Source organism: Lonchura striata, chromosome 9 (genome assembly GCF_046129695.1).
Source record: "Lonchura striata isolate bLonStr1 chromosome 9, bLonStr1.mat, whole genome shotgun sequence".
Classification (NCBI taxonomy): Eukaryota; Metazoa; Chordata; class Aves; order Passeriformes; family Estrildidae; genus Lonchura; species Lonchura striata.
This window is the reverse complement of record NC_134611.1, coordinates 15,184,200-15,471,544: the sequence shown is the minus strand read 5'-3', so window position 1 is coordinate 15,471,544 and position 287,345 is coordinate 15,184,200. Positions and strand designations below refer to the sequence as shown.

The 287,345-nt window shown below is 38.3% G+C and overlaps 1 protein-coding gene and 1 long non-coding RNA gene across 2 annotated transcripts; one reads left to right on the top strand and one right to left on the bottom strand.

The window, feature by feature from the left end:
* Positions 1–56,456: 56,456 nt before the first annotated feature.
* ST6GALNAC3 (ST6 N-acetylgalactosaminide alpha-2,6-sialyltransferase 3) lies at positions 56,457–274,417 on the bottom strand. The gene is made up of 5 exons (XM_021527764.3): positions 274,099–274,417; positions 173,448–173,642; positions 132,278–132,687; positions 66,284–66,391; positions 56,457–64,068 (listed from the first exon to the last, which is right to left on the bottom strand). The coding sequence occupies exons 1-5, from the start codon at positions 274,114–274,116 to the stop codon at positions 63,882–63,884; spliced, it is 918 nt and encodes a 305-aa protein (XP_021383439.2). The 5' UTR covers positions 274,117–274,417; the 3' UTR covers positions 56,457–63,881.
* Positions 274,418–281,938: 7,521 nt separating this feature from the next.
* Positions 281,939–283,820, top strand: LOC116183887 (uncharacterized). The gene is made up of 2 exons (XR_004148587.1): positions 281,939–282,006; positions 283,518–283,820. It is a non-coding gene; the product is annotated as an uncharacterized LOC116183887 (long non-coding RNA).
* The last annotated feature ends 3,525 nt before the right edge of the window (positions 283,821–287,345 follow it).

The following is a 287,345-nucleotide window of genomic DNA, read 5'->3' as shown; positions in this document are numbered from 1 at the left end:
TCAAATCTCACAGGCTTGTTCCCCTTGCGATCTCTCTGGTTTCTGAAGGCGGACATTTTCCCACTCTCACAAGCAGCCTTCTAAAGTTTTCTATTCTTTTTTTGTTGTGAAAACTTTATCAGTGTGGGAATTCTACATTTATAAATGTGCCCCTAATACACAAGCCATTTTTAGGATTGATCTCTTACGAAGTTATTAGACTGACAGCATTAGAAAAAATCTATCCCCTAATCATGAAGTTATTTCACTTGAAACTACTCATTGAAATAGTAGCTCTAATATATGGCTTCAAATCTAACCTATAGCTATGTAGTATTAAAAATTACATTAAGGAGAAGACTATCAGAAGGGTAACTCAACCATGATCACAATAGCACGTTTCTCAAGGCTGGAATTGTCATTGAATTCCGTTTTTTATCTTTGTTAATTCATTGGAGGACTAACAGTGAAACAAATACCATTTCTAGCATGGGCACAGCATGCTGCAATTAGTGCCTTTTAAGAAAGGAAAAAGAAACATGAAGGTTTGGTTCATCACCACCAGATAACGCAGTAAACACACTTTATCATTCCACAGAAGACGCCAGTTGCACACACACTTGCTGTTTATGCAGTTTGTAGGGTTGGTTTCAACAGAAACCAACAGAAACCAGTTGTTCAGACAAACAGAGCAATGTAAGAAGAATCTTATCAGGTCTGGGTAATTCTTTATTATGTGGTTGCACTTGACACTCAAATTAGTGAAACAAAGGGCCAACTTGATGAATCATTGAAAGCAAATTATCTCTGGCTCTCCAAGGTTTCTTGTAAGAGACTACAGAAGGCAGTTCATGCATTTTACAGTGCTGTTTCTCAACTACCAGCAAGCAGGTTGCTGATGACTGACCTTTCTGAGTCTTTCATATATATTTTGCCGTGCCAAAGTAAAGCATCATTTTTATGATTGAGGCTCCTGGCTGTATGTTAGACATCTGTTACACAGTATGTCTGACCAAATTCATTAAACTTACGGGTTTTGGTAGAATACGCTGATTTAAAAATCTACTGATAAAGGAGACAAACTAAATTTTATAATTTAATGCTTGACTTGAATAATGTCCAGCTTTCTGCTTGTCAAATATTTAATTAGATTGCCATTTTGGTCATAGACCGTATTCTTGGCAGTCAAATGCTCACTGAAACAAATACAGTAGTGTAATGTAAATCCTACGGAGGTTTTTGTGTAAGCACAGGAACTTTAAAAATCATCTGGAAAACAGCCCAGCTATTTAATTTAATTTTAAATTCCTATGAACTAATAGTTCTAGCTATCTGGAGGTTTGGGTTTTTTAACACTATTGGAATCTGCATACATGTAGATATGAATCTGTATACCCAATAGCTAAATTTGCAGAGAAGAGCAAGGCTGCACTTAAGAGCATTTAATCAACTTGGAAATGAGTCAAAACAGAAAACTTCTTAAAGTCCATTTGACTTTCTGCTTCAACCAATTTATTTTCTATGTGCAAGGGATAATGAATGATCCATGCATTTTTATTCCTCCTTAGAGCTGGGGGTAAAGACGGATTAAAACATAAACAGCTGTTTTCCCTAGCCCAGGAGAAAAAGTGGCAGAGTGGTAGTAGGGCTTTTCAACCAAATCTGAGTGAGGAGAACTTTTCATCTGCATGGAATGGTCTGGGTTGTCTCCTCTTCAAGTTTACCCTTCCCATTTTCATCTTTCTTGTAGCTCCAGGCTGACAAAATAGCCATATGGAATAAAAATCTGCTGGTAGCAGCTTTAGGAGGACCTAAGATGCTAATGACAACATAAAAATCCATGCAGAGTGAGAAATCTGTGAAAGAAATAGTGGTGCAGAGAGAGACAAACCTCACAAAACTGACAATGGACTTGGAGCAATAGAGCTCTTTCACTGATTCCTAAATAGAACTGCTCAAACATCAACTTCCCCTGAGATGTCTGGATGTATGAAATTACTACCTTTTTATAATGCGTTTTAGCCCAGTTTGTCTTTCAGAAATTTCCTTAGATAGTTATAAAATAACCCTTTTGAGCCATGGCTGATTTCTCATGAAGTTCATGAGATTATATAGCATAATTTACACCTTAATATAATACACAATTATAAACATACTTTCCACATGATGGTTGGCCTGCAATGAGTACTTGAGTGGAGGAGCCTTTATGCCAGTGCACCTCAGCAACTGGTAGCCAAAATATTCAGTGGAATTTGGGATGAGGGCAATGGTTGGTGTTTCTGTTGATGATCCAGATGTTGTTTTGCCTAAGTGCACTGTCTACTGGCTGTGTGATCTTGCTGTGCCTGTCTCCTTTCCACCATGACCAGAGGCAGGGTGTTTACACATGCAGTCAGTACAGAGAATGCCTCTAAACTGGATGCTGCAGCTACCCTTCAGCCTTGTCACCTCCTCAGAACAAAAGCCCAGACGGTCTTAAATGTTTAATTATTTTGTGACTTATTGATGGCAGTGTGGCTCCTTAGCTGGAAAAAAAAAAAAAAAAAAAAAAAAAAAAAAAAAAAAGATCATATTTTAGAGAACTAAATCTGTGCCTAATTTTCAAGAGAATAAGAAAAAGGAAGTTTTTGTTTATCTTCACTTCACAAAAGAGTGAGAAGAAAAGGGATCTGGTGTGATACAAGTAGTTAAACTCTAGGTGAGTTCTGCATGTCACTCTGCAGGAGTGCTGAAAACACTTAAATACATTCCCATCACACTACGTGTATGAAGGCATTCTTCAGAAAAATATTGGTGATAGAGGTGCTTAAAATAGATTGGAAGGGCGAGGTTAACTGTATCAGGACCACTTTGATATCCTTATGCCTTTGAAATGCAGAATGAGTTACTAAGATTTGAGAGGTGGGAAACATGAGAAAATATTTGTTAAATACTTAAAATTAACCTAAAAATGACTCCTGGTAAATTGCATCATTTTGTCATTTCCATTATATTCTGTAGTCTGTGAAACCCTGGATCTATCTCCTCAGGAGCTGTGCCTCCTGGCTCTACCGAAATAAACTACAGCCATTTTATCTGTCTCTGCTTGCTGGGGCAAGGAGCTCACTTGGAAGTGTAAATCTCCCACTTCTGCAGCCCCATGAGGTTGGAGCTTAAACCATGATCACTAGCATAGAACAGAACAGTGCTTGTCCTGGGCCTGCAGCCAGTGACATTTGGGAGGATGGCTGGGAGTGCCACATTTCAGAGGAAAGAAGGAGGCTTTTTTTGACTGACTACCTAGAAAAGCAAGACTAAAGGTGCTAAGGAGGTTGGAATATGATGAGAGTTTGTGTGGATTAATGGACAGCAGGGCAGTCAAAAGTATATATAAAATGAAATACATCACACTGATATCACCTCCATGTGTTGTTTTATTATTGATGTATATATGAAATTTTAACCTCTTTTTCCTGAGAGAATGGGCTGCATTTTTGCCTTGAAACACAACCAATGGAAAACATTCAGCAGCCAGCAAAGTAATGAGCCTACACTATAGATTTTTCAAACTGCCCAGTGATTCATGAAATGTTTCTCAAAACTTGAAATATGCATTGAGAATTGGTCAAAAAAGGTAGAAACAATATTATAGATCAGTCAATACTGCCTCCCCTTTATGAAAGCAGGCTGCCTTTGAACTCCTGACAGAAGCAAACAGTGATAGATGCATAAAGAAATGAAATATTGCACGGAAATAGAAGTGCAAATGAAAACAGGAGAGGGAAATTGTGAGATAAGATCTGCTGAATCTGCTGGTTTTTCCTTCTTATTTCTTAGTTTCCTCCCCAATCTAAATAAATGTATTGGATGTTTCAGAAGAAATGTCTAGCTCAACTGAACTGACTCATCTGCTTTAAAACCACATATGAAACACTGCGTTTCATTCTAATTACTTTTTTGGAGAAGTTAAACAAGACATATCCTGGAATATACAGTGCACTCAAAATTCCTCATCTAAAGTCAGAAAATTTGAAGATTAAGAAATTAGCATAGGAGGCTTGAGATGGAGTGTACCCAATACCAGTTGTGGAATCAAAACAGGCATGACCAAGAGCTCCTTCATGGCCTTTTGTTTTACCACTCACTACCAAAACAAGAGAAGGAAGGCATATATCCTGTCTATAAAGAGAGCACAGAGTTAACACATGGACTAAAGCAACTGAGGACATCATTACTATGACTTTGTGAGAGATTGGATAAATTTAAATGTGGGGTATCTTTGCTGTAATATAGGAGGATCTTAAGAGGATCCTGAACGGCTCAGTTTTCAGTCTAAGTACGTTTGTTCATTTGGAGAGAAAAACTACAACAGGAAGCCAAAATGTTAAACACAACAGAATTTCTTAACTTTAAAAAACTCACCAAGCAAATATCAGACATGAAGCATCAAAGAAAAAAAGGAAGCAAAGAATGATAAGTGCTCATTATGGATTGGTTTGCAGTTCTTTATGTATTATTAGAAAGTCGATAGAAAACTCTCCTGCTATTTCTAACACAAACACAAGCATCACTTATGATGACAGGCTAAGCAAAAACTATGGCAACAAGGGGATCCACTAACATCCAACTCAAAAGGCACAATCATAGAATCAAGTAAAGTCCTTCAGTGACCAAGCTATACAGATCTTATGTTGGTAATAGCTACTGTTCTTATCTACACGTTTTGAGGAATCATCTTTACTATTCACATAGTATATCTCTATATATGCATATGTGTTAATTCAGTGACCATGTTTATGTTGCTTCCTTGATTAAATGCAATTGGACATGGCATCTAAACCTACAAGAGAGTACAGAGCAGCTATAAAATTATTTCCTGTGTCCAAATCAGGTCCTGCAAACCATCCTAGACAACTCTTCTAGCCAGGATAAATGAGTATTGTAGAACTAGCTGGAAACAGTGGGAGAGTTTCTTCACTGCAATAGGCACCCAACTGGATGCTTGAAACCAGCTGCTGAAACAGATGGATTGCTTTCCTTTACAATGTGCTGTGTCCTTGTTTAAACATTTCTGCCATATTATTGATATTTGTCACTCTTAAACAAATACAGATAACAAGCCTTCTCTGTTCCATACAGGATAGATATCTTGGGTGTCTACTGGCATCCTCAAATCATGGATTAGAGCAAATCCATGGCTACATGCACTCATTTTTCTTTCTAACACTTCAGGGCAGAAAACCAAGTTCAGCTCAGCTGCAGAGCTGGATCCAAGATTTCCTGCAGCAGCTGTACCCTTCTTTCCTTCAATTACTAATAATACATGTTATCACATTCCCTAGCCTTTGTCATCCCCACTTGCCTCATGGTTTTTATTCAAGTGACAGGACTTCAAAAAATCATGTACTTTTCCCAATCATTACATACATTTTATTCAAGGTGATGATTATATATCTATCTTCTCCCATAAACTACATGGTCAGAAACATACTAACTGCAGTTTTGCCCCAGTACTTTTACTGCCAACTGATTATTTCCTTGGTGGAAATTGCATTTGGCCTCAAACACTCATATTTATCAATTAATTTCATTTTTCCTTTTTGTTTATGGTTTATTTTAGTTTAGATGGGGTTAATTTGGTATCTTTTCCTTTACAATAGTTTTGCATGGTATCTAATTTTATTTGTTAACAAAAGCCTCCAAATTCCATAAGGTTTGTTCAGTTTTGCATGTGCCTGGTACTTGAAACGTGAAGCTGAGCTCTGTAGAGCATGTGCTGTTTCTATCCTGACTTCAAATAAATGAGGCCTTAGGTCATTTATGGTTTAGACCATAAATTCAGATGTCAAAGGAACAGGTGGCAATGTGACACAAGCTGTTCTTGCTCATTGTTGAGCTTCCTCTGCTCAGTCTCCTACTGCTTCATCTCTGTCACAATCCCGAGTCACTCTCCAGCAATGGTTCCTCCACTTTGGTGGGTTCAGTTTCTGTCCATTGATAAATGAGAGCTTCTCTGCTTCTAAGCAATATCAGTCTGGAAAATGTGGAGCTTGGAATGTGAAAGCACGTCTCTTCTGGCACATTAACTCAGGCACAGAACCACATCACTGACTAAAGCCTTCTGGGATGAAGCTGGCTCACATCACCCAGTCTGGAGCCTGTGCAGAGGAGCTCGGGTCCATCTGCACATCAGCTCCAACTCATGAGCTGTCTGCTGCATTGAAGGACTGTAGGATGTGGTTCAAGAACTTGCAAACAGAAAAGAAGAACCAAAGCAGAAAAGTGAATAAATGGACATGATATATTGGTATGAAATAATGTAATACTTGTTCTGTGTTTGTTCAGTCACTGCTTTTGGAGATTTTTTTGGTACATATTTTAATATCATGCTAGTAAGCAAACATCGACAGTGTTTCTTCCTAAGTGAGGAGAGAAGAAATTATGTACCAGTGTTGTTTGTATTGCTGGCTCAATCATTTTAATCAAACTAACTTCATAAATTCCTTTGGATCCTGAAAAATGTTTTCCTAAGCACTATTCATATTCAAGGGTTGTCTACACACTAACTAGTCCTCACAAAATCTATGTGGCTTCCTCCCTATTTCCAGAAACTGTTGTGTAGTGAAGGAAAGGAATGTTGCTCACTCAGCTCTGAGCTGTCACCTTGTAACTGTGAATATTCAGTACCTTGGGTATTGAAATCCACAAAGCCTAAAACTGGGCACTGAAAATTAGAAGGCTGTTTTGGGAACTTGAACCTTCTTGACTTCTCAAACCCAAGAATTCTTATTTCTCAGCATCACCTGAGAATTGATGTATTAGCAACCTTTCCCATCTCAGCTTGAAAGAAGTTTCAAACAAAATGGGGTGGGAAGTTACCTCACACAAATACTGGCTTAGAATATTACTTGGCTCTGATTCTGCACATTTCTAGCTACCATAAGTTATGAAGCCCCACAGTCTTTCCTGAATTACCATTAGCAGTTACCAAAAGCTGATGAGATACATGGGAGACTAGTGTGCCTTGGAAAAAAACCCTGTTTTCCACACTCTCACCAGAAGACAAAGACAGGCTAGGCACAGGCTCATTTCATGAGAAGCTGAGCCAGCCTCTATTAGCAAATGTTTTAGGCATATGGTCCAACTCTGGTTTGCAGTTTCCTTTCCTCAGCCCTTTTTGCTTTGTATCGCCTCTCTAGACAGCAAGGCACAAGGACCTACAAGAAACCATGCAGACCTGAATCAGAAACCATGAACCAGGAGCCATGATCACTGCAGTGCTTTCAAATTACCTGTACTAATTGCTCCAACACATTACACCTACAACTAATACCCAACAGAAACCGTTCTCAAATCTCTCCATTCTCATCTTCCAACTGAAACCACTTGTGCTCTTTTCTTTCCCATTTTTTTAAACTTTTCTTTGTCCAGGCATTGAGCAGCTGGACTAGGTCCTCCCTGGCTACTCTTCCCCACCATCTGCTCTACCATGTATGTACCAAATCCATTCCATACAGAGCTCCATGATGTAATTGGCTAATGATTGGTTTGCTTGGCAAGCTGCTTTTCAACAGAGCACTGGGTGATTGCTAGCAGAGCTCCTTGTCTGTAGCTATATTATTACAGCATGTTTTTCTGATTAATTAGAAATGCTATACTGTAAGTTTTAGTTTCACAGTCTGGATATTATTAACTAACATTCAGAAGAAAGACTGCTCTCTTCACAGCTTTACATATTTGAAGGGTGAGAGAGGAAGGAGAAGGGATTAGAGGAGGGTAGAAAAAGTATATGCAGCAAATACAGAAATAGTGCAAGGTAGGAAGCACTTTGAAGGGTGTGTCAGGGATAAACAATGTCTTAGCATCACTGACGGTCCAGAAGTCAATCAAAAAATTAGGAAAATCATAAGTCTGATCTGCACAGTTTCACTCACACAAACAGAAATCCGTGGGGTCTAAAGCTGCCTATGGCTGCTGACATTTCAAGCCAGCTAATCAGGATTTAGAAGATGAAGATGGCACACAGAAGGTATGGCATGCAATGGATGCTCCCTGATCATACCTAATGTAAGTGAAATAACATTTCTGAATCTTAATAAAGAAGTGGTGTAAAGGGAAATAACATCCTTGCTTCCCTCTGCCTGGAGCACAAGATCCATGAAAAGGGAGGCTATTTATTCAAATCTGTGTGATTAAAATATATTTCTAAATTCAAACATAAGTATTTCTTTATAAAGATGTTACTGCTCAGCATACTGGGCTGTCTTGAAAATACAGCTCTGGATCTAAGCTGGATCATTGCCTTATCTTTTATCTCACCCAAAGCTGCTTAGTCTTTGTGTACACGTGGCCTGACCTATCACTATTATAGTCTATTGCTATTGAATTGTTCATAAATCTTGTAATCATTAGACAAGGTTAGCCTTCACATTTCAAAAGGGGAACATTTTTTTTCTTTTTTGCCAGCTGATGTTGGCTGTTTTTTTCATCTTTGTAACACTACATTATGCAAAGCAGGTGCTGACCAGCAGATACTTCCCTGACTGCAGGGTGCTGATTCTGGCAACATTGAAATAGACTGAAACATATAGCAATACAGGTTACATTGATCCATTTTATTCCTAAATGCAGGTATTAACAAATTGACAAAGTTATTGGCCAATTGACTCAAAGTATAAGCATTGAAATAATTCATCCTGAACAATGCATGGGGTTTTTTTATGTTTAGTACAGTAGGCTCACCTGCACGAATTTGCTGTGCTTGTTTAATATCCTCTTTAAGATGAAAAATGATGCCAGTCCTGTGGTAATAGCATCTTTTGACGCTGAGAAAGCATTTCACTGGATTGAATGACAGTTTCTCTTTACTGTGATGGAAATTTTAAAATTTGCCGTAAATGTATTGCATCAGTTACACTGTTCTGAGCAAGGATGCATACTAATGTCACAATACTATCTCAATTTTGACTTTCGAGGGAGACTAGTCAAGGGTGCCCACTTTCAGTGCTATTTTTGCTAATAGAAGCAAACCAGTCTTCAAAATATTGGGGAGATTGGGTGGCGACTCTAAAGTAGATTGCATTAGAGCTTAGAGCTTGAATTTGCAGAGCTGTCCTTAAAGTGGTGTCCCATTTTGTTATACATTAGTAACCCTTTGGAGACTCTAAAACAGAGTCTGCAAGGAACTACGGTTTCTAAACTACTTCCAAAACATGCAGTAGATTAGGATTCAGCTAAAGAGTTTGGAACTGAAGTCATGATAACTGTGTAACTGCCCTGAGTCCCTCACTAACAGAGAAACTGAAAGCTCATAAGTCTGAGGACCTTCACAATGGCCTGGATGGGTTATAGTGGGGCTTCAAATGAAAAAACACTTCAGACTTGGATTTTCACATGACTTTAGGAAGGAAGAATTCCTTAGAAGCATTATGGACTGCTCTCCCATGCTATCATCACTGGGGGAATGTAAGAAAAAGTGTCTCCTCCCCTTGCACCATGAAGATAAATGACAAATCCTTATAAATTCTCAAAAGGTTAAACAACTTCTTCATTACATTTCTTCAGTGTTCTGAAGGAGTAGCAGTATTTAGATGAATAAGCCTTTGGCTCTACAAACAGAAAGAAAACACCTTCAATCAAACCAGGCATCATGTAAGCAACTGCAGCCCAGGTCCTTCCTCCATTCCTTGACTTCCTGTTTCCCTACATTAAACATAAGAACCCTCTTCTGTGATACTTTAGACTTTTGTTGTACTGCTTTCCTGCATCAATAATGCTGAGAGAACATCCTACCCCACAGGTAGACTCCAGTGTACATCCGTGCACCTTGCCTGAGCCTTTCCCATCCCTAGTTACTGTTGCTGTTCTCTCACGCACCAGGTGAGCCTGGAACTTCTTGCAGACAGACGTTGGCAGAGATCCTTCCATTGCCAGCTCACTTAGAGCCGTAACCTGTAACCCCCTACCAGTCTCTGTGCTAGAGATTTGGGAAGCTAGAATTGGTCCCTATGGCAACAGGAAAATCTGCAAAGTCCAGGTGAAATGCTGAGAGGTACCTGAAGAAACTCACTAAGCAGCTGGTTCCCATTTATCACAGGCTTTTGCAATTAAGTGTAATCAGATCACCATTCCCACTATGAATAAGATTGTTAGTAACACTGCATGGCCAACTAAGTAAGTTTCTTAGGTGGAATGCAGTGATTATTGTAGTACACAGGAGAACCAGGTAAGGTGATGGGACATTGAGTGGGCCCTGAAATCAGCATTGTGTAACTCCCATTTGCTCTTGCTCACCTTTGCCTTCCAGTAATGTGGTAAACTGAGAAATCCTGAAGGAAAACAAATCTAAAATTGTTAAATTCCAATCTTCCATTCTCATAGCATAAAGAATGTTGCAACTGAAGGCACTTTTTGAAAATTAGTTACTGTTATTCTCCTCTGAAGTTATTTGTATTTATGTACATGTTCCAGGTTCAAATACATGGTCATCTAAATTAAATACACATCAAGTGAAACATTTAGGAATAAGGTCCTCTAGTTACAAAACCTGAGATTTCTGTAAGTGCTTAGAAATTAAATAGAAAATCAGTAAATAAAATTCAACAAATGTAAATTGAAAGGCAAAATGAACTCATTCTGATGAGTTAATATAATTCCCTTATGGAATGCTGGTTTCCATACTATAATTAATTTTAAACACTAAACCAGTATGTCTGGGTTTTGATAATTATAAAAATGCATTCATCCATGTCCTTGAAAATTATTAATATTTATCATAAGAAATATCCTGTAGACATTAAGAATCAAGGGAGACAGTGTTTTCAGCAAATTCTTAAACAGCTTTACTAAAACAATAATGGAGTTTTAAATACTTAGAGTCCAAACCAGAGAGACATATAGGGCTAAATCCTCAAGCCTCCTTCCTAACATCTACCTCATAAATCACTCAGGCAGAACTTGCACTGTATCTCAAAATCAAACATTTCAGGACTAACTATCCTGTGTGCTCACTTCATTCCTGTTCCACTCCAGGGAGCCAAGAGTATCAAGTGTTCTAAAGGGATGAGGCCATAATGATCTTATAAAAAGATTATGGAAGACCCCATAGTTCTCTTTCCTTTCAGGGATAGCTTTAGTGATAAGGAAACTGCATCATGACACTTTTGAGTAACTTCTCTGACATTTCAGCAACACTGATTATCTGTATTTCTGTTCATGGATATTTTTAAGCCTCTCAGCACATTTAGACCTAAAGCTTCACACTTGTAGGGATTCAAACTCATCATCAGTAGCAATAAGATGCTTCCCTTAAGTCAGCAGGAGTCAGTGGGGGGTTTGCTTGCATAGAAGCTGCTGGATCAGGTACCTGCAATCTAGTTTCATGTTGGCTTATGGGTTATGATAAACCTGAAAAGCAGAAACTGGAACCAAATATGAGTTAAAGCATTTTGCCATTTCAAAAAATTAGGTTCCAATTTAGTTTCTTTTCCATTAAAAACAACAACAACAACAACAAACCAAAAAAAAACCCACCAAAAAACAAAACACCAACATATCTCACTAATTACTGAAATGAAATTTGACCAGAATGTGCTTTCCTTCAAAATACACTCCAATTCAAAGTCAGGAAATAGCAATTTAATGGAACAGATGATTCTAACATACACACTAATGTATGTGTGTATATCTGTCTATGTATACATGTGTGAGTATAGATATCAAAACTTCCTTGGTTGATAGGTTAGCTCTTAAACGTTAGATAATTTGTTTGAGAGAGAAAGCAGAAATTTACCCTCAATAGCAGCAAGGATTACAATAGCAATGATCAATAAGATCTACTGTACCCTTCCAAAATTATAGGCAAATATCAGTTTACATTTTCAGAATTGGTGGGAAACAACTGTTATCTTCACAGATTAGGAAAGGGAGGTGACTGTTGGTTGGAATGTTAGGAAATCTTTACAACATTTTGTGACTAATTTCTGCAACAGACTGAAGCAGCTGCGTTTTCAGAAGATACCCTGAGTTTTTCTTTTTTCATTTTGCTGAAGCTGAGCAGCTGAGCTGTGTTTGTGATGGGGATTGTGAAAACACAGAGGACAGAGAAGACAGAGGCAGATAAGAAAAGGCATGTATTCCATATCCTACCTCTACTCAATAACTAAAGGAGGCAGGAGCACAGCAATGTCAGTATAGGCAGATGTGCATCACTCCCTGTGCACTGATGATGCAGCAAACTGTGCTCCCACAAAGCAAATTAACTTACTGCTCTTTCATGTACCAATGGACAGACTCCAACCAGCAAGCTAGATAATGTGCTAAATGTAGGCTGACAAAAGAAACAATGAGATTTACACTAATCCAGAAGTACTGAAGCTATACAGCATAACCATTGTGGTGCAAAACAAATGGAACAGCTGCTGATGTTTTAAGGATGAGAAGTTCCTACCTCTGAAAGTGGAGTTTTAACTGGTTTGCCCTCTCTTTTTGACATTCCTAATTTTGTTCACCTTGCTGACCACCAAGAGAGAAGTGAAAAGAGTTGGAGTGTGTGATTGTAGGGTGCTATTTTTTATGTCAGCACTCTTCATTATTGAATTGGCTGTTTATGCTGCTGGTGTGTAATGTTGTGAAGCAGATGAACTGGTAAAGTATGAAGGGTATTCTATAACCTTTGCTGTACTTTGAATTACTGTACAGTAACTTAAAATTCAGAAAGGCTGCTCTGAGCAAAATCAAAATACACTAAGATCAACTCCATTAGGAACTGATGCACTAGGATTGTTGTTGGAGGAGGGCAAAATAGTCTAATTAATAGCTATTGCATTAAACTCATGTTGCAGTTGCACTAATGGCACTGATAATATTGATGACATTGAAGATAGAGTTTAGTTTAGAATGGAAATGAGCAGAGTATTCATCTTGAACTGCATATTGCTGTAGGCAGTGGAAGGCCTCAGAGCTTCTTTGTTTTGTTGTTCCACTGTTCAGCTGTTTTTCTTTGATAGTGCAGCTTCAAGCTATTAATATATATATTTACTCAGGACAGAGCTTGCTCATTTCATTGAAGCCCCACAGCTGACATTTGGCTGTACTGAAGAATAAGCATTTATTGGATTTCATTCCTGCTGTTTGGTTTTTCAGGGACAGCTACATGTAGGTGGATAGTTATCTAAGGGGTTCCCTCAACTTCTTTATAGTTTTTATAAAACATTTCTCTCTCTTCTTGTGCTGTGAAAGCTTTTGGCAGCAGGGAATGCCAACTCCTGCATCCTGAGATAAGGTTTCATCCTCATCAGTATTTGGTCTCCATTCAGACTCCTGTTGATATGTTCTTTCTTTCCCTTTACTGATGTATCTGTTTGGTTTATGTAATTGATCAGAAATAAACACATCACAGTCTTCCAGTAACCAAGCTGATTTATGTAAGTAGATGAGCTCTTCATCAAATGTCAGGGTCAGTAAAGCTCCTGCCCACTCAGATATTAATGCCCACCGTCTCACAAACACTATTTATTAATATGAAATGTCAAATCCCAGAACTGAAACAAAAATGACTGAATAGAACCAAAATCTAGCAAGCAATCCAGAACTTGGAATATATCTTGGGAATTCATCACAATAACTGACACCCAAAAGCACTTAGATTCTGAATGGGTCATGCTCCTTGATCTTACACCTAAGATCAAGACAGCCCTGTGATGAAAAGAAAATAGTCAGATTTGCATATACTGGATAAAAACCTTTTCTGTACCATTGAATTTGGTGGCAGAATTATTCTTGCCAAAGAAAGATTAATTTCCTTGCCTTTATCCAGACTTCATTCACCTGTCATATAAACTTCAAGGCTGCAATTGCTATCCCAGGTGGTACAGAGTTGCAGCCAAGCATCCTAGGAGTTTACTCAGGTAAAAAAAACCTCTCAAATACCTTGTTGGACAAGTTTAGCACACAAAGAGTGTGCCAGGCCTCCAGATACACTCTACAAAACAGCTAGAGCATCCATTTAGCCAGACCTGTGCAGATTCAGCTAATTAAAGGATAGTCTTCTGGTGAAGAACTAGTGTAAAGGCTCTGAACTTCTCACTTCAGAACAAGAAGAAATTTGGATCCATTTTAAATACCTCCCCAACTTGAGGAATGGTTTCTTGTGATAGAGGACAGCCTTTCTGCTCCCTCAGTGGCAGTAAAATGCTGGGTCATTTGGTGTTGAAACTTCTCTGAGTGAGTCTTATCTGTTCCCTCAGGGGCATACTTATTACTTGCTTTGTTTATGTTTCAATTTACTTTCCATAAAGATAACACTTCAAAGAAGCAATTAATATTCTTGTAACCTCTTTACTGGTTCATCTTAATACATGTTCATACATTTACAAAGAGAAAGTACACAAGGAAGGAAGCAAATATAGTAGTATTGTAGAGGCCTTGACATATTCCCAGCCTTTACCATTAATTTCTATGTTTAGTATTAAGAATAATTGTAGGTTTTGGTTATTCTAGATTATGAATTTGTATGATGGCTTAAGCAAGTTATCATCTTGGTCTTGATCTACATCCCAAAAACCTCTTGGTCCAGAGCTGATGATAGCACAGCTGATTGCTCCATTTCACCAGTTATAATATGCCACTGAGCCAGAAAATTCTCCTTTTCCAGGACCTTTTTCTGCTGTACCCTGGATTTTGTAACAAAATCTTTTCCATGCATTTGCCAAACTTGTCCAACCATTGGTATAGATCAAAACCAGTTATGACAGTAGCTGAGAACACACTAGAGCAGTAGAAGCTGAAGCACTGAAAATTTTCCTTTCCAAAAAGCCATGATTTCCATGGTTGTCTTGGTTTGTAAGGTCCAGTCCCAAATTACTGTGTAGAGGAGAGCATCTCTAGCCAGATTCTCAGCAAATGTCAATCTACCTACAGCCACCAACTCCAGAGCAGCTGCCAAAGCAAGCCTTAGAACTGATTCTGCTATCTGCTTTCCCCAGAATAAATAAAGGTTATTTTTCATTAGCATTTCTGTCAGTACTTTGCCTCACTGTGTGTAGTCTTACACTGACATGTTAATATGTGGTCACTTGTTCATGATTTGGATTAGGAATGGCTGGCAGGTATTCAGTCTGAATTCACCCATTTCTACAGAGGAAAAGTTATCAGCTTTGCTTTTCCATTAGATTTATAGGATTACAGCTGAAATCAGACTTGCATCAAGGGAGTTTTATTATCTCTGATCAATAGGCAATGAACAGGGGTAATATTGTTCATGTAATATGAACACAATATCTCCACAGGATATTGGAATAGCATACAAACAAGGAATTACAAATCTAGTTTGCTAGGAGATACCATTTCCCAACTGAATTTCTGTTCAATTCTTCAGTTTAACTAAACTTGGGATAAGCCCTCTCACCTGCCCTATATAAATGAGAATGATATTTTACTTGTTACAGGATTTACAGAATAATATCTTATACTAAGATGAAGTTTATGAAAGCCAAAGAAGTATTTAACAGACAATATTAGACCTTTAAGGACCTATGTTCTCCCTCAAGGTCTGTGCAGAAGAGGTGATGAACTTTGACCTCCTGCTCTGACATGCACTGAATGAAATAATCTTCAGACTTGCCAAAGCTTCCTCTTATGTGGGAATCAACAGAAGGGAAATATTCTTGCATTTTTAAGTTAAGAAATATTCATTACCCTAATTTTGTTAATTGGTTACTAAATGGCTTACCCTAACTCTTAATTTCAAGTCTACATCTGCTCTCATTTTTTACCATATCTTAGTATTTTATACAGCATTTATTTTCTTTTTCGTTTTTTTTTAAAGTGGCTATCCTGTACCTAAGGTTATTTTGCTGTACACGCTCCTGCTTCACTGCTTTTTACCTTTCTGTGAACTGCAGAACATTTCTTTGCAAAATAAGCTTCATTAAGGTCCATTACTGCATTCAACAGCATTTTCCCCCCTCTCTTCTGCTACCCCATGCAGGGTGGCCATTCTGTCTGGCTGAAGTAAACACAGCAAAGCCAAGGCTGCCAGATAGCAATTCCTATTTTGTTTGACCTTGCTGGGACAAGTGGTGATCTGTGTTATCTATATATTAAATGCATCCTTCAGGATCAAAAACTGGCCATTAGAAAGCAAGGATGAGTAAGAATGCATAAAAGTTGTCCCCAGATCAAATGCTTTCTAGAACTGCATCAGCTTTAATGAGAAATGGCAGCTCACAGCACTACACAGGTCTTTTTATACTGTCAAACATAAATGCTCAGGAATGTATAGGACATGATTGGCAAGTGCAACCACCAGATCTGCCAAAAAATTTGTGCACCTTGCCAAGTAAATGCCAGTCATACTGGGCAGTACAGACACTGACTCTGGCCCTGGCACCTTTGAGCAGTAAACCTCTGCCCTACTAATAAATGGTAAAACACAACTGCATTTTGGTTTACCAACATATGGTCAGAACAGCAGTATCTCAGTCCTTGAAAAAAAGAATCACTCCTCTTTACTCCCCCTTTCTTCTCCATTTTTTTCTCTTTTTTTTTTTTTTTAATAATTTCATGTTCTTCCCCTCCCTATCCAGCTAGTAGTATGTTCTTCTGTTACCAGTCATGAGTGATGTTCTGAGCACTGGAGTGCACAACCTGTTTTAATGAGCTCTGGCAGAACATCAGACTCGTTCCCCCACCCCCTATCTAATTACAACCTGCCATTTTTGTGACTCTGGTTCAGGATCTATCAGCAGCTCTATTGGATACACCTATTTCTAGGGATTTATAAGTAAGTAATAATAATGAGCTTAAAAATGACTGAAGAATGTCATGCAGCTGCAATATTTTTGTATCCTTTCTACACTGTTTACCCCATTGACTTAGGATATTTTTGAGGTCTATATAAAGAGCAAAGTTTCCTGCAATTAACATATGCTGTCAATTAATTCACTTTTGGTACTTGAAGTTGTGAAACTCTTTGGTGACAAAACAATTTTCAAAGTTTCACCCATAGTTCAAAGCTCATCCAGCAAGGACAAATACACATATTTTACTTGCTGCAATTTAGCAGACATGTTTATATCTAAAGGATGACTGATATGCCTAAGAGTCAAGTCTGATGAAAGACTTCAGCAGACCTCAATCTGCAGTAACAGGCTGAAGCTACTTCTGGCTCCTAAATATTGATAAATTAGTTTAAAACAAAGCATTTGAAAATTACTTTCTGTTCTACTCATGTGCCAACCATGATTTTTTCTGGACTCAGATCTTGGCAGAAAGATATATCAATAGGATATAGGTATACCTATATCTATAAGATATACCTATGACTATAGGATGTATATCTAAGAATTTTTTATGTGGACCAGCTAGAGACGTAAATTGCTACAGAAAAATGCCATTTTGATGATTCAGGACAGATCTTCACCATGCTTTTCTAATTCTTCTGAACTGAACAAGAATTTTGCTGAAATAAAATCTGCTTATGACCCAATCTACATGGTGCCCAAGTTGATTTTGAAAATTCTAAGGCTTTATGGATAGAAATACATACACAGACACACATATGTGTGTACAAAAAAATATGGTGGTTTGATTTTCTAAGCTGTCAGTTATTCTCTAACAACTGTAGACTGTAATCTAGGACAAAATCAAAACATATCCTCCCTGCCTATAGAGATGGGTCAAAAAGGTTTTAGGGTTATAAAGCCATCAGCTTACACACTAATCAGATCTTAAAATATTTGTTGTCTATTTAATAGGATTGACTTAGGGTCCACTCAAGAGATTTCGAAAATAAAGGTATCAATCTTCACAGTTGTTACCTTGCTTCAATACAGGAATGGGTCATTTACTTTGCTTATTCCTGTAGTAGAACACAGTTCAAATTTCCTACAAATCAATCTCAACTTCACCTGGTTACTAAGAAGTCAGCTGCAGTACTTTTTTATTAGCCCACTTTCTTGGTAATTCTGTGGCCTGAGCCCAAATCTGGGGCTCCCATCAGGCCGCAGGAAGAAAACTAAGGTGACTGAACAAGTGAAACATGTAAGAGCAAATACAGATATGCAATTCCCACTACCCACTCATGTCTGGCTTGACTGAGTGATCCAAGTATCACTGCAGTGCAAAGAAAATTAAATTAAATATTTAATTTAAATTCTGCACCTGAGATTTCCTTATTGTTATATCAAGAGTATACAATGAAGAGAGTACTTGCTCTTTTTTCTTTCTACATAGTTATCAATAGAGCAAAGCTGATAATCTGAAGAAAGAGGAGCTTTATAGGAAGTCAATTTTTTTTTTTTATTATTGCAAGTCTACTTCACTCCATGCAACTATTTAATATGCTTTTTGATTTATTTCTGTGTTGCATTTTCAAGTCTCTGCTTTGTTCTCTGAACACTGCATGCCATGGCTCATGGCCTGACTTTGTGCCCAGTGTCTCCTGCATTCATCTACAGAGCTTTTTCTGGCTCTGTTGTCAGGAACATGTTCCTCAAGGGCTGGCTAAAGATTGGATGATGGGGTATTACTTCCCTTATCCAACACACATGGATCTTCCCACAAAAAAATGCACAGGCAGTATCTGTGCTGGTTGTCAGTCTTCCTTTGCTTTTGTAAATCAAGAATGTAATCTAGTTAATAGGTTTCCCCTTGTATGCCTATTTACATTTCTACAGCTTAATATATTCCATAAATTAAAAGGTTGAAGGGGCATATTTCAAGTTCAAACTCTGGCTACAGTTTTACAAGTGAAGGCTGCAATAGCTGTAAAATCCCAATTTCCAGAAGTACAACATGTGTTAATTTTGCAGACAACTGTATAATGGTAAACACAGATGTAATACAAAATATTATAAAATAATTCTAATTTAAAAGTAGTTTTAATTTAGTAGTTCCATTTACCATTTAGTAGTCCATTTACCTGCATCAACCTATGACTGCATCAGTATCGGATGACATATACCTCTGCATCTTATGGTTTCACCTTTTTTGCTGCCTGTCTTTCATGGATCCCTAGTACAATAAAAACTTTACTCTTTAAACCACTCAGTCATAAACTGCTACATCTACAGTACCAACAAATCCTAGGTTTTATTAGCTGGGACTGCTATGCCCTGTTTTCTGCAGAACAGACTGGCATTGTTTGATTAAAGGGACTGCAGGTACTAGAAAGGTGGTGTTTTGAGGAGGACATGCCGAATCTGTTCATTTTGTCAAACTTTATTTTCCAGTTTCATTACACTTAGCAGAAGTCACTTGCTGCTCCTAGAGAAGTAGGATGCATAGTGGCCATAGCCAATTATTATTTTTTTTTTTAATTTATAGGTTATTTTATTTCCTTCTATCTTCAGGTATTTCTTCTCTCAATAACCTGAACTAACATATAATGTTAGGGTTCCTACAGACCTGGGATTTACTGCAAGTCCTTATGACTTTAAACATGACTTTTACCTGGCACTCACTTTTCCTATGTAGAAAGCAGAAATAACAGTAGCTTTGTGGGAATGGTGTGTGGATAAACAAATTTAATGGCTGCGAGATATTCCAGAACTGTTGAGAGGTGGCCACAGAAGAATTCAAGTAAATCTGTAACACTAATGGAGTGATCCAATGAAGGTTATAGTAATACTTAAAGCTACAGAAACACTTCAAAGCTGGCCAAACACTTTTGGATGGCCTGTGTAAATTAATGACCAGCCTTAGTTCACCATTTGGTTTTCTGGTTGCTGTTCCTTTTAGAAACAGTGTGAAAAATGCAAAGAGAGGTTCAGTTTCCCTGTTTGACAGTTGCCAAAGGAGTAATTCTTCATACTACTTTTACTTGTATCCTATTACGCGTGTCAACAAAACAGTGAGAACTAAAATGAGCTCCAGTGTGGTTGTGTAGTATCTCTCTCCTGACCTCTGTATACAGGTAATAATTTCTAGGGCTGGTCATAGTTCCTGAATATATATAGAAGGCTGTATAAGGCCTGAATATAGCTCCTTTGTATTTGCAAGGTGGCAAAATAATGGAGTTTAAATCTGAAAATTAAGGTATACAAGAGAAAATTTAATGAGTCATAAAAGTAAATATTCTAGATAAAGACTGTTCAACATGGATCTAACCTTCATGACTGTAATTTTTCATACTATGAGCTGATTCAAAATAGTAGGGATGCTCCCTGGTAGCGCCCATTAATCCTTTTGGTGCATGCTAAAAAATGGATTCCTAGAGTGGTAGATATTGAAGTTCAAGGATGCTGAGACTCCTGAAAGGCATCAGAATACAATATAATCCTGCTGACAAAGGAAGGAAAATTCCAAGCAGTCTGTTCAGCTTCCCAAATGTCTACTTCCCAAATGTCTACTCAAATAATGGAGGACAGCAAGAATGTTCTGGAAATTGAAATAATTATATATAAAGGAACAGAGCTGGACAAAGATAAAAACAAGTGAATGTGCACTGAGGTAGTTTTAGCTAAAGAAGAAACAGTGAATAAAAGAATATTTGAAGATATCAAAAAGAAAAAGTACACTAATGAGAAATTAAGACCAGGTAATAAATGATCAGGAGGATTATCTTACTAATGATTCAAAACACAGGTGAGCTGCCCACACTGTGGGTTTGGGGTTTTTTCTCTTTTTTTTTCCAAGTTTGGTCTGTAAAAAAGAGAAATAAGGAAAGGTGGTGTGGATAGTTAAGAAGTAAAGAAAATCTGTTATTTCTCTATGCCTGGCTCAGGAGCCCAAAGTTTTAGCACCCTTCCCTAGGGCAGACCCACCTGGAGACAGGCATGTTTTCCCCAGATCTCTACTTTCACTTAGGGAAAGTTTGCTGAACCCAAAAAGTTTCAATGAACTGTTGATAACTGTTGTTATCAATCATTGATAACTGTTGTTATCAATGAAACTTAATTTCAGTGTATTTATTTCTACAATTAGCTAGACTAACATTTGCAAGAGGGATCCTGAGGCTGGCTGGGCTGTAAAATAAAGAGTTTGTATTGAGTCCTCTTTGACTCAGTTTATATTGCTTTAATTCTAAGAGGTGGGAACAGAACTATGCATGGAGATATGTGACTATAAGGAGCTAGACAAGGCCTTAAGAGGAGTTTGCCTTATTCTGAGACAGAGTAGAATAGTTAGCCTATTTCCTTTTCCCAAAATCCTCTGCAAAATCTTGTAAAACTTCCAGAGGTAGTCTGCTCCAAATTATTTTTTTATAAATCAAAAGGATTTCCTAACATCAGAACAATATGTGTTTCAAAGAGATCAATTTCTTTATTTTTACTGTCAGTAGAAACATGGAAATAAAACCCCTATATTATTGTCTTTTTCATGGCAACATCTCTTGCAGGTGATTATTATATTCAGCTGCTTCTTTAGCAATCAATTCTATCAACTTTCATTTCTAAAGCTTGTGTTCTTGCTGGCATTCTCTCAGCTTTCTCCAAACTGTCCACATGCTTAAGTATGAGATTGCAAGCGGAGTACAGTGGTCCTGGAGAGCCCCATTTGCTTTCTTTTTCATCCAGCATCACATTTGTGGAATGATTCCTCTCCAGTTTATGGCCAGATAATTATCTGCAGTGATTTTGCACAGCTAATCAATTCACAGTGTGTTGGTGTTTCCATATGAGATCTGCCTCTATTGGATGTCACCTTACTGATTTCAGAATGTTTATTCAACATTTGGCAATGTTTTTCCATCACCATTTTCAGTTTTAATCTCCCCCTTACAGACCCTCCCAACCTTTTGGTCTGATCTACATTGAATTTCTTTTTTTATCCTCTGTTTCACAATCTCAATCAATAGGAAAGTGCTTATAAAACCAGACACAGCAAAGATCATTCTGGGATTGCACTTATTTTGTCTTTACAGTTTGATATATCAACAGACTTTACAAAATCTCTCTCACACAATCTTATTAAAAATGTATTGAAATTATCTCAGATGTCACCACTGTTTTAGCAACAGCAAGCAAAAATTGCCACAAACAGGGGGCCAGAATGCTTTAAAAGTGACAATATAACAGAAGTAGAAAATAAGTATTTCATGTATTTCATATATTAGCATGTAATTTCATACTAAATTTGCCAGTTTTATATTTTAGTCAAAGAGTAATCATACAAAATACCCTCTTAAATGTTAGAAACATGAGTAAAAATATTAAGAATTAAATCCTTCCTCCAAAAATCCAAGTCATATGCACTGCAATTCCATAGAGAGGACACACTGCAAAGTCTAAAGAGAGAGCCAAGCATGGTAAATTAAATCTTCCAGATCTCAAGAAGTCAAAACAGTAACCGGCTCTGTGTTGAGAAAATATTTTATCACAGCCCAATGAGGTGATAATCTTTCTCCCCCTGGCTTTGGTGACACTGCACATGGAATTCTGTACACAGCTTTTGGCACTCTAATACTAGAAAGGTGACAGTGAACTAACCATAATTCAGAAAAACACTGAGAGGGTGTGTGTAGATTATAGAGGATGCTTTTGAAGAAGGATTAAAAGAACTGTTAAGATTTGCTAAAGAAAGGCTATCAGGAATATTGTAGCATCTACATTTGACAAGGAAGAAGTTATTTTTTTCAGTTATTAAATGGATTGCAATAATTAATTACAAAATGAAGGCATAATCAGAATATTAGAAGGAGCTTCCTAAGTCTGTGGCCAATGCATGTGTTTATTGTAAATGAAAGAAACTCCCTCTGTCATCAGTAGCAGAACTTGCTTGAGAAACCCAGTGAAAGTCAGGAAATGGATGTCATCTTCATGAACTTTCTGAGCACATGGTAGGGTATCATCTCGCTTCCATCTAACTTGCTATCTCATTTAACGTTATCAAAAAACTTGAAATAAAAAACATTCTACCAAATAAATGAGAAATGGAACATTAAATCTATGCATTATATCCCTTTCCTCCTCCTGTGAGTGATCCTGCTTTGTAAGTGAGATGGAGGTCAAGTGGGGCAAGCCATGTATCTTGATATCTGTTATAGCTTTAATTACTGCACCTAAGAGTGTCAAGTAAACCAAAAAGGGGACAAGGATCAAGGAACTGATAATCTAAATGTGTTACAAGTGTTAACATGAGCGCCAGCAAAGCAGCCCAAATAGAGAGTGATGGGCCACAGCTGATACAAGGCCATTCTGCCACAGGGATTTTCAGAAGTGAGAGAATGGGCCCCACATGAGAATGCAAAGATTTGGTAACACTTTTATTTTAGTCTGAGTAACAGGGTGCAGCCTCTTGGGCCACTCTCACCAAGAGTAAAACATTGGCAAGTATTTGTGGCCTTCAAGATTTGGCTTTAGGTGAAAGAAGCAATGATTTCAGTACTTGATGCAGGACATAAACAGGAAGCTCAGAGAATATCTAAAATTGGTTAAACAAGAGAAAAGTGCTAGTCCTTCAACTAATACACAAAAATCCTCTTTTTTATGAAAGAAGTCGCTTCTTAGTATTTCCATTGTTTCTACCACAATGTGTTTTTTTTAAAAACACTGTTCATATCTGGTTTCAGCACCTAAATCAGCCTATGAAAAAGTGTATGTTTAACTGCAGTCCATATATATTTATTGATTAAAAAAACCCAACTATCTTTGATTTATTTTTAAATTACTAGCTTCAGTTATACTTCTGTAGAAGCTCACACAATTTATTGACAGACATTTTCCCAAAAAATTTAAACAGATAAATATTAGGTACGTGACTGCTTCTGTATTTTGACAACCAACATTAATAGAGAAAATAGTGGAAAAAAACTAGAGATAAAGAATGGATTTTTTTTTTGTTTTGGCAGACAGATCAGCATTACCTTAGACATTATTATTAATATTCATATTGTGCCCCAGGATACTTACAAAAAGCACCAAGAAAAATTAAAAAGGATTTTAGCAAAGTCTTTTAATCTGTTTCAGATTTTATCAAGTTATATAAAATTGACAATGTCAAAATCCAGAGATTGCTATCTGTCTCTGATGAAGTTATCAAATCTGATGAAAAAAAGCTGTGATACAATTGTTAGTCAGGAATCCTGGCCAGGTCTCCTTCCATACTTGCTGATGAAACAAAAGTTACAGCTTGTAGAGAACAATTGAATATTTCCATGTGTTATTCCAGTAATAGCTTTCCCTGTCTCTTGCTTCCAGCTACCAGCAATGCTCGCCTCCTAAAATCTGACAAATGGACTGTGTTCAAACATGGCTAATTGGCACCTCAGTAGTGTGGACGTGACTTCTGTCTCTTCAAACTCTGACACTTCATCTGCTCTCAATGGTAACTTCCAGAGAAAGCCCAGACTACTCTTTTATCATCCATTGCTATACAGTCACAAGCACTTGCTGTCACAATTGTCAATATACCCGAAACAAAACTACTGTAAAAACAGTTTCTATGCAGTCTTGAAGAATTTGAACTGGTTCAAAAAAGCCTCATGAAGATAAAATAGTATGGTAAAACATCTTCTAAAATATTCTCAAAGCCTATAAAGAAGATGAAATGGAACCTGATTTTGGAAAGTATAGGATTAGGAATGCCAAAAGTATGCAGCAATTTAACTTTAGTTTGGATTCTTAAAATACATGAATTTCTGCAAAAAATGTAAGATATGGAGGTAATTTATTAACCCATTTGATAATAATTTTTCTCTTAAAATACATGATAAATATTGTAAATAACTGATAGTTTACACTGGTTTAAAATAAGTCAAATGTTCACTCCCCTGACTGCGTTCCGAGTGAAATTTATTAAGGCAAATTGGCAGTGGACTATGCCTGTTGCACATGATAGGGAGTCCTCACTAACATTTGGGAAAAAAACATATTCATAGTCTTTACAGCCTAATAAACACTGGAAAAACCACCCCAGTCAGGTTGATTGTTCTCACCACTACTTCAACTAAGCAGTGTTCTTGGGGAGTACATGGTTTAAACAGATAAGTGAGCAACACCTTTGATGTAAGGGCTCTGTTCAGTGCCTGCAGTTTGGTGTTTGTTTGCCCAGTCTTAAAGCAAAATGATGCAGTAGGAATCACACGGACAACATCTGGACTTCAGGTAGTCTGATCAGTAATGAACTACTGACATGAGATCATGGATATGTATGTCTTCAGGACCAGCATCTTTGTGTTGGTTAACTCCATTGAAATTAACAAAGCTGAAGTAACCAAAGTGGAAATATGAACTAGTATTTTCTTCTCGTACCTTAAATGGGTTTTTCTAGTAAATTTAAGATCTCAGCTTGGTAAAATTTGGAGTGTTCAGAAAACTGATAGAACCCCTTCCTTTTAAAATATAAGTTTTACAACAATTTTAAGTGTTTTGTAAATTAGATACAGCAGACTTCTTGAAATTTTGGAAGAAAAGAAGGGACAAATATGGCCAGACACTCCCTAATGTAGGTCAACAATGAGCCCCTATTCAGAGATTTTTCCATAAAAACACTTTCATCCAAATGATTTCCTATGGCAAGTCATTGCTGACTGTATTAACAATTCCAGTAACCACTAACATGTGAAGTCTTTTTCATATGACTCAGCACTATCGATAAAGCTCAAAAATGAAACAGAGAATAAGAAAAACTGAGTTGATTTGTAACTCATAGGTCAGTCAGTAAAATGTTTTTAAAAAGAGATTGTTAAACAGTTGAATTTGTCATGGTCTCAAACTAAAAAAAAACCTTCACCTCATTCTAAAAAGTATCAGTAAAATGAAAAAAAATTGTTTGTGTAAGAAATATCTCGGCAAGCAGTGATTAAATAAAATAACCTTACTTTATTATTAAGTCTTCATTATTTCAAGGCAGCAACTTCCACTCTATGTTCCCCCACCTCTGAGTGCAAAAATAGTCAAAAACAAATTGATGCAAGGATGTGAGAGAAAGGGCACAGCAGTATTTCCTCCCCCTTCTCTGAGCTGGCTTGCATAGTCTGAACTACAACTTAGTCTGAGTGTGACATAATACATGGCAAGGAAGACCTTTTTTTATTTTATCTTGCACACCCAGAGGAAACTAAGACCAAAGAATAGATCCACTTCCCTCTAAGGAAGCCAAACCACTGGTGACCAAAAGGCCACGTGAGGCAGGGCAGGATGCCTGGGTGTTTGTGAGTGTTTGAGTCACATGCCTGAGGAGTACTGCAAGAGCAGGCAAAAGCTGCTGAAGATTATCACAAGCCTTGTGCATCTCTGCTGGTTAAGATCTGAAAGGCTCTGGTGCTTGCAGACAGTCCTGGGAGTATTTGTATGTTTGTGTACATGGGCAGTGACTCTTTCCAGAGATCACTGCCACATGTTACACAAGTTTCTAGGAATTGCCCACTCTCTTATGACATGGGTACATATTTATACCTGCAAGGCCAGGATTTAAAATAAAGGTGCATGAAAGCACTGGGTCAGATTATAATTTGCACCAAGGTAACTGTACCTGCTTTTGGCCATGTTATGAGGCTGTAAATAGGGAGCAAATCTCAGCAGATCTTTTTAAACACTCCTCTCCATTGCTCGACAGGTGGCAGACAGTTCATGTAATCATTAGAATCAGGCCCCACCAAAAAACAGCACAACATAAATTCAAATGGCTAATAACTGCGGTTTCAATGCATTTCAGCAACATATGGAGATAAATTCATAATGTAATTAAAACAGTTCAGAAATTCAGAAAGTGAAACACTGTATTTGCAGTTTCATTCACAGCCAGATTAAATGGTGTTATTTTGCTCATCTCATAGAAAATTTTATTCATATTTTTTGAGGAAGTGTCTACATAAGCATTTTTTTGTATAGTTCATGAAAATAACAGAGAAGTAAGACCATTTATTAACTGGAACCTGACAGCGTGTACACATGTGGTCTTATTTGCATAATTCAATTTAACTTCTGTGGAACCACAGACATGAGCAAGCACCTCACGTCTTTAAAAGTTCATAAGATCAACCTGTGTCTGTTTTTCTCCTTCAGTATTGTTAAATTTGGTCCAGTGTAACCACACGTGAGTACTGAGCTGCAAAAGCATAAATTAAGGGCTGATGATCCTTCACATAATGGCTTATACTGTAAAATAATATTTGCTAAATAAAAATTGAAGAAAGAATGACCTTAGGCTTGGTATTTCCATTACATTGAAAAATCTAACAAAAAAATAAATCCATTTTACAAAGAAAGCAAGAATATGAACAGTTAAATGCCACTGTATTGAATTGGCAAGGTAATGGAAAAAGCAGTGCTTTTGTTTATAGAAGTTACTATTCCACAAGTAATTTTCACTATTTTAGCTATTATTTTTCTATTTATTCTCTAGAATTTAGATGAGAAAAATTAGCATTTTTATTCCTTTACATTGTCCTAAAAAATCAAACATGTGTCTCCTGCAAGGGATATGCACACAATATCCAGGACTTCTATTTTCCTTTTTTTATTTAACTAATACTGTCCTAGAAACTTTTTAGCGTTGGATGAAAAATTGCATCTCAATGACTTTACAGAATGTCAAAAACTGTTAGGTTAATAAAGCAGAGTTTTAGCTGCTTGCCTTTATTCTCTCGTGCATAGCTCTTACTACCCCTCTTTTTCTTCATTTGATCATAAGACTAGTAATAAAACTTCACTTCACCTTAATAAAATAGAGTCAAAGCATATAATTTAATATATTTCTATTTTATTTTAAATAGACACTGATTACTGATCTGAAAACATATCATCCTATACCATTGTACCTTTCTGCCTCATTTTTCCATTTATATCCATTGTTGACTGTGATGGAATTATACTAGCAAAACAATATGATCCCAGCCTTGAGAAGGTGTCTCTCTGCTAGGTCAAACAATTTGCCATAATGAAAATTGCAAAAAGAAAATAAGTGCATTCACTAAACAGTCAAGAACATTGGCCTTTCTTCTCCATGCCTCATGATAACAGATTGGCCTTGCCAAGTTCCATCACGAAAACATTTTCATCTGTAGAAGATATTATAATTCTTGTTTTGAGTGATTGCTTTTAGATGACACATAGCAATAAATATGAACTTTATTTTATTTAGTGGCCAGCACTCCTGAAAGACTGCAAGCCGACTAGAGCAGCAGAATATTGAATACATAAAACTGCTGTTAAAAAAGGTTAAGGCTGTGTCATAAACTATCTAAAATGTTATTATTATTTCAAGCTCAAGCTGATATGCTGGTGTACTGTTGGGAGAAAAGAAAAGAATACAATAGCAGGAGTAAAAGCAAGAGTGAGTCAGAAAAAGTTGCAGTAATAATGACTTTGGGATTACTCCAATACAAAAAAGGGCAGATCCACTGTGGGTTACAGTCAGCATCAGTGATGCCATATCAAAGTCATTTTTCTCCAAAACCACAGGAAATTTTCTTTCCAGCTAATAGTCTAGAAGATGCAAGGGTTGGCCTTGTCTGCAATTAATACAATGTGAACAAGAGCCATAATTTGGGAAGTGAAAGTTAAACTATATTTCTTCCATATTTTCTGTTTCTACTACTACTTTTTGCATCAGAACAGACAAAAAGAAGGTCCTGCTTACTTCAAGGATACTTCAGTTGGATGAACAAGCACAGGTTGGTATAGAATTTACCATCCAAATAACAATACCTTTGTAAACATGCACTCCTCTCCCACTACCATGCAGTATCCTGGGGAGTGGAAACGTTTGTGATGTTCTTTGGCTCTTTAAGCCTTAAAAATGGTGTTGGGCATCCATCAATGCCATAGAACCATGCTCCCAGATCACTGCTATGTGTACTTTTATTTGTCCCCATAAATGTAGGCTCAAATCTGCCTTTCAGTACTGACTTCAGCACTGTCTGGTAAGAAAAAACCATTTACCTCTTCCAGAAAGTTGAGAAGCAGCCTCATACTCTTGCAGAGCTTGGCCAGAATACAGCCTAGTCCTGACATTACTTCTAGCACATTTTAGAGATCATGATATATTCCAAGTCCCTACGCAGCACTCAAGCCCCAGTGACACAGCACCCTGTTCCTCCCCTTGGGAAGCACTTTGCCTCATTCAGTTTATGGATGGTCCTAACTCTTTCAGTGAAATTTCACCTATGAACTTGAGCCTTAAACTTATATATGAAGCTTGAACTTATATATTGAGCTTGAACTTATATATGAAAAAAAGCAGTGTAAAAGCCTTGCCATACTTCTCAGATTATGCTGCTGACTATTCCCCCAGCCTCACAGGCCTACCCACAGCTCCTCTAGGGTGTCAGGAATTGCCTAAGGCACATGGGCAGGTTTTAGGCTGCACAGCCAGCCAGGAGGAGCTTCAGCATTTGCAGACTCCTCTTGACAGCACTGCTGAGTTGAATTGATGATTTCTGCACAATTGTGTTGTTATAGCCATAATGGTTGGTGGGCAAAAGAGAGAAGATGATACTTTTAACAACTCTAATGAAAAATGTAAATGGGAATGATTTCTAGCCTGTGTGAATTACAAGCTCTATTTATTGACTAAGTGTTATGGCTTGCAGAATGGCTTGTGATTTACTTGTGAATTGTACATCTGGTTAAAACATCTGAAATTCACAATCTGATAATTTGCTGACTCTGATACTCTTGGATTTTAAATCAAGAATATGTTTTTCTTCTACCCAGTGCCCCAAGGAGCTAAAACCAGGGTAAAACTAATTACATTTTATCTACTACCTATTTGCTTATATTAACATTAATCCCACATTATTTTTTTTTCCAAAATACTAGCTGGTAGGTTTTTTCTCTCAGCCTTTGTATCTCCTTGAATTTTATAATCCAGGGATCCTGGAAAGCAAAGCCTGTTCTGTAGCTGTAAAGCCAACAATTAACAGTAGAAATTTGCTACATCTACTTTGCTCAAAAAGAACTCCTCCACAAGAGAACAGAACATCTGAATGGCATCTTCAACACCTTGGCATATCTAGTATAACTGCAATCTGGTGCCAGGCACTGAAAGAATTAATTACCCACTACCTCAGCACTGGAAACATGATGATAACAAGCAGATAAATGTCATGTACCTAGAGATGATGTGGTAACAACTTCTTTGATAATGATGTAGATATGAGCTGCAATTTAGAAGTAGGAATCAGAAGGTTTTTCTTTGCCTTCCTCTGTGGAAAGACAACCTCCACACAGAAAATAACAAGCTGATTTTCTTTGTGACCTCTTTTCTTTCTGTTTTTGTCTTCAATGTATGCTCTAGAATAGGGGAAGGAATTTGGATGGTAAAAATGTTTATCTTTAAAAGTATTTAAATAAAAGTCTATTTTCTCCTATAAATCAATTGTAATCCATATCATATTATTTTTATTATAATGTGTGAGGGAGAAGATAGGAGATATGCCATATACTGATAGGAAATGCTGCAATTTTAGGTTAATCACTGAAAAAAGATTACAGCTTGGTAATGAGGTTAAGAATTAAAATGTGGTCTATAAAAAAACCTTATGTGATATACATTTCAAATGCAGTTTTAATCAACCCCTTATGGAGGAGGATGAAATCTAAGTAATAAAAATGACATACCGCCAATGAAAGTTTTAAAGTGACATGAAGTTATATCCTAAAAAGAGGCTGGATTACCTTACAAATAGTTATTGGGTATCATGTATCAGCTTTCCCAGGAAACAGATTAGGGCTGACAATAGCTGTTACCAGCAATTTCCAGGACAGCTTCTCCATGCTTGTCAGCAACAAAAACTAATGCAAGTGTTACTATAGGTGTTTTAAAGCCATTTTTCAGTGTTATTTTTAAAAAGCAAACTGTGACCAGATATCACAAACAAACCAGATAGATGACAGTGTCTTACAGAAAAAGAAAAGAAAAAAAAAAAAAAAAAGAGGATTCCTAATGGTTTTTACTTATTTTTAAAATAAAACTTCATTAGAAGGTCTATATACAACATTTCATATCAAGAAGTCCCTCTCACACAAATAAGAAGTAAACCCTAGCATACTTATTAACATGTCTAGAAATGCCAAGTAATGAAGCAAGGGGCATTGGAAAGGTTGTTTTATTACCACAACTATAGCTAACACTAGGAGCTAGGCTTCTTTTTACAACAAAGAAAAAGCCCAACAACTTTAACATGACAAAAGATAAATCAGTGCTCTCGAAAAGCTATTAAGCCATAAGTGTTAATTTCCCTTACTTAAATCTTTGCTCCATCACCTTGTTATATATGAATCATTTCATAAAAGTGAAAAAATGGTGCTTTAGAAATATTAAAGTCATAGTTTTATGTCTTCTTGAATAGGTCAGGTTCTTAAACTTTCAGTAAAGGGTATCTAAATGCAGCTATCTTTATAAAAGCTAAAAAAAGATGACAAAGTGCAGTGGAGAGAATCTGAAAAATCAAGAATACAGACATATCTCAGGTCTCATTGACTTTTAGAAACACTTTGAACAACAGCTGTAGCCACTGGGGTGCTGTAATGACATAGCCCATTATAAAAAGTAACACTAAGTAAATGTAGGAGTGGAAATTTAACAATTGGACGTTTAATGGCTGCAATTATGGCAAAAGAATAATGAACCTATTAGACAGAAGAACTGGCAATTACTCTAAGGCTTATTGCAATACAGCTGTGAAAAAAGTAATACAGAAGCATGCTTAAAAATGGTTATTAAGGGGGGATAATGCATTCTGTTTACCTTGACAGAAGCAATTTTTCTTCTGAAATGAAATGGAGCTTTTTGGCTATCAGACATGGGAGCTCAGATGTGATGGATCCTGCTATTTAAAGGTAATGTATTTTCAGATATGCTTTTCTAGGTATAAATGATGTCTACACAAGACTATAACAGCTAGATTTATCAGTCAACAAACAGACAGAGAAAGATGTTTAAGAACATACAGAAATGAAAAATAAATAGCATGCAAAAATTTAAGGTACCCTCTAAGCACTCTAAGTAGCTACTCTTCATGAATGGAACTATTAAGTAGTAGTTGTCTCTTATCAAGACAAATTAGGTGCCAGGCCCATTAGGGACCTTACAAAATTCCCACATTGGGATTCAGATATAATTTATTTGGCTTGCTTAATTTTCAGCTGTATACATCCAAATGAGGGTGTAAGGGAATGGAAAGAAGTAAAGAGTGGTCCAGGTGAAACAAGGAAGGCTGTAGAAGAAAGCCTCAATTGTCTTGTATGGAAGTGAAATGTTTGATTAAAGCAGTTTCACTTTTAAAGTAGTTTCTTTTAGACAGCCAGAGGCAACAATTAAGGGAAGTTGGTGAAAGTTTTGGTACAAGATATACGATGTGTTGTTTGTCCACATATTTAGAGATCTGACAGAAATTCAGAGGACAGCCATTTCAACCTTGCCCAGGCTAATGATTTAATTGGTGACTGTGTTAAGCATTGTGGAAGTAAAATGTTCCACACGAGGTCATGGAATTGTTTTTAAAACACACATATCCTAAGCTCAACTAATAAACAGGATGTGTTGATCAGCTTTCTACTTCATTTAGTGTGTCATGGCAGATTTCTTAAACACACCAGCTCTCAGCCCTTCCCACAGAAGAGCTCAAAACTTAAATATGGATTTAACTTGGAATGGCAGAGTGTAACCAAAGAAAGGGCCTCAGGGCTCTTATTTTATCATTTGGTGCAGATGGTTAGAAAGAAACCAAGACTTGACTTTAAAAGGCAAAGTAAATAGGATCAACTAATTGAGGAATAGAGTCTTAAAAGACACAAATCATAATGCCTTATGAATGCCTTTTTAAGACCAGGAACAAAAGAATCGAAACCTTATGCACTAACAAAATTGTTGTCAAGGTCTTTGCCCTAAGCTTGCTAAGATCATGGAAATGAATATGTACAAAAAAATGGGTTAAATCTTGGCTTAAACAGCATGACAATTAGCAATCTGTGTGTATTTGGTTCAGGTTCTGGGATTAACTTTGCCTGTTTTATGTAGCTATGGCTGCTCAAAGCAGTTGAAAAACTGCTATAAGGGACCATAAAAATGTTCCTGTTTGCTCTAAATTATTCAGTAGGTGATTTAGGCCCAAGGCCAGTGTGTGAACATGCGTATGGAGAAGTGTCTTTGAGATTTAGCTCAGTTTCCTAGCATTGAAATTAATTTTGAGAATGAAAGGGTGAGTTGAAGATCGACCTACTGGCTTAAAAAGGTGTCTGTCTAAAAGCAACATGAAATGAAAATCAAGCTATTCTTAATGTGTACCAAATGTCCCTCTTGCACTGTGGTACTTCTGTTACAAGCTTTGGTTACTCCATGGAAGTAGTTCCATATACACATATTCCCTGCATACTCTCCTCAGGAAGTGTCAGTTGCAGAAAATGAGTACCCAGATACTGAGAGCAGAAGGCTCTTCAAGCTCAGGAGTGGGAACCATATAGGCTATGGAGAAACATATTCTAGAGATAGCAGAGAAGACCACCAAGGAGCTCCAAGATAAACATAACCCTGTATTTCTTGTCTAGAGTCAGAACTCATTTACTTCTGAAATGCAGGCTGTTTACTTATTCCTAAAATATATAAATATCTATATTTATAGATTACTTGTGAATCATAAAGTGAGAAAATACAGTGTGATAATTCCTCTGGAAGAGAAACTAAGAGAAACTAGAAGTGGACCCTGAAGTTAGTGACACTCATACCATCACTTCTAAAGCACGCCTGCCAGACAAAATGTCTGCCAGACAAAATGTGATGCTATAAATGATGTCTCTTTCCCCACACTCACTTCCTCCTTGTTTCCTTCATCTTCTCTAAGATACTGCTGAAAGGTTTCAGACCATACTTACATTAGCAGTGTATTGCATCAGCATGCAAATTATAGCTACATCCTGCAATGTGCGAGTGGCTGTTTTCTCAGTGCCTCAAACATAAGCCTTCTCCTTAGACTGCAATGTATCAGGGGTGTCTCTGGCTGGGAAGGCAGTGTTTTCACACACCCAACCCAAGCATGACTAAAAATAGAGCTTTAAAAGCATAACCTGTTTGATTAGTGTTGATCTGCACATCAGAAACTAGTAAATAGAAAATACAAGGAGGTGAATATGAAGGAAAGTGGAAAAAAACATACCATGAAAAAAGGCCATTAAAGCAGGATGTTATCCTCAGTTGTCATCTGCTGAGAATATATTTGTTCACCAAGCAATAAATAAACATATCCTCAGGTTCCCTGCTTTGAAATGATGCTACAGAAAACCACATTGCTACTACAATTGAGTTTAGGCCATCATTTGGTTTATGGCAAAGAGATGGCAATAGTTAACTATCTCTGGGAGGAATGATTCATTCAGAAGGAGGAACAGTATTTTGAAGACCTCCCTACAAACTTTTCAGCTTCCCAGAGATGATGCATATTACACAAGACTAGAGAAAGATAGACACTGTCTTTGAAGAAGCATTAACATGCAGTGCCATCTTTTAAATGTTTTAATTGCTGGTATTCAGCATTTGTATGAGTCAGACAGTATGTTTATATAAATTTTCTCTTTCTTTCTAACTTCCTTTTTCCTCAGAAATTGCTGAGAGGAGTTTCTGCTTTTTTCTTTACAAGCTGTACATATTAATCTGTGTGCCCCTCTGCTCATTATCCTTCAGAGAGAAAGCCCATGTCTTACACCTTCTGAAACTTCTTACAATATGTGTATTTTTTCTAGCATGATTATCTTTCAAATAGTACAGAAAGTCACCGGTAAAAAATATAAAGTCTACAGCAATGGATAAAGAAAGACTGGGCAATTTTTAATCTTGATTTTGCTAATATAATTGATTTCTGAATTCTAAATATTGTCATTCAGGTAGTCAATACACTAGGGACAGACACTCAGAATTATCCTAAAAACTACTCTTTAATTTTTTCTTTTTTTTTTCTTTTCTTTTTTTTTTTGTTTTGTTTTGTTTTGTTTTGTTCTCCTGCTACAGCAACCCTTTTTAAATGAGCTGTAGGTTTTCCTGGTTCATTTAGCTCCATCTGTCTGCTCCAAATATGGTCTCATTACGTGGCAGACTGTCTACAAGTATCTTCTTTCTACAGAAAACTTTTAAATTAAATGTTACCAGGGTATGAGAGCTTGCTAACCAAGGATTTGCCCTGTTTTCCCAAGAGGCTCTTCTCAAAGAAACACTCTCTGTTCAAAAAAAAGCCCAGAAGGAATTCCACTTAATTGTGTTGGAGCAACTGTGCAGTGAAATACAGGACAGTTGTGTGAACCAGTGCAATCCAAGGCTGGCACAGCACCACACAGACACAACACGGATCTGGAAGCAGGACAGTGCTGGTGAAATGGTTGTGACCACCCCAAGAATCTCTACTGTGACACTAAGGGGGTGTTTTGGATCCTCAAATGGCCATGACCACCCTAAGAACCTCTGCTGTGACAATAAGGGATTGTTTTGGATCCAAGCTGCTTTGTGTACACCTATGTAGGTGTTACTAAGTTGGAGAACAGAAACTCTACAATGCAAGATACATCTGCCAAGATGGCTAAAAATACAACCAAAGCTGTGACTGTGAAGAGCACAGTGGGTAGTGAAGAAAGGCTTTAAATGGGCTGAGCAGAATATCCACAATATTCCTTCCATTAGCTACTGAGTAAGATTAGTGGGAAACGTCAGCTCAAATGGCACTGACTGTGTGACAGAGTAAGGTTTTGTCCATCAGAAGTTAAGCATTTCCTGTCACCAGAATACAACATTGAATTTCTAGTTGAAATAAATTATGAACCTCTGAATTCTAACTACTTTGGAGAGATAAATATGAAGAAATAGCTCACATATTTTTAATGATTGTCCGTGTTTTTTTTCAGACAGTAAAAGGGAATTCTGTGCATGGCTGCATTTTTTGAGAGTGCAACTAGACTATTTTATTTATAAGGCAGGGGCATTACTTGCTTAGATTTCATGTATGCTTTAGAACTGGACTCGCATCTTCATAGCTAGCACCAAGATGCTATTGTTTAAAAGAAAAAACAAATCATGCCTCCCAAAGTTTCACAAACTTGAAGTATATCTACAAACATCAGAAAATGTTTGGAAAGTTTGGGTAAACTCAAATTTCATGAGAATTGTTTGTCCCTAATTTGCATGCATGAGTCATGTAATTGCCAATGAGTGATGAAATAGGGAAGCAGGTGGTAATGTCTGCACACTGAGTTATGAGTGCAGTTCTGAGGCAGGATGCTTTTCAGTCTGTAGGAGAGTTACTAGAAAATGTGACAGACCAGGTTCTTTTAGTTACTGGACAAACAGAGTATATCTGAAAAAGCTGTTTAACAGGCCAGCTAGAAAGCTACATCAGAAAGTCTGCTATAAAAGAAGAAAGATGATTTGTCAGATAAGAGATATGAAAGGCTCAAAAAATTCAAAGGATTCTGAGGGGTCCTATTATAATCTAGCTCATCCAAAGATAAGGAAGATCAGAGAGATATATTCACAATGAGTGAAAAAAAAAGTCACACCCTTTTTATTCTGCCCAATATCTTCATTAAAAACAACAAACTACCTTGTTATAAAACTGAGATCCTCTGTCTGTGTTCTTCCACTCTAGCACAGGCTGTCGTATTGCATGACATTTGCATATTCCCATCAAATTTAGTCTGCTTGCACATCTTTCTAAGCAGCATTATACTCCAAAAAGCAATGCACTAAATATCCAGTAATACACCATCCTTTCAACTGAAGACAAGAAATGGAAATAAAAATAGGTATATAATCTTCAGAAATACTGTTTTGGAAACTGACTATATAACTATATTGTGTTTCTGAAATGTTTCTCCACCAGTGTTTTGTATGTGCTACTTTTTTGACTGCTAAAAGAAAAAAAGGAAAAAAAAGAGGCTTATGATATGGAAGCTCAGCTTCTCCAGTTCAGCTCAGGACCAGTTCAGAAATTAACAGCACCATAGGAACTAGACATGGATGTACATATGACATAGCTGTAAATCATGGGAAACACAGTATTTACAGTGCAAAAGTCTTCACCTGCCATAAACTAAGCAATCCTGTAGGCTGGTTGACAGGCACACCATATTTCAGATTATAATGAAAATAATGAAAGCTCTCTTTATTGCTGGGTCACTAAAGTAGAATAATGAAATTCAGTAGAAGCATTGCTAACTGTGGAAAGCATTCAGGAGTGCTCTGCCATTCAGATCAGTATTTCTGACTTGTCCATTTTGAAAGATGATAGCTGTGTACTGGAAGCTAAGGGCAAATGTTTTGTCATTGGCTTGGTGCATTACAAGCTCCATTTAGGACTAAACCATCTGTACAGTGACAGGAGAGAGAAACCATGTAAACCACTACAAACTTGAGAGTCATTGTGGGATCTCAGCTGTGTATGTCTCATCCTCAATGAAAGAGTTTCCAAGCAGTAAAGGCTTTGAATGGACTTCAGAAAGTAACCTGCACAGGAAAGAAGTTACATTCTCCCATGGTTTGCTCTGAAAACTGCAGTTTGTCTACCTAAACACTGAGTTTCAGGAGCTGTCTGAAAAGTGAGATCCATTTTACTGCAACTAGGAGGCAGAATTAGCTGGAAGAAGAAAAGGCAGGAGTGATCTATTTGGACCAAGGTTGCTAAGCAGAATGAGAATCAAAGGTGAAGCAAGATCGAACTAAAAGAATCTTCATGTCTTCAGATTTTCAGTGCTCTAAAGTCTTTGAGAAAAAAGTGCCTGTAGGATTAAGAAATGCTTTGCCAAGCATGGTTTGTGATTATTACCTCAGTACCAACCCAGGAACATACTGAAGTTGCTAGGCTTTCTGGTTCTATCACATCTTCCAGTGCATCAGCAGATCAGGAAAAAGCAAAATAATTGTCTTGTATTTTGCTTTATGTATTCTTGCATCTCTTAATGAACAGCATAAAAAAACCAATTCATAGCCAACACATAGCCAACAAAAAACAGCCTAGCATTTGTGAAATGACAAGTAGATTCATCTGCTCATAGAATCCAGAGCATATTTCTAGATCTAAAAGTCTGTCCAACAAAATTATCTGGATGAAATGAGAATTCTTACAAACCACCAAATTACTAACCATCAGTGTTCAAGAATCTGCTCTGCATTTCTTATATTTCTGATTCTTAATGGACAGACTTCTGTGACCAACATGCATGAGGAGAAACTATTCTGTGTCTGCAGGAAGAGTGGCACTTGGCAAGTAAAACATTCCTTGAGACCAGGTAGTTGCAAAATTGCATACAGGTCTATAGCCCTCTGCTCTTCTACTTAAAATAGCTCTCTTTGGCTAAATTAATTTCTTAATGATTATCAATTATGATACTTATTGCTGGTTTCTGTTATATTCTGCAGATTTCCAGTTTAGTGCTACTGGGATGTACACTTCCTGACCTTCAATACATTAAGCTAATGTATTACCACATTAAAGTAGTCAGATGACCAGAGCACTTCCCACCATCTGCAATTTACTTTTACAGCGACAAGTGCAGAAGCCATCATGTTTGTGTTGTCCACTATAATAACAATCTCCTTCCTATGTAGCTTTTAGTTTATTATTATAATGTACACTTTGCAAAGGGAAAAAAAATGCTCGTGGCTATGAGAAAATTTTACTTGCTGAATACAAAAGCAAGGTCAGCTTTTGTGAAAAATGTGAATTTGTCACATTAGGGAGAGGTATATTCTTTATTAGACAAGTGAACACAGTAAGGACAAACAGCCCAGCTTTGGGTGCCCAAGGCCAAGCGAGGGGTGTTTCCCCCCTCAAAAATTATAATTACTGTTAGAATAATATATATGACTTTTTCCTAAAAACCTTGCCTTATCTGTATTCTTAGACCATCATAACAACAGCAATTTTTCTCTTTATGTGTTTACAAAACTGAAACCTTGAGGTTTCTCAAAATTCTTTGTAATTTTTCTCTATGTTGTAATGTTTATTCACCTTTACACCTAAAACAATGCCTGCATAGAGACATGACTGTGCAGCACTGAAATTGCATCACAATATATGATAGAGAAAGTTAAGTTTCTCTTGTTAGAGCTAGCAGAAGGAGTTAAGTTAGAATGCAATAATTACAAGAATGGTAAGCTTTTTATTTTTCCAGAAGAGTGTATAATGTCACACAGCAGAAGAAATCCTAAAGAGAGCTTGCTGCATGTCAGCAGCAAAACAGAATAAAAATTTTAGCTCCAAGAGGCATTTGGACTTGATCATGGAGGTGATGGAGCAATGCAAACAGAAAATGCACAATAAATCTGTATATGTTTTAAAACTTATAAACTTATCTTTCAAGCTGGCTACATGATATATTCTCTTTGAAAATATTATAGATAAACTTGTGCCAGCTACAGTCCATCAATTTTATGAAATGGTATTTAATGAATGCAGCAGATTCCCACAGCATGAGTACAGAACCATCATGAATAATGGACATAATAAAAGAAATACACCTCCAAGCACAGAACAAGCTACTGACTACACCATCACTTTAAAAAGAATAAAAAGAAAAAAGAGTGACTTAAAGAGTTATCTGCAAATATCATTCTGTAAACAAATTTGAATATAAAAGCCATACAGAGTTTTTATCCTTCAAATTTGTATAAAGGATTTGTCATCTCTGAAATGACAATCCATTCAAAGTACAAAGGCAAGTGTGCTGAAGGCACCAGTTTGATTTACCAAAAATACCAGGAAATAGGGCAGAATGCAGCTGAGCATAAATTCCTATGAAAAGTTATCCTCAAGAGAGTGATCACCAGGGAGCAAAATACTTGTGCCTCCACTTCATAGAGATATCAAGGAACAATAGTGCACTTATCACTAATCAGTATCATTGCCACTGTACTCCAGAAAATTGTATTTACAGAGGCTTATTGCTTCCTTTATTTTACTGTCCCGAAATATAAGACAGATCAAAAATGGCCCTAAACTTCCCCTGAGCGGAAATAAAAACGCACAAAAAATACCCAAATCACTTGTCTCCCCATTCAGACAACAGTTTGAAGTTTAAAAAGAAATGTATTTCCCTGTGTTTTCCCAGTGCATTGCTTGCCACACTCAGGCCAGTGTCACATACTGAAAGATCAGCTAGCTGATAGCGTGATCATCTGACAGAGCTGGCACAAAGTCAGCCCTAGAGCCTGCATTTCCTACCCAGCTCAGGTCATCTGCCTTGGGCACAGCTCAGGCTGAGCCTGAGAACAGGAGGGCTGAGGCTGCACCTGCCAGCCCTGAGCCTTCCTGGCTCCTCTGCCGTTTGAGCATCTCTCTGCCACCCACGCAGCTCTCCTGAGAGGGGAATGTGAACTCACAGCGCGGAGGAGGGAGAGGCAAACACCCCAAACAAGATTACAGACTCCAGAACAATTTACAGATAGGGGAGAGGCATTTCCCACAGCAGAGACTGGGTGAGAGCAACCCTGAAGCAAAGCCCTTCCTGCATGTTAGCTGGGTAGCCTCACCTGAGGGTCAAAGTAAATAACCACCAAGGGGGGGCAGGTGAAAGGAATCTGGGTTTGTCTCCTCCCTCCTTTGAACAAGAGCTATACTTCAGTGAGAACCTGCCCTCTGGAAGTTCTCCCCTTCTGCATTATAACGTTATAAATAGCAAATCTTGTTATGTAAAAATGCTCAACAAGCCAGTGAAGACTGAGGCTGAAAAATAGTGGATCTAACTGTACTTCGTAATGATCATTAGTAAAAACCTGGCAAAAGCAGAAAAGGCACACGTATGGTCCCACGACTGGTAAGAAATTTTAAAATCCAGAATTTTATACAGCATGCTTACACCTCAGTTAATAAGTCTTTTGACTCAAATGTGCTGCTTAGTGCCAAAAGAACACCTGCTCTGGATAGCATAGTGTTACCTCCACTACAGATAGAAAAGTGTTTAGCTGGCTACAGATATAGTAAGGGAAGAGAAACGGATTTTATTTAACTGAAAGCTAATGTCTGTTATGCACAGAAATACAAAGGAGAAGTTATGAACTTCTACCAGCTGATAGAAGACAGAACAGGAAAAAATTGGCAGAGAAGTGAAAGAAATATCAAGAGCAAAGTACTATGTGAGTGATGTGGATGTTGATTTGAACACAGAAATGTCATTTAGATTTTAGGATGACTAAGATGTGTTTTTAAGGGATCTCAGAATTAATCAGAGGCTTATTCATGCAAAGCAGTGGTATGCATGGGACCCTATATCAGCAACTGTGCTTTTCACTGTTTCTTTTTTAATGTTTCAGGAAGCCAATTAAAAAAACACAATTATAAGCAATCTGGTTATGTCACTGCATTTCCTGGATGGTAAATCAGTAAAATGAGGCTTGGACTTTGTATAATTGTGCCCATAGATGTCTCCCTGAGGAACTGAAATATACGTGGAAAAAGATACATGGGGTTTTGGTTGGGTTCATTTGGAATGAAAAAGCACAACCCTACTGCAAAGCATATTTGTGACACTGGGAAAAAAATAAATGTTGTTGCCATCTGGCTCTTTCAAAATGATCCCTTCAGAGATCTGTCTCTGTCTATTTATACCATATCCATTGTCATCGTATCTGACCATCCTGTGAGACAGCACTCTGGGCAAGAAGCATGTAGGATGATATTCTGAAAATTATGGAGATCCCTCTCAGTGAAAATCAACATAGAAAGATTAATGAATGAAAGATGTAGTTTACACCAATTGAGAATCTGCCCTCATGAATTAATCACCTGTTCCTAAAACATTTTAGAAATACTCTTGTCATGGCTGTTCTGTACTCATCCTGCCTCAGAGACTGGGGATAAGGGAAAATGGTTTTTTGCTTTCATCTTCTAAGGAGCATTTCAATGTTCATGGACCCTCTCTAAGTCTATTCACACACAAATAGACCTTATGTCACAAAATTTATGCCTTCATCTTTGAAATTCTCTGTAAGGAGTAAGGCTAAGGGCACTGAAGGGCACTGAAGAGAGAAAAACTAAAGATAACTTAAATAGAACTACTAAAAGCTAACAGTGAGGTAAGCAGGCAGTCCTTGCTATTTCATTTGCAATATTCAGGAGCACAAACAGAATATTGTACCCTTCTCCTTTAGAGAGCCATCTTTCCTTTTTTTTTTTAAGGCAGTAATTGCCTAACAGGTCTTACCAAAACTAATTTTTTGATTAAAAGCATTGTGGGCATCCACTCAAGGAACAGGAATAATACCATGTGATTAGATATCTATTCACATCATTCAAACATTAAATACTCACTAAAAAGTCCATGAGGAAGCCAAAGAAATATCAATATCTTAACAGCAAAGGTGCTAATAAAATATATTTACCTGATTTGTGGGAGGGACTGGTTTCAGGAATTACAAGTGGCCATATTCAGCCAATGAATTGCTCCTTTCCTAATTTCACGTCCCATCCAAATGATAAAAACTGTTCAAAATATTTCACCAGCTAAGACAAAACTCCCAAAAGAAGTCCACAGAATTTCTTTGTACAGCAGAAGAAATGCTGCCAACTTCACATGATTATAACACATGTAGTGTCCTACTGGTCTTTGTAAACTATGCCATTAAGACATACACAAAAAACCCCAAACATGACAAAATCTTTAAAACTAAAAATTGGTTCAGAAATTCTGTCCTCTTACCAAAACCAGTCTACCATAAGGCAGGGGGCACAGACAGCTGCAGTACTTACATATTTCTCCAGAACCCCCAAAAGAGAGAAAGGGAATCTCCTATCCTTTAACCCTTCAATGATTCCTGAAAGTTTTCAAACTGGTTTTCCATCCAATATCACAGACACAGCATTACTGCTCCTTAGGTACCTTATAAAAATTGCTAGGTGTTTACATATGAAGGAGCATCTGCAGCCATCCCACACAGGTGGCTTAATCCTGCTCCTATTTAGTTCACCTGAGAGCAGCAGGGGGTACTTCTGTGCTGCTTTGAGTTTCCACAACATGCCCTAATCCCTGCTCACTGCTGGCCCAGCACCAGTGTTAGCATTCAGGAACACACATAATCATGGGATATGATTCTATGCAGGTGCTTTTATTGAGAGCTCTGGGAATCGGGTACAAACCCAAATCTGACTCTGACGTGGCTTTCGAGCTGAACATATTTTATAGTCTATCATTACATAACTTACATATTAATTATTAAACTTATATTGCTCTATTGTATACACTGACTTTATTCAACCATGAATTTGTCAGGATCTTTCTTAGGCCCCTGACCACAATTTCTCATGATTGTTCTTACGATTAAACAGTACTTATGTTTAATTACTAAACAATCACATCTAACAATTATATAATTTATCATGTACTAGCTACACAGGTGCAGTTCTAGCAAGGGACAAGGCTTTCATGTACCTAAGGTATTTATTTTTTCAGGGCCTACTAAGCTTAATTTTCCTTTTAACCCTAGATCACCACGATTTTAAAACACTTTTACTATCACCAGGACCAGTTCTTTTGGCAGAACATGGCTATGGAAGCCTTTCAAAGAAACAGGAGCTTGCACTGGGATGAAGGACTGGGGGGAATGCAAACATCCAAATTTTTTTATATCACTGAACCCTTCCTGGACTCCTCTTCACAGCAGATGATCTGATTCCGATGCACTACTTAGATGAAAAGGCATGACATTTGAATCAAAATCAGTCCTACGATTCTCTCATAGTGGCAAATCCACTCAACCATATTTGAAGTAGGAAGTATTCCTAATTAATTCACCAGGACTTTCACACTAACCATACCTGCCAATAAAAAAACAAACCAAAACAACCCAGGACAGAGAGTAGGAAATACAGTGACAGCTTTTACAGGTGATCACCAGGTTAATGTTAAAATATTCACAGGAGCTACTCTTGCAAAGGCTGTGAAATGTGAGTATCTATCCGAGCCTGAATACACACTACACATCAAGTCTCTAGTATATTCATTTTTCCTCAGCATTTTGCTATGAATAACTCCTCCAGAGAGGCCTGGTAGTTGATTATTTCACTACACTTCAGCCACCTCTTACAACAGTTTCTACTTTTCACTCTTTAGAGATCACTTTTATATCTTTTTTCTAATCACATCTAGCTCCTTTGCTGGAAGATGATTTTTCTTTCACGTTTTTTCTTCAAGAAAAAAATATAATTTTTCCAACTACAACCTTTTGTTCCTTTCTCTTCAAGTCACAGAATTATCATTCTGTAGCTCCCTCTAAAAAAACCCGTCTGTTTTATATAATTAGTCATAGATCAAAATAGCAGAAAAATATCTTTCCTCCTGTAGTTTTTTAGAGTGTTTCTGATAACTATATAATGAGAAAAGGCTTTGTGCTTTGCCTCTATCCTAGCTGGATATTACTTGTATTTAGATCTTGACAAACCAGAGTTTGAAATTAATTTTCATGAATATTTATTATAAAAGGAGGACACATTTGAAATTACAATACTTAGATTCTGTTAAGGTGTAATCGACCAGCTTTCAGACAGAAGCACAGAGGCTCAGAAAGAAATTACCTAAGATCCCTGTAGGATTCAACATTCACTCCAGATCATCCATTTGTCTTCAATGGAGCAATGCTGATGTACTCCCACACACAATCTGGCCTTGTTCTCTGTGGTACTATTGCACCCAATACTTCTTTTTAACAGGTTTTCCTTTGTCTGAGTCAAAGATTTTTATTTTTTTTTTTCATTTCTGATGCATCTCCTGGAGAAGCATAATAATTCCTGGAAACTCTTCTAGACATGAATGTGCTGAAATTTCACCATGCAGGGGCAAAATATTATATTACATAACATTGAATTTTAGTCCTATAGCAGAAATTTTCATCTGGAGATATTACAGCCCTCAAAATGTAATATTCCAACTTCTGTATTCAAGCATCAAGTATTTACCTGTCAAATAAATGCACTTTCAGCTGGACAACTCAGGAACTCCAGTGATATCTGAAGCTCATCAAACAATTCTCAGGTTTTTTTTTTTTCCCCTTGATTTCTTGGTTAAGTATTTCAAGCTAGATCGCACATATGTATGAGCAACAGTCCTAAATCAAAGCAGTACATGCATCCCACACACCCAGATAAAACATCTTCTCAGGTTTATTGTCCAGCATTCTGCAGTTACAGATGTAGATGACACACAAACTCCAGAAGACCTGGAGTGGGGAGTCTTCATTAACAGCGGAGCTGAACCCCTAAAGCCATCGCTGGATGTGATTTTTGCACATCCAAGGGCATCCTCCTGGCCCTTTGCCAAGGGCCCTCTCCATGGCCTCTTCCAGCCCTGGCACTGCGGTGTTATTTACGTCATTTGAGTTCACAGCAGCACCAGGGCTTGCATGAGAGGGCTGCACTTACACTAGAACATATTTTCTGACATTGCCTATTCTTCATTAACTTTTAAGCATTTAACTAATTAGATTTCACTTTGCTAAATGGACACTAAGTAGGATGGCTTTTATCCTGGCTCCTACTCAGTGAAAAATTACGGGATTGTGAGCAGCAAATGTTAATCGACTATACAGCAGTAGCTGAGTTCTGCTGCTGCCCTTCTCTTCCTGCTGCCCTTTTCGAGACTGAAGGCTGCCATTATTGTTTCATTCCTCTGACCTCTTATAAGGGCACCGCAGAAAGGTCAGGCTGCTCTTTTCTTTCCTCTCCTCCCCATTAGCTGGCAATCCAGACTTCTCCAAATCTCTTCCAATAGTTTTCTGCTACACAATGTCTCCCTGCATACTTTGGCTTTGTCCTTACCTCTGATGTATTTTTCTAGTACTAACACATAAAATACAGGCACCTCCAGTTCTCAAAGTACCAAGACAACCTCTTAGAAAACACGACTGACACCTGTTTGATCATACAATCAAACAGGAACAAGAAAGACACTTAAAACAAAATGTGATAAAACCCTCCAAGGGTTTCACTGCTGCCTCCTCTCAGCCTGTCTATGTCTGTGACCAAAGGGGAAGCCAGAAATCTGCCTCATAACTGGTCCTAAAAGTTAGCAAAGATGTCCACTGGAGTAGTAAATCACTGCCTCCATCTCCCCACTTACTTCTGTGTAAGCCTAATGTCGCAACACAAACAAAGCTCATGTGATCACAGACACACTGCTTGTTTGCATGCCTGTCTACTTCCATTAAGTAACTTTAGATTTCACTGGGTAATTTAAAACTAATTTCACAGAAAAACAAAGGTCTCAAATATAGGCATGAGTTTCATGGAGCTCAACAGCCAGATAATAGGAGAGGGCCCCTACTAGAACTTTAAATTAAGGAAAGGCAGGAGCAGTTTAAATTGTCTCTTTTTGTTCAGTTTGCTCAGAGGGAGGAAGCAGCAAATAGTAAGTGGGCACACATTTATTAACTGGACCAGAAGTCTAACATAACATTAAACCAGCCAAGTTTTCTTTGGACCACCAGACAGGAAAAAAGGTGATAGAGAATATGTGAAGGAGCTCTGAAGCCACCTTAACTTCAGTTATCACAGTAGAAAATCTCTCTGGAAATATACATGAGATAGGCAGGAGAGGCATAGGGGCAAGGGCAGTGTGGGAAAAGACAGAGGATATAGGGATATCACAATGTATGAAGGTTTTTAGGGGACATGGGGAATGTGGAGCAAAATCAATGGACAAATGGAGACTATTAAGGACAAATCCGTTCCTAACCAGACTCCACTTCTCCCAGAGCTAGTAATAGTGCTATGCCTTATGTTCCTTCACTGACAAAAAACAGAGCAACTGTATCAGACAGAGCTTCTTCTAAGGATTCATGCAGATTTTTTAGCTTTCTAGATCAAAGAAAAATCTTCAAATAAAGCTGGGAGACAATGGCACGAATGGCCTTATGGGGTAACAAGACACTTCAGCTCTTATTGATACCAGTGAAATGAGATCAATAAATGCAGTCACATAACCTTCAAAAGCTCAGGCAAGCCTAACTAATTCATTATAAATGAATGTAGCAGCACTTGCTTTGTTCAGGTGTCAACATTTTTAGACTGAGATAATATACTGGTAAAAAATGTTACTGTGTTATCTTCCCAAATAGCCTTATTAGAGTATTTATGCTGTTCCCTGAAACTGTAGAGTTTCCAGAGAGTCCCTGGCCAGGCCAAATACAGGCATTTGTAAAACTGTCCATAGAAATCTCTGCATAAGGAATCAGGTTGATCTTGACTAGCAAAGGCGCTGTCTTTATTAATTCAAACATTTTCTTATTAAGAGATTTTAGTACTCTCATTAACATTAACAGCAGAAGAGCAATACCTTGTTAAGAGGAAATACAGTAGTGGAAGGAAGAATGCTCCAGAGAGGAAGGTTTTCATGAGGCTTAAAGATCTTTGGCACAAGATACAAATGAGAGAGACTTCTGTGTCTCAGAAAAGTTACCTCTCTGCCCACAGGAGAAATATGTCTGACTCCGAGTCAATTAAATATGCCCTCAGGCTTGATTCCTACAGCCAACAAGCTGGATGTTAACTATTCCTTATACATTACAAATTATGAAGGTACTAATTTTTCATTAAAAGTAGCTTGGATGTGAGTAGCTCTGCTTTGTAAAATCCAAAGCAAACATCATATATGGGTTTCTCAACATCTGAATACAACTGACAAATTTGTTCAACAGAAATAAATAAATTTGGAATAAAACTCAGGAAAAATTATAGATTTCTTAGTTGTTAATTTCCCAGTTCACATGCATTTTAAAGCAAAACATTACTGAGTGAAATTATGCAAGTAAATTTGAAACCCCAAAGTCAAAAGACAAGTCTAATGTATCCTTAATCTTCTTTTTGTTCCCAGAAGTTTTAAACCTTTCATACTGAGAAAAAAAAAAGTAAACCAAACAGGTAGTATACGGGGGCCTGATGACATCTGATCTAGTGGCTTTTGTGGCCCATCAAATATGACTCTAGGCATACTTAAAGGCAGGGCATGGGAGGAATAAAAATGATTCTTTCATGTATTCATAGCTAATAGCTTTTATCAAGCTAGCATGTAGACTGATGATGGGAAGAGAGCTGAAATACTTGGTGACTTGTCACACTGGATCCTTTAACTGTTTGAAATAGTAGATTATTTTCAGACAGTTGCTGCTGTTCAATTATGCATTTTTGTCTTGTGATGCATATAATCAGTCACCATATTCACAAACTCAAGATTTCCCAGTGGGACAAGTTTTAAAGATAGGACTTCTATTGCTTTCCTGCCTTATCAAAATGGCGGCAAGCAAGAAATATCTTTCAAATATCACTTTCAGCAACAAATATTTCAGAAAATAACCTAAGATAGCAATCCTGTGTTCCAGACAGAAAACTGTTTTGGGGGCTATCAAATTCCAGACCAAAAGGGTAATGCATGTGTCAAAAGAAATTATTCTATTGTTCACACATTGTCAATATTATAAAAAATTTTGGCGATCAAAACAGGAACAAAAACCTTTAACCAGGGCTAAAACTCTCCTCCCAAGTAGGAAAATAACCTGTTCCCAGTCAGGAGGAATGGGCAGAATTGCAGTTGTTCTTTCTGGTACCTGCATATCCCAGCCTGTACCAGCCCACCAGCACCAGCTGCAGACACTCAATGGTCACACATCTCTGGGAAACACCTGTGCCTGCACACACCTGCTTCGGCCCTGCACAAACCCTTTCCAATTTTTATTGAATAAAAAGGAGACATGTACAGGAAGTCCACCTAGATTTGCCCCATATATCCTACCAGGAGCTTAGATTCTTTTGATATATTAAAACCAGAATTACATTAAGTCACTGAGACACTGAAACATAATTCTTGATCTGGAGACACACAGTGATGGAGGCCCAGGAAGTTTGGGAATGTGAGTGCAAATCATGAGCTCTTACCTCACTGGATGCAGTCAAAGGAGTATCTAAGATTTCAAGCCTTACAACATTTAAGGCAAAAGAACACCAAAATGCAGAACCAAGCTTTATCTGGTACATTCCACTCTATTAATATTGTGTGGGGATATTCCCACAGGATGAGGAGCATGTCAAAGATGGGCTATTTTTGCTTATGCATCATTGCCCAGAGGAGAGGGATATCAACACAGTTTTTACATTTCAAATCTTTGTTTTGCTTAACATCAAAGTTATTTCTAGAGCCCCTTGTGAGAATCAAGATGTCATTATTCTGTGTGCTGAATGGGGAGTTGGTGAACAACCCGATTCTGGCCTGAAGATTTTTCCCTTCCCAGACAAGATGTATATAGCCAACTTAAACAGTAACATTTCATACAATTCTCTTTGATTAGAAATGTGCTCAGAAAACAGTCCATTAAAACTGAATGAAAGGTCAAGTTTCCATTTGTGTAATTACATTTTTTTCAAGAGAGATCAGAGAGAACTGTGGCAACACGTTGTGGATTAGTATCTGCCACCATATGGCACTTCAAAATGACAAACAGAAACAATGCACATTCTTTGTTAAAGAAGCAAATTGTAACCCATTTTAAAAACTGTTTTACAAAATCAACCCTTGGTATTAAAGACTAGGAACCTGGGGATATTCTCTTCTATTGCTGTTCAGATACAGAAATATACAAGACCAAGTCCCGGGAAATTATTTTTAAACTTCTGATTCTTTTCATTTGTACTAGCTAAGAAATCTTTATAGCATCTCTCTGCCTAAGGAAACATTTGAGTTTATTAAACACATGTTTAAAAGGCAAAGCAAAGATACCCAAGTACAAAGATTTTGTAGTTAGCCTTATTAAAGTAATGGGGGGAAAAAATCCATGAAATTTAAATGGGACAAAGTTTTTTATCAGGACTGCTGACAGAAAACAAAATCAAAACAAGCTGTTCCTCCTCCTCACTGCTCCCCTTTCTACAAATTATGAGATAGGCTTAAAGATTAAGAATACAAAAGGAAAAGAATTTCTATTTTTACCTCCTTCTCCTTTTGAACCGCTGAAATGTACACAGGTCTGTTCCGAGGTTTTGTTTCACGATGAACTGCGGTTTTTGTGGGGGGGGAGGTTGGGGTTGTTTGTTTGGCTTTTTATTTTTACAGAGCGTTCTCAAAAGGACCAGGTCTTCTGGGGAGAAAACCCGACAAAACCGTGGAGAATCGGGCACGGGCGAGCTCCGAGCCCCGCACGCCGGGGCCGGGCCGGGCCGGGGACCGCGCCCCGGCACCGGGACAGCTCTCCCGGGACAGCGGGGCGGGCAGCCCTCAGCCGAGCTGCAGGTGCTGGAAGGGCTCCCCAGAGCGCCCCGGGCACCGCACACCGGTCTGTCTGTCTGTCTGTCCGCCCTGCTGCCCGGCACCCCTGCCCGCAGCAGCGGCGGCCCCGCTCTCCCTGCGGGCGATGCCCTGCCCAAAGCCTCCGGCCGGCCGGGCTGTGGCGGAGCGGCGGCCCCGCTCTCCCTGCGGGCGATGCCCTGCCCAAAGGCTCCGGCCGGCCGGGCTGCCGCAGCCAGCTCATGCGGCAGAGTAACCGAGACAAACTTCTCCCGAACAAACCAAACGGAGCCGTTGTGATCAAAAAACCTGTGGGAACAAACCGCGTGAAACAATCATGCAGCCTCTCTCCTACCTTATCATTCCAATTACATTCTCCTAATCTACAAAATTGAAAGGTAATGAGCAGTTTTTCCTTAAACCACATTAAATAACACTGTCAAAATGCAAATTTATTCATTAAGTATAAATGAGTGTGTTAAATATTCATGAATTGTTGCTTGCAGTATATAATTAATCCCATGGTCTGTGTGTCCAAAAGCATTTAGAAGACAGAGTAGAGAAGACGGTGCTGTTGAATGATAACATTTAAAGCATGTTTTTAAAAGCAAAGGTCACCAGACCTTTGGATTCTAAACTATTACCAGTGCTTATTATTCATTGTAATACCTCTTCAGCACATACACATGCTTTCATGATTCAAGGTTTGTATCCTCAACCCTTGCTGTATAATAATCTATTCAAGGAAAGAAATACTTGAGAGGGGAAGGTGCTGTTAAATTATCCCATTCACCACTGATACACTTAAATTAATACAGTACTTTCCACATTTTAAAACTCCCAAGGACTGCAAGGCTGCCCTCAAAAAATGGTGCAGTTTGACTCCCTCATCCTCTTTTGGAGGGGAGGGAAAGTGCATTCTGACATTTGAACTACCACTAAAGCTGGTCGCCATTTCAAGTATCATGAAAGATAAAACAAAGGCTTCACATTAGAAAAAGACTGGCCTCTTTTTTTTTCCTGTGTCATTTGCAGATATGAAAGAATCCTGTACTAAGCTTTAAGTAAGTGCTCCCATTGATTCCAGTGAGAAGTACATAAAGTGCTGGAATTTTAGGTCTCAATGTCCTTAGTTTAAATATTCTCTTTTCTCTGCCCTTCTTAAATTCCCACTGCTTCTTTTCATGCAATAGAAACTACTTTCAGAAACTCTTTGTCAGTCTGCTTTGTACGTTTTTTGGGGTAGACTCTTTGAGGTGCTGATTAAAATAACTGATCCTTTTCAAGATAGCATGAAGAAACAACAAAAAATAAAATCGTTATAGTGTTCACAACAATTCTCTTCATAATCTCCTGATGTTCTCAAGGTGCTTACTGTATACAGCTTTCAGCCAGTTGTGCAAGTATAAACTCTGCCGTCTCCCCTTCCTTCCACAACACTTGTAGACAAAAAAGTACACGACAGTGACTTCATCTTTTAGTGTAAGACATTTTGACCATGCCATTTTGTGTGTGTGAGTGTGTGAATTAATCAACACAATACCAAGTGATTCACAATTCCAAGTAATTCAACCTGTTGTTCCCAGCACAGTCCAGAGAAACAAGGAGCTGCAAGACTGTGCTCAGACAGATTTTTAAAAAATATTTTTCCTTGCAAAAACTAACAAATAGTTTTTCATTTGTAGGCAGGCACATTTTGTTCATTCAGAGCCAGGAGGACTATCTCTGCATGGCACAGGGCTTGTACTGTACCATGTAGATTTATCCTGCAAAATTAGGTGCTGGAATACTTTTAGTATGTTCAGGAGAAGCATTTGCTTAGCTCCCTTCCTAGTTCTGCAAAACTAATACACAGGACAAGGCAGCAATCAGACTATTTACTCGGAGACATCACCATACATCAAGTGGCTTTCATCAATCAGGTCCCTAAGATGATGAAGCAATGCAACTTGTAGTATGTCAGATCAATGAACTGAGCATCTTTGCTAGAGTGCTGACAAAAAAAAGCAATGTGAGACTAAATTGATCTGATTTGCTTTATTTTAAGGCCTATGCAGTAGGGCTTGGTGAAATATAAGGCACTATGAAAATAGGTTGAAGGCAAAGTTGGTCACAGAATGCAGGATAATGCTTCATTGTGTATTAAAGAGGGAAGCTGTCAAACCCCAAGGCCAGGCAGCTGCAATCCAAGCACTGTTGACAGTCAGTTTACAAGACATTTGTGATAAGTGCTTTTGTTGTAATTAAAAAGCTGTGCAAATCTACCCAGTTGTGTCGTAACCAGTACCTTATCTCCTGTACCAAAATGAGGACAGACCTCACCTGTCAAAGACAATTAATTTAGATAGCTCTCCTCTGGACAGGAGAAGAGTTAATCACAAAGTCTCTGGCAGAATGTTTTCCTTTTGCCAGTGAAGAGTGCCAGCTGATTATAATTTAAATCTCCTATACAAATATGCAGATTTGGATCAATTTGATGACAAAATAAGCCAAATCTTTTTGCTCACTTTACACAGTCTCAGAACCCAGACTCCCTAGTTCCCAAATTCTGCCAGTTCTGAGGAGAGATGGGAGCTGCAAGCCCAGGACTGAGCAGCCCACAGAGGTCTGGTTACTCTATGCAGCAATAAACAGAAGGGCCCGAGCAGATGAGTTAACACAGCCTACACTTTCCTCTGAACAGACAGCTTCCCTCCATATCCAGTTCACCTCCCCCCACCCCCCCCCGCCCCAAATTCTAGAATTCTCCAGAGGCAGAAGTGTTTTTCAAAAAAGGACAGTTAGGGATCATGTATAGCCCAACCAATCTGGGAAAAAGGCTGGAGATTAAAGATGATTGGAAAGACTGTATGCATCAGTGGCTCAGCTGCATAGGGATTGTCTCGCAGATCTCAGACAAGGTCAGGGAACCCTCAACATTGCTTAGGAAGAAGAACGTCTGTGTGATCCTTGGCTGGTGAATGAAGGAAGACAGGAAAAGAAGATTCTGAACTTGCAGCATCTGTCTTTTGATACAGGTGAAAGGATGGCACCATATAGGTGGTCTCTTGTTCTGCAGAAAGGTAAACAGCCTGCTAGGAAAGAGGCTAAAAATATGTACTAAAAGAAGAACTGATAAAACAAAACACCAAATCCAACCAAAACCCCCTAGTCTTTCAGAATGAAATCAATACAGCAAAACCAAAATTCAAAGAATGCAAGAGTAGTGGATTTTCTATAAAACAATACCAGATAGTCTGGGTAAAAAAAAATGAATGTAATTAAAATTACGTATTTATAAATTCAGTGTAGCAGGTATTACTGAAATTACATGGGAAGAACTGTGTAACTGAAACATTAAAATCAATGGTTATAACCTATTTTTGGAAAGATCAAGTAGAGAGAGGGAGAAGAAGAGTGGCACTTCACAGTAAAAGAGCCACGGCCTGTTTTCAGGACACTGGCAGCTCAGAAGCATGATGTGAATGCAATGGATCAATACTCTAACAGATAAAACACTAGATGGGATAGTAGCTGCTGTCTGCAAATCACCAAATCATAGAAGACAGCGGGATGACTGGATGCCTTTGCTCCTGTAATGTGAAGGAGCAAAAAGGCTGCACAATCATCTGAGACTGCAGCTTGCCCAACATCTGCCTGAAGTTTCATGATGCAAGTACCTCTGCTGAATTATTGAACATCCTATATGAACATCTATTAACCCAAAATGGAGAACGCTCCAAGAATGAGAATTTTATGTCATACAGCATCTCAGAAATAATGAAAAATTATCAGAGGCATTTGGTCAGAGAAGTAAATTAATATTAGTGGCTATGATGGTAACTTGATTGCTCTTTATGTGCAGAAAGAGAATGAAGCCCACAGTTACATGGATGGTGCAGTCTTTTTACCAACCTGAAATTATGGAAAAGCAGAATCATCTCAGAGAAAAATAGTTCAATAATTAGAAAATACAAGTGTTTATTAGCTGAAAAATCAGGAAAGAAAGTTGTATGTGTTCAAAAATTATCTAGATAAAAGGGTTAATGAAAACCTCTACTTGTAAATCAATGAAATGAAAAAAAGAAGGTTAATAACACCAAATATAGAGTAGAACTAAGGCATTACATATATAATACCTCCAGTAAGTGTAGCCAAGTTGTAAGGAGAAATTTATGGCCAGAGAATTAAGGATAATATTTTTCAAAATCATTAGGAATCCTGATAATAGTACCAGTTCTTTATCAGATTGAAGTGGAAGATTTGTTAAGAGTAATGGAGGCAAGAAAGAAGTGTTCAATAAGTATTTGTGTTCACTATTCAAGGAATGATAAACTACCAGGCAAAAAAAAAAAAAAAAAAGTTATGATGTAGGAAAAGTAAGAAACACTTGTGTAGGAAACTTCAAGTAACTTATATCCAAGAGTTGTTCAATAGTTGACTGCAGAATCTCTACTATTATTACTGCTTTTTGCTAAGCCTTGGAACAATTGAGAAGGTTCCAGAAAGCTGGAGGAAAACGTATGTTGTGTTAATATTTAAGAAGGATAAACTTAATGACCTAGATAATTACAGTCCTGTCAGTCTAAAATTGATCTGGAGTAAAGTAATGGAATGGCTGACAAGGGACTCAATTACTAACTAATTAAAGAGGAGAAATATGCTAAATGCCAATCTAAGTGCAATATGGAAAACAGATACTGTCAAACACATTTGCTGGCTTTTTTTCCAATTGTGAATACAAGTGAAAGACAACACTGTTGATACACTTGGATTCTATATGACATTTGATGTGCTGTTCATGACATTTGAGTTAAGAAAACATGATAATGCAAAATTGACATGTCTCACATTAAAGGAATAGAAAACTGGTTAACTGACATTTCAAAATGGCAATTTAAATGGGGAATGATCATAGAACAGGTATTCTGCTGGGATAGCTTTCTGGGCATACACTAGTTCACAATTTTATCAGTAATTTAGAGGATAACACACAGGCTCACAGAAGACTCAGTCATTACGGAAGAAATTGGTAATAAAAAGAAAATATCACTGAGACCGTTGACAAAGTATTACTCGGTGATCTGGTGCAAACTCACAAAATAAGATCCAAATGTAAAGCCACAGGAGCAAAAGCTTTAGGAGTCTAGGCTGACTATTCTATAAGGGTTTGAAAGCTCTAAGAGGGCTAATTCAACAATTAAGCTATTTTTTTTAAATGTGATTATCTGGTCCTATGACAAATAGTAAAATAAACTCACATTCATATCCCATGTCACTACTATCATGTCTGGATGTACTTCAAGAGTAATATATCCAACAATCCTGCATGGAAAAAGGATGAAATTAATCCATATTACATCATGCTACCAATATGCATTCAGAGCTCACACTGTAATAGTTCTGAAGTGAACATTACAGTTAATGCAGAGAGTATGCCTGAGAAAGTAACACACAAATTCTTAACAAGCCCCTTGGCAGCATATCAGACTTGAAGGACCCTCAAAGCTGAGCATGTGAAAAGCATTTCTTCCCTTTATTTAGTCTTATCCTTATCACAGGAATACTTTTTTTCATTTCCCTTACTCTGGTAGCTGACAAAATATAGCCCACTTCTAAGTGGTATATACCAGAATCTGGCCCAAAATTAGGTGGTGACAGCTGCTGCATTACATATGCCAGTGCTGACAGATAAACCCAGAATCTCCGGTCCTTTCACAAACCCAGCTACTCTACATATATTTACTTCAGCACATACAGACCAAGTAAAGATTTACAGATCAGAGCTGTTGCTTGTTAATCAATCATGTTCTTAGCTGGGGATGGGGAAATAGCAAAGTTTGAGGCTGAATAAGTTGTAGTTGCCTTCCTCCCTTAGCACCATGGGGTCCACCGAGGAACAGAAGTTACATAGGCCTCACACTCCTGTATTTGCAAGTAGAGGTTTGCACCTTTTCCTGAAAAGTGATCTCTCCCCCAGCCCTTCTAATTTACACAGCCTCTCAAGCATGTGCTCAGTGTCCACTCCTGGGGTTTCAGTGGCTTCAGCCCTGAGACCGCTATGCTCTGGCAAGGACGTGCCCTTTGTGACCAGGATCCAATGGAACTTCTCCACAACGGGCATTTGTGCCTGCAATGTGTTTTGACATACAGAAATACAATCATGACTTACTGCAACTGTAGGTTTTGTGGCTGAGTTTATCCAGCATTGCTGAGTATTTTTAGGGCAGATGCCTTAAAATGTCTCTCAAGTGTGTACAGCTGATTTACAACACTTATGAGAAAAAAGATCTTTGTTTCTTTGGGTTCAGTGAACTGTCAGATATTATTATAGTGGCATATACATAAACAAGAATAAAAATGTTTTGCACAAAATCATGCATAAATTATGTCAGACAATTGGAAAATTGTATATATTTATTCATGTTTTAAAATAATCCAGGCACAATTTTGCAAATACACAGAAGCACATTCTCCAAATGGGAGCAAAAACTAAGTAACATATAGCAAGAAAACATATGGCAAAACATACAAAGTTAAGTATAAATGGTATGAAAGTTTTTCTTAGTCTACAGTGGTATCTGCTATCAGTACACTTGTCAGCATTACAAAAGGCAACCAAGGAATACAAGTAATAAATTGTGTAACATGAACCACCTAAAAAAGTTTATGTTAGCAGCATATAGTAGCAACTTTCTAGGAACAGAAGAATGCTTGCACACTGTATATAAATGCTTATATGCACACATATACAGATACAACTGGAAGGCCACAAGAACAAAATTACCCTGGGAAAATGATTAAGGGAATTTTTATGTGTCTTGCAGTATATAAAAACAATGCATGCATTAGCAAGCACCCAGCATGTTCAGGATAAAATTACATCCACAAGCAGAATCACATTAACTCTTTATCAGACAAAGCACTTTCCATGCTGTACCCATGTTGGATCACTTTGTCCTATATCACACTCCTGATTTATGGAGCACATTTGGATGGTAAATTTAGGAATAATCAGGAGCCCTTGATTCCCATGGTCTGACAGAAGGAATCAGATCTCAAATTTGAAAGAAAGATACCCATGGAAAAAAAAAAACACCCTTGCAAAGCCTGAGTTAAAAGATGTTCTAGCAGGAATTCCACTTTGCTGTGGGACAGTCCAGTACAGTGACCTCACTTAATGAGCTTTGCATGATGAGTGTTCCTGAGCATGTACACCAGATTCCTTCTGGATGGAAGCAAAGGATGTGCTCCAATTACTAGTGGCATTCACCCCCTGGGATCAAACTAGAGGTAAGTGTGGAGATCAGGTCCTTAGCACCAACAGTTTCAGGCTACAGATCCTATCCAGCTAAGCTAATTCTTTGCTTACACAGACACAGGCTTTGGAAATACACAGAATAAACATTAATCAACAAGTACTATAAGCTGTATTTACCATATAGATTAGTCTTAGTTGTTCTTGCCCCTACCTGACAAAAAAGGGACCTCCCCTACAGACACCCATTGTGTTTGCAGACACTCAATGTGTTTGCACTGTGTGTGTCTCTGTATGAGGGGGGTGCAGGTGATCAGCCAAAAGAGCAGTGAGCAAACAATTTGTTTTTCCTTCAACCATCTTCAGAAATATTCTTTTCAGTAGCAAAATTATTAAAAACTCTGCAGGCATCTTAGCCAATCTTCCACATGTTCAACTTGCAGTTAAAAGATACTCCCATAAATAAACAAACTTTGTGATCATTGCCCTCTTAACCTCTTAACAACATTAGTGTCAAAAAAGTCATTCCCAAGTTACACTAGGGATGTGAGATTTCCTTAGAACAGAACATAGAACTGTGTTTGTGAATGCCAAAACAGGTTCACAAAAGCAAGCTGAATTATTTCTGATATTTCAGTGAAAAATGTCAAATTTAGTAATTATTTCCTGACTGGTTTCAGCAGTTTATTTGCTGCCAGCTGCTAATGGCACTTACAGAGCTCCAGCAAAGTGCTCTGGGCAAAACATGATATGAGAAAAAGTACTACTTCTCCTGTGAACTAAGTTTACACAAAACTTACATTATTTATTATAGTGGAGAATAAAATGTGTAACATGCTATCATGCATAATACATGGTAAGAACATGCATTAGTTCAAGTTTACAGTCTCTTTCCAGTAAATTAGAACAGCAGTGGCAGATGTTGACAGCTGCATATTTTGAGGAATTCCCAGAAATAGCAGCAAGCAATGCAAAAAAACCCACATGAAATCAGCTGTGCAAGACATCCATGAAACAGTAACTCTTTGTGAGTTAATAATACAAACAATAACAAAACCCAGTGATATCTTTTCTATCATATTCAAAGAAACTGAGTTCAGCACCTGAGGTGAGACTGTGCCCCAAGCAAATCATGCTGCTGACTGGGAAGTGTGTCCCTGCTCTGACATGGCAGCCCCAGGGCAGATTCAGCACTCTCCTGGTCCACAGAAGGGGAGGATGGGCAGGCTGTGTGTGATCACAGGCTGCCTAAATCAGATGGAGAATTCTTCTCCACTGGGGCTGGAAAGAGCCCAAAGCTGCAGCTGGGTGGGGACCTACAAAATCTGGGGGAGCAGGCCCAGATGTGCTACACGTGTTAGTATGGCTTTCATGGAAGTTCTCTCTTTCAATGGACAGAGACCTTTTCTTTCTCCTTCAGCCCCTTTTGGAGGGTTTGCCTAGGAGACTCTAATCCAGAACAGACACACAATCTTCTGTAGATTATGCTAGACAAGGTTTACAAAAAGCTTCCCCTTCCTTATGACTTTAGCCATACACATCACAGCAATAGCCAGAAAAATACAAACCAATCTGGTGGCTGGCTTCACTGCTCTATGGTTAAGTTTCATTCCTGTGCATCCTCTCAGGAAAGAAGGAACAGAATGAAACAGATCTGTTGAAAATGAAACGTTTCTTCCCCAAAGGAACTAAATATATTTAGGAATAACAGGACTTTTAAAAATAAAAATATGACCGTTGCTCACAGTAATCACAATGCCCACAGATACTAACACTGAGGTTCACTCTTGTGGGTACCCTAAGGTTCATCATGAACACACCCCAGGTTGCTTCAGCACAACTAAAGACACACTATTTCTTAAAAACATGCAGAAAAAAGACAGCAAATTCTAAGCATCAATATGTAAAGTGCTTCTGATTTCCTGCTTACTAAGAGCATCATCCAGCTATAATCCATAAGGGATTGTTTACTTAGTTCTTACTTACCTGGACATGTCTTCTGGTTGAGCATCTGTGTTCTGCTACCAGCTATCTTTGTGTGGAGTCCTACTTCAGTCCAGCCCGCTAGCAGGTGAATAATGGAAGACCATCAGCATCAGCCCTCCAAGAGTTGGATAGGTCTGTCTTTATTAATTCTGCCAAGTATTTTGTGCTTTGGTACTTCCCAGACAAAACACTGCTTACCCTGGCACCCAGGAGTGCAAGGATTTTACTGCGCTAGGTGCTGTATCCGTGAACTTGCCAAAGCCACTTCCATTAGTTTTGAAGAGAGTCCTCAGAGAGTCCTAAATCAGTGAGTGGTTCAGATAATTTGTGTCAGGCTGACTTCTTCATCCATGGTGGTGTTTATGTGCAAATATTTAACAACACAGAATTTGCCTCCATTTTTTCCTGTAAAGGGTGTGCTTTCCCATTGCTGATAATTCCTACTCAAAAGAGTAGGACAATTATTCTACACTGGAGCTAAAGGCATTTGAAGAAACTGAACACTACTTTAGTAAAGTATTTCCAAGAGAGATCAATGGGTACTCCTTGCCTAAAGCAGTTTAGGGGCATTTTTTAGAAGTTGGAACACCATCTGCTCCTAAGTAGAGCTCTCCATAAGTCCTCCCCATTTACTGATGTAACTGATAGGAGCAGTCTGCAGATGGAGCCTCCCAGCCCAGATGGAAAGGGAATTTGGCTGGATATATAAACTAATTTTTTTCTTTCTGAGAAGAGGCTTTGGAATAAGCAGAAGGATGTGATCTGGACATCTAATGGGGATGAAAAGGTTGGGAAGATGTCTGTTATGTCAGTTTAGAAAGAAAAACAACACTTACTTATTTTATTCAGTCATTTATCTATGAATAGTAATTAGCCAGCCAAAAATAATATTTTTAAATGAAAATTTCTGCTCATATTTAAAACTTTTTACTTTGAAAATAAAAAGTCAGAAGGTAATGTAACATAAAACATAAAGTATATTAACATTTAAATGTTTATTAAAACCAAACCATTTATGCCCTTTTCCCCCTCTTAAAAAAAAAAAGTTTACTTAAATCCCCCCTACATTTTAAAAGAAATTTTTGATGACTACTCAGCTCATGATGACAAAAAAAAAAAAAAAAAAAAAGGTCAAACTATTTTTGAGCACTCCTCTATTAGCAGCAATGTGAAAATGCATTTTGAAAACCTCAGGTAAACTCCCTGCTTGTTTTATACTCATGAGTAGTTGATTAAAATAGGACTGCTTGAATGAATAAGCAATTAGGATATGATTACATTCAGGTAAACTGTAGTAGTTTTATCTTAAAGAATTAATAAGTGATTCTCAGCTGATTTCTTAACTGCTCTCAGAAGGTGAACCACCAAGATCCCTTATACACACCCGAGAACTGACCTTTTTTTTTAGGATCACAGCTGGTTTTTAACAGATTTCAACCAAGTAATTTCTTTGTAGAATCATCTTTAACACAGTGGTCACAGTTACTTACTCATACAATAAAAATCATGTAAATGCATTTAACATGCTAAAGACAGGCTCATTTAAGTAAGAGAACTGATATTAATTTTTTCTAGTATGAATGAAGCCTGCTGCAATGTTTCTAACGTGGATCTGCTCTAAGTGCAAATCCAGGCAGACAGTAACACCTTTATTTTGCTCTGTGATGCCCAAACTTTAATTGTGTTCTCAATTTTGTGTACATTTAGAAGTTCTTAGGGCTGTATTTCTCTTAGCTGTCCTTTGTGATAGTGTTTCATACAGCATGCAAGCATTCTTCAAAGAGCTTCAGAATGAAGCACGTATTTTACAACACATTTATGGTGAATTGGCAAGTATTAATTACCTTAAAAACTTTCTCAAGCTTAAAAACCAAGTGAACACAACTCATGCAGAATCTTTATGCTCACTGGGGAGTAACACCCAGGGGGAGAAACATTCTGCTTCATGAGGACACTTCCATGGAAGTCTGTACAGTCCAAACAATTTCCATGTGCAGCACTTTCATAGCAGTTTTCTATTAACCCAGAAACCTTCTAAATACAAGTTCAATTGGCTGATGCTCTTCCTTGCAGTTCCTCTTCCCTTAAGGAAATTATAGGACTTTCCAAGCTGCCCTGTAAAATATGCGTAGAACATTCTCCCTAATTTTGCATGTCCTGCATTTTTCAAATTCTGCCTTACAATTTTTTATTACCTTTTCACATATCCAGCCACCTATGTGAACTGAACAGACGCATGATAATAAATCTGTTTTTTCTACTACAGCTCTTCTTCCAACCATGACCCTTCCCCCTGTTTTGATTTCATCCCATGTTGTATCAGCATACAACGGATTTTAAACTGCAGGGACAAGCAACAGCCATTTTTAATTATTTGTATATCACAGCATTGCCTGTAATTTTCAGACACTTCGGGCACCTTTTCTTCAAAGCATCATACAAATAAGTTGAAAATGGGAATACTCATCTCAACAGCTTTCAAGAAGGTCAGTCAAGAAAGGGAGTAAGAAAATACTATTGTTCTCCTTTTCCAAACAGGAAGATGAGACATAAGTCATGCCAGAAACTGGGACAAAGTCTGTGTTTGAATACAGATGTTTATCCAAGATCATAAGCATGGCCCCAGCCTTTGTCTGACAACCAGAATGAATAGTTAAGAGTACTAAAGAAAGCAGTGAAAGCTGAGCTATATATATAAAAAAAATAAAATCAGAGAACTGCATTTATGGTAAAAAATAAAAGGTGCAACAGAGATGATATCCTGGAATCACCTACCAACAGGAACAAGAAAACAATGATCAGGAGGAGGAATACTGAGGAAGAGATTTCCTCCCCATCCTGTAAGTTGGAGCTGTTGATGAGAGAATATATATGCAATGAATATATAAAATATAGATTTATATATACAAATATACAATAGGAAACAGTCAGTATACAAATACTTACATGTAAAAATAGTTTTTTACTTTCCACTTTTCTTGATTTACAAAAGCATACAAAGTTTCCTGTTGGTAAATGTTTAAGTAGTGTGAGTAAACCCTGTGTGACATGTTCCACACATAATTCCTTCAAGTGTTCACAGTATTGGCTATTACAGTGTTGAATCTGACATTCTAGATGTTAAAATATTCATAGGAAACATTCTAAACTTAAAGCATTAGTTTAAATACAGTTTAAATAAAACTCACATATGCATTTGAATTATTGTCATATTACAAATGAGTCTGCTGCAGTTGAAAACTTTCCATGACAGTAAGCTTGGAAATACATACTTAAACTAGAGATGAGTGTATTTTAAGATTCTTGAACTGCGTTTTAATGTGCAGATAATACTGTGAGATGGGGGTTCTTTCAACTTTGTCTGAAGCAATGCAAACTGATAGAACTCAGTATTACAAATTATTCTCAGTAGGAAAGTGGATGCACAGAACAATTTGCCATCAGAGTCAGACACACTGTCACTTTCTTCAAATACCCAACAGACAAGAATAAATGACAGGTACCATTGTTTTTGTGTTAAGAATAAATGATCTGGAGCATTCTGCATCAGGAAAGTGCTTTAAATGAAATTAAATTAATCCTCACAACTCTCTTGTGAGGTAGATAGACACTAACCTTGTTTTTAAAGATGGAGAAACTGGAGATCTAAAATAAATTATGATGGCTGCATGGGAAATACTGTCAAAACACTGTTATTTGGATGTTGGAGTAAGTCAAATGCACAACTGGAGTAAATGGAGATATTAGTGAGACAACTTTACACTCACCAGCTTGGATACTGATAGCAGGCTTGGTATAACATCCAAAGGTTTATCATGGGCTGCAAAACACAATCTTTGCCAAGTGCCATTCTGCTGGAACTGAAGTGTGGGACAACAGCTTCAAAAAGCACAAACTACATAGTCTCAGATGGTGCAGACTGACCACAGTGGAAGGAAGCTGCATTTCAGAAGTTATTAATTAAACAAGAGTCTTGAGTAAGTAATATCTTCTCATTCAATAGTTGGGTACAGTTCAAGAACCATGCTTAGCTCATCTCTAATTTTACCATATATGCAAGTGCTCACAATATACTGTATATCAATATATTCAGGTGTTGTTTTTTAAAATTTGCTCACTCCTGGACCTTGGAGATCTGTATTTTTCCTCACATTTCTCCTGTTGAAAATTTCTACTGATCCCACAAATGGAACTAGTGCTTCAGTACAGCAAATGAGCTACAAATAATAATTTTATATATCTGAGATGATGGACAATTTTCAAAGGACCACCATGCTCTTTGTGTGCACCTGTATATACAGGAAATCTCATCTGTCTTTAACTGTTCCTGCCATGAAGTAAAATCCAGTTAAAGTATAAAGTGCATAGTGTGGATTAAAACCCTAAGAAATAACAAACAATGTGTCTGCCTTCCACAGATGATTAATTTTGCTTAACAGCTGAACCACCACCCTCTTTGTCTTCTGGCTTTTAGTTTAGTGTTACCTAGGCTGAGAAAGGCCAGCCAGATGTAAGCAAAACGATTGTAAACTGAGACATTTTTGTAATAGGCTGTTAAGGGAGAGTTAAGTAAACCAGTATCAAGACACTGTCCAGTTGGGATGTGTAAATATTATTGTGTGCTTCTTGGCCCACTTAGCAAATACTTTCTTTTCTGTGATAAATCTGTGGCCTCCATATGGAGCATTTTCATGGAGAAAGTATTCCTCACACTCATCTCTTCCTGGCTCGTAATAGTGGTAGGGAACTTTGCGAAAGCCTTCTGACCTGGGGAGAAGAAAGATATACTTCAGTACTTTTTCAAGAAAAAAAAATATATATATATATAATTCAACTGAATGCAAGATACAAGCACCCTGGCTTGGATCATTAACAGTGTGGCCAGCAGAAGCAGGGCAATGACTGTTCCCTGTTCTCAGCATTGCTGAGGCCACACCTCAAATCCTGTGCTCAAGATTTGCCTCTCACTGCAAGACAGACACTGAGGTGCTGGAGTGAGTGCAGGGAAGGACAATGGAGCCAGTGAAGGGTCTGGAGCACAGCTTCCCTGAGGAACGACTGAGGGAGCTGGGAGTCTTCCTCCTGGAGAAAAGAAAGCTCTGGAGGGACCTTTCTCTCTACAACTGCTTGAAGGGGGGTTGTAATGAAGAAAGAGTTGGTCTTTTCTCCCAAGGAACAAGTGACAGGACATGAGGAAATTGCCTCAAACTGCATCATGGGAGGTTCAAATTGGATATTTGGAAAAATTTCTTCACCAAAAGGGTTGTCAAGCACTGGAACAAGCTGCTCAGGGAAGTGGTTGACTCACCAGCACTGGATGTATTTAAAAGATGTGCAAATGTGGTACTTGGGACACCGTTTAGTGCAGACTTGGCAGTGCTGGGTTAACGATTGAACTCCATGATCTTAAAGGTCTTTCTGAACCTAAACCATTCTATGAGTGATCTGAAATCCTGTCCACGTGTCAGCACTTGAATTCCTTTGCTGAACTGTAAGGGCTTTCATTCCATCACGATTTCTAGGAATTTTCCTTTGGCAGAAAAAGCTCAGCGTATCTCTCAGCATACACTGATCTTACCAGTCAGTGAGAAGCCAATGGGTTGGCTCTTAAGGGCATGGCACATTTTGTTTAACCTGTGATAACTCAGCCCACAAGGCTCCCTCCCTAAGCAAAGTCTTCTCACTGGATAGTCCTAGCTGTTGAAACTGGTTCTTGAACTGGCTGAACAGGGCAGTTATAAGAGTAACATCCAATTTAAGTAGGTAATCCAGTCAGAATCACAACTTAAAGGGGAGATCCTCTTTTCTGCCAACAGTGCTATCATGCTGTTGACTGGTTTTACATCAGGGCTATGCAATGCCAGCTTGGCTGAGCTCTCTGAGGATAACCTTAGTCCTGTCACCCCTCATCCCAGGGTTCCTACTGTGTGTTTTCATAAACAAAGAACAACATATGTTCATTCTGTTCATTCCATCTGGATGACTCAATAAGTGAGATCTGCAAGTTCTATAAAGTCAGTCTCTAATGTTAAGATATCCTAATTAAACAGCTGTGACTCAAATTCTGTTGTTTGTGACATTTTTTAGGTTCTGCCAGCAATGAGTCTCACACTGGAGTGATGCAGAATGTGGAGTGAGAATCTGAACAAAGGCTTGGCTTCAGGAACTCGTGATGCACTGGACTGGTTACATGCAGGACTTGGGCCAGCTTAGGTACAGAAGAATAGATGTGTATGTACTAGCACCATACATAGTTCATGACATTTCCTGCTTTTCCAAATGAATGAGGAATAGTTTCATTTTATATTTTTCTACCATACACAGTAGATTAAAATATTTAACTTGGCCTTCTAAAAACTGTGTTTAGAGTTATACTTCTGACCACAGGATTAATCCACTGTCACTGTAAGGTCACCAACAGTAGTTGGTTGGAATTTATGTCAGTTTATGGTGATAAAGCTCACAAGACTTGTTTTATTATCTAATTAGAACCCTCTACTACTCAAAACAAGCCATATATAACCGAGAAAGTTCAAGTAGGTTGCTCAATGGTAGTGAAATGTAATTTCAGGTAACTATCCTGGGTTAATCATTTTCTTTCACTTCCAGGTGTATTTGGTATTCAGAAAACAATGTATGAGTTTTTTCCTCTATAGATTTGTTTTAGCAATGGAAGCAAATACATTTTATCAAAAGAATATGAGCATATTTTATTTCCAGCTAATTCAGAAATGGAAAAAGATCTTTGATTAAAAATAGCTCCTTATGACATCTGATGTTAGATTTTGTAAATGTTTTTATTTTATCAACAGCACATGCCATATCAGGAGTGAATATGCTGACAATAGTGTCACATCAATGCAAAACACTGGGAAATGACTGCCTGATCCATTTTTTGGATTTATGATATTAAAATCAATTGTGAAATTTTGACAAGACATCAGAATTGTAGATGCATGAAAATAATTTTCTTTGATCTTACTTGCAGTAGGTGTCATTTATCATCCCATAGACATGAATTCCATAGCAGGCATCCATAGCCAAAATTAAGGTAAACCAACCCGTGCTGAGATATGAACCTGACTGGACTCTGTGAAAATACAACATACACAAAACAAATTGCAATGAGAAATTATCAACACTTTATCAATGAAATACAATCTATTGCCTGGGACAAAAGCATTAAGCAGCTTGACAATCTGTCAAAACCATACTACTTTGAATTATTTATGGATATGCTCTCATTCTTCCCAGCTTGGGGCCTCCAGTTATTGTCCACAGGAAAAAAAAAAGCCATGTTAAATACTTGAAGTCAAACAGTGCATCCAGTAAAACAGAAAAGCATTTATTTCCATTTATTTATCTCTCATCTGAAAGACAGCAATTAATGGAGTTTGTAAAATGAGATAAAGTTTACCAAAACACAGAGTACTGTTGGAATTTGTGGTGTATGCATGTCAGTAGGCACCATCTTCTTCTGCAAGCAAAATCTTAATCTGCAGTGGGCTATCCTCAACCTGAAAATTCAACCAGTTAGGAAACTTCCAAGGATATTTTGGTACAAAATCATCTAATACAAGGTTCTGAAAACCAAAATTCTACATATATCCCTTTACCTAATTTTGTGTTATCATTCTTCAAGCTACCATAGCAGAGAGAAAATCACAAGAGGAAAGTGCCCAGATTGACAGTCTTTGCTCAAATGATTAGATATATTCAATCAGCCCAGAAGTTATTACCTGCACCAGTGAGAAAAATTACATGTGTAAGGATTTGGCTCACAGACTGACTGGTTGGTTGAGCAAACACATGCACTGTTAACCACAAACTAAATCCTGTTTGCTCTGCTCACACAAATGTTACCAATGGGGGACTGGGAGTCCATGGAGTTACCCAGATAACATGGGCATGCAAGACTCACTGCTTTCAAACCTCACCAGTAGTGAGTGCACACCCAGCCCTTGCTGTTTATGAACTGGCTGACGTCCAGCTTTGTGCATGTATTGCTTTTAGTTTGACTGAAATCAGTGAAAATAATTTTCTTCAAATTATTTTTAAATGCCCTGTTTCCAAAGAAAGATACCACAAAACCATCTTAATAGAGCACCTTAGTAGAGCTGGGTGTGAGTGAGAGGAGGGGATAGATGAGCTTTCTGGCACACCTGTAAGCTCTCAGCTTTTGGGCATGGCAGGGAGCAGGCTGTTCTCCATCCTAAATGAAAGCAGCCTAATGTTTGCACACAATTAAATTTTGCTGTAAAAGAACTCCCAAGTAAGCCCATGTGCAAATCAGTTACTGCCACCAACAAAATCTGAAAACATAGGAATAAAATTTTCATGTGGAAATATAAAACCCTACAGCAATTTACCCAGCCTATAAGCCCCAACTTCCCTGTGAGCAGAACCAATCTGATGGTTTTTTTCTCTAGCCCAGAGCAAGAGTGTACTCTGGTCTCCTGCCTCCCCCCTCCTGCATAAAATACCAATCAGTGGCTTTTGGCATAGATTCTGTGTTACTTCCTTGCTCAAGTTGAACTAAATACTATTTAAGACAATGGGTGAAAATGTAGTTGTACAACCTTTATCATGACAATTACCTAGCACATACAGGTCTGAGTTTCAAATTCCTTCTCTATGTAATACCTTCTATTATGGATACTAGAAAAGCTCCAAGAGCTTTACATTCCTAAAGAAACTCCAGTACACTCCAGTTTAAATAAAACTTTGGCTTTATTAGTGAAAAACAATTGCCTCAATTCCCAGAGCTGAGTCCAAGAACACTGAAAGTAGTTAAATATTCTCTTCCTTGCCCATGTCTGTCATTCTTCATGGTTGAGCTGGTGTGAACTTCTATCCCTGCCTTTCCTGAAATATCCTTTCCTTTGGGGAAACAGCTAAGTATCTGTTTAGCTGCTTTTGTAAAGATCATACTGGAAATAAAACATAAAGGGTTAACTTAAACTGAAGAACAACAAGTGGAAACTAAAGGCAGGACGCCAAACACCCATGTTTCATTAGGTGGAAACCAACTGTAATTGTGCTTCTATTTTTGACAGCTTTATAGCCACAAAAGTGTACAGCTGTTTATCTGCCCCATCAGGATCTTCATCTCTTCAACCAGAATGTTCTGCTACTGTCTAGCAGAGAAAATTCCCAATCCAATTCATGTTACTTCAAAATAAAATTCTGCCATGATAAAAGGCTGCATTGCTGCTAACTTGCTTTCTGCTCTTGTGCCAGGAAAACAATGGCCTTGAGCTTTCAAAGCGTTTTAGAATCATAATAACCATTTTTAAGAACACGATGAAGATCAGGACCCTTCCAATAATGGAAGTTTATTGGAGAGCACTATATTGACAGATGCATCTGAAATTTGCTATACTCAGGAGGAAAAAGGAATTAAAAAAAAGAATTAATCAATATTTCATGTCTTGTTTTAACACCATTGGACCTTAGTCCTCTCATCTATATACTGCACTGGCAGGATAAATAAAAACAGCAGAGTGAGTTCCCAGGTACCTTCCCTGGGAGATGAAGTACATGACAGAATACAGATTATATACTTTAAACCAAAGCACTTATATTCATCCCATTTTTTCCTCTGAAGATACACAGGGATAGAAGGGAATATACTTAAGGAGTGGAGATTCTGGATGATTTGGTAACACCTTAGGATTCAATCTGATACCATAAACATACTTTCAAAATTCTAATGAAAGTAATATTAGAAATGCAAAAACTATTTTAGCCATCCCTAAAAATCCATAAGTCTCAGAATACCTTTTAAAATATCATCCCATAAAACTGTAGTGCAAAGCAATGTCTCAGCCCTTGCTATTATGCTAACACTGTGCACTCAATTTCCCTCTCTACAGGAGAGTTTTACATGTTTCTTGGTCATGGGTTTTTGAGACTCATTAGAAAAAGAGCTGCCCTTGTTACTGCACTCAAATTTCAAATTTTACACATAGGAAATTTAAAAAAACCTCCATTTATGTGTAGCATAAGGCCATGTAACTGCACAAATCTGGGGGAAGGAGGATATTAATCCCAAAACAGGGTAAACAGGAGTTTGTTAAACATCATCTGCAGAACTACAGAAGGCAGATCTATTGTGATATATGTATGTGCAACAATCCCAAAGTTATTTCCTATGGCTTAGAGAGACTTCTTTTCATAGTATAAAATTAATGGGGTACCAGATCCGGACAGGAAATTGTCTCGACAACTCAGGAGAAAATAATGCACTGGCTTTCAAAATACAATTTTAAAAAGATGGCTTTGCTTTTAAGACATGATTTACAGCTGCATGCAGTAATAAAAAGGCAATGCTCACAAAAAGTTGCTTTGTTTACCTTAAAAATGAAACCTTATTTTGCATACTTCCTACTTTATTAGTATTCTTAAATAAATGATAGTTATAGGTTGCAATTCACTCTGCTAAATACCCTCCACCATTTCAGAAAAGAACGTAGGCATATGCTTAACATTAAAGACATTAAAAGACCAGTGGAATCAACTTAGTTAAAATGCTTGAAATGAACTATATATGCTTGCTTATCTTGCTCTTAGTGAAGGCTTAAGTGCTTAAAATGTCATTATTTAATCTCGGAATATAAAAGTAAGCTCCAAGATTAATAGTTACTTGAAAGTTTCAAGTCTCAAAACATAGAATTTGCATTTTTAGTAATGTCTTCCATAAACTCCATCAGAAAGAACTGACTAGTTTCTCACATGTTACAAAAGAGACTTGCATTCTAGATTTCAGAAGAAAATAGTAAATGCAATTGCTAGAGTTGTTATATGTGACACATATAGCTTTAATTAAAAATTAATTTAACATAAAAGCTAATAGGGCTTTTCAGCTTTAATTTTCCACTATTTCACAAAAAGAATAAGAAATTTATATAAAGAAGATGGAATAGAGAATGCACCCTAAAAATGCTGGGAACTGAAATTCATCTTCTTTGACATCTATAACCGTGCTCTGATGTAGGCTAAATGAAGGAAAAACTCATTCTTTCTGTCACTGGGGGTAAATGGAAGAACATAAAATATTTTCTTGGTGATCCAGGGCAGGTGAGTTCAAATTGAGTAAAAGTTTTCTTGTCACTTGAGTTCTGATTTTAGCACAGAATTTCAGGAAGTTCTTTTCTTCATTCAATTGTTCCAGGATTTTTTATGTGCACAATCAATTTCAGTTCTATGGTTCAATGGGCTGTAATTTCCAGTGGGGACTTCAGTGGTAAGAAATAAAAATGAAAAAAACATTTGTGAAGGCAGAGAAGATGTCTACACAAGCAATTGCATGTCAATCTGATTGCAGAAAAGAATTTAGAAGTCTATTTTTTAATTCTTTTGGGAGAAACGAGAGATCACAGAAGGTCAATTAAGAGTGTTAATTAAGATAAAACCGAGGAAATTTAGTACTTCAAAAAGCTATTAATTAACAGAGAGCTTGCCAAAAGCATTAGATAGACACTTTTCCTTTTTGACTTAATTTCTAAATATTGCAGTAAAGTAAAATTCAACAGTGACAGATTGAAATGACAAAATTCTCCAGGCCAATTAATTGACAAAAAATATATCTTTTCATAAAAGCTGTTTATAGATTCTAATCCTCAGATGATTCTCCTACCAAACTACTGAATCAGCAGCAGCTTTATTTGCAGCAGCTTGTCAGGCCTCTTGATTAATAAATAAGTATAAATAAGAGTATTGGTCTAAACAAACTAAGAGACCTATAATACACAGAGTAGAGGCTTTATAATGGGAGATGCCCTTCCAACAAAAAGGTTTGTTAAAATGATTTAAAATAAACAGAAATATTTTCAAAAATATGTAAGAATTAACTTAGACTACGTTCAGGTAGAATTATCTCTGGTACTTATTTATTTATTTATATCTGTGGTGCATCAAGAGACTATAAATCCTCTGGGAGGGGTCAGGGTACTCTGTTTTTTGCCTGGCACTGTCATGTGCCCTGTGTCAGCCTCATCTGTGACAGGTCCTTGGGAAAGAGGGTAGAAGGTACATGGCCCCTCTGCACTCCCATGTTAAAGAATCAACTCTTTTTATCCCTGGATTTCTCTGGGTTTTTGCATTGCTGAATCACAGTATATTTCCTTACAACTAAAAATACAGGATATTTATCTGTCAGGACATACTGGTGAGCCAGTACTTAATTCCATATACTAATCAAATTAATGCTACCATTGTACTTATGTTGACTGAGACTTCTCCCTTTTTTTCTTTTTTTTGCTCTCCCCCCCCCCCCCCCCCCCCCATGGCAGCATCTCTGAGTACAGCTGCTGTAAAACCCTTCTGCTTTGCCAAATTAAACACCCACATTCCCCAAGTCACAGTTTTGGTCTATGCCTTTCTCTTCACATCAGATGTAGGTTTGTAAATGACAGACTGGAATGAGTTGACAGAAAAATGCACCCACCACTGAGAGAACAGCAAGGCTCTCACCTCTCCCCTGAGGAGCACACACACTTCTCTTGCCAGAGAGCTGTTTTTTTTGAGAGAAGTAAGGAAGAAACTTTGGTACAGGAGAAGGGCAAGACTCTAAATCCTGAAGAATACCAGCCCTAGCCTGGATTTATTTCTGTTTTTTTCTAAGACATGGTACTTTCTTGCTAATTATTTCATTACATACTTTCTGAAGAAAAAAGAATACAAGAAGAGCAAAGAAGATGCAAGCACAGAGAATTGATTTTAGCTGGTAAAAATGGTTGCTATTTCTGCATTATAAAGATACCTGTTAGGCAGCCATTTATCATAATTATTCATTCTTTTGTACGTGTGTGTCTGTGTGAGTGTACACACATGTTTGCTTTGTATTCCATAATGGTGCAGGACATCTAATAATAAACAGCCATGCCCCTCTAGCAGTGAGCAGACTGTCTCACACATCCTGCTTCAGGTCATGAAAAGTGAAACATTTATACATGGACAGATGTTTTATTAGCCATCATGTATAGTTTTATGCAAAGCTTAAACAAGTGGAATGCATTATGAACAGCACAGACCACATTCCAGATTCAGGCAGTGACTGTGCTCAGCAAGATGCACCTGGGTATGGAGAAGTGATGCACTCCAGCCAGCCCAAACTCTTGGTAGATCATCCCTACTGTGAATCCTGAAAATAAACTGCAGTTGGGTGGCATACTGTTCAGTTAATCTCCAGAAATATTGGCTTTCTGTTTATATTAATAACTGCACCAATGGAACACAGGGAAAAGAGTCCATTTCAGCTGAGTTTCTAGAAACTTGCAGTAAAGGCTACTCCTAACTGGCCCATGAGAATCTCCCCCCACAATCTGATTTAAAAAGAGATGCAACAATTAATAAACCCCATGTCAAAATGGCATTGAAAAAAAGACAGGAAGGACACTTATGAATGATCACAAAAAGGAACAGAGAAATGACGGCTTTGTATTTAACTGCATCTAATTAAAAAAACCAGCAAAACTATTTGACTTACTATTTACTTATTATTTTGGGCAAGACGGGCAAAACCAACATTAGAAATAAGGACTGGTCTGTTACTACAAGTACAGAAATAGCTGAGGCATCTGCTTGGGTATTTAATTTATGGATTTATTTCCAATCTTTGTGTTGTGTACATGTTTCTAATTTATTTCCTTTCTTTCTTTGTCTATTCAATGCACTCATGGAAACCTGAAACAAAGAGGAAAAAAACCAAGGCAGCAGCCTGAGAAAATTGACTTCTGCTGTCCAAGCTTCTGTAGTTTCCTTATTTCTGATTCCTTGACCTGACTTTGATGAATCTCAGTTCAGTTTTGAACTCAGGCAATGAGACAAGGAAGTTACTTCACTGAGGCAGACAGAGCTCCTTCAGACACCTCTGCTGCTGAGCTCAAAGAAAAGTGGAATTCCTGTTTATCAAGGGTGATCATAGAGGTCCAGCTTGCTGCAAAGCACACAGAAGAGAAACAAGACTCAAGAATTATAATTGTAAACTCTGCCCTCCAGCCTATATATTGCACATACATATTATTTCAAGGTGATTCTCATGCATTTTCAAACCTGTGCTAATCTCTTAAAGATGAATGGCATCCTCTGTAGAGAACACAAATTGGTAGATTAATTTCTTACAGCTACTGGGTTTCTACAGGTTGCACTGAGTCTTCAGGTAAGAACTGTGGTCTTGGTGAAAACTGCTTACAGAACAGTAAATCCCAATTTCAAACTTTTTTCCTTCCCCACTCTCTTCTCTAATCCTCTGTTTCCAGAAATACATATTCACTTGATTTCTCTTGAGTCAATATTCTTTATTTCCCTTTCTTAAGTACACACTGTGGTTAGAGCCACAGCCCTTGCTATTGCTGGACTCAAGTTATCAGCAGAAGATGCCTTTTTTGAGTGCCCAGGTTGCACTTGGCACCTGGGGTCCATGCACTCAAGCAGTTTATGCACAATCACAAACAACCTCGACTTGCTGCAGCTGCACCGTGCAGAAGTGCATAGCTCCACACATCTCTGTGTGCACTTGGATTTTGTTGATGATCAAAATATATGTTTAAATCAGGACAGGATGCACAGAAATGTCACCCATTAGAACATGCAATTAAGTTCAGAATGAAGGAAAATTAAATTCACATAAGCAGGTTTATGGGCTAAGATGTTGGTGTCTTTACACAGCCATTTTTTTCTTCAAAAATCAGCTAAGTAAAATTCATTCCATGCTTAGGAAGACTGTTTATTAGGAAATACTCTGGTCAATGGCAGTAGAGCACTTGCTGCACAGGACAGTTCCTTATGCTCACAGTGGTTGAAGCAAATGGGGGGTGATGCAAAAACTTCCCTGGTTGTGGCACCATGATGTAACCCTGTTCTCCACTTCTACTGGACTATGCTAGGCTGAAGACTTTCTGCAATCCCTGGTGGCTGTGACAAAGGGAGTGACAGCTGAAACCCTGGCACAGGTTTCAGGCTGGTGCCACAGTTGTCTGTAGGGCAGCATTATGTGCTCTTCTCTTCACCAGTAGAGCTGCATCCAGTTTGCTGAGTCCTGGTTCAATATTTTCACACAGCGTGAAAGGGAGTGGAGAAGGATTTAGATTTTCATCCTTTGTAACCAAAAATGAATCAAAACTAAAAACTGTGCCAAGTGGAAAAAAAAAAAAAAGACAACAGGGCCTTTTCCCTGCATCTCCATTTAAATCAATATTTGCTGTCTTGGGTCTGCACATTTTTCTACCGGGAGGATATAAACTAAACAGAGCTGCAGTTAATCCAGGATCCCTGAAGAGATTTAATTAAGGAGGCTTTCCCACCCTTTTCTTTTGGTATTAAAGGGCACTCACTACTCCTAGCTGCATATTTTAGTGAAATGTATTGTAGGTGAATACAGAAGAAATTTCGTGATTAGCTCTTACCTTCTCAATACAAAGTACAAAGGAGTTCATCTAACGCATCTGAAAGCAGCTTAAATTTTTCATAAAAACATATTCTTTTAGGTTGGGTCTTTTTTACGTTTAAATTGAAAATATGATACAACTTTGTTGTATATTGTATTTCTGTGACACTGGGATGTGAGCAGAGGCTTTTATAAAGATATTTTGTTTTATTGCTATGGTGAAAATGAAAGAACAGCTAGCATGAGATTGTACCCTAACTCTGTACATTTAAGAGTAAAGAACACTGGACCAGATACTCAGCTGACAGAACCCACACTGATGTACATCAGCTGATACCCTTTCAAATTTTCCACAGTCTGCAGTCATTGTGATAGTTCAAGCACTACCTCTTTGATATTGATATGGAAGGGAAGGCAATGTTACATTGTTCTCCACACATTTCACATTTATCTGAGAATTTTGCTTTTTACCAGGATGGATGCCCATACAAAAAAAAATAAAATAAAGCTTATGGAGGGCGAGAATGTTAGCTGTAAGTTTTATTTCTGAACAGATAATATCTGGATAATATACTGGAAAACGAGAACTCAAACTCCACAGATTTGACCTTCATCAGTGCACATTCCTTTATCAACAACTCTTCTCCCCCAGCTCTGGTATTCAGAAGAGTGGTTCCAAGTATTCTGAAATTCATTCCTAATTTGTTGCTAAATTACTAACTGATTATTTACATTACAGTAGCACTGTGGATACTCACTGTGAAAGGCAGCGTACACACACAGCAGTTTTTGAACCAAAGAGCTTAACTGTGAAATCCCCAAAAGAAACAGATTCTTTGGAGAACACACCTGTCCTTACCCTCAGCAATGCTCCACATCATAAAGCCACGTTCTCTGGAACTGCATCCAGAGCCACAGAGCTCTTCTCTACACTGCCTATTTGCACTAACCAAAAGTTCATTTTAGATTATGGAACATCAATATTTTTAGCAAAAATGAAGTCTTAAATCCAGACAAATTATTCTGATATGGAAAAAGGAGGTAAAAATAGAATGTGCGTGGGTCTGAATTTTAATTCAATTGCAAGAGGCCATAAAGTAACCCATCAGTCAAGCTTTGAAGATTAACTGCTAATTAACACAGATGTTGCCTTCCCTTTTACTACTGTAACTTTCTCCATATTAACTTTTCCTTAAAGTGTAAAAGGAACAAAATATTTCTATTTTCTTTTATTTTTTTTTCTTTTTGACATACATTTTAATGAAGCACACACACAGGTGTCATATTATGGTTTAGTATCAATATTAGGGCCTTGCTTACTATCTATATTCGATCAAAACGGATCAAGTCTTTCACTGCTTTCTTAATTAACTCATCTTTATCCAAATATCAAGAAAGAAGCAAATAATCCTCACATCTGAGCTACTGAAACTTTCTCTAACTCCTCCACTGCTTAGCTTACATAGTAGGTGGCTTTCTGAAGGGCATCTTCCACTCATGCACATTGTGGGCAGAAGATGTTGAAGTCTAATTAAAATCTCTCTTAAAATATAGGGTCCCAAATCCTGAGGACACACAGGATTAGCTTTTGTCATTCCCCTTCTGTTCCCCCAAAGTCACTATATTTATGCAGCAACATCTTCTGAAGGGCAGATGCCAGCAGCCACTGGCTCAAATATCCACACTGGAGGCAGCACCTTGATTGTAGGCAAACACGTTTAGCAGAACCAAGAATGGCCCAAGTTCTCTCAGATGGCAGCCTTTAGAAAAAGCATGGTATAGCAAAGAGTTCAGAAAAGCAGAAAACTGCCACGGAGAAGCTCATAGGAGGAGCAAGTAGGGGTTACAGTTTATCTCCTACTATCGCACTGAACAGTTTCTTCAACACTGGACAATTTCAGAATATATTATTCCAATATTCATTGAGTAGTCTGCAGGAGGTTCATAATACAAGTGGAAGCTTTGAGAAAAATCTCCATACTTATTAGAATGGCAGTTAAATGCTTGAAACCAGAATTTTTATGGCTTCTCTGCTATCAACTGAAGTAGCAAATTAGTTAATTTTCCAAGTCTTTCGCAATCCAGCTTTTTGAGAATAATAAACACAAGAATCATCATACTAATCATCTAGCCAGCTCACTGTCAGTCTAAACTAATACCTAGGTATCAAGAATGGTGAGGACTTCAGCTAGCACCAGGAATAAGATATTTACAGTGAACCCAAGTAAAGTGGGATTCATGAAGTGGAACAGTGGTCCTTTGCTCTATAAATAAATGCTCTGATTTCTCTTCCACATTATACTGCTCTTAGTCACAGCATCTTTTCAGAATTCCCAGTATCAGTTAGTTAAGAATTGGCAATGTTACCATGGAATTATGCAGGCAAGCAACTCCTTGAAGGCCACACATGTGACAGGACCCATCAGAGGAGCCTGTGGCTGCTCCCCTGGCACCAAGTTCAGGACATCACAATTAATTAAATTCTTATCTACAAGATTTGCATAACAAACATTAAAACATGTTAATTCATTACAACTAGAAAATGCAACCTCTTGGCACAATTTACTGACTCAAGTCTAGACTACATCCTTTTGGCATCAAACTGTAAAATCTAGAACTGACTAAAATCTGTTCTATGGTTACATTAGAGAACCCCAGGTAACAGTAGGAGCTTCACAACTGGAAGGAACACCACATTAAAATTAAGAGTTCAATCACATACAGTAGCAGAGATAGTGTCACAATTAGCTTTACAAAACAACATAATTCTTTATAAAGCTCTTTCTTTGCCTCTTCATGCTACGTGCCTGATAAGCCCTTGCCAACAAAGACATTATACTAATTACAATTAGTTATACAAAGTGCAGGACAACTTAAATGATTTATTGATTTTTTTTCCTCACAAAATAAATGTTATTTTGAATTCCAAATATACAGTAAGAAAAATAAAGCAGAAGCCACAGATGGCATGTTCAGTCCAGACACGTATGAATTTGAATATACTTACAGGGACACTCAATCCATTTAAAACTTTAATCTTTTCCCTGGAAAAATCATTGCAGAGTAGGTTTTATGCAATTAAATTCATTTTTCCCTGAGCAGAGACATTTAAGGTATAAAACCAAGAGCTGAGCTATTTTAAAAAAAATCCTTAAAATAAAGAGGATCTTCCACCATTTTTTTTTCTTAATGTCTTCAAGTCAACAAATAAAAGTATGCACATTTGTCATGCAATATTAATGTGGCACTATGTTTGCCTTTGATATAATTATTACCTACGTGCAATATGAAGACATAAAAGAATCTGAAGTTATATTAAAGAACTTTCTGTGTTAACTATCAAACTGTGGTAATGACCACTTCATACCTAGGCATGGAAATAACAAAGGAATCTTTCTGCTTCGGTTCTTTGGGAACTCCTAAGAATTACTACAAGACCCTCCTTTGTCCTCCTGCAACATCATGAAGGTCCTGTAACCATATTGAGAATTTACTTCTCCTGTGAATATCCTCATTGTTCAAGTGCATTTCCAGGAAGGATTTGCAGCACTGAGAGTCTGAGCAGAACACAGCACTCGGTTCTTCAGGGGCCCTCTCATAAATCTACTCTGAAGTTCCAAAAAAAATACCTAGACTCACTGAAAATGAAGAGCTGATCCAGTCTAATGTTCTCCCAGTCCCTTCTACATGGCCCATCTCCTAAGTGCCAATGCACTCAAGCACTTAGATGTAAACCTTCTGTAACACAGACATTGAATGTACCCAAGAAAAAAGGCTTAGACACAACAGCCCCGCCCAGGAAGCAGCAGGTTTACTCCCTGTTCTCTGAGTGCCTTTTGCCATTACACAAACCATGTTGTCCTCAGTCTTGTCAAGTGAAGGCATCGCACTTAGGAAAATACATTTCTCTTTTTTTCTGGTCTGCAAGTCAGCATTATCTGATTAGGTCTACTTCCTAGGGCTTGTTCAGTCTCTCTTATCAGACACACTGGAAAATATTTCCAATAATAAGCCAGCAGAAATCTGCCTTCATATCTGGTGTCAGGCTACATATAACAGAAATCTTTTCATTTTAGTTTTAAAGTATTGCTTCATTCAACAAGCCGACTGCTGGCTGACACACAATCTAACCTAAAGGCTATGGATCAGCAGGTAAATGCAGAAATTCTATTAGTTTTCAGACCTGAGGTTTACACCTTTCATTTCAAATGAAATAAAAATCCTACACATGAATAGGTAAAGCACAGAGTAAAGATCCTTTCTTAAAACCATCCATTACATATTACATGAGTGCAAGGAAGAAAGCAGTTTCTGCATCTTGTAGATACTGTATTTCTTGTGCACGGTGACTCTGGCAAGGATGGTAAATAGCAGACATAAAAGAGATCCATTCTGAGGAAAAATTAAAACCATGACAAACATTATATTAGGCAATGTGAAATCCTGCAAAGGTACAAAGACAGGTATAGTCAGATATGCTTAGTATTAACAAAACCTCTCCAAGCTTGTATAAATTGGACTTCTTTACCTAAATCCAATTTTAAAAGTCATAATCAAACTTGTCTGTGCTTTAAAGGTTTTGGAAATGAGCATCCTCAAATAGGACCAGAAGAAGGAAATAGTGCAAAAGGGCATATTACAAAGTATGCAGAATATTGAGGAGAATATTTCTTTTTCCAAACTGAAAGAAACAATACCAACAGAGAATTTTTATTTCTTTGTTCTTTCTAGAAGTGTACACACACAGCTTTATATATAAATACATGATATTTAGGAATGATTGACTCCTAACTTCATTTTACTGTTTGCTCTAAAGAGATATATTCACTAAAGTTCTCAGGGTACAGGCATCAGCATTTTGACACACTATATGGACTGAATCCCCAGACTAATAGCAGAGAGTATAATTTACTTCTGGTGTGGTTTTCCTTGACAATAGTGGATCGCGATAGTCTTAGAGCAAGAAAAAAATTTTGATTACATGGTCAAAATTATGATCACACAAATAGTGGTTTGGTTATTTTTTCTGTACATCCTATTCTGTGCATTCAGTTAAGGAAAATGTTACATGGCTTTGCTATTCAGGAAAAATATAGAATAAAAGCATGACTTTTTGTTCCTTGAAAACTTAGCTGTAACATTTGTCTTTGGAGTATGGCATTAAACAGTAAAGAAGCTTGTTGGGCTCCCTCTTTTTCATTATATAAGCCTACTCAGATCTTTCTTTTGTACTTTGTGTTTATTTGTATTTAATCTGCATTTTCTCCTGGCAATAGGTTTGATAGCCTCTAGTTACATTTTGTGCTGATGCTATCTTATGAGATGAGAACAAGTGAGTTGGTAGTCTTTATCATAGCTCTTAGCTATTATAATACACAGCTTGCATTCATAGATATCCCTTACATTTTCTCCAGGAGAGGTAGAACTGTAGGTGTTACACAAATATAAAAACACGTTATGTCAACTGGCCTAGAAGCAAACAATGCAAAAAGATGCAATGTACAGGTCCAGCACTCCCCCAGGTCCAGTAACTTAATTAAATCACATCTTATGAAGAAATAAAAAGTCCCCAAACATGATAATTCTTGTTTATCTCAGAGATGATAACAGAAATTATGCTTTATCTTGTCATTTTGACAGGTTTGATGGCAGCTCTTCTGATTCTGCACAAGTATTTTTGACAAGGAAACAGAGCTCTATATTCTTCAGTCAAGTGGCCAGCATTTGTTGGGTTGTACTAAACCATGGCTGCACAAAGCTAATATAAAAATGTAAAATATAAAAATAAAATAAATATAAAATATAAAATACAAAATATCAAGTCTGATCTGGCACCATTGTTTATGGAGTACCTTTCATCACAGAAGATTTTTAGTAGAATACATGCACACTGACAAATACAGCCAATTGCACATGGCAATGGTAGAGGACAATTTAGGATGAGGATGAAGAACCATGTATCAAGTGAACTCCCCAGAAATATGGGAAATTCTTGTTCAATGCTGGCAAGAGAGGAATACTGCTATGAAGCAGTTTCCCAATGAAATTTTGAATTACCTTGGAAATTGCTCATCTAAGTATTGACCAGATCTGACTACATTTAACTTGTTTGATCTGATGAGATCAGGTTGTATGGCTGCAAGTTTGTGATAAGAAGCCAGTATAAGAAACTGCAGATTTCAGAAAAGCAAAGCAAGAAAATGTACAACCCTAAACCATTCAAATGGAAATTATTCAATATAAACAGGTAGTTTCTTCTTGAACTGCTCATATAATAGTCCATATCCATGGATCATTATGAAAACCACATGCATACACAGATTATTACTGTATGAAACAATGAAGCTGTCTTACGTCCCCTCACAGGTTTGCCTGCATTGCTCAGGGGTTTGTTATTTGAGAGCGATGTCATTATCCTTTATCTTTATGCTGTGTAGAATCGTCCTCCACTGTGCAGTATTCATTATTACACACTTTGTCATGCACTGCCTCTGCGTGTGTGTGCAACACACACAGACCACACCAGCTGACTTACAGGCACCACAGACACACACTGCTCTCACACCCATCAGAGCATTCCTCACCCTCACAGGGAAAAGCAGCAGAGTTACACTAGTTTGTACATTAGAAGATCACATTTTGTAAACATTGAATGATTTTAGTGGTGACATTATGACTTTGTTTTCCATCGGTTTGTTCCTAAGAGGATGTAAGAAATAAAAATGTACTTGTGGAGGAAGGAATATAAATAAAACTATTTTATAGATTTCAGCAATTGTTCAAAAGCTTGAGAATAACAATACAGGTGTGGAGGGAGAAGAGAGAACATCTTCAGTTGAGATAATTCAAGTTTGCCATTTACTTGTACAAGTATTACCAGAGAGCTGCTCTTCAACCAGGGAGCTGTCACTTCTCTGAACTTGACAGAAGCTTTGTTCTTTTTTACCTTTGAATTTTTATTTGATTTCTCTGAGTGCAGGCAAAGGATTAGTCTGAAATAATGCTTTTTTCGCCCCACACTGTGGAATGAGTTGCCCGTCTCTAACTTGTAAAATACAATGTAGACTAGGCAGAATCCATAACATTTAAACAGAGTTTACAGAGGCAACCAACAGAAAAGAAGCAACTGGAGTGGAAGTATTTTGTACAGAAGTGTTTGAAAAGATGTTAGATATTATCTCCCTCAGTCCTCAAATACCACAGTAAATGAGCATATAACTCGAACCTCATTTCTTCCCAGAACATTTTTTAAAACTGTCTTTCCTACTTATTTCTGGAGTTTCCCTTTAAGAAGAGAATCTGGGATGAGGGTATTACACATATAAGATTATCTCCTCTTGATAACTTAGTTTGCTAGTGCATAAATCATATGAAATGTGATTCTGAATTGCATGAATGCATGAAAATTAACCATGGGAAAACACACTGCAATCCAGAGGTGATATCTACATTGGCAATATGTTCCTTTTAAAGCAGTTTGATGCTGCACATAAACAAGCCCTCATAGTTTTATGCAAGGTATGTAAGGACAAATATTATCATCAACAAGCAGAAAAGCTAAACCTGGGGGGGACAAATGCAGCCCTGTGCAGCTCAGTTCCACCTATGCTGAGCTCAGGCACCGTCCCCAGCCACACTCAGCAGCTGCCAGACCCTGCCTGAGATGAGCTGGGGGTACAGGATGTTACTGCTCCAGATGTTTGTCAACACCAAACAGCTGGAGGTGCTCGATCCCACACAGTTCTGGAGCACAGGGCACAGGTCTCCAGCCTGCTCTGAGCAAAATAACCAGACTAGACCAACTCCTGGGCCCTGGAAGCACAACAGCAGGGCAGCACAGATAGGAAAGGGCTGTGTCTTAACGCAGTGCGGCCAGGAACGTGAATCTTGGTAAAGCATTCATGAGCCCTGGGAAAACAGCTTCCTAGAATTTCTATTAATAGGAGATTGGAAAAAATAAACCCACCAGGAAAGAGCAAAATATCTGATCTTGTGACTATGGACAAGTAAATAGCTTCAAAATGGCTCTATAAAATGCCTCCAAAATGCCTATAAAGACAATTAGCAGAATCACATTTTTCCCAGCCTGGATTGAAGCATGCCTGATATTCACATACAAAGATCATTGCTGTAATGGTAATTTCTTTGCCACTCCAGGAGCCTGAGTAGCAGACTCGGCTATGATTAAATCATTCAATTCACCTCTTTGTATCTTTTACCTGGCATGACACTATTATTTACCTGAACTGTGGCTATAAACCCTCACAATTCAAATATTATACAATGCAACAGACTATTGCCAACCTGAGACAAGACCATTAGTAAAGCACTCCTCCCTAAGCAAATAATGCTGTGAACTTCTCAGTACTTTGCCTTAGGTGCTTAGCTTTGTTCAAAATAATAATGAAAAAAGGCAGAAAAGATATTTGACAAAGTGGTTAGGTGGAGGCTTACATTAAAATGGATTTTCATTCAGTAGCAGCAGGTTGAAGAGGCACATTCTAGAAAATATTTTTTTTTCTTTCCTCCTGCTTGTAAGAGAAGAAGAAAAAGTTTCAATCCAAATTAATTTTTATCAAAATTCCATTAAAATGAAGTAAAATTATTTATGTTCTTTGTGATCTCTTTTGGTTTTTGTTCTGACATTAAATTGCACTGAATTGATTATATCTGAATGACTTTGTGGATAGAGGACTTCAACTGCCCAAGAAATAAGAATTAGAATTTGGACAAAGTTGTATTGAATTATTACATTCCTTCATATTTTGGAGTGCTCCAAAATAAACAACAACCTTTCGGGCTTTGTTCTAAGTGCTTTCTGCAAACAGAATTATTAAACTATTCCCAAACCTGTGAATGCAGCAGGCACTGGTTGGTTAGAGCATGGTGCTGGTAACACCAAGGCTGTGGGTTTGATCCCTGTATGGGACAGCCTTGCTAAGAATCCCTTCCAATTCAGAATAATCTGTCATTCTGTGATTCTGACTTACTAACTGAAGCACGTGGAAGTGTGTCAGATATCCACATGGCCTACTCATGGATAACACAGCTGTACTCTCACTGCCTCCAGACTCATAGTATCAAGACCAGAGTAAGCTGCAAATCAACAAAAGATAAATCTAATTCTCAATCAACTGCACTGAAAATGCACCAGAGACTACAGGACAACAGGAAGACAATGTTTTTGGCAAATACAGGTTACAGAGACAAGTTATGGGATATCCCACAGGCATTGGCAATATGACCACTGGTATGGAATTTGTCCTAGCAGTTCTTTAATGACTCCCTTATGAGTGGGCAATGTGCCAGCAACGTGCAATTGTAGTGGCCAAGCAAATGGAGGTCCATCAAAAAGTGAAAATCCCTGTCTGCTTCTGCCCCCAAATCTCGTAACTAAGTGGGATGTATGCTTGGTTTTTGTATGCAAAGAAAAACCTTCATCCTAGATTGAATGCATAGAGAACTTTTCAAAGTACAAAATTTCAAACAGGATTAAACCCTGGTAAATCCTCTTTCGCTGTGCACAGTCCTTTCACTGAACACAGGTCTGAAATATAGGGAAGCTGATTTCCCAGAGTGCCATCCTTCATTGGCTCAAATTCTCACAAAGATTTGTTTTCTCAGCCAGCCCTGCATATTCCTCCTTGTAATGAGTGCCACTGTACTAAAAACAGCCAAAAAAAAGAGATTTACTTTTCAGAGGATTCAGGCTCCTACTGATCCTGGGGATTTTGCAATTCTTGTTCTCCATATTTTACAAAATGTTATTTTCAAAAAAGTTTGAGTAGATCTTCAAAAATTTACATGAACTGGTCTAGAAAGGGCAAGTGATCAGCTGTGAAGGCAAAAGAAAATATAAAATTACTGATTTTACATATCATACAGAAACAACATAACCTATACGGCACCCACTAATGAGCATAAGCTTCACCTGAAGTAACAATATCTTGCTGAAAGTAAGAAGGTACTGATGGTCTTTTTCTGAATTCTAGCAAGAGACAGAAATTATTTAGAAGAAAAACAGTGCAAGTGTTGTAAATATGGCAAATATTTCTTTAGTATGAAGCATAAATTATTTTAGAGCTTTCCTGTGAGAAAGTCTGAAACTCATTTTTTTTTCTTGCAAAGAGAAGTAAAAATATTCTGGAAGATATAACTATTATACTCTAAAATATGTATTAGGTACAGAGATAAACTCTCCTAAGAAAACAGTAAGAAGAAGTCTATTCATGAAACTGTACATCATTACTGCTCTCTCTGGTTTCTTCTGGAATAAAAATTAGTATTACAGCAATTAAAAGGATGAAACACAGCAATTAATTAATTCATTTATAAGGGCAAAGGAATAAAAACCTAGATGTATTCCCATGGGATTTGCTGAGCCATTTTGCACCTTCTAAGTCATCTGCCAAGAAAAGGTCACTTGAACTAATCCATGCTTACACCTTGGCATCTCCACTGAAACATGTCACCTCTCCACTACAGAGGTATTACTTGCTGCCTATGACACTAAGTCTCAGAAACAAGGCAAACTTGATCTAAATGGAGATGTGACTGACATGCATTTCACAAGCCAATGAAATCTATACACTGGATGTCTCGGGAGACCAACAGTCCAACTTCCTTTGGCGTATCTTCCTCTTCTTTTTACCTTTCAAAGCATTCCTCCTCCTGACACAGTAACTGCAATGTGGAAAAGGAATCATCAATACAAATCAACATCAAACAATTAACTTTGTGGGACAAAACTCAAAGGGAAGTTAAATGTATTTGCTTATGCTCATTTTCCTGAAATTCAGGGTTTAAACATTCACTTCTAGTTGAGAATTCATCTTCTCCTGGTCTCCCAGGCTTTCCCTACACAAAGCCATCTCTTCGTCAGCTGGGAATCCTGAAATCTCACAGTGAATGCCTGGCAGCAAACAAACAAATGAAACAACAGATCACAGAATAAAAGCAGACATAAAAAAACTCCTCATGTATAAAAATTAGTTGTCAGGTAGCTGACAACTCCATTCTGTCTTCCTGTAACTTGTAGCATGCAGGAAACAATCCCTTCACATTTATCACTATTTAGCAATACTACTCTCTCAGGTCTCAAAACTTGGACCAGCTACAATTGCCACCCACTCCATATTCATGGAATCTATCTCCTGCTCCTGCCATCTGTTTTTTGTCCTGGATTAATCATGATGTATAGGGCAATATGGTTGTTTCCTGCTCTGAGCACTGCCCCAGTACCTTAGCAGAGGTTTCAGCAGCATCCCTGCTGTATCATCTCCAAATGCGCGGTGTGAAACCACTGGAGCACAGAGGCAAGTTTTAGGACTAGTACTATTTCTGATGCTGTTATCACTCTTTGTTCAATGGTGGAAGGTAGTTTCTCTCATATTTCTTATCACTACCATGCTCCAAAGCGACATTTGTTGCAAACATACCTAGTTGGTAGTGACCTCTGATGGATAACACATAATCATGTTTTAAATTTAGACTTCAAAAGGATTCTAAGATTTACCTCTGAAAATTAGGCTTTGATTGGTCTATTTGGGAGTATTATCTGTGATAATACATGCATTTTAGACTCTTAAAGAAACCTGACAGGTGCTAGACACAGAAATTGTAATTTTCCTCTGTGAGTCTAACTCCATTACACACATTTTCAGATCCCATTTTTTAAGCAAAAGCCCTGTTTAAAAAATAATTTTACAGGTTTTAAGATGCCTGTAGTCATTTATTCAGAATTTTCCCTTTTTATTTCAGTCAGATATTAATAGAACAGCAAAGAAAAATCTTCCTGTGGTTCAAAGAACTCATTTTTCTCTATATCTGTCTTTGCTTACATGTGAGGGGGGAAAGGCTCTGATAATCTACAGTACAAGCAAGAAATCTGACAAAGGAAAACTTATCTTTTAAAATGCTTTCCCATTTTTACTTCAGGTGAAACGGGCATTTAATATTCTAGAAGGTGCTTTCTGGAGCAGCAAAGGGACCCAGCATGCTAAATATTACATATAGAGCCTAAATCATAACACAGCAGCTTAGGTACTATTGGAAAATCTGTGACAACTTGAGACAGATGGACAGGAATAGAAGTTTAACCAGGGTTTGAAGCTAAAAATTAAATACCAGTGAGACTATTTCTTACTATTCTCAATATTAAGAATGTCAAATAATTTCACAGAATCACAGAATTTGAAAAACTAGAGTGAGGGTAACATATGCAGCAAACCACAGAAGACTTTACCCTTGCAAACAAAGTTGGTGAGCATTTTTGCTCACAGGAAAAGCATCTTAGTTTGAATTTGTATGATAAGTAAATATTCCCACTTCTCAGCTGGTTTGGAAGAGAGGTTAATAGAGGTGAAACATTCAACCAACATCTCTAACATACACATTTTTCTGTGCAGGAAATCATTATTATTCCTGCTTCATTTTATCAGCACGATGTAAGATCTGCAAAACAGAGAAAGGTTTACAAATGTAAAAAATTCCTTTTTAGAGCAAAATAGAATTACATATTTATGTTTCTGATCAGAAAGTAAGCTAGGACAATAATTTCATTGAATAAACAGAGACCAAGTCATCACCCCTCTCTCTGCCGAGATGAAAGCTAGAATTTGCAGATCTCATCCACTGAGGCTTGGATCATCAGACCTATCAAGGCTGGAAAGATTCAATCCAAGCAGTTACAACATATAAGTGGATTCTATTTTTGTTCAGCTTGAATTAACTGCCTAAAAGATTCATTACCTACATTGTTCAAGGCCCTGAACAAACCTGAATTAACTTTAGTGGCTCATTTTCGTAGGACAGAGCTAGTTTGTACACAAGTACAAGCTGAATTTTACCAGTGACCTAGGTGGATTTGATATGCACAAGACAAAGAAAACTCAAGGTACTTGAGCATGTTAATTCACACTGATACAAAGTGTATGGAGTATTGTAGTTTAAAAATCTTTGATGCTAATAGCATGAGTGATAAAATATGGGTCTAATCAAAATGACTCAGTATTGCACATTAAACCCTGCAGTACCCAATTACTCATTGCTGTTTCTGGTGAGAAATGTGATATTCAAGGGTATAACCTAACCTGCAGCCATAAATAACACATATATTAAAAAGAGTAGGTTGATGGCAGGGCTCCTAAATGCTGTTCTTTGTGATCCTAGCTTGAATCCAGTGGTAGCAGTAGCAGTGCAGTAGTTACATGGTATGATCAGGTTCATGGACTGAACAAAACCACAAAGTGGTTGTGCTTGTCAAATGCAACATTAATAAGCTTGGGCTTGTTATGGAGATGATATTTCTTTAAAGAAGGATTCACATGTTTTGAACTTGTCATTTTGATTTATCTAGGAGTGTCTTCTTATTTGCCTTGAAAAACCTTACAAGGGACAGCAATAGAAATTTTTGGGATGCCTTGTCACAGGAAAAGGCTTAATGTTACTGTCCACCCACTTTGCTAAATAAGCAACCTGTCATGCTTGTATTAATTAAATCAGGCCAAAGCTGAAATCTATTTTGAAGCTCATATTTCAGCATTTTTTGTCTTGAACCAATTGAGCTTGTTGTGTACGAACACAAAGCTGTCTGTCATAGACAGGGAAAACAATTTTTTTAAAAAAGAAGGAAAAACCCTGTCAAATACTTTGGGTTAGGATTTTTTTTCCCCTTTCAGTTCAAGCAAGTGCCTGTTTTGTGCTGCAGAGATTGGTACAACTCTTCATCCATTTCAAACGAGAGCCTGCTTTATGAACTCATGGAAAACGGTTATTTTATACAGCAACTTGCAGATATGATCCTCTGACAAGCAGTGCTCATTAAAAGAGCATCAGCTGGCTCAAGCCAGTTGTCTTGGTCGTTACTGAAGTAAGTCAGAGCCTTGGGGATTTTAACACCATTTGTTCAACAAACAGTCTCATTCTGCCCAGCTGAAAAAAAATTTTCCAATTTAAAAATAAATCTTTTGTAATGGGCTCAAGGAAATGTATGGTATGGGAGGATTGAGAAGTTATCTATTATACAGGCATTCTGTTCACATCCACGATGATTCTGCCTTGATAAACGAACAGTGACACTATTGGCAAACCTGGGATTTGAAGTAATGGTTCATTAATGCAACTGCACACTAAGTAATGTACTTGGGTGTCAGCATTCTGCTTGTTTTTTTTCCTCATTGTAACACTCTTTTTCCTTCTGGATATGCTTAAAAAATATCCTGGCACTCTGTCCATATATCAGTTTGAGAATGTCACCATGGGCCTGTAACCGTGGTGTGTATATGTAACTGTGCATTGACACATGCATTGGCTTGATGCATTCTGGTGATGCGAGTTCAGTCTCCTGTAGAGATCCAAATTATGATACAATTGCACTGAGCTTACAGACTTCTCTCATGCTGGGATGGAGATGGTGTGAGGAGCTAAACTCACAAAACAGAGCAACATGCTCATACTGCACGATTTGAATAGCTCTTTCAGCTGCACACAGAGAACATCTTGCTTTTCCTTAGAGGAGTTCACAGATTAGATATGGCTGAGCTGGGATTGTGGGGTATTCAGTTCTTCCCTCTCTTTAATACAGCCCTTCTCCTTCTGACTGGAGAATCCCTCTCCTCCTTCTTCCACTCTTCCGTCCTTCCTTCCTTCCCTCTTAGTTTTTTTTCAAATTGTACTCAACAGCTCCCACACCTGCCTGTCAGGGACCAAATGTTTAATGCAATGGTTTGTATAGGCCATGGCTCTGCTCCAAAAGAGCGAGTGCTCAAAGGCCCTGGCAAGAACATTTTGTTGTATTATTTAGTATTTAGAATGTATTTGAAAAAAACCACAATCGGAATTGGTACTGTCAGTATGGCAAGGTGTTAGGAGTGCAAATGAGTAAGGAAGGCTTCAATATCAAGGGGAATAACATCCAAAAGGGACAGACCTAATAACTCCTTCCATCTGCCACCTATAGATGACAGAAGGTTGATCAAGCCATCTTTGTGTGATCAGAGGGGAAAAGCACATTTTCAGCACAATTATGTAGCACCAATTTTAACTATTATAATATTTGTCAGCAAGAATTGCTTGCTAGTCATTGGATGGCTTACACAAATTTATTGCGTGAAGAACTCAGAAAAGGTGTGTGTAATTGTTTTAAACATATTTCATTAGTTTTTAATTTGTAGACTGATGTGATTAGTGTGGAATAAAGCAGCCTCATGCTTCCTGCCCCAGGAAATTCTTGGAAATTAGATATTTCAACTCAGTGGGATTCACATTGCAATGTATTTTAAATTACAAGAACTGAGTCTTTTGCTCCCTTCTGTCCATCTGTGTTATAGTCTTGGATTTACTCCTATACACAGAATGTATAGATTGCTTCTTATCTACATAGCTTAGTGCAGCTTACACAGAAAAATCAGGAAGGAAATCTCAAAGGCAATTATGTAGGAATTAAACAGCTGCAAGGAATCGTCAAATGCATTCTGGCAAGCCCCAGCAGGAGTGTTTGCAATAGTTTGAGTTCATGTGAAAACTCACCTCACATGGACTTTCTGAAGGAAGACATAAGTCTCTGGTCAGGAATCTGTGAAATTTTACACAATAGCTCAGTTTTCTCCAGTCCTATAAAGACACTACTGACAGTCAGCAGAGCTCTCCTTTGCGAGTGGCTACTCATTGTAATCCTTTTCCCGCTGCCCCCACAGGTAGGGAATGTGAATAAATATCCACTGCAGTTAATGGGATCATCCTAAACCCTTCAGAGAAAGCTGTCCTACTCCATTAACCCACTGGGGACTGGCTGTAACAGAGGCCAGAGTGTGGTTCAGTTCCAAACCTGCCTCAATTGCCACGCAGTTTCTCAGGATGCCCGTACCAGCCTATCTGTGCACACAGACAGGGTGACTGCACCAAGCCACCAACAACAACCTCCTGCTCCAGCTGGAGAGCACACCAAGGAGCTGACCTGCCTAATTCCACCACCAGGCTAAGACCGTGCTGTATATTTGACATATCTTTCCAGCTTGGCCAGGGGAACCTCCATTCTTACAGTTTTGGTTTTTGATGTGCAGCACCTAAGGAGCAAAAATACTTAGCAAGTTGCAAACATTAAGGGGGAGCTTGAAAACTTCTTGTTCCAAGCCCACATATCTCATATTGAGGTGCCCATTGGCACATTCCAAGCAAAAGCAATTTTAAAAACTGAACAAAACATATTATTGATCTAATTTTGTCTGCTGTGCAAGGTGCAGCCCTTCACCCTAAGGTACCTATGCATTTCCACAGCTGACGGCCACTTGGAGTACAAGTTGATTGATTTCCTATTTGTATCCAACAGCACTTTAGTGACATTAAATATTATTTAATGGTGCTGATTAAATTTTAATGAAATTATAAAAAATCCTGCAACCAAAAATAACATCAACCACGTCTCCCTTAACTGTAGCACTGTTCCAGCTCTGAAACAAGCATGCTGTCTGGTTTCATTGGAGGGTCACATCTTGATTAAGCAGAGTGTCAAGAGTATTGATAGCATCTTTTCAGTATTCTGGGGAGCGGCCATCAACAAAACCCTAACAGAAGACAATGGCTTCTACTCTCTCTTTATTAATCATGAAAATATATTTACCATTGGAGAAAAAGTGCATTGTATGGACACATCAGTCCTCTTTGCCCACATCCACATTGCAATCCCCTTTCATTTCACAGCAACTGATGTTTAAAATGGAAGTCAGTTCACATGAATCTTTCTGTTGCAAACAATTATTTTTACTAGAAATCTTCAAGAAAAATAAAAACAAAGCTCAAAGGCAAATAAAAATGACAAGTTCAAAACAAAAGCACATTAAAGCTTACAGAAAGAAAAAAATCTTTTTCCCTCACCAAGTCCAACTTAATAAAAAAGAAGATTCTGACAATCACAGTCCTGTTACACACAGAGATGACAGAGTCTACATTCCTGATTGTTTTATATGAGTGGTGTCAGGAAACTGCCCTTTCAATAGTACTAAACAGGAAACATATCAAATGTATTTACTTTAAAAATCAAATGCAGGTGAGCAGGACACTAATTTAATTTCTCCTTTTATGGTAAAATTTCTCTCTCCTTTCTGGGCTGCAGCTGTCTGTTTGCAGATTGTTTGACTTGTCCAGAGAATGCAGAACATGGACAGAATCTCAAATTGTCAGGGCACAGCAGAGGAGAGATATTTTCTCCTATAGGTCAGCAGTATCTGGTGTGGGTCAGGCAAGTTTGAATGTTCATAAAAACCACGAATATAAAAATATTTCCCATTTCAATATGGAGAAAATCTTTCTGGAAAGAATTCACTGCAGCTGAGTTACTTGTTTTACCAATCCCAGGAAGTGCAAATTGTCTCTTGGGATATGTCAAACTGCCCATGTCCTGCTAGGGCATCTGCATTTCACGTGATTTAGCCCTTTTACACACAGGGGCAAAAGAAGAGAAAGGAGAAGGCTAAAATACCTGCATGGTTCTTCTGCAGGAAACTGAAAAGGCTCCTGAACACACACAGCAGAGGGGAGCAGGGAGGTGGGGCTCCTGCCCAGACAGGGAAAATATTCCATTTCCTATGTCAATCCTATGGCAAATATTTGCAAGGACTAAGCAGGCACACTTAATTGGCTACTCTTTTTGCAAGCAGAAGCCACAGAAGATGTTTGCCTGATTTCATACCTTAGCTGTCACTGTGGAAATTAAACATTCTGCAAGTCACTTTCGCTGTCAAATATGGAGACAGTTGGTAAATGAGGCCATAAAGCTAGAGATTAATTACTGGTTGCATGAATTGTTGCTGTTTTCCTCTGTCAATTACGTCACAGTTAATCATGGAGTGAACTCCTGAGAGTTTTGTATCACCCCTCCCTGCATTTTTCACAAATAAAAAATAAACAAATGTAACCAGATGTCAGGCTAAACTGTCCGTATTCACTGGCAGGAGAAAGTTCTAGGAATGGCAGCATCTCTCTCCCTCAAGATTAATTTAAAAGTTTGAATTTCACAAGATAATTTAAAACTAGCAGATCAGGACATCATGATTTATTTAGGCGCATATTTACTCCTGGTAAAGGATTTTCTGGTTACTATAATTAGTAATTTCTGGGCCATTTCTGACCATACTGTAAGCATTCTGGGCTCAGAATTGCTTATAGTAGGCTACATAAGATTTCTCATAAATGTCAGGAGCAAAGAGTGAAATAAAAGAGAAGAATGGAAGGAATGTACATAGTGTAGGTCAGTATCCTTAGTCACAATTACTGAGCTAAGTATTTCTTCCTATGAGGCCACTCTGGACTGGGTTTTCACCAGAAAGACTAGCTATAACAGATAAAAGCTGAATTTCATAGAAAGGCAGAAATATGATTTCCTATTAAAGAAGGTAATATACCTGCCCGTGTTGGGCAGCCCCCAGCATTTCAGTACTCCTCTAGTACTTTAGAAAAGACAAGCATCCCAGCTGCCTCCACAGGTAGTTTTTTTTAAGAAAATGTTTTATTACAATTGATTTCATTAAATAAGCCTAGATATCAGCATTAGCCCATGTTCACATGGAATTTCCCATAAGAAGATTGTAAAGATGTCATTAAGGTATGTGGATAGGGGATGGAATGAAATCTTCCTAAAAACTAATGTAGAACACTCCAGAAGCACAGTTGGAGTTGTTTTCCTTGGGTTGCAGGGACAGTCAAGTCCAATTCCTACATGAGTTAGGGAGTCTTCTTCCATCAAATTTGACATACAGGACTAAAACCACTGTAAACAAATACAGGACATTATTCACACCTGCATTAGTTCATTCCTCCCTACAGTTATGTCTTCACTGTAATTAGCACAATGAGCATGAATTCTCATAAATGGACTCTACAAGAACAAGAATTATTCTCACTTCTACCTTACAGGGCCATCAGTACTTTTACCAATTTTCTTCCTTTCATTTGACGCCAAGAAGTAGGAAGTTTAAAACCCTGCTCTGGATCAAATGGCAAATCTTGCTGACAGAAAAAAGAGCTCAATAGTTTTTATTTCAAACACAGGAAAAAAGCCCTATGGACTACACTTCACAAAAATTATTAGGACTGAGCATTAATGAAGGAAAAAACATATGCATCTAATTACTTGACCAAAATCATCTTTCACTGGGGAAGTTGGTTGTAATTTGCACTTAACACTGCTCAGTGATACAGTATGGGTAGAAGAGAAAAGTCTTCACACAGTTCTGTCAGAACAAGCCATTTGTATAATTTGAATCATTTGAATTGACTAAGATAGCAGCATCTCAGTCTTACACTGGAAGATTTGCAATGAGTGAGATAAGACACACTGCTCAGATAAAGGAGTAAAAATTAGCAATTATTGAGGGGTTGCTACTTGAGTTTACTAGACATAAAACTGATAGGCATCACCATCTTTTCTGCATCATCGAGGCTGACTGGTGTGAGATGTTGTTTCTTGCCTACTGATCCAGGAATACTGTATTTCCAAGCAGTTGTGGGAATGGAGGCCAGCAAATGTATTTGCCTTCACCTTTTATCTCAAGGAAGGTAAATCTCAAGGAAGGTAAATGAACTCGAATACGTAAAATATGTCAGGATATTACAGTGGTTGCACCAGTTCTGCTGGGCAAAGAAAGAGCTTAAAAAGCAGACTTTCTTTGTGTAAATATATAGCAGAGGCTCCAAAAGTAACATAATATCAGGGACATTTAGACAGATTCACCATTGTGCACAAGCCTCACGTGCTTTGCTACCTAAGTTTCATTTCAGCTCCTCAGCACAAGCTCCACTGCCCTGTGTGGGACTGGCACCTGCTTTCACTGAAGGGAATTCTGGCCTGACATGAACCTCCTTTTCATACCTACTTTCTTTATGTGATTACAATTAGATCCAAACCTTCCTACAGCTGTTGCAGAAATTCAAACCTTAGCAAAGATATTCAAAATTTTATACACAATATTTTGTTAAAGTCTGTAATTCTTGCCTCCACAAAGATGGATAACATCAATTTATAGATACATACATCTTGAAGAACATAACTAATTTCATTCTTCATTAGTTACTAATAACTAAACAAATAAGGGATAACAATGTGTTTGTCAGAATAAAGAGGCTGTGAGGGAGATCATGACATCCAGTCACTCCTGTGAACTGCATTTCTCCAATCTGGTGTGCCAGAAACTACATCTCATTCAGGCTACAGCCAAATGAAGACTGGAGTATTCCTGTGCATGCTGTTATGACTGTAAAAATAATTAGTTGCTTATTAACCTACAAAGGATTATCCTGAACCAATAGGATTCTGCTGGTTGGACTGGAGCCATTTGATTACCTCCTACTTCTGTTTACAGGGAAATGGGGAATACTGCTTTTCACTCTATCAGTGGTTATTAGAAAATGACTTTTTCCAATCAAGCTATTATGGTTATGTGGTTTTACCTTTTCTATTTACTGGTAGTATGAATTACTACAATATTGGCATTTTTTTTTTTCTGGTATTATTTTAACAATTGGTCACCTTTCAGGTTTGGCCATAGGGCTGTTAAAATTAACTGCAATATAACAATAGATGTCAAGAAACATCCTGACAAGACCAAAAGAAAAAACAATAATATAAGGTAAGAAGGCTGAATTATTGCAGTGGTAAATCAATATCACATACAATCTGAAAGCAATATTTGGCTGGTTACATTCCTGACAGGCTTATGCTTGACAAATCTTCGGCCTATGGTGGAGAGCAGTACCCTGATTATTTCCAATTCCTGCCAAGTTCTGTACTAGATCCATGCAAATATTTGAAAACTGTGTCTGCAATAAGCTGATTGGTTCAGCATTTAATTTTTATATAACAAAAAAACCAAAAAAAAAAAACAAACAAAAAAAACCAAACAAACAAAAAAAAACAACAGTGAAAAAAGAAAAAGCCAAACAACATAGAAGTGAGAATTTTATGGGATTACAAGCTTACTCAGCCATCACAGGATGCCTGAAAGGCCAAGCACTTAGCTTTCCTTGGTAGAGATTAATTAGCTAGCTGTGACTCCCAGATCTCTATTTTTAAATAACGACTTGCATAAATCTCTGAAGACAAGAATTTAACATTGCTACATTACACACAAGCATGGCTGCAAGATACTATTATCACTGGAAATTCAAGTTTGCAGGAAACTGATGTAATGCTTTTTCCATGAAGAGTAAGAAAATTAACCCTGACACCTATATATATAATTCCACTTGGGCTCACCTCGAATTCCGATAAAACACTACAACAAATTGTGTCCTCATACTTCTTATACAACCACAGAGTTGGTAATATTAAAAAATCTGGCAAGGTGCCTGTGTTTTAGCTAGAATTAATACTTGTGAAAAGGGAAACGTTGCAGTAAGCAAGGCCTGGTGCATTTGTTCCAAGGCTGCATTACAAACATTCATACATGGATGCTTATACCCTCAATGAAGGTAAGCAGAACTATTTTGCCATTTTTTGGATTGTTTTTTTATGTTTGTGCTTATTACCATTGGGCTCACAACTCTCTCATACTGAGCAGCTGCACTGAAGTAGGTTTAACCACCTGCAGGTTTCAGATAAGAGTTGCTCCTTTTTCCAACTCAGGTTTTGAATTCCCTCAATTCATGTAAAATTTCTGTTTGCAGTCATGGTAAAGACAAAGAGCAGGATGAAAGAAATAGCTGCCTGCAGAGTGATCCTCAATAACTGCATACCCCAGGATGCTGTCATCAGCTGGCAGGATTCAGGTGCCATTCATAAATGTGATTTTTAACAGAATGATAGTCAATAGAATTGCCATAACATTACAGTGAGAAGAGAGGAGACATTAAACACTCCAAAGTTGATCTACGCTGCAATATTAAGTGAATTACCAGCATTTTGCAGTAGGTTTATCTCAAGGAATACAAAAATAACTCAGCTTTGAAATATCCCAGTAGTTATTTAATAGGCGCAAAAGATCAACAGATAATTACAGTGTATTTTGTTAATTACAGTGGATATGATTTATGGTATATTTTAATTACCACGGAGAACCTAGCATGAAGGATGAACACTTAAAAGTCAAGATAAATATATTAATACATCGCCTATAAAAATAAACCTATTAGGTAACATGTATTTCACTGATCTTTGCAAGAAACTGCCAAGCTACAGAAGAACAGCCCTTTTCTGTTTGTTATGTAAAAACTCAGTGAATTACAGAACTATCTCTCACTATTTGCCAGATTCAGTAGGACAAGTTTTATTCCCCATCATAAGCATATGCCTTTAAGAAGTCCAAAGGAAAGAAAACACCTAGTGCTTCAGTTTAAATAGGTGACATCAAATGCTATTTTCTTAGCATTATTTCAGCCTTATGCTAATGAATTCAAGCACTGCTGTAGGTGAGTCTCTCCTCAATTATGCAAACTTTGGTCCTCAGTATAGAGGTCATTATGTGACACACACAAAATTTGTATAGTAATGAGGTTATTCACATTCTGTTACACTGCATAAGAATTGAAAACCAAAAGTGAAATTAGCTTTCTTCCTCATCTTTTTTGTCTTCATAGATTTAGGCTAATAACTCTGTGGTATGGTATGACTGGGATACGAATATTTTAGAACACGGCATCGAACCAATATCACAAAGCAAACACCATAGTGGGGAGCATTGCATTAACACCCCTCTCCTGAGCTCTGGGAAATGAATTTCAGATGTAATACAGTGTGATGTTTACCAATTCATTACAATGACCTGGCTTGCTGCTTCTCCTGAAAATTACAAAAATGGAAATGTCACCCATATTTGCATTCAGGAGGTTACTGGGTATCACTGCACACTGCTCCTGCTGTCTGAACCCAAGCCTGATTTTGCTGTCAGTCCAATGGCTCGGAAGTGACCCCATGGATGCCTCTGGGGGCACCAGGGCACCCTGGGCACTGGTAGCTTGTGGCATGAAAGAGATGAGGCACTTTGTCTCCTAAAGAGGGAAACTACACTCAGGACAACCCATATCCCACAGGATCTTCTAGAAATATTTGGAATAGGCTGGAAGTGTGACTACAAGCAAGGGGATGTGGCAGAGGATAGCCAATGTGAGAAGCTGGAATTAGCTTGTGCATTGCAAAGGGATTTGAATTGATGAGAACAGGATTTCAGACTGGGAAGATGCTCAAGGTGGTGCAGAGTACATCTTCAAGTTTTAGGTACATTCATGGATAAGGACACCCACATGCAGCTATCTCAGCTTAAACCTCCTCTGTTTCAGCTCTCTATATTATTGGATCTTTTTACACTAAAAATAACTTCATGAAATCTGTGTACAATATATGGTCCCAGTGTCTTTAAAACACATCTTATGCAAGGCACAAGAGTGTCTGGATTAAGACAGAAAAAAAAGTTTAGAGTTTTCCCCCCCGCTTTAATTTTCATTAGGAAGCTGATGAAATCTACAAAGCCAAGCACAGCAAATTACTTCAGAGTGACATTCCAGTCTTGACAAGGCAAAATGTCCAGCACCCTAACTCTGTGGAATATAAAGAGTGATGTAGAACACTTAGCTCCCGCACAGAAAGAGAAGAGCTATAGCCAGGCCAGCTCATATTCCATAAAGTATCTTTCTGGTAGTGATGAGGATGTGTTGGAACAACAAAAAAGAAAGTGGTTTCCATTTTATGGCAATTATTGATGGTCCAAAATTCAATCTCACTGCAAACTAATAAATATAATTTCCAAAGCAGACCTCTACAAGATGTGGGATTGGCCATTTTTAATCCTTAAATTTCAGTTTAAAAATGAGATTTGAATTTTGATTTATTGTTTTTTTCAGTAAAACAGCATTAATCTCCGTTATGCAATATTTTGAGTTTAATGCAAACATGACCTATAGGAATCATGCCATATTCAGAAAACTGATTAATGGCTGATTAATACTCAGTGTTCTTCTGCTTTTCTGAATTAAGGATATACCTGTGTAAGAACAAAGCATTGCAATACAAAATGCATTTAACTTCAGCTAGAAGAGTGAAGTGCAAACAAGTTCCACATCTCCTGTCTATGCAGTAATAAAACAATTCAAGAAATGTCTATCCAAATGGCCTGACCTTCTAAAGTAATAACTACCCAGCAGCTAACAGTGAAGTTGCTGTACCTCAGAATTAGTGTAAACTAAAGCTATTTAAGTGGAAGATTTTTACAAGGAAAACATGCAGTCATGGGAACAAAAATGAACGGTGCACCTTGGGAAATCTCATCACTGTCAAACTCTGGAGTGAACATCTAACTTTTGGTACCAAAATGTGAAAATCTTCTTAGTTTTATTTTCACTATGTTTTGCACATTACAACTGACAAATAAAAAGTAATTATGAATTTTTGGTGACACTTACTAACTCTTCTGGGATATGCTAAAGTCAGAACTTCTAACCCAGCATTTATTCTCTTCCCAGTTCTCCATCTTTATCTCTTGCAGCAGATCTGTGGCCTTCTCAGCATGTGCAAAAACCAGCATTACATAATTGTATTATGAAAAGTGTTCTTTTCCAAACAGTACCTTTTGTGACTTTCTGGGAGGCACAAGTGGCAGGATTCCATCATGGCTTAATGCACCTTCCAGAATGTCTCAGCTTTTGGGAGATAATAGCTGTTCTTTGTGTGAAACGCCAACATATTTATATTGAGATCCAGAGTCTGAGGTTGAAGCATTATCACAAAAGCAGCGAAGTAGGCAACAAGTTCTAAATGCAATTTTCTGTGAGAAAGAAGTACATTCCATTTCACGTTTATATTCAATGATCTTTACATGCTGAATGCAATACCATCATCACATCTATTTAAAATCTTTTTCTGCTACTGCACAAAAGAAATAAATCATTCTTAATCACACAGTCTGGCAAGTCATTAGGAGACCAAAGTTTCCCTATGAGCTGAAAGGGCTGCATCAGAAGAGATGGGGAGGTGAAGGACAGCTCCTGCTCAGCTGCAGGACAAATCCTGTACTCGACACCCCGCAGATCAGCAGCATCCAGCACGGGGCTGCTCTGCTCGCCAGGTCAGCTCCATTCAGCTTCAGCCTGGAAGAATTACTCTGGATCCAGAAAAAGGAACTTCTTGTTAAGACTGTTTAGCATCTTGCTAACGGTGCTGAATGTGCCACTAGTGAGCAAGTACTTGAGGTGTGGAGCAACAGCATGTGGATGAGGTTACAAAATCAGGTTTCTCACTGAAACATATTGTTTACCTTTACTTGGGCCAGGCAGGTAATCAGAGGACTCTACCTGTATGCAAGAAAGCCTCAGCTTCCATTAAGAAATAATGTCTGAGATTGACAAGCTTGTTCACCCAAATGCAGATGCAACTGAAATTTGAAAATGAGAAAATTGTTAATTGCATTCAACGCTGAGGGTGGGTTGTCTAGAGAAACCTCTGCCTGTGCTCCTTCCAGGGAAGCATCAGTGAGAATTCCATTGCTCTCATCCCTCAGGGGTTTTGTGCACGACTCTGAGAAGGGAGAAGGCCTCTGTTCAGCACAGGAAAGCAAACATAGCTTCACTGGGACAAGATCCTGGTGTAATCATGCTGTGCTGTGAAAAGTAACTTGGATCAATGTGGCTTTCTGTACTGTCAGATACCAGATACTGCAATGCACCATTTTCTCTGGGTGATCCAGGACATGCCAGATGCTATTTCAGGAGGACCAGTGGTAGAACTAAAGCTGACGGGCCACATTGGTGTGGTGGAGGGAAGTGAAATGCTGGGGACAGGGAGGTCCCATGAGTGATTTCAGAGCTTCTGGATGTGAGACTGGGAGGTGCAAAACTCATCTATTCAGAAATTAAGTCACCTTTCTCATCACAGAACTGAGTTATATTATCTGTTCAGTGACTTCTTGGCTGCCCTCCATCTAAGACACTTCCCATTCCCTTCCTGTACCTAGAGCTAAAGTTTCAGCCTTAGGTTTTCTTTAATATCTCTAATTACAGGTTTTGGGTTTTGTAGCTCCTGAACCTAAAAAATTCTTAGTTCAAATTATGTTCCAAATCTCCCTAACCATTCACTTTGTCATTCAAATACACATAAACATAGATATGTATACGTAATCTGAAACACTTCTATAAATTACTGTTATGACATTTCCAGTATTCCTCATTACAATTAAAGAACCTTTAAGCCATTCCATCATATGAGAAACAAAAGACTCTGGACATGAGACTCAAACATGAACCCCCTTTTTTCAAGATTGAGTTTGTGGGGCAGTTTCACTATGTGATCATAAGACCACAACCCTGAAGCCTCTGAGATTAACTCTTTCCCATCAATTCTGAATTCTACCCCATTAGTGGCATTAACATGCAAAATATCTGCTGGAACATGCAATTTTTATCACAACTATTAATGAAATGCAACATCATAAACAATAAAGCTTAATTAGTAACTAAAGTGTCTATGGCAATTAAATAAGAAGGAAGTGTTCTGGAACACAGCAGGATACTTGGAGTCATTTACATTGCAAATGGATTTCAAAGTTGCTATTGATGGAAGTTTGGGGGAAGTTAAAGATTTTTAGAAAATGAGACATTGAGTCTATGACACTCAAATATGTACCTTGGCTTAACATGAACTTGGTAACTGGAATTGCAGGTGGAATTAATAGGAGCAGCCAATCATATGAAGTGCAATGAAGAAGCATTAAAAAAAGGTTAAGAAAAATCTTGTGCAATCAAATGCAGTGACATGACTCATTAGTGTCAGGCCAAAATATAACTTAAAATGAAAGAATACATGTTCAGTTATGCAGTAAGGAAAAACTGTTAATGTATTTCATGCCTGATTATTTAAAACTGAACACAGTTGCTTACTATACTACATAGTCATAACTCAACCTGGAACACTGCAACCATTTAAGATATAGAACAAAGGTCCTATTTCAGGACAGTCTGCGAATAACTTAAGTGGACAAGTGGTGGAACACTGTCCTCTTGTTTCAACTCACAGTTCATTCCACCTGAATTATTCAACCTACAACAGCAAAGCTGGATAGTCATCGAGAGAAAGCTAGACAAGAACAAAAATAAAGAGGAAAAGAGCCACGTGGCTGAGATTTGAGGCCAAGATTTCTCCTCTGTGACAGGAAGGTAAAGCATGAGTGTCCTCTCTTTCTCAGAAAAAGTAATTGAAAGCTACATGGGGAAAGAATTATCACTGGCTGATTCACTAGGCAAGTGAAGTTTCAGTTTTGCAGAGAGCTCTGAAAGCAAGCAAATCCTCCTGGGTTTGCAAAAGGACAGGTCACCTCCAAACCAGACTTGTCCTCAAGCACCTCACTACTGTCTGCACCAAGGCTCGCTGTGTTCCCCTAGGAATGTGCACTCAAGCATGCTGAAACACTGCTGGTCTTGGTACAGCAGCTGTGACTGTGCAAACTGCACCTGAGAGCCTCACAAAGGCCATCCAGCTTCCCAGCTGTCCATGAGGATATATTTAGGAAGAGGCAATTTGGGGTTCTTTATCTGCAGGGTACAGGAATTTGAATTGTTCCCACTGACAGTAGCTATAATATGCCCAGTCAAAGATTCATTTTTATGATAGAAAGAATGGAAAAATAATGGCTTTAGATTCCTTCATTTCACAGGTTTCCATGAACTTGAAGTGCTTTAATTTTCAGACCTATCTATATCTGAAAACACTGTCTGCCATCCCTAACTGGCCTTCAGGACCCATTCAAGGTTTTTTTTCTCTCTCTTGTTTTTCATGTCTCCTTCACTATCCCATGCCCACCATATCAATCTCAGTGAAATTAAAAAAAAAAAAAAAAAAAATCTGGGCTTTGGTGATATAATAAAATTCCAGCTGGTTTCATAACAATCCTTGACATTATCTGCTTTCTCCTTAAGGGAAGAGGTGAGTAAACAGAGCAAAAGGTATTTGGCAATAGCTTTATAAATAAAATCCCTTGACACTTCTGGCCCTCTTTCATCTCTCTTTGTTTGCATATTTACAAACATCCCAGCATCAAAGAAAGTATTTTCAAATGCATTCAGGAGATTGTTTACTTTGCTCTTAGTGCAACAGGAGGTAAAAGCATCCCTTACCTAATGGAAGCCCTGCCAGCCTTTGCTGATAGTAAAACCCATCTCCAAGGTTTTTCTTCCCAGAATGTGTGTGTGGAATAAGCACCAAAAGAAGCTGGTATCTTAGCCATGGAGATGTCTGCTCTACAGGATTGCTTCTCCCTGGAATATCTGCTGCTCTCCAGTGAACCACAGAGCAGGTCATTACCAGGTGACAAACTCTTTCTTTTGCTCTTCTGTATTATAAGAAGACATTGCCAGCACCTTTCTTCTGTTCTGAGGTACAGTGGGCACAGTGAATAGCCACACATACTTCTGAGAATGCTTTGCACTCCAATGCTCACATCTGTGCAACATGAAAGCAATGAAAAGACATAAAAACAGTGAAAGCAAAAAATAAAAATGTGTTATTCAAGGGTCTGAAGTTTTTTGCTTTATGCTTTTCTAATAGCTCTGCAATGAAATGCCACTGGATCTTTTCAAATGAATGCAGAAAATCTGACCTTGCAAGTGCTGGCTGCTCCTGTCCTGGTGCTGAGTGCTTCCTCTATTGCTTTAGAACTCTGGTGCTCAATGCATGTTCTTTATACCTATGGGACCAATCTCATCATTTATATTTTTATATTTTTTATATAATTCATATTTTACTATTGCAAGGTGAAAGAAGAAATGGAATTGTCAGAGTTTGTATTGTTAAAGTGTGGAATTAGCCACAGAGTTGACTTTTGGAGCAAAATTTAGAAACTGGAGGGCACATGCAAATGTCTGAATACTAAGGGGCTGAGAGATTGTTTTTCTTGAACTCAAACTTCAGTCAAATGACATGATATATGGAAATGGATTTTTCTGGACTGGCTCATTAGTGCTCTTAAGACATCTCATTCACCTTCTATCTTAAATGCAAAAACTTCCACAAGTTTTGTACATATTAAACAAAATAATGTTTTGCACATAAATGTATGGGCAGGTTTTCAGACAGCTTAGAGAAAAAAAGTACTGTTTGTTGCTGCAAAAAAATCACCTTTTTTACCTCTGTAAATGTAAACTTTCAAGGGTGGTGGTAAACTCTGGCACCCAGGGCCAGTAAGCCCTGCATAGATGAGTAAAGATAGCAAATTATGAGACCTGAACCAGGAAACATTCACATCTTGCAAAGGGTCTTGAATCTTTAAAATGAGCCAAATCTAAATCCTAACTGAAAAAATATTTGCCTTGGAGCTATTTGTTAGCAGGTAAGCTAAAGTCATGGATCTAGTTTGATTTTTTTTGTGCTTCCTGATACCTGTGTTTCTTCCCTTGCCTATCAGTGCAACAATCAGGGAATAAAAGCTGCTTTATAATTATAGCACAAGGCACAGCATGGGGAGAGAGGATATTCACACAATTTAATTGAGACTCTTTTCCCCAGGTTTTCTACAGCCATTGAAGAGAGTCAGCTTCAGAAGGCACCTCAGAGCCCCTGAGTAACCCTCTCTTGGATATGACTCTGAAAAGAACTCCAACAGCAGTGAAAAGAGGTTTTCTCTTCAATGAATACAGGGAAAGCAAGAAAGCCAAGGTGTCCTAATGCAAGTTCCTAAGCAGTATTTTGAATCTCCTCAGTTCTGTTTATGCTTATTCCACAAGACTGTGGCTTACAAAAAAAGCAGGTGCCTCAGCTGGGTCCTCTCTCAGCAGCCAGAGGTTAATGCTGAAGCCTGTAAAGCAGCACAGCTGTGCCATGAGAGCACGAGAGGAAGAACAGGCAGGATGTGATGCTTCACATCCCAGCACAGCAGATCCTGCCTCTAACAGCAGATCTTCACAGAAAACATAACCAGAAGAAAGGAAGCACTACCAGTCTGTAACTGCTACATATGGAAACTGGAATATGAAGAGACGTGCTGAAATAAATGCTGAGCATTAGTACTGAGAGGCAGTTTGCCCAACAGAAGTGCTATCTTGTACCTATTTTAAAGTGTTTTATGATTTTAAAGCATCATAAAGGTCAAAGTTTAATAACTGTGGTGTATAATTCCCTCTACCTTTAGCTCTGCTTCTAGTGTTATTAACTTATCCACAGTCTGCACATAATATGCAGTTGGAGCAATGCTCTGCCAAGCTGACAGGATCAGCCTCTCAAGGGATGTAAGGGTAATTCACCCTCCAACTTCCCCGAATCCTCTTTGGACCAAAACCTGCTAGCTGAACAAAAGTTGCCACAATGTGTCATCTGCTACAGCATATAAGAGATGTGAGATGTGGCAAACATTTGTAATTGAAAACACACAGCTGAGTGCAAGAGGAAGCTGGATTTCAGAAAAGGAATGGGACGGTTCCACATGTATAAATAGCAATTTTATCTAGTGTTATGCAGCTTCTAAGAATAAAACACTTGCGTTTGCTTCCACAGGAAAGCAGATTCAGGCTCTAAACTGATTAGGGTGGCCACTTGCATTACTGTAAGAGCAAAATGCAGCCCAAGTCAACATTTCACTGTGGAGGAATCCACATGCTCAGAGGCTCAATACAATCAGTTCCCCAAACTCAATTGAAATAACAATTTATACAATTAACTTAGTATTTTTTCCCTAGCTCTGGTTGCTCTCAACTGCATCCATGACTGATCCAAAACACACTCAAGCCAATGAATGACTATTGGTGGCTTCAATGGTTTTAGGTCAGCAACTGTTTAAATGAACTTGGACAGATTCTTGCTCTAAAACTTGATCACAAATATTTAATAATAAAAAGCCCCACATTTTTAAGTCATTATGCAACAAAAGTGATTGTTCACAGAGGACAGAGAAACTTCTCTCTGGCCCACACTTTTGTCCGGGTGAGCAGTAACACATTTTTGCACATTCAAAATCAAAACTCTTCTTCTACAAAATCTCCTATATGAAATAGCAAAATTTACTTTCTGCAAATGTTTATACCAGATGTGATTGCTTGACTGTTTGCAGAGTTAATGTAAGAGTGTGAAGTAAATTAATTTTAAAATTAAAATAAATATTCATAGACTTTTTTAGTTCACGTTATTCATCCAGCTTTGTTTAACACAGAAGCCAAGGAACAAATGTGCAGAACAATGGGAGTTATGACCATAAAACCAATTTCCTTTATTTTGCCCCAATCTTTCTACTTTCTGGGCATAGCCTGTTACTTGCCAGTTCTGGCAGTTAGAATATCCATATCGAAAAAGAAAGAAAATGTCCTCATTTTGCTCATCCCAGAACACAAATGTGGAAAAAAAATGTGGCCTTTCTTAGCTGTAGAAAATTGCACCAGGGATAACCTCCCTTCCTGTGCTTGAGTCTATCTTCAGAATTAGTATTAATGCTGTGACACCACACAACAGACATATTGAAGTGTTATTTGTTTCTCATTTACCAAACAGATAAGAATATGGAAATAGTTTCAGTCCATTTGTTTGATGAGCTTCCTAAGCCAGTAATAAACAAATCAATACAATTAGTTTTGGCTCATCATCATTAGAAACCTTCACTACTGGGATACAATTTAATTATACCTCTTGTTCCACAGCAAAGAAAAGCCTTTGAAAATGGACTACTTTGCCAATGATTGAACCAGGAGGGAGGAGCAAGAGGGTACATCAGTGATGGAGGAGTTATTATCTAAGCAGGGTGTACAACATATAAAGCATATTGTGCAATACAATTTCCCTGATTGCAAGTCTAAAATATTCCTGCCATTAAGTGCTTATGAGCAACCCAATGTGAAATCCAGCTGTAAAATGACTGTGTATATGACATGCTTCATGTGAATGTTGCAATTAATATGGCATGCATCAATCACTCTTGGACTTGATTACAAATGCACTAATCCTAATTGATTAATTAAGCTGCAAAGTTACATACAGTAATGTAGGTTAAAAAAATCCTCACCATATGTGTGCTAATGTGCCAAAATATATTTTCATTGTGCAGATTTAATGCTGATACTTTGCTCTCAGCTGTGCATCAAGGGTCTAACAAGTTGGACTGCACTAAACACAGACATTCCCCAAACTGGAGATTCTTCAGTATAGGAATGCAGTGATCTATGGCAGCAGTAATGGAAATAAACATTCACAGTCAAATTCATTCAGAGTCAGGAATACTTTTGGGGAGAAAGGAGGAAAGGGCTAGAATCTAAACCTGGCTTTCCTGATCAACTCAAGCACCACAATTCTGTGGCAACACCAGCTGCAGAACAGTCCTCACCCTGGAAGGGGCAATAGGAAATCTCAAGTTTTTGGTGCACTGAATGCACAGTGGCAGCTCTCCAGCAGCACCAATCAAAGCCCTTTAATTGGGATTTGCACATCATCTCTTCGTGCCACAGTTGCAGCCACCCTTTTCTAAACCAGGTCCGACAGGCTTGAAAGTGAAGATCACCCAGAGAGGAGGCAGCTGGGGTAGGGCTGTGCCAGCCTGCAGCTGGAGATGAAAGAGCTACACAAGAAAAAACCTCCAGTGACCTCCCCGGTGTGCCACCTTAGCGAGGGCCAGGTTTACCAGGCTTTTATTTGCTACGGTTTCCATCCTCCAGGGAAAATACCTTGGCAAAATCTAAGGTGACTTGATGCATAAATAATGCAATTGAGATCACTCAAAACCCATTACATTCGTTGCACATCCAGTGCAAAGCTCACTATTGTATTTATAATAATACATCTTGGGATGACACATTTTAGATTGACTTGTAGGAACTTTTTACACAATCAATAAATGCTATCTCCAAATTAATTGCTTAGATATTTAAAAGTGTATTTCTGCTAGTACCCAGTATTAGGCACTAGCAATCAATGCACTCTGCTGTATAATTATTATTCTAATTTTTGTCTTATTTTTGAGTGACACTAAAAGGAAACAAATACCATGATTTTGAAATACAGGAATAGCTGCATGTATACTTTGAAAAACTGGGGTATATTTTACATTTCTATATGAAGACTTAAGATGCTGACTTCAGGCAATCTTTTTGAGGTATCTTGCTATAAACAGACACATAAAAATTGCAGTAGGTTGCCTTAGCTGAAATTCAAGTTAAGTGTTATAATGGCAGTGGGAGATGTTGAGATGTAGTCTTTCAAAGTATAAGAGGTTGGTTTTCAGTTTCAGCTGGTCTTCAGTGTTATCAGAAAGGACCAAATCATCCTGGAAGGCAGGTATGAAAGGAAAATTACCCCAAGGTATCCTAGTAATGCCAGAGTAACACCACCAATGCAGTATCTCAGCAGTACAGAACCAGAGAGAGCATTTGAAAAATTCCAGAAAACAGTAGGATTTTTTAAAGCCTCTTACACAGGCTTCTATATTTTGCTTGGGAAAGTCTGTGAAATATGGTCTATTTCATGTTTGTTTATTGTTATCTTTGTCTTCAGGATGCAATGCGGTAATGTATTTTTCACTGCATACATGTATGCATTTACCCTTCCTTAGGCTTAACACTTTAGCTTCTCTTTCATCAGATCCCTGGACCATAATCCAAAAGTAATGGTCCAGTATCACTTAAAGTGTCATCTGAGTACACAGCTATTAAACAGAGCCAAGCTGATAACAGGAAATGGTGACATGTATGAATGGCTGAGTGCTGGAGCAAATTTATCAGCCTCTTCTATAATGCATTATCACTAGATACTGGTGTGGCAGCGTGGAGAGGGCACCATGTGGAGGAGCTACTTAAAGTCCATTTTTCTCTGAGGAAGTTTGCACTGCTCAGATTGAAGTGCTCCCCTTTGCTGAATTGTCTTTGTCACACCTTCCTCAGCCTTACAGGACACAGCAGTGGCTGCAAGCCAATAAAGCCAATCCTACAAGAGGCTGCAGTTCCAACGAAAGGGACCAATGTGACATCAGCCTGGGGGAAGAAATGCACATTTATTTGCATAGCCATGCCTGAATAGGGTGGGGAGCTGAACCTTTGGCACAGTTCAAGGATCTCTCAACAGGACTATGCCTGCCTCACTCATTGCCTCTGCTGAGAGTCCAGGGGAAAAGCCAGCAGTAAGGTTAACTCAAATGACTCTACAGGGACAAAAGGAAAGTTAATGAAAGCTGGGCTGTTGTGTTAAAAATGTAGCAAAACCATTTTCCAGGATGTCTTATCCTCTACAGTACTTGACACAAATACATGAAAACCTCACCCTAACATATTTTTGTTTTAATGACAAGACCCTTACCTACCATGCTTTGAGCCCCATTTTTGGAATCCATTGACTTGACGGCATCTGCCGCTTTCACTGCAACCAAAGGAATTTCCTAGATCATGATTTCAAAGAGTAAGAAGCCCAGGAAAAAGAATAAAATTCAATAGAATTCCAGTTTTATCCTTCTTAAATCTCATCACCTCAGCTCCAGCCTTGAATGTGAATGATGGCATCGGGACCCTTGGTGACACCTCCTGTTCCTGGCCCAGCATCTCCACAGGGACTCGGAGGAGAAGCTCCCAGCACAGGTCAGTGCAGATGTGAGGAGGAGCACAGGCACCATCTGCAAACAGAGACTTTCTTACAGCACCCGGTGTTTTTCCCAACAGTACTGACTGCACCAGAGAGACCAGGTCAAAAGGCAAGTAAACCAGCACACTTTGGGACTTGAAGGCTGAAGCTGTGACCTCACATGCCAGTGAAAAAATGCCAGGCTTGTTACCACATGTCTAGAAACTCCTTCTAAAAAGAAAATACAAGTGCCTTTATTTCAGAGGGCATCCTTCAAAGGACTGCACTCATTTTGTGCTTTTAACTCAGCATCTGATTATAAATATGGAAAAAAAATTGATTCTGTCATCAAGTGAACAATTTTGTTGGTCTATTGTTTCCTTTAAAACAGATGATAGCTGCAAACAGAGCAAAACCAGCTTAAAAGCTCTAAATGCACAAAAGTTTACTTATGTGTTTTTCTGTGGTGCATCACTGTCTGACAGCTCTCCACTGGTGAGTCATTCAGATCCATGGTTACAAAGTCCATTAGGATCTTGCAGTGAATTCTATTATCTGATTGTTCTAACATTTCTAAGAGGATAAAGTGGCAGGGCCACATTCTCTATTTCTAGAGTACAGTTATAATAACAGGCCCAGAACTCCAGCAAGCACTTTGCAATATTCAAGTGCTATAAAACACCATGAAATCTAACAGTAATATCTTTGAGACCCCCTCAAAATTGTTCTGCTTTTCAAGGTTTAGGTAATCTGATCTGGGAAATTTATGCCAATGGGAATCATACACATTCATCTGCAGATTCTTATTCAAATGACAAATCTTGTAATTTCAGAATATATTCTTCCGTTTTAATTGAACCCAGGATGTTGAAAGCACACTGTAAAACTCAGTGCATTTCCAGTATCATTATTTCTTTCGAAATTGAGTGGTTTGAGTGGTTGATTGTTATGGAAATGAATGAAAAATGTCAAGAGATTCTGAATTTTGAGTGTTCTGTTCCTGGTATCAGATCAGACTGTACTGAAGCATGTAATTAATGGTGTATCTGCCCAATCTACTCAATTACACTGTTTTTAGAAACTAGAATAAATATTTCTTGTATGTATACACTCAGATGGTTAACTTGCATTAGCTGTATGACCTATAACTTTGAATATCTCTGTATGCAGTTAGATACTGAAGCATACTGTTCCATCACCATAATTTCTTGAATGTAATACTATATTAATTCAGCAAGTAACTAAAAAAGCATTTGATATGAGATAAAACAAACAGTAAGAATTTTACCTAAGCTATAAAGTCCAGTAACAAGGGAAACATGGTTTTATATTCTTGCCTCAGAATAGTCTTTCACATAATCACTCAAAATTTTAATTTCTCTGCACAGAATGAAATTCCAAATGTTTTTTTGACAGTCATAACTCTTATGCAAACCTATTTCATTTTAGTAGCTGAACATCAGTTAATACCATAATGAAAAGCAAATCTTCAAAGGTGTCCCTAGCATTTAATACAAATCAATGACACAATGTGACCACTATGACAACATCTTTCCTTGCAGATAATTTTCTTAGTTAGCTTCACACATTTAATCAACAATACTAAGATACTAAAACCACTTTGCTGCCTTTTTTCAATTTATCAAGACTGAGTCTCCCTCTGACTTTCAGAAGTTAGATATTACTTGCTGAATGTGGATTGATTTGAGGGTAATAGTTATATGTAAAATAGCACATATTGCATTTACATTTAGTGATCTAAGGTGAGCAGTAAAGTTTTTCAGTACATGTATCACAGATGGTGTGGTATATTTCAATAGGTCTCCTGTTAAAAGCTGCAAATTTCACTCAAGCTCAGTAAAACATTTTGCATATATAAACTGACCCCTAATTGTGTGCTGACACTTGTGCAGCAATCCCATGGATCTTTCTATTTTGTTTGGCAAAGTGCTCTTTACTGTAACATTCACTCTCTCTCTCTGGGTATATCAAGGTTTAACTGGAGCTCCAGGACACACTGCTCACGGTCAGGAATTCATCAACAGCCAGGGAGCCTCTTTGTTACTCCTTCATTCTCTGGGCTTATGAAAGGAGCTGTTAATTCAGTGAGCAGCACTCTCACCTCTGTCCCAGTGCTGCTGGAGTGATCATCCTGATTTCTCCCACACTTGCACTGTTCTAAGTCTGCAATAACTCCAGTGACATCATCAGTAAAACTGGTCTTTGTGAAAGGAAAATGAAGCCCTTTATCTTTCTGAGAGTAAGCATTCTTTTTTACTGTAAAGTAAGTGCTTTTTCTGTATTGAAGCTATTAAAAATGTCAGAGTGCCTTTTGCAAGGCCAGAAACATTTTACTTTTATGACCAAGTTCCAGTTTGAATAATTACAAGAGCCAGCTAAAAACGTCTTCAACTAAAAGGGGCAACATTTTCGTGCAAATGTTTTCCTTCCATGCCACATTTTCCCCACTGTGTCAAACACACATTTGCTCTTTTCTTTCTTTCTTAAATGTCTATATGCTCTTTAGCAAACATTGCATTTCATCCTGGAGGTGACTGCATTACACAGTGGATAAAAGAGACTATTTTATAAATAGTAAAGTTAATTATTTCTTATTTCTTCATTTCCACCAAGATTAGCTGTTATAAATAAATACATTTACAGTCATCAAATACTACAGTCTAATTTTGCACTAGATTCATTCTGTACGATTCTTTTTCATAAAATAAGACTCAGCTTTTTTATAAAAAGAGGTCACATGATTTTTAATTCCACTAGGATTATGTCTTTGGGTCAAAGCATAATTGCCTACAATAAATAGAAGCATAAAAGAGTGACTTGGAAATGCAGAGACAATATGCTGGACCCGTTTAAAAGACAGCTGGTGTCCCAATTCACTGATAGCAATGCTGGAGGGTATTTGTTTTCCCCTGCTATGTGAAAATTCAATTTCCTTTGAACTAGAGTGAAATCGTATTTTTATCGATTAAAGGGAATAAAAAAAGCAGACAGGTACCAAATTTTGTGGATATCACACAGAGCATCTCTGGCCTTGCATATGGCATACTACTGCTTGAACTAAAGTACTGTTGGTCTTAATTTCTTTAGACAGCAGCCAGATCTAGGGAGCCAAGTGTCTATCTATGGGAAGACCAGTGGAGAAACAATTCCAAATCTTTACATTTAATTAGCCTCAGGCTCTAACTATTATACACTAAAGCAACTTGGCAGGAAAGGTATATAATACTTTGTAAGGTAAGAAAGGGTCTCCATTCCCCACCCTGGCACCAGATGGAACTAATGAACTACAATTAATGTAACATTTGCTTCATTCACAGATGAACTAACAGACTGAAAACTACAGGGGATGTATGCTCAGTGTTGCTCTGAAATGGAGGTGCAAAGAGAGCTTTTAAATACCAATAGTTGTGTGCTAGGTAACCTCTGCACCCCCATCACCAGCAATAAATTCTCCTGAGTTGCTGTAGCCACCTGCCAGTCCCTAAAGAAGCTCTTCTAAATGTCAGTTGCCTTTGCAGTGGCTCCCAGACACACATCTGGCACTGACTGTAGGTGCTTTGCACAATTGACTTCCTGATCCCTCAAGGTTATTCACATGAGGGGAGTAAATGTCTTTTCAATCAGCCTCAGAGCAGCTGTGAACAGCTGGAACAATGAAGAACAGCCTGCCAGAGCTGGATCCTCTCCATTCAGGTATCCTACCACTGAGGCAGCTCTGCAAGGCATGGGCAGGTGATGGAGATCCAAGCATCCCCAGCAGTGTGGGGCAGCTGCCCCCCTTTGGCTGCTACAGCCCAGCTCTGGCTCTGTGGGGTGAGGGCTTGGGGCATGTGGGGCCCAAAACAGCAACATCACAAGGATTTAGTGCCTTTCCTGAGGCCCCAGCCTGAGTGGGAGCACTCTTGGTAACAACAGCAGGAAACATTTGGAACAATAACATCCAGAACTAAAAACTGCTCACGACCGATGGGAAAGGTAATTTACTCCTGGACAGCAGACGCCAAAAAAGGTTAGTCACAGAGACACGGGTCTGAACAGGCACTGTAAACACTCCAGCATCAGCTTAAGGTATCTTACTCCTTTGCAAGAAGAGTTTCTCTTCTATCATTTCCTCCAGTGGGTTCACTGCTCTGCCCTTTATCCCTCATCCCATGGAGAAACAGGTTAAGTGTTGAGAGAGTCACAACAGCCCCTGCGCAAGTCTGACCCGCCTGCAGATCTGCATGTCCCACAGGGGAAGATTACAATGCCAGGAGAGAGTGCTACAGAGAAAGTAAGCTCTGTCCTCATCAGTAATGCCAAATTACCAACCTGTTTGCATGCTAAAGGCTTACAATGTGTGTTCCTAAACAAATAACTCAGTGCAAACACTTGTAAGAAAGTAAAGAAGGCATTCCCACAAAAATAATTAGCTTTTCCCCCTTGTCTTAAAAAAGAAAATGAAAATTTAGTGAAAAATAGTCTGTGTCCAAACAATGTTCTAAGAACTCAGAAGACCAAGTGTTGATGTGCCAATGGGAGGAATGAAATCCGTAAGAAAAAGCAGCCAACTAAAACTGCCAACCACACTCACACATTAAGTCCACAATTCTGTTGTCTTGACTGTTCCATCTGGGTTTAGTCATACAGAACCAGAACAAAGCAATTTCAGCCTTTTCTAAACTCTATTTTTGCACTGGAAGGATTCCAGGCAACTTTGGACAGTAATCTCACTGCAGTGAGAAATGTCAAGACTTTTCTATATCCAAGTGAACTCTAATACACCTTGGGTGGTTGTAGGACTTCTGTATAGCAATTAAAAGCTTCCCAATATTGTTCACTATAACTGGATGTATGGAAAAATACTTCACAGCTATTCCAACACTTGCTATCTGGCAGAACTTCTTTTTTTTTGTATCTCTCTCACTCATTTTCCCCTGTCACCTTTTACCTCTGACCCAGGGTGGAATTAAATTTCAGACCTAGTTTTATGTTGCTAGAAACAAGAAATTCTTAAGAACCAAGAAGGCAACCGGACTGAAAAGGGTATGACAAAGCATTTGAACTTTCTGCTGTGATAAGAACAAATCGCCTGTCATGCCTTTACCAAAACCTTGAACAGAGCACAACAGCGAATACCTGTTAGATGATACAACACCTAACAAGATATTTAACCTCTATTTACCTCACCTTCCTTTGCTAACCATAAGCTAAATGTCTAGGTGATTAATCTAAACCATCTTTAGTCAACTGAGAAGGGGCGGAAAAATTGCTTCACCCATCTTTAGATGACTCTTCCAGAAAAATACTTTTTAGAGATGCTTACTGAAAACTGCCTGAAGGGAGATGAGTAAACTCTCTATACCAAAAGTGTATCCTCCACACTTCCAAAGTGACACACTGAAAGTCTACCTGCATTAGAGATTTTTCATGTCAGACTTATTTCACTTCAATAAACTTCTCCAGATTTTATATGTAATGTATTAATGTATACATTTAATTCAAATTCATTTCGTTAGCTATATTTAATGCAAGCCTTTGGTTTTCATCAGCTCTTACCCGCAGTAGCTACTACCTTTTACATTAGCATTCTGTGTCAGGAAACTGCACCCTATGACAGTAAGGGTCTAAAAGTTTTATGACTGTATTCTGTAGCATTAAAATCAAAGAACCCAAATCAATGCTACAGATCATAGAATGCTTCACTGGAAGTTTCTCACTATTAAAAAAACATGTCCTATGATCTATGTTGTAAATACACACTCAATCAATTTTTAAAACATGTATTACTCTAAGTGTGTAGTGATGGTAATGGGAATGGCAAGGATGTCATGAGATATTCCTGCCCAAATGCCTCCCCTGAGTGGAAGATGTTTCATTGAACTGATATGTGAAACTATCAAAACGGTCATTACAAATACAGATACACAGTTTGTTAGTTACAGCCAGACTTTTGTAGAACTGATGACTAAATTTATCGCCACTAAAAATGTTAAAAACTCATTCTGGAAAGTCAGTACTTCTATAATCCTTAAGGGTTCAGATCACACAATAAGACACAACTTATCTCCATATAATCTTCCACACAGTGGCTTATAAATACATTTTCTTTTGATAGATAAGGTAATGGTTCAGCAGAATTCTAACTTTCTCCTGAAAATTCATTCAAACACTAATGAAGATCAAGCTGTTCTATTAGCCTTGGTATTACATCTGATTACAGGTGATTTTTTTAGAATCAGATGAGAAAGCAGAAAAGAAAACCCAGCCCATAAGCCAGTCTGAATGAGAACACACCATACCATTTTCAATCTCCTCTTCTATTGCCAGGTACAGACATGTAAGAAATGAAAGTATGTGTGAAATACAGGGTGGTAAAGGCTGCTGATCCAACTGTTTAGCATTCAAAGGGCATGAAACAAAGAAGTGAAAAGGACCTAAAGTTTCTGCATGCACCTGCACCTCACTCAGTACTGCACAGTGCTTGCCTGATACAACTTCTTAAACTAACATTTTAGGGTAACTTGGAGTTCAAATGTACTTTAAGTGGAGAGAGCTCCTCTAGGAATTAGAATAATCAATTACTGCAGATTAGGCACAGCAGATATAACTTCTATGTGAACATTTAATTTGAAACCAATAGGTTCAGGCCTCAGTAGAAAAGCATGCACTTTGTAACTCTGACTTTAAATAGTATTTTCTCAGAAAATTTTTCACTGAGATTCTCTATCATGCTACCTTCCTACCCACTCCTTTATTTATTACTACTACCATGTTATAATGCTAAGACACCTGCAACACCAGCAATCATGCAGAACCTCATAATCCTGTTCAAGAAAAACAGCACAAGAAATTTAGACAAATGCTACCAGAAAATCTCTGCTACTTCAACTAATGTAAACATCCTACAGTAGTGTTTCCAGTTCTGCTTTCAGAAGAAAATGGAAATTGGACGGGAAAAAAATCAAGACACCTAAATGACTCAGGGAACTGTTTCATTTTCAGATGTAATACAGGCTATTTGGTCAGGGAGGTGCTTTGGAAAATATTTTTCCCTATACTAGCGCCATGTCAATTGATAATAAATAGTAGTTACTGATGATCAAGAAATGTAAACAGGAATAAAACACTGGAAAAACTTAGCTGCCAGCTCTCAAATTTCCTAGAATGAATTGAAACATCTTTCTGTCTTAGGAGAGAGTTCCTGATGCAGCATCCCATGTATCAATCCTGTCTGTGAACAAAAGTGCAACGCAACGTCTGACCTCCTGACTTTGGTGGGGGATGTGCACGTTGAAAAACAGATTAGAGATCTGCTGTTGAGGCCAGGCTTGGATTTACAGGGATTTGGTGGCAGTGAGAAGAGGGGAATAAGGTGGTAATGGCTGGCTGAGAAAGCTCTAACACTGCTCAATTCACAGTGCAGGTGAAGAGAAATCTGCAGCACAAAGCAAGTATGGCTTTTCTGCCTTTTTTAAAACAAAAAGTTTGCATCAGGTTCTATTAATGCCACCTGGACATCACCACAAAGACTTCCGAGCTCACCGTTCACCAGGCTGAGTAAGAATTGCAGCGTGTTGTGGATTATTTACACGGGGATTTATACAGCTAATTTCTTTCCTCTCATGCTATAAGATCACTCACAGCAGCTCAGAGATGTCTAATGAAAAGAGAAGTAGTGTATCTGATTCCAGTCATGCTGTTCTAAGAGAATTAACCGGAGTCGTCATTACCTTAAACACTTCCATTCAGAGTGGTTTTTATGATGAGCTCAAGAAAAGTAAATGCTGTTTCAAATAGGTACCTCTATATATTAAATCAAATAAATGAATGATAAAATGCTGGCACTTTTTGGCTGTAATCCTGTTATTGCTTAGAGCCATTTCTAATGCAAATGAAGAATGATGTAGCAGAGCTATTTAGCAATTTTCTTTGATGGGCAATGTTAACTGTGGGGAAGTGGCAGGAAAGCAACTGCTTGAATATGGAGTGCTCCAACATGTCTTGTAATATTCCTTCCCAAATTTAATGATCACCCCTCCCTCCTGCAAGTTGTTATCTTTAAACATGGCTCTGCTGAGCAATACAAACCTATCTTTGCACAGAGGTCAAGACACAAGAGCTGGGTCTAGTCATACAAAATTTTAGGAAACATAGAATTTCTAATGAATTCTTTTAAGAAATCCCAAGTTTTTCTTTCTGCCTGTAAAAATACACTTGGTCATCACTTGGATGATGACCAGGACTCCCTCCCAGTTAAGCATGACCTTGCACAGGTTAAGAATAAACACCCGTGCCTTCTGAATGTCAGGGTAGTGCATCAGAGACAACTGGGAACCCTGGCTGAAGGGTATTTTCATAGCTCTGCCACAGACTTGCAGGATGATACCTCTGTGCAACTTGACAAATCACTCCCTGCCTGAGTTTTACAATCAGGAAAATGGGAAAATTAAAGCTGATTTAACATCCTGCCGTACTTTAAGGTCTGTGGATGATATGCACTATGAAATGCTAAATAATATTAATGAAACCTAACACTGACTTCAATCTCGGGAAGAAAGATGGGCTTGGGACCTGTCCCTCTATTTAATAAAACATTACATGGGGCCAGTAGGAGGTTGTCATCAAGTAAGAACATACATACCAAATGTGGTAGATTATATTGCTACTGTAAATTCAAGCATAGAAAACTTCTTCAGAGACTGCAAACTATCTGGACCATGTGAAATGGTGCATAAACATCAGCTTTAAAATGGAATAGCTTATTTTCTCTTCAGGATATATATGGGGAAACAATAAGCCACATTTAACCTCAATTTCTTGGGCTTCTTTGATGTCTGTGTCATAAATATGAGATGTGGCACCGACTGGAAATCCCAAACTAGTGGGATGCAACACTGCTGGCTGCAGCTCAGATTCCAGGTGTTCAGACCCAGAAACACAACATCAGGAGTGAAGTGCCACACAGAGGTGGCAAGAAAGAAAGACCAGACCCCCCCATCTGCACAGTCACCCCAGCACAATGAGCAGCCACCCTGACTGTGCTGTCACACTGCAGGTGTGGCCCTTTGGAGGAGTGTCCCTGGGGCACTCAGAGACACCCAAATGTACCTTCCCCAGCTCTCAGCACACACTGCTACATATCTGGGGGGAAAGTCTTCATTCTGCAGTATCCTCAGGAAATATGAGACATCCTGAAGTGATTGAAAGCATCAATAAAACCATTTCCATTAGGATAACAGGTTTGGAAAAGTGGGCAGACCTTGCTGAAGAAAATGGTCAAGAAAAAAAAACAACTCAGAAAGATGTTTTCCAGTCGGGCTGACCAGGCTCGAAGGATGCTAACCAGCATTTTTGCAGCACTACATTTTTGCTCAGACTTTTCCTTCTGAAGAATGACTTCGGAAATGGAGAAGCAGAGCTTGCTGAGATCCATATGTTGCAGTGAGAAGAGCTGTAACTCTGAGCATTTTCCACAAGACTGGGCAGGGCAATCTGTCCTCAAAGGGCATATTTACAGGAAATCATCAAAGATAAATTTGTGGTTTCCATGTTCCTGATTGGAGCAGATGATTGCTATTGCAGGTCCTCAGGTTTCCTGCTGTTTTCAATACTTTGCACTTTAAACTGTCTCACAACTGACTTTGGTCTTTTTTTTATTTATTAGAAAACACTTCCATCCATTTAACTAGGTGATGCTTTCACAGCCCTTTGAAGTTGTAAAGCACTGCAAATTTAGAAACTGTTCTTGATAATCACTTGGACAAATGGATGCAGAAAATTGCATATTGATGGAAGGAGTTTATGCTCTTTGCAGTCAAATATTTCCTCACTCGTTTAATGCAAAATTGCTTGGCCAAACAGATTTTCCCTAGGCTCTCTCAATAATGAATGTAACTTTCTTTTGTTTCTGGCTCTTCTCCGAACCCATCAGGAAAGGGTAAAGCCTAATGACACAGGTCTGTTGCCTCCTGTAACCCTCTGGGACTGTTTTCTCTAATGTGATTGTTTGAAAATCAGCAGTTTTCTGCCAGGAAATAAAATAAGCCACTTTCTTTCCAAGTAACACTGAAAAAAATCTGAATGTCACGGAGCCTGCTCACTCATGCAACATTAATTTTTAAAAGAATCAATTTTGTAATCTTTCAATTATGGTTTATTATAATGACAATAATCACTGTGAAATCAAGTTTTTTTTCCACTGCTAGTGCTGGTAGCTGTCATCAAACCACTTTGAGCAATGCTGAAACCACCTGGACTAATAAACCAGGCATAATTTATTTATACTTTAGTTTTACTTATTTAGAAATGTATTAAGCATCAATTCCCTTAGCAGTCGGTGATGTTACAAAAACTAAAAGCAAATAAATTATAACTATCGACCTAAAAGTCACTGCCAGGCTGGCTATCTTGTACATTTATAATAGAAAAGTGCTTACAAAAAGCAAAGCACATGCACTCTGCTCACTGCCAGCACATGAACAGTCTCTGTGTGAACACTCCCACTCTGGGAGCCCACAGAAAGCCCCAGATCCCTTTGCTTTTCACTTGGAGCTCACACTGTGCAAGGTGGTTGGCACACTGGAGAGCAGTTGTGAATGCTCCTATATTCACATATATAAAAATTGCCTTATAACAGCTTCAAGCCTTAATCAATGCTCACATATACAGAGCTAGACACCTGTGTGACAGGGAACATGCACTGTTCATGCAGCAGGTCAGGCCGGGGCTTAGCATTTAACAGCAGGAGCACAATGGGTTTATATTATGTTCACATTTTGCAATAAAAAGTGTACAGAAAAATCACTTGTTTCTGATCAAAATCTGAGCTCCCTGCTGTTTTAATTCCTGTAACCAACCATCATCAATAAATAATCATGCACAGTTTCTATGCCCCACTGTGATATTTTGGTTTTGTTTTAAGAACTGGATGTACTGAGTTGAGACCTGCAGTTCCGGACCTGCAGACTTTCAGCTGCTCTGCACCAAGATTCAAGGAAGCACAAGAGCAAGGGCAAAGACAAGGACATAGAGGGAAAAGCTGCTCTTCATCACATACCTTGCAGGTCTGTGAGCTGTTTTAAAAGAGACTGTTGAAAACAGGAGGTGTGTTCGAGGCAATATGTTTTACAATAAAAGGACAAAAGGCTGAAAGAAGATTGGATGAGATAGTTACAAAAAAATATCTGTAAAAAAATCAGAAAAGAAAAAATATTTCAAGAAAAGAAAGGAACATGTAATAGAGAAACAAGTATCCCATTGGGAAGAGCATGGCCAGCAGGTTGTGAGTGATGATCTTCCCCCTCTTCTTAGCCCTGGTGAGGCACATCAGGAGTACTGTCTCCAGTTCTGGGCTCCTCAAGATAAGAAAGACAAGTAGCTTCTGGAGAAGGTCCAGCAGAAGTCAAAAAGATGATGATTATGGGTCTGGAGGTCTGGAGCATCTCTCTTGTGAGGAGAGACTGTGGGAGCTGGGCCCGTTTAGTCTAGACAAGAGCACACTGAGAGGGGATCTCATCAATAATATAAATATCTGAAAGGTGGGCAACTCTTTTTCAGTGGAGCCCAGCAAGAGGACAAAGGAAGGAGCAATGGCCATAAATCAAGACAAAAGAAGTTTCATGTTAACACGAGGAACGAGTTCCTTACACTGTGGCTGGCAGAGCGCTGGAACAGCTGCCCAGGGAAGTCGTGGAGTCTCCATCACTGGAGACATTGCAAAGGCATCTGGGCGCTTTGCTGTGCAGCTGCTCTGGTGACCCTGCCCTGGCAAGGGGCTGGAGTGGACGATCTCCAGATCAGCCCCCAGCGCTGACAGTCCTGGGATACTGTGATCACAAAGAGGAAGTGTAAGAGAAGCAGGGAGAAGAAAGAGTTTGTGACCAAAACACAGTGATTTGAGTTAGCTAATACAAATGGAAGAGTCTGAGACAGGTGTAAGAAAAGGCTTGAAAGTTGAAATGCTTCAGGAATTATTTGGGACCAGGCCTCAAGACTAACAGACAAGGTGTGCCTTAGTATGTACTGAGCTGTCCTGGCATTCAAACAGAGCCTCAGACAGTAACAATAAAACACTCCAAACACCCTAAAACCATGCACACTGTGGCTCTTAAACTCAGCCCACCATTCAGCTCACTTGAGCATAAATTAATTAAATATCATGCAATTATACCAAAGAGATTTTCTATTGATGTAATTTCATATAATACCTAGTAAAAGCAATACAATTATACTTTGTAACTGCTTAATTAGTATATCTTAATTCTGTTCTGGAGTGAAATGGATTAGATTATATAACTCCTACCTCCATGACTTTGGCATTTAAAGGTAACATTCAAAAAAATTTTATGTTTAAAAATATTCAAAAATGGAGGAGAGTCTTGCTGCATCTTTAAAAATCAGTGTAGTATGATCTGTATATAAAAACACCAAAATATCTTAATTCTAATTAGTCTTCTTGCCATTAAGATAATTTGGGAGCTCTAGCTATGCATTCCTGAACTAAACATTCTTCTCTCAGAGCTTAGTATCCTAACATATAAAATGACAGATTTCTCTATCCATGCCAGAGCCCTGTTTTGCTATTTGTTCTTGCATATTCTACCCCTGGATACAATACAAAAGAAATTTGCTCACCTGCCTGACAATACTTTGATTCAGTATTGTAGACAATATTGAATCAAAATTGCCACAGATAGTAGTTAATGTACCTGTTTGACATTTCTTATTCACCCAAAAAGAGACAGTATTCTACTGACTGACTGGGTGTCAAGCTGCCTTCATTTTTCTAACACTTCAAACCTGGAGAAACTAAATTCATTTTTAAATTTATGTTCTGCATAGTCACATTGCAAATTTGACTCCCTCTGATAACTTAGTTTCAAAAATGTTCTTTGTGAAGACTATGTGTACCATTTGATAAAAAAGAATATGCAACCATTGGTCTTAAAACAGTAATTTGAAGCACATGGAGAGTGGACACAGACTTAGTACTGAGGCATGCCAATCTACAATTCTGTGCAAAATGTTCTCTTTATGGGAATAGCAAAAGTAATGTAAAATGTAATTAGATATAATCTTTCCTGTTTTCATTAGCTATTAACTTTATGCAAAGATAAACTAAAGCATAATGAGTCCTTTCATTATCACATAATTGTTATTTTAATGGTTGCATTACGAGCAATAGAATACTATACATCCACCTCTCATATTAGTGGGCAATTATTTTGAAACTTCATATTATAATCTACCCACAAAGACCAATGTATTAATGCCACCGTTTCAGCATAATGATGACCGTGGTTTTGCAATCAGTATGATAGCCTCAAGGAAAAATGTAATATAATAATGAAGAAAATCTTTATATTACATGCCATTCTCAGACCTGGAATGCAGACCAAAGAAGCTTAAGGAAAACATGTGGAGCTTCTCTTGCTTGTGCTACCCTGAAACTGGTCAAATTTATATGACACTAGTGGTGATTATTTCAAAAACAAAGGAAAACTACCAAGTGATCCAAAAGTAGGAGCTTGGAAGGGAAATGGAATAAGCCTTCCCTCAATGTATCATTTCCAAGTACCATCCTAAACCATATCCAGAAATCCTGAAATCCTACATTTCCCCCTGATAAATACTGAACTGGCTTTAGCTACTCCTCCATGTATTGCCTTCCTTCTGACCAAGCAATGCAGTGTAACTTGGCAGGAAATGATTGGACAGATCTAAGCAGTACATAAGGCTCGAGGATACCCTGGGGATGTCCTCTGTAAAGTTAAATGAACTTTCATATCCAAAAGGCACTCCATGAGCAAGACTCAAAACAACTCTAGGAGTGTGAAGGCTCTGGGATGTCACTGCAGCAGAGAGTCCCTGGCACATTCTGTACAGTCAAGCTGAAATCCAACTTTCCTGAACACTCTGCATTCTTGGAGGGGGAGGTAAAGGCAATTTCAGACCATGAAATTAGTCCTAAGGTGTTAAGGACCACTGCTTGCTTCTTCCCCAAACATGAAACATATTTCAACAGTGTCATCACTTATATAAAATCAGAGCAGCACAAACAGAATGAGTGAAAATCCACAACCACTGAGCTCTGGCAAAGACACAATTCCCCCGTAACAAAAGAAAAAGATACACATGACCAGCACTAGTCACATTTCCTAAAGGTCTAGAAAGGTGTGTAAAGAATGCTGAAATGCATGGACAGAGAATATTGATAATATATTAAATAATACTTAAAAATGAAACTAAAAATCTTCCTTTAGAGGAATAGTGTTTTGCACATACTCTTTAGATTATTTTCTTTACTTGATGTTCAGATTGATTTTAAAATGTCAGGAGACTACTGCTGATTTCATATAGAAGGAAATGCAATAACATTTACCATGTTTGGATGAAAACAGGTTATAGGGCAGCAGAAGTTTGTTCCATAGTGCACTTCCAGACCATTCCAACCCCAAACCAGGACTGTATGAGATTGAAATGCCTTCATGGTAAGCATACAATATTCAAAAAGCCCTATGGGCACGAATTTCTGCACAGCAATAGTTTCTGCTTTCCCCTGGTGTCTTTCTCTCAGAGCAGTCAGGTTGTAAAAAGGGGACAAATATCCTTTGCCTCACAAAGGCATTTTGAGACTTAAGTGACACCTGCAACATTTTTCAGAAATGGTCTCATGGAAAGTATTTAGGACACTTTTTGGAGACAGCAGTACTAAAAAACTAATGAATTTATTCAAGAAAAATTCTGAAACATATGGAGAGCAAACTGAACACAGAGCACATATTTCTGACATTTATCTTTGTTTTTATTGTTAAGATAAAAGCATGCTGTTTGTTTTTTCGAATTTCATCTGCTAACTCTTTCCTTTCTCTAACTTTTTCTACACTAGTGACATCATCTGCAGCAATTTTTAAAGCTTTGCAGAAAATCCAGTGCTCTCAAAGTTTTAATGAATCATGTAGAGAATGTTATTAGATAGGGAGTTTATGCCTCCTTTCTGTAACTTGTAGGACTATAGCAGAGAGAATATGCGTGCTGGCACGACTTGATTTAAATTTTTAAAAAAAGCAAATAAAAAGAACTCTCTAAATTTAAGGATACGCTTAACAAGATACCAACAAGAAACTTGTAAATAACAAATATGAGCAGTTAAAAACCTTTTATTCTACTGCAATTGCATGTTTACTGAATTCTACTGCACCTGACAGGGCTGCTCAGGTTCTGAGTGGTGTCTCTGGTAAGTGGTCCCAACTGTACTGAATGCTCCCACAATCAGGAACTGCTTACAAAATCCTGAAAATAGAACAGCTGAATCTTAGAACATCTGTATAAAAAATTATTTCCCTTCAAACACAAACTAAGCCTCATGCTGGTCAGTATCTGAGACTTCACACAAACTGTTTGACGACATAAGAGTGAAGATTCATAATAAATCCCCACTGTTACAGTCATGTTTTTCCAGACTGTTGAAAGTTCCAAAACCTGCTGAAGATGTGAATCTCTGACAAAAATTGTACATGCTGCTCTTGTGCATATTACTCTTCAAATGCAGAGTTGCCTCATGGTTAAAAGCTCAGAGAAGCTGAGTATCACAGGAACTGTGTAGGAGTGATTGTTTTCTAAACACAGGTTGTAGCATATCCCAATAGCACATCAGGCTCCCCAAGAAGCATTGCTATGAATCCTGAGTCACCTTCAAAGGCATGTGCTATAGATCATCTATTTGAACAGTTCTACTGTTCTGAAATTGCAGCCTATATTCTTTATGTGGGATAACAAACACAGAAATAAAAATATGTAGAATATCTGCTTTGTTTTCATCTGGGTAAAAATACATATTGAAGATGTGCACAAGCAAGCACCTAGGTAACAATGAGTTCTAAATTAACATAATGAGTCACAAAAATTCCCATTTCCCCTTAGTCCTCCTCCTGCCTATGTCTATGAGGTCTCACACAGGCTTGACTTCTTACAAATTAAATTTTCCATGCAGGATTAGTTTACTAATCTTTCCACATTTTAAGATAAAATACTCAAGCAAAAGTTCAGGCTAAACTTTTTCTATTTTCAAACAGATTTTCTTTTGCTGTGCTCTTTACTTGTACAAAGGCTTGAGATGACAATCTCTTCTAAATATCATTCCGTGAGATATGTATCAGAGTTCTCATACACCTTTTCTTATAAAAGTAGTTTCTAATAAATTTGACTAATTAGTGGTTGGACAGATGTACAGAAACTCTTCTCTATCCAAAGCAAGGTATTATTGTAGAGTCTTATTCCCTGTCTCCTAAAGTTGCTGTCCTCACTTGAGCAGCAGCTCTGTAGCACAAACCTCCCAGTCCATCTCATGCAGTTTGATTCCAGTATTTTATTTTACTTAGCACTACAAATTCAGCTCAGAGCTCTTCAGGGAGCTTCCATTAGAAACCTCACATTTACTAGTAAGCAACAGCAACATTTAAGCAATAGCAACATTACATTTATCTCCTAATCTGTTTAATATCTCTTAGAAAAGAATTGCTGTGTGACAACAGGTAATAAGTATAGACTTCAATGGTAATCACTCTGTGTTTTTCAAGACAATTACTTCACCTGGCAGCAAGGCTGAATTTTAAAAAATAGATTGATTTATCTTTTTTAAAAAGAAATTTAGATTAAAAAAAAATATTTCTATTCGTTCAAAATTTTAAACTCCTTTAGGAACATCAATATCTATTTTACACGCTGTGATCTGAAAAGTGAAAAACATTGCATTATGGAAGATGAACACCAAAGGTTTCATTCAAAATCTATGCTTCTGTTAATTTTTATCTCCAATACTTCTTTTCCTATGCAACCATAAAATATCCTTTCCACCAGCAGCAAAACTGGAAGCCCTGCAAGCCAGGATGCTACCAGGATTGCCAGCAATGATCACTGACTTACATCATCCGTTCCAAAGGTGGATGTTCATGGGATGTGAGAATCACAGAATCACAGGATATGCTGAGTTGGAAGGGACCCTGAAGGACCTAATCCAGAATCCCATCCATATGCACAGCTCCTTCTGAGAGGTATCAGCAATTCTCTCATAACAATAAAAGCTGCAGAGTATTTAAAGGATGAAAAAGGTGTGCAAAGGGCCATACCAAACACTGTGTAAAGATTTAACATACAGTTCATCAGAAGCAGAAAACAGATCCAGTGGCACTTAAAGAAGATGTGATAAATTAGAAGACATAAATGGATAAATTCAAAGAACGTGTTAAAATTCACAATGATAGTGCATTTAGGATAGATCCTGATTATATATTCCTTGTCTTTAGTCATTAATTAAAAAGTAACAACTAAATGGCTATAGTCAGCAACCACTGCAGAATCAATAGGTCTCCAAGCTCACACCAATCTATAAGCAGCCACAGCTTTATCACAAAATAATAGCTAATATTGATATTTTTTAATAAAGTTTCACTTTACTGTGTAATTAGTGTAATGTAGTAGGAGCTGTGTTTCTTAACAGAAGTGCTGGTACTATGAGCAGCATTTACTGGCATGTTAATAAAGAATGGACTTCTTCTATTGAGTTCCATCTGCCTAATAGAGAAAAGTGTTCATCTTAATTAGGAAAATCTTCATAAAGAATATAAATGCAGTAACTAATGGGCTGCAGGGAATAAAAGCAGAACACTCAGGAACAACTGGTGTTTTACCAGGAAATGGAAGAGTGGATACAAACCCCCAAACAGTTGTTAACCATCTGGTGATTGACCACAAACAGCAATAGATGCTGAGGTTTTAAGTGTTTTATAATGAAAAATCTATTTATTTCATTAAGGTTTCATGCTTTAGACCCTTGTTTTTTCAGGTAATAAAGCAGCCTTGACTGACAATGAAACTATTTAAACCCTTTATGAATTAAGATGGACAAATCCATTAGCATTTTTTGAAGGAATTACTTTATAAAAAGAAAGAATGGAAGTGCCAAGCAATAGCTCAAGAAAGATCCACTGCCAAGTACTTGAAAAATGGTCACTGTATCAAATGTGTATTTTTGGGGTTGCTGATATGCTCACGGGGAGTTGAGAACCTTTTGCTGACTTTATTGGTGCAGCAGCAGGTATTACATCATCATGATAAAGACTACAGCAAATTGTAAACTACAATTAATCTTCGTCCTTAAAAATCTTCCAACAGGCATCATTCATTTCCTCTGTCAGTCTGTGTCAGTTTTTTCATCCTTTTCTTTCTAAAGTTCTGTAATTTACACATTGATATTCCCTAACTCTGCTCATTTTCTATTCAAAATGAAATGAACTTTTACTCATCTTCCAGAATTTTTTTTAATCACATTAATACAAAGTACTGATGGGATGTACTTCCCAAGTGCCAAAATTTAACTCTTTGAGCCAGACTCAGTGTCAATGCTCACAGCTGCCCAAGGGAAAGTGCTTTCTGCAAATATTAAGCAACACTAGCTAATCTTTTATATTTCCTCTGAATAACTTTGATAAAGAAACCAATACATACATGAAAGCAAGTCCAAAAATGAAAATATCATTACTATAGTATTTCATTCAAGCTAACAACTAGAAACACAGCATAAAACTGATATTCTGGACACTGACAGCTTTACTGCCTCAATTCACAGAGAATATCACCAAACAATAGAACTTGCAGCTACCTGAACCTCAGAGAATGTAATTTCATTTATTCATTTCAATGACATTTTTACTAGACTATAGCTTCATGTAGATTAGTCAGACACATGAAAAACCACATATTAGCTGAGGTGAAGCTGTGATGACTGCAGTTGTCTTAACAGTGTCAATCCAAACTTTAGATTAATGTAATTTGCTAGCTCGAAAAGACAGAGATATAACATAGATCTCGTATATCACCAAAGTAATAAATAATTAGTGAGCAGAACTGAGTAAAATGGCAGCTTGAACACAACCCCAAATTTTGAATCTTGATGCAGAAGTCAGCAATCAGAATGACACATCTTTCTGCCTTGAATGATAAAACAGCTTTCTCACAACCTAACGCATAGCACCATCTGGCATGAACTGAGGAAACTAAGAACTTCTGGAAGAGAAACACAAAAGCAATTTTGTTTCTTCAGAATTCTCCAAGATATAGACAGAAGTCTTTCAGAAAAACCATTTGATTGCAAATGTGGCTCAGTGAACCTGCCTCCTGAAGACGTGTGTGCAGCTAATAATATTTACAAAATGTTGTTGAATTGAACTGATTGGGCATGGGATGGGCTCTGTCACGGTGCAGGTGGAAAGTCCTCTGTCTATCAAACTGCCCGGATTTCTGAACATCATCTCACATCTCTTACTGGGAATTTTAGGAGCTCAAGATGCATTTCTTCAGCAGAGCTCTTTTCAGTAGTTATTCACAAGAAGAGTGACTACAAACACCCAGTTCAGCTGTTCTTTGAGCAGTACCAGCACAGCAGCACGGCTGTTTGCTGGGGAGTGGACAGAGTGGGACAGAGAGAATGGGACAGAGTGGGACAGAGAGGGACAGAGAGAATGAGACAGAGTGGGACAGAGTGGGACAGAGTGGGACAGAGAGAGTGGGACAGAGTGCCCCGAGCCCACTGCCTGCCCTGTGGAGCCAGGCTCTCCCAGGCACTGCTGGGAGCTGCAGTGCTCAGGGGCTTGCAATATAAACGCAAATGGACCTCCTGCAGTCCAGGAAACATCAGACTCCTCTGCTGACATCAGCACAGATTTATTTTAGCATTGCTTGTTGAAAGTGACTTTTAATGCAGACTGTTTTCTAAATGATCCTTAAAAGACACTCCTTTCTTTCTCATCACCTTCACCTAAGGCAAGAACATCCACTAGCATTGATCAATTTGCTGCTAGTTTTCATTAATTTTACCCTCCCTAAGGGTGGTGAAGCTTTGGTGCCAGCTAATTAAAACCTATTTAGGGATGCTCAGTGCACTTTATCAGACCAGAATTAGCTTTGCTGCTTTAATGAAGACTACAGTTTTCTCTGTTATTACCAATTAAATGTTATTATATCATATTGCATTGTATTTGTATTGCATGGCAGAGATATAGATGGCTTTAGAACCACTTCTCTGGATTGAGGTACATACAAAGATGGCACATTTAGTAATTATTTAATATCTCTTTAAATCCTTTCACTTGAGTAAATATATATATAATACACCAGCATATTAGTGAAGTACTGGAAGAAGCTGCCAGCTTTATGGTCCCTCTAGGGAAGTACCAAGTAAAATGCATTAATGAAAAATTGTGAATGTCTGGTAATGAATATTATTTATGTACAACAATTATTCAAAGTGGATGAGCATTCACCACCTTGAACTCGACTGCTTCAGTAACAAATACTCTCAGAAAGAACATATGTTCCCCAGATTCTTAACACTCATGCAAGGTTAATTACCCAGTGTGGACAACCCATATCAGAGGGCATTTTGTACTGCTGTAGAATTAAAAAATGCATTACAAAATAAAAAAAACCCTGTTTGTTCAAAGTTACTCAGAGACAATTCTTATTTCTTCCATGCATCAGTAATAAATCATTCAATACCAAAGCTGTGGATTTTGGACCTACACCCAATGAAGTCAGGGATAAAGCTCCCATGTCAGCACTACAGGACCAGAGTTTCTCTGCAGTAGAGAAGTGACTGCAGCACCTACCTGTTAGCTGCTTCTCACTAAATCCTTTAAAAACTAGAGCATCACAAGGATAAAACTGCTGAAAGTCCCACTAATTACCTAAAAAGATTATACATCAAAAAGTAGAAACAGAAAACTCATTAAAGGCTTGACAGACTAGAAATCTGCTGCAATCTTACTATGCATTATAGAATACACTGTACAGAAAGACAGTATTTTAGGATTAAACTAAAATAGATGTAGTTGCAATCCACTCAGTACATTTTAAAATATGAGTTGAAATTGGTTTCCTTCCAGAATTTTTGCTGGAAACATGTCGAACCAGACCTCTGTTCAATCTAATATTCCAAGCAAGGGTTGATGTTTCTCTGAGGAACCGAAGGAATATTTGGCTGAGGAACCTGAGTCTGTCTCAGCATCATAATAGCCTGGCACAATGTGTGAAAGTATTTTCATCACCCACAAATCTCCAGTGCTCTCCATTTACTGCTTCCACAAATGCCACATACCTCTAACAGTCTCACGACCCTCCTTAGAAACAGAAGACAAGTCCTGCAAATTGAAGATTTTAATGAAAATGAAACAGTTTCCAAACTGAAGTCCCTGATTACCAGGGAACTGCAAGATGTTTTCTTGAGATGCAGAAGGCATTGGCTGATAATGCATCAATCATTTCCCTTGTTTCTGCATGACAAAATCACTAAATGATGTTAAAAGCACCACAAAGTATTTGATGTGGAAAAGGAGGACTAAAAATGGAAGTTGCAGTAGATACAAGGATGTTACCTGGTTGCCACTGTGAGAAGTGGTGGGTTTTTCTGTTGGTGTCAAAGGGACGCACGTGCACAAACAACGTGAAGGGTCATGAGGCAGGCTCATAAAAATTCATTGCTGTTGCAATGTGAAACTTAAGGAAAAAGAACATGGGCCACTTTGACATTAGGCTGCTTAAGAACTTTGTTGTAAGAGAAATTCAATCTGCTTTTGACATGAAAAGAAGCATTTGTATTGTGTTAATTGCGTAACTATAAAAACTTGAGATGTGTTAATTTGTTGAAGAGGAACGGATTAGGCTAGAGAGTAGGGTACTTTGACATTGAATGATAAGATGTTTTCTTTCATAGGAAAAAGAGGAGATTTTTTCAAGGTCTAATCTCACAATAAGGATTTTGATGAAGTAAAGTCGCTGTGACCTGACTGACTCATAAATATAAACAAATTTATGTACAGCAACACAAAAATGTACCTGTGATCATATTTAGCTTGATTAATATGTAAACAGGATGACTTGGAATATTAAAGGTCATTTTTCAAGAATGGATCTTGTGTATATATTAGCCTCTGGTTATCAGTTTGTTCAGTTAAACTAAAGAAGCCATGATAACCTTGATATCTTTATGAGATATATGAGCTCCCTCCAACTCCAGAACCACAGCAGCAACATGTGCACTTGGTGTACAGGGGCAGGCTCCTCCTTATGCTCCAATAGTTTGAAAAATAGGAAAAATCAACTGTCACCAAGTTCTGGCAGTTTAATAATATAGTGAAACAAATATGTTTAAGATAATAAGCTTCTCTACTTCAAAACCTAAGTCAAAATTTCAGACTATGTTAAGCTGTTTGTGAAAACCTGTATCTTTAATTTGGTCAGAATAGCAACAGTCCTTTCCAACTTCAAATTCATGATGCACAAATTTAAAAATTACTATTAATGCACAGCAGTGATCTGGAAACTCCTTCCTAGTTAGGTCAAGTAAGTATGTGTGACAGGTGCTCTTCCATGCCAAAACACAGACGACCTGAATTTTTGCAGCTTGGTTACAAAATCTTAATTCCACAAATCCAGTTTCTGCTTTGAACATACTAGCCCAAACAGTCCTCACACTTTCACCTATTACAGCCTCACTTGAGTAGCATAAATACACATTATCAAGTGTAGAAAATAGAATTTCAGCATAATACTGGTAAAAACCTAAATCTATTCCAGTATGTCTGATAACCTGTTTTCACCAAGAAACAGAAATAATGCATAACCATGAGGTCTGTGTTTGAAGAAAAGCTACAGTGAATCTCAACAGAGAAGAAAAATGCAATATCCAGAATTATCCTGAGGTTGTGCATTTGGAAATGTTGTTTGTGTAGGATTATCCTCTTCAAATAAAATGTCAATTTAATCAATAGTAAATTGAGCTGAAAACAACACACAGCTTTGAAAACATTTCAGGATGACATCCAATATTTTTGGGATTCAAGCCAACAGAAATGGAATGAACAGAAGGTAGCGTAGGTGGGGTAAATGGGGCCTAGCTGCTGCCTCATCAAGTGCTTATAACAGTCAAACCCGTATAACAATCCATTAAAAACATATCTCATTTAGTAGCTGACATCCCACATGGACTTTTCTCATGTATCTTTTGTCAAACATTATAATTGTTCCTCCTGTTTAGGACTCACCGGTCTTTTCCCGTCTCCTTCTTAAACACGGCATCGCAGTAACTCATGCGCTTCTCCGTGGTCACGTAGATTTTGGCAGCTGGGTAGCTGTCAACAGTTTTCTTCAGCATGTTGTACACAATGCCATTCCCATCCCTCCTCATGTTTCGGAAAGGACCCCAGATCACATAAACGGTGTTGTTGGTTTCTTTGAAAAAGTACTCGGGATTCTTGAGCAGGAGAGGCACACTTGTGTGAGAGACCACTCTTATGGTTGTCCTCTTCCCAACATCTTCCTCATAGCCCTTGGTGGGAGCATTGTTCATCCTCCATATGCAGGAGGACTTGTCTATCTCAGTGCCCACCCTCTGGCCAGCCATCTGTCCCGAGTTTGAAACAATGGCACAGAGGTCACAGTCAAGATGTAGAGGCTGCAAGACAAGAAACAATAACGTATATTGCAAGCTTTTCTCTGTAAAACATGAAGACTGAAAACTCAGTTAAAAGAAAAACAGGTACAGTACAACAAATTGATAGCAATGCTTCTCTTTAAAAAAACATAACTGCAATCCCCACGTGGCAGAGCTGTTTGAAAACTCTACCACTACAAATGCAAAGCTTTTCAATGAAATAGAAAAGTTACAATCTTTGCCTTTGTTCCCACCTTGCAAAGTCAGCTACACGGATTTTTTTTTTCTCCTTCTAAATGTTACTTTTTTCACTAAAAAACAAGGAAATAAAGAAATAGTAGAAAGCAATATTTAGATAAATGGTGTCTCTTTTAAAAAGGTGTTGTCAGCAATAGGAAAAAAATTACTGAAAAAGTAATGCTGAAAATTTAACTGTACCTTAACTGTGTTTGTATCTGAATTAACAATTCCCAAACTTGTGACAGAAGTCTAATGCAAAATGTATCTCTAAAAATCAATCTAATAGTATGAAAATCCTACAGTTGGAAAGGAGATGTGGACAGAGGAATATGTTGCTCTCTCCAGAGAGCAGTTATGATCCATGGAAAATGAGAGGTAGAGGGACTGGTGACACCTGAAATAGGAACTTAATCCTGAGAAAAATATAGCTGAAGACAGTATTTTGTGACCATGTTCTAGGGTGTTATTACTCCAGTATGAATTGATAATAGAAAAAAAACATCTGAGATATAAGGACCCATCTGATGCTCCATTTGTCAGAGTATAAAGAATAAATGCCTTTTTGTTGTTTTGTACCTATAGACTAAAAGGAAATGCCCTCTATTTAAATTGGATTGTATAAAGAGTTCAGTCAGAAATTGAAATCAAATGAACACTAAAATAATAATAAAAAAAAAAACAACCAAAACCTACAGAAGATCATCCAGGTCAAAGATAACCTACAATTTTTTGTATGGTCACAGACTTGATCCTCTGTCATGCTCACAAGTGGGAGCCAGTGACCTCAGTTTAGTATTTTTTAGGAAAAATTCTCTTCACGTTCTTTGGACATTTACTCTGACAGGATCCTGGGCGCTTTTCTGATCAGACTTGTGGTTATTTCTCTTCAAAATCACACTTCATTTAGCTGATGTGGATGAATAGCCTGTCTACATTTGACCACTATAACCCTAGGATGCAACTGCTGACAAAAACCCGAATTCTTTGATAAGAGGGAATAATGCAAGGACAAGAGACAAACATCTGAAGAAAGCCAAACTGCAAGAGCTAAAATATCTCATTTTTGGGTGACAAATATTGTACTGAATTAAGGTGCATCCTGCATGACTTATGCAGTAAACCTCACAATTTCAAAGCTTTAATTTCTCTGTTGTGATTGATTTGATTTCATTATGTGGCTGGTTCGGGAAAACATTCTTTCCTCATTTTGCCAGTAGCTAAAGATTCCTGATTGAATGCAAAAGCATTGTCAATGTTTCCTTTAAAGAACACCATGCATTTTTTATAGCTGGTGTAGTTTTAGAGAGCTGTCCTGCATGGCTGTTTGACAGCAGGGATGAAATCCCAGGAGATGCAGCTGAGTGGAGCAGTCTTTCTGTTTACTGCTTACTTACAGAAATACTGTCTAAGATACATTATGAGGACATGGCTGGGTGACCTAAACAAATCCACGAGCATAACTCATATTCTAGCATGAAGTGAATTGTTACAGACCCAGTAGATTAATTTATAGCTTTCAGGCAGAACTTTCAAACTAACAAATGCTGAATATGAAACTGCTAGATAGGAAAAGCCAATTTGGTCGAGAATCTGGTTCCATTTAAATTTGTCTCATCCTCAGAGCTGCTTCTTTCACTAAATTCTTCCTTCTCCATTAAAATGGAGCTGCTCTCTTAAATTTGGAATTGTTTGAATTTCCTCACCTTAGTTAGAAATGCATTGCACATTTTCTATTCACTGAGTGCAAGTGTTCTGCTTGAATAAGCTGAGTACACTCACTCCTGCAACTGTGTCCCCTGGTTTTCTAGCTCTTTTGTTGTGATTCATTTATCTTGTTCCAATTTATAAAGTGCTTTCATAATACTGAATGCCTATACTAGGTCAATATATAATCTGCTCTTCTTGAACAGAGTCAGAGGCTAATGCCCTCCCAGCTCTATCTCACAATAAATATTTTTTACAATGTAGAGATTTAACATGTCCCAGTATGCACATTTCCCAACAGAGATCCCAGAGTTAGGAGGCTGAGACATATGATAGATATTCCACTGCCTCCATCATATCTCCCTCAACATATGAGAAAACAAACATCAATATTCACTCACTGAACCCCATATAGAGACAGGCCACCAATTTGTGGTGTTGGTTCGTGTCACAGATGAGAAGGGTGGCTTCAGTAACACACATGAATCCACATACAATACAAATGGGTTGGCCAGGCAGTCCAGGCTGCCCTCTCATCTGCAGAGATGGTCCAGCAGCAGTGGGATTGAAACAGATTGGCAGGACCACACAGAAACTTTTGCTGCTACTTCTTATCACAAGATCTTCATTCACTTGCATCATAGATACACGAGTTAAAGACAAAAACATTAAGAACCATAGAGGTTTTCTTCTCTTTTCATGTACTTAGATGTTTATCTCATCTCTAAACAGCAAGGGGGCTGAGCTGGTATTACTGCTAGAAAATGTCTCATTTTTTTGCTGACCAGAAGGATGTAGAAGACCCAGCAGAGCAGCTGGGTATGGTTCTGACAAATAGTCCCATCTTTTTCCTGAATGATACATTGTAACTGTTGAGGAACACTTATATTTTAATCAGTAAAGAAAATGAAATGTCTGACCTTTCCATTTCCTGTGCAAGCTTACAGACAATAGAAAAGATAATTAAAACTGCGAATTAGAACTCGCAAAACAGTGCCATTTCTCTAGCAAAGAGAAATAGCTGTGTAATAAAGGTCACTTATCAAACAGTTCTAGTTATTAAATCTTTGCATTTAGCATTGAAGTGGCTTCACAGAATCAAAGGTCAAATCATTAAATAACAAAATCAGCCAGAATTAGAAAAGGTCACAAGCAAATCCAACTAAAGTAGGTCACAAAACATGATTCTCTTCCACACAGGATTTCATTATTTGGAAAACTGCTTACTTTCCAAATTTGACAACTCCCCCCACCACTTCCAGTGTCTCCATCAGGAGACTGAAATTCCAGCTACAGAGCCATTTGTATGGGTTAAGTTTCCCAATGGCACAGATCTTGGATCACAAAGTTTCCCAGCCACAGCCCTGCACATCTGCTGGGGTCCATGTGGGGATGATCTCAGGCCAGGTCTCTGAACCACAAAATAACATCTGGACAGACCAGACACATGCCAAGCTCTGGTCTCAGCAGAGACTGCCAGATTCACTCCTCAGCGGGACCAAACCCAGCTCAGGACCTCTGCCGATGGAATTTCCACTAATGAAAAGCTGAATTTCTCTTGTGGCTCCTTAGCACTATAGACTAGTGGTGCTCTCTCTTCAACCACCAAATCTGTTCCACTCTGAATCCCACAACTAATCATGCAGAGAGTTAGGAAACTCAGACTAAACTTTCTCAATTGTTACTTTAACAATATGATTGTAATTTTGTAAATTGGACGCAATGCCCATTCACTACATAATGAGGCAATTATTAGCAGCTTGCCACATATTAATTTGCTCCTTTAATGTTGAAACAAATGAGATCTTTTCTTATAATCATCCTATTTGAGTGAATTCTAACAAAGCCGATTGAACAAAGCTCCAGAGAGACTTTCTTTATTTCAATGCCATTTATTCTTCTACTCTTCTTGGATGTTTCAGAGGATACAGCATTTATAATGATGCCAATAGGGAATAGATTTTGCTTTTATTCTTCTTGATAGTCTTTTGAGGTCTTTGAAATGAAAGGTACAAGAGAGGCATTAACCGTCTGGCATTGTTTTTATTGCTTTTCTCTACTTTACAAGCAAAAAATGTATTTTATTTTTTCCTGTGTTTCAGTGATTAAACAAGCTGGTTATCTACACTTACTCAATTTCTTCAGACCTCTGATTGGGAGAAAACACTTGCAAAGCTTCTCTAGGAAAAAATTCAGCACATTAAAGAAAAGAAAGAGTATTTGTGTGTTCACCCAGCAAGCACTACCAAATTAGTACAGAAATGTACATAACTTACATTATATTACTAACATCAAGCAAAAAATGATAAAAATTATAAAAAAGACAAGTCGGATTACTCTGAGTTTGTGTTTGTTCCCTATTCCCCCCTATGGCAGTATTGTGGTTTTTTTTACCTTCAGCAGTTGATTTTGGTCCTCAGCATCACATCCCAGCAAACATCTCTGTCTTCATAAAATTTAATGTTAAGATTTCATAAAGATTTTAACATTTTAACATTATTTTGAAATGAGCCCAATGTCAACATGCATCCCATTTCTAAATAAATATAATATGATCTGCTTCTTCATAAGACTGTTCCTGAGACTCATATGCCTGAGATATTTTATTTAGATGAATGTCATTGATATGTACAGGAGTTCTAGAGGAAAGTTTTTATTTAAATTGAATGAAGTGGAAGGCATAGGAAGCACATAATGGGACTAATCTTACAGCAGGAGACTGAATAAATAACCATATTTGAAAGTCTTTCTATAAACACTGACCCAGTTGTTACAGAACTGTTTGATTGCAGCTCTTGTTACAGCTCCTTAAAGAGGCTGGACCAGTCTGTACAAGCCCTTTGCTTGAACAAGTATCTTGTGGATTCCTCATGTCAGTGGTAACAGAAAAACAAAGGAAGCTCAGACTTTGAGGTTGAAAATTGTGGGCCAAAGTCACTCATCCCATCTAAACTTTCAACCAGCAAGTGTATTTTTGAAATATTTTAGTTTTCTTTCTCATGGAAAGGAAAAAAACCAAACCAGAAACTCAAACCTTCCAAACACGAATCACAGTGCAAAGTGATGCAGTGTCATCTTTCTCACTTTTGAGACAGCTCCAGACAATTCCATGCCAGCTCCTACCTCTTTCAAATACAGCAGAGCAAATGCTCACCAGAATGTTGCTGATTTTCCTGCTCCTATTGGGAACAATATAGGCAGCTTTGAAACAAAGTAAGAATTAAGTATATCTCATAACACCAAGAGCCGAAAACCAAATGCCTCAAATATACCTGAAAAAACTCTGAGTAGGAAGAATCAAGTATACACTTGATTCTTTCCAAGACCAAACCAGGTCTTGTTATGTACTTTAGGCATTTTTCACTACTTCATTATAAAGCGGAAACTGAAAAGTCAAAGATCATACCTCTCATGATAATCTCATAAAATTTACTAAAATGAAATAAAAGCCATGTCCAGCTTGATCAAAATATCTTAACTTTATATTTTTCAAAACTATTTCAGTAATTTTCTAAAATTTACTAAAAATGCTCCTCCAATTGAACACTGCTTTATTACGAAAAGGTGAAAGAATGGGAGTTCACAAAACAGTCCATTAATTTTTTTTTCATTTTTCCTGATTTCCAGCTGAAACTTAATGGAAACTGACACCTTTTAAATAAGCTCACACTAGTATTTTCTTCTGGAATAATAAACTATTGGAACACTCTCGATAGCTCTATTGGTAAAAAAGGCTTAAAAATACAAAGGTGGCAGGGAGTAAATAAGAATAGGAGAAACTCTTCTGCCCCTGCATGGAGGGTTAATGAAGGAAGGAAGCTGCCACATTCAGGGCTTCAAGTGCAACAGAAAGACCCTGGAGAGGCAGAGCTCTGGAGGACTGATGGTCAACAGCCCTGAAGGACTTAGGGCACTGAGAGTGGCAGGTGAAGAAAGTTTTGCCCTAAAGCATTTCCTGAAGGATGTGAAGACCTGTCCTGCATGAGCACTCCCAGTCACTCTGCAGAAGACCCATTTTCCTTTGTGTCTCAGGAGCTGGCAAACTGCCCTGTCCCTAGGCAGGATGGCAGAAGGGACGTGCCCTTATTTACATGAATGGATCGTGTCACAGAAGGGGGAGGAAATAAATGGAATGAACACACAGAAGAGAAGAAAGGAGAAGAAAGGAGAAGAAAGGAGAAGAAAGGAGAAGAAAGGAGAAGAAAGGAGAAGAAAGGAGAAGAAAGGAGAAGAAAGGAGAAGAAAGGAGAAGAGGAAGAGGAAGAGGAAGAGGAAGAGGAAGAGGAAGAGGAAGAGGAAGAGGAAGAGGAAGAGGAAGAGGAAGAGGAAGAGGAAGAGGAAGAGGAAGAGGAAGAGGAAGAGGAAGAGGAAGAGGAAGAGGAAGAGGAAGAGATTTCAGACATCTATGAAAGGATAGAATGTAGTTTAGTGCTTAAAAGGGAAACATGTAAGGGGAAGAAGGATTTGAGAAAAAGCAAAATACTGCTATATAGCCAAGAAGATAAACCATGATGTTTGGGAATGCAATCAAGAAAAGAAGAAACAAAACTAAAAATATTTGTTAAGTTATAAACTAACTGTTGTGAAGAAAACTAAATCAGACATGTCAATCAAATAGTTTAGGAAAGAACCAGCAGAGAGAAAAGCTTTTGTCCATTACACTGCAACTGTCCAAGTAGAAAACAGATGAAAATGGATATGTTCAGTCCAGCATATAGTACTATAGTTTGTAGGTAACAGAAAACCTGACATCCCTAGGTGTGCAGATGTCTGCACCTTCAGAGCCACACAATGAGCACCTCTGAACTGGAAGAAAAGCAGAATACTCTCTGGCATATATATATATATATATATATATATATATATATATATAAAATCAGCATAAAGAGACAAGTACACCCAAGAACATATGTGGAAATGCTTCTGTCAAACACTGTTGAGGATTGAGTTGTTATGGAAGGGAGGCAAACTCCATCATGCACACCCTACGCAGACAAGTTCATGAAATAGGCACTAAAACAGCATTCACTCTGAAAAATGGCCTATGAAAAAATTAGCTTCACAGCTGAACAAAATGGAAAATCAAACAAACAACATTAGTTCTAGAGTATTCCTGACTTCATCCCAGAGGTTTAGATGATGACCATAAATAACAAGAATGTTTGTGACACTTCATCTATCACCCATTTACAAACACACAGGGTTTAAAATATCATGACTTTGTAATAGTTTGAAAGCCGGGAATTCTTCCAACCAAATACTGCTTGTTGGATGCTGAATCCGGTAAGTCATTTATCTTAACATCCACCACATTGTTCACCTGCCCTCAGTGCTACTTGAATTTTGTGCACAAAAGTTACTGGAAAAACACCATGTAAACCAGACTTTGTCCATCAAACAGCATAAACAACTCAGAGCACAACACAAGCTGATCCTGACAATGGCACCCCTTTTGTCACTCTGCTGCAGAACTGTATTTGCAACAGTACATTTGCTACCAGCAAAACATGTCACTTGATTCATCAGGTTATTGGTATCATAATATTTAGCTCTAATTTATCTTCTGCAATTCTCTGTCTGTATCACATTTCTTTTCTGCTTTTTACATTTAATAATAAGGAAGATAAAAATTGTTTCTTCTCTGTACAGACATATTTGCTCAGCAAACAATACAAACCACCAGGAGGTAAAATGTCACAACTCAAGGAGACATAAAAGGGAGGCATGTCCTGTTAGCACATGGGCTGAATAGCGAATGAATCTCAGTAGGAAAGGACAAAAACAGTTTTTCACACCCAATAACTTGTGCCAGCAGAGCAGAGGTAACATGTAACACACAATCCTTCCTTACAGAGTAGACTCTAGAAAGACATCCTTGACAGTAATCAAGACCAAAAGAACCCTATCCACAAAAACTGTTTTTCCTTTGCAAGTAATAGTAAGTATCTGTGCAAAAAAATTAATGGGAATTCCAACAGTGAAGATGCCTACTGGAAGACTGCGGACTATGTCTAAGGAATTCTCTGTCACATATGGAAAACATGAGTTGCTCTAACCGCTGACTTTCATTTGTATTTATTATAAATACCCGCAGATGGCGGTAAAGTATATAATGTATACACCAGATTTGCTCCAAGTTTGCTCTCTCTAATAACCTCCTATAATCAGCACTCACCATTAATCATGGACCATTATCTAGGAACTTAGTTGGCTGAATCACAGATGCAGTAATGCCTCTAAGGCCTCTAATCTAAATACATTTGAAAAAATTAGACTCACAAATAAACTAGGGGACTTCTAATAGGAAGTTTACATCTTATTTCAGGTCAATTTATTTGGGATTTGATATAGGGAAACAATATCAAGGTAGGCAGCAAAAGCTGTCAGAAAAACATCCTTAAATTAACCTCTCCTCTTCTTTCCCATGAAAACCCACCTAACAGGCTGGAACCCTAACCTCTAATTTATTTTGGTTCCATGCTGTCTAGACCTATTAGTTAATTTTGTCTCTCTTAGTGGTCCATCTGACAAATTATTTGTATGCATGGAAGGAAAGTGATAAGCTAAAATGCTAATTATCCATTTTTTTCTGAAATAAAAAGAACTATAATATCCATGCTAGGAATAAGAATAAGGTTTATTACAATAGCATTAAAATCAGTGGCATTTTTCATTTGACAAAATTAGCTTTAAGAAGCTTTCTAAGTCCAGTGTTCTAATTGCAGGATGCCTTATCTAAAATAGTGACTTTTGGCCACATTCATTTGCTTTCACTGGTACATTGGCAGTATCTGCTGTACCACCTTATGACTGTCATCTGTAAAAATTTTTAAAATTTTCTCTAAAACTGTAGTTTCACGTTAAAATTTCACTTAGAAAGTCTAAGTCCAAAAATTGAATTGTTTGAAATATCTTCTATTTTAAAATCATAAAGTAATTTCAGTTTCAGAAAGAGAAAGGATTAAATCATCATTTTGTCAGACACCTGAAATTTCAAATGCTATGGCAATGGGCACTAGGACAAAAATTTAAAACAGATTAAAAGGTTCTGCTTAAATTATTAGGTAGATGTGCTTTATGTTTTTTTAAGTCATTAATGAAAGCTATTGAAGCATAGCTGCATATTTTAAAACTTTGAATTTAAAGGTCTGTTTCAAAAGAAAAAAATCACTGTACATATACAGTCTTCTGATTGCTTTTGCTATGCCTTGGTGCATATGTCCACAAAGCACCTTTTAGTCAGTGCAGTTTGATGCAGACAACAGTTTGCACCATGGACTAACAACACCTGCAGTAACTCAATAAGCAGAAACTCAAGTGGAAACCAGTGGGGCTGAGTGACTTGTAAATAATGGAAAGATCCTCTGTCAGTTCTCCTTACTCATGGAGCTCGACAGCGCAGCTTCTGCTCCTGCATATCCCAAAAAGCCCCATTTACCCCCCCACAAAAATCTTTACTGGAGAAAAGCCCCTGAGCTCAGTGGCCTCTGCCAAACCCTACTGAAGTCAAGGGCTTGTGCAGGTCTGTGCATCCTCAGCACAGAGCTCAGAACCAAACCAAGGCCCGAGGTGCTGAGTAACACACACACAAATGAGCTGGTAAGGCATGAGGTGAAACATGCTAGAAGCAATGGCAAAACAAAATCTTACTGAAAGATGAAAATAATAAACCCTATCAATCTTTTCTCCACTACATAGTCTGGTCTCATAGGGACATCTTTGCAAGATATAAACAACACTACTTCCAAAATGGGTATTTATAATCATATAGCTCTTCTACCTATAATTTAAATTTTTAAGAGAGAAATTAATTTTTAGTCCTTCGTACATCTTCAAAAGAAAAATACCACTGTAACGTACCTATACACTGACTTCTTGGGTAAATCTATGGCACATTCATTGCCTCCATTACAGTTAAAACTCCCAATGACATGACCAAAGACTTAATGGAGACTTCACCTAACACAGGAATTTTGGGAAGAGCCATTTGGATGTGCGCTCATGGATGGACAAGATTACAAAATCATGGTGCTACTCCTTTGCTTGGGCAGCAGCAGAGACCTTTCAGCTGTGATTCAGCTTCAACCCATGAAAAGGATGCAGAGAGCTTTCCTCATATGTTACCTACTCACAAAGCCAGAATACAGAGCTCCTTCTCTGTGTGTGAGCACATTTCCTGATGTTCTGGGCTGGATGGACTTCCCTGGTCACTACTGAAACTATTTCCTGCCCCAAGTCTATCTCTGGGATGGAGGAGGCCACGTTAGCTTCCAGGCTGGCATCAGAGTCTACATTTCCACTCTGCTTGTGAGTGCACGGTTTTTTGTTTTGTTCTTTTAGACTGTTGGCTTTAATGTAGCTTGTGATTCCTAATGTTTCCAAGGACTATAATGACAGCAGGATCTTTGAAACTTGAAAAGCAATCTTAAAGGTCAACACCTAAGCTCATCAGTGGCTCTGTAAGTCACACTGATACAGCAGGGATTACCATGGCTCTGACAAAACAGGTCCTACAGGAGAGCAACTGGAGGAAGAAAATCAGTGCCCTCTGAGAGCATCTGCCTGCTGTGGCTTGCTGGCACTATGAATATGGCAAAATACATCTCGGCTGAGAGCCTAGAAAGAGAAGAGATCATGGAATACTGCGAACTGCCTCCTAAGCAAACAAGTTGTGCTGCTCCTTTCGTCCTCCTTCTGGAGCAATGCTGCTCCACACTACAGGCTCTGTTGCACCTCAAGCTACCAGCAGCTCACAATTGCACACTGGGAACTGAGAGGGGAAGTTCCACCTCACTGCCACAAAGCTGGTGTGAGAGACTTGGGGATGTAGCTGAGTAAGAAAAAAAAAAAAAAAAAAATCAGCTGAAGTCAAATAATTATATAATAATCATCCAAAGGAAATGAACAGGTATCCAGGTTACAGCTTATGCTGAGGAAAAGCATAGAAATAACATTTCTTAATTTCTATGAACAGTATACAAGGGAAAAGTTTTCCACACTCAGTGTTAGCACTATGTCCTCGTTTGTTTAGTGACTTTAAAAAGAGCACATACATGTACATAAGTATTAACAACATCCAAAGGAGCGAGCGAGAGAGATGGAGGGTCTAGATTACGTATTAATTTAACTCTAATAAAATATTTACAAAGCAAATGTGCAAGTTTTGGCATCCCCTCTCTCTGAGCCATACAACTGAAGAATTATAGATGCAGCATGAAGAAGTTTGTGTGTGTCTGTGTTCAGCTACCCCATCATACATGGTGTAAGACATTCACAGTGTTCTCATGGCTACAAAAGACCAAGGCAGATGAGCTGAGGAAAAAAACCTGATGGACTATATATATTATATATCTCCCATTTTAAAAGAATCCTTTTTTCAAGGAATGCACTTTTATGACAGAGGGCAATTAAGCTTTGAAACAGGTGCCAAAAGGATTCTAGAGTCTTTGTTCCTAGAGATTTTTAAAGCTTGAGGAGGCAGAGACCTGACCTAACCTTGATGTTAGTCCTATTTATAGCTGATATTGGACAAGATGGTCTCCAGAGGTTATTTCCAACATACTTTTTTTCCATAGTTCTACAGTTCTATCACTATAAAGAACCAAGGGGAAGCTCAACGAATTTTAATGAAAAAGAAAAAAGCACACATTTTTAATAATGAGGACTATTCAATGTCCTGGGGATCTTTTTTAGAAATAAAAGAACTCAAAATGACAACAAAATATTGAAATAATTAGTGAAAAATTATTCCCCTTTTTTTGTGTCTGGTCTTTGTTCTTTTTACCACCTGTCACACACAAAATCATACAAAATAACAGGAGAGAGAAACATTCCTAAAATGAAAATGGGCTAAAGATTTGATCTGCATGTCCTATGAGAATCCCACACAGACCTACACCTAGTAAATCTTATTCCAGATGAAATATTATTAGGCACAGTTACAAGACTGGAATCCAGAATGACCACAGGTTCATTCCAGCTGGTTGTGGCACAGGGTATGGACAGGGAACATGATGCAACTTCCCTCCTGGCATGGGTGAACCAGCTCCTGGACTGCTAAAATGGCTGTATCCAATAGACCATTACTTTGTAGGTGTTTGTAGAAAAAGCTAAGTTTATTGGGTCCTCATCCCTTCATCATAAGACTACTTTGTAAGGCTCTTAGCAGTGAATAGAAGGTGATATACCATGCTATTCCTGAAGACCAGTGCTGGGAGGTTTTGTTACTCTTTTTAGCTCCACTAACAGTGGTGCCTTCTTCACAAGTACTGGGGCATAGCTGAGATGCAGAAGTAGTGGCTCAACTGGACTCCAAGGAGAAGTGGGGTAAAAAGAAAGAAAAAACACCACTGATCCAGAATTAATAGGTCTTTTTCAGAACAGAAATCTAAACTGCTGCCATGTACTAGTGTCAACTGAGCAGTAAACTGTGGCTTCACAGACTGAGACAGGGGGGAGGGATGAGGAGGACAGCTATGTTCTGAAACATCAAATGCACATTACATTCCAGAAAAATGGGGAAAACTCCCATACCATCAGACCTTCAAAATGCCATCTATAAAACAGCAGAACTATAGTGGCTACAAAATGTAGGATACTGAAAATCAATTCTGAAAAATCAGAGGTAAATACTGTATTTATCCCCTTCTCTTGGAATAACCTCACTGCAGCAGCAAAACAATTCGTGACTGTCACAAGACCCTTGCAAAATTCCTGCAGACCCCATTTTTCAAAAGAGCAATAATTAAAAAATAAAGTCCTGTGGTGCTTTTCCTCTATAAGCCCTGTTTATGAATTCATAGCACAGCATGAAGGTTATTAAAATCCCATATGTGAGAACCACACACGGCACAAGGAGATATGAATTGGCATTCCACAGAGATAATGCTATCTAATGGGCAAAACAAGGAGCACGACTCCATTCTTCTTCAGAGCACATTTGGAAAGGGCAAAGAATCTGGCTGCTGCTCATGGATACCTGACCAGATGCAAGACATTTCTTCCTCTTACCTGTTGATTAACAAGTTAAATGTGAAGAGCACGGCTGTTATCCTGCTCCAATATTCCCAGGACACCCTTCCACCCACAAACCATTTGATGTGGGGGGATTAAATGCTATTTGGGGTGACCCAGATACAGTGACTATTAAACACATTAACACATTGCTGTTTGCTTCCACATCCACACATTTCAAATCAAAATGTAGTGAATTGTGGAGATAACCAATACACCTCACAAATTCTGAAGTACTGCTTATCCAATAATATAATTATTTTTCCAAAATTATTCATTTATTTCCCATTTTATTGTTGAAACAAAACAGTTAATGCTGTGCTTTATTTTAATGCCAAAACTGTTTTGATCCCACATAGCACAGAGCTATTTTGAACACTATCAGCAGCTGGAAAAACTTCAAGAAAAAGTGAGAACAACTGTTTTTGAAAAAATGTTTATGAAAAAAAAAAAAACCTGACAAAGTACAGACAGGCACAGAAAATTTCCTCAGTTTTCAAATACTCTGAAACTTTTGTTAAAGAGAAAGCAGTCCATGGTTCTGAAATCCTTAAGTCAAATTTAATGCATAAACCATACTCTACTTAAGGACACTGATCAAAGGTTTGTGAGGCTGTTTCCCTGCCTTGCATGTATGATCAATCAGCCATCAGCAGAGAGACCACAGGTGTCTGATGGGAGTCATCACTAATGCCAGAGATGGAAAGCACTCCAAAATAGGAAAGGCAGGATCTGCCATGAAGAAACAGGAGACAGAACCATTTTTTGGCAGGATTAAAACCCATGTGCTTGCTCGGTACTCTGCTGTACTGCTGAGGAAGGGCTTCCTTCATATCCTTATCCCTGAGATCACACAGTGCTGCTCAGCCCTCACTTGAAACACCATTGCTAAAATTCGGAACTTGGATGAGAGCTGTGAAACTTGCATGCAGATACGAACTTGCTCTAATTTCAGGCCTGTTCAGATTCAAGATTCTCGTTTATACCAATTATACTCTTTCAGTACACCTCCAATCTTGCCTCTATGTGACAGGCCCCACCACGATATCACACTATCAGTTTCAGTTGTTGGAGCCTACCTACATGCCACAATCAACAGCACTGTCAGAAATTATAACCTCTATCAGTATTTTAGAGATGCAAAGGAGAGAAGACAGTGAAAACAAACTAAGTTTCATAACTAAAATGAAAAATCCTTTCCCTCTAATGATTCCTGCCTTCCAAACTGTCTTTCTTTATGCATGAGACAATTTGACTTCAGATCTGCTCCCTGACTAGGCTTAGCTACATACTTTGGAACAAGAGACCCACAATGAGAAATTCATACGACATAGCAATAAAATTCTGTAGCATGCCATGCCAAATAGAGAAGGTTATCCTTCCAATCACCCTCACAACTAAAGCTATAGTAAAGAATTTAATACTGCTCCATAAGCAAGAGCTTTCTCCCTTCATCTTCCCACTTCATTTCTGCCAAGTCACAGAACAAAATAAATATCCAAAAAAAAAAAATCTTCTATCAGTCTTCTGAATACTTTTGGGAGAGAAATCACTTAGAAGTGATGTGTCAGGGCAACTTGTCTGCTTCTTTCTCTTCCTTTCTCAGTCAAAGGACAGTATTAAAAAAGCAAAAGCACTTTTAAGTGCTCTTTGGGGCATAAAATCCCCTGCCATCCATCCCTCACTAGGAAAAATTTTGAAAAGAAAAGCACTTAGAAGTCTTTTTTTGTCTCCATCTACATTATTCCTTTTCTTGGATGTGGTTTGAAATAAAAATAGAAATGAAATGCTATTTTCACTGTTTTGAAGTTCAAATCAGGCACGTCTCCTGTAATTTCTTCCATTTGTGTTTTCTCTGTAACAAGTATCAGTTTTGGTGTATACTGCATTCTATTTCAATCTTTTTAATCTCAACATCCCCCTTGCAAGTAATGAGATTATGATGCTATAATCTTATTCTGAGCATAACCTTTGATTTCTATGGATTTCTATTCCAACAAAGATACATCCGTTCTGCTGGCCACATGTCAGCAATACAAACATTTAGCTAATTTAATTGATGCTTTAACTTCCTAAAGTGGGGCAGCCTTCAGTGACAATGGCTGACATCTCCAGAGCTACACGTCACAAATGTGTGCTCAGTGGCAGCAAACTCAACAATACAGGTTTTAGCAACTAAAAAAAGCAAACATAATCCTGAGACATACATAAAGGGTTTTGAAATTATCTTTTCACTCTATTCAGCAGCACTGATAGTAAATTCAGCCTGGGCATTCGACTTCAGCACAGATTTGGATCTGCTGCTGAAAAGTCAAAAAAAGCAAAAAGAATAATCCACGCCATAGCAAAATTAACCAGCGAAGAGAAGAGAAGAGAAGAGAAGAGAAGAGAAGAGAAGAGAAGAGAAGAGAAGAGAAGATGGAGGAGCTGTGATAAATGTTTCCAAATAAGTAAATTATGCTGCAAAGGATTCTTCAAGTCTGTTCTACATTAGCAGGGTGCTAGCTAGATTTGGGTTAGACTTTAAGCAGCTTTCCATATGAAAACATAGTTATAAAAAATGTTGCCAGGGGCACAATTACAAACTTGCTATCTCTGGAAGTGCTTTCTTATCCTATTTTCTGCAATTCTGTGCATTTTAGTAAGTTGATGTGCACACAGTACTTCCCAACTTAGCCTTCTTGGGTGATGCTAAAGAAAGAAGATAATGTTCTGTGCTGCAGTCTCTAGCTCAGAACTGTGCTCTGCACTACATGGAAAAGCAGCTATCCAGGTATCCTTTAGCAAAAAAGGCACCAGGGCAGATCTGTGATGGATGGAACTCATGTTCTAGTAAAGCAACCTGCAATTTGACAAACCTTGATCCCCAGACAGAGAAATCAGTAAACTGAGAACAGATCAGGTTATCCATAAGCAAAGGTAACAGCTTCAAACATTTCAGAAATGCAAGAGTATTTTCCTAATTATTAACAGTTGTTTTAGTACAGTGTCATGCACTTCTGATTTTCAAGTTCAAGCTACAACAAAAGGAAACTGAAATAGAAATATTCACTGGCCCATCGTCTTTTATGATTTATGCTGAAATCCTGCTTAAATGCAATAGAAGGATTGAAATCAACCCTTCTTCCCTGTATATCTATTCAAATGCTACCTGAAGCATTCCTAGCAAACCTCTGTTTCTTGACAACAGCAGATATGAAGCTGTCTTTGTGTAAAAGCTGTATTTCTTCAAAGTTTATAATAGCTCTAGACTTGCCATCCCTTTTCTTTTTTTCAGTACAAAGCATAGGAGAAATTGTGGAATAAAGTACCACTCATTGTGAGTAAGGATGTCAAATTCTTTTCTATCGTAAGCTCTGTCAAATGATAAGCAATTAGACCCTGCTTTCAGGGTTGCTTAAATAAATAATATTTTGTATGAGTTACTTTTATAAAAGCTGCCTGATGTACACATCACAGTCTATGTTAGTGTGATATGTCTACACTAACTGTGGTGTTGAATGTGTATTTAAAGAATAAGAATTTCTGTATGTGCAAAAAAATGTTGCTTTTAAAGTCAGTCTGAGGGTGTGCATTTTCACATGTTTTTGATCAGCTCTTCCCTGACACTTTTCCAAAGTCTTTACCATATTGTTAGCATCATCTTCCTATGTAGCTGCCAGGGGAAAATGAATCCGATGCCACAAATTACTCAAGGGCAATGAAGCCCTAAAGGAACTTTCTGCAGAAAGTTTCTGGCTACAGAGCATAAGCCTGCTGTGCTCTAAAGTTCCTTGCTGGAATTCGCCTGTGAAGGCAAACATATGTTTGTTTACTGAAGAGACACCCTACACGTCCTATGGTAAAGAAATGTCATTTTGTGGCTACTACCTTTGACAATGTAGACAACAGAAAAGCACTTAGGAATGTTTTAAAGCCATTGCAAGGTGAATGACCCTACTGACCTAGGAAAAACACAAAGGTTAAATTTGCATTTCATGTGTTGCTTGGCTCCAAGCTGTTGCAAGTTGACCTGCTAATCAAATAACTTGTGAAAACTTGTATCACTTGTAAAAACAGATATGGGGTTCCACAGGCAATAACCCTTGATAAAACACTTGTGTATTGTGTGGGATCTCTGATGCTCCTTCGTATCACAGAGGTCTTGTCATTCATGACTTTCAGTGTATCATCAAACAAAACCCATCCCTTGTGGAAATGCACGTGTAGGTACTGTGCTACAGCAGATTTCCACATCCATCAGTGCAGCTGAACTTGTCCAGAGCACTCCAGGCTGGCCTCGACATTTGCAGATCAGTCACAGCAGTGAATGGCTCCCTCTGACAGAGATCAGCGTGTCCACAACAGTTCCTGCATGGGAAGCAAATCCTGCACCCCACAGAGCTCCCTGGATACAGAACCACACTTACACAGTGAGGGCTCAGCCACAATGGAAGAGGTTCTGAGGCAAAATAACAACTGCAGGCTCCAGGAAGACAGACTGTAAATGCTGATGTGCTTCAGTTTTGGGGATGTGATTATTCAATTATTCACATCAGGATTTTTTTGTGTGTGTGCTATCTTTGACTTTACATTTGTAAACACTTAATGCAATAGCACAACAAGGTCACTCTATTCTGCACAATCATGCTGAGATTTTCTCTAAGACACAACCTTTACACCACTATTTTACTTATTTACTTATATTTTCAACAGCAATATTCATATGACCACACTCTATAACACCGACAATTAAAAAAAGAAATAATGTCCAATACCCACACCCAAGTTTGTATCAGTCTGATAATGCAGACAAAGGAAAAGGCACAGAAGACTTAATTCTCCTTTAACATTAATATAAACTTGAAATTCTGGGTAAGTCATTTATGCCAGTGGCAGAAATAAGAAACCTTCACTGTCAATTGTAAACCACTACAAAGAGATCTGAACAAAGGAAGGTAAGAGACTGCACAAGTTTCTGCTGAAAAACTGCTGTGCTGAAGGAAGATACTACTTCTGGTATATAACTGTACTTTTCACTTTTGTCCTTTTTGCTGAGCACAGAAATATCAATTCTGTTCCCCAAAAGCATGACACATGAGAAATAATGAATACAGATATCCTTTAAACCAAGATGGACCTTTTAAAAACATCTTTATCACAAACAGGAGATATTGTTAAAGGCTATGTAAAAGAACAGATGAGGGGTAATTAGCTGGGAAATGAAACCACCCCCATGAAGAAGCAATAAACAGCACAAAGCAGAAAAGATCTGTTTGTGGGTGCATTTTCAAATTCAGGAGTCTGAACTTTGGCAACCATATCCATTTCTGAACTGGTGGAGTGGCCATCAGGGTTACTTCTGATACCAAGTTATTTCTCAAAGAAACAAATTTTTCTAATCTTGGAGCAAATGGATAACAAATTACATGTAACTCCCTTGGACTCTAAGCCAATAGTGTCACCTTAAACAGCATTTCCTTCTGAATAGGCCTCTCACAATCAGCATTATTCCTGGAGTCAGCTATTGCTTATGTTCACTTGATCCCAAAACACTGCAGTTTGAGGCAACACTCATTTTTATGTAATTTTATTTGTGCTGTGTAACATTTGCTCTCTCCTATGGGGAGAATCCACAGACAGATGCAGGGAGGAAGGAATGGGAATAGAAGTTTAATAAGGCAGAAGGCAGGCAAGAACAGCAGGGAACATAAGGGGCCAAAGTCTCAAAGACAGTTAGCAATATATAGCAATATTTACCTTGTGAATCCTGTCACAGGGGAGTGATCTGAATTGACAGCTTTAAATTCTAAGATAAAGACTTTTTCCTGTTCAAAGATTTGGTATAAATACCTGACTGGGGTGGGTGAGAGTTAAGGTGAAAGCAAACTCTTCTCAGTGATACCCAGTGACAGACCAAGACACAATGTGCATGAACAAAAATACAGGAAATTCCAGCCCAACATAAGAAAACTTTCCTATTGGGAGGATGGCTGGGCACTGGAACAGGATTCCCAAAGGTGCTGGGAAGTCACCACCCATGGAGGCACTCAAGCACAGCTGGAGAGAGCCCTGAGCAATCTGTTCTAGCTAACTCTGCTTTGGGCATGAAGGTTGGACTAGATGATCTCCAGAGCCTCCAAATCCAGAGGCAAATGCAACAATCAACCCCAACTGGAAAGATCACTCAGGAGAGTTTTTGTGGTTTTTTGTTATGGGTTTGTGGTTTTTTTTTTTGTTTTGTTTTTTTTTTTTTTTTTTTTTTTTTGTTGTTTTTTTTAAGAGGGCTACTGTGTTACTGTAAAAAAACCCTCTTGCTGTTCAGCAAAGCAAAAGGTGTACCGCTAGATGTATTTTTTCTGGATCTCAAAAACTGATTTGACACTGCTTCATCTAACAGATTGATTTCTAAAGTAGGAAAGCATGGCATTGAAAAAGACAGAAAACAGAGCTGGTTATAAATCCTTCCACAGACAAGGAAACAAGGATATCTATAAACAGAACATTCCAAGGTTTTACTGTAGAGAATGTGTAGTGCCATATGTGCACCTACTAGAACCACTTGAGCTTTTTTAATACCACTTTTTGCCATTACAAAGAAAATAAATCAGGACATCTAACGTAAATAAAACATAAAAATAGAGACGGATAGTAAAAAATTTCTGCTATGGAGAAAGAAATTAACTTGCAACCTTCTATGCTAGCCAGTGGGCCTTTCTTACACATAATGGAATAATTTCCAGCATAACATGTATTTTCTGTCAATGATAGACAATATATATATCTTAGCTATGCAAATAGCATGTAGATTTTTTAAGCCTTCACTACATATTTTCATCTCTGCTAAAATGTATTTTATTGCTTTTTTATTGTTAGCATAAAACTTGTAATAGGCTGTATCTGAACAGATAGTTGAAAAGAAAGATTCAGGTCCACAGGAGCTGATCTCAATTGGCTGATTTTACATGCAAAACTAGGGAGAGCTGAAATTATAGCTTTGGGACTAAATATCAGCAAGCTCTGTGCAATCACCACACAAGAGTGACAAAGTATTATACTGCAAAAACTCAAACATCTCTGTATCCACAGTATATATAATCACACCAAATTGCACCAAAACAAGGAAGAATGAGGAATAGCAGTTCATTCAGACTGACTTCTGTTCTTTTGTTTGGTTGCTCTTTGGTTTTGTTGGTATTTTTTTGTTGCGTTTTTTTTTTTTTATTATTATTATTATTATTATGTATAGGTATCAGCCCATGTTCTGGGAAGCTAACCAAGAAATTAAAATTTGTAAATATCACACATATCCAGGTTCATTTTGAAAGATTAAACCCATGTTTTCCAAAGGGGTTCAGAAAGAATGGTGAAGAGCAAGCTTCTGAGATAAAATGGTAGTAAAAATCACACAGACTGAATCATAAAAGGAAGGAATGGATGCTACAATATCCAGAACAAGGAACGGATTTGAAGGTTACAATAAATTATACACTAAAGCCAACTGTACAGTTTATTTTCAATTGGTGTCACTTTCTGAAACTATCACAGAGCAGGACAATGTAACAAATACTTTAGTGAGCAACTTGAGCTGCTATTTGCAAGAAGGATGCTTACTGTGGATGAAAAATACAGCAGGAAATCAGCCATAATCACAGGCTGTTGTGATAGAAGCAAATTGTTAAAAAAAAAAAAAAAGAAAGTCTCCAAAATGTAGTGTAAATGTATTCGCTGCCTTCAGTGTAACATGCATTGACTACCTCCCTTTAAAATTTTTATTTATTACAAATTTTTGGTAATTCAGCCAATACAGAAATTAGCATGTGCTTAAATGCTTTGGGTTCTATTCCAAAACACATGAAAAAATCAATGCTTTTATCTGGTTTGGGATGAGGCCCCTGCTAAATATATCTGGGGCTAAACATGAGCTGAGGTGTTTTGCTAAACAAGTTTCAGAGAGAAATAAAGATTTCACAGAGGTCATTATTTTCTGTCTAAGCACTTAAATGCCACTGGCCCATCCGAGACAGTGAGTTTCAAACAATGTAAGGCAGAAGCATTTGGACACCACAAGACCAACTTCTGGAAGAGTCCTGAGTGTAGCAGCAGATTCTATTGTAAATTCTGGATAGGTTCTGGGCTTGAGCTGCCATCCTTGTTTGTTATCATCTGACTATCTGTGTTCTCTGTGCTTCTGATTTTAATTCACATGAACAGGAGTGACAGAAAATGTGACCCTACAAATCCTTAACTAGAAAATATGGGTCACAACTTTCAGCCATAGAGCTCAAATTAACAATGGTTCTGAAAAATTTTTGTGGTTTTATATAAATGCCATGACTGTCAGAGCCATATCAACCTAAGTCTCAACAAAATATTTCAAAAGGCTTCACAATATGAAGCTATGCTGTAATGTAATTCATTACCAAATTATTTCCATACAGTTTCTAAAAGAAAAAGGTTTATAAGAATAGAAAGCTTGGTAAAAGTCTGGTAAAATAGATATGAAAACTGTATTAACAGTGTAAATATAAGTTCAGAGTCATCCATCTATTTTCACTGCAGCTTTAGATATTTTGTTTAAGGCTAGAATTCCTGTATGTTAAACAATCAAAAAAAAAAATACAACTAAAGACAACACAAATGAAAAACTAAAATAAATATTAATTTCTAGGTGCAAGTAAAAGGTCACTTGCAGCTTATTTTCGGACATAAACCCAAAGGTACACTATGCTTCACTTGTTCCACTACTTGCCTAAAATCCATTTCCTTAAAGGAGAAAAAAAAAAAAAATCCTTCATTCCTGTGAATCAATGTTTAATTATAGCACATTTGACTCTAAGTCCAAGAACCAGTTCTGCAAAAAATTACAAGCAGTGCTTTAAAGATGATGTCTGCATGGCTTGGCAAAGAATGTAGACACCTTTATTTGTGATTTCTTGTCACCATAATGACACCTTTTTATTTCAGGTAAAATCTTAGAAAAGAGAAAGAAACTAATTGATCTATAAGTATCTAGACAGGGCAAGGTGAAAAAAGGCTCAGCTTTTCAGGCTTTCTAATCCTGAATCTATCACCTGGGTTTGTATTTTGATGCTATTACTAATGCTGAAGATTACCCAACCAGCAGTCCCTTTGGTATGACGTCAGATCTAGCATGAGAAATGTAAGAAATGTAAGAATGTAGTTTTACCAGGAAACAAGACTGCTTTAACTCTGCACGTTCCTATGGACAGCCCATGCAGGTGGGCAGGCACTAGTGCAAAGGAGCTGCCTCAGGAATGGAGGCTGGCAAAGGTGGCTCCCACTCACCCCACATCTCTCCTTCTGCCCCTGTGCTCAGCCAGGCAAAAGGGGCCCTGGTGTCTGACAACAGCAACTGAGACATCCAAGCCTCTCCCCTCCGCCAGGAAACAAAGGCAACACGGCCCTTGCCCAACCCTTGGCCATATGCATGCTCCGGGGAGGCCAAATTTCAGAATATTGGAGTCCCACATCAGGTAGAGCACTTACAGTAAAATTGTGGTGGAACAGCTCAGGAGATGTCACTGAAGCACTGAAATCATTTCTTTGCATGCACAATTCAAAAAGTCTCAATAAAGCTTATTTACTTTCCTGTCTCTCAATTCTCCCTTCTCAGTCTCTCAATTTTTCCACTTCTGTGTTTATTGTTCTTCTGTCATATTCTGAAAAGCTCCACATCATACAGGCAGGTAATGCCAAGTAGAAAGCTGCACTTGAAGACCAAAGTATCTAACTGCAGATTGCAATTTTCCAAAAGAGGTGGGTGAAATAAAATTATTGTTTTAAATGAAGGCTATAGCTAAAGACAACTCACACCCATGGGAGAAGAGTCCTATGAACACACATCTCATTAAAAGTTGCTTCATCCAGACCATCATCAGCCATGAAGACCTAGAAATAACCTAACACAGTGAGTAAGAAAACAGACTGTACTGAAAACATAACTTCCTAAAAATAATTAAGCAAAGAAAACAAATTCATTACCACTGATGTAAACCCTTCAAAGCTCTGGCAGACTGAGGTTTCCTGCTCTGCAGCATGATATCCAAGGCTCATTGCAAAGCCCTGTTTATCCAACTGCATTTCTCAGTAGTTCTACCTAATTAACAGTTTGGCAATGAAGGAGGCAATGGGGGAGCGTATATATGTAAATACACCAAAAATATGCTAGGGAACATTAAATGTGTAAAATCAAGCACTGAAAATTTAGGGAAGTGTCAGAATTAGAACTGCTATGCAGCCCTAATTGGGCAACCTTGTGTGCATGCACTATGATACTATCTTTAATTACCCGACCACCTACTATTTTTTCCACTGGACCCCTGCCTGCACTGACTGACATAATGAGCAGCTACTCAATGCCTTTGTTTTCTTGTTATTAGTCAATGTGTCCCCATGCCTCATTTATTGAGCATTATTCACACCCTGCTCTGAGACTTATTAATTTCTGCTTGGGCTGTCATTTGGTAGCTCCTCCCTTCTCAAATACCATTCTAGAGAGAGACAGGAAAAGATTGTGTTAGCCTTTCCAACTAAAGAGGTCTGAGAAACTTAAGTGAAAGTTAAAATTTAAATTAAGAAGAATACACTCAATGCCATACAGAATCTGAAGTAATTAGAATTCTTTGGTAATTTGTATGTTGAAATAGTTTTCATCGACTTGAGCTATCTCTGTGCTTCATAAATCAGACCCAAGAGTCTCAAACTAAGCATTCAGAAAGTAAACACACACAATTAGTAAAAACATGGCTTGATTAGATGGAATCACATGGAAATTCTGTAACAGAGGCAAGAATAAAATATAGCAGTAGTGTTAACACTTGACTGTGACAGCCTTGCCCTCCATTCCTGAAGTGTCCCGGCTCTTTCACACTTTTTCATTTCTTCAGCAAATGAGGCAGTAGTCCTATTAACTTCTTTATACATTTCTACCCAGCACCAGAAATGGTGAAATCTGGACAATTAATGAGGCTGAAGTTGTCCCACTCTTCAGAGCTATGAATACATCAAGAAATTTTGAATCAAAAGTGGACAAGTAATTTTATTTAGTGATTAACGATTAACCAGGCATTCCCCAGTTCCTGAACATTGACTTTGCAAACCTACTAGTATTATGTCAAACTCAAATATACAAGAGGATATTTAAAAAGCCAAGAAATCTGTTCTCAGCATGAGAGTGACACCTGTGTTGTTCAGCAGAGGCAGAATCTGCCTATTCTCCAGAGAGATTTCAGTCAGTTGAATTACCACAGCACTAATAGCAGCATCAGAACACCACTCTCTTACTTCAATAGCCACACTATTTTTCCTTTGTAATTATAATGTTACAATTGTTATTGGGAAAATATTTTTCCAACTAGCTCTAGTGAAAATATTTCCTCCTGACCAACTAGTATGTCATTAAGAAATAAAATATTCATATTAAAGAAGCATCCAAAATTTTTTGTCTAACAGATAGTCATCTTCCAAAATTCATTATGTAAACTAATTAAGTGGTATTTATCAAGACTGTGTTCTAAACTGCTTTTTGTGTCTGTCACCCACCAGTTTTCCATTTGGCAATACAAATTATTCCCTGGACATACAAGCCCACCACCTCAAATGCAAGGCAAAATAAAATGTCTGGAGTTTTGGACTCAGGAACCCTGAGCTGTGGTCTGCCCCACTCCTGAACTGCTTTATGTCTCAGGCAAATTACAAGCTTGACTATTTTAGTATTATTGAAGAAAAGCTCCTCCACCTCAAACCTCTCCACAGGGAACACTGTGAAGGTGAAGTATTCAGCATGGTCCATTTAGAGAATTATCATGCCCCCTCCTATTTGCTCCCTGAACATGGGGATCGGTGGAACAAGGCCTCCAACCCTCCAGGTGTGTCTCTGCAGGGAATGGGGAACAGGCAGGCAGATCAATTCCATGGAAGCCCAGCAGGGGAAATCTGAGGTATTGGCATGTGCTCCATCAGTCAAATTTAAAATTAATTAAAATTTCTTTTTGTAAAGTCCTTTTAACTTGCTGTGGATTTAGCTATCAGACAGCTCTAGACATTATACAAGTAAATACAAAGTTCCCATAACCGTGTGATGGATAATGCCTTTCTCAGGTGCTCAGTTTCTGTGCACAGCAGGTGCTGAGATATTAGAATTTAAAATTCAAAATAATTAAAGCTAAAAATCTATGCAAATATATGTCCTAGAAGAATGATTTCAACTGAGTATTCAAAGTATAGAAAGGCCATTGCAATGCTAGTAAAACACAATTAGCAAGTGACATAGCATTTACTTATTAATTATATTTCTTTTGTACCAACGCTTACAGAAAATGCAGCAAAAAAAAATTATAATCAGCAAAAATCTTCTCTGATGACAGGTGTTTTCTCCTATTAGTTCTGCAAAACATATGAATCCTAAAAGAACGATACTTCCTTTCAGTTTTGCCTAGCAGTGTGTATAAATAAAATGTTAACTGCCAGGACATAATTTTCAGTATGCTTGTCTTACTTCAGATGTGTGTTTTCTGTTTGGAGCACAGCTGTTCATATTTCCCAACATGAGCTTCAGTGCTGTAAATATCTTCTCTATAGAGGGCTACTTTCCTAAACTGCTGCACAGGGGCCACATGCACAAATTGTGTTAGAGCTAATGTAAGCTGTGTGCATGCAAATCCATGCACAGCACTCAGAAAACGCAACCACGGACCTTGACCCCAATGCTTTGTCAGTGAACCAGAATTGCTCTATTTAAAGCTGTGGCTGTGACATAAATCAGGTTTTTCAAAAGGTTTTTATTCAGCTAAAAGAACTCATTCTGGGATAAAATTTAAATAGCTCATGCTGCAGAACTGTATTAATGAAGCAAATTACTCCCAGCAACCTGGAAAACAAAATAATTTGGAAACTGAAGACTGGGGTTTATAGCTACATTTTTTCAACAGTTAGAGCTCTGTGCTGTGTTAAGCTCAATTTCTTCCTTTCTAAATCTCAAAAACAAGTCCTTTGCCTGTCAGCATAACACAGCTGGCAGCACTATTGCCTCTCCACTGGAAGGTCAGGGATTCACATCTCTGACTGAGACACGGGCTCGTGTCCAATGCTGGCACTGCGCAGAGGTTTGGGGGATGTCTCCGCACAGCTCGAGCTGCCCGCATGCACCAGAGCAAGGTCACTGCTGCCCATCAGTGGGGACACCTGGGTGAAAGGTAACATTTCCATGGCCATTTCCTCAACAGCAGCCCATAAGCACGATGGCTTTAAGAAATATTTGCTTCTAACAAACAGCTTTGAGTATCTGAGACTCTTTGGAAGGAATTGTTAAACAAAATAATAGAAATCCATGGGGTTATCCAAACCACTCCAATGGTATTTCCCTCCTTACTCTGCAAAGCTTTCCTTGTTTAGGAGAAAGGGCAGACTACTTCTAAGAACAACGAGAGCATAGAGTTCAAATACACATTATTACATTTTGTACAGATGGAGCATATCTTGTACAATTTTAGAACCATGGATTCACAAATTTCTAGTTTTCTGATGGAAAATTTGCAACAATAATTACCAAATTAGGTATATTTCAGTCAGTCTGAAGCTTTAGGAAGGGGGAGAAATGCAAGAAGCATGAGCATGGGAAGTAAAAGATACTTCTGCACCACTTTTCTCTGAGCAGTCAGGTGGATTCTATGGCTGGAGATGAAAGTGGTGGCTGGTGGCCACCTACCCACTCTGTGCTCTGGCTTTGTGTGACTACAGGGACTGAATCTGATGAACATACATGGGTACTTTTTCATCTCTTACAGGATCAATCTATATTATAAGATCAAGAGCAGAAAGAAAGAATGGCACAGCTCCTGATGAATGTGAGGCTGTTGCTCTGAAGGCAGTGAAATAGCACATCTTTGAGTAAGGGCTAGAACAATACAGAGATAACCCAAGAGAGTGCCATGGAAGCAGGGCTACTGTGCCTGGGAACCTGGGCAGTCACTGAAATCTCCCTCTGTGATCAAGGATTTCATCTATTGCTCCTGGACTACAAACAAGTAAAAAGATTCCTCTTCTTAGTTTGTTTTGTTATTAAATCAGACACTGTCTAAAACAAAGACAAGCCAAGAAAGCAAACTTTGGGTACAACAAGAGATTTGATTAAAAAGAAAAAAAAAAAAAAAAAAAAGAAAAAAAGAATCTGAATTGATTTGAAGGCCAGAAAGAAATTATGAAATATGTTTTTCTTTCCAAGAAAGCCCTCACAAGTAAACTGAGAGGACTTGCATCATTTCAGGTATTAATACAATAGAGCTCTTCACTGTGTTAACTTGAGAAATCCTAGGGAAGTCTCAAGAAAGGAAATATGTTGCCTTATTCATTCATGTGACAGGAGAAATTAAAAAAAAAAATCAGATAAAAACCAATATTGGACTAAAGTTGTATTTGACCACAACTCGAAATGAGAAGCAAAATGTAATATATACATAGTAGATAGTGGAATAAAATTAAGCATACAAATAAAATTGCTGCTTCTATAAAAATAAGAAATACACCTATACTTAACATCCATCATGGGAAAAATTCCAGTGAAGTTACAATTAGATTTTGAGGGTAATTTCAGCAGCAACCTATTTCATTTCTGTAACACTATAATGATTTCATCAGTAACAAATTCTCTAGGTAGTATCACACTGGAAAGTTTAAGGATGGCACCATTAAATAGCATCCATAATTGTTACAATCAACTACATATTACACAAAAGGGTGCATTTCCAGATGACTGTTAAATGTACCAATTTACCAGATTAGCATTTTGCTGAAAGAAACACTCAGAGCCTTCAAGAACCTATTACCTATGGACCAAAGCTCATGTCAAGTCCATTTTCTGCTGCAAAAATAAGCTGGGCATTCTTTCACAATAGAACTTACAGTACAGCTGAAAATATTACTGATTACTGTGTACTGTTCTGTTATGGAGGGGCAAAACATGGGGGTTATAAATGCCTCTGAGAACAGGGCTGGGTTAGCTGATAATGCTGAATATCTGCAGGTGTTTCCTCACCTTGTTCAGGCTCCTTTGCTCTTATAACTATTGCATGGAGCTGTGACCTGTGCTTGGCAAAGGCTGACAGGATTTGGGCTGTGAACCTGACAAAACAGGTACCTTTTTAACAGGAAAGGAATCTTGCAGACACACACACAGGTTCCACAAAGCACGAGGACCCGAGGTTTCACTGCAAGTGTTACTGGGACCAAACCTAACCATGCCATCAATAAACAGCCTTCTCCTCTCAAAATCACCACAATCATTAAATAATAGACACTGCCTCTGTATTGAGCACTTTTAAAAATCATGCTATTTCAAACACAAAACAGTAGAAGAACTCTTGGACATCTTTAGGTAGAAAACTACTTCATTGCATCTAGAAATAACCAATGGTTGTATAGAGAGATAGATACTCATATTGGAAAAAAATGAAAAAACTACATTCATGAATCATCTAGCAATTTAAAAATTCAAACAGATTTTAAGATGTATTATGCAATAATATCTACTCACACATCTAACACAGAAATGCCTTTTAGTGATATGTAGTTGCTAAAATTATATTTATGTTTATAAAGATCTTGCCAGACAAACTAGATTTTTCAAAGAAAAATGACATGCTTAGTGAGTAAAGGGAAATTACTAGAGGCATTCTTCCATTTACTAAAGATGGATAAAAAGACAGCTTTTCAGGAATTCAGAATAGAGCTTCCTAGATAATTGAATAATTAATCTGAACATACAAGAAATACAAATGTATATACAAATCAAGTGTTCTGAACATAAAATGAAGGTCTCATTTCTTAACAGACCCATTCTGTTATTCCATTATGAAAACCGTTCCTCTAATGAACAAGGGCATTTAAACTGCAAGAACGTTACTGCAAACTGAATGGGAAAAATTAAGACCAAAATCCTGTTTTCAAGAACAACTTAAACCACTGTAAGATTTCTGATACAGACTGAAACAAACTAAGGAGGAAAACCCCAACAAACCACAAACCAGCCAACCAACAAAAAAACCACTTTGTCTTTTAGTGTAATGCCTTTTTAAATTGGCCTCATACAACACCATATTTGTGATCTTTTCCTTGCTAAATCTGCCTTATTCAGGAGAAAATAAATAGTATTTGCAGAAATAGTGCAAAAGCATGAGGAAAGTAACATGGTGGGCATCACCTTTGAAAGCAATTAAGTGATTCATCTCATGGAAAAAGATTCAAGACATGTTATGAAAAATAAATCCAAGGTAATTTGTTATCTAGAAACAGAGGGACCATGGGACCATGTTATATCATCTCCTCTCTTCATTACAGCTCAATCCCATACTGAGTTCTAGGAAACTGAACACCAAGAAGTAAGGAAAAAGTCGGCTCTTTCTATGGATTATTTAGGAAAAATAAAGAAGCATTTTGCTTGATAACATGGTGATGAAGATGAAACTGCAAGTGTTCATACACACTGGAAGAAAAAAGAGAACTAGAAACATCTAAGATCTTTAAAGAAACACAAAATAAAGAGATACAGACAGCTGTAATACTTGCCATATCTCAATCTCAGAAAACACTCAAGTGGTACCACATGATCTTCTAAGGGATGTGGGTAAAGGCCCAAGAATTGCAATTATAGCAGCTGGCAGGTTAAAATCTGAGATAACATGGAATATGGGTCAATCATGTACTAGCAGAATGATGAGTGGCCAATTGGCTTCTTTCAGCTCGAGATTTCTTCTTTTTTTTTTTTTTTTTTTCAAATGAAACTATTTAGCATACTGAAAGTAGCAGAAAAATATATGCATTATTCATGCTATTTGTGGCAGACAAGCACTGTAGTTTCAGAGAACAGGACTGGAAGTAATACCAGAGGAAACAGAGACCTTAGAGGAAGACACTAATCTCAGAAGACTCAGAGTGTCACTGTAATTTTTTTTAAGGGCTCTGTTATGGTAATAGTTATGTTTGCAGAAAATTATTTCTGCGCTATTCAGATAAACAGCCTCACAGAAGGCCATTTCTTCCCCAGGAAATGAAGAGTGGATAACACCCACCAGAATGGGAGCAAGCCATTTAAGAGCAAGTGGAGGGAGCTGGTTCCTATGTTATTATCAACAGCCTCTACATAACAAATGATCAAATGATTTAGATTTTACAGCAGAACTTACCTCACACTGCAGCCAGCAGAGGTGGTAACTAATTTTAAACAGGAAACAATATCAGCCCTGTCTATTGCTTGAAAATGACTTCTCATCTACAATTATCTGTCAGTTTTGCCTTCTCATTTTCAGCTATCACCAGCCCCCATACCTACAAAAGTCCTTTCTCCTTGATGCTTATGCTCAGCTCCAAAATAATTTATTAGGAGTTACACGTGCTTATCAAAGACAGACAGGATTCATGCAGAAATTAATGGCAGCCTATGGAAGTTGCTATATATCATTATATAATACATTCCAACACTGCTGTCACAGTATGTGGATTGCCTCATCCTTTGTCAATCAGAATGAAGCATTAGTGCAGTGCAAAGATTATTTTTGTTGTTGTTCTGACAATAAAGCTCTGGCTGTAATACAATGGTAATAAGGGATAATCTCTCTGGGATAGCAGATTCACAGTCATTTTATGACAGTCAATAGACTATAACCTTTTGATTTTTGAACACAACCACAAGTAACTTGATCAAAGAATGTTACTTGCTCTTCACAAACATGAATCCTTTACAAACATGATCCTGAAGCAGTGAAGAATACTTTGGTCTACATCAGCAGGACAGAAATGGAGGCAAGGTCATCAGAATTCCAGCCTGTTCCTCTGCCCACTCCTTTCTGAGTAAAAGATCAACACTAATCATCATTATTTGCCTTACAATAATGTCATCAGCTCCTCCGTTGTCCCTGATACTGATGGTGACAAGGCACATTCAACACCAAGGGCCAACTGGAGCAGAAATGAACAGGACAGCTCCAGAGCAACCTCACAAGCATGGAGGATCCCAAAGGATGATCCCACTACCTCCAAGACACTTCTGTGCAACTTTTTGAAGGTTTGCCATGGAGACAATTAATGAAGAAGCACCATCTGCTGTGTGTCTGAGAAAAGTGCATTTTTCTGGCTTCTACCTGGAAAGCCAGTTCAGCCTTGGAAACACTGAAAGGGTCTGTACTCAGCCTTTAGAAAACACTGACATGGCTTCGAATAAACTTTTTTTGAGCTCCATTTGAAAAAGCCATTCTAGTAAGGACATCAGAAAGAAACTTAAAAAGAACTCTGACCTGAGACACAACTTTGCCACAGGTTCTTTTGATTTGAAACCTATTTCCAGATGCTCTTCCAAAGTCTGCTACCAGAAGACTAGATCAATATATTCATCTTGAGGCCACATCTTGACTCCATCAGGAATCAAACCTTGAGCAGAATGCAGCAGTAGGTGGTTTAAGAACAGCCTCTTATCTCCTACATCACCAATCTATGCCTTCAAAGCATAAACAGTAATATATTTTGGGGGAAGAGGAAATCTGATGATCTAGTGAAAGAAATTATTTGAAGTAAAGGACAAGCCAAACTGGAGGGGAAGCTGAAGAAAAAGTCAGCAGTTTTGGATTGGTTCTAAAAAGGAAGAACTAATAGCAAATAGCATCACATTACAAATCTTTTACATGTTAGGAATAAGATGACACAAGAAACTGTATTGTAAGCTGGAAAGTGTTGATAAATCAATAAAATTAATTACACAAAAACATCTGAGAACAAAACTGTCATTCATTGATCAATTCCATAAGACACTGTATGTCATCAAATATAGGGTTATTGTTTTTACCTAAAGGCCAGACTTTATCCTTCACCTTGGTATTTAATTTCTACTGTAGGATATTTGCCAGTGCTGATCTAAGCTTTCTGTGTACTGCCCTGGAACTATGCTGGAGTGAGTCCTGTGCATGCAGTCAGGCATTTCATAGACATCTGAAGGCATCTGTGTAAAGCTTAGAAATATACTTTTTTAACTTGATGCACTCCAGAAATTATATTTTTCTCTTTACAAATGTGAATCCTAGGTACCAGCACTGAAAGAGGCAGAAAGGAAGGAGGGTAGTAGCATCACTGAATTAGAACCAGGGAAATCAACCCAAACCAACTTGCACTTTGGCTGGTGTAATACTATTATGAGACCCTTGAGTGCTCTTTTCAGTCTCTAACTGGAACAGAGCAGGTTCCATCCCCTGAAGTAATATTGATCTAAGAATGGTAGCATTTTCATCAATTTCAAATCCAAAACTCTGGGTCCTAATTACAAGAAACTCTTAAAGACAAATTCAAGAAGTGCTACTTCAAAAATGATGCTATTAGTTTCAGAAAAGAGGACTTGCCTGGTATGAAAAGGTAAAGGCAGCAATGTGCATCCCTGGGGTTGGGGATTAAAAAGGAGGATGAATTGTTGTTATTAAGAGGACAATCCCAAAATCACTCTAGTAATTTCTCTGCACTCATTTGGGGATTTTAATTTAACATGGTCTTTATTCATCTAATGGGCCAAATGCTTTCCTAACTGAGAGATTACTGTAATCTCTGACTAGCTCAATATGGAAAATATATCAATCAGAGAGAAAGAAAAATAAAGATGGAAGAAAGAAATCTTGCAAGTAACAGAGAACTTCATTTTTTCTCCCTCCCACCCCTCCCCATATTGAACTGGTCCTCATTTTAGGATGCAGCTGTACAGATACCATTTGCAATGAACTGTCCAACACTGGTGAGAATACAATTTATTGGTTTAGAGGTAGTTATACAATTATTTTTGATGAGTAAAAGATTTACAGCTACACCCACAGAAAATGTAGTTCCTTGGAACAAATACTGTAAGACTACTCTGTAGAGCTCTAAGATACACATACTGCCAGTATAAGTAATGCCATTAATGGGCATGAGATTTTTGATACAACATTCATACAGGTCTCTTACATACCAAATAATACATATTTGGCAGTATGGACTAATGTATTCAACCAGACAAGAGCAACTATCCCAAGAAAAGCAATTATTGCTGGTACAATTTGCATCTGCTCCAAGAGGGTCTCTGAGCTCATTTCTTTCTATGCAGCACTTACACCAGTCCACCTGTTCCATCCTGGTTTGAGAGCAGATAGCACAGATTAACAACTCAAATATGCATTTAAGGTTCACATTTTGATCTAACAAAAAGCCTAAGAGAAAACGCTCATGTGAATGAAACTTTCCATCCACTCAGAGAACCAAACAAAAGACAAAACTCTGCTCAAACTGCAGAGCCTCACAGCAGAACCTGGAGCTGCCAAAGGCAGGCTGTGACAGATGGCCACGGGAGCAAACTTGGAAAGCAAAGGCTTTCAAGGAAGATGGCTGTGGCTTTAAAGCTAAGCAGTAACTGGCGTGGCTGCCAGTGCTGGGAGCCTGTCTCCTGCGCGGGTGCAGCCGCTGGTTTCCATCGCACCCCACGCGTCCGAGCGCGGCTGGCACGCGGCTCCTGCGGGAGCTCTGGGTCAGCCCTGAGCTCTGCAGCTCTGCCAGAATAGCTGTGCTGGCAGCAGCTCAAAGAGCTGAACTCACTGATTGCCTCAGCCAGCAGGAAGCCCTTGTGTAAGAACGATTATAAGAGCAAAATTCCATTTTTAGCAGCTCTTTTTACTCTGTGGTGTATTTTGTACACCAGTACAAAGTGTACCTCAGCTGCCATCACCAAATCCAGAACTAGTGACACTCTGCTGCAACAGACACCTTGGATCTCTGTGAGAAATGGACTCCAAGTATAAACTCAGAAGGGTGACACTGGGCTTCTTTTGATGAAGGCATCCTCATTTTTAAACAGCAGTAGTGGGAGGATATTCAGGGAGGAGAGGAGAGAGCACTGCTCTCCCAGCTGATGAACTGGAACAACAAGGAGACACCTTGCCCACCACTTAATGCAAAACAGCCCATCCTTCATTTGGCAGCTATTTCTGACAAAAGCTGAAATCATGTCATGGTAACAAAAGTAAATTCTCATCCAGATTAAATCAGTAAGCTCCTCCTTCATCACCTTGACAAGCCTCACTCTCATCTGCTCATTACATCTTTCCTATTTTCCCCAGAGGTTTGGTCTCACTCAAGAATACTCCATTCACTGTTCTGGTCCACCTGCCATTCAAACTAAAACTAAACATTGCTGATAGAAATTTGCCTATCAAGTTAGCTAACTGCAAAAATCAGATTTTCTTCTGAAAAGTTTTTTCAGATTTTTTTCCAGATGATCTCCAGTCAATTTTCTTGGTATCATGTCTCTCATTTAGGGAGACATTGTTCACACTTTTCACATGGAGGACACAACTGGCATCTTCTCAACAGGGAGACTAACATTAGCTACTAGACCCTTACCCTGCAGCAGCAGTATAAAAAAATCCTCATGAAGGTGGAAGGAATCTCTGAAAATTACATATAACCAAGGTGGATGGCAAATCTTTGATACAAGCAACCTTCTGCGATATAACCTATAAACTCCATTCAACAGATCAATCCAGCCCATGACTGCAACACAGACATTTATTTCTACCAGCCCAGGTTCTTTAGGGATTGACTTTTGAAGGCACAGCTCACTGGCTGATAGTAATCTCTTCTCAAGTCCCATAGCCTTTTTTTTTTTTTAACAGAGCTGCCACACAGGCAGCACTGCTTGACTCATCACACTGAGGCTCTGTGTGGAGCAGATTTAATTCCTCTATATAGAATACTTGATATATTTATCCTGGCACTTGACTTTTTCCTCATGAGACACCATCAGAGTCGTGGCAGCTTTAAAAACCTAAGCTAATTCCATATATACAGAAGGAAAATGGCTGAGCTGGCAGGATTTGCTCTACTGAGGACACACTTTATCTGTGCTCCCTTCTCTCCTGTAGGTTTGTAACAGCCTGAGTAGTTTCAATTGGACCTTGCAGCTTTTTTGGATCACTCTCTCTTCTTCCAGGCCAAAAGAGGCTTGGAAAGAGGAAGAGGACAGTGAGGATTCTGGTGAGATCTATTTGTTCAGTGAAATCTATTTCTATAATAGATTATGTGCTCCTGGAGCTGCTCATTTGGTGGTTAAAGTCCTTGGCAGGAATTTTATTTCTGAGTGTGTGCCCATGGCTCACAGAGCCAGGAATGGGAGTTCTGGAACAGTAAGGAAATACAACAGGGGCAGGGGGACAGGAACCATCAACTCTCCATATGAACACCTCTCAAAAGTTTAACTTGCAATGTGATTATCATGTAAAATGTTATGTAACTAATCCTTTTGCAATACTTCCAAAGAAAATTGTTCCTGAAAATTTAGAAAATGGAAACAGAAAAATATCCAGAAGATACTGCATGTTTAGCTGTACTTTCATTACTATTATTATTACATTATTTCTGAGGCTGAAATAATGAGTAACTGTGCAACTGTGATAAAAAACCGTGTCTTAGAAGGGATATAAATGATAAATTGCTATGAAACAAATGACCTTTTACTACCAAAATATGCTGTGAATTCTTAATATCCTGTAACATAGAAGAAGATCCCAAAGGAAAAGACAGGATAGAAGTCATCTATGTGTCGGAAATTAAATACTAAAGTATCTTTCTGGCACAGGGAGCTTTGGCTGATGCAGCTTTTTAGCCTGTCTAGGACCCAGTTTCTCCCAAGAAGAGCATGACACCAGCATCTCTGGAGACAGCTGAACACACCATTCAAGTTCACAGTCTGGTACCCTCTCTTCTGAGATGAAACCCAAAGCTGCAATATTACTCCAATATTCTGCACTAACACTTCATAGTGTCATTTTCATCCATTACTAACAGAGGCAAAACAAACCTTCCCAGGTTGGTTGCTAGCTTTAGATTTTTATAATGTTTCTTATAAAATTTCAGTCTTTTTGAAAAATTTTTCTTCCCATGTTGGAAGAGGAACTAATATTAAAATATCAATCCCATTCTTTGCTTTCCTCATAATATTTTAATCTAGTTTTTTGAGTTTTGTAAGAAGGTGATATCTAATGGTTGGTGCAGGTCCACCTAATGATTACATATAAAACGTTGACAACCATGGTTTTGCTATTGTTGAAATTGTATGTGCCTTATCTTACAGCCAGAGACCACATCACAGCCTGTATTTCTGCATATTATGTTAATTTTCCTCTACATTTCAGGTAATTTTTTAGTGCACTTAATTTATTGTGTTTTAAAAATAATAATAAAAGGGACAACGCAAAGGTCTGTAAGCCTCCTGTTAATATTCATATCTGGGGTATTTCACTTGTGGAAACCTCCATTCATTTAAGCCAAGTTCTACTACAGAACTTCTGGCAAAAAGGGAAAAAAAGGAACCAGATTTAGGCAATCCAGTCACACATGTTTGTAGCTGTGAGTGCCACAAGTGGTGAGCAATTAATGCTTGTATCCAGATCTGCTCAGGTTAGGGACAAAATGCTATGGGATAATATGATCCAAATGTATTTCTTCAATATCAGTACAGTACTGGTGAGTTTTTCAGTTATGACAGGATTTTTAAGAAGTCTTAAGCGCACATTCCTTTTATCTAGTGCTCATCACTGTAATGCAGGATTCTTCAATGTTCACGACACAAAGGCTCTTTGCTCCCTCAGAATTCATTTCAGAGGAAGCCATTAGATCTCACAGCTGCAGTTTAATGTAGGGATTTTAGGTCATCTCTGAACTTACCCTTTTCCAAGAACAGTTTTAATCTTTGTTCAGTACTTGAATATACTTTTATAATTATGCTTCAAGTGTTATTGCAGCTATATTTCAGATTTTACATATGTAGGAAAATGCTATATTATTTTAATACTGACGGTAGAGTAAAAATCTATTCAATATTCACCTTTCAGCAAGCACAATCAAATATCCAAGAACACTATTAGACTTGCCTAGCATAAAGTTTCAAACTGCTAATGGATTTTAAATTGATGTCATAATGCTGCAATTTAAATACATGATGTTCATTAATTTTGCCAGAACTCTTTGTAGAGTAGGAGTGGTATGAAAGAAGGAGGAAGATTATATTTTCTCTACATGCTTCTTTTTATCTGCTTCCCCATTTTTGATATACAAAAAGAGTCATTACATCAGCTTGATGTGGGTGGGGGCTGAAGTTTATTCCAGTAGGTTTCAATTGGGTAACTACGATGGAGTTGTATAAAATTAATATTTTCTGAAAAAAAAAAATCATCAGGAATAGGATAAAAATAACTAAGACATAATAGTCATGACATTTCCTAAAGAAAGACTTCATGGGACCTCTCACCAAAAATCCATAGGCACAAAGTGGAGGAAGAAGAAATAAGGGAAAGAAAGGTCATCTTGTTCATACACCTCCTTCTCACTGAAAGGTCAAAATTCATGTATTGAGCAAGACAGCAATACTGCAAAACAGGCAGGCACAGCTTCCCACAAATCCCAAGGAGTCACCTCAGATGTGGATACTGGAAAGGGAAAAGAGCTCACATCACGGAAGGCTATTACAAGATCCTCTCCTACTGAGGGAAGTGAGGGTGGGCTCTGGATGTAAATTTTCTAGGTGAAGAATCCCCTATTTCAGAAATATCTCCAAAGTGAAACTAAAATGTGTCTAGACATAGTGGCCCAGTATATACAACACTTCACATCTATTTGTATTTCAATTCTAATGTATTTACTGTACATAAAGACAGTTTTCCCAAAGCTGTTGCTATGGCTACAAATCAAGGAAACCATAGCAACAACCCTGTATTATGTACAGCCTTAATTGTGGATTAAGTTGTATCTCTCTTTGCATTTTATATTAAATACTCCAATACCTCTAGTTTTAATCTTTTTTTTATTCAGACTTTTTAATAATAAAAATTCCACAATACTACAGTGTCAAGTCAAATACACAACACCTTGAAAAGTGTCTTTACAGCATTATTCTGATCATCTCTAATAACAGCCACATCATTTTTTTTCCTTGAGATAAACACTAATGTTCATATCATCATATTTCCTGATCTTTTTTAATACAAATGACTGACCACTACCACTTTAACTAAGTAATTGATTTTTGATCATCTCATAAGATTTTTGAAGTGTCATCCCACTCAGCCCTACCCCCAAAAAAAACCAGCTCCTCCTAACTTAAACTTTTATTGCTATAGAAAATTTTGGAAGATTGAGCCTTCTTTAGTTTGGGTTGGTTTTGCTTTTTCTTCAGAGAGTAAGTATGCAATAGAGACAGGAAAGGCAGAGAAGTAGTTCATTCTAGATTTTCTAGCTTCCCTGTCACTTCAGATGACTGATTGCCTTGGTGGCAAATTACCCTAATTCCTCTCATTTGTTGACCTTCTACTTCTAAGTATTTAAGTACACTGAGGAGTTGGCATGCAGCCAGACCTTGGAGTGCAGCCGGAGAGGAACAGGTAAAGGAGAACAGAGAACAAATGTGAAGAAAAGAAGAAGGATGTTAGAAGTGGCTGAGGAACAGGAGGGAGTGCTATCAGACAGCAGGAGACACCAGTGGGGTGACAGGATTCAAAGGAGAATATGAGCACATTCAACAAAGAATTCATTCAAAGAATTCTGCAAAAAGATTCCCTCAATGAAAGAGAAGATAAAAAGCCAAAATTCACATCTCTAAAAGCCTTCTCTACTATTTTCCCTTCCATCACTTTATTTTCTGATAATTCATTGTGGTACTGTTTCCTCACACCATTTGGTCCTTGAAGAGACATCAAGTGTCCCATTTTGCAAAAAAGCTTGGCCACATCTGTTTGAGGCATAAACCTGTCTCAGAGAGTAGACTTTTTTGCTTATCTTACATACCACAGCAGTACAAAAAACCTAGAAAATATCTAAATTTTAGGAAATTAGCAGAAATTCAATGCATTTGATACAATAAAGAATTTAACAATTGAGATTTTCTGGCTATACCAATACAAATAGTATACAAATGCTTATTTGACAAAGGATTATGTGTTCTAAAATCATAGTCTGAGAAAGCTATGAGTGTGAGTTAGGAACATGAGCTATGTAAAAGCTTTTCATGTGAGCATCACAACAAAAGTTACCTCGCACAGGGAATAATTAAGACAAAAGTTAGTGTATTTACAATAAGCAAGCCATGTTCAGGTTCTTCATTATCATTTTCATTAGCAAATATTAATGTAATCTGCAAATACAACAGGGAAAACAACTAAAATTACTAAGTTTAAGGAGTCCTTCATGACCCAAGGCAAATTGAGACAAATGTCTGACAAATCGATACCGGTCACCAGCTTTCAGGACATTAATTTCCATTTACTGTTAGAACTTCCAAGCGTGTTATCAAATTCAAGAATGAATTAAGGCCCTCACAAACTACTTCTAACGTCTGATGAAGGCAATGGTGAATAAAAGTGGGTTAGCATGCTCCTCTCCTCTCCAGTTATCAGTTCAGTCTGATAGTGATCAAGTGAGCATGGCAGCTCTGCCTCATTCAGATTCCACGCCTGCCGCTGTGGCAAGGACCCAGGGACATGCAGAACACGCTGCCCTCCCCTTTCTGAGGGATGAAGATGCTGGGTGAAGCCTTAACCCTTCTGAGCTCAACAGCACCTTTCATTCCTATCACTGGGACTAGGATTCAGATCTGAACTTCTCCTTTCAGGCACTTGTCATTTTCTGATTTATAGATAATGTACTTTTGCCTCCAAAACAGACTGCATCTTACAGGAACAATGATTAAAAGCTATGTATGCTTAAAAGAAGCTGCCTCCTAAAAATTGCCTCTTGCTCATTCTGAGTTTCTAACTAAACTCTAACACTTCACCCACTAAAGGTAGGATAATAACTAACTAATCCAATACACTTACAGGGTTGAATATAATGAAATGGTGAAGTATTTTCATTCTCTATAAAGCTGTTCTGTGAATGAATTTCACTCATTAATAACTGTAATTTTATAAAAAAAAACCCTAGCAGTTAATAGAAGACTGATAGTATTTCTCATGACTGACAGTGCTGTAACTGATCCCAAACTACAGAAAGAGTTCAATTTTTATGTTACCTTATTTTGAAAGATTCCATTTTACAAATATTACAGAGAGGAAAAGTCTGAAGAAAATGCACCACCACCACCAAAACCCAACAGTGGCACTAGAAATTTTGACAAGTAAGATACTTTAAAGCAGGAGTCCCTGTAAAACCTAATTTCATCAGACAAGTATTTTTATCACACAGCAAGTATTTTCCAAAGCAGATACACATCAGTGAGTTTTAAAGTACAGAATGCAAATACATACCTAGTTTTGAAATAGCTATCAAGTATTAATGCAATACTTCCAGAAAAAAACAGTAAACCTCTAGCTTTATACATTCACTAGACTCACATATGCTCATTTCATATATCGCTCCCTTTTCCTCTTTCATTCCCATACAAACAAAAATAAGCTACTTCCTCTTTGGGAAGCCCAAGCAAAATGAAACATTTTTAGGACCTTATTACAACAAACACAGGACAATTCCCTTTTGCATTAGAGGGATTGAAGGATTGAAATTAATCTGAAAGGTTTTCTTGTTTGTATGAACAAGTTTTCACTCAATAAAGGGTGATTTTGAGGTCAGTTCATTGCTCTCTCCACAGCAAACATGACAGAAATTTTTAAAATTTCAAAGGACATTTAAGTGGTAGCAGACTTCTAAAATAGCCACTTTGCTCAGAAAGACCCTTGTTCAGTTTTTACACTGGGCAGGTTGTAAGAAAGCATTAGATGAGATCAGAGAAAAATAAATCTACTGCTCCATTTTGCCAGGCTGTTACAAACAGGTCTTACCTCTTGTGTTTTTACATTTATATATCCATAATGAGTTTTCAGAGGCTGCCTTTGGCCATTAGAAAATGGGATCCACTTGACTCTGGTTTGTCCAAAGCAGTTTAGGATCAAAGGGAAAGTTACTTCATTTGTGAGACGAATGATGATGAGACAGAGGAATGCTGCAATGAAACTCACGGCAACAATGGATTTCCTCTGTAATGAAAAGAAGAAAGGAAATAAATTATTAAAATTGAGAGTCAGTTTTAATAAAAAAATACATATCTTCAATTGGAGGATGAAGGAAAAACACTTGAGAAAGCTTTATGTGAAATTATTCCTCTGGTAGTCACCTTGCTGCAGGAGCACAAGGAGACAGGTGACTGGATTGTTTTATTTAAATAAATTTGCATTTCAGAGGTTTGCAGAGTTTCTTTTAGAACCGGTTGCAAATTAGTCAGTTTTGCTCACAAAAAACAAAAAGCCTTTTTTTAAGGTTCAAAAAACATCTATCAACTTTAAATTTTATTTGCATTTGGAGTAAAGATTTTCTGTAAACATCCACACCAAAGTCTTCACTCAAAATCATCAGTTTTCTAGGGGTGACAACACACAAAAGGAAAATGCCATCTGCAGTGACACTACACAAAGTTTACTGGAAACTCTACCATCCTTACAGATCATTCCATGTGACAGAATTCATTCTGTAACTTTAAATACTTTAGATTAAATTGTTGGTGAAGTCAGCACCACATTCTGCCTTATTCCAGGTTCATGAATTTACCAAGCAAGGCATTATTATTTTGGACAAGAGGATCTCCATTGTTAATAATTCAACCAAGCCGGTAATTAGTCCTACCCTTCCACCTCTATCCTATCTAGTCAGCTGGACTGGAGAATGTAATCACAGAAAGATGACAACTTTTTCCTTGGGTAACCCCCCAGTCTGCAGGTGAAAGTAGGATGTTCTCCCTGTTTTTAGCTATTTTTTTTTTTTAATATTGCAGTCAATTACTTCTAGACAAATTACTTAAGGACAAATATGTCAGTTGGCATGTGTAAAGATTCTAGATATGATACTCTATTGAAAATATTATTTTCACATTTTCCCTGTAGGAATGAAACAATTATCATTTACATGTGTTTTTACTGTACTTTAATTACATTCTAGGTTTACCTAATTTGCCACAGTTTAATTACTCTACTGAAGGTAATTCTATCATTGTAAACTAACATTTACAGAAAATACAGAAGGAAAAGTATCATTTGCCTAAGGGCCTATACATAAGTATATAATAACATTTAATGCTGGATGACAGAATCTGATCACCCCAATTCCCATCTACCAGCCAATTCCCAACTAACCAGCACAGAACACATTTAACACCACTTATTTTACACGATGACAATAAGATCACACATGATGCCATGGTGAAGGCAATCTCTCCTTGCAACCAGGTAAGATGAATCTGTCCTTGCACAACAGTGAGAATCACAATGAGCCCGCAGCAAATTGGAAGGGATGTTATGATATTCCCACAAACAAGAGTTAACAAAATAATCCATTGCAGGGGTCAATTGCACGGCTCTGTGTTCTGATGAACTGGGAGGTTACAATTTCTAAGATAAAAGCAATGAGAGACTGGGCTGGAAAACTTAGGTGAAGGAGGTCACTGCGAGGAGAAAAGGAAGTGGAGGATGAAGAAGTATCGTGGCAGTGTGATTCAGTGAGGAACCTCAGCCAGCTAATGGCTGTGCAATGTAAAATTAAACCCAGCAAATCTTCAGAGGGCAGCGCAGCAGCCACAACCCAATCACAGCTCTCAGAATTCATCGAAGCCACTGCACTTTTCATCATCTGCATTAACAGATTTACATTAAATTGCAATAAAATGGCTGGGGAGCACTTCTGTGTCACTTCTCTTTGTAGCAGATGGAGTCAGAAACATTTAGCTATATATCAGAGCCTTGTAAGTGCTAAGAGCAGCCAAGATGTGCAGTGCAAGTGATAATCATAAAGCAATGAGAGGGAGCATGGATTAGTCATATTATTTATTGCAAATCAGAATTAAAATATTGCAAATATTTAAAGGGGAATCTAGAGTCTCATTCCACTACATAAGCATGCTTCAATCAAAACATTCACAGCAGGAAGCAAGATTGCTTGTATGATGCTGCTACCTGATTTCCACATACGCTATCTTCCTGGTTTATTGAATATCAGTTTTTACTTTATTTTGTGCAGATCTGTTCTGAATTTGAAAAAAGTGCAATCACCTTTATGTGCTTCTCACAGAGAGTTGTTCTAAACAGCCCTTGCCCTGAAAACAATTCAGATGGTGTAGCTAAATTTCTTGACCTTCACTACGAAGCCACCTGATTTTTATATTTCTTTTCTTTAAATGCACTGTACTACCAGATGAAAGAAAAAATATGGCCTTTTGGTTTTTTATGTTTGAAAAGGAAAACAGCAAATATTTTTCTCTGATGCTTAGCCAGAAAGAGTCTGCACGAACAAGAACATTCAAATGAGAGAAAGGAATTTTTACAACAGAACAAAATTAAGGCATCTGTTGAAATTGGTTTGGAAAAAGAATCTAACCATATGCAAAAACACAATGTTTACTTATCAACTTGTACAAAGGACATTTGTATTAAGTATTCAGTTCTCCTGCAATTTTTGTTGAAGGCATGAGATCCAACAATAGGCTTTCTCTGTGGGAAAGACTACTGAAAACTGGCATTTCGGTGGCTCTATAAATTTCACTGTAAAAATACTGAAAAACACCAAAGCACACACTTTTCATAATTTTAACCTTCTTATAGCACCAAGTAAAGAAGTCTGATCAGTGGCCACGAGTATTCTACAGGGCATTTCCAAAAGTAATTTGATTTCCTTAAGTCCCTATGTTCTTTACCTGCTCATTAGAAGAACAAACTAAACAACCAAACCCAGGTGCTATTTGTCCTTAACTGCTTCTAGTAAAATCTCCTTTACTGCAGATAAATGGATTTTGTTAGGGGTCCTCTGATAAAACTTAAAATTTAGCATTTGAGAATCTAGAAATTCTACATGTCATTAGGATATGACAGAGTAGTCTGAGGCTGTATACAGGGATGAATACCAAATTGTAGTTTGTCTCAAAATACGTCTGCATCAACATTTTAAATACTCAGACATCCTACCATTTGGGAGAGCTTAACCAACACTAATTAGTAACTCTGCAGAGAAACAAATCCTATTCCTTCTTAATTTTCAGTTCTCATGAATGCAAATTGTCTCTTAACAAAAGAAATGTTTCTCTAACATGGACATATCCTATGCATAAATTTCAATCAACCCTTTTCTTTTTTTTAGCTAATCTAATGTAGACATTTTGATATTGACAACATTTACATAAGAAATGTATATTCAGTTATAAACATCTTTTAAATGTTTCCCATTTTTCCACATACTCAGTGAGGGGTGCACAGCAAGACATATGTTAAAGAGTTTCTTATCTGGACGACTTGCATGGTATATTAGCTTTTGTTCCATTTTATTTCAGTCACTATAGTATCTGACTAGCCTAGATGGCAGTGGCAAGAACAAAATTACCCTTCTCATGAATAGAGGATCCTCTAGCAGAAGAGCGAAGGAGTTTAACTTTAGTTAATGAGACTAAGTCTACGTACAGGCTCATTCCCAGTTTAAAAAGGAAAAAAAAAAAAAAAAAGGGTAGAAGAGGAGAAAGTTGAGATCAGAGGACATGAACTGCCAAACCTGAGACCCCACTGGGCCAAAAGCTCTCACTAGGACTGAACAGTTTCCTCTAATTCTTTTTACTCAATCCCCATAACAGCACCATCCCACTTTTGGTGTCAGCTATTTCTCAGACACCAAGCTCATTCTGCCTACTATGTATATCAAAATCAATAACTAGCAGGCATGAAGCACATTCATTATATATCTAGGTTGTTAAAGAAAGAATGGAAATAAAAACAGGAGTGTTATACTACTCTGCTGGATAGAATTTAATTAAAAACTTCATGGGGATAAAACAATAACTACTTTCAGGGGTATAAATATAAGTATTTGGCAACATGGTCCCTAGCACTATTTATATGTTTCATATCATCTAGTTTTGGCTAATTACCAGTGCCAGGGTGATTCGTTAGTTTCAGTTTGGCAGGAACTTGACAGTCTGAACAAGTTTTAGTCATTTTTCTTTCATAATCTGTTAAGAAGTGTGAGATGACAAGATCATTTTTTAATAGTTCAGTAATGCCTGACAGAATAGTAAGATACTAACATTTTTTTGTGTTGTATACAGTTGTCTAGGAGGGAGGGAGGAAGGAAATATTTGCAGCATAGGAAGATAATTTCTTAAACTGTAAATTTTACTGAGATCTGTACTAAGTATCTTTATTCTACTTTCTAGCCAGAGCACAACACCCTGCCACTTAGCATGTATTATATGACAGAGACTATCAAACTACTTCACAAGCAGGAATAAATCCTCATCCTAGTGAGTTTCACAATAAAAACCCATTTCACAGGTGCATAAACTGAGGTTGAAATCAACTTCCCTAAGACCACAAAGAACTCAACAGAAGAAGATTTTTACTCAACTCCTAAACTTTCATTCTAGAAATATTTTGTTTTTCAGGATTATTGCTTCTATTACAAGTAACTGCCCGAATTTGTTAAAAGACAAAGTTGAACATGATATTATGGAAGATTCCAGTACAGAACCCTAGGAGCCATGCCCCAAACAGTAATTGCAAATAAGACTTTTTTCATAAATTGATTTTCTTCAGTATTCATTCTTTTCTTTTATTCTATAGATGTATGACAGCACCGAGCTTGGAAGGACAAATGAAAGGTAAATGTTTATGTGAGGGCTTTGGTTCTCTTAGACGTCACAATATGCAGTAATTTTGTATTCTTTTCACAATACCTGCCTTTATGGGCACAGTAACTCGATCACTTTTTTAATATCTCTGCACATCATACTACTTTCATTATAGGACTGATGCAGGGTTTCAGTTTTTACTCAAGTATAATACCAATTGAAAACAATAATGGTTGCACTTACTGAATTTGTTTCAATTTGTAGACCGCTATATGTAAAAAATAGTTTTATTTAATTTTCTCTTTTATAGTCCTGAGCATCCCACTTAAAAGCTACTTTCTACTACAACAGAGCATTAAATGAAATTCTTTCAGCACTCTAGGTCAGTATACCTTACTGATTTCACCAGCATTGGAAAAAAATATGTCTTCCAGCTATTTCGCTTGTCCTGAAACTCCTTCTAACAGGGCTGCTGAAGAGATAGTCAAGCAGGGGTCCTAGAAGTTTTCAAAGAGAGTAAGATATATAGCAAAGATGCTTCTAGAAATAGGCATGTGTCAAACATCATTTGCATAAAATCAGTAGCTGAAGATTTACTTTCTTCTTTTCCAGAAGTGAAAGTTAACCTGACTATGTTCAAAGACTCCACAGGAGATTGCTGTCAGTGTTTCTCAGGAAGAGAAAAGAACAAAGCTGGTAGGGTTTATATCACCAGTAAGATCTGGTTTGGGTTCAAAAACTAGTAAAATTAGGATTAAATAATTTTTATTTTTTTTTAAAAGGACATCTTTGCTAAACTAGAATGTAAGCAGCCAGGAAGCTGAGAAATAACAGCAAAAATGAAGTTCAGTGATGAAGTAATGCAAGAAATGCAGTGTATCTAAAAATAGGTCCTTACAATGAAAGAAGCATGTGAGTTTTATCCTGCATGTGTTTCTTGTAAGAAGCTACCCTGAATCACCACTGGGTTTGGGACTATAGTGTTAAAGCAGGCATGAATAGAAGACACAGAACTTCCTGCACAGCTTCTCTGCAGGAGCTCTGGCCTTTTCTATGGCTAAGGCAGCTCAAGGGCTCTCAAAACACAGCTCATTGTACCTCTTGTTGCTGTCATTTATTAAAAACTTGTTACTTAATTCAGAGTTCACTGATTAACAATTCACAGGTTAGGTGTCTAGGTTCATAGCAGCTCAACATATTCAACCATATCTTTCATTAAAGCCAAAACTGTGCAGAGTGGGTTCAGGTTTACTGGGGTAAGAGCTGAACAATGAACAAAACAGTAATCAGCTCAGTCCAAATAAGTGATGTAACAGCAGCAGTCTGTATTAAAAATCTTATATAAGAGATAAACTCCTTTTATTAGTCTCAGGTAATTGCACAACTTTCTTACACACATCATTCTCATCAAAAAGATACTTATTATTTACTTACTTACTATTTAGGTATTACTTATTTAGGTAATGTTAATTATATAAGGTGAAGAATTTCCAAGTTTCAAAGAGTAATTGCTGAAGTATTTTGAAGGCCTTCCACATGCTATCATGCATAAGAAGCTACTACATTTGAAAAGCCTCAGTGATTCCGAGCCCTTCAAATTGCAAAGCACTGCCAGATTTCAGGAATTACTTTGTGTCACTATTCCCTCTTGCCCTAAACTCTAAGCCTGATAAGAAGGAGCATTTATTTGTCTGGAGATATTCTTATCCCTTCAGGCTTTCCAGCACTTTGAGCTCCCCATATCCTATAGTTCCTGCTATTTGTTTCATCCTTACTCAAAGCTGAACCTGTACTTCCTCCAGCAGTCTGCTCCTGGCCCAGGGTTCCCTCTGCCAACAGCCCCACTCCGCCAGGAACAAGCACGTCATTAGCACAGTCCCAGAATCACACCACAAGGTCACACTGCCACCAAAGCAACCTAAGCTTCTGAGCAAGGCATGCCTTTGGCTAGTCTGCTACTCAATTTTATAGTGCAGCTGAAAGCTGTCCAGTAATTTAAAAGATCTATCCCCATAAAATCCCCGTGGCAGCAAAGCACACTTTAAATAAGGTTGTTGATTTTTCATTCTATAAGATCTGTTAAGAATATTTAATCTAAAATTCCAGTTACTGATTCACAGATGTCCTTCACAACCAGGGTGAATTTCATCAGCAGCTGTAGATGCATATTATATAAACACTAATGTAATCTCTGCATGATAAAGTAGTATGAAAAAGGAGAAAAAAAGAAAAGCCTCTGCAGTACAGCTCTCAATTTTTTTTTCCTGGTGCTGGATTATTGCCCAGCTCTTCTTATCAATACCTTGGCAAGCTTTCCAACACACACAGGCTGACACACGCTTCCCTATAATAGAACTGCTGGTACAAGAATTTGTGATCTTTCAACTTGGCAGCTGGTTGTTACTACTTATTGAAGTAGTACCTGATTGTAGCTATTTTTCACCTGCTGAGAAAAGTTCAAAGAAAAAAAAACACCCATATGTGAGTATTGACTCTTACCCTGCCAGATATACCTCACTTAGATGACCTCTCTTTCTCCTCTATAGAAACACATCAAGATTCATGATCAGCAACATCCTAAGACTGAATCTGTAACTGAGGTATTTTCCACAAACATTCTGAAAGGCACTCTACAGCTGCCAACATTTTCTGGAAAACCCCTTTCAAAAAGTTGATTCTTGCAACTAGAAATAGACTAAAAAATGCATAAAGCAGTAGAAAACAACAACAAAAAGCCCCACAAACACATCAAGAAAGATTCTTAGAAAACAATATAACACCTGCAGACTTCTGGTCAGCAGATCTTTATATTTGAAAAAAGATGTAGTTATTAAAAGTCTTTTGCATTTCTTTGCTATTCTACATGAAATACCAGAAATACTCAATTTCTTGTTTCAAGAACTCACAGGAAAGGTAATTTGATGGCTTCAAAAGTGGAAGTGAGAAAAATTCAATTTTTGCTCGCAGCAGTAAAATCATTAATGTGATTGGTATGCAGCAGCAGGAATGGATGTTAATCACCTACCTCTATGTTTAGTAAATACTACACTGGGAGGTAACCTCTGGAAGTACTAACTTCTAGATAAGAAAGAAAATAATCAGACAAATAAAATTAAGCACTTGACAGCAGCCCAGAGGCAGAAGAAATGAAAGTAAATAAAATGTTGTAACAACCCCACATTCTCAGGCTGCACACCTGTGAAGAAAATGCCTTTTGCGGGAAACCTTCACTTGCCTGCAGCTCACTTCTGCCTGTGGGGGAAAGTTTATGCTACACAGCAAAAACTGCATAACCAGAAATTCACACAAATGGATTGTAATTGCCTACCACCATCTGGACAAGCCCAGACTTTCTCCATTGAATTTTCTTCTCTAAAGATCCCCGATTGCCATGCTGGACTTAAAATTAACAAAAAATTGACAGCATGCCTCTGTTTCCTTCTAAAAGCCATTTACCACCGGCAGACAGAGGAGATCTTGCCCAGCCTGTTGCTTGGCAGGACTCTTGCTCTGGCCCTTCACAGCAGCTTCCCACGCTATTCTTTGGGAGGACAGCACTTTTGGAAAGTTTCTCTGGGTGTTCTCTCTGCCAGTCTCTGCAAAGCACCTGCTGTTCATGAGCATGAAAAGAAAAAACAGAAGCAAGGGATCATTACTGATTTTAGTCTTGCACCCTCAGCCAGCCAGGGCACCCTAACACAGTGCAGGTGAAGGCCTTGTTCCAGAGGCAGAGATTCAAACCCTGTTTGCTGTGAGGAGCCATGTGGGCTCTCTAAGGTCTGGCTGAATAAAAGGCTGGCTTTGCTCTGAAATAAAAAAAATATTCCTTCACCAGGCAAAGGTCCAAGTTCAGAAAGAAGAGAAAAGAGTTTTTACACACCGGTCTTCTTAAAAAAGAAAAGAAGAAGGGTAACTGTGAATTAGAAAGAAGCTGTTCTTAAGCAGAGATGAGAGATGATGCACTTCAGCCAGGCTGCCGGAAATCTTTTGTAATCTATTCTCCTTTTTTTTCCCTTTTACATTTGACCAAGAGAATATCCAGCACAGCTGTAGGAATGCTGTCTTGGATTAGCAGGAGGTAAGAGCAGCCTCTATGGATGGCCTTTCACACAAAGCAAGGAAGCCTTGCTCTAAATTCTTTTGGCAATTTATCAGTTTTCCATCAGACGTGGAAATCTCACTGTTTACTTTGGATAAACCTGTTCCAGCCTATTTCATCCATACATAACTGCCACATACGTCATCAGAAAAGCAAAATGTATTATTCAATGCCTCCAAGCATTGTCTGCTCCTGGCACGTTGAGGAACATTCCAACAGGCGTAACCATTTACAGCCAATAAAAAGCATGCCCTAATTACAGAGAAGTCTGGGCTGAGATCAGCTGTTTTGTAACGGGAATTGGAAATTTTCTGCCATGTAGCTGGGAGCATGCTACTTCGAGTGAGGGGGGAAAAAACACCTTCCCTGCTTAATTCTTGTTCTTTTCCATATGCTGTTTTCTTTATTGGAAGCTTAGAAAAAAGGGTTAGAGAAACAAACAAAAAAAAAAAAAAAAAAAAAAAAAAAAAAAAAAAAAGCCCAACCAAAATCAGGACATCAGCATGGCAGAACCCTCTCTGAAAGGAGACTTTAAACTAAGCCACTATTCCTGTGTCTTCCTTACCTTCAGGGCACCAAATTTTTGAGCAAATGGAGGCACATGGAGGATGTGGGATTTGCTGGGATGGTCACATTAGGGTCCATTCTGAGGAGTGTTGCATGTTCCAGCACGAGAGCAATATGCCATAGACACACATGGAATAGGGAGGGGATTTAGGGGGTGTGTTTGGATGAAAACATGCAGAACCCAGCCAGGCACTTTTATTGGAAACATTAATGATTATATTATTACCACAGCACTACAGAACAGAGCTTTTCATCTAGAATGCACATTCACTGCATTAAACACTGCATGCTCCAAGCAGCACATCTAACTATTTTATGATCCCAATGAAAAATAGGAGGCAGGCAAACATTTTAAATCTTTTTTGAGGAGGGGCTGCACTGAGCAATGCAGTGTCAGTACCAACACAGAGGAGCAAATGACCTGTACATTTTTGGCAGAGAGATTTCCTTCACTGATGTGATTAGACCCTGCTTTACTCATTTCTTCTCATACAATCACATGTTGCAAAGTTGGAGGAATTTGAACAAAATTTTTTGCCCACTTTATACAATTGTATTCCTTCTACAGGTAGGAATCTGTTCATTATCCATCCTTGGATAACATGAGCAAGAGGCTATCAGAAGCCACCACAAAAGAGATTCTCCAGACAGCAGATTATGCAGCACTGCAGTTAAAAAACAAGACTGCTCACATACTGCTCAAGCAGTTGATGACACATCCCTCCATTGACTGGGGAGCTCCTCAAATCAGGGCACTGAAACTCAATAATAGCACTGATCAAGGTAGAGCCTGCAACTTAATTATGAGCTTTATTGATCATGTCTTCTCTTCATAAAAAGAAAAAAAGAGTGGGGCATGGCAGAGGAAGTCACAACAAAGCACTGAGCTGCAATGGGACTTGGCAGAACAGATTCCTTGGAGTAGGAAAACTCTGCCTTTTGTACTGACCTCACACTTCCAGGAATTAGGAAACTGTTTTTACACAAACCTCTTTTCATCAGAAGGAGGCAAAACACAATTTCATGTTTAAAAATAAAATCTATGATCTGAGACTTATTTTGTGAATACACTCAGTTGAATGGGATACCTGCAGTGGAATAGCACCCAAAAGCCACAATCAGGAGTCAATCTCCATTGTGATAAAAGCTGTAAATTCTTTGGATTCATTATTTCTGCACAGCATCTCAATAGGAGCTAGAGAAAACCATAAAAATTGATAGTTTTCCAAAAGACATTCTCCCAAGCAGTAAAGTTTAATCTCTCACTGATCTGTTATCCTGATAGAATAGTACAGGGACAGTAACATATACATCCTACCCAAACACACATTCCATCATTGTATCATGCTCCTCTCACGCTGGGTGAGCTAACTGAATTGAACTTGACCTTCAAAGCCCTTGGAATGCAACAAAATATCTCTGTTTTCTGACATTTATGGGTGGCTTTTCTGCATGGCTGCTTTTATTGCCTGGAAAATAATGGTGAAAGCTGTGTGTACAAACCCACTACAAACACTGACAAATCACATGAAAGGAAGACAGATTTATTCCGTGTAGATTACTCCACAGCTAATCTAATCAAATCCGAGTTTTACATTTTTAAAGTAGATCAAAAAATCATAGAGTTAGCATTTCAATACAATAGATATATATTACAGCTTTATTTTAATCTGCAAGTGTAATTGAACTGATTTGTATTTGCTGCACTTTTATTTTTGCTTAAAAAAGCTTTATGTGTTTCATATGAAAATGCATCATTGAACCAGCATATGCACAAGAAAAACCCCAGGAAAAATTCATACAGAAGATTATCAATATCTGTCTAATAAGCTTAGATAAAAACATATTTGGACATAATTCCATATTAAAAACTGAAAGGGCTACATGTGGAAATGCAAATACATCCTATTTGTGGCTTTCTTAAACTTAAAAGAAACCACTCCTGGCCACTCTATCAGAGCTGATCTAGAACATTTTGATGGAAGAAATGCAACACACTTGGGCACCTGGCACAGTTTTCCATTCTTCACTCCATCAAACATGGAGAGATTGTCACGTGTCAGAAATTATTTCAAACCCCTGGTTCCCTGCATTCACATTCTACTCATGTGCATTCAAGAAACAAGCAGAAGCAGTACAATCTCACAAAACATTCAAACTGAGTTTAATTTTTGCATAAGACATAATAAAGACATAATCTACTGTCCAGGTAATATGACAGCATATCCAGCTACTTGCACCAAACAAAGCCAGCTGTGGAACTTTGTCCCTCCTTCATATAAAGATGTCTCTAATTGATCCAAAGGAGAGCAAGAGAAAGCCAGAAGCACAATTAAATTTGAACAGGAACTTTAAGAGAAATACAAATTTTTAATTCTTTCCCAGAGCCTTTGCATATGAAAATTGGCAAACTCAGATCCCTCAACTCCCACTTGAGCCAAGTCTGGTGCCACCAAACCCAGCCTGTGAATGTTCTTGCTGACATCTGTTGGACCCAGTACTGCACCTCTGTAGCTTCCAGCCACAAGGGAACTTCCTAATGTGCCAGCTGTGCAAGCCTTGGCCTGGATATCAACAAGTTCTCACCTTTAGTTTTGCAGCTTGGTGCAAGAAACAGGTTCTGCACACAACCCTTCTGTAGGATATTAATGTCTCCCACCCACTAACAGCCCTGAGGCCACATATTTTCAATTATGTTAAGCACCATTATATTATATCAATTATGTTAACACTGGTCTAAAGCAGCAGAATAAGACCACCAAAACCTTAATGAACTCATCACAGTGTCCCAGAGGTTACAGAAGGGGTTTTTTTCCTTTCCAGCACAGAAGCTGCCAGAGACACTGCTGAGATTAAATAATGTGCCCCATGACCCTTTGGAAGTACTAGGCAAAGATGAGTTTTCCTAAAGTTCATTTAGAACCAGAGTCATACTCAGTTACCTCTAAGAATAGATCCTAGACACTTCAACATCTACGATATTCAAAAAGTATGAATAATGAATGCAGGAATGTTACTCTTACATTTACTGTTTCATCTGTTTTCAGAGTTTTCCATTATTCCTCTCAAAGGTCTTCACTTTTATCAGTTTTTATCTCCACCTTTACCCCAGTGCTGGTTAGGCAGCAGTTACCAACACAAGAGGGAATTTGCACAGGACGTAACACCCCACTGCCCTGTGGCCACACGCTCCTGGCCATCTTTCCCCATGCCCACATTCTTGGTCAGAATACTTGGCTCTGTGGTAGTTTGTACACTCACTACAAGTTATGAGAGTTCATGATATGTTCCAGTCACTAAGAGTCAAAATATCCCAGTACTCTGAAAATAAAACAGCATAAGCTTTTCTCAATGAACCTCTAAGCTTCTAGCCATAAATCTCAACAAATAATGCGTTTGTTTAAATTAACACCACCATACAGATTAATGAGACAAGTTGTTCACCAGCTAGGGGAGGGACACAAAGATGCATCCTAATGTATTTCATTTCCAGGTTCATTCATTTAAGTGTTATATAATATGACATTCACACATTACTGAAGAAGTTAAAAGAACAAAAGGCACATCACTGATCAGCTGATCATTTATCATTTGATTTTAGATGCCAAAATTAAAGATGCCCTTCCTTTTTTGTTAGCTTTTTCTGTACTTTTTTTTATTAAAGCAAAAATATGTGAGTAATCAGAATATTTATCTGCAATTTCCTTGCTTCTTCACATGTAACTAATCCCAGAGTGATGGAAAATAGATTTAATCGGTTGAAACCTTAGGTCTGTTGGGACTCCCACAATTTAATGCCTAGAAGATCCAACTTCAGATGTTAATGTTCCAAGACATTAAATCCTGATATTTTCAATTTCTCATTCTTAGTTATTCAGCATTCACCACAAATGTCACTGGTCAAATTTCAGCCCATCTTACTCTATTTCCTTTTGTCTGAAAGCTACTACCTCACTGAGTACCACAACAGCTAATTTTATACCCTCTGACTATGCTTAGATACTCTAAGCCTCCAAAAAGGTCACACAGCACTCCCTATTTTGCCAGGTAGTGACTCTAGCAGCTTCTTACTACACCACAATACTGTTGTCAAACTCTCCTCTTTTACATACCTTAAGGAATGCAGTATTTAATTCTTTAATCCCTTCTTTTTGCAGTTATGCACCAACTTCCCATTTAAGTCAAACCTCCCTGTCAGTTTCTCCTTTCATAACTGTTTTTAAGAATCTTGTACTTCACTGTTCTTCATTTATACATAGTCTTCTGTCTAGCTGACTAATTCCATGCTAAATACCCTCTGAGAACATAATCTTTCATCTCATAATAATTCTTCTTTTATCCTACTAAATAGCCTCTTTCTGGAACCAGAGTCCTCTGCAGAGCAGTGAGAGTGTGTCCCTTTTTTGTGTGGTTTGGTTTTGGTTTCTCTGCTCTGACACTTGCTCCTGTGGTTGCTGTGATGGGCATGCGCTGCTGTATTTCAGCCCTGTTCACAGCTTTAGGACTTTGGTACTGAGATCCAGATGTTCTGACTGGAGTTGTGTTAAGAGGAAGAAAGTACTGTTGCACTTAGGCCGTGCAAAGTGCCCTTTGTGACAAGAGGCACAGCTGGAAGTTTACAACATTACAGTGAAAGAAGGTGCTTTGGGGGTTACTGGGGGCACCACCTTTTTGGAAGTATTTACATAAAAAGTACTAATTTAAATGAACTGTCTCTAGATCAGAAGCAGTTTTCTAAAGAGACTGCATTTAATGTATCTAATTGGTCCTGCCCATTCTCAGAAATAAACCATTGATATATCTTCTCTCAAATGGATTTAGCAAGGTGATAAAACCAAACTCTTCAATCTTCCACAAATTAAGTCCCTCATCTTCCAGATGCACCAGCTTCTCCAAACTCTGCTCTTCTGCTTTCAGGTCCTGCTCCTGGACCACAGGTAGGAAACTCAGTCTTCCAAAAGGGACCTCACTCTGTGTGTTCAGTTACAAATCTGCCCTGACTGAAGGTATTTCATGGTTCAGTTTTGATTCCTGGTAATTTTGTGAGTGACCAGCATATCCATAATGAGTCCTAAGTCATTTGCTTCTAGCTAATGAGCTGTCAGTATGTCAAGCACCATGGTTGCTTGATGTTGTTTTTCTAGGACTTGTCTAATTGATTTTTTTAAAACATTGCAGAACATCCATAGAGTCCTCTGTTACTTTAACTTTGGTACCAGCTGTAGGAGACAAATGGCCTCCAGAAAGCTTTTACAAAACAACTTTCAGAAATGGTCTCTGTCATGCCAGGCAGGACAGAAAAGGCTGCAGCAGCTAGAATAATAGGAGCTGCTGGGCTTAGGGTCAGATTTTTGGAAAGCATTCTCCTCTTTCTGACAGGGAAGTTACAGAAATATGTCTTGAAAACAGCATCTCAATCTATTTTTAAGCCTTTAGATACTACTTTAAAAAGAGTTTGCAGTGGTCAGCTTTAACTCCAACACTTTGGAAGTGTCTCAAGGAAACACATTGTGGCCAGGCTGTGCCATGACAGAAAACCTGCCACAGCCAGGTCACTTTACATAGGAATGTTCATTATGATTTTAAACAGAGGTAAGATAAATTTTGATATTAAATTATTTAGCCTCTCAAATTTTGACCAATATTGTACCAACCATGTCATATGTTGTCCAGTGAAGAGTGGAAGATTTAGAGGATGAAGTCAGCTACTAGGGTTACAAACATTTTATTTCACCCTTCTGCCTTTCTACACTAAAGCTGTCATCTCCTAAAAGCCTCGTACTGTCACCTCAAAGAGACAGCAGCTGACACAAGCCTTTAAAGTGAAAGCAAAAAGAGATTTTGTGATATCATAAAACTGGGGGTGATAAAATAACAGTAAGCACAGCAAGATATTTGCTGCTCATCTTTCACATCTGTCTTTTCTTGTTGTTATTGGACGCTCACAGAAATGGAGAAGTAATGCAGCTTGTCTTGTACACCCAAAATGTTTCCCTTTAGTGATCCAAATGATACCAAAACTTATAGCAAAGCTCTGCACTGGTTAAAGTCCTCTGAGTTTTCCCTGTCTTCTCTGAACACAGGAGAGATACAGACATGTGATATTAATACATAGAAAAATAATTGATAAATTGTTGGACTATTTTACTGCACAGAGACTGAGGAGGAAGGAAAATCAGAGAGGTTATGACAAATCAACTGTGAGGCAAAAACTCCCCTAAACCCAGTCATGTTACATAAGCCAAGTTAGTAAATCAAGGCTGCACCATGAAAAAAAACGAAGACCTTAAAAGACTCCCTCTGCCACCTGCAGCAAAAGCAGACCACAGCAGGCAACAGTGCTGACTAGGGGAAAATGTTGTTATTCTATTATATAGGGGTAAATGATTTGCTCAATAAGCTGAACTAAAAGCCCATTAAAAATGGCATCAGAGAGAAAGAAATGATACAATAATAGTCCACTAAGGCACAACTTTAAAATGCAAAGCAGCTCAAAATTTGTCAATTACTCTATCTAAAAATCAAACCAGGTAAGGGAGTGACACCACTAAGAAAGCAATTTTTTTCCCTTTTTTTTTATTATGCTGTTGTCTAATAATGAGTAAGTTTGGTTTGATTCATTTAATTAATTCCTCCTAAGCAGCACATTACAACAGTACCAGAATGAGATTTTAAAAAATTGCAATTTCATCAAAGGTTTTTAATACCCATCTATGATTTAATTTGATAACCAAATTTGATCTATAACGATATTAATAGATAAAAAAATCCATAGTAGAGTCCATTATTGTTGAACTTTATCATCTTTTTGAAAGTACAATGGTAAAATTATCTATTAATTAGATTAATTTCAAGGAAGCTTAAATCATCCTGACCCGTGATACTTGCTTGCAAAGCTTTTGTAAGAGAATAATTAATAGGCAATAGTCCAGGAATATTATTCTGAGCAGATGCGAACCTTGAACTGGCAGTCACTAGACTTAAATTCTAACCAGGAATACATCATCTAATGGAAACTCCAACACCCTGGAGGGCTGCAAGAAGGGGGAGAAGAGAAAAAGATTGTAGATTGCTATTGTTATATATAGCCTGTATTATTGCTTCACATGACCACAAGCTAGAAGTGGATATAAGTAAAAAGTTCTGAATTTTAAAAGTTCAAGGTGAGGACTGTGCCACTCAAATAATGGAGTCTTGTTTAGAAAATGTATCTTACAAGCCACTTAATTTGTCACCTATCCTGCTCGAAAACTATACAGCCTTGGGCAAATATTTAACCCTAAGCAGTAGCTAGCAGTAAACACATACAGCAAGGAAGACAAATACAAAACTTAAGCATAATTTTGCTATTTTTCCTCACCCTTCCATCATAACAAATCAATTTCTACAGATTTGGATTAGATCTCTTCCAAACATGTATCTGATTCCCCGGTCCTAGGTTTAAAAATTTAATTATAAGATCTTTATGGTAGAATGGCACCCATCAAACAAGGAATGGGAAGGAATGTAGATTAGAATCTTGTATTCATGTGTAAATTTTCAACAGAAATCAATCTCCATGTTTTCTGATAAACCATGTCACACTGAACTATCTAATAAATTGTGAAATATTTTCCATGTTGACAGATGAAGCTCTTACCTGTAAAACCTCTTCAGAATATATTGAGAGACTACCAAAATGTTTTGTTTCAAAAACTGAAGAGACAGAATAGTTTCCCATGCACAGAGACTCCCAGAATACCCTGTAAGCAGGGAAGTGCTGTTCTGCTGTACGTGTTGTTTTATAACATCTAAGCTTTTAACACTGACACCATGCAGAACAAAAGCAGATCATTGAACTGAGAAACCTAAAACCATGTTTCCAAGGCTTCAGGAAAGATCAAACTGACTAGATGTACATTTATAATATTGTGACTAAACAAGAAAAGGCTGGAACAAAGGAAAAGAACCTTCTTCCCATCCCTTAAATCCCTAGTCCCACTCCTACATAATGCACACTGAGCAACACAACAAATACCACTGCCTTAGCTATAATTTTCTGACATTTTACAGCACCAAGCAAGAACACTTTTTCTTGGGGAAATACTTTATATTTGTGATTAACTATTTAGCAGATGCTTAATGTGCTGAATTCAAATGAAATGTTTGTACCAGAGGGTCACAAGAAGAAGGACCTCACAGCATGGCCCTTGATCCCCTGTAAGAAGTATTTGGTGCAGCACTCAGTAAGGCCTGGAGTTCTTTTATAACAAAGTTTCAAGAATAAATTCTACCAATAACACTTTCTGCTATCTCTCTGGGAAATCTAGTGAAGTGAAATTGATTTTCTTTTTTTATTAGCAAGGCTATTAAGCATGAGGCACCAAGAGATGAATGGAGAGCAAGCAACATAAAGAGACAAAAGTGTCTGAAAATGCCTTTTATTTGTTGCACAGTTTCTTTTTGAGAAGAAATCGCAGAATTGGAGAGTATGTCAAGGTGGAAGGGACGCAGAAAGATCATTAAGTCTAATTCCTAGCCCTGCACAAGATCATCTCCAAGAGTCACAGCATATCCCAGAGCATTGTCCAAATGCTTCTGGAGCTCTGTCAGCTTGGTGCTGCAACCACTTGGTGAGCTTGGTGCTGCTTGTTCCAGTGCCCAGCCTCCCTCTGGGCAAGGAATCTTTTTCCAACACCCAGCCTAAACCTCCCCTGGCACAACTTCAGGCCATTCCCTCAGGTCCTGTCTGAGGGACTGGTTGCTGCAGAGAAGAGATCAGTGTCTGCCCCTCCTCTTCCTCTCACAAGAAAGTTGTAACTGCAGAGAGGTTTCCCCTCAGTCTCCTCTCCCCCAGGCTGAACAAAGCGACCACAGCACCACCTCACACAGCTCCCCTCAAGGCCCTTCACCATCTTCATGGCCTTCCTCTGGACACTCTCTAGCAGTTCAATGTCTTTCTTACACTGTGGCACCCAAAGCTGCCCCCAGCACTCGAGGTGAGGCTGCCCCAGTGCAGAGCAGAGCAGGACAATCCCCTCCCTTGCCTGGCTGGCGATGCTGTCCCCAGGACACTCCTGGCTCTCCTGGCTGCCAGGGCATTGTGACTCATGCTCAACTTGCCACTGACCAGGATCCCCATCTCCCTTGCCATGGCACTGCTTCTCTAGCCTCTCATTCCCCAGTCTGACCATACACCCAGAGTTGCCCCATCCCAGGTGCAGATTCCAGCACCTCTCCTTGTTGAACCTCATACGGTTGGTGATTGCCCAGTCCTGTAATTTGCTGTGGTCTCTCTGCAGGGCCTCCCCGCCTTCAAGGGAGTCAACAGCTTCTCCCAACTTTGCAGACTTGCTCAGTACCCCCTCCAGTCCTGTGTCCAAGTCATTCATTTGAGAAGCTGTTGAATAGCACTACCTGTAGCGGGGCAGGATCAGTCTCTGTCCAGGCTCCACTGGCAGCACACAGTGACTCCAGGAGCCTGTTTGTGTGTAGGAATCTGCAGGTGCAGCAAGCTGCCACTACAGAATTATGATCCTAAATTTGGAAAGAACCAGAAAATTTCTCCTAAGTTCTGAGAGTCATCTGAGCTGGAGACTGTTCCAGTAAAAGTCACATATTGCTGATAGCCCACTTCTACTGCTCAGTATAGAGAAATTTGAAACTGAGGCTTACAGATGAGGTTAAGAAACTGATTATCCATACATCCTTCTTTCCATCCTTTTCTTTTAAACTCATGTCCTCATTGCTTTTTCTTTGATTTTTCTCCTGCTTTGATCATCCAGAGCTGACCATACAGGTTTGTTCCTAGGTCATTTTTCAACAGAAGCGTAAATGGTAGGAAAGTTGGAAAACAGACCTAAAAGGCACAGGATAGCAGCACACTGCTGCTGTGAAACAACTGGCCCTTAATCTGATCTTCTGTCTTCCTGGTGCACTGTTTTCATGGCTTGTCTTTTATAGACAGCATGATAAAAATATTGTAGGCATAACGTTCCATTCTCTGGGAGTAGAACCGTTTGGTAGACAGTGACAAAGAGAACAAAGGAGGATACCCCCCGTCCCCCAATACATGTCGTTTACAATGCATTTATGGTCCTATGAGAGTGGAATGAATTCCTGCAAGCAGAATTAATATGATACCTTATTCTTTAACATCTGAAGGAGGCAGAAGTAAAGGAAAAATGAAACTTAAAGTGTCTCTTATTTCAAACAAAAGGAGGATATTTAAACAGGAGAGTCTCAGGGGAAAGATTTCATATCACTACAAACAGTGCATTTGTCCAGAATATAACGGCAGTGATAGCGTTACTAATGGAAGTAAGACATCCTCACAGTTTCCTATGGATTGTAAATTAAAGAAACAAGTACCAGAGCTAAGATACCCTTGTATGCATGTACACGAGTGCCCAAATACACAGCTCACCCTTCACAATTACCTAACTGTAATGTCAGATCAAAGATAATCAAAGTACAGATGGATGATTTCTCATCTGCATCTGGCTGTGGACGTTCTGTTTGTCATTGGGCCTCGGTGAGAGCACGAAGCAGCAATACACTCATTAGTCCCTGGAGGTTTCTGCAGTTTATGATCAAACAGAGATGAGTTTTCCATCTTCCTGCTGCTTGTATATCATTTAGCACTACAAGATGTTCCATGAATAATGGAAATAATGAAAACATGTCCTTTAAGACACTCTCCCCAAGCCAGAGACCACATACACTGCAGTTATTAACTAATTATATATGCATTGATTAACTGGCAGCTGCTGCCAGGCAGAGTATGTAGAGTGCATATCACAGTTCAGCTTTGCCTGCCTTTCCTCAGCCTGGGAGCTCGCTTTGGATCCTCAACTTCCATTGGAAGTTTTGTGAGAGAACAGCTCTTTCTCACAAAACTTAGAGGAGTTGTGAGTAGCTCTGAGATGACTGGGAAATGCAGAAGTTATTTGGAGCAGAGGACTGGACAGAGAGATAAACAGGCACATAAGCATTATGTGTTATAAACTGCAATTGTGACTGTTCTTCCAGTTATTTCCTTGTGGGCTTGCACAGCACAGTTTTAAAACACATGATAAGGACAGACTAAACAGCTTTTAAAGTATGGATTTTTCTTATTTTCCTTCAAAGTTGAGGATAACAAAGAACATCCTCACTCTATCATAGCTCCACCTGCTCTTCCCAGGCATTTCTTGACAGTCTTCATTTCATGGGAACAGTAAGAGAGGATCCAACTCTGAATGTCAAATAATTTTTTGTAGCACTTAAGTACAATGTAACTACAAAGATCCTTAGGGACTTATTTAATAAAGTAGGCTGAAATACTCTAATTCAGGATCCTGCTTGCTTTAGTAAATTCTATAGCAAATCCAGGACCATGTGGGGATTCACAGTTGTAACTATATTAAGCAGCATGGCCAGCAGAACATTTTAAAGCAACTAGGAGAGAATTTAATCCTTCCAAGGCTAAAATAATTTTTCTTGAACTGTTGCCAAAAATGAGCACATGTTAAACAATTTTAATTCCATTTCTTGGAAGCATATAAGCATTAAGTAGCTACTGTTAGATGAAAAGTAAGAACTACAGGCAGTAAACATCTTTAATATAAGAACTCACTACTGAAAACATACTAATATTGGGGATTTGGGGTAGTGGGGGGCTTGTTATTGGTTATTGGTTGTAGACAGAATGGTTTTCTTGTTATAATTTGAATGTAATTTATCTGTCTGCTATCCCTCCTTTCTGCCTATAGTTAATATGTACTTGCAAATTTTGACAAAATGACAAAGAATTCTAGGCTGGTCTTATCCGAGACTTAATTAAATTCCCAAGAGAAAAAACCAGCAGCACCCACACTTGAGGTCAGCTAGGCACAACTCAGCTATTCAACATTCTACTTGACATTTTGCTGGCTGGCCAGTACGTGCACATAGCTCCCGACTTGACAGATCGTTTGCCATCTTGCATGTCCAGAGTACAGAGAGAGAGAGCAGGGGAGCAGGAGAGTATAAAGAGGATAAAGGGCACATGAGATCACCACACATGGAGAAAAACTTGCTTACTCAAATATCAGCAGTGTTGTAAAGAAATTCTAAAATTCTTTCAGCAGCTCATCAGACATGACCAGCTCAGGTCAGAAGAACCCCAAGTGCCATTTTACACATTTACCTCAAATTCAATTCAGAAGATGCTCCAATGCAACCAGGCTGGAAAATGCAAATATTTGTTAAATCACATATGACAGTGGTCCTACAACCACACTGCACTGACAGAGCCTGATTTTCTCTCACACACAGCAGCTAATGTGATGTATTTATGCCAATTGAACTATTTCTGCTTTTCATCACTTAAAAGAATTCAGTTCAAGATCAAGAAAAAATTGAGGTTTTTAAATTCCATTAACTAAAGGAGAGATTGAAAGGTGTATATACTACAACTACAATAAGTTGCAGATCTTAACTGGAATGTGTTATTTTTATATCAATGGGGAAAGTTACAAACTGGTAAGCTGACAACAATGTATATTGTCAATCTTGCTACACTGGCATCTCACTGGAGATGAAGAGCAAAATACACTGCATGGGGTTCAGGTGCATGGGAGGCTTATACAAAAGGCCAGGGATGGGGTGGAGGTGAAAAAAAAAAAAAAAAAAAAAAACAACAACAAAACCCACATAACAAAAGAACCACAACAACACAACAACAAAGTTCTGAAATTTGGGGATGTACAACGCATGTGGCTAGAACTACACAGCTTCTATTCCCAGGGATGTGATTAAATACATGCTCAAGGCATCAGTGTGATTAGAATGAATTGGTGCAACAAAATGTTCTGAGAATGGAAGCTGATCCAGTTCAAACAAGTGAGAAATGAGGATGCTACAATGTCGAATATTTAATTAACGGAAGAAAAACAGAGAAAATTCACTAGAGACAACTGTTCTGTATTCCCATACATTGGCTAGTTAGATTGAGAAAAATTTCTATTGCTAAACACAATTTTAAGAAAGGAAGAGATGCAGGTGTGAAAGAATCTGATATTGTTCAATTAGCATTTTTTGGTATAAGATTTTAATGATAGCATCTTGAAAAATCCCATTAAATGCGTAGGGAAAATGTCTGCTCCTGATTGGTTTGGCATGTTCCAGAAAAGCTGTCTGATTATACGTCAGCCCAGAAGATTGAGAAAGCTGTCTTAAAGGATTACAACCTACAGACTCACATTTCTGATTTGTACAACTGCTGGAGGGCATTGTGGAGTGAAAGCATTTTCTGAGGGTATTGTGCAGAATGTGCATCTCAAGTGTTTTATACACACGAATTCAGCAAAGCTGCCTTCCTGGACAGCAGTAAATCAACCGGCCAAGCATCTTAAAAAGAAATAGAGAGTAATACATTATATAATTTTTCTCTGTTTTGTCCTGTGAACACACTTCTGATAGTGCAGAGTGCAGAGGTCTGTTTGATAAAGCAATTTGATTGATAACAACTGTGCCATTCCTCTGAAGAATCCACACGAGTATCACAGATGGCGAGATAACTTGCTGTAATTTTCTCAGCAAAGAACACTGAATCAAGCTTTCAGCCTACATAGCAGTCAATAATTTCCAACAAAAATCACTAAAGGAGATTTTTTATTTTTTTTTTTTTTTAAGTAGAGAAGGAGTTCTGTACTTGCACCTCTCCGATTTCTATTATCCTGGCATCCACGTCTCTGCTGTGATGCTGGAAAGTGTTCTACAATCAGCATGTTGAATATTTCTGCCCTGGTGATTCTGAGTGCACATGTAGGATGTCAGACTTTGACAGTGATAAGGAAAATAGTGAAAATAAGGGAAAGCAAAAGGGGTAAAAAAAGGCATAAATAATACTGAACTACAACTGACTGAACTGAGATGCTTGGAATTCTGTAGCACTGGGGGTGTGGTCAGGTAATTTTCTTGTACTCACTAAACTTTATAGTATACAAGCTGGGTCATGCAGTGTCCTTGTGTCCTACCACTTGGAGCCTGACTAGAATAGCTGGACTTAATTAGAGTTGGTTTGTGGGGTGAGGCATTTGAATCTACACATAAGCCAACCACATTTAACATGCTTCAGGATTACACAGATTGAGGAGGGAAATACCAAATAAAGCATTTCTATGGTCCAAGCTACTCAATTGCAGTTATCCCTCATTAAAGAATTTTTATCAAATACACTGACCACAGAGTAGACCCTCGATCTGCAGGTGCACTCTCGACTGTAAGGGTGTACAGGAGTGCTCTGTAATATCTAACTGACAATAATGGGCCTTCAAAACATGCACAACACTGGATCTCAGACTGCCTTCTGCAAACTGAATAAATAAACCTTCTGCTTTAAAAAGTGTTTATTCCTACTTCTCTAATAAGTAGCTCTTCCTTTTTCATCCCTGATATCCAACGTAAGACAAAGTTATATCAAGACAAATTTCCATTTCCAGTGACTCTTCTGTCAAAAGGTGAAACCACAATCTAGCTACTGACACAAGAATCAGCACACCTGATTCTCACTCTCCAGACGTGGGCACTCGCTGCAGTGATGGAACACTAGATTAACTTACACAGCTAGTCCAGGTTTGCTACTTGGGAGGCAAATAAAAAAATTACTTTGTCCTTATAACTCAAATGCTGTAGTAACATTGCTCCCATTAATCTCACAGTTTTTCTGAACAGCACAGAACTTGAAGCACTGGAGTCTGCCCGACAGTGTTTGTCCTGAAGGTTTGCCCTCCATTGCCTCGTCAGGTTTCCCACATGCTCCCTCTGCACACAGAACCCTAAAAGCATCCCCACTGTCTTGGAACCAGCTGCAAACCTTCTTCCTCTGCCACTGTCTGTTCTCTGTCTGAAAAGCAAAGCCTGCTTTGATTCCAGCTCTCACACCTTTCATGTCACTGGAAATTCATTCCATTCCCACTGGCTTGCCTTTGGAGAGCTCTTTCCCTTGGGAAGAAACGCCGCAGCTCCATTGATCGGCCTGTGCTGTGTGTACGGCAATTTCACAGCAGACTGTGTTGCTTGAACTCGGTGGCACAATTTCCATTGGTTTACAACAGCTCTAAGGCTCTCAAAGTGGTCTCATCATCATCACAATTATTTGTTTAAAAGGCTGTTCTGCTCTTTGACTGCTGCCTTTCATTAAGCCCACCTGCACTGGATGGAACAGCATCACTGTTCCAAGTCTAGATAAAATTTTGGTTCTTGAAAAAGAAACAAAGTTTCAACTCAAACACAGAGTTTCAACTAAACTGTTGAAGGCATCTTTTTGCCCCTTACTACTTTTTACTGTAGCTGATAAAATGCCAGCTACATATCTTTCCCAGTAATACAGCCTGGGAATTTGCTTCTGCATTGTCCTGCTCAAAAGACTTTCTGCTATGACTAACTCCTGCAAAGAAACCTCATATTCAAATTAAGATCAAGCGATTTCTAGCTATTTCCCATTTAAATCTCACTTCAATTTTATGAACAAAATTTTAAAATTGTCTTCTTTGTATAAGGAATTGTCAGTCTATAATTTTAGAATCCTTAAAAATTCTATTCCCAGGAATGGGAATAGTCCATCTTTCACAGAAACCTGGCATTTAATTTCCTTTCTGCTTTCCCTAAGTTTTATTTCAGACACTTTTCTCATAACACTGCTTCTGAACTATTTCTTACTTGTTACTTTAGCATTCTTGTACAAAATACACGTTTTTAACTCTAACAGTACCCAGTCTTCCCAGCTTCTACCACTGAAAAAGAACACACTGGTTTTTAATTCTATAAAATACAGAGAGTCAAACAGTACTTTGCTGTGAAGTGTCTAGAATTTGTCCCTTGGCTTTTCAGCTATTGTCATTCTTCATAGAGGACAGAAATATTTCCCTCACCAAATTAAAGCCATTAGTCCTTTTGTAGCCATAGCACTTGCCAGACACAATCTTCCATGGCAGCTGCAGACAGCTCTAGCCTGTTAATTGAGTATCTGTTCAAGCATTCCCCATCACAAACAAAATGCTCTGGTACATTTGCAGCTTGCCTCTTCAAGTTCTGCACAGAAGCACAAGGCTTCCCCTGAGGCCTGCCCACATAGTGGAAAGAAAAAGTCCTTACATTCTCTGAGGAGGGCACTGACAAGGCTGGGACACCAGGGAAGGGATGTCTGGCCTTTACATTCCCATGGCTGCCACCTCCTGATGCAATGATCCACTTTTTTATAGCATCTTCTAAATCCTAGCCAACAGTTTTACCCCTACAGGGTTAGAGGTAGAGAGTAAAGAGGTTCTGAAGACATATATTTATTAAAAAGTCAGAAACTGTGCAACCTAAGTCTCTGTGTGTGAGTGGGGGAACATCACCCATCAATCATGCAAGCCCAAGCTTTTCCCAGGTTACTCATTAGGAACACAAAATAATCCTATTTCATGTTTCTACACAAACACTCCAGACTTTGAGGCCAGTTCTTGTTGCTAACAATAACAGCTGACAGGTTAGAGTGGTTCCATTATAAAGGAAACCCAAAAGAACACAGAGTTAAAGGTTTCACAGCTCACCAACTCTGTCACTGCTTGATGTTTCAGCTTTTGAACTCTTGTCTTTGCACGTTCCTCCTGATGCTTTTGTACGACTTTCTTGCTGGACTGTTTATTAAAGCAGCTGTCTCATTCACTGGATAAAAAAAATCTAATAAAAGAGTTCCCTCTATAAAACAATTAAAAATAAATGCAACAGATGTGTAGCTCTACTCTTGGCTATTGATTTCAAATCCCATATGACTTTCACTATCTTATCATTTACATGATAACTCAGGATAGAAATTGTTCAGTGAAATGCAGAGAGACTCACTTGGGATCTGACCCTGTTGGGTTCCACCCTCCTGCATTTTTAATTTGCCTTCAAGTTCAGTATTCATTTTTAAACCACACCAAATTGTACACATATACATGATAAAATTCTCAAGAGGAGGCCACTGGTTTCAGGAACAATGGTAGAAAAAATATGAAGAGAGTAGTGTGAAAAGAAATGTCAGCAAAGCTCTGCCTGATTGAAGTATCTTCTGCATTCAGTACTTGATTTTTCTGCATTATTTATTGCCATCATCAAGATTTAATCCTTAAGGCATCATTCTGCATACAGTTTCCTTATAAGTACATGAAACCCTAAGTAGCTTAATTCCAATACAGCTGTATAAATTATTAACTTCACCTCCAAATACAATACAAGTTTCATCTGAAAAATTGTCTGAGATCCAGAACTTCTGTGTGGACACCAAATTTCCTATATTCAAGCTTTTACAAGAGTTCTGTGAAACAATCTTTCCCTTGAAGGCTATACTGCAGACAAGGACCATCTCGTAAACCACAAGCAGGACCAAGGAAATATCTCCACGCCCAAGCGTGGAGAATCCTATTCCAACCTACATTTCTAAATTTTTCTCTCCAAATGACTAAACAAACACCTCATCACCACTCCCACTCTTTTCCCCCAAACCCCAAGCAGATTACCCTACAATTTGGCCAATTGAAAAAGTACCTTGAGGTGACTTACTACTTTGAGTGCATCAAACATGATCACCTAGGACATGGCAAATCTCACAAGAGAAAACTCTGCAAGCACCACTTCTATTATTCATTCCCTACTGCCACCCTGAGTGCTCTCAGAAGAGTTCTCCAAATGTCACCTTCCCACTAACTTTCACATAGCTATATACATGTGGCTAGAAATACTGCTTCAAGTATATCCCAGTGTAAGTGTTCTGTTTCCAGAGACACAGAAAATGCATTAGTTTCTTCTAAAAATTTATATGGAAAAGAAGAAGAAAAAAAAAGCAACAAAAACCAAATCAAGCAAAAACCCACAGAGCTGGTACCATCTTCTATGTCATCCTAAAAACTAAAAGTAGAGAGGATGAATTATTATTTTTAACAACACTAGAACTCTAAAGAGCTTCCTCCAAGGGTCACTGAAATTCACAGGAAGGTATGGGTTGACTTATTTCTGCAGCAGTCCAGACCTTACATTCAGTCCATGAATTTCTGCTTAGTTTGCCTGTATTAGTAATTCAGTTTCTATTTCTGGTATTTCTATCCAAATATCCGACAAATAGCAACACTTTCTGCAAATATCTATATTCTCGTACATGAGGAAATATGTATATTCTTTATTAATTACCAGTTTTTATTTCTACTTGAAAAGTTTTAGCCATCTAAGTGAGAAAAAGAAATGAGACAAAATAAGCAGTTTTCAAGTGGAATACTACATATCAAGCAAGGGACTGTTTGGCAAAACTCCTGGTAAACATCACCAGAAAAATCAGCACAGCCCAGAATTCATTGATTGCCCAAAACTGGAAGAAAAAACTTTGTATTTGGTAAGAGCTAAAGGAAGAAACCAAGACATAAGTACAAGACATAAGTATCTTTCTGAAACCATCCTCAGATGTCTTAAGAGGAAAGAAAGCAAGCATTGCAAGATTCAAGAACGAAAATGCCGATAACATCTCAGCTGAACCCAATTTAGGATGTGAGCCAAAATTCAGTAAGTAAAGGACACAATGAGCTTCCAGAGGGCAGAGAGCTGTTGTTCCCACAGGCAGCCACTGCTGCTGGTAAGCAGGGAGTGGTTGTGGGGCAGGCAGCACATACCTGGGACATGTACTGCCAATATGTGTATCTAATTTTTTATTGTATATACTCCTCTGGACACAAGAAGTTTTAAGAATTCCAACATTACAAGCATTTTAAGTAGACTTCTGGGTTTCTTGAGCTAGCCTATTAAATAATCTTTCAATCCCAGTCCCTTGAACTCAATGAGTTTATTCTGCCTGAGTAAAAGGTTCATGTCTTCCACTGATTTCTTTTCATCTTTGTCTTCAAAGAAAAGCTTAGATTCTACCTGGCAAGGTAGAAAATGTTTCCCACAACCAAAACTTTTATGAACATTTTGAATTCTGTTCCGTTCCAGTTTTAGTGATGTATGTTTATGTTACAGTCTATATACTGAAATGAGGGAAACCAATGCAATGCAGCTAGGTCTGAGAACCTGCATTAGGGTGGATGACTAAGCACATCAGATGCAACACACAAACCACAGGATCCATTACAGTTTTTTTGTTTCATATTGTTTTTCAGCACAGCCTTACCTACAAAACAGTTTTGCAAAAGTAATACAAACCCCTCTGATTTCTCTTGCAGGGTTTGTTATTTTTAAAAAAAGCCAAACACCTTTTTCCTTAGAGCATAAAAGACATGTGCTTCTTAGAGTCTGCTTTCATTAGAAATCAGGAGTAACATCAACTTTTCTACAAATTACCTTTGGAGGCCACATCTGGTTAGCTTAATTCTTCAAAGATTGCCTTGCTCCGTCTCCTTGGCTCTTTCTTCTTTTGTCATATATTGGCTCGTTTCATGTCTGACAGTTCTTTTATTACCAGATTTCATTTTGAATCCGATTTCCCCCCAGTCTCATTACTTCTGTCTTGCTCTCTGTTTGTTCTCTATTTCTTTTTCCTGTCTGACAATTCTCTTATTAGTGGATTTGGTTTTGCCTTTGTTTCATGCTTTCTGCTTTTATTCTCTTGTGTCTTATTTTTGCCTTTTTACTTATTTTTCTCCTGTCAAGGCCTACTTTTCTTTCTGTTTATTCTCTCAAAAGGTATATGCTTAGTTTTTGTTTAAGGCTACCAGATTTCAGCATGCTGTGGAGTTAGATATTGCCATGCAGAAGGAATCAGGTTTAAATCACTTCCTTTGGTCTATGAACAGCCACTAATTACATATTTATATAGCCATAAGTTCTGCTTCTCAGCTACTACAACATGTCCTAGAACCAAACCTTCTGGTTTAAGAGCAAGGACATTGCTTTTGAAGTTCATTACTTTCCCCCAGCATTCTCCCTAAGCCATTAGGTTCTCTCCAGTTAGTTCAGAGAGAAGGTGACACTCAAGCCCTGCCTTCCCTCTGCTCCTTGCAGGTTGGCACAGCGTGCTCACTACAGTAAATCCTCTCCTGCTGCATGTTAACAGGCACAATCAGTGTTACCTGCAGCTCCCCATGTCTCAGCTCCTCCCCAGGGAATCAGCTCTGTGTGTACACCATGCAGGCTTGCTGTCAGACATTTCAGAGGGAAAATGAGAGCTTTTGTGTGCTTCACTGGGGCTAAAGTGGAAATAGTGTTATTGATGAGCTTCAGCCAGCTGGTCTCCTAATCCTTTAAAGAGCTCCCTGTGCTACCAGGATTCCATGTATCCTAGGGACTAGCAAGCACCCACAGGGAATGGCCCTGAGTGAAAGCCAGGGGACCTCAGTTATTTGCCACTTGCATCACTCATTTATTTCAGGTGCCAGAAGCTGAGGCAAGACCAAGAAAGCACTGCTGGGATGGGGGCTGATATCAAAGGAGATGTTTAGCCTGTACTGATACTTCAATAGAAAACACAGCTGGGTGATCTCACTGCCACTGACTACAAGGAGGAGGAGAATATTGTCTCACTGCCCCTTCAGATTGTTGTTCAGGTGTTTTTGAAATTAAAAGGGAGGTCTTGCAGTCATAAATTTTCTCCACCATGCTTATGGATGGAGAATTCTGCTTCCAAAGGCACCAGCAAAAGGAGCTTTACAAGATTTCTGGGTGAGAGCTCAAACTGACTTATTATTTGTCAAGAGACACATTAAATAAACTTGGCCTTTTTTGCTGTCATCAGCTGTCTGAAAGACAAGCTATAAGCATTAGAGTTTCCTTTAATGCCACAGCACTTAGGTTAGAGAAAGCACAGTTGAAGCATCTTACATTTGGAAGGAAGGTGGGATGTCAGGGATGAATATTGCTTGCTGGGGCTGTCTGTTCCTCAGTGGGGAATTAGTTCCTGTGCAATGTTTTCTGTGTATGTTTCCACTGGAGGTGAACAAAGTTGTAAATTTCCTTTGGTAAATTAAAATTTGATGAATCACAAAGAGGATAAGTGTCATGTCCTTCTCATAGCCTGTAATGAGGATCTCTGGAAAGTGATTCAGCATTCCTTTAAGGATCATTATTGCCAAAGTGCAAGAAGCAACTTTCTGTTACTTATTTTCAGGACACAGCCTCTCCATTGCCACTGAACTCCTTTCATAGCTTCTGGTTCTTTAGTCTTAAAAATCAAAAGCATTATTCCATAGAAAAAGCATCACAGTATCAAGGCTATCATTTCTGCTTAAGCTTCTGAAAACCAAAAAGAAAGCAAATTGTGTGCCATGCACTGTGGGCTAGGCATACTGGCATCTTGATCAATTTAGTACTGAAAGCTAAGAAATCAAATGGATATAATGCATACAATGATGTGGGGCAGTGTAACATAAAATATAAAGGCATGCAGCCATGTAGAATTATTTGCTGTATTGAAATCCTGTGGACATACTAAAAATTGCAGTTGTGTGAACCAGATACCAAGTTGCTATGCAAAAATTCCATGTTCTTAGACCAGTATCAGATTCTCAGAGTCATCAAACTGATGATGAATGAAAAAGAAAATAAAGAAATTACTCAGAAATGTACTGATGGTGGAGCAGGCTTTTTTTTTTCTTTAAGCAGATGCATCTGCACGAATTTCTCCAGACTAAATGGTATTAATCACATTACCACAGTAAGTCCCACAGCAAAGATGATTCATCTGCTCTGCTGATAAGGAAGGCCATCTCTGTTCCTGCAAACCAGACCCCTCTCCACATCACTTAGCTTCCTATCTTGTGACTTAAATAGAAATGGGACTAGACTGCACACCCTTGACACACAAGTCCAAGTAACATTCCAATAACTGTTCACCACTATGCATAAAAGTCCTTATTAGCTGTCTTTGAGTGCTGCTGAACCTGACACAGCACTAAACTGTGGCAAATAGGCTGGGATTAGAAATTTCAAAACCATTTAGATGCCTTAAGATGCACTATCATAATCTGCCTTTGGGAATGATCTGCCCTCATAGCAAAAGCTACCACATTAGCAAAATATTCCAGCTCCCACACACTCTCCTGTAGCTATAAGCCCTGTTTCAGCATTCTCCACTGTTTATGCTGGATTTAATCACAAAAGGCACCTCAAGCACCCTTCCCAAGGCAGCTAGAACCAGGTATTTTTAGACACATGCTGCTTTTAAACTAAACCTATATGACTGAGATTTCTTTTTTCCCAGCATCCCAAAAATTGGAGCACTCAAAGGGCAAATAACAAAGTATGCCTGCACACCACAGAAACTGGAGACTGACCTGTGGCCAAATGCAAGACAAACACTGCAGACCTGCCCACAGTTCTGCTGTACCTGTTAATCTCCTTCTCCAAACTGAGACTGGTAAATTGCCTCTGTACTACAACTATTAGCAGAATTCAAACAATCCCAAATGAAAGATCCAAGAGGGATCCAGGGTCCTCAGTTTCTCACCTTCTGTGGCTTGAATTCAGGCCAAAGCAGTGAATCCTTAGGAGCCAAAGGCTGATCTGGAGGGAGGAACTGTTCCTAAGCTTCTTCTTGGAGCCCATCTATACCATATTCAGAATAACTGCACGTGCCATAACCATCATGGACTTGCACACTTCACTGAAACCTAATTTCTCCCAGAGTCTGAATTACTTTTGTTTGAATTACTTATTTCAGACAGCATCCTGTAATAAATTTGCTGGGAAATATCCCCTTGGTTTTTTTCAGCAAGATAACAAAAATTTAAAACACAGTTTATATTTTTCAAGGCTAAGAATTTCTGGCTTTACAATAACACTTTTGACTAGTAAATAAACAGAAAAGAGGAGGGTAAAAATATCATCATGCAGGATAATATTCCTTTCATAAATACTCAAATTTTATATACCTAGCAATGACAGAGCAAGGCAAGCTTCTGAACTGCCTAACACTTCAACTGTTCAGAGAAACCCTTGGATATTGTTAGCAGATAAAAGATAAGTTCTGAAATTAATATCCTTTCATTTCTCTTTCACATACTTCACATTAGTTGAGATAAGAGTAAATTACCTCAAATGCAGCCCTTATTGAAAAAGTAAGGATATGTTTCCATAGCCTTAAAATGTACACATGCTCCATTTTGATTTCTTCCATGTTTGTTAAAGATGCATATAGTGACAGTGTTTTTTCTCCTGTATCCTGCCCTCAAGAAAAGCCTATGGTATACAGAAATGAAGTGTAAAACCAGGACAAGGTTTGGGCCAAATCTATCCTGTTTTGTCACCATCCATTTGATCCGATTTTCTCCAGCGTTAAAAAGTACTTAGATCCAAATGTCAAATAAATGCATATGAACAAAATAGTTCAAGAAAAACTAAAGCAACATATGGATAAATCACATTAAAATGTGTACGTATTTCAGACCATACTTCAAGACAGCTCTCCCTCAAAAAGGCTTGAGTTTGCCAGTAAAAACAGCATCCAGCAAGCAAACAAAATCATTTATTTCACAAGTCAAAGACCAATTCACCTTCCCTGTAGAAACCCTCATCACTGAAATGCTTTGCTAATTGATAGTGGGTATTTTTCCGGTATAGAAATATTTAATCTACAAACATGAAGTGAGCACAGCAGGCTCACTTTGGAGATGTCACCCTGAAATGAGTCGACTCAGTTGGGCATCCCTTCCAACCTCACAAAACCACTTTTTATCACTGTAGTTTTAAAAGCTGTTCCAAAACTTCACTGGTTTGAAAATAGGTACTACAAGACAGAAATTGCAGGGGAAGTGAGAGAGGCTATAATATTCCTATAAAGCAAGATAAATTAAAGGAAACAATATCCTCAGACACTTTGTCTTTAATTTCAGACAAAACCCTGTCTTTTGTGGACAACAACTCCTGATCAATTGGTTCTAATTGTTTCATAACCAATCACTGAATTTTTTACAAATCACAGGAAGATTGCCAGTGAAATCTATGCCTCGGCCCTACTAAGATTGTTTTATGAGCTGTCATATCCTGTAAATTTCATTTACAGCCGAACTCTGCCTCTGAACTATCTAACAATTAGATGAGATGCTTTTGCTACGATTTCACTGCAATTCAATTGAGATGAGAGTTCAAGTGAAAGAAAACTTCAAAATGCCACTCAATTTATACTCATATTGCTTAAAATACCCAAGACCACTTCCAGCAAAGAATCCAATTGCTGCAAAAACTTAATGAGCCTTAACATTTCATATTCCACAGACCCAAACACGGACAGACAAACTACAGGTTGATGTTGTTTAGAATACTGCAGGACACCAAGAGAGCACTCCAGGGTAAAAAGCCCCTTGCTGCTAATGGTCTGCTTGAGCTGACAGCAGTGACACACATGCACAGGGTGAGAACTCCTGAGGGCAAAGTCGTGATACAAATGAAACTTCATCTGCAGAAGGAGGAGGCACAGATTTGCTGGTCGTGTTTATTGTGATTTTGTGCACGTACATGCAAATAAAAGAAAGGGTAAAAAGCAAACCAGGCTGAAAGTTAGCTTGAGGAATAAAGAAGCTGACAGGTGAATTTAGTATATAATCAAGAAACAGAGGAGGAAATACATGCATACAGTAGGGAGAAAGAAGGGATGCCTGCAGAGGAGGACAACCATTATTTGCCAATTGGCTTATAGAATCACATCAATGTCTCAGCTGGAAAAGACCTTTAAAATCATCGGGTCCAACCACTTATCTGACTCCATGAAGTCTATCATTAAATCATGTCCCTAAGTGCAACAACCATGACTTTTAAAAACATCCAGCCCCCACAGGACTCACTCTCTAGGCCCTTCAACAGCTTCATCCCTTCTCTGGACACGCTCCAACCCTCAATGTCCTTCTTGCAGTGAGGGACCCAAAACTGGACAGAGGATTTGAGGTGTGGCCTCAGCAGTGCTGAGTACAGCAGGACAATCCCTGCCCTGGTCCTGCTGGTCACACTATTGCTGACACAGGCCAGGATGGCATTGGCCTTTTTGGCCACCTGGACACACACAGGCTCGTGTTCAGTGACTGACAATTGACATCACCAGGTCCTTTCACACCAGGGACCTCTCCAGCCACTCCTCCCGAGCCTGTAGTGCTGCATGGGGTTGTTGTGACCCTGTGTGCCATCACATTCAAACCTGATCTCTCAGCCTAAACACAAAGGAAACCTGTGAGCCCTACCTAGGTCTGTCCTTGCTATTAAACCATCAGTTGCAAAAACAGGCCTGCCACTAAAGCCTTGCCTACTACAGAAGGCACTTAAAACCTGCATGAAACAAATAGGAACTGATTGAGTCTGCACTAACATGAGATTCAGCTGAAGGGCCACTAGAAGCAGTGAGCAGCATTCCAATACTTTCCAGCATCATCCCTCTCATATGTTATTTTTAGCTTGTTCTTCTCAGAAAAGTCACGGATGCCTCTAACCTGACTATTCACCACTCAAAAGTCAGATTTCCTTGCAAGCTTTATTAAATTCTTCTTGACAGGGAACACTCAAAAGTTACCTACACCCACACTGCACTTCTGGTCCATACCAATACACACAGACTAGCCAGGTACCCAGGCCTCCTGGAGCTCAGGATCTCTCATAGCACTGGCTGGAGGAAGCCCTGCTACAAGGGAAAAGAGCTGGACAACACCAAGGAAAACATCAGAAGTACAGCAAGGAGATGCTTTTTTGTAAAGGCTGTGAGGAAACAGCCAGAAAAACGAGATGTTGTGGTGTGGAAGGAGGGAGGGAAACATACAATGACACAAGAGTCCCATCCTGAGGAAGCACATTGTGTTGAATTCCATTACTGAGGGAATGATGTTTTACTCATTAAGAAACTCACCTCAGATAGTCTGTTGGTGTCTGCTCTCACTGCTTCCAGAACAGAGAGATTCACTAGGAGGGTCACAAGTGAGCCAATGTAAGAGTGTTTCAATGTCTGCCAAGGTCACAATTAAAGTGCTCACACTCCGTCAGCAGTGGCACCAAACACCAAGTCCAAGCCTTATCATGGACCAGCACAAGTCAGAAACCACTACAAAGACTTTTACATAAATACATTTCCTGTTATCAGGAACCAAATGCTTCCACGGAGAAAGTGTTAGGGTTTTGTTTACAGCAACAGTGAGATACTACAGCAAATTAACAGAATTCATATTTCTGATAATCCTTTTTGACAGAATTCATCAGCCAGTTCAGGAGTGCTGCAGTTTATTCTGATTAGGATAAGAAATTTATGATAGAAGCAAGTATCTCATGCAATTCTGTCTGACAATAAAAAAAAGAAAAAATAAAACCCAAGAAAATAAACCAAGAACTCTCCCAATCAATAAAACAAAACAACCCCTTCCCCCCCAAAAAAAACCAACCAAACAAAAAACAAACACATTTCCCTTGAATGCAACACAAATTAAAGTAAAAGGAGTAATTTTCTTTACTCACAGAGTGCCAAACTTCCTTCTAGCTGACACTTAGTTTAGGATTTTTTGGCTTTTACTCTGAACTTGAACGCCAGGGATTTTGTGACAATATCCAATGGTTTAAATACAGCCCTCTCTTACTGCTCCAGTACTCCATCTACATTCTCTCACCTGCATATCCAAGGCTTCATAAAACAATTTTCAACAAAGCCTTCTGCCCACATGCACCCTGTGCCTGCTCGTGTTTGAAGTGGAAGCACTGTCACTCTACCATCTGTTCTGTAAAAGAGCATCTCTGTTTCATAATGGCATTCCCAGATGAAGGGCAACTTCTGCTTCCCCATTGGCAGCAACAGTTTTAGTGCAATTCAGAACAATATCTATTAGCAAAAATAGAGGGCAAAAAATACTGCATTCCAACATAATAAGAAAAAAATATCTTTAAATAAAGTCACCTGAAGAGCAACTAAAAGGGCTCTGAAGAAGTTACAGACAGTAACATTATACAAGAGTGTGTGGGTCTGTCCTGTTTTAAACCCTTTAAAAGGAACCATTTTGATGCTAAAGAAAAGCATGAAAATGATTATCATAAAAGGCCAGCTTAAAATGTCATTGGATCAAAGGCCATCCAAGGCCACCTGCCCTTGCAAGCCATTTTAAACATAAATCTCCACTCTTTATACATTCCCTTTCAAAGCCTGACTGAAAGTACAACCCAGTTGTGACAATGTGGGAATAAATTTAAGGAAATGTTTGAATTCTGAGTGTCTGATCCTACAACTTTAGTCTTATATCAAGCAATCAATTAAGAAGGCTTTTTTTTTTTTTTCTTTTTTTTTTTTTCTTTTGGTCCAGGCAACACATCACCTCTTCAATGCAGTGTTGTGGAGTTTCACACCCATGGCCATTTTTTCTCTCTTGTTCAGGCCAGTATCTCTGTTCAGCCTCAGTAGCTTTCCTCTCTGATCATGAGCAGACATGGATTCCATGCTCTATTTGTATTCTTTGGTTCCTATCTTTAGACATTGGATTTTTTTCAACTTTTTCTGAAAAATTCTGATTTTCTGTTCATTTTTAAGGTCAGACTTACAAAATATGCACAATCTACCTGTGCTTGATATAGCTTGTTAAATATTTCATTTTATTTGTGTTTTTATTAGCAGAATTCAGCCCTCTAGGGCATTTTTACAAAGGATGCTTTTGAAATGTAAATGTGATTGATTTGATATTACATCTTATATCATTCTTGCACAGTGCGTTTGGGAACAAGAGAAAGGAGTTTTCTTTTTACTGATGAAAAGGCATTTTCCTATTCTACACACACAAAGCCTACAAATTTCTAAAAAAAGAGTTACCTGTCTTCATATGTTTATGGTAACCAACTTTCAGTGTTTCTTCCGTTTTCTGAATTGTTTTGGATAACAAAACCAATAAATTTGATGCTCCCATTTAAGATGCAGTTTCAAATTTACACACAGTGCAGACACAGTTCCACCTTTAACAGGCTGAACAGTACAAACCTCACCACCATTATCCCAGCTGCTAATGAAAAGTGCATACAGCAGTTCAGCTCAGCGGTCAAGAACATGCTGCTGTGTCTGCAAAACTCCATTATAACTTACTCATGTAGTGAGAATTATTTGACTGTTTTAAAAAGCAGTTAAATAAATGACAAATCCTTTATATAACATTAAGTCCTTTATAGAAAAAAGAATATCCCAACAGCTGGAAATGATGGGCTAGCCCACTCCCGTTTGAAATCCACGTGCTCTTCCCTGTTCCCAGGAGGGTGGAATGATCATAGATAATGTATTTCACTGCAGTTCTGCAATCTCCTTCTTGTTTCAAAGAAGGAATATTTGTATGACTTCTGCAACTCATCAAATCCCAGCTACTTAGGAGAAATACTTCTCACTGTAATAAACAATGGTAACTGTTTCCAAATAGTGCTGTATTGTCTGGGGAGATATTTAAAGTAAAGCGAGTAACTAAGAAGCTATCTGCGTTTCACACGCACAGTATTGCATTACACCCACAAGAACAAAAGGCATTTGGGTAAAATGTAACCAATATTAAGCGTGGAGTTTTTCCAGTGAATTGGTAAAGCTCAGAAGATGTAACTAATTAGAACAGAAGGCTGCAACAGTCAGACTCTTTCAGAAAGAATAGTTAAGGTACGTTGCCATATGGTTCTGAAAACTCATTTAATGCAATCCAAATAGAAGAACATGTGCATATACCCCTGTGAGTTGCCCAAGCATTAATACTGCCTTTTAACTCAGCCATTTAGTGCAGGCACAACTGTTACTGAGCTGCATGACTTTAGACAGTGAAGGTAAAATTAAACTGTGAAAATATTTCAAAAGCTGTAAAAACAGCATAAACCAAGACAAACACTCACCTGTGTGTTATATGACATATGATGTTCCATTCTGCTGAAACAAGCTTTGTATAGCGAAAAACTTTTTAAAACTTCAAAAGAGCAACTGTATCCTTGCACAGACTTGCACAGTAGTTAGAGCAGTGTAGCCATGCAGCAGATCCTGAGGCAAAGCACTTAATCTATATAATATCTAAATTGCAAAGCTACATGCTCAAAATACAGAAAGAGCCACAGCTATAAATCACTTATAGAAAAGCTCTCACATTTGACAGTATCAGGTGCCATCTGTTCCTATTCAAGTGTGCTCCTTGGAAAAAAAAATCAAGAAGAAATTAGAGTTGAAGAAAGTTAGAAGTTAGAAGTTGTTAGAAGTTAGTCTTGCCTTTAACTAGGATGTTGCACTATTGATAGTGATCCAGAAATAACACCAAAAGCAGAACTTTTGCTCTTCCTCTGTCTGAGAAAGTCTGGACCTCATTAAAATCCTAAGGCTTATTTCACCGCCGAACATATAAAGCAGTCATCATTCCATTCCCAAAAAAAAAAATTAAAAAAAAAAATTTAAAAAAAAATCATGCACCAATGAGTAGTTTGAAAATCTTATTCTCTATTATTCTCTCTTCTGCTGGAGCTATTCTTACCTACAGTGTCAAGATCTATCATTGTTATAAAATCTTTGACTGCTAGTTATTTTTTACCACTGCACTGAGCATGTTTTGGCCATCAAATAATATACAAAGTAAGCCCTTTTACTGAAACCTTGCCCAAAGTATGAATGGAAGACTATTTCTGCTATTGTTCAATTAATAAAATTATCTCATATCCATAATCTCAGACTCATCCCTTAGGAGGCAAAACATAATCCCCTGGGAGGTTTCAGTAAAAATGGAACTGTGCTCCAGCTCTGTAACTGATAATTTCCTCCCACAATCTCAGTGCTGATGTGGACACCCTGCACAGGTTCTGCTCATGCCACTGCTGACAGGATTATGGCCCTGTATTCATACCTGTTCCAGTTTCTCAATCTTAATCACCTGGAGGCTGAAGACACTTGCTTAACTGTGTATATTTACAAGCAGTCAATGTAAAATTAATCACTATCTCTTCCAGTCCTCCAAAAGACATTGTAAAGGATTTCCAGATGTATACAGTTTTTAAAAGCATCCTCCATTGATCTATGTCTCTGCCATAGATCTGTGTGCTGCTTTCTGTTCTCTTCAATCTGAGCCTGGGAAACAAGGTACCTTTTCTGCATCCCAATGCCTAAATGTATTCATTGACATTTAATAATATGTTTTACTACTCTGGCCTTTGAGTGTGGAGTATTGCAACTGCCTGGGCATCCCATAGTTTCCCCACAGGTCAATGACACCTCTAAGGAGGAAAAAACCAAAATTCTATTTGAGCTGATGGTATCACTTTCTTACTGCAATGCCTTGAATTAAAGGTTGTAAATAAACGAACAACAGAAGGCAGCTGATTGCTTTTGGTGTCAGCTCCCTTCAGAAACTGCCTTATGGCCACCAGTGAAGCCACACTTGGAACAATAGGCCACACAAAAGTTCCATTGCCTTGCTTTTAAGGACACAAAAGATTTTGTAGAAGGTTAATTCAGAATATAATATGTCTGTAAACAAAAATTTTTGAAAGCTGCAGTACTTATTTTGAAGAAGTTTCTGTGATGCAGAATGGATGGGAAAACTGTAAAGAGCATTAGCTTAAGAATAATTTTTTCTGTCACTTTCCTGATTGGTAACATTTAGCTAGTGTGGAAAACAGATATTTAAAAAACCTATACTTAAATGTGCAAGACAGATATTCAGATAGTCTCATAATCTTCAACATTGCAGATTTTCAATAGTAGAACTTTGCATCATTGAGCAGTCTTCCAAGAGAACAACATGAATAATATACATTAATTTATGATTTATTTATCTTTACCCTGACTGCTTTAGTGTCTATATTCTCACAGCATATTGAAATGCAGCCATCTCTAGCCTCCGAAGCAGCCTCCCAGAGCCCCAGAGCAGCACACTGTGGGAGAAAGCAGAGCAAAAAGGTGCCAGAACAAACATTATGTGAAGGAAAGGTGTCACAGAGATGTCAGTTCTATACAGAGAAATGGAAATGTCTCATCCAAAAGCCTCCAGATTTATGGGAACAGAGGCAATAAAAGATAGCTCATGAGTTAGAGCAAGGGACAGACTTCGTCTAGGTGGATAGTTAATATCCAGTGATCAAAGCTTTCTTCCTTGAAATCAGCACAACTCCTACTGATTTCCATGCATTTTCCTTCCTATAGCTATGTTTTGATATTGAAAACCTTAAGTAAAGGTGAACAAAAAGCACTTCAGTGAAGAAAATGCCTCTTTTTAAAAATAGTTATTAAAGGCCCTTCTCTGTCCTTTTACCCTTTCCTTCCACCCTCCAGAGAAGGCATCAAAACCTGTTTTTCATCCCCTCAGATCAGCACTGCCTGTTGATACAACCGTACCAGAGCTGACTGATCAGCTTTGATGTTTTGGTCAGCTACTTCCCACTAACAATCTTTGTTCTGAATAATATTCTGGACAAAATACTGAACACCAGCTACCTGAACACACGTGTCTGCCACCATTTTACAAGCCTTGGTGTCTGGCTGACTTTCCAAGAAGGCTGTGCCATGCTTACACATGTTTTTGCTGTCCCAGAACACGTGAAATGGCATTAAACACCTAAATCAAAGCAACTGAACCCCATCGTTCAGTACAGACCTTCCCAAAGCAGGAAATGTACATCAGTCTGATAAGAACTATTCCAAATTCAGCACCTGGGTCAGGACAGATGAAGAGGAACTTCAGAGCTTTAGTTATTTTTATATACAATTTAATTCCACTGTTGTCTCACAGGACAGAATCCCTAAAGACCATATGGAGCTTACAGATTTAAAACTGCTGTATTCTATAAATTCACTGTATGCTTGAGTTTACATATTAGTCACTGCTATTTTGTAACAGTAGATTGTTGCTATAATATTAGCATTTCATACAGCTTCACAGTTAGGGAAGATGGAATAATCATTTGGGAATCCACAGGGGGCCAGCAAAACCAAGTAAATGTTTTGCTATTCAAATTGTGGTGTGAAGGCAGAATTTTTCATTAAAAGTACTGGTACAGATTTTTCAAATTCTCTTTAAATACATTTCCTACAAACTCTGTCATAACACATACTAATGTTTTTTCCCGACTGCCAATCATGAAATTAATCATTGAATTACCTAATTATTTCTAAGATACTTATGATACTTAGAACATTCTTTCGACACAATTTCCCTTCTCGTTTTGTAATTGATCACAAGAAAATATTTTTAAATATGCATTATCTAAGAAAACAACTATGATAATACTAACAAATTATTGCTATCTGCTGGCAGAAAAACATTACAATTTACAATAATTTGACTGAATCTTGAAGTGAAGTCTGGATTACAATATACAGAATTAGGGAGAAGAAAGTGGGGTTTAACGAAAAGAGAACACTGAATAGGTGGAAAGAAAATTAGGTAATTTCTTACTTTACTCTTCACAAGTAAGGTCAGCAGGTCCTTGAAATTTAAAAGAATGTCAACATTAAACACCAGGTTCCAAAATTGTTATGTTTTTTAGGAGCAAAAAACTCCACTGAACTCTTCTAGAAGAAAAACATGTTAAATTGTATTTCAAAATATTTCAAAACCCCTGTTGTTCTAGACCAGGGAGACCCTGGTGCTACTACTTCTGGTGCAATTGATTTACTTGCACAGAAATCATTCATCTATCAGTATGGAAAACATAAATGTCAAAGGAACTATAATATATGTGTACCAATAAAGTAATCTGTTATGCCTTCTTTTTTTTTTTAACTCAGCAAATAGAAAAGGCTTTATTAACCTTCAGCAGAATTAAACAAGGATTTTTAAAACAGAGGATCACTGGGTAGCTTCCATGCAAGTGTTCTTCAGAAGGGACAATGAGCCCAAGCTGCAGACCAGTAACCAAAAACTGCCAGTGCCAGTTTGTCCTCACCAGTATCATTTAAACCCCCTTGCCTCAGTTTTTTATTGTGGGACTGTAAAATAACAGTGTCATCACACTGATGATCTGTAAGGTCAACCTATTCTGGTGGCTGATGCTGTCAGTAAATTTAGTTATAAAGTAGTTCAAAAGAAATCACATGTCTGAAGAAACACACATAGCCACACATGTTTTGGGAGAATAGATGACTCAAAGAAGCAGAAGACACTCTCCTCCTCCATGTTTTCTAGCAGTTCTCAAATCACTTTATTCGACTTATTCAACCATCTCCAATTCATTTCCCCCTTAAGGTAGCATGACTAGATTAAAATAAACAATTAAAAAAACCTGAAAAAATGCCACAACCACACAAAGACATCTCTGCTCAAGAAAAAAAGTAAAAAAGGAAAAAATTAGATAAAAAAGACCATACCCCAAACAGTGTAGCTCTGTGTGATGAGTTCATAGATGAAGTTAGAAGGCAATAAAGAAATCTCCTCTCATCATCTACATCACAGGAATATGGCTCTGGCGAGGGCTCATCAATCACGCTCCACATCATTAGATGTTCTAGGAACAGTCACACACTGCAAGGTGTGAAACTTGGAAAAGAAAATCAACATGATCTGACCACTTCTGAGAGCAATGTGATGGAGAAGTGCCTGAGTGCAATGCCAAGGTGATGCTGCTCAGGAGGGACCCCAGGCAGCTCCAGCACTGCACTTGCTAGGCTGTGAGGTGACACCTCAGCCCCCCTGCAAGCCCTGGGCAGCTCCCCCGGAGGAGGGATGTAGGGCTACATCCTATGCTCAGTTTTGGTCTTGTTATCAACTGAAAACAAAATATAAGAGGTGGACCAACAGATGAGGCACTTGTGATGAGAATGCAATGCTGATGATATTTTAGAAGTGATCTAGAGCTGAGAATTTCAGGGGGGGAAAAAATGAGGAAAAACTATCTATGGTTTGAATGAGGATCCTTTATCAACATTTGTTCTGACATTTAAAAATAAAAAAAAAATAACAAAAATAGAAGTTATACACTTGCTGTCTAGCAAAGAAAAGTACCCCGAACCAAAAAAATATTTTAATACTAAAGTTCCACTTATGTCTCTGTGAGTTAGTCAACTTTGTACTTTTGGTCCAAAGTGTTTACTATTAAACAGTGTTAGGATCAGTGATGCTTGTGGAATTCTTAGGTGGTGGGGACCTCAAATTTTGTAGCAGAAATACCTTTGTGTCTAACGCAACAGACAGCAAAGAGAACAAATTCATACAAAATGGGTACAGCACAGGCCAGAATAGTTTTATACTAACTGTCCCCTCCTCTGCCTCCCAAAAAAAAGAATTTTACAGAAGAAGTTGCAACTGTCTCCTACACATCCCACCTGGGTGCTCAGCCCAAGTGTCTGCACACCCAGGGAACCTGGGGACAGAACACTGAGATCCTGCTGCAGGCCAGGGAGGAGCACAAAGGCATCAGAGAACATGAACTATCACAATAGGTAACAACAGAAAAAGGTATGTTTAAAACAACTTCTCCAGTTGAAAATAGGTTTTTAAACATTTTTTACAGAATATGTTAAAATTAAATTAGGATAATCTTATTCCAACCTAATTTAATATTCAAAATCCACTTACTTTAGAAATTTAAAAATCTATGTCTTTTCCAACACTACCAGTTTTTTTCTTGTATGCTGCTTCAGGAAAGTTCTGCTGAGTCCCACAAGTTCACACCAAGAACTGACTTCATACATCACAGCCATGTATACAGGAAAATTCTCAGTGTAACACAAAAATTTATTTTAAATATCTATTTTTTTCCTCAAATGATCTATTAAGAATACTGTTTCTGCTCTGGAATGCCATCCACCCTGTACAACACATTATGGCTGTCTGGGATTGATACAATACTAGGGAGATTTTTTTCCCTTTCATTGTTCCCCCACTAAACCTCAGAAATTCTAGCAGGAACAGTCTGCATTATGGACCTCTTTATCGCTGACAAAGAAAACAGGTGCAAGTCACTGTAAGGTTAATCCTTCTTCACAGCTATCTCTCATCCCTCCAAAGGCTGCATTAAACACCTTCCAAATGACAAAACAAACAGGTAGAGTGAAAACAACAAAGAGAGAGAGACATGAAAAATAGCAGTTCTTCCTTTAAAGCCATCCAGAACATGAATTTGAATTTTGCATCTAATTTCTACACATTGTGGCTTACAGAAACATTAAAAATGTATAAACAGAATGGGAAATAGCTTGAAGAACACAGAACACATCTGTTAACCAAATGGAAAGTATCTTAAAAATTAAAGAGGTTGTGGAAATTATTTGGTTTATTCTTCTGCAATGCACACAATCATTATGTGTTCCTCTCTTCTAATTGAGTCCTCTAAGCTGTAAGAGATTAATAAACACAAGTGCCCAGCCATAATGTCTGTTTATATCAGTCTTTGATCAAGCCTAACTGCAACAAATTGGGAAGAGTCTTTAAGTAATTATCAGCATTATTACAAAAGAGCAGCAAAATACTTGCATAACATATTTCTCTTGGACCAAAGATATCAGCAGCAGTGAGGAAGGACAGTCTTAAAATGCTCTTGAAGACCTCAAAATATATGAGAATATGAAATGACCCAAGTAAAACAGCATGAACTGACCCGGATAAAAGAGGATACAACATGCTAAAACTCACACTAAAACCATTTTTGAAGGTAAAGTGTTCTTCATATAGTATTTTCCATCTATTGTGAGGAGCAGACAAGGATGGACATGAGGCCAGCAAGAAAATAAGACTGACTGAGTATAACCATAAAGGGAACACTGGATTGAATGTCACCATTGTTAAGTGGGCTGTCTGTAATTTATATTAATGGTATGCATAATGCTACTCTCCTGCCCTCCCAGAAAAAAAATTAAAAAATCAAAAATCAAAAACAAAACCCCCAGAACCCCACATACACGGCAAACCACATTTTACTGTTTGCACAGGCTCCATTTTGAGGTTGTCAGTACACTGAAAGAATCTATAAGATAATTAATGAGATACAGCAAACCAATAAAAAAGGTGTATTTTTCTTCTATGTCTTGTTCTACTTCATTAGCCAGCAGGAGGAAAGTCTTGGAGCATGCAACTCTGCAATTTGTCTGTTGTCTCAGAAACATACCAAACATATTTGATATGCTGGAGGGGGAAAAAAATCTCCTTGACTTCCTTATTATTAATCCACGTCTGAGAAGTCATGCAGTTTTCATGCATCTGTACCTGAACTGCCAACAAAAGTGAGAAAACTAGATGTCTATGTCCTTTGGTGATACAATCCAGTCTTGCCATTATTTAAAAATACATCTTTTTGGTTTTTAATCTAGAATCAGTACCATAAATCAAGGAAAAGATAGACAGTCTTTCCTATAGCACATTGCCATTACACAACTAAGACAGACACTGCTACTTCATAAAAGAGCAGAGAGTTAATTTCACTACCACCAGAACGCTCTCTTCTAGAGAGATCTATTTTTACTTCTTCAAGACCATTAAAATATGTACATACCCAATCCTTATTCAGCGCTAAAGGCAATTTTTAAATTACCAGTTATGATATTAATTCTTTGCTAACAAGATTTGTGATTTATATAGCATGCACAGTTTAATATAACTATAATTTGCTCTCCTGCTGCTAATTGATGAAAAAGCATTAAATACCTTTTTTAAATTTTAAAGAAAAATCATGCATAATTTTCTAATGTGTTACTGTCCATTACTGCTAGACAAAATGCTTGAAATAATAATAATTATTATCTAAAAATCAGTTCTAGGATTACCTTTAACTTCCATGCCATGAATACCTCTGTTACATACCATAAACTAATTAATATAATTTCTTTCTTTGCTGTGTAACAGTACAGCGAAATGAAAGGGCAATAAAATGTAAAACCAGAATAATGTTGTTTGAACACAATTTCCAACTTTGTTATGCGCAATTTTCACAAAAAAAAATTGTACTTGTGCACAGACATATATAGTAACTATAAAACAAGCCTTATTTAAAACAAACAAACCCACTAACATGTCTTTTTAGTTAGTTTATAGAGCTTTCCAATTCCCTTAAAGATTTTTATTTTAGCTAGCAGAAATTCTGGTAAAGGTAGCCAATGTTTGTTCCCTGACATTTCTGCTGAGAAGGAAAACAAGGATTTGCTCATCTTGCTCTCTGAATCCACACTACATGTGTGAGAAATAATCAATAGATGTTGGTTGCTACTACAGAATATTTCTGCAAATAATCACTGCAGTTGTAATCCCTGGGCCAACAGATGGGGATCATCTCTGACTCCCCCCTCTCAGGAATGAAAGCTTAGGTGTCCCAAAGCTATTCACTTCCTATGTAACATTTCCAAAGTACATTTCTGTGTTGTGTGCACATCACTGCAAACTAATTCGGGTCCCTACTGTTTCAGGTTGGATGATTTTTCCCTCACACAGCTGCTAAAAATGTGTTGATTGCAAATGCTCCCAAAAAGATGCAGCCAAAATTGATTTCTAAGTTTTCCCAAAGCTTTTAATTCTTTTAATGTCAATCACCAAAAAACACCACTCCAACCCACCCCTCGCCCCCAATGATGAGCCAAAGATTTTGGCAGCTTCCAATCACAGTAAGATCATTCTGGCCATGCTTGGCCTCCCCTTTGGCTCTTCTGTCAGAATTCCAGAGATGATCTTTATTTGTGGACATTTTAACAAAAAAAAAAAAAAAAAAAAAAACAAACAAAAAAAACCCCAAACAAAAAAACAAAAAAACCTGCAGTTTTCAAGGTTGCAAACAACGGCATTTGTAGAAACCAAAGCCTGCCTATGCCAGCATGCTTAGGGATGTGAGAGTGTGTAACTCATCTGACCAAACTAGAAAATAAGGTCTTCAATATTAAATGCTTGCACAGGACGAAGCAACTATGTCCAACAAATATTCTTTAGTAAATGTAAAATACTTTTTTTCTCTGTCAAGCAAAACAACACTAAACAAACCCCCAAAAACCAACCAAAAAAACTCATAGTAAATATATTACAGAGTTCCTCCTCTTTGAAATATTTGTATACGTCTGAAAAGAGTTTTTTCGGGAAATTTATACTTTGAATTTACAGTGTACACCCATTTTTTATTGGAATTATGTATATAAAGTTTGCTGTTAAGCTCCTTGGAACAAGCACTGTGCTCCTTGATCTTTATTTCAAGACCAAGAGGTTCTTGTCCTTAATTAGCTTCTTAAGGTTGTAAGGTTTTTAGCACCACCTCAGTTTAGATGGATAAAGCCTTAGCATAATGAGATTACTAGAAAGCTCTACTTTACAATCCAGAGCATTACAATAATATATTTAAAATACAGTTTTTTGTGTACATGTAGCAGGACAAATGCAGAATTATGAATGATATTTACATGCTTCCACCTATGTGCAAATTTTGCAGCATCATCAATAAGGCTTTTTCACCAAGACATCTTTATGAAACACAGATATTTATTTTAAAAGCTTAGGTTTAAAAAAAGGATTTTCAGTGAGAGAGAAGACAATTTCAGTTTATATCCAACACACTATTGAAGATATTATTTAAAATGAGAGGGATATGTATCTAGAAGGGCAGAAAATTATGATACCCAGATCACTCACAGAAGTCAGAAGAGACTTTCTCACAAACAGGTTCAGGTCAAAGCAGACTCCTAGGGTTAGTCTCAAGTGTAATTCTAACACAGAAGGTCATGTATGTGCCCTAGGGAACCACAGAGTTTAGATAAACTTGAGTTAATGGGAACTGCTCTCTTAAGATCAAAAAGAAGAACAACAAAATTGAATTTACTTGATTAAAACTAATTTGATCTATTTCCAGGAGAGGGGAAAAAGCTCATCTCTGATCAATTACGATTCTTTGAGGATGCTGCCAAGATGAAAATCACAGCATAACTCAACTAATTCTTTTTTAACAGAAAAAAGGAGAAACATCTAAGGTGAGCTCTAAGGTGGTTACTTAATTAAGACAGGAAATTATTTTAGAAATCATTAACTTTTAAATTTCAAAACAAGCCAAAGGTTACAAAGTAAACTTTTAGTAAAAACAACATCTCTTCTGTTCCCATTTTTGCCCATGAGCACAAGCAGAGGATCTGTGCATTCTCAGCCCTCTCAGTGGGACACAATGAGGAGATACCTAAACAGCTTTTCACTCGGGTGAATTCCTTGGGAAACCTTGGACCTTTCTGGAGATCAGAAACCACACCATGTTCCAGCACTTCTGTGGAATTAGGATCAGCATTTTCAAGTGGGATACCAGCATTATAGATAACCAGCAAGAGCAGAAGAAGATTTGACTTTTAAAATACTCAATGGTCATAAATATGGGAGCAGTGCAAATTTAATCAAATGCAAAAGAAAGCAGATCATTTAAGAGAAGGTGCTCAGGCTAACAGCAGTTCAATAGTGATAAGCTTCAACCACTATATCATACAGCAAAAAAGAATAAATTCTTACAAAATCTGTCCACTAACACATGATAAAGGGGAGGGAATGTTTCTCCAAGATCCCAAAGTCAGTGATGGTGGGTGTTGGGGAATGCTGCTGCTATTGGAACAGAGCTATGGGCTACATGGACAATTGGTCTAACCAAGCAAAGTATTCATATTCTTTTTTAAAATCCAAGCTGGTGAAACTGTTATGCACAAAGAAAAAGTGCTGGAGTACAGGTGAGGAGGGAAAACCACATGCAGCTGCAATAATGAAAATGGGCATGAACAAAGACGGCCATCACTATCACCAATTCTGAACTTGAATCAAGTTTTTCACTCACAAGTTTCCAAGGATTAGACAAGTATTAATTAATGATTCATTATTTATTAATTCATTAATGAGGTAACCAGTCTCTGTCCAACTCATTTTCAGACAAATAAACTAAAAAGAAAAAAAAAAATAGCCAGACCTAACAGGAAATAGTCTTTTCAAGCTTGTTGTTTTATGAGCATACTGCTATGGTTTTATGGCATATTCATATATATGAGACAACATCTAGACAGGTTTCCATTTTAAAGTGCTTGAAGAGATGGGAAAATACAGAAACAGGTCAAAAGTTCGTGTTAGATTCCTTGGCTCCTCCCCATTTATTTTCCTGCAGTGAAGTTGGTGACACAAAGGAATTAGCTCCTTCAGATACCTGATATTGGAAGCTAAAAATACTGAGTATCCCTTCTGCCCCCACAAAGAACAAACAGTAATCATGACAATGGACCAGAGACATGTTCCTGAGCAGACTGACATGAAAGGAATTTAGTTAGAAACTGGAAACTCTTCTGATCACAATGAAAAATTGCAGTGAAGTTCGACAGTGAGAACTCGAATAAAAGCAGCCACATTATCATCTGTAATGGGGAATAGCTGCCACAGGCCACAAACAGCATTTGGATCTTTCAGCACAAACCAGGAACACCCACATAGAATTCCAGAAGCATTTTCAATCCACTATTTCTGTCATATACCAAGAAAGCATAATATTGCATTTAGACAAAAAGCAGATTGGTCAGTTGGCAAGCTGTGTGAAATGGCCAAGTCATTTTATTATGAAATCTCATAACGTAACATGCAATAGATTAATAAAGAGAAATACAGATACAAGAAACAGGTAAGAATACTCAGGAGCTCTATTATAAAAATGTACAGATACATGCAAAACTAGTGAGCAATATCACATCCAAATAGAGATGACAGGTGGTAAAGGCTTGGAGTCTTGGAATCCACTCATGCAGCACCTCAGAATGTGAGAAAACAAGGAAAAATCAAATGCTGAAGTACAAAACACGCATAAACTTAATACAAAGAAGTGTGGAAATCAGGAAGAGCAATATCCAAGACAGTAATGCAATGGTTAGTATAAGGGGCCATTTGCACTAACTGTGGAACAGAAAATAATTACATCACAGCTTCCAGACAAGCAAATAACACACTGAGGCAGGTAGGAACAGGGATCAGTGGCTTGGGAGACAACATTTTGCATGAGTAACATTAATGCAATGCCCTGTTTTCAGAGCAAATACAACACTAGGCATAGAGCAAGAGACACATGTGCAAAAAATTCAAACAATTAAATGCACTACAGCATGCAAATTTCCTAAGAATTATGCAAGAAAATAATGTAAAGCTACCGTGAGACAAACTGAATTAAATGGTCATAAAACTGAAGGAAGTACACAGATTAAAATTCTATACAAAAGCACCAAAGAGTGAAGTTCCAGAAAGGAGAGACAATACAATCAGTGCCTTCAGTTAAAAGAAGTGGATGGCTGCTCCTGGCAATGCTAAAACAAGCAAAGTGTTCTTATGAGAGATGAGGCTGACGCAAAATAAAGATGAAGCCTGAATATGTCTCTTTTAACTTGATACAGCCATCAGAGGTAGCATGAAGCTTATTAGCAATCATCCCACCTTGAAGTAGTACGTGAATGAAAAGAAAAATCACATAACAAGGGCAGTGAGATGGTGCTTGAAGGATCAATCCCATGAAAGGGACAGTCAGTACCTTGTGTGTGAAGGTCACTATCACCAGAAGAAAAATACACACCTGATTGAAAATAAATGCCTTGTAGTAGTATTTGCATGTGAAAAGTTTGGTTCAAGGACAAGAAACCACTCTAGTGAAAAGATCATAAATCACCAGAGAGCTGCTTAAAAAAAAAAAAGTCAAGAAAAAAAGACTGAGGTATACATAACTGACTTGCCATCCAGTACAACAGAGTTTACTCGGGCTTACATCCACCTTTCTAGGATGAGGCTCCTTCCCAATAATACAAGTTCCCAAGAACAGAAAGACCTCCTCTCCTGCATACCTGAGCTATGAGGTAATGGCACAAGGCACAATTAGATATGGTGGTAGCTAAACCTCAGTGAGAAATTATCACTGAGACAAGAAATTCTCTAAATATTAATTCACACATCTTTTGTAATACGAACAATGGATGCCTCACAGACCTTAGTCAACAAAAGACACCTGAGCCCAGTGAACAAATGTAACTCACACAATGGTGTCCAGTCTAAGCACAAGGAAAGAGATTACCACAATAGAGAAAAAGCCTTCCAGATTGCTGGCTAAATGGTCAGGCATTGTAAAATTACCCCAACACTGACAAGCAGCAAAACCAGAAGTCAAAAATTTGGAGAAAATACATATATATATATTACATTTCTTTGTGTAAAGGCATAGAGGTGTTCAAGAAACAACTGGATGTGACACTGAATGCCATGATCCCGTTAACACAGTGGTGATCAGCTAAAGGCTGAACTCTATGACCTTGAAGGTCTTCTCCAGCCTTAATGGTTCTATAATTCCATGGTATGTAGAAGATCAGTCTTAACTTCAGCTGATTATTAGGCCTAACTTCAGCCACATTTGAAGGCAGTCAGTCATTCAAAGCAATGACTGAAATTGCAGAGCAAATCTGTTTAACAGATGCTAAGTTATTCATAAACAAATTGCAGAGGGCTATGATGTATTTCACTTAAAGAGCCATGTAAATTTATTCATAACAAACCAAGTGATAACTGAGAATGCTTCAGAGGACATCGTGATCAGATGTCCACAACAGAAAATGGTAAATTTTTCTAAAATACTATTCTATCAATAATTTTTTTTTTTTTTACTCTAAGGAAAGATTCAGACTTGCTTAAGAAAAAAAATAAAAATTGAGTTCACTAGCGTGGGTCTCAGATTCAGTCAAAGAAAGAAACTGAGAGTTTCTACCAGGCAGAAGCCTGGGAAAGAGCTGAAGAAGAATGTAAATAATTCTTTATGCCTCTTGTAATTCACATTGTTTATAGTTAAGTTCTATCACTGTGCACCAAGCACTTTGCACCAATGGTGGTGGGTTGTTTTCACTTCAGGACCAATGGAGCTGGTCCTCACAAAGCTCTCTATAAAAGAGCAGTGTATTTTGAATAAACCGAGTTTTACTCTCACAGCCTTCCAAGTCAGATTTTATTCATTCCTGTCCTGCCTCAACAGCAACACACTAGCAGTTCCCAACACAAATTAAACTGTGAAAGGTTAACACCTTCAAAATCAGATAGGCTTTCTGCCATTAAAACTCCATTTCTTACACCTTTCCTTGACTTGTGTTTATTATATAAATACACAAATTTTTAAACTGTGATTAAGACAAACAAAATGAATGGCACATTTTTTCCAGCTTTGCCTCTCCAGAGGAATCAGAAGGATAGGACAGGTTCCCAGGAGAGGGTTTCCCAGCAGGACAGTGTGGCTGCATTCACAGAACACGACAGCAGCCATCCATCTCCAGCCAGGGTGCAGCGGGAAGGACCTTGTCAACCATGTCACCACTGGGGCTGTGCCACCACGCCTGGCCCTGCAGCAGGGCCCCACAAGCACAGCTCCATCCTCTGCTGCTGGCAGGAGCTGGTGCCACAGCTCACTGCTGTGCCCCCCTTGAACTGCACAGAGGATGCTTCACATGCCTAAGGTCCCATCTTGGTCCCTGCTGACTCGCGTGTCTTCTCCTTAAGCAGCTACAGTTTATTACTCATCAGTCAGCACAGTTATGTTCACATCTCTCACTAATTATTAAAGAATACTAATACAGAAGATTTACATGAAAATGGACTTCACTGCCTCGGATAAAACCAGAATTAATCATGCAGAGATCTCCTCTGTGCATTTGTAAATGTTGTAGGGAAACCAGGAAGTCTTGGCTGTGTCCCAGGAATGTGCTCATTGCACTAGAGCTATCTAGTGTAAAATAACACTTTTTAAGTAGTAGATTAAATAAATACTGCATCCCACAAGTGGAGAAATTTAGAGTCTCTTTCAAAGCTCTTTTATAATATTAAAATACCATTTTTTTATGCAAGAAACCCTGAGTCTGGGAAGGCCAGGTAAAGAAAAAGAATCCCCTTGCCACACTTCCAAAATTAACCCAAACAAATTAGTTTAGGCAGAAGCATAAGCTTAAGTAGAGTAGATTCCAGTAAGTTCTCCAGCTCCTGCAAGTAGCACAACTACAAGAGATGACTAGCTCTGAGAGCTTTAACATAGCAGAACTTGCAATTATTTTGTTTCCTATCCCTTCAACATTTATTTCCGTGTTGGAGGATCCACCTCCTTTTGAAGCAATTTGGTTCTTAACCAAGGATAATTGCTTCTGCAGTGCCAGAAGAAAAAAAAAGTTCAACTTCAGAAGCAATGTGGAATAAGCAAGACTTATGGTCTTCTGTTTGAAAATGTCAAATAGCTTTTTCAAACTCTTCTGTTGCTAATTACTTCATTGGTTAGCAGATATTTTTGGTTAAGTTGCTGGAAGAGTTACTCTCCTTTGCAGTCAGGAAGAAAATAATAATTTTTTGACGACATCTCAATCTAGAGAAAACATGGGCACAACATTAACTTTGTCCTTGAACTCATGGTAAGGATTGAGCATAAGGGACCACTTGAGGAAGACTAATCCTAATTTCAGCTACCTGAAGGCTGAAAGTGAGACTTGTAAAACGATAATTCCTTCTGCATAGCAAGGCACACGTCCTTTCTGACCTCTGATCCAGACTCACCTCTATATCATACAACTGTGTCTCACCCAAATAACTTCCATTAAGCTGAAAGTTATGTACTTCAATTTAGGAGTGAAATAATTACCCTACTGTAACTCCAGGACAGAAAAAGCCAAAGCACCAGTGTTACACAAAGCCTTTGCAATGGCCCGGAGTTAATGAGCAAAAGGAAGTCCAGACAGTTCCAAAAGCCAAACCACATCTCTGCAACACAAAGATAAAACACTCCCAGAGCTCCAGCCAGGCTAAGCCAGAAGAAAAATCTGAATGATCACAGGTCTGAAAGCAAATCACTGCCGAGAGAGGCAAGGGAATTCTCTGCATCAGCTTCCTGGAGATTACACTGACCTGACCTATTTCATATCCAGATGTCAGCTACAACCTGGTTTTGATGCTCCTGAGGAACCCTGATTTCACCAAAGTCAAAATACATAAGAAGTACAAGCAGAGTGCAGAAGAGGAATTCATTCCTGGCAGGCAATTATTAGAAACCATGATGTATGAAATATAATATCATCATCACATTCATGCAGAGTTCTACATAAAAAAGCTAGTTTCTTTCAGTGTTCACTGGAGGAAAGAAACAGGCCAAGGAACCTTTAATTGCACACCTCCAGTACGTATAGATTAAAGAACATCTGACAAACAGAGCAAAATAGTTTTTTTGAGACAATTTCTCCTTAAACACAGTGATGCAAAGCCACTGTCTGCCTAGGGCACTGTTCCATCCCTTGAGTGCAGTGAAAGCCAACAAGAGTCACTAACAACACGTGTGTGACACAATAAGTGTGTTGATGTCATTACTGGACTTTTTAGCGCCACTTGTTCCTGTTCAGCAGATCCTGAAAACACCAATGAGTGGTGGTGATCTGCTACAAGTGGATAGCTCCGTTTAGAACTGGCTGCACTCTTAGTTGGTGAAAGTGAATCCATTCTCTCACTTTGCTGGGTTTAATGCACACAACTCACTTCTCCCTACATTGATTTTAAGGCTTCAAGGCCAGAAATACTTTTTATGACTTTTACTTACTTTACATGGATTCACAAGCATACTCATCAAGCACATCTGATATTAGCCCATAAACACATTATCTAGCAAACTGTGAGCAACTCAGGTGAAAGGTGGGAGCTCTGAAAAGTATCACATGCGTATGACACAACTTTCCCAAAGCCATTTCTCATTTAGTCTTTGCATCTCTGCTTCCCTACTTTTATTCTGCCACTAAATTGCCCGCCTTCAGGTCCCTCTCAAATCCTCCAGGCTCTTTCTCTTCCTCTCTCAGATTCAACCAGAAGGCCACCTGCCTAACTCAGGTAGTGGGCTCACAGCCTTATACTGCCTTTCAAATTTGTGCTGCATCAGTTTTCACTTGATCTCTGTGAGGATCAACACTGCCAAAAGCACCACTGTGGAGCAACTCAAATGAGAAAATGGGACACCAAAAAAAAGGAGGAAAAAAAAGAAGAAGCAAATTATGATATAATAGCCCCTGTTTATATGCAAAACATCAGGCAGCTAAACTCAGCACTGTGACATAAAATAGTACTGACATCTGCACTTTCAAAACGTGTGGTCTAATCTCCACTGGAATCCCTAGTGCTTAATCTGCCAGTCACCACACACGGATTTAGAATTTACTGCCAGGTATTAACTTGCAACTGTTTCAAGCATAAAAATCCTGAGGACTGGACAATACAGCTAAGAAAATATGGTTTTTATCAACTCTTTTCACAAAGATGTCCTACGTTGTTTTAACGAATAAAAAAACAATCCTCCTGACTAAAAATTTAATACTATGCCACGTATTTTGCCAGTATGACCATATAAATATCTCTAAACCAGAGCAAAATGTGAGGCTAAACTCTCATTAAGAACAAACCGAATCACACAGTGCCAGATTAGAACTAAATCTCCTTTACTCTAAGTGGCAGAGGACTGTGGCAGGGAAATTTCTGGAGAGGTTTTTCACCTCTGGACCACACCATCTTCGGTAGTCCAGAAGAGCCTTGAATTTTCACCCCCAGAGTCCCTTTGATTAATCTGGATATAAACCATGAGAAGAGAATGCACTCCTTAGCCATGTTATTCAGGTTTCCATTCAAAAAGAAAAGCTTTTTCTTTCCTTCCTACTGTTCTTTTCCTTCTAGAAAGTGGAATAAATAAAATAGATGGCTGCACAGAAGAAAAAACAGGGAAATATTAACTTTTTTAGGAAGGGCAGGAAACAGCTAATCTGAAACAAATGTAAATAATTACCTCCAGTCTCTACTTCCTACAAGTAAGATCTGAACTGCACACAGGTCTCTTTGTGCTCCTGTTACAAATATCATACAAATATTGGGCCAGAGGCTCCTTTCCTCAACTGCTCTGGTGAAGAACCAGATATACTGAGACTGTGCTGCTCACTGGAGCCCACTTGCTAGAAGATGAAGAGACAAGCACTCTGGTACAAATACTGGCATCCCACGATTCCATGATTGACAGTGAGAGAAATAAACTCCCAGCTCTCTCACTAGATTTGGATTTCCAGGGTGATTTTCCTTCATATTGTCCTGACCTATTCACAGCATATTTTGAATATGCTATATGGCCTACACTAAACTGGCATTTTAGGATGAGGGTCTTGGAACTTCCATGGAGCAGCTGTCAAAGTAACTGGCATTTATGGCTACATCACTCAATAGACACTTTCTCCTTGATTGCTATTGGTCATCAAATTTCTCCTCGCTTCATTAACATTTTCAATGCAGAGATCACATGGAACTACATGTTAGAATATGGCAGTTTCTTCACTGTCTAAGGGAGTCTCATGTATTTTCTTCTCCTAAATCCAAATGACTTCTCTCCCTTCTCATTGAAATAGGTGCAACCAGACAACAAACATTTTTCAGCCAATTCTTGGCAGAGCTCCTTTAAACACTACAGTCATTCTGCTTGCCAACTCATTTACCAAATACTCTCTTTTGAATTGGAATGACCCTCACTGCAGTAAATTTTAAAATGTAAATGTAGTCGGCAGGCTGCCTGTATTTGCCCAACTAAGAGCTATACACAGTATATGAACACTTCTGTTCAAGTAAGCAGAGGGTGCAGGACTAGGTGTTTATTTTATTTTTATTGGCGATCGTGTTTCTCTCTGATGGAAGGTTGGAAGCTTAAATAAAAAACCTCCTTGAAGTGAAGGTCAGTACGATCAAATACTCAGAACTCAGGGTTAAATTTAGCATATGAAGGTTACTAAAGGAAACCATCAGAAACTACTTTGCACAATGTGACTAATGCAGAAAAGTCAGCATACCAATTGCAGCAACCGATTCTTGTACAGGGGGGCTGAAACATTTTAAATGTCAACACTGAATCAGTTTAATTCTCCAGCATCCAAACAGTTGTAAAGAGCAACCCTGAGTTAGTCTGCTTGCTAATTGTGAGGTAACACACCTCAGCACTGGCTCCAGGCAAACAAACCTTTATTACCCCTAGAGAAAAAAGTGGGAGTGTTGGTACCGACTGAGGAAATATTTTTCTTGCACTAAGCTGGTATCTAAAACCAAATGAATTCTTAAAACATATAAATCAAATAATTCTGTACGAACTACAAGCACAAACTCTGCAAACGCCATACTCAAAGGTTCCATTCAAACATGCTAGGCTTTCAAATCATATTTAAAAGTTAATTATTTAATTCTGCTCTGAAAATATTCCAAAATCATTATCAACTGTATGCAAGCCAGATTTTCACAAACTCAAGCTAGTGCTGTACATAATCAGTGGACTTTTGCCTGCAGTAGCAAAGATAAATAACAACACTGTTCTTCAAGATGTCCCAGGACTTAGTTACAAATTAAATAATACATCACCTTCTTCAGGGAGAAATCACGTAGCTAGAGCCCCATGAAATGTTTGATCTCGCTACAGACTAACTGCAGACAGACATCTCTACAGTGTTATTGTTATTGACAAAACTTCCACAAAAGGGACACCTAATAAACCAAAAGGATCAATTATTTCTGCACTACATTCCTTACCATCTCAGCTCTCCAAGCCCTTTAGGTAATTTCTTTAGGAGTAATTCAAAGCAATGGCAAAAAGTCCTTGGAGAAGTGTGTTTGACTTTAACAGACTTCTTAAAACTTCTGTGAGCAAAGAAGTGGCATTTCTCAGATACATTCTGTGGTCTGTACAGGACATCTTACTTTAAGTACCAGCTCTTCCTCAGCAATACCTCTATGAAAACACTTTTCTTTTGATGGCATGGGATCATTTCAGCATCCCAGGAGAGCAGCATCCCCTCCTTCCCCAGATCCTCCCACGCTTCCATCCCCAGCAGCTGGCTTCAGCAGGAACACAGCCCAGCACAGCCCATGCACCAAGGGGCACAAGCAGTCACAGGTACAACAGCTTCAGGCAGCCTCTGTGCCTGCATCTGTGTGTGGATGTGTGACTTCACTGAGGGCTCCTTCAAAAGCAAATCACTGATAAAATAAAAAATACCAGCAGTATGTCATTAAATACTTGTCTGCACAAAGTGTCTGATACCTCACATATAAAATTCTGACATTTTGCCACAGCACACACTGGTAAGTCCAAACACCTCATCAGAAATATGAAAATATCTAACAAAACTTCTTTTCCTAATTCTTTATTTCACAGTTTCCAATTCAGAACACAGTTCTCTTAAGCCTCATCTTTTATCAGTGCACTAACTTTATGCCTTTTTTAAACCAATGAAATATATAAGTTGTCTAGACACCAATGTCTTTACTGACTCTCTTAGATGGCAGTACAGTAGACAAAACTTTCTGATTTATTTGAAGTTGATATTAAATTAATCTGAATTTGGCCAACATAGCAATGAACACAGAGCAGACCACCTCACTTCATCAGATCACCAGAAAATCCACCCAGCACATGCAGCAAACCAACACAGCTGGAAAGCCAGAAACAGGAGGCCAGCTGAACAACAATGGCCAGACACCCTTAGGAAGGCGTGAAACTGCAGCAGCAGTTCTGGTCTTTGTAAACCTCGGAGGGAGAATTCCACACACACAAATCCAAACCTTGGTCAAGCCTATCTTTAACTGAGTCATCAGTTTTTCTTTTCCTGAACCTGTAAGCCAAAGCAGATATCTAGTGATCCAAGTATGGATGCAATATGACACTCCTTAAATTACAAGTTTAGATTCTATCAGCACTCCAGTAAATATGCTCAACTTCTAGAAATTTACCTCAGGAAATCTTGCAATAGAATCAAAACAATAAGAAAGTATCTTTGCTGAATTTTACCCAACAAAACCACCATTCCACTCACATAGGTACATAAATGAAATAATTGATCATCTTCCCAACAATGTGCAACATTTACATTGATTGTGCCATTTCAAGAAATTAAAAAAATGCTGCCTTCTTACAGTGAACATAAAAAAAGAGTAATTACAGAACTATTGGACAGAAAACAATCACAGTATTTTAGTTAAAGCTGAGACTAAGTAGTGTAATGTACTCATCTGCTGTCTGTCATAATGAAAGCAGTAATTTGTTCCAATATCTTTTACATATCTTGAATCATTTGGTGCATGATAAACTTCACAACAGCACTGCAAACATTTAAAAAGCTGTACTTTTGTTGGAAATATGAGTTCAGGATTAGGATGGCAAAAATAGGGTGTGATTAAAGTAAGAGAGTTCACTTTCTAAAGTTCCAGGAGGGGTTCAGGGGATGACGTTTCCTTGGAAACTAGTCTGCATGAATAGTTGCACTGTTTAATATGGATTAGATGGCACAGTTACTACAAAGCAAATATAATTATTATTCTTTAAACCAAACAACTGTAGAAAACAAACATTTACAATCTCTAAGGAACATAAAAGGATGTTCAATAGGACAGCTCAAACAGCAAGAGTGCACAACCAGAGCAAAAGAGAAAAGCCACCAGCATCCAGGCTGTGAAAGTAATAATGAGAATAAATTCCATGTGTTTCCTCTTGTGCAGTGAATGACTGCCACAAGCACAGTTCAGACTTTAATTTGCTTGGTCTCCCTACAGTCATAATTAGTAGGACATGTTTCAGTTGGCACAGGTCTTGGAAACAGGCAGCCTTTCAGGAGAACAAACTCATTTCAAGCCATTTTTCTTAACAAGTACACCTTTTATAAGGGCCACACATAAGATATTTACCAAGAAGCAAACATTAAGAGAAAAAAAAAAATGTTTATAAAATATTGGCCAATCATCATGCTTTAAGTGGGTACAGTTTAGTCCCCAGAAACATCTGTTCCTGCCCTGGAATAGGGTTCTGAATGGCCTTGATTTTGGGATCACTAGAAGCCTCTAATGTCAGCAAAAGGACTGCAGCAGTCACCTGCCCTGCAGACACCCATGCACATGGATAAGTATTTAAATATGCATTCAAAACACAACCTCCACAAAAAACACGAGTGGAAATCAACTGAAACTAAAGGCTACAGCCAAAGGCAAAAAAATCTCACACAGTTTACAATTAAGTCAAACATTAAAAAAAAATTTTGAAGTCTGCACAGTTTTCATCATTTCACCTGCACTGTTAAATTACAGAAACCAACAAAAAAGATACGGAGAAAGAGAATATTTAAATCACTGTGGTTTTCAAGCACTTGAAACTATTACACTTCTGTGAAATAAAATGATAGAAAGATAAAGCTGTTCAGTTTTTTAGTCAGAGATAGATCAAAGTCAGCTCTGAACTGCAAGTCTATTTAAATCAGTTTTTGATACAATAAATTAAATTTTCAGATACAGAATGCAAAAATTCAATAGAAAAATTGATCTACAAAACCAGAGCTGTTACATTAAACATTTCCTTATTATGAACCACCAAAATAGCTGTCAGCTCTCCTAACAACTTCATGTTAAAAGACACAACAGAACAAAAACACCACTATCACGTTAAATACAAGGCCTATATGCAATTACTGCCTTGACATTTCCTTTTTTTTTAGAAGACATGCAGTTATTTAGTAGAAGGCACTTGATAAGGAAACACTGAAGAAGTACTACCTACTGTTGGTGAGAGTCTGTTCACATGCTGAAGTGAACTTAAATTTCCATATGGGGTGGGATTTTTTGTTTTCAGTGATCAGCAAGGCACTGTATTTTCCTGCAGTATATGGATAGTGCTGGATTTCATTAAACTGTGAAATTCAAAACTGACCTCTTCTTATGAAAGAAACTCCATGGAAGAATATAAGCAGGATCTCTTATGATTTGGAGAATATTCTCAATAGTCCATGGAAATTTCCTATCACAAGTAAAAAAGAAAAACAAGACCAAACTACCACCTTTATTAAAAAAGCGTCTTGACAGAAAAAGAAATTACTAATTAACAATAATCACAGAATTAGACATACTTTAAAAAAATTACTAGCTTTTAAGCATATTAAATACTAAAACCTAAATGTAGCCAGGTAAATGTTACAGACTTGCATAATACATGGCATCATTTAAAGCAGCTGTCTGGGAGCAGGGGTACATCTGTATGAGAACTGTATTTCAAGCACAATCTATACAGGGTTATGGTCCAGTTTATTTACTGCTATTACCATGATCTATGGCAGTGTGACAACTGTCACAGTCACAATGGAGTATGACAATGGAGTGTCACACCACTACTGAAAAAAAAAAAATTTATGGTAACCACACATTTCTCATTCTTAGCAGTGATCTAGCACAAAGTCTTACTAGAGTATAATTCTTGCAAAATACAGTACTGCTGATGTCAAAATCTATCACAAAAATTTCCAGTGATTTAAGCATAGTTACAGATGGCATTGAGTAAAGAGCTCTAAATCAACTGAACACTCCTCTTTAATACCTGTCATTTAAGAAACAAGATCACAAAGAGGAGGAAAACCCCCAACATTTATCAAAGGTAAATGAGTTTCAGATAGCTTCAATACTAGAAAGTTACTACAGAGGTGGAGATATGATCTATAAAAACAGAGATGTTGTTTATATTTGCTCCTTCTCTAAACTTAATGCTCAGCATTCCAATGCAGAGTTGCCAATTTTCCTCTTGTATGGAGATCAGGAAAGGATAAAAAAATGAACCTGCATTGAACATGGGCCTTTCCTGTCCCTTTGATATGACCATGCCACTGGTTAAATCCTCTACCACCCAAGGCAACAGCTGATACCACCACTACAGGAACAGCATCTGCACATAAAAACCAGGTTTTTATTCCCTAAATAGATAATCTGTTTATCTCACAGGGTAATCAGCAAAATTCAAGAATTCTAAAAAATTAAAGTCACAAACATGGTAAATCTGAGCAAGATATAATTTGCTCACAATTATACAGTAAATTAGTAGAAAAACCCAGTATTTCTGACAATGAATGGCAAAGGTCTTCAAGAGGACCATATAAACTCAACTTTTCATTTCTCCCTTATACTTAAGCCATTTCTGTTTTCTGGGGACAAAGTGGAGAATGTAAAACAAAGACTACTAGAGAGCTATATAATCCATTACAAATGTCCACATTTAAGCTTTTATCATTTAAAAATATGTAGATATAAAAATTCAAGTCTATTAAAGTGTCCTGTCTTAGGCTGCAGAACTTCTAGAAGTATGTCTTACTATTTTTAACATCTTACCACCCACCTCTTAAAGTGTACTGGTCTGCAATAAAGTTGTTCTGCTGACTTAAATGCAGCAGTTTTAAAGTTGTGCAAGAAGAATACTAAATTAAAACATTATTAAAAATAAAGGTAACTAAACCACTGTAATTTATAGGTGCACACTGAACAAAGAGTAATTTACTACCTGCAAAAACCCAAACAAACCAACTAATCTGTCAGTCAATAGTAATCAATCAGGTCTGCTCTCTAGGGTTTTTGGTACTGTCAAAAGCATTTAGGAATAACTCCAGTGACAAAGCCAGAGAAACACCTTCCAACTTGTCTGTCTAGTGAACACATCTCAAGTAGTAGCAATCAAAATCTTCAACAGATAGTTTATTTGCAGTTCAAAAAGCCCATCGAAGTACTTGTCAAACAATGGACAGAGGACAGCAAACAGAATATCACTTGGATGACATTCCTGATACCTTACTAACTCACAATGAAATGAAGAGGCTTTCCTCACTTCTGTAAGAAGGATATGGAGAACCAGAAGAGCATAAATAAAGCCTAAGAGAGATGGGAATCACATTTTTTGTTGGTTTACTACTTTGTTTTCTTGAGGTATCTTGTTTCTAGAGCATAAAAAAACAACCAGATTCTTTTAAAGTTTTACTTTTGTGGGTACTTTTTAATGCCATCTCCCCTTTTACCCTCCATTTCATCATCCCATGTCCATCTGTGAAAACACATAGAAGATCATGAGTTATTTCTTTGTTATTAAACTTGCAATTTTCAATGAACAGCCAGCTTTCACCAAAAATATTCCCTAAAGTGAGCTACAATTGCAGAAAGCTCCAGACAGGCAGAGAAATCCCTGTTCTTTCAATCTTTCTCTGTAAGCAAGACAGGCTCCTCACTACTGGTGCCAGGGAATACAAGATGCTGCCCCTTATGATGTTTGGAGTAATATCTGAGGTCGTGCCTCTTCCTCTCTCTGCCATTCTCACTTCAGCAAACCTCCCACTGGAGTCAATTAGAATTTTGCTTGAGTAAGCACTGCAGGGTATGGCCTGTTGGCATTAAATAAGTCATCATCTTTAATTGGCATTTTGAGTTCCATCAAACTCCAGACTCTACCTCACACTGCCTTAGTAAATGTTTGCACAGTGTAACAATTTGGATCATGTTAACATTCGCAAGTGATCCAAATATACACTGTACAAACACTAAGGTTAGGCCAGTTATTTCAGGACAAAAGATACCAAGATCTATTCTTCTTAAATTAGTATGTATTTTGAAAGTCATAAGACAGCCTAAAGTTATTTACTTTACAGCATGCACACATTTCTTTTAGATAATTTGGTTGAGTGCCAGTAAGTATTGTATATACGGAAGACCTTATAAAAGCTTGCTTTATCAGTAAATTCATCCTAAGCCTCTTTTTAAGTGTAACATTATTCATCTTGAAAAGGCTATAACAGCATGCTCACCACTTTTCATGATTACACTAGCTGCTATCAAAACACCCCAAAAGCTCTCATTATTAGGATTTTCTCACCAATATCACTACTCCTCCCCCTTCAAAAGGGATATTTAAACAATTTGACTTGTGTTAGCTGTATTACACATTTAAGATGTCTATCCTTTGGAGCATGTGGGACTGAAATTCATATGAACCTCAATAAATGTTGTAGAACTACACATCAGATTTTTTAAATTTATTTATTTTTAGGATCCTAAACCATTTAGCCTAATAGCATTCTGGATATGTGAAGGACAAACTTCAAACTATCTTGCCATTTCTACTCACACATGTGCTTCTGTTACCTTATGTGGAAATACATGTGGAAATACACGGAAAACACTAAATTACTGTAATATTTCTATATTTTCTCCCAGTTTTTCAAACAAAGAATCGCAGAGACTTGAGTGAATCTTACAGTAATCCAGAAAATGCTTTTTTTCAATCCCCCCTCAAAGGAAGTACCCCATTTCTTGGAGCACCAATCTCTTTCAAACATCCTCATGCTCAATTCCTGATGCATATTCAGGATTAATGACAGCTAAGACAAAGAAAATATTGAGGTTGTATAAAATTAAGTCATGCTTACAGAGAATGGGTAATTAGAAACTTAAAGGAACACATTTGCTATGTATACTGTGTTTACTTACAGACAAAAAAAAAAGTGAAGGAAAAATACTTTTAAAGCCAAAAAGAGTAGATTGTTTCTGTAGCATTCTAGAGTTAAAATGCAAAGTACAATCAGTCCCTTAGTAAAACTGAATCTGACACCTCTTTTCTATTGAGATTAGGAATTATCATTTTGCAAACCCACAATTTTGAAGCATCAGTGTCAACCTGTCTGGAATGCAATTTAGATTTTTCAGTAACATAAAATGCCTACTCTTCTACAGTCATTAGTAGCTGGCATAAACAGTCTGACAGTACTGAAAGTGAAGGCCCCCACAGTTTGCAGCACTAATCCAGTATTTTGCCAGTAGCTCTAGAGCTCTCAGAGGGGCAGAAGAAACACATCTCTTTAACGACAATCCCTATTATTTTTAATTTTTGTACTGATGATTTGCAAATCTTTTTCTGGGACCAACCTGATTTTTGTTGAAGAGCTAGAAAACACACAGTGGAGGTAAGAATCACTAACGTTTATGCACATGATTTATTTTCTTCTAATTAAAAAAAAAATAAGCTAATATAGATTAGCAGTTATTTCTTAGAGATTAATCTAAAAACAACCAGAGAAAAAAATATTTCTTTTGAAATGTAAGCGTCTGAGATCTCTCATTCCCTCTAGTGGCCACTGCAGCTTAGACACAAAATTCAAAAATGTATGTGAACTGCATCCTTCCATTTGATGTATGTAACCAGACTGAGCTCTGCCGTGATGTCGCATTTTAAGTGGAACTCCCTGAAGAAATCAATGGGGAATTCTGCTTAAAAAACAGTAGCATATTATGCCCTATAGTTGCCTAAGGAAGATTTCTTCCCTGCAGGGACAAAAATGAAGGTCATTCTCTAGGAAGAGTGCACTAGGGCTGGGCTTAAAGTAATTGAAAATTGCATTAACATTTTGATTGTTTCTCATGCCTGGGCCTCAGATCAGAAAATATAAAATAGAGATTTAGGACATGTGAATCAAAAAAGAACTGGTGCAATTCATGGTGAAAAGCACATAATGTAAAACAAATAGGAAAAAGCAAGCTGCTTTTTAAGAAGACTCACTTCAGTCTGACATACCAACTAGCTGGAAAACCTTCAATCTATTCCTCCTTAAAAAAGAAAAAAATCCATGCTTTGTGCTTACTGTTATGTTTGAAACTCCTTTGAAAAGGGAAAAACACTAGTCTAGGAGTAGAACAGCAACATGCAAACAGAACATCTAATTACTTAGATTAAGGGAAGAATATGGCAAGGTATTAGAGAAATTTCAATCATGAACTCAATTCTTCCCAATCAAGATAAAAGGGAAACTTAAAGGAGTGTAATATATGTAAAAGAGAGTAATTCAAACTATTATTGCTAGTTTGCAGGCTAAATACAAGCACTGTGAGAAAAAAACAAAACAAAACCCTGGATTTTACAGTTCCTGTTACGGTGGATTAAAGATTGAAGATAAATAAAGCGATCAATTAACATTGTGAAGGAGTGGCTACTACTAAAAGTATTAAGATATTATTAAATTGACAGCAAATGACACAAAGTCAGTTCTGATATCCTCATTTTAGAAGAAAAAGAAGAATTGGATTTCTACGGCAGCAGCATATGTAACCGATTAAAATCTGGAATTAGCCTGCTTATAAAGGAAACATGAGACTAGAAGTTTGATTAAGAGCATGAGAATAGCTAATCTGAAATATACCTCCATTAAAGACCCAATGACTAATCTGCAACTTAAAATGCCTCTGTCTGCCTTGAAAAAAAAAAATTGACTAAGCATCACATAGGATCTCTATACAGAATCATTGGAAAATATTTTTGTCCTAATGCAAGACTGTAAAGTATCACTTAAAATATCATTCTCACTTCTGAGTATCACACATTTAAAAAATGGAAATTAAATGGGGGATCCAGAGAATGATAAGCAATGAGGAAGATCAGACCAGAGATTCTAAAAAAATATTGGGAAAGGCTAGGGTAAATGCTTCCATTAATTTGAAGGAGAGATGACAATGTGATATGCTTCAAATACACAAAAGTACAAGCAGTGACGGGATTAAGTCTCAGCAAGACCGATAAGGACAACATTTTCAGACTGTAAGGAAATACAACAGTTTAGCTGCAAGGTCTGGCTTATTGAAGGTGCTAGGAACTAGTTAAGGCAACACCAGCCCAAAGGAGCAAATACAGCTTATCCTGCCTGCGGGCAAGATCACAGGGGTGATGACAGAGGTCCTGTCCAGACCTGTAAGCCTATCAACAGGTGAGGAACAACACCAGTCACTGAATCTGAAAGAAGATAAGAAGCAAAACAAGTGAATTAACAGCAAATACTCGTTAACACATTAGCTTACTAGGCCACAGAACTCATTACCAGAGAAAAATAGAGGTTGAATGTTAAATACCTTCCTAAAAGCAATCACCCACATTTACAGACGCTGAAAAATATCCTCAAACTTACCAGGACTGTACAGCTATAGCACTAGTAATGGGATTATTCATGGTTGTTTACCTGTTAATTTGGCAAAACAAAGGATAGTTCAGTGGAAAGGTAAGTGAGGGTAAAACTGATTCCCTCCACAGTTTTCTGCCCTGAAAGACAGAACACTAATCTGGATGCCCAGACATTAGGAGAAAAATACTGCCTGTCTCAATACTCAAAAAAGGCCTAGAAGAACACTGAATTGCAAAACTAATGATTAACATCTGTGCTTAACTATGTGCTCTACTAAGCACAAGTTCTCCTTTAAAAACAGTGGAGGTAGGAGGTAACAAATTCATGGGAAAGGGTATGCATTTCTGGAGAATAGGAAGAGTCTGCTCCCATGAGCCTCCAAAACAATCAGAACCAGATTTAACACATTTGTTGTCCCAGAAAGTCAGTGTTCTCTAACCAACACTTAACATTTCTTAGCGTGGAAACTGGTAAGAAATGGGTGACGCCAATTGACCTACACTGTCTTTACCTTCACATCATCCAGTTCAAGTTCTAACCAGGCTAGCCAGCATTCAAATGGCATCAGACCTAAGCGACAACAGATGAGACAAGCTCAGTAAGAAATGGAATTTCCACCTTTCACAAGTGTATCACCACACTTTATTATTGCCTTCCAAATTCACCTACAGGCCAGATATCCTACCTGTGTTTTGACTGTACCCAAGACAGTGATCTTGGCTGAACACACTTCTTTAATGTGCAAACCAAAAAGTAAAAAAAAAAAAAAAAACCCACACAAAAAAACCCCCCCCAAAAAAAAACACATTCAAAGCCCCCCAGCCCAATAACAAACAAAAATCCTTACAGCACAACCTTCCTGCTGTGGTTTTCTGTGGAGATTCTGGTTTCTCAATGTTTTCCTACATTAGCCTAAAAGCAGAGGGTTTTTTCCAGGTTCTAGAAATGTAACAGTGCTTTCCCAATATAAGGATTGGCTTTGTCGAAAAATGAAAACTAGGTCATGTTTCTGACTGACATTACTCAAATACTACATCTTACACGAGAGTAAACATCCACTATTTACATAGCTGTTAACAAAATCTGCATGGTTATGCTGTTCAGATTCATTGCCAATCATTCCTTCTCACCGAGTGGATTTAGTGGTTAGAAGTCATAATAAGAACAGTTATTTCTATTAATTACTCTGCGGGTAAATACAGAAGGGTGACTGTGCTTTCTAAGGCTCGGAGACTGAACTCTAGTTAAAGCACCAGAGCTTTGAAAACGGCACATTAAAATACACATGCATGTAAAAAAAGTCCCAACAGAGCCTAATATTTCCTTTAAAATTCCAGGAGCGCCCTCTTGTGTGAGAACTGTCAGGCACTGGACCTCCAAAAGTGCAACAACGTAATTACATTCCTTCTTATCACCCTCTAACTTTGCCTGTTTCTGACAGGCAATTTTTTTTTCCCCAACCTGTTTCACTGGATTTCTATTCTTACGGACACATGAGCAGGCAAAGTCAAAGCCAAATCAGTGCAAAATAATCTTTTCCTTATCTTGTCTCCTAAATAGTTTACTCCAGTGTTTCCCTACTCAGCTCTGCAGGAGTGATACTTCCTCCAGGCTGCAGCACTGGCACATACCAGACCCTAATAAAAATAATAAGAAAATATCAGCTGACACTTTGAAGCTGATAGGAAAAAAAATGAAAAAATTAAATTCAAATTGGGAGGTGAGTGAACAAGGGACTCAGCTTGCTTTTCACTGTTCATTTTCAAATCAATCAGCAATTGGAAATTTCCAGAAAATAATGGTCTATTTGCACTGGAAATAGCAAAGCATCTTTTGTCACAGAGGAAGATGAAGACTGAAAGGCATCTCAGACACTTGCCCGGAGGTAACATACTGACTATTGCCACAGATTGCAAACTGGCAGGTGTTCATGAAAAGCCCCAAATTCGAGAAGCCAGAGCAAAGCCAGATTTACCAGGGAAATGCACATTTTAGAGCTGCTATCAGCACCAAAAGCAGAGCAGACCCAGAGCTACTGAGGAAGAGTGGTAAAAACAAATTGGGAACGAGGCAGATGGAAGGACCTGAAGTGAAAGTAGAAAGAGAAAAGAAGACGGGGAGAGGAAAGGAGTTTACAAGTTGAATCCACATAGAACATGAAATCCTCATCACTAGAGTTACTCATTCTTTTAATTCTGTGCTTGACTTCTCACAGCAATTAAACTGAACGTCCTTGACAGCCTGTCTTCTGTAGCAGCACAGAACTGAAACTAAACATCAGCTTCAGCCCTTTATGGTCCCCCAAAGTATTTTAATTTTCTAAATTGGAGATATATGGAAATGCTGACATTCATCTCTCAGTTAAAATGTTATCATGTTGCTTACAAATACAGACTTTTTTCTCGTTTTAGCTAGAAGGTTGACAAGACAGGCTTAGCTGCTTTCTAATCATTTCCCTGCACGATGGGCTCTGAATTATGTGAGCTTTATCATCTTAATGCTTACATCTCTAAAAGCATCTGGTCACAGACATGCTTTTGCTCACTGCATTCTTTAAACAACAGTGGTAATAATTAGCAACTCTTGAGCAGCCTGATTAACATATGAATGGAGAAACAATTGAAAATGCAGCTGAATTAGGACCCAGCAAACATTCAAGTCTAAAATTACAGAATCTTTAGCAACAGATGTCATTCAAAAGTATACTCACCACCACACTATTACATTAAATACCACTAACAGCAGGCTCTAAATTGCACCACAAGACTTCAGGTTTAATTGAAGAGACTTCATAGTGCTGCCAACCTCTTTTCCTTTGCAGACACTCAATAAGTGAACCTGAAGTCGAGTTAGTATGCTTCCAGCACCCTTATTAAATTATTATTCCTAAAAATAAATGCTTTTTGTCTCATGTTTGTCTCTTCACAGTTATCAAAAAGTGAATCTTCATGTAAATAGATTTGCATTTATGTCGACAAAACTACTAAAAATACCCTTGATGTGACTGAGGATCTACAGTTATTAGAAATGTTACCATTCATTACAAATGAAAGAGAACTGACAAACAATCATTTCTCATATCTTAAAAAAAAACTTAAGACACAAGCTAGGATGCTGCGTTGTCCTACTGAATGACAACCACATTTGTTTCTCCCTTACACTTCAAGAGGCTTCTACAGGAAAAAGCTTTTAAAAAGACAAAACTGTTCATAAAAACAAATATGAAGCATCATTATTTCTAACTCTGCTTCAATTATACTCAATGGAATTAAATAGGAAGTCATGCCACAGAGCACTGGCAAAGGGCTAAAAAAGGCTAACAGAAATACAAGTTCTGTCATCCTTGATATTCACTTTTGCAAAAAGGCAATGAAACCAGACCTCGAAACAAAACTACTGCAGACACCCTTTCATGCAGGAGACTAACCGTGAAAATCAGAAGAAAGACAACTGCAACTCAACGTGGGCTCTTCTACATCAGAATGAGCATGTGGAATAATGATCAGCTACAGCCACCAGTGCACACAGGCTGGATCTAATGAATAACAATGCACAACTTCCCCACAGTATATGTGATATGGGTGTGTCTCTCATCAGAGGGATTCCCAGAGAGGAAATACTGCACATAAACACCAAGGTGTGCTAAGAGCTATTTATAACCAAAAGTGTTATCTGCTTTACAAGTGCCTCCATATGCCAGACCCCCTCACGGTGTTTCCAGATTCCTACATTAATAACATGGAATTTCATTAAATCTTCAGATAACTTCTGGCCATTAGGCCAAGACACCAAGACATTCCTCTCATCCCAAAAAGGACTGAATTCTAATGGAACATACGTACAGTTGTTACCCATCAATAGCGTTTCCTTTCTGCCCATATCCTCAGTGTTGTAAGAAAGCCAGAAGTGGGATAGGATCAGCCCAAATATTTACCTCCCTTTCTCTCATACACACATCCATCCTTCATTACTACATGTTCTCTTCCAGACTCTGGTAATATTTACATTTAGTGTATTACCTCTGAGAGGCAGATAATAGCATATGTAAATTATTTCTGTCAAAAACAGTGAAGCATCATTTTTTATCAGCAAGTTTATCATCTTGCTTTTTTCCAATCCATTTACCAAAATGCAAATTATGTCCTCCAAACTTTCAGGTTTTATTTGTAAAAGTATTTAATCACCTGAGAACCACAGCAGTATTTTAATATACCTCTATAATGCATTCCTGGTTTTGCTTAAAGCTTGGGACAAAAGACAAGGGGAAAAAAGAACTAAGGAAAAAAAAAAAACCACACCAAGAAGCAAAAAAATTAAAAAAAAAAAAATTAAATTAAGGTGGAATTAAAAAAAAAAAAAAGTAAAGAAAATAAGTGAAAAAGGCAAAACAAATGTCAACACACAGAACTCATGGACTGTCTCCAAAGCCACAGTAACATTCCTCCAAGACTTCAGAGACTGACAGACAGCACATTACGAGCAGCACCAACCACTCAAAGATTTTTGAAGCCCAGTAGTGTCATTGTCACCAGCTGCCTGGCCTTGGGTGTCCCACAGCACGAGGCACAGAGCTGTCTTGTCTCTCCTAGGTCTGCTGTCTCAGCAAATCCAGCTGACACTTTTATTTCTTTCTTTTCTAAGCAAAATCCAAGCTGGGTCACTTCCCCAGGAATGAAAAGTGGAGTTTAAAAAGCATCTGAATTTGTTTCTCCTGACTACACCCTAAACAAGAAGCTAAGAATTAATTTTCTCTTTATACAAAGGAGAGTATTTAAGGCTTTAGTAGACAGCAGCTTAGATCATCTCAGCAATCAATCCCAACCACCAAAATCTAGGTCAGAGAAACAGAATGGAAGTCAGAGAGCTTCCAAGAATGAAACATTCATTTGTTAAGAATTATGGAAAAAGCTTAAGTCCTGGTTAGGACAAAGGTCATATTAAAGCTGCCAAGAGAAAATATAAGAGTTATCTGGAAAATAACCTCCTTCCAAATCCTACATGCAACAAATGCCTTTGAGAACTTGTCAAACAATGAAAAGGAGATTTTGCGGGGTAAATAAATAAATATGCATTGCCATCTTGGAGCTGTAAGTAAATATTTATTGCAGTGATCACAGGCTTCACCAAGACCACCTCTGACATTATTTCAAGACTAATGAAATTAGATGCAGTATTTTACTTAGTTAGGAACTTCCTACTGGGACGGAATATAGCTGCTGTTACAGACAGGTCTCTCTTGGCCTTAAAATGTCTGAAAGCAACGTGAGACTTAGAAGTGAAGACAAAATACAGTAAATTAAGGTAATATGCATTATTTTGTTTTCCTTCCTGCTGCAGCAGGAATGTAAAACCTTCCAAGCCTGTTCCACATCAAGACTACTCTGTGAAAGTACCCCAAGCAGGCTCTGCTCAATTTCTCTGAACACAAAGCTCCAGCTGACCTAGAAATCCACATGGATATTACATATCCCACACTGATCACACTTTCAGAAATCAGAGCTGCTGTTGGGACTGTTGACAGAACACCAGCTACTAGAATTTTCTTAGTGCTTGTGCACCTGTCCTGGAAGATGAACAGGACAGGTGAGGTAATTGAAAATCCCAGTTATTGAGAAGTGTCCTAATTGGTCCCTACAAACCTTTAACAGTTCTTAAGCACAATATGGAAAAATTGTCATGCCCACTATTCCTTCAAGCCCCAATTAAACCTACAAGTTACAGTTAATTGCTTACATGTGCCTGGGGGTGGAAGGAAGGGCACCCACCTACAGCCATTTATGCTCTTCTGCTGGAAAAACAGTACCCAGGAACCCACTCCCTGCCAAAGAAACAAAGAGCTCAGAGCTCCAAGAACAACATGTACAAAAGCTTCTGAGTTGTCAGCATTAGGAAAATCCAGAAATGCCAGAGGTTTATGTCCAAAAAGGAGACAGAGGAGTCCTGCACCTCTGTTTGAGTAAAGGGAGAGCCCACCAGGCACACCCGTGGGGGGTTTTCTCTCTCAAGGATTCGGAGTTCTTGCCCTGAACTCCCAGCCCATGGCGCTCTCTTCCTTCCTCCATGATGAGGTACTGGGAAGGTACAGCCTTCCCAAATTACCTCCCACATATTCCCCCTTGAACCTGTCATTCTACCTCAAAGTTCAGAGGTTCAGGCTTGTGCAGACCCTTTTCCAGGAGCCAACCTGCCTGGGCTCTGCAGCAAACCTGCCCAGCAAACCTGCTGCCCAAAGTCAGCAGAGCCATTCAGACCCATTCCAAAGACCCAAACACCCACACCCTCACCCATCCAGTGCCTTGTAAAGAATGAGCTTTCCTCTCATCAGCATGGAGTTTCTTCTGCTCACCACCTGAAAGCAAAACAATGGAGCCTGTTGTGCTCCTTGAGTTTCTTTACAGTGCAAAACAGAATCCTCCTGGCCAGTCCTCATCAGAAAGCCTGTGTCACTTCCAGAATTCCTCCAAAAGGGACCTGCATTGCAAGGACAGGTTACAGGGCAGCTGATCTTAAAAACCCTCGTTTTATGTGGCACAGAGAAAAGCTTTGCTGTAGGCAAGAAGTGAGGAATCTAGGTCACACCTTGCAATGAAAAACAGATATTTAAGGGATAGAAAGGTTTTGATGTGTTCCATACTATTTTAAAACCATGCCATTCTGTATGGACTCCTGTGAAAAAGATCTTCAATTTGTTCACAAGCAGAATGTAAAAAAGAAATTACTTTACACTGATCTTCCACTATTCTCTCAAAACTTCTCAGACACTTGCTTGGGGGTTGAGTTTTGGGGGGGGTCTAAGCTGGTGGCAGTAATTTGGGACAGTTTTTTTCAGGTTTTGTGCAGGGCTTTTTTCAGCTAAGCATTGTCCTCGTGTAGGGACAGAAGACAAAACTTTTAGAACAAGAAAGGTCAAGTCACTTGACCCCGTCCACAGAGATTGGAATGGAGGATGCCTCTCCTTGGTCCAGAGTTCCACTTTTATAAATCTAGACTTGCCATGGCATTAAAATAAATGCACAGCTATATAGCGTTATTGAACTGGAACAGAGAATATTTTTTGTGGACAAGGGAGCTTCAAAATACATATATAGATGGATCTTTAAACTACAACTCTTTTTCATTATTTCAAAGACATTCCTATCATTCTTGTTTCTGGACTCTATTTTTCATCAACAAAACTCTTCTACCAGGGACATGATCTAGTATCAGCGGGTATAGTAATAAAAAGTGGTTTCATAACCAATTTTAATTTTTCTTATATGCCAAATAATCTCTAAATTGATGTCTGGAAAGCTTAAGATTTTGGAATATCTAGAAAAAGATCAGAGAGTCTAATTGTAAGGGTTAATATATTTTCTAGACAGTGGGAGGCTATAAACCACTGCTCACAAGCAACAGATATTGATGTTTATCTCTTTATTTAATGTGCCCAGCATTGAAGCATTTATATCCATTAGATGCCACAATTTCATCTTCCTGACCAAAATGTGACTTGAAAAAACAGCTTGAAGGTTACAGACACTATTTTCAAGTTTGCAACAGAATAATAACTTTTAAAATATTCTCTAATACTTAAATGTAATATTTGACCTTTGCAGTGCTCTCCTATTTATTACAATACTCTACTACTCACTATTTCTTAATGCAGACACACATGAAGACAGTTTAACATCAGCATTATCAAAAAAATTAACACTTAGAAAACCACAAAGAATCAGCAATATCAAAATCACTTAAAGAATGCCCTTTTTTGTTTACAAAATGCTGCCTGGCTGATTCTCATGATAAAAGAACATACTATTCTCTAAAACAATTTGGTAATGGAGGGGTTAATTGAGGAAAATGAATACAGGCAAATTATGTCACATTTACAAAAACAACCTGAATAAATATTAAAATGTAGGAATTCCCAACTCCCAGCCTAATGGTCAGGTAATGATAACGTGGGTTACTTATGTAGCAACAAAGTTCCTGTCCCCAGGGGCCACATTCGGGGCTGTAATGTACATCAACCTCTTCAAATACAAGAGGAGCTACATAATATCTAGAGAAGTTATCCAGGGTAGTGTCATATTTAATAGATGGAACGGTACAGTACTTTTTTCCACACTCAAAGTTTGCAAGCAACTGTCTTTTACTGAAAGAAAAGCTCCTCTTCAGGTAATAGTAGACTTCCCTGGAGTTCAGAGAAACTGTGCTGAGTATCTTCCTTCCCCAGGTAGCTGGGGAAAAGGTATTTGCAGTGGTATGAAGAGGCTAAGGAGGGATAGTTTTTCAGTGTCCATTTCAAGAACAGAAATAGGATGCACCAAGTGAATTAGAGGTGTTTCCTGTGCACGTGGCAGTCCGTGGCACAGGACACAATAAAACTCTGTGGGCTCGTGAGAAGGTTGTGCAAGTTCACAGAGTTCATTAAAGGTTATGGAATAAGCAGAAAGCACTGCATGCTCAGGAGGTCTGCCCTCCAGGATTGCTGAGAGCTGGAAGACAGCAGGGGAAAAACTGTCTGATTCTTGCTTTGATTTTTTTTATTTCTGCCAAGCAGGCCTTTGGTTTCACCTTTCACAGCCAGGCTTATACGTGCATTAGCGTAATCCCCCTCATTATTATTACAGTGATATTCTAAAGTGCTGAGGATGATTGGAGAACCAAACTCCACAAGCACAGGGCTAGAGCTGCTTCCCAGATGAAAGGCATCGATGCCTTGCTGGTAGCCCTAAAGCACCTGCACAGAAATGGGAACAGGAGGGCTCAGATCTCCACATCTCGCTGCTCAGAGCACCCCACACAACAGCTCTAAAAAGCTCAGTCATATCTACAAGTAGCTGTTTAAACTAGCTCCTTCAAAAATAAACACCACTTCAGGTAAGATACTTGAAAAGCAACTCAAAGGCCTTGGGAGCCTTACAAATAACACACAGGCTCCTATGATCTAAATTCTCACTGATATCAGAGAAATAGAAATCAGACACCAAGGATATTTCTTATTGTCTGCCTAAATGCTTAAACTGCTTTTCAAAAATGAGGCTGACTCCCAGCAATCCTGCAAATTTTTTTTAAACCCCAAGCACAGCAGGCTTTTGTATTGGTACCCTTTGGGCCAACATGATGCCATCTTCAGTACTTTATGCCTAGCCTTATCAGTCCTGGCAGGGCCCTGGCTTCACAGCTTGAAAATCTGTGCAGAGAAGAACATCTGGCAGCAATCTGAATGTGGCTCCTCTTCAGCTGCCTGATTAACCGTGCACGCTGGGCTTGGATACCCACTATCTCTGACACCTCCTTATGCCTCTCACCAGGCTCCCTGGGGAAGGACAGTAACAAACCACAAAAAAAAAAAAAAAAAGCCTCAAATTCATAGAGCAGTCTCTGCAATTGATTAGTATTTTCAGCTAGTATTCCCAATTTCTAAGATTCAAGGCCTGGATTTCAGTTCTTCTAACAATAGTAGATGTATGACTGGCAGAAGCAGGTTCACAAAGAAGGAAAAAAACCCCATACCTGTTCTCTCTGCTTTCCCCACAACTCCCTCCATCCACACTCTAGCATCAAGACTGACAAAAATGCCCAACAGATTACTCAGAGAGAAAAAAAAAGCCAAACAAGAAAACCCAGAGACTGCAGTTGCTATGAAATATATCCTACATAATACAAAAATATTGACACCACTCCCAGCCATCTTCTGGGAATTCTGTGGCAGATGGGAAGCTCCCGTGGCACAGACACACATCTATCAGAGACTGGAGAGACCGGGACAGTGTAGATTTTACCACTGTGATGTGTGCACCTTTCACACACATCACCACACTTCTGTGTGGTCTCTACCATCAGGAACCAAAGAGCCTTTTCTTCAGTTCATCACCTTAATTCCCATCTTGTATAAAAGCAGGATTCTGTTTGTGGTAGGAACATGTAGAGCAATAGACAAACCAGATCCAAGGAAAAGAGCAGGGTGGCTGAAAAATTAAACAGAGTGTGAACAGCTGCAAGACAGATAAATCTGTAGCAAGTAAGAGCCTTCTCAATGTAACATCTGTCAATACCACACCAGCTTAATAAGGGGAGAAAGCAAGGCAAGAGCATAAAACAAGGATCTGAGGCTTCTGAGATGGGTTAATAGAACATTCACAGAAGAAATGAATAAAAGGTACAAGGTGAAATCTAAGCCAAATAATGTCACTGTTTCAAGAAGAATTGCACACAGTTGTGTTGACACTGCTGAGAAGATGACAAATCTCTTAATGTATCAAGCACAAATATTTTCTCATGCAATCAGACATCCAAGACTTCTTATCCCATTGAGCTTCCTTTTCTGCTAGCAAGAGGATTAAGGTCCAATCTAATCATGAGCTTCTTCCCATTGACTTTTATGAGCTCTGGGCTTATGTGTCATGGCCAACATATGTTGTGCAGCATTTGTCTTGTCACCATCCAAAGAGAAAATTATTTCAGGCTTTTGCATATCCATTTGCTGAATCAGAAAGAAAGCAATTTTGCTAACAGTAGTAGAAAATAGCTGGGAGGAGAGAAGACAAAATTAATTCTGGACCTTAAAAGTCAAATTACTGAGCTATTCAGTCAGTAATTGACACACTAAAATATAATAAGGAGTCCTAAAGACTGAATTCCCCAAAACCACCTGAACAGCCTTTACATGCCAACTGGAGAGGAAAAGGGGGAAGGGAGTCAGGACAGAACAAGACAGCCTTGCACATGTATAACCAGACCAGTATCAAACTGGCTGGCTGGACATTTTGTTTCAGTGTACAAAGAACTGAACAGAACGTCCTGGATTAATTCAAATTATGATCAATGAAATGCAAATGGGTCCAACAATTTCCTGTGTTCTCACAACGCCCATAAGATAACATCACAGTACAGTCAAACTAGAATTCAAAGGTCTGAACAGGAGAGAGTATTTCTCCTCCATGCTTGAGCTACCTGATCTTTTCTCTGTGGTGGCCAGTGAGACCACCCAAGGGAATGGCCCGAGTTGTGCCAGAGGAGGTTTAGGTCAGATATTAGAAAAAGGTTCTTCACCCAAACTGGTGGTTGGACCCCAGGGCAGTGGTACCAGCACCAACCTGACAGAGCTCAAGCAAGACAACACTCTTTGGCACATGGTGTGAATTTGGGGGATGGTCCTGTGCAGGGCCAGGAGTCGATGATCCTTGTGGGTTCCTTCCAACTCAGTTGATCTGGTGATTCTGTGAACTCATTAAATGAAAGGAATCCAATCTTTTACAATGTTCCTTTACTTAAAGCACTTCTCATGACAACACACTCGAGTCACTACTGTAACTAAAGGTGCAGAAAGTTTGTACTAGCAACACTGAACAGCAACTACTTGTGAGAAATGCAAAAATGAAAGCAAACTGAAAGAAGAAGTTACAGAAATATGTTCTACAAACACAGTTGTTTGGTTGGTTTTGGAGCTTCTTAAGAAACTACAAGACAGAGGCAAAAATCTCTAATACCTCATCAAGCAGCTTAAATTTCTGGGCTATAGATCACTTTTTGAACATGAAATGGTGTACAGAAATGGATTAATTCTGCTCACCTATGCTTTGCATTCAAACATATCCTACCAATACAAGCATCTTCATTTTATCTGAAGGAGCAAAGAACTGCCTGCATTTCCATGCTCTTTCTGTTACCATTTCTCAGTGCACTACCTTATGCTTCCAACACTTCACGATCTGCTGCCTCTGCTTCCAGGACAAAGTTATAAAGTATTTTTCATGTTTGCTCTTATTTCTTTTGTCGTGCATGTGGTGTTACATTTACAATTTTGTATACCCTCTTCAGATACAGTCCTTGAAAAAATATTTTGACATTGTTTCTGCTTCCATGCTTCCATACAACTTGAAATTAATTTTCATCATATATTGCTAAAAAAAAAAAAAAACAACACACAACAAAACCCAAAAAATAAAACCAACCCGCACATAAAAAAAAAAAACAAAACAAAAAAAACTACCAAAACAAAACTCAAAACCCACTAGACAACCAGGGGCATAATCTACATGCAGCTGCACATTCTGAAGGTACTTTCAGCTAAGCTTTTAAATTATGAATTATTCATGTGTGATATACACCATTTCACAGAACAGCAATCAAAATGAAGTGGGGGGATTTTTCTACTTTGTAGGCTGCTTATAAATATCCATACTCAGCTCTGTAGTCCCATATTCTTGCCTCAGACAAGGCCATTAATAGGTTTTATTATGGCAACAAAAATACTTTTTGCATCCACAGTATTCTTAACAGTTGTCTCAGATGCCACCCCCCATACAAATCCCATTCATGGAGCTCTAATCAGACTCCTTTAGCTTCCACAAGGGCACACTGACAAGGTGATGAGACCAACTGGCTGGGGTTCAAAACTGTTTGAGGGTCAGCCAAGAAATGTAATAATTAAACCTATTAATTCATGGCACTGCTGGAAAAGGAAACAAAAAGACATGACTGCTAGAATGGGATGAGGACCCTGCCCCACAGCAGAGACTGCAGCTCCCAAGCCCCACCTTGTCCTTGGGTTTCTGACTGTGTTTCTGCTCCAGGTTCTTGTTTCCTTCACCAAATGCTAGACAAACCAGCTCTTTTGGATACTCACAGCCCAGCTAGCAGTAATATTAGCCACAGCCACAAAGATCAGCTTGAATACGAGAACATGCCCTATTCATTCTTTCTCTAACTGAAACTGCTCTGGACTTTAAAGCAGAAAAACTGTTTTCATTGCTGACAGGTATGCTATACCAAAAAAAGGAAAGGAAATGATTCTCAGAGAAAGATAAAAATCCATCTCCAAATATCAATCTTCAAATATATCAAGTACCTGTCTTTGCCGAGAATAGAAGGCAGGATAACTTTCAAAATATCAGAGTGCCACATGCATTGTTTTCCTAGATTATGATTCCTTTGAAGGAGGTTTTAGTGTCATCTTCTCCACATGCAGTGTTGAATTCATTGTTGCTGCCTAAGAAAACAGTACTAATGTATACAGGTGAATCCCCATAGCTGCTTTTACCAGTTAAGTGTGAACTACAGAAAGCACCACACTACAGACTGACTAAATGTCTTGAACATCATCTACAATGACTTTTAATGAACTGGGGTGGGGAGGGGGGAAAGAAAAAGAAAAAAAAAAAACAAACCCACAAACAGACCTGTGGTTTTTGATGGTGTTTTAGTAACTTATGAACAATGTTCAAACAATCACAAAGTGTTAGCAATACCAAGCCCTACTAGCAATGCATTCATTTTAAGAGGCAGAACATAGCTTACTAAACTGCTTTATGTATGTTCAATAAATCATTTATAATGAAGTGGGAAACCCTTAGGAAAAAACAAATACAATAAATTCGGTTCATTTGGTAAATGCAGATATTGACTAAGTATTTCATAAAGCACTCAGAGCATATGAAGCATTTGTTTATAGCACGCTCTTCTAAACTACTCACCACTGAAACAGGCAACCTTTAATAAAAACTCACTAAATTTAATTCTGAATATTATTGACCTGCTCTAGTTGTTAAATACATCATTCATAACACATTTAATGAAACATTTATTCCAAGTTATGCAGCACTCAAAACAACACATTTTCACAGCAGTGGAAATAGTACCAGTCTTCTCTGCAGTAACTACTTCATAGCTCATGATGAATGTATTAACAATTTATAGGCTATCCTGACTTCAGACAGAAGACATTCCTTTGGGTACCCAGCAGAACTGGGCAGGGTAGAGAAACACCACATGAACACCATGCCCTGGGAGACCTCCAGAGTAAAATCCCTGCATTCTCTGGTCCTGGAAGGATCCTCTAAAACAAGGGCCTGATTCTTATTTATCTTTGAACTCTTGCAACTATCTTAAGACTTGCTTGTTTCATTTGCCAGATTTTCAAAGTTTACCTTCTGTTTCTACAGTGCATTTATGCTTCAGAAGTGGGCAGTGTTTTGGACTGTTTGAGAAAGCAAGCTGGTGCAGTACCTTTGGTATGGCACAGTTAAAGGGTCAAGATCCCAGCACTTTGAAGCAGGTTAAAAAGTTAACCAGAAAAAAAAATTCTCCACCAAGTAAGGTGCTATTAAACACCTCTTTTTGTTTGATTTGTTAAATTATGATTCGCATGTAATAATTTGATTCTTCATTATTCCAACACCAGCCATGCCCCTAAATAAAAGATGCAGGTGGAATTACTGCTACATTTCCTGGCAAATGACCACCACCCACCTTGACCTTGGGACACAGCTTTGTCACTGCATCTGATTTCAATTAAGCTGTGTTTTTTTTCTTGGAAATGCTGTGTAGAGCAGTAGTTGTTACCTTGAAGCTTCAGTAACAGCAGAAGTTCTGCAGAATTCAATTCTGCTCATTCTTACTCCAGTGAACCCTTCCTGTTGTTAATGAAGTTGTGCCTATTTACCCAGAAATCTGGTTATTGGTAGCAAATAAAGTATGCAAAACCATAATATTCATTTTTTAAGGAGCTCTGTGCTGCATCTTTTATACCATAGAAATGTGTTCTGACTTACAGAAGCATGCAAGCCTGTTGTCAACACCTCTGTAGGGTGACTCAGTACTGCTCAAAATACTTGCTGTATTTATTTCTCTGTCCTAGCACTATTCCCTCCCTATTCTCTTCCTATATCAAATGTTTTTTCCAGCCTGTCCTCTGGAGCATACAATTTGCTTCAAAAGCAACAAAATAACATAAAATGCTTTCAAATTCCTGAATGGCTAAAAAAATGCTTAAAACACTTAAGGCAAACCCAATTCCCTTATGTCAGGACAACCAGTAGTCTCATTACTGAAACTGAAAAATTCTGCATGTATATGCCTTGGAAGGACAAGCCTGATGAAGCAAGAATTGTGAACAAATCATCAGAGCACAAATTTTTAATCTTTTTTTTTTTTAACTTACTATTCTGCTCTGTTATGATACTCCTTTAAAAAGTAGAGCTTAAGAAAGAAGTGAGGTCTCTTCTTTTGGGCAGTATAGGTCAAGCCTCACAGAAAGCAGGCTAATTAATCCCATTTGAGTACAGTCAGAGCTGACCTTGCACAAGCTTCCTAGAAATATGCAAAAGCCTAGACAAGAATTCAAACGAAAAGACTAAAACTTCAAATTCTTGTAGCTGATCAGAAATTTCTGCTGTTGTTAAACCATTTGCAGTAAAAAAATACCTTGTCCCTTTAGAAAATAAAAATGTAAATAAATTATCTGCAGTCTTCTATTTTCCTAGATTCTAAATTTAAGCAGATGGCTCAGAAAAGAGCAGATTATTCAAAAAGACCTTTTTGAGATACTGTCCTTGACAGTCAAGTTAGACTTGCACATAATACAGCCACTTGGCAAATTGAACCCTTTTTTGCTTTGATGAAAATCAAATGAGAGACAATAAACTGGATTTAAGACAGAAAATTATTCTGACTTATAAGTCTCTGCTTGTTATTTTGACAGATTTTTTTTTAGTAAGTATTCCTTAAAAAACCAAAGAGAGATGCAGGAGACAACAGTACTGTTCAATCTAGGCGCCAGTAAAAGCAACAGTTTCACTTGTCCTTTAGTTTCTATCCTTTACTGAAAGGAGATTTTGAAAGGTTTTGGAGTGAGGAAAAATACTAGAAAAATCTCTGACTATTGCTCCAGAGGAGCAAACCTAACAGGGAGTTTTACCTTAAACCACAGAAGAAAAAATTCTGATCCACTAAGCACAAAACAGCAACTAAACCAACAAACTGACAGAAAGCAGAGTTTATTTACAGCTTCCCTAAGGTGGAACACTGACCTTTCAGTTGAAAAATCTGGAGTATCCTGTTGCTCTTGAATATGAAGGCCTGAACTGCTAAAAATGAAGCTTTATTCTAGTCAAGTGTAGTAATCCACTTATGGCCTCCAGGCTAATTCAGAAAATATTAAGAAAAGTGTATCTGTATTAGAGAATCTCTGAGAACAAAAGTTTAGGAAATGAAAAAAGTGTTGAGAAGCCAGAAACTACATCCAGAAAGACGGGGGCTATGAGAGACACAGTCTGTAGTGACATTGGCCCTTCTCAGCTAGAATGTGGACATGCATGCAAATACACATTATAGGCCAGTCTTACAAGCAAATCTATTTTAAATTGTGCATATTTGCCACTGAGAGTGAGTCTGCAAAAATATTGAAAAAAAATTGATTCTGTGGCTGTGGGATGCTTGTGATAAATTTTAGAATGTGTGTTTGATTTCTGCCTTTGTGCCAAAGCAAAAATAAACCATTTACTTCCAGAATCAGAGGATGCAAAGCACACAACACCCACCATTTACAGAATTTTTCTGAAAACCTGGACTAAGTTTAGCTTTCAATTCAAAAAGATGAAACATGGAAGCATATTAGCCAGAGGATGGTCATTTGAACTTTTCCAGATGCCAAATGAAAGCTGCTTAAAGGAGAGCCAAAGAAGCTGAAGCCACTGAAGCAAAGAATTGTGTTAGAATTAATTTTTCAGACACCAGGCAACTGACCTTTCATTCCAACAAGCATTCTACAACTTTACCAGTAAGCACTTCAGCAGACAGTTGATTTTAAGCTATGGGGAACAAATGGCAAATAGGAAAAAAAAAAAAAAAAGAAGAAGAAATAAAAAATAAAACCATTGACGTATATTTGCATTATAATCCCCAAGAAAAATTAAGATGAGAAGATAAGAACAATGCAAAGCATTTCTTTACCTCCTCTGAAACCCACAAGACTTTGTTTGGGCACATCTAGCAGTCATAATCCATGAACAGCATTGTACATTCTACCATTCCAGTAAATATAATGTTGTGAAATTCAAGTAACAGTCTTGTCATACACATACTGGTTTAAGCAGAACTCAGTTTCCTGTGCCTTGAGAAACAAGGAAAGGTTTGGATTACAGCAGAAACAGACAACTGGAATAAATCACTCCTGTTTATCATACCCATATCTATTAAAGGCATATGTACCAAGGATTCCCTCACTTATCCCCAATACTATAAAAAACCTCTATAGAATTTTCATACCATTAATAAGCTATAAACCTCACTGCAGGTAGCCTCTCTTGCATTACATCAAGCTTAACCTTCTTGGTGAAAAAGTTAATAACCATGAATATAGGTTTTAAATAGGGTCTTTGGGAAAAATGGGGCAGGATGAGAGAGTGAGCTGCAGAAAGAAAAGCTGAAAAGGACTCAGTTTGCAGTCACTCTTTTGAAAACCACCAAATTACTAGAGGCTCATTAGTTTAGCTAGATTTTCCTGTCTCGTTGAACATAGGCAGAAAAAGAAGAGCTATACTCCACCACTTCAGAAAATTCTCAACTGAGTGCATTATGCATGAACAAATTAAATTTAGGCTCCAGGACAAAAAAACCTGTCACATTAAAATTTTCTGTCAAATACAACCCTTCAAGCATACTCAAGAGTAATGCAAATTGTAATTTCTATCAGGAGAAGCTTACACTTAATTGTAGAGACCTTGAAAAAAGATCAAGAATGCCACACTCATGATAGCCAGACAATTTATTTGTGTCCTAAGCCAACTGTTAAATGGTTTCTCTACTAATGATTGAAGGTCCACTGCTTCCATTTCTTAAATCCACCCCTATACATGTAAATTAAACTTACCTTCTGGATCTCAGCAAGATTAATGAAAGAACCAAAAAGTCTTGGCCTGCCCACAGGTGAGGGTGATTCTCTTAAAACAGCTATTAGACATGCTTCAATAAACCCACTACATATGGTACACTACAATTAACGTTATGAATGGCAGCAACAGCATTGAAGAAATCATAAAATTGAGAAATAATTAAGACTAGAAGACCTCTGGAGATCATCTTGCAAAACCTCATGCCTAAAGCAGGCCTAATTTCAAAGTCACATCAGATTGCTCAGGGCCTTGTCACGTTGAGTTTAGAGTATTCCTAAGGCTGCTTTCGCCAGACCCCTGTGTCAGTAACATTCCAGTCTTGCTGTGTATTTTTCTCCTTGTATTCCACTGGAATTTTCCTTGTGCAGCTCATGATGCTTCCCACTATGCTCACATGAGAAAAACATGTTTCCATCTCTTCTAACACTTCTGGAGGTAGCTCTCTACCAAAAGCTACTCCCCAGGTCCTTGCTGATTACAGAATTATAGAATGAACTAGGTAGGGAAAGACCTTTGAGATCATCCAGTCCAACCTATGACCTAACACCTCCACATCAACTAAACTATGGCACTGAGTGCCACATCCAGTCTTTTCTTAAACACATCCAGGGACAGTGACTCCACCACCTCCCTGGGCAAATGATTCCAGAGTCCAATCTCTCTTTGAGTGAAGAATTTTTTTCCTGACATCTAACCTAAACTTCCCCTGGTGCGATTTAAGATTGTGTCCTCTTATTCTGTCAGCTCTTGCCTGTGAGAAGAGACGGACCCCCACCTGACTACAACCACCCTTCAGGGAGCTGTAGGGAGTGGCAAGGTCTTCCCAAACCTCCTTTTCTCCAGGCTAAACACCCCCAGCTCCCTCAGCCATTCCTCACAGGGCTTGTGTTCCAAGCCCCTCACCAGCCATGTCGCCCTGCTCCAGACACGTTAGAGCATGTCAACATCCTTGCTAAACTGAGGGGCCCAGAACTGGACACAAACCAGATCCTACAAGTCTGTTCCATCTGTTTTGCCACACTCCAGAATTACTCTTGGCCTGTGACAGGAAAAGAACAGGGACAAGCCCTGAGCCCCACTGGGTGCCTGCATTACAGGGGAAGAGGCAAGCTCTGAAGATCCATAGTTAAAGGTCTCTCCTTTGAAGAGAGGCCTTAATTAAGAAAGATGACAGGCTGTCATTACAAGAAATGCCTTTGGGCAACCTCATTTATTGAGCCTCCCCAGTTGCCACCCACTGTTGGCTTTGGAGAGGCAGCAAGGCTGCACAGCCCCACCAGGCACAGGCACAGCCTGGGGGCACTCACTGCACCTCATTTGTCTCCACAGAGCAAGAGGCAAAACAAAATAAAACATTTGGATCTGTATTTTGTCAACCAACACACATGAAACAAACAGTATTGTAACACAGAAAGGAGAAGCCAACTTTTCTTTCCTCTCACAACAAAAAGAGTTCTGGAATCCTGGTGATGCTGTCTTTGGCATTATGCATACAGCATCACGCAATCCCACCTGTGCCATGAATTACCAACAGTCTAAGCTACAAATTAACACCAAGAAAACATTCAAAGTGCAGTCCCTCACAGTTCTACAGTAAATCTTACTGCAGTTGCCTACACTTGTTTAGTGCTTCAATAGCAACAATAAGACTAGAACAGGAAAAAAAAAAAAAAAAAAAAAACCCAGACTACAATTCTGTTATTTCTTCCTAATGGTTGATATCTTCTAGTCTGTCTATGGATTATCTCATTTTTTCACTTCAATGCTGGAAAAACCTATCTGGAAAGCCATATGCAGCCAGGGACTGCCCCTGCTTTTGCCTCAGTTCCAACCACCACACTCAGCCCATCAGCCAAATTCAGAGAAGGATGGTGGTCTTTCACAGCTCTCACTCCTCCATTTTTCCCATGCTATGGGTCTGGGGAGAAAATGATCGACTCACACCTAGCTACTTAAGAGTTTAACAGATCAGTCAGCCAGTTGAGATATCTGACATCCTATTTTATTTAGGATCATTGTGCAGGTGGAAAGAAATTACCAATTCTAAAGCTTCAAAGAGTAAAAAACCAAAACTTCACATTTATGTTTATAGTTCTCTTGTTTGCATTAGTTCTGCAAAGAAATAAAATGTGCTGAAAAAACTAACTTTATCTTACTCTTTTTCATATAAATTTTCATATTCAGTCCCCTATGCAATATAAGCCTGTATGTTTTCCTGTTTATCATACAAATAAGTGTAATTTAAGCTTCTAATGCACAGCCTAATGTGAAATCCATTAGAAAATTACAGTACAAAGATAGAAGAAAATTTATAACTTCTCAGGTAACATTTCCAAATACCACATAATTTTACTCCCAGATCATTAAAGTAGTTTTTCCTGTAATTTCCAAGCAAGGGCTTGTCACAGCTGATGATTAAGTTGCCAGAGAATACCTTCAGGGATAGCCCAGGCTAATTCCCAGTACTATTGCAGTTGTTTGATAAGATGCACACAGCGTTTCTAAGATTTCATTTCTGACTGGCAGAGTGTAATAACATAGGAAACAAAAGTGACATTCCTTACCAAAACCTAACCCAACTGTCTATTTTTAGACCTGATTCGGAGACTCAGGTTTCAGAAGGTACTTTCATACAACTTCATTTAAATAACAGTAATACTTACATATTTTCAGGCTGGCAATTCAAAGCATGCATTGGCCTTAACCTGCTTTGAATTAATCCTTTGCATCTGCCATTAGAGTTCAAAGACATTTCTTCAATTAGGTTTAATTACTTCCTTCCACTGCTTTGGATACAGCTTCTATTATATTTCATTACCTTTCCTCATGGACTGCATGGAAAATAGATGCCTAATAGAAGTACAAAACCAACAAATTTATTAAGCAAGTATATTACATATACATAACAATACTGTACATGTATCACACTAATTAAGTTATTATCATAGCCTGCAATCATATAAATGGAATATTAGGAAGGAACTTTTCAAGTTCAAGAAGATCAGCAAAACCTGATTCATTCTCTGTAGTATTTAATACCTTTCTTACTGAATTTATAAGTACTTTTAAATTCCTGAAAGGAAACATGTCTATTAAAGCACAAAAATAATTTATGCTTTTTACCCCAGGGCATATTAAAGAACATTATCCAGACAGTGAGTTGGTTACCAATTACATTCCTCTGCACTCTACCTGTGTAGTATGCAAAACAGCTTTAGTCTTTCCAGTTGCCTGGAATACCATAGCCATGATTCAACACAGATCCCATCATCTCTTTTTTTTTTCCCCAACTACAGATGGTAGGGAAGATGAAATAAAGCAATGCTAGTGCTATGTAAGTAAAGCAATTTTTCCCATTTTGTATGGATGAAAGGTCACAAGTGTTGACTTGAAAAACAAAGCATAACTCCTTTACATAAAATGATTAATCACTATTTTGAACTAAAACAATCCTATGTCAACTAAAGGGAAACATTAGATCAATGTTACCACAACATTTCTGGTCCAAGCAATGAGATAACCTTTAAAGGTCCCTTCCAATCCAAACCATCCTATGATCCTATGAAAACAGCAAATTTTTTTGTAATTAGTAATGAAATACTGATAAACAATAAAACTAAGAATTAATAAAATGTACAGCTATTTACAGAACATTTTACTAGTCATATATTTCTTCAGTAAGTAATCACACATTTCAGGCTGCTAGAGTCATAGACCTTGAAGATTTAACAATTTCAAAACTCATTTTCATTTACCACAAGAAAATAAATGTTTCCTCCCAGTAAATATTTTTTAAATCAATTGAATGTTCAGGTTTTATTTTAGTTCCACACAGACACCCCGCCCCAAGTAGACTTCCCACAGTTTTATCTAACATACTGATGAGTTTTCCATTTTCCTTCTTTCAAGAATGTTTATTTCCATAAATGGATGACATTTTTCCATAGCTTGCTTTAGAGCACTTTAATGCAATGCTTCACACGACATTTTGCAAACACAGGGGATGCTTAATGGCACCATTAGCAAAATCCTGACAAGCCATGGTACCTTGCCTTGAGGCCCAGAAGGAAATTCAACTCTCTGGCCTTATTCATGAGGGGCTTAGGACTTCCTGTTGAGAGAAAGATGTGGCAGAAAGAAAATAAATAAAAAGGAGCAACACTGTCAAATCCCCTTTTCAGTGTCACTGATAATGTTTTCCTGAGGAATTTAAAGGTAAAAACAAGTTATCATCCACTTCCACAGTATCTGTGACCTGCATGATATCTGCCCATTGGGGAGTGTGCTTTTCACTCTACAATTGTTCCTCACTGCAATGGCCTCAGGCAGATTTAAAACTGAAGATCTGAAGTAAAAGGCAAAATAGAGGAGTTCTAACAGCTCTGGCAGTTTGTATTCAGAACAAGTGCACCACGTCAGCTTCTCCCCCTGGAATCGATGAACAGGGAGTGATAATAAGGTCTCATGCAAGGTTTCAGTGGAAACAAAAGCACAGTCAATCTCCTTGTTAATTCTGAAGTGCCACCAAGTGTAACATTAGTTATAGCTAATACCGAAAGCTGAATTTTCAGAAACGCTCGTTTTACAAGTCTCACCAAGAGGCAAAGAATACTGTGCAAGTAAAGCTTTAACAAAAATGCCAGCTGAGCTTCATCTCATGTGTCTCAAAAGCACAAGCACCCCTGGGAGATAAGATGAGGCCCTTCCAACAAGTGGTCAAACTTGGAATATCGATGACATTTAATAAAACAACAAGGGAAACAAAATGTCTTCAGAATCCAGCACAATACGAGATCGCAAGCAATTTTGGTATTTTTTACTTGTCAGACAAGTATCACTCTTTCAATAAAGACCACCTACAGTGCATTCACAGCTGTGTCTTGCTCTTGTAGGATCCAACAAAGGAAAATTTTGTCTAGTCTTGTTTAGCCACAATACGAAACATACTGAAGTAGAGTGGAATTTGAATAGCTCCTCCAAGGTCTCTGACTAATACAACAATGGGTAATCATTCTCTTAATAAAACATTTGGTTGGAGGACACGGTGATAGAAGTAACACCCATGAGCTGCAGAAATCGGAAGCACAAAAGAACACCAAACATTTTAAGAATATACATATATATACACACACTCATTTGCTGTGTAAGAGACTGTATCTGAAGAAATAAAGGGCCTAAGAGCATAGATTCAACAGACGCAGTCACTAACTGTCTATAAGGCTACTTGAGTACAATTATTGTCTAAAACTGCAGCATTAGTGCTATCAGAACACACGACTGCTTCCTAAATAAATTAGTCTTACATTCAGTCAAGTGTGAAAGTCAAGAATGCACAGCACAAATACTCTGTGGTACCTGCAGGTTGTGCAGGGCTGCAGGTGAGGAGGTGGCGGTGCCTACGGCCATGGGAGATGGCCCAAGGGCATTGTCCAAAGATAGCAAAGCTGGACAGCATGGAACCAGTTATACAGGTGCTACAAGCCCAGGACAAACAATGACCTCCATCAGGATCACATGAAATAGGGAACACTCCCTTTTTTCCATTCTAGGCACACTAAAACCATATTCCAGCACTCAGCAGGCACCAATTATCAAACTGTGCCTTGCCTCCTGTGTAACTCAGGGCAGCAGAATAAAGCTGAATTTCTGCTACAGAACTTCCCGTTTAAACAGTGGCTAGATCCAGTCCAGGCTTATTGACTATACACTGGCAAGTAATCTCAACAAAAAGTATGGTAGGAACCTCACAGATATTTCCTGACCCCTTCTTACTCGCTCATATCTGTACCACCTTCTCAGCTGGGCCAAATGCAACACTGAAATACTCAGGAAACTAATTCATCTTAAAAATAACACTCAAGAAAGCAAAAAGAGTTCCTGTAGCCCAGTTGCATTTCTGGTTTATGTAGCAGCTATGCTGCAGCACAGAGGGGGAGGTGAGCAGCTGCAGGTGGCTTGCAGAGGTGTCAGAGCTGTGCTGAGGAGGGGTGAGATGCGCTGCCCCTGGGGCACAGCCACAGCTGCCTCTCTGACTCTTGGATTGCACACTTGGCTCTGCCATTCCAGCCTGCTCTTGTGCCTAGGGCAGCTCCAGCCAAGGCCACTGAGCCTCCACATTTAGGGTTCCCAAGTGGAATTGTGGTTACACTGGGGGAAGCTTTGATGGCATTTCCAGGTCCTCAGTTCTTTCTTTTCACCTTAAGTGACCTGGTAAAACCACTAAGATACCTTAATTGGTTTAATGAAATATGAATGGGCAAGTGGCAGCAAACACAAAGTAAAAACACAGTATAAACTTTTCATAATAAGAGTTGTGAACTACAGAGACAGACTTCCAGGTCCCTGTAACAAGTACAGAGAACTTAATACTGGCTGAGAGAACATGCACAATAAAGCAAGGGTGCTGTTCAAGAGGTGTCCCCAAAAGGTGCCATTTCTTCTCTCTGGTTTGGAGTATTCTTTTCCAGCTCCTGTTCTCAAGAAAAACATTTAGTTGGGTAAAACTAATTTTTCTGTAAAAATATTTTATACCCCATGGAAGAAAATGGAAAAAAAGACAGAAAAGGAATAGAGACACACACAGAGACAGCCGTCTGAAATTTGCTCTGTAATCATATGGAAAAAAGTTATAAAAGCTTTTCTTTTGGCAAAACTTCCATTCCTCAGTTACTAAAGATGTGTCTTCCACTAGTTTTTTCCCCACATCACACATTCCACAGCTCCCAAGGATCCCACAGAATGAGTCAGTCTCATTCTCCATTCCATTTTTCAAATGTGGGGTTTTTTTGTTTCCACATAAGAAGCACTAATAGAACGCTCTCTTCTGTTAATAGCTGGTTTTAACCTGACTGGCTTGTCAGAATTGAATGTAAACACAGGAAACCTATAACATCAACTGACATGAACTTGTACATAACTTATTCACATGGCTCAGAGGACTGAAGCAAAGAAGTTTAGTAAAACTAAAAGAAATTTAAATAATCACATAAGCCCAATTGTGGATATACATAACCTGGAATTAAAATATTTAGTCCCCTGACAAATCAAACCAAACAAAATTTTACAGGAACTTTATTCTGGTGCAACTGCACCCCACAGCACAACACATCAAAACACAAAAGCCTTTCAGTTTTTTTGAATTAATTTAAAACATAAAGTGACTTCCACTTATGGAGAAGGGCCAGATCACAGTAACTTTCAGTACATACACAAACCACAAGCAGATAATTTTATAATCTAATGTAAAATAATGTACTGATAATTACTGAAAGTACACTAAGAAGCACTCTGAGGGCCTCAACAGGTTAGTAATAATACCACTGTGTATATTAAAGGGTTAATAATAGATACACATTGTTATTTCTTCAATGTAATGGTAGCCCATCAATCCAAGAAATAATTATGTTCAAATCTGGCTAAACAATATATTTGGAGGAAACTAAAAGTTAATAGCTAACAAAAGGTTGTGCAACTTAGAATAAAAAAATTAACTGGTATTTGGTTTCTGGCTTTTTCTATTTAGAATTAAATCACCAAACCTCATGGAACAAAGTCTCATATTGTTACATGCTCGGGGGACATTCTATTTGCCAAAGCCCTGGTAAACTTTTCCCAGTATTGAGATTATATATAACTTTAAGGAAAAGAATTTAAGAAAGAGATATCAGATACCCAATCCTACACCAAACAAACACTGTGAGGAACACATCAGTAGAAGAGACAGGAACTATAAATAATTCATTTGCATATCTTCTGTACAAATTGCTGTTCCCATGAAATATACATGTTTTTTCTGATTACTTCCAACCGCTCCACACCTGCCATCCTACCTGCCTAGGCCAGCATTCCTCTGCCTATTGTTAATGCAAATTGCTGAAAACATACCTTTCATAAAAAGCTACTGCTTCATTTAATTATTAGCATATGTACTGCTCCCATGTTAATTTTAAATGTCACACATGCTATGCAGGTAAACAAGAACTGCCTTTACATCACATGAACCATTCCTCCTGAACAGCATCACTTACAAGAAATCATCTGCTAAACCCTTCCAGTTCAGCTCCTGCTTCACCTTTAATCTGCTCAATAGTAAATATGAAAAAGAATATCCAGCACGGTATTTTTACCACTTTCAAACACATAAACCAAAAATTGTCATGCTTTTCAGGTGCTCCTTCTAAAATAATCAGAACCAAAATACCTGTCATTATTTTAAATACAAATCCCATTTATACAAATTTTGTATTCATAACATAATTTTAGCTAGTTGACTGACTTAGAAAAAAATTAGTACACCTGTACAGCTCCCAGAAAGCATATGAATGTACCAGCATATGGATATCTTACTCAATGTAACTTGGGACACTGCTATCAAAAGCAGGTATGTAACGGTGTAAAGGCAGTATTTGCATTAACACAGGATGATCCTGAGGGCAGGGGGGAGTACAGAGAACAGACAGCTCAATATTTAACATTTTCTGAGCTCTCAAAGCAACTCCCACCTCATCCAGCCATAATTTATTCGGTCCACAGATTGAGGAACACAACACACATTACAGTCACACATTGTCCTTCAATACTTCCCATTCACACAAACCAATGAAGCCACTGGGAAAGCAGTGGCCGTTCTTTCTCAGCAGTCCAAAGGTTATTTACAAGAACCACCACAAGAAAATGCAGCAGATGCAGCTTTTCCTCCAGTAACAGCAAATTCATTCCATATGAGTATTTGATGCTGACAACAGCAAAGCAACTGCTCCCTCAGCTTTAAGAGATGACAGGCCCAAGGCAGAGTTTTGCCTTATTTATTTAGAATATATCCAAAAAATGGAGCTGCCTTTCCCCACCTTGTTTACAGATCTCCACAAAAGAACAATTTCCCCCAGCTCCTGGCCAGAGGTCTCACAGAAGTCTCAATCACTAGCAAGATAAAACACACCTCCACCTCTCATTGTTATGTATGTGCACACTTCCAACCCTCTGTGCTATGAATCCAAATATGGATGGAGAGCAGCTGATAGGCAGAAGAAAGTATTGGGAAAGTGTCATGGATAAAACCACAAAATATCTGGTTAATATCTGAAAGTAAAATTAAAAATAAATTTAGACTCACTAATTTTTCTCATACAAAGTAGCTCTTTATATTATGGTAAAAGCTGCTCTAGGGAACAAATTGGTTCAAAAATTATATTTATCCATTAACCACCAAGAAGATAAAGAAATTCACTTTCCATTTCATGTGTAAGCATTTTACCTTCCTTAGAAAACACAAAGAAAACTTTTTTCCTCTTTAAGCCACAGACACAGAAAAAAATCCTCTTAACAAAAAGTCAGTCTGCTGCATAGATACTGCTTTCCTGGGAAAGGATGAGGAAACAAATCCTGGAAAGATCACCATGTCCAGTATTACATTTCTGGAAAGCACACAAGATACTGCTGGAATGAAACATGGCAAAGGAACAGACAAAATGCTAAAAGCTCTGCCTTTTAAATTAACCACACAGTTGTTGTTATATTTGTGTTTAAAACCTAAAATAGGGGTCTTTTAGCTGCGTTTCACACTCCCTTAAATTAATCATGAATGTCTGGCAAGAAAATAAGGTGTGCTTTTTTCTTTTGGGTGCCATGTCACTAAAAATAGGCAATAGCATATCTGTCCTGTATCTCGAGGAATTTCAATATGTTGTCAAAGTATAGCAATTTGCTGCTTTCTATGATGGCTTATGTCATGCTCTGACTTGCCGAGTTACCTGGTATTCAGGACCTCAGAATGGAAATTGAAAAAAATGAACAAGATATAAACCACTGAAACTCACACGTTTACAAATGGCTGAATTATGGGACAGTTCCCTTTAATATGTGATTCCATACCCCTGATAATCACAGAACCAACTGGGCAATTTGGCCAAATCAATCTGGCCAGAGAAACCTTTCCTTAAACCAGGCTGCCCAACCAGCACACAAAGACAGTGTGCCCCTGCTTAGGGGGGAAGCCTAAAACTCTTAGGTGACACAGGCTTCACTGTTTGGAAGACAATGAAACTGCAAGACAAAAACCTTCCCCTGTTATTGCTTTATCAAAATTTATACTTTATACTTATACTTCATGCTGGTTTTGTGGTTGTAGTTTTCACACCTCCAAGCCAGACACAAATCTCCAGTTTTAAACCAACTGAAGTGTGCTGAAAACTGCAGGTTCTCTTGGTTCAGCTATATGAGCATCAAAATCAAATTCATTCAACCAAAGCAAGTCCTCTTGTATGACTAGACTGACTAGGTGCTGTCTCTTTCAGGGAGGGGGCTAATACATCGTCCTTGAAGTATGATTAAAGTCACTGCAAGCAAGAGTGAAAAGTGGTTTTATACTTCTCAGAATTTAATTTTCTTTAAATTTTCAAGAAGTGAACATAACAAAAAACACAATACAGAGCTCCATATACTGAACTCCATAAAATCTCACGTGGTAATTAAGCACCACTGGACCATGATACAGCAAATCCTAGCCCTGCACATTGGCATTCATTAATGCAGCTTCATTTACTTTGAAGCAATTTAGAGGTAAACAATGCAGAACCACAAAAAAAAACCCTATTTTATTTAGAAACAGAATAATTGTAAGAATTTTTTTAAATATAAATATCCAATGAAGAAGGAACATTAAAAAAAAATTTAAAATGTAGTTTTGCTGGTTTTGTTGGGTGGGGTGAAAAAGGATGGGAACATTAAGCCATAACAAATAAAGATGGAGTGATCCACAAGAAAACTGGTTATTACCTCAGAAATCTTGATTCTTCTCTGTAATCCCTTGTTGCATCCACCTACTACTTTCCAGCTCATTTACACACACCTCATAAGGGCCAACGTTGCATATTTACACCTTCCCCTTCCTAGAGATACAACCACATAATCCTAGGAATGATTCCAGATGCAAGAGAAATGCTGCAGCCCACAGAACTGTTGATCAGGTTAAGGCAGGCTGAGGAGAGAGCTCACATTACAGCAAACCTGCAGCAAATTCTGGGAATTGGCCCATCAGTGCAGCATCCTCCCATGTGGAGGGGACGTCACCCCTGTTCCTTTTCCAAGGATCTCCCCATCTCTTGTCAGAAGAAAGAGCACAGCATGAGAATCGAAGAGGATCCAAGTACAACTCTCAGCACAGGAGAATGGATGGATGCCATGCATAAACATTGCTGCAGTCAATTTAACAGTCAAGGCAGAATGTGAATTATCTTGGACCTGATTCAAGCAGGATATAAAGGTCAAATCTATGGAAATGTTTGCATCCTGCAAGTCTCTAGTAGAGAATGGAGTTATGGTGAGACTCAGCCTACCCTGCACAACAGAGCAGACTGAAACAGAGAACATGCTTTTGATGATATAGAAACTCGGGAGTAAATATATACACTCATTGTCATGTACACAGAGGTTTAAAAAAATCAAATTAATAACTAAATATCCAAGAGTACAAGTACCCAAACACTGGGATCAGATCCTTTCAGACCTTCTGCATCTCTCCTCTGAACAGCTATTTGCCAGGGTGAAAAATTCAATTTAATGAGATCAGCTTTGCTATTTTAGCCTCAAAAGTGCAGATGGGGCATATGCCTGTAGATAGTAATATTATCTGTATTACTGCAGTGTCTGAAGACCCCAATCAGACATAGGCCATTGAACATTCAGAAAAAGCACTCAAAGAAAATTCCTGCCAAAAACAGTTCACTATGTGCACTAAGGGAAAAATGCAACCTGTGAATTTAATTAAACCAGTGGAGATAACCATGGAGAAGAAGCATGTGAAAGAATTGTAGATGAACACAGAGGTACTGTCAGCTTAGACAACATCCTGCAGAAGAGCCACAAACCTGTGCTGAAGGGTTCTGGTTGTTTGAAACCTGAAAGTTATGCTTTGCAAAACAGTTCTTTCAATCTTTAAATTAGATTTAAAAAATATTAAAGAGTCTATGAATTTTAGATGGCCACCTGCTTACTTTGATAGGACCCTCAATCAGCTGTGGTAATAAGAACATCACCTCACATTATGCAAATAATATTTAAACAACAGAGCTCTGCTGAAGGCTGGTGATCCTTGTTGATGGAAGGTCACATCCAGCCCCCAAGGCACATGAAACCTCTGTTGTTCACTGCACAGTAAACACACAGCACAAAAACCAGAAGGAAGTGTCTTCCTAGATTTCATGCTTAGTCCTCACTGTACAGGCCCATCACATTCAGATTTTGTTTATTAAGCTCTACCACATGAAGCCTACACAGTGAAAATTGTACTCGGATGACAACATAATCCATCTCCATCATCTTCTTCAAAAGTTCCATTCAAAAAGAAGAGTTTGGGAGCAGAGTAAGACACAATCTCCTGCAAACTGCAGCATGTGCAAACTAAGTTACCTGGCCGATTTTCTTTAAAATATCATGGTCCAGTCTTCACTGGGGGATAGCATGGTTTTACAGAGTATTATCATTCATGCTGCGTTTATCATAAAATGACACATATTTTGAAGTACTATTTTTCAATTATGCAGGAAGTGGAGCAGGAAGCAATTTATTGTGTGAAATCTGTCCTCATCTTCAAGAATTACTGGCAGATATAGTGGAACTTAGGGACTTGAATATCATTAGGGACAAAAGTGACTACATAACTAGTAATCACTGCTAATCTAGTAGCTGGCAAGGTGACATGCAGCTACCATAGTAACCAGCATCAACTGCTTCCAAAAACGTGCCTACACTTCACTCAGCTACTTGGCATGTTTTTTAAAGTCATGACAGAGAAAATAAAAACACATCATCCACTTCAGAACTTGCACCTTTCCCTGCTTTTCTTTAACAGAGGAGAGAATGCCCCAAAATAATAATTTCACTGGTTTTACTGAGAAAGCCCCACCACTGACTAGAAGATAAAGTTTGTGGAGACACGTGACATCAGTAATTTCCCCATCACTCTTAGTAAAAGATGGTAACAACACCAGAGAGACAGCAGAGACCCTTAGAGAGAATCCCCTTCCAAAGCATTTCTGCACAGGCTGCACACAGATCATTTCATGCAGTACTCAGAGTCTAAGGAGATGTTCACATCTAAAGGTGATACACCTCTTCTCACGCACTCATACCCACTCTAAGTAACTACAGTTAATTATTAACCACCAGCCTTGCTCTTTGCACTTTAGAGACACCGCTATCCAATTGCATTTATATTAAACTCTCACTCATAGGAACTCCAGACATTCAACAAGTCTCAACATTTTTGTCAGGGGATTAAAAATCAAGGAAGAGAGGAGGGAAAGCAACAAAGCAGAGTCAGAGAGACACTCAGGGCTGAAGTGGAAAGGACACAGTGTTGTTCTGGCTTCTCATCCATTGTGCAATCACTTATTTCAAATTTATACCTACAGATTCCTGGGGTTTTTTTCCTGTTTCCACACAAGCTCAGGGCAAAGCTCAGGGCAAGCCCCAGGGAAAGGAGAAGGGTGTAGCTAACAGGCTTGTATTTTCAGGAAGGAATGAGCCTAGTGTCATGTCAAAATATACATATCATTTTGAATTTCCTTGTTAGGGAAAAAGCTGTAGACATTACATTAAAAACTTATATACAAGTAAGTGTCTTGAGCTAGACATTTAAATTGCTCCTGCTGGATGTTTGTCTGAGAAAATCCAGCTTGCCTTATGGCAGTGCTAATCTTCTCATATCTGTTTCACTTTTTATCCTTGCACCTGCCTGTATTAACAAGATTAAGAATTAAGCTGGAAGAGGGCTGTCTGTCAAGGAATACCAATTAATCTATTGATTTAACCATCAGAATAAGAACCAAATGGAGTTCCTGGCCCAGGCAAACAGAACGTTTTTACTGCATTATAATTCAAACTCCAAGTCATGCTTGTGGCAGGCTATGTCACCAGACTGCAGAGGAAACAATTAGGAGGGCAAAAGAGACACTGGAGTTTCCTTGTAAAAGGATCCTTACTTAACTCTTATTGCCAAAAGGAAGACTGTGCATGTGATCTTGCCACAGAATTTTTAAAAAATAAGGAATTCTGTTTTCCAGATCACTGGCAGATCCAACCAAAGTCCTTTAAGAGAGTGTTTAAACAGGAGTGCACATCCTTATCTTTGTGAAACCAGGCTCCATTCACAGAGCTCACATCTCATCTCAAACCACAACTCCAAGCTGCATTACTGCTGTCTGACTAAAGGAGTTTGTTACCATCTAGCACCAAACAGAACCTGCTGGTTCAGGGAAGTTTCTGCACTTGCAGCAAACTTTGCCATATTTATTAATATAAAAGCTACCACAACCTGCAAGACGGACAACTCAAAAAAAACTCATGTACTGCAGATTCATTAGTTGAGAATGAATGAATGGGGAAAAGAGTGCAGCAAAATAACAGGTTTTTTTTCAAAGCTGAATGCCCAAAAGTAGTGCTAAGGATCAGATTCATGGAGACATCTAAATGTTCATTATCCCGAAGTTCAAAGTTTTGCAATTTATCCACTTCGCTTATACACTGAAAACAACTGCTATGACAGGCCATCCCAAAGTTTAATCAACTCTATGCTAGAAGATCAGATTGCGAATAACAGAGAACTCACAGATCAGTTTTAAAAGAAAGAGAGTGCAAATACATTCAAAGTATGCACAGAAAACAGCAAGGCGGGTAAAGAACGGACAGAGCGGGTCACACGCGGACCGGGTCACACGCGGGTCTGGAGCGGACCGGGTCACACGCGGACCTGGAGCGGACCGGGTCACACGCGGACCGGGTCACACGCGGACCTGGAGCGGAGCGGGTCACACGCGGACCCGGAGCGGGCCGGGTCACACGCGGACCCGGAGCGGGCCGGGTCACACGCGGACCCGGAGCGGGCCGGGTCACACGCGGACCGGGTCACACGCGGACCCGGAGCGGGCCGGGTCACACGCGGACCGGGTCACACGCGGACCCGGAGCGGGCCGGGTCACACGCGGACCGGGTCACACGCGGACCCGGAGCGGGCCGGGTCACACGCGGACCGGGTCACACGCGGACCTGGAGCGGGCCGGGTCACACGCGGACCGGGTCACACGCGGACCTGGAGCGGGCCGGGTCACACGCGGACCGGGTCACACGCGGACCTGGAGCGGACCGGGTCACACGCGGACGGGAAGCGGACCGGCCCGGAGCCAGGCGCAGGACAGGGACTCCCGGCAGGTGACCCGGGAACAAACGCTGCCTGTTCCCCACTGACCGCACTTCCGCCTCCTCCCCTCCCATTCAATCCCTGCCGATTCCCTCCATCCCCATGGCATGCGGGCTCCAAATACTTTTACCTCGGTGAGGGAAGCAGGCTGGAGGAAGCATGTGATCACACGGTAAGTTTATGCTTATATTTGCTGGCATGACGGGGGGAAACCCGCTATCAAATAGGTTGCTTAATCAGAAAATGCGGTTAAATAGTGGGTATAATTGTGTGGAGCATGTGGATCTGGAGCAGATTCAGCAGGGGAGTGTGTGCTTAAGGAGCAACTAGGACAGCTGTGGGCATCTGCAGCAGTTGCTTTAAGAGCAGTAAATGCTGCATGGTTAGAAAATAAGTTGCCCGTTTTGTCCTTTGTACTGGAAGTCTGTTGTCCAAATGCTGTTGCTCCTCAAGGAATTCAACGTAGACAGAGCTGAGCAAACCAGAGCTCCTCTCCCCCCTCCCATTATTCTCCCGACTTCTCTTCCCGCTAGCTCACAGTTCTGACAATGCAGGGAAAAGAAAGAATGGCAGAGGGAAGCAGAGCACAGCTATGCGTTGCAGAATCTCTCCATATTCATTTGCCAAACAAAGCCAGGACTCAAAAAGACAACGAAGATGCATTAGGACTATACCAAATCCACGCCTCTGAGCAGCGAGGGGCTCTCTAACAATGCATTCAAGCAACAGATAGAGATTTACCTTCAAAATGCAGGCCATGTTCTTTCTCTATCCTTCCTACCAAAGAGCAGCAGGATTCTACTTTGTGAGCAGCAGTTCCAGTGTCGAGCAGGAGGCCGGTAGAGCTGCAGAACTGCCGGAGCCTACATTCCCGCAGATCCAGCTGAAGGTAGCACGCACCCGGGATCCGTTAGTCATATTAGTCTTTTTCTGCCCTCTGCGTTCCTCCCCTCGGCTGCTGCCACTGGCTGGGAGCCAGCCCAGCACCTCCCCTCCATCACATGACCGAGTTTGATTCATGGCTCCAGCGTGTTTTCCTGAGCTCCGGGACGTGCGGGCAGCGATCTGTGCCGTGCCGGGCTCTGCAGTGCCTGCGAATGGAGCGGCGTGTTCGTAATTGATCCCTGTGCAGCCCTCTCGGTGTGCCCAGGGGACGGCTGCTGGCAGGCGGGCAGAAAAGTCCAAACTCTGTTACTGGGGCTGCAAAAACCCGTACGCTGCTTGTTCGAGTGCAGTATTGCTTCATGTTCAACCCTTTTCACGTTACAGCAGGCTTCCCTTTGTCTAAATTGCTGCCTTATGAGAATCAGTCATGATCAGCAAGCAGCCCCAAGATCCCACCAGACGGGTTTGCATTATGTCCTGCGTGCCTTTTTGAGTGAAGAGCTGGCATCCATCACCGGGAATGAAAGCTTGGGTTCGGTTGTGAGGATTTTTACTTGTGCAACTTTCCTTGGGCTTTCTCAAGATAAGAAAGTGGAGTAAAGTGCAGATGGATAAATTCAGCTGTTGAAGAAATCTTTCGCTTTACATAAGCTCATCAAATTCAAATTCTTCTCTTACATAACATACTCTGTATATTATAAAGCTTTTGCTTCATATTTGTCATTTATGCAGTCTCTTTCTCCCCTTTTTACACTTTCTCAGTACTTCTCATTACTTCATCTTGGAACTCTTTGCATTTTCTGTACTTGGCACCTTCCCTGTATTCCTTTCGTGCCACATTGCTTCACTCCTGCTGCTTTGGTACCAAAAGCTCTCTGGCTCCCTTAATAAATTCCTTGTAGTGGGTGTCTTCATCCTCTCTGCAGCAGCTCGGGGTACCTGTCTGCATGCAGGCACTACCCTCCAGCTCATGTTAAGGAGCCATTTACCACAGAGCCCCTCTGTGTGTGGGAGCCAGGAGGGGATAGTGCTGTGCTGCACATTTAACAACCAACACTGCTCCCAGCCTGGCAAAGGCTCTCCTATCCAGGTGCAATCCCTCAAGACAGTAAGTAGGTTGAAACTAAAGGAATTAGATGTCCTCACTTGTATGCAGGGGCAAATCCTCCCTAAGAGCAGAGCAGAAAGGGCCTGGGGGGATTTCTCCTGCTCACACTCCTTAGCTGCCTTGCTGTGCATTTCCAGAGAAGATGCCAATCTGTGTTTGGCCTTGGCATCAGCAGCCAAAGTGCTGTACTCTTACACGGGTCCTGCAAACTCCTCAGCACCTCTCACCACTGGAAATCCATTCCAGGTTCAATTGCAGCCACAAGCCAAAGCTCTTGAGCTGAAAATTGTAGTGTTGCTAGGAAGACTAATGAAAAAGAACTTAGTGAAGTTCTTATCTGTATTGACTAACATAAAGAAATACCTAAATGACAAGTCACTGGAAGAAGGTAGTAAAAGAGGGGTTTACAACATTTTCTGTTAGCGGCTACCACCAACCAGAGTTAGATCATTCTGGATAGCAGTTTATGTGTCTTTAAATTCTTTTTATTCATAAGAAGTTCTGTAACAAAGCTCTGTTTCTTAGTGAATAAGGTAACCAAATAATTAATTCTTTCCTGAGTAAAAAAATAATTGCCTATTTTTTTCTCTTCAGCAGTCAAGAATCTAGCTTTCCTCAGAGTGAAACTATTCCTTTCACCTGTGTGATGGCATGAAAGAAGTTTTCACCTGAGGCAAATGAAAAATATTCCACCCCCTTCCTACCAGCCTCCATCATACCAGCTCTGTAAAGAATAAAAGGAATGATACTGGAGACAAACCATCCTGAAAAGGTCAACCATTTCAATATGTCCAAAGCATTGAGGGATTTCCAGTGAATTATATTCCTTAGGGAAAGGCAGAGACATGGGTAGTTGTCTTGTTTTAAGTATCTCTGACATGTTTTGATTCTAAACATCATATCAGACAAAATGTGGTGAACTTTAACTTTTAGACTTTCTGTAAATGGATATTTATCTTAAAAATACTTCATCATTAGTATGAACAGCAACATCCATCCTTCTCTTTTTTTTCAGAAGGGATATGGATTTCACTTTATTTTCTCCTTGGAACAAAACTGAAGGCTGAGATCACCACAAAGAGCAACAGAAAGTCCAGCCTTAGGCTGAGCTAATTTCACCTCAGAGAAACTACACGAGGAAACTACACAAATTGACCAAATGATAAAAGCAAACAGCACATCATTCAATGAGTCTCATGAAATGCTTTACCTGAACTTATGATACTCTTGAAATCAGCTTTAGGCCAAACACAGCTCATATAAATTTCAGTTGTGCTTGCAACTTTACATGCAAAATTAACGCACTTGTTGCCTCGTAGGGATGTCAAAGGCAGTGTGAATCTGAGTCTGAGTCACTGTGACAAGCCACACAAAGTCACTTTTTCTAGTTCTGAGGACAAAGACCTTTAGTTCTGAGGACAAAGACCTTACATGTTTTCCATCTCATCCAAATCCTTCTGATACATTCCTATGGTGACGTAACCTTGGGGAAAATATGGTTGTGTGGGCAGCAGCCCTTTACAGTTCTAATTCTTAAAAACTAATTCTGTCATAAGGAATCAATCATTTGTGGAGAAGGCTGATTAAACCTTAATTTGCTGAGATTAACACAGCTACACAGTCCCAGCATCCAAGCAGGAGTTTGTGGTGCCAGTGTGGGTAGTTCTGCTGGGCAGGCTGTGCCATTAACAGTTGGTTTATTTAGTGGCTGGACACGGTGGCACTGATGAAGCTTCACTTTCACCTATGGTAAGAACTTCAAAGCCAAAACCTCACAGATTTAAACAGCAAGTTATTTTTTTAGTCCCACATCTGTATTTTAAAAGAGCAGGCTTAGAGAAAGCCTGAAAGCTATCTGATCTTTGAAATCAGACTCTGCTTTGTGTAGTGAAAATGCGCCAAAAAGGAAGAACCTGTTCTTACCCTTGCTGCCACTACAAAGTTTTATCAGACAAGGATGACACAAGGTGGCATTTTTCACCCTTCAGGTGCAACCTGAGTCAGTGGCAGAGTAACAGATCCACTCTGCTGTTATCCAGAGAGCTCATCTTCCCAACCTTCTGTGTCAAGTTCTCCTTACCTCATGTAACACACCACTCTAAGTAAGAAATTTAAGGTACTCAGCAGCCCAGTCATGGCAGAAGTAGAGGATGAGATGATTAAAAAACCAGCAGGTTATGATCTGAACAGAAATCTTATGGGGTTATGGAAGTGCTACTTGAAATTTTAATTTAAAACTCTTAATGATGCTGATTTTCCAGGTAAGAAAAAAGGCTTAATCAAGCCTGACTACTTAATTTTAGAGGCAAACCTCTGTTACATTCTGGAGTGCAGAAGCTGAGGAGAGCAGGTGGGACTTGCTACAGTCTAAATTCTCCTGTTACTTTTCAGAATATCCTTACAGCTTAAAGCAAGCTGGTCATGTGCACGTTACTGGAAGAACTGGTATATATTGCCCTGCCCAGCTTCCTTCTCGGCACAATTCATCTGAACCTTACTCAGCTGCAGGACAAGCCAGATCCATTAAAAAAAAAAAAAAAAAAAAAAAGTTTTAGTTATGGAACACTTCTGCATGTGTCACTGGCAGGAGACAAGGACTGCTCGGCACCATTCCTGCCCTTGGAAATTCAGCTCATCACCTCACCATTATTCAGTGTCATGGTAACAATTTAGCACAGCCACACAGCACTTGCAGACCTTGCATTTCTGGTGTTCCCCCCAGCCCCATTCTAATGCACACACACACACTCTCAAATCAAGGCTTCTCAACTAAACATTCTTAAAAAAAAAAAAAAAATTTAAAAAAAATCAAGTGTTTGCCACACCCAACTACACATGAATATTCAGAGATTAAAACACAAAGGGTCTGTAGAAGTTCCTGGAAGCAGTACAAAGTACACCCTACAAATCAGTAATCTTTTCAGTCTGTTGACATTTTATTTTCAATGCATGCTCATCTGAGAGCTTCAGGTTTCTGTTTTCAAAGATGATCATTAACCAGTGATCATTTTACACTCAACTACAGATTATTGGGCTTTTTTATATAAATGAAAATGTGTATGCCATCTGTTATTTGTAATTTATTTTTTTAATTAAATGTGTTTTAACAGAAACAATGGCTTTTTATTTAATGCAGGGGAAAAAAACCCAAAACAAACAAAAACCCCACATGTTTAGAAAAGAACAGTGTCTCTCCCAGACAGCTTTCCTCTAATTAAAATAGACTAGGCAACTCCTGAAGAGTGCTGTATCTGCTTATGCCACTAGATGTTTTGTCTGTATAAAAATAGTATGATAATCAAATGTATGAATTGCCTGCAGTCTCCAGGAGAAGAAAACCCAGCAGTAAATATTTTGTGGGGCGTTCAAAAGCTGTATGATGTGTTTGAAAATGCTCTGTCATTTGCAGGTAACTGCGTTGGTCAATTGGTATTTCTTGTACATTCTTCAGTAAAGGATGTATTTGGTTTCTCCACTATAAAGTTTTTACATTCTTTGCTCTGTTATCAATGCTTTACACTCCCACTATCTTTTTGAACTATAACATCACAAAAATACTGATACTGTTTTGCACTGCGATATGGCCATGTCAGTGTATCTGCTAATGAGATTTTATCCTGGAGAATACAGCTGGGCACATAAAAGGAGCTTTGGAAAAGGAACCAGCCAAACTTCAATCATGGCATGGGAGGCCTTAATTTGGAACAAAACTTAAAAGCAGCATTTCAGCTTAAGAGAATGTTTTCTCCTGAACTACAGAAGCAGAGACACACCCTGCCTCCTTCTTCCAAAGATCAGCCTGTTTTTGTGGGCTCAACTCTGTCCTTATCCAGTTTGTCTTAAAAAAAAAAAAACAATGCCAAACCTCTCCCTCTTCCTTCCCAAGGCTTTATCTAATGTTTCTTTGCACTTGAAAGGAAAAGCTTAAAAGTGCAGCAGGAAAGACAAATATATTTCATTCAGGAGTGAATTAATTTTGTGCAGGGCAGGGGAGGTAAGGGTGGGGTTTTTCACCACTCTCAAGTAGCATCAAGAGGGTCTCAACCCCAGCAGTGCCAGAACTGAGCCACCTTGTTCAACAACATCCTGCTCACACCATCACAAAACAGGATATAAACTAGCCCCAAATGCAACTGGTGGTCTCGTTTCAGGAAATGACATGAATTAGCATTATTTTAGCACACTATAAATCAATCTTGAACATGATTAGCATCATTTTAGGAATAAAAAAGGTTTTCACAGATTTTTTTCCCTGTCTTGGGTAAATTCTGTTCAGTCATGGCCACAATGTTTAGACATGCAGAAAAGAATTTGATTTGTGCAATCACAAAAGTAAGCAATATTTTCTCAGTAGCAGAGGTGTCATATGGGGAGTTTTAAAGAAGATGGTCAAAAAGTCAGAAAACCACCTATTCTGTTTTTAAACCCCATTCTGTACTTGATTCCTGAATTATGAAGCCAATTGAATTATACTGAAATCCAACTCTACTCCTTCCATTAAGAGTCTCTCAGTGAAATTTTGTTCTTGGCAAATTTAATGTCTTACCTAGCCACAGCATGAGTAACAGCAAAAGCTACTTATAGATCTGGAATCATGAGCTTTACTCCTCTGAATCCAAATAAACTGCTACCCTCCTGCCCTGTTAAATCCACACTCTCCTTGGAGCCTTCAGAGGCCCTAAGCAGCCATCATGCTGTGCCCTAGTGCCAACAGCCTTTGCTCCACTGGATATAAAGTGAAGAAAATATACTTTTATTGAGGTTATTTTCACCCATAAAAGTTGCCAGTAGCAAAGTGTTGCCATGCTTTGAAAAGTCCACCTCAAATTATTAACATATATACTCAAAAAACACCTTTACATCTTCTGGAACATCTGACAGCTGTCAAACAAATATTTAACAAAATCTATCCCATGCAATTGTTTTAATTAACAATTTTACAATTTTAGATGGCCACCATTTTACAAGTTTACAGCTGAGAACAATCTTGCCTGTGACAGTTGTTCACACTGCTGTGTAATAGTGAACAGGAAGATAAAAAGATGCATTTATAAGGGGATCTTAAGGTCTTTAATAAATTTTAAAAATTGTGAATATTGCCTTGTTGGACCAAACAGCAACCTTGAAATCAAAGTTGCAGCACTGAAAACAAGACTAAAGAAATACAGGAATTCAGCCTGAGTATACAGATCTCAGGATTGTTTAATTACATGATCACACCATTCATTCCCCAAAGGAAGTTTTAGGGTTGTGGGTTGTTTTTTGGTTTTAGGTTTGTTTGGGTTTTTTTCACTTGGAGTGAGAAGTGAGGTTTGGGGGTTTGGTTGTTTTTTTTTTTTTTTCCATTTGTCCACTCTATTTTAGTTCAAAAGATGAAACCTGCAAAATATAAGTTTGAATGAGCATTACATGATTATGCTGTTTCCTACAGGATCACTACTTCAATTACTAGAAAAAATGATACAGTGCATGAGAAATGGTTTTAAAGAAAAGCTGCAGAAGTCTGAAGATTTAAATCATTGGAAGCAGCTCTGAAGATGTGGATTTTGAAGTTGTCTCCAACAGAAATCCACTGCAATGGTCTCTGATTTAATAGCTAGATACTGGTATTATTTTCCCTCATTTTCTGGACTTGGAATTTGAAAACACAAAGGCTTATTTACCAATGCACTGGGTATTTGCAGCTGCAGTTGAAGATAATAGGAGTTACAGTCTGATCATATTAATTGATACATAATGCTGAGTGCTCTGAACAAAAAAAAAAGTCTTAGGCACCCAATATTGGACAGCAGCATAAAAGAACACATTAATTTCTTTTCCCTGTGACTCACTTTCTTTCCTATAAAACAGTAATAGTTTTTAATGTCAAGGTGTCATATTACAGTGAATGGCATAAGAGTGTCCATTAGAAATGAGACAACCTGTCTTCAGGAAGTGCTTTCACTGTCATGAAGTAACACATGGCACAGAGCCACACTGGGGCATGGTGGGGCAAACAGAGTATTAAATAGCTGCTCTCCACCTGCATCTGGCCAGCCCAAGAACACAAATAAGCCAGAACCACTAGAACAAAAACATGTTAATAATATAATTTAAAACTGTGTTTAGAAGATAATTAGACCAATCATTAAGATATGAAATAATAAGTAATTTAAAATAATTAGGGCTGTAGAGGTAATCCCATTGACATTTAAAATTTTGTATGCTTAGGTTTCTTACTACTTTTGTATCCCAAAAGTCAGAGGCACAAATTCCATCTCATGCCATTGCTGGCAACCCTATAATGTACTACCTGTGAAGTTTTCTAACTTCCAGAACCATCCAGGATTCCCACTCCTGAGAAACCAACTTGCACAAAAGCAGCCATTCCAGACCCACAGCACAAGGCACATCCTTCCCCTGGCAAGTGGTAGCAGCAAAGAAAGAAGATCCTGTCCTGTGGCACACTCCAGTCTAGTTAATACCAAGGGCTGAATCCAGCAGCTCAGGCACGGAACAGGACACAACCTAAGCTTGTCCCTATTGCTGCTTTTTCTGTTAGGAACTCGAGAAAGAATGCCTGCCATTGCTATGCTAACTTTGAGAAGAGGAAAAATCCAAACAACTTCTATGTTATTTTAAGAGTCCCAATAATGCAAGAAACAGAAAGACTCAGAGTAAGTCAATTTAACAGTCCAAATAAAGTGCATACAGTGGTCCTTGGAAAATTACAAAGTGGTGTTTGGTAATTTTGATATTTTATGACTTCTGGTAACCATGATATTTTGCTCAAAGTTGGTTTTGAGTTTTCAAAAAGTCAGTAAGGCCTCTATTAACAGCTTCTCCAAACTGAAAGTTGAAGATTCACACTTCCACTGTAGTGACAAAACACTAAGACTTGGTAGTCTAACTGTTTATAAAACCCATTTTATGAGCAGTGCAATCCTGACATAGATCACTCTAAGCCAAGTAAGAGACTTTATGGACACAGTGACCTTTGATGTAAAACACCAGGTTTTGCAAAGTTTTCCCCGGACACAAGTTCCATATCTCTGAAGAAGTTTATTCATATTGCTTTATAATTACAGCCTACATGTCAGGAGCAAAGGAATAGGAACTTGGATCTAACTAATTTGAGAACATCTAAATGAAATGTGTTCATAATGTCAATTTTTAAAATTTATGTGCGTGACAAGTTAAGACCTTTCCTGCCCCTATATTTGCAAGATGATTATCAGCATCTCATTTTTCTCTGTCTGTTCTTATCATTGAGAGCATATCATCAGTGTTAGCAGGTCACATAAAAGTCTATTTATTTCGCACCAAAAGTATGAGTAATGTTGCACGTCAACATCCAGGACAAGAAAAAATAACATATTTTAAATATAAAACATTTTGGAAAGAAAATCATTTTAATCATCCTCAGGTGGGTAACACTCCATTTCATTTTCCCCCAGAGACATATTACTAGAATTAGTGTTAATCTCAATAAAACTACAGTATTTCTGTTAATTCACCAGAAAGCATCAAATTTAAAAATAGCTTGTAATTTATTATGTGCAGCATAATATAGTTTTATAAGATTTTTATTGTTTTTGAGACCTTTTACAGTTTTCCTTATCAAAATGTGACATAATTCTTCCCATAGCTCAGCTGTCTCTTCATAATGCTGCAGTACATGATAAAGAAAATACTTTATCGTTGGAGATAAACTTACTGTGCCTGGCTTTCCATTTTAATAAAATTTACGACAGCATCAGAGAAACTGCAGTACCAGATTTCATTGGCTGACAAAAAGCACACATTGGTAGCTAAGATTTACTTTACACCTTTGTTTTGGCATTTTATATAACAGCCATAGAAGCAAGCTGTCAGGACAAGGTCCATGAAGGATTTTAAGGACTGGTTTAATTTAAATTCAGGGGTTCAGATGCAAACGGGATGGCTGCTAGCAATAGAAAGTGTCAGAGCATATGGATTGCCTAGATTTTATTTTTGCATGACACTAAATGAAACACCTACCTACAAACACAGAGTTCCTCCATTTTATTAGCCTGAAATTAAGTTATCTTTTGCAGTTAAAGGCCCCTGAAGTAGATTTGTTTATCTTTGGAGCTGGGATAGAGGGAGATTTTATTATATTGGACTAATCCTCTCATTTAATGCCCTTAATGAATTTTCATTCCAGAAGAAGATGCCACGGGAGAAACGGCCAGATCCACTGAACTTTGTCCAGGATGATATTTACATCCTTCCTGGTATAAATCAAAATCTTTTGAGAGTTTTCATGAGGAGGAAGAAATAAACCTGAGTGGTGGGTGAAGTCATGAACAACTGAGAGGCAGCTGGGTCAGAAGCTGAGTGGGAGGAAGAAGGATCAGCTTTTTCAGCTCATAGCTCAGATATAGCCTTTGTGTTCTTGGACAATTTACATTGCAATTTAACATATTTGCATCTTTACCTGATAAGAATAAAGAAAACTGCACATTGCTGTGGTCCTTTAAAAATCTTTGTCCAATATAACAGCTACCAGTAAAGAGTTCCCCTGTTGGAAACACCAAGGCCATCACACTCCTTCTGTGAGCCATGCAGTTTGCTGCTGCTGCCACAGTGGGCTAAGGGCTGTAACATCAGTAAGGTTTCAGCTGGGACTAAAAGTCTTGGAATAATTAATAGATGATGGGGTGATAAAGAACAGTGACAATCAGAAAATTACCCTGTTCTAACTTCAAGAGCATTTCCTTCCTTCTTCCCCTGATTACTATTTTTAATCCCACAAAGTGAAGCATCAGGAATTCCTCCAAGGTGACAGCAGCTCTGTGCTAGAAGGGTAAAGAGACCAGGCACTGACTGGCATTGTTCAACAGACCAGCATCAGGGCTGGGTGAAGAGCTGACAGATTGGTGTTTAATTCTGTTTTCACAAACAGAAATGGAGACTGTTTTGCTAAAGTGAAAATCTCTTCCTTTAACATTGCTTCCCCAACAGAAGGCCTGGCTAAGTGAGAGCAAATCTGTGAATTTTCAAAGCAGTTTCTTAAACCCACTTGAGATTTTACTGACATTTACATTTCTAGAGCATACCCAGTTTATTTCTATCCAGCATTCAGAAGGCCATTATTTGCATCTCTTGAAGCTTTTCTTTTGCACAGTCAAAACACACACTGCTACACAAAGTGAGTTCACTGGAGGGGCAGGAGAATTTAGCTTCGAATACATTTCAAACAGGAGCTCTGCTGTACTTTGAACAAAGCTTTTGGAGTTTTATCATGGTATCCTGTCTCTCCTTGAGAATAGCTGCAGAAATACCCCAACCTTCCAGCTTCCCCTTCCTGCTCCCCTTCATTCTTCCTTCCCTGCCTCCAGGCCAGCTCAAAGCAGCAGCAGGGATGCTAACCATGGCCAAACTAGAACAGTATTAGAGATCACCCACGCAGCACCAAATTCAGGTACATCCAGATAAATGCTGGGAAAAAATAATTTTGATACCGCAAGGGAAGATGGATTGTTAGAGGAAATAAAAATAGCTGGGGAGCAAGCAACAACCTACAAAAAGCCAACATTTCTGTTTAACTGTTTGCTCCAGTTGACAAAAATAATGACTAAACTTCCATGAGGCAAAACAAAACTGGATCAGGACTCTGCAAGTCTACATGGAAGAACCTGAAAGAGAGAAGACCATGAGACAAGGCTGTTAACACACAGATCTCACCATGACACCAATGGAAATTTAAAGTTTTAAATATTTCAAGTTATTTTCTATGTTAATTTCATTACTATTTCAAGGAGGCATTTGCTCAAGTTCTTAGCATGCATTTGCAGTTTCTTTCTTAAACTACAAAAGAATTTTCAATGATGCATGAAAATCACTGGAAAATAGTCTCAAACAAAACATGAATCTATTTACAGGAACAGTCTAAATTCACCTACTCCAAGATTAGTTAGAAATCTTCCTTATTGTGGCTGAAATGAAAATAAACAGTATTATGATTTATCTGACTGAGAAAAACTCCAAGAACTGCTCAGGAAGTTCCTAAATGTGCTATAAAGTAATTCACAGAAGTCAGGATCTGCTCTTAAACAGTTTAGGAACTTATTACACTAGATATAGTGGCTGATTACACTGCATGTGATGAAATCACACACACACACAAAAGAAAACCAAACAAAACAAAAGAATCCACTTCTCTTTGAGCACAGATTTATATTGGCTCCTTCAGGTCTCACTTCAGGCCACAGTGTCAGTACTGGAACATGTTATTCCAAAAACAAATTATTTACACATTGGAAAAAACAAGCCCCATTAGGTGGTCATGACACCCACCCCTTTCTCAGCAAGCACATGAATTTTTATTGAGGTTTGCTCTGCTGGAACAGAATTCTTTCCTAGGAAAAAGTTATTTCAACATCTTCTATGCCAAATATGTGCTGTTGCCTGTTACTTGTGCCCGAGTGTTCAAGACGTGGCTGAACAGCAGCACTGACTGAGCTGCAGACTGGTTACCTGCACAGCACCATACAGCAGCTCAAGGAATGGTGGCAGCCACTTACACAGACATCAAAGTACCTTCTGTGTGAGGGCCAGGAGTTTCACTAAGTGTGTAGTTGGCAGGGTTGGTTATCAATAAAAGCTCTTAATTCTATTATCATCTGGAGAGTCACTTGTCTAGAGCAACACATACCCCATTAGGAGATTATTTTGCTTTAGCCTCAAGTGTACTCTAGTTCTCATGCAGTATTATTCTTTGGGATTATCCATGATACCCACAGGTAACAGGATCCTTGCTTTCTTTTTCTTGCACTACCAATCATCAGTTATAAATAGAACTGTTAATTTTAAAGAGAAAAAAGGGTATTTCTTACTGCAACCAGTGTTGTTCTATAGGCAGTAAGAGAACTATGAGAGAAAAGATGCTATAAAGCCTTTTTTCTTTTTAATTAAAAATATATTGGTATTTTAAACACTGATAAGAATCATATAGCAGAAATATTCCTAGGTGCGTGTCATGACAAAGTAGAAGGGTTTCTCTCCTCACCTTGGATTAGCAAATTTCATATCAGATATTTCATATCAAATTTCATATGTGAACAGTGCAACCTAGAAGAAGAGCAGGATCCAAAAGAGTTGAGTTTATTAAATGATCTACAACATGATTAGCCACCAGTGTGGGTACATATATATGGTTTCACACACATATGTCTGGGGGTGTATGTATATGTAAGTCCTCATATAATTAGTTTATTTTTTGTGGCTGTGAACACACTTCAGTTTCTTCACACTAGCCCTCAAAATGGTTTCAGGGTATTTGTCTCACAGCCTTTAATGGCTTAGTTACCTAATGAAGTAAGAATTTAAATAGTGAACACTTAGATTTGTTTTGGAAAGTAAGAGAGAAGAAATCTTCCCAGAAGGATAATAAACAGAATTTGTAGTCAATCAGCACTCTAGCAATAATAGAACACAAGAACAGTGGTAGAGCCTGGCACTGGCAAGCTCCAAGACAGATTATTTGTGATGGGGTTATGCTGTGCCATTAGGCAGAGTGCTCAAATTTCTATAGTCCTTCCTCCTGGGGGTTCAAAGGCAAACCACTGTCATGGGAGCAAAGTTAGTACATTTTGGTCAAGATTTCACCAGAGGGTAATGAAACATGAAGTAACATAGGAAAACAAGCACATTAGCATTGAGCTCTCCAATTCTCACTGAATGCTTTTGCTTGGGAGCACACATGCAGCAGCATTCAGAGAATGTACACGTTAAAGTGACAAATTCAAAAGGCACCCAAGCACATACACTGACCTCCATTCCCCTTCATGGTGTTTGGTTGGGTACAACAGCTCACTGCAGTTCTTAAATGCCATTCAGAACTACAACAGTGCAATTCATGCCTTGCACTTAACAGTGACTCTCCAGGTGAGAAGATTGAATTACTTTTCCGTGTCAGAGTTTTCTAACTTGCCCTCTCTAACCTTGCTGCTCTCCTCTCCTTTTCAGTAGCCTCAAGTGCACCATTCTG

Excerpts from the sequence above, each read along its gene's own strand:
- ST6GALNAC3 (XM_021527764.3), bottom strand. Across the intron at positions 66,392-132,277 it reads AAGGAGACGGGAAAAGACCG|AGTCCAGTCAGGTTCATATC; the intron begins GTGAGTCCTAAA and ends GTATTTTCACAG. Across the intron at positions 64,069-66,283 it reads ATAAATGACACCTACTGCAA|GTCAGAAGGCTTTCGCAAAG; the intron begins GTAAGATCAAAG and ends TCTTCTCCCCAG.